At 41.5% G+C, this 288,358-nt stretch overlaps 5 protein-coding genes across 5 annotated transcripts; 2 read left to right on the top strand and 3 right to left on the bottom strand.

Moving 5' to 3' along the window:
- Positions 1 to 17,484: 17,484 nt before the first annotated feature.
- Positions 17,485 to 21,178, bottom strand: arl4ab (ADP-ribosylation factor-like 4ab). Its single transcript, XM_047605716.1, has 2 exons — positions 21,023 to 21,178; positions 17,485 to 19,874 (listed from the first exon to the last, which is right to left on the bottom strand). Exon 2 carries the CDS (start codon positions 19,796 to 19,798, stop codon positions 19,193 to 19,195), a length of 606 nt encoding a protein of 201 aa, XP_047461672.1. The 5' UTR covers positions 19,799 to 19,874; positions 21,023 to 21,178; the 3' UTR covers positions 17,485 to 19,192.
- Positions 21,179 to 23,124: 1,946 nt separating this feature from the next.
- Positions 23,125 to 37,912, bottom strand: scin (scinderin). Its single transcript, XM_047604512.1, has 16 exons — positions 37,595 to 37,912; positions 31,774 to 31,928; positions 31,261 to 31,422; positions 31,003 to 31,152; positions 30,133 to 30,225; positions 29,822 to 29,954; positions 29,640 to 29,728; positions 29,322 to 29,537; positions 28,694 to 28,815; positions 27,995 to 28,085; positions 26,515 to 26,685; positions 26,245 to 26,422; positions 25,388 to 25,509; positions 24,910 to 24,987; positions 24,776 to 24,836; positions 23,125 to 24,319 (listed from the first exon to the last, which is right to left on the bottom strand). Exons 1-16 carry the CDS (start codon positions 37,785 to 37,787, stop codon positions 24,156 to 24,158), a joined length of 2,178 nt encoding a protein of 725 aa, XP_047460468.1. The 5' UTR covers positions 37,788 to 37,912; the 3' UTR covers positions 23,125 to 24,155.
- A 1,484-nt stretch (positions 37,913 to 39,396) lies between these two features.
- On the bottom strand, positions 39,397 to 47,749 carry tmem106bb (transmembrane protein 106Bb). The gene is made up of 8 exons (XM_047604513.1): positions 47,632 to 47,749; positions 45,570 to 45,773; positions 45,288 to 45,351; positions 44,850 to 45,009; positions 44,021 to 44,161; positions 43,890 to 43,939; positions 42,534 to 42,587; positions 39,397 to 42,425 (listed from the first exon to the last, which is right to left on the bottom strand). The coding sequence occupies exons 2-8, from the start codon at positions 45,763 to 45,765 to the stop codon at positions 42,287 to 42,289; spliced, it is 804 nt and encodes a 267-aa protein (XP_047460469.1). The 5' UTR covers positions 45,766 to 45,773; positions 47,632 to 47,749; the 3' UTR covers positions 39,397 to 42,286.
- Positions 47,750 to 80,304: 32,555 nt separating this feature from the next.
- Positions 80,305 to 201,253, top strand: thsd7aa (thrombospondin, type I, domain containing 7Aa). The gene is made up of 28 exons (XM_047605762.1): positions 80,305 to 80,730; positions 135,370 to 136,597; positions 142,614 to 142,862; positions 145,998 to 146,179; positions 153,119 to 153,274; positions 156,213 to 156,416; positions 163,557 to 163,751; positions 171,054 to 171,294; positions 172,801 to 172,916; positions 174,122 to 174,254; positions 175,097 to 175,200; positions 176,217 to 176,411; positions 176,556 to 176,822; positions 178,115 to 178,293; positions 178,427 to 178,432; positions 178,643 to 178,776; positions 178,962 to 179,115; positions 180,241 to 180,382; positions 180,485 to 180,600; positions 180,677 to 180,794; positions 184,148 to 184,293; positions 185,472 to 185,646; positions 186,954 to 187,127; positions 187,267 to 187,362; positions 189,525 to 189,607; positions 194,678 to 194,891; positions 196,391 to 196,478; positions 198,601 to 201,253. Exons 1-28 carry the CDS (start codon positions 80,577 to 80,579, stop codon positions 198,686 to 198,688), a joined length of 5,337 nt encoding a protein of 1,778 aa, XP_047461718.1. The 5' UTR covers positions 80,305 to 80,576; the 3' UTR covers positions 198,689 to 201,253.
- A 7,655-nt stretch (positions 201,254 to 208,908) lies between these two features.
- On the top strand, positions 208,909 to 252,787 carry nxph1 (neurexophilin 1). The gene is made up of 2 exons (XM_047605893.1): positions 208,909 to 209,406; positions 250,738 to 252,787. The coding sequence occupies exons 1-2, from the start codon at positions 209,353 to 209,355 to the stop codon at positions 251,491 to 251,493; spliced, it is 810 nt and encodes a 269-aa protein (XP_047461849.1). The 5' UTR covers positions 208,909 to 209,352; the 3' UTR covers positions 251,494 to 252,787.
- The last annotated feature ends 35,571 nt before the right edge of the window (positions 252,788 to 288,358 follow it).

Raw genomic sequence — 288,358 nt, 5'->3', positions numbered from 1 at the left:
CAACGTGGGATGTTGGAATGGTACGGACAATGGGCAGGGTCTCACGGGCCAAAACAAAAAGATGTTTCCCTCCAGAATGGGATGACTCAAAGTAACTTCTGGGTGTGACGCTGGTACTTCAACAGTAAGATCCAGTAACATCATCCACAATGATCCAGTAACATAAAATGCATTTATGCATACAGTTAATACACACTGTTGGCTTAACCTACTAACCTAAAATATGATTTGCGCTAGAGACAATACGTTCACTCTAACTGCCAGTAAACGAACACGGGTTATTTTACACTATAACATGCCACAGGAAAACAGATCCCTTTCCACACATGCAAGCATGTAGACACATCTGACCTAGTTGGAGTAACTCTGGGGGGTGGTAGGGGCAAGGAGGGGAAGCTAAGCAGCAATGTAGGGTTTCCTGCTCCCCAGTGCTACTGGTAAACAGCAGCTGAAAAGAGATTTTAACTTCAATCACTCAACTCAAATAAAAGCACAGTACAGAACAGTGATGCAGAACAAGGGCAGGGCAGAACTTTTACTCTGTGTGCTACGTGCTATCTCTATATGACATATTTGGCATGGACTGGAAGAAAGAAAATCTTGTCCTTTGATTAACTTGAGGGTTCACTCTGTGATTATAAGGAGCAGACATACAGAGCACCATCATGACAGAGGTGCCATAGTCCAACATGAAGCACTTGTGGATAAAGTTTTTTCCACAGGTCCCTGGATGTTGATATTTTGTGACTTCCTGCATGACATGCACTAGGAGGAATTTTTGAAGGTCAGACAGTGCTCCGTTATCCTGCAAAGCAGCTACACCAGAAAAGCAGGACTACATAAGCAACTAATGACAAGAGGTATTTGTTTTAGAAGGTGTCCAAGACAGTTAAACCTAAAGTGAATACAGGACTTGCCGGGTGGAAACAAAGAATTTCTGATGTTGCTCACCTGAAAACCTTAACCTAAAAAATTAACCTCTTTGTGCAAGTTCTTCTTGCACGGAACTAAATGTTTTATTTTCAAAGTGTTGATAGTGTACCTTTTGGAAGTCTATATTTAAAAGGAATTAAACTGATGTCAAGCCACAACACAGTAGCTCCTGAAAAGGTAATCAAAGAAGGGTCACATGTCTAAACGTAAACCCTGTCTGTAGTCAGTTTTTGCCGCGGTGGCCGAGGCTGTGCTGTCATCGCTATTAATATCCCAAGAAAGATTTGTTGGCAAGTTTCACAACTGAAGCCATGTGACCTTTAAACACGTGGTTGTTTTAATTCCAGCCGTGTTCTAACTCCACTACTGTCCATGACAGATTTAACATACACAGACCATGCAGTGATGATAACCTTAAGTTATTCGATATGTCTCACACACATCCCACCAATACCAGCAGCCTCATGCTGAATGTTGAGATAAATGCGACACTGACAGTTTATTATAGGGAGCCCCAACCACTGGCTTGTGGACAGGCACCAAGCTGCAAAACTTTTGCTTCTGGGCAACTTTAGGGCAACCCACCCTAAATAATAAACACATAACATTAGAGGGTATTTGTGCTGTAATTGCACTGCACGGTCAGAGATTTCTTTCTGTGACGACCCTGAGGATTCGACAACTTCCCAACATAAGTTGTCACGTTTAGGAATGAGTTTGCCCGGGACACAAATTTATGGCAGTCTCCTGGCTTTGCTGTTGACAGCATTGGATTGATACTGATGTGAAGGAACCCGTGACCCATCTGTCAATGTCCTTGGTGAATCTTCCATGTCAGTGAAAGAAGAAGATCGTGTTCTTCTCCAAGTATGTCTGACACAATATCTCTGTTGGCACTTTGGATCAAAGTCAAGGCTAAATATCCTGATGGCCGAGAAAAAACGTGTGACTGTAAAGCTAACATCATATCCGTGTAAAATGAGGGTTTCTGTCAAAAGTAGCCATCATTAATGGCATTTCTATATCTTGTGACATCATATACAGTGTATATTTAATTTCCTTTTACAAAACCACTGAACTGTTCTATTCTCTGATTCATAATTTAAATATTATGGTATAATGATGATGATGAATGCATGTAATTTTAGAGAGATGTATGTTATCTCAGTAAAAAAAAAAAAAAAGACTATAAAATGCTCCAAAACATGATTTGGAACCAGCGTTCAGACAGTTTTTGGTGTGCTTTTAGAGCCACTACCGTAAATTGGGGCAGAAGCTCAAGCTTTTAAAGCTTGTTTTCACACATCAGAGTGGGGCCAACTCATCATGCTGCCTGCTGTGTTTGTTCCACAAACCACATGCTCTCCAGCAGGCTGCGATATGAGTTTTTGACCTAATTTATACTCCACCGGTGTCTTCTGCCTGACCTTCGCAGCAGCACATGCTGTCACTGCGAGCCCTGAGTCCTGTGATCACCGCGGCCTGGGTGGGACCAGTAAGGAAACCGAGAGGTTGTGTAACACACTCTCCCCGAGGCTGGCTGCGCTGTGTCTACGCCCTATCTCAGCTGAACAGGGCACGGCTGCTCATGCACTATTGAAACGCACTTCTACACACATTACGTGGTATACGAGCATAAAGTAAAACGTTTTGACAGATTTATCTCTAGAAACTGAAATTATGACGGTATCATAGATATCTCACGATATCTTAACTGACTACTTTGTCCTGAAGTTAAGTGTGCATTATTACCATCTACGTCCAAGTTGTTTCAAAGATTTTCTGAAACAAAATCACATACACAATTACTGGAACATAATTTAGATACATGGATTTGAAAGTAACAGTTAGAAAAGAACGAGTGAATCCAACTTCTTGATGATTCCCAGGTCTGCGGTGGAAATTTACTCTAAACATTATGCTAAAGCTACAAAAATCTGTATTTAAGTCGTTTTTTTTTTCACATTACACAGATTTGTATGTAGTTCTGTCGAATACTGTAACTGTAATTCAAAAGCAGCATCAACGTAGTTCAGAGTAACCTGACCCCAACATCTGTGTGTAAAAAAAAAAGAAAAAAAACAAGAAAAACACTGCACACTATGTTTCCTCCAGACTGATTGGTTTCCTGACTCTGCGACAGCTTCTTTCCTTTCATTCAAACTCCTTTATTTTTGGGGAGCGGCCAGGCCATTATGTTCCAATGTCCATCCGGTCAGCTCCTCTAGGCTCAGCTGCGACGGACGCGCGCTTTCTCCTGAAATGAAACACAGCTGTTTCATAGAAGTAACAGGCGGTGCATATTTAAACCCCTCAAATCGCTCAGTTATATATCACATCCCAACAACAGAGACTTAGTGGAGCGACAGTAACAAAAGCAAGTTTAATATGTCTCAGGACTATAAATTTATTACACTGTGTGACATTTGGGCTGCTCCATAATCTAGATCCACTATTATCAAAAGTATTGACTGACACAAGCATCTATAGAACTTTTTTTTTTTTTTTTTAATATGGAAAGAAATCGCAATCAAATGTCAGTGTTTGTTCACAGATCTTTCAAATACACAAGTTGAACAATGTTGTCCTTAACTAGAGAGAAGTTAAAAATACATATCTACTCCACTCCCTTTGCGTGTGTGAGGATTTATAATCGACAGCTGATTTATGAGTGGATGGAGCACCAAAGATTTGGATACAGAATAAAGCATTATAACCTGGGATTTTGCAGTTATGTACTGATATAAAGGAGACTCTCACAGTTTGCAGACCAGGAATCCTTAGCTGTGTCCACATGGGCTTAGCTCATTTTGTTGAGCTAATAACTCGGCCGAACAGGAAACTGAGCCAAATTTGCCAAATAATACAGCGGAGCACAAACAGCTGCTAGGTCAGCTACACCTGTAATTTGTTATCCATGTTGAATTAACCAGTGCTGATTTTCTGAAATCAGAAAAGAGACCATGTGACAGGGAACACGTTGTAACCGATAAGACCCATCACTGCTTCCAAAAGTCTCAATTTCAGTCTCAGCGTTTCAACTAAAACCTTTTCTTAGCTTTTCCAACATTTATTTTGCTATCTTCCCCAGCGAATGGAGCTGACTCAGGTGTCGTCACGTGACCTAGGCAGGTGACAGCAAGCGGCGGTACACGGTCATGTGGTCGGAACTGTTTTAAGGCCGTGAGGAACAATGCAGAGTCAGCAGTGACGACCGCATTCATCCCACTGGGACTCTTGCTTACGCACTTTTTGTCTGATTGCAGATATCAAGTTGAAGAATGATCCTTCAAGTACAACATTGTTGTTATTGGTAAGCTGCCTCCTAAGGAAGTGATGCATGGTATAAAAAAAGACGCTAAGTAGAAGCCAGAATAGCTTCTCTCTATTTATACATATCACCAAGAAATAGCAGTAGCACTCCTCACATTCCCAGACATTCAAGTCTGGCTGCTATTTCAGCACATCTCTGACTTATTTAACTAGTGCTCAGACACCTCCACACCTTTAATATATAAAATTATATTATCATATATATTATGCTTTAAGCCACAGTATAGGAGTACAGGAATGCTGCCTATACCCTGGACAACTTACAAATATGAGTGAGATTTCTTCTCCACCTGCTTCAGGAGACTTGTGAATTTTGGGTGGTGTTCTATCTGCTGCAGAAGGAATCATTCAACAGCTTCTTGTGTCCGTTTGCTCATTTTTACCAAACCGTTGTGTATTTTTTTCTTGGATTTTTCAAATCTCACCCTTCCATGTAACGGAGACAAGTAGATATATGGTATTTAAGGGCTTAAAGTAACCTGTAAGTTAGTCTTCATGGGTAAAAACTGTTGGAGTTCTGCTCAAAATGCAAAGTAATTGTGACGTGTGATGCTTGGGCTCATTTGGATCCCCTCTGGAATGGGAAATATTGACACACGGACTTGAAATCTGTGGCAGTAAAACAACCTCCACCTGGAAAGAAAACGTGGATTCTGAGTCCGACTCAGGTGGACTTGTGACGACCTCAGTCCTCTCTTTAGTTTTATAACATGTTTCATAATGGCCTTGCGCGTGGAACTAAATTTGTGTCATGGAAGAACAGCACAGGAAAGATGTGAGCCCAAAGGCCCGAGGAGATGACAGCCAAGGGCGGGAGAGTTCATCGACCATCCTGCCTCTCATTTCCATTTAATTTCAGATGGAAATTACTTGCTTACACCGAGTGCAACCAGCTCAGTCAGCACACAGGATACAGTGTTACGGATCAGGGAGTAAAAATAACTAGGCTTTCGAATGTGTGAATATGTGTTCCATTATCTTGAGGCATCTCTAAATAACTTGTAAGAGGATTCACCCAGGGTTTTCTTGTTGTAATAGTAGAGCCACCTTTTTTTATGTAAAACCAACTTATTATTAATGACATACTGTACATACATTGTGAATATAGGTTACACTGCTGTAGCTACAAGTCAATTACAGTATGTCATTATCCAGTTTCTGGAGTTATTTTTAAAAGTGTAGGAAAACTTTTCTGTACAACACCCAGTCTAACCCAGATTTGTCTGAGCCGAGTCGTGATCCCTGTGACTGAAGTCATTCTGTCAATATGAGCCACCAGCTGCTGAATGTTTTACTAGTACTGGGGCCAAAGCTGCATTGACAGTGACAAGTTTTGCTCCCGCTCAGGAGTGACACAAATAAGAAACAGCGTACATTATACATTCAACCAGTGAACTAGAAAATTTGAATACCAAAATACCGATACGGGATACTTTTCTGGCAGATGTTAGACTCTATTAATGTTCTGGTGATTCAGAGGAACTGCTGTGAATCATAAATAATTCATTATTAACACACTCGGTAACTATTAATACATGTGTAAATAATAGGATGTTTTATTAATAGAAGTGCTGATTACGCTGACCAGCAGCCAATCATCAAACAGCCGTATCCTAGCAGAGCAAAGGCAGACTACTACCTCTCATGGTTTCTAGTCCAGATATGACGCAGAGGCTGTTCCACACCTCTGTTTGGATTATTTGAACTTTAAGCTCCTACATTTACTTAACATTCATTCAGAGACTGCAGGGCCATAATTATAACCATAGTCAGAACATTAACACAGTAATATTCACATACGGGTGATTTTCCATCCATAAAGTGGACACCTTGAAAATAAATGTGACAAAAATAGTTTGTTCCTTTTTATTTGAACTTTTACAGAGAGGAGAGCTTAAAACCCTGACTACTTTCATAAAGTAGAGTTGCTTATAGTATATAATGGTGATATACTGATATTTAGCACATCAGAATTCAACTTCACCAATCCAGTCACACGCTCGTATGTGTTTCTGTTCAGTTGTGAGAACTGATCATTTACTACTGTACAGTCCTGGATTAGGAGTTATTCAAAGATCTATTGTAACGAAGTATAAGACCCATCACTAATGTCAGCTCTCTCTTACTCTATGACATATAGCCTGCTGTTGCCAAATTTAAATTGTAGACTTGAGCAGTAAATATTAAAATAAACTACTTGCAATACTTAAGTACCAAAAAATGTTGAACACTTTAGAACTTACATTTAAGTCACTTAAGGGCAGATGTGTGTCCCCACTTTCGTAGTTAGTTTCTTATCATTGTCCGCTACATGCTGTTATCTGCTTCTTGCAAGCACGGCTTGAAAAAAAAAAGAGAACCTAGTTACACCCAGCAGTTACATTCAACGTTTGCAGCTGAAGTGGAGAACAGAGGAACATCTAAATTAATCCATTTCAAGGTTCTACTTGAGCATGTTGGCCTGAAGGTCGAGACTGGCAGAAAGAAAGACATCAAGCTTGAAAACAAGTCATGGCCAAACCTTATTTTTTCATTTAATTTAATTGGAAAGGTGTGTATGTGTACATAGTCATACACTCGTGTCTGAATTGTTGACTGTGTACTGGGTCTGTGTTGCCTTATTCTCTGTGTTCTGGCTTTGATTACCCAACAGCATAGCCCGTGTATGCTGCTCTTTGATGTTTGAGCTTTTAGATTTCAAAAACCAATGTGATGTTCTGATGCCCTGGCATGTACTGTATTACTGTGGCTTTACGGGCAGGAAGGTATAGGAAATTTATAAAATGGGTAGTAGACTACAGCAAAGAAGTAAAGACATATAAATACATACTCATGTGATTTGCTTACATTTGAATACACCTACTCATTCAGCAGCTTTCTATTTATAACACATTTTTTATATTTTGCATTTAAAGCAACCACTATTTGTCACTGCTGGTAAATAAAGAACAACAGCATAGGACTAAACGAGTGAAGAAAAAGTGAGAGTGAGAAAATTGCCTCTCAGTTTCCATATTAGTCAACAGATGCCAGTTAATCTTAACCTCAAAGGCTCGACTGTTTACCGTTGCTTGACAACATTATGGTAACAGCACTTCAGCTTATAGCCTAATCCTTTGGAACGACATTGACCAGACTTCAGACCTGGCCTCCACGGTCTTGTCTCCTAAACCCAGATGAAATAGACCTATAGCAGAGTTGAACAAGCTCCAAGTGACTACTGCCTCATGAAGTTGGTTCAGAGAATGAAGAGGGTGCAAAGCTGTCTCTGCTGTGTTTTTTTGTGTAGTTTCACATAAATCAAAATAATTTGTTCATAGTTTTAATGTCTTCAGTGTTATACAATGTAGAAAAGAGTAAAAATAATAAAAAGATTTAAAAATAAATAAATAAAATAATTGGTCTCCACCGATTTAATTGGTGCCCTACCACATGTTGCCAGTGATCTAAATTTGATTATATTACAGTAGAACAGTGGAGTGTTGTGTGTGTAAACTTGAATATAAAATTGTATACAAAATGAAACAAGTGGCTAACTTTTATTAAAACAAATGTTACAAATATATAAGCTACTATAGCAACTGAAAGCTGTTACAAGTTGTAATGTCTGTTCTTTGTTTTTTTCGCTCTAAAATTTTGCTCTCAAAAATCACAAAAAAAGACGATGAATAGTTCACAACTACCTTTGTTTAGAAGGAATAATTGAAAGTGATGATGTAATGTGATAATAATACATGATATGGTCAATGACCTATAAGTGGGACGACTGTTCCACTGTGTAGGATGATGTTTGTGTTTAACTGACAAATGTAAAATCCAATATTCACACTCTTTATGTTCCATCTCTGTTCTGGTCTCTGCAAGTTGAAAAATGCTCCACTGTGTTTAAGAGCTACTGAACTTTTTTTCAGAAAGATTATCATGCATGAAATATTAGTAAAAAAAATACATAAAGAAAGAAGACAGAACAAGATTATTTTGGTCAGACAGTTCATTCCCATTCCCATTTTTTTCTATTTATGTCTGGAGGCCATGTCAATCAATTCAAGCATTTTCATACCATTCAGGGATTCCTTCTCCACAAATATCCTGTGCTTCTGCTATTCTTTCAAAAAACCTTCCCACGTTCCAAATGCAGGCCATGGAGTAAATCAATAACCTGAGATGAATCAGACTGAGCTGTGATAAACTATTGCTCACTCCTTGTAAATGTAATTTTCTAAATATAGTCCTTGTCCCAGTTTACGGACAACGGAAAAAAACGTATAACTGACGGGAACATGTCCTCCTCCTCCACACCAGGTGGCGATATGTGTCTTGTCAGCGGCAGACCAGCATTTCAAACAACAACCAGATGGATAATTTTTCAACTTTTTTAATCTTTTACGTAATGTGCGCGCTACTTCTGGTGCAGATAAGATGCGCGCTATCCCTCAAGTGATTCTTCTGTTTACCTTCTTCTTCTGTGACCGGCTTTCTTGGATGTTTTTTTTCCAGGGTGATATGCCAGCGCAGCAGTTTTTGCGCAGGGGCAGATGTGTTGTCCAGTTAAAGTCTCATTAAGCGCATACATATTGGAGAAAATCGATTTCCAATCATATTATCTGGATGTCTTAATCAGATAAGAGAACTCCATTTTTAGTTGGAGTAACGTGTTTACATGCACTGAAGTTGTTCAGTTAAAGTTCAATAATTAGTTTTTCTCTTCACGTATGTAAACGTACTGACTGACTGAGCTTTGGCTAACAAATCACACACAAGCTAACAGCAGAGTTTGAGCAAATACAGTAGAATTACATATGCAGGGTCATATGAAACAAATAATACTAATAACAAAAAATATGACCTCTGACTGTGAAGATAGTGTAGGGTTGTTGGTCAAAAAAAAGTTCTACTGACCTTTTTATGACTGAAGCCAAAGCTTAACTTTAAAAAACACATCCCTCCCAGCCATTGTTCTCCTCACTGTGAGGTCATTAACATCACTGTGGTGGTCCGGCTGCAGGGGAAGGGACAGTGGCACTGGAGGGACAGTGTCTTAAAAGATTAGCTTAATTCAGCGTGTCAATATTTACTTTACGGGGGGCGCATTAATAAATAGGGTTTCAAGGATTATTGACAAGACAAATACAATGACTCGTACTGTATAAAATTGTTCTTCCAGATCAGGCCAAATATGAATCCAGTAGAGTAACACATGTGGGATGTGGTAGAACACAGAGATTGGAATGATGTACCCTATGCAGAAACTATGCGATACAATCATGTCAAAGAGGAGCAAATCTCAAAGGAATGTTTCCAAATGTGGTGGAATCCATGACACACAAAACTAAAAAAAGGCAGGGTGCTGGAGGAACTCATTACATCCTGAATTAAAAGAACTATAGACACTGACACATGCTGGTTTTTATTGGGGCTAAATACTGTTTGTCCCCACGTGCCCCAATGCAACAAGAAGAAAGAGAGCATGAACACTAGGGCTCAGATGATAATACTCATGTGTGCTGGTCAGCGGGAGAGAGCAGATGTGTGTTTTTCTGCAGCAGGCAGATTATTTACAGTGTGTTTTGTTCATATAAATGGTTGAAGCTGCTCCAACAGGAGGCAGCTGTGTGGCACTGACATAGGCCTGCAGTCTATCCAAGAGTTCTCGGCACTGACAGACCAAATCACATGTCCACATGAGAATAAGAACACGGCATCTGGGATAGATAATATTTTGGTTAGATAAGGACCCAGTGTTTGAAGAAAGGTGTTTCTGCTGGCAGCTGCAGAAACACATAACCCTTCAAAATGTCTAAATAATGACCATATACATCTGACTTTAATAGAGATTAAAGACTGAGAAGGGCTGAGTAAATTGAAACCAAAAATCTGAAGCTCTCCCAGCTATTTGTTCGAAGAGGATTTAAATATGGTTTTACCAAGATGTTGGAACTGCCTTCAACCAAGTTGTTAACCAAAAATATTTGTGACAGCCTCTGAGGTTGATTTTACAGCAGATTTCACAACTATGTGCTGTAGTATGGAGGATTTCTTCCTTTCTCGTAAACAAAACAAGTTAGAAACACTCCATATTCCCTTTTCACTTAGTGATTGAATGTATATCAGAAGAACAACAATGGGCCAAGCGTGGAACCTTGGGGAACACCACAAGTGAGAGTGCAATTAATGAGGAGACATTACCTATAAACACTGAAAACATCATGTTTGAAAAACAAGACGTATTTGATTTAGAGCAGTCTCCTTGGAGCCCACCACTTTTTCAAGGTGCTAAAAATGAGTTGAGTCATTCAGTATCATTTGATTTTAGAGTTGTTTAGAGACTGTATAATACGGCTATAACATGCACAGAAGCCTGCTTGAAATATATATATTGAGTATTAACGTAAATTGCCTCTCAAAAATGTGTGATAAAAATTATATTTGGAAACGGGTTTAAAATCAGTACCAGGCTCTGTTACTTAAGAGGGTGGCGCGCTACTTCATGCTTCAGGCAAGAGAGTACTCAGCAGTGCAGCGTGACCAGCATTTTGAAACACTTCTTTGACAAATCTGGCAAGTATGAAATCAAGAAAAAAAATATATCAATGAATGCTTATATCTAGTAAAGTTATAAAACAGATATATGAACATATGGCATGTGCTTAAATGCCATTTCAGTTTTTATAGGGCAGGCAAACCAGAGGTCATCACTTCCACTTATATAATGAAAAAGTGTTTCCTTTAATGCACGTATTCCTGAACAGACTAAAAACATTCAGCACAGTGAGGGACACTTTTTATATTCCACGTTTATGGAAACTATCAGTATTATACAGAAATGCAGTGGAACAGCGCACAGGTACACAGGTATTTTGTGTTGTGACAATAAATTCCACTACCCAATTAACACAAGTCAACAAGTCTTTCACTACAGCCAAAATGACAACAATATGAAAGAGTAGGGTCACGTTATTCTACCGCTGCCATGTCCCCGGTTTTGCATATTCAAAATATGATTGGTAAAGCTGCTTCACTGCCATTTATTTTAAGCTACATGTGCCCGCACTGCTAATTCTGAACGCCTCAGGGCAGATTTCTTTTAACCTGGCAACACACGATGGCTGTAATATGATTGGATGTAAGCTCCCACAGAAACATACACTGCAGGAACTATCAGCCAAGAGAAAGTTATGAAATAAAGAGAATAGACTATTAGGAATAGTTTAATATATATTATTGGGAGCCAATATATTAAAACTTAAGTCAGCTATTTTGATAGTGTTTAGACCAACCAGCAGAGAAGGCCTTGCTGTCCCTGGCGGCCCACCACGGCACAAAGGTGTTCTCTTTATTTATTTCCTGTAATAAGAACTTGCCTAATCTGCAACTTCATCCTGCCTGGTTCGCTTGTTCAGAGGAACTGAGTGTGGACACAAGTCAGAGCCAATTCAGTCAAACAAATGCTGGCTTTGTAAGCTGTTGCAGGTGTGTTGTGTTTGTCACATTCTTAAGGGGGGGACGCTGGCTGATGCATCAGTCTATTCAAACAGCTGACAGGACCTGAGAGGATTTCTCAGCATGTCAGTGAATGGTGCAAACCTCTCCCACCCTCTTGTTACAGTGCTCCAGGTGAATCGGCCTGCGCTCGCAAAAGGCAGCATGCAGTCCCTTGGAATAACTTCCACTCCACCTCACAAGCTGCAGTATGAGCTGCAAGTGTGGAAGTGTGTCCGCCACCGAGTGAAATGTGAGGACCACCTGCCTCACGACACGGACCACAGTATGACATGAAAGATTAAAATCTACCTGAAGAGGATTGCTCTCTTCACCCTGTCTTTTTCTGATGAAACATTTAGGCTGGGTAATGAGAACGCAATAAATAAAGATTACGTAAGCTTAGCTGGAAGCCCACAAGGTGGATGTGCACAGCGGACAAAAGACGGAGAGGAGTAGCGGCATGTGTGCAGAACACGAGCCAAGTTGCGTAACATTTTGGAAGTGCAGATGCATTTAAAAATGACAGCTGGAATTTTATTGGTCTGCTTCTAATTAGACTCTCCCGCGGTGGCCATGTGTTGCGCAAAACAACAGCAAAGACTAGGATGGCACTACCTGCAAGGAAGACAGAGAGTTGAAACTCAAGTTTCACAAGAGAAAGGTTGCTCAGAGGTTTAAGATGAGGTCTTGTTCCAACAGGCTCTTGTACACGTCCGTTTCCCCTTTGAGCTTTTAACTTGATGCCTATCTGCGCAAACAACTCTGATCTAATATTCTCCCACTGACGTAAATCGCTTCAAGTCTGCATGATATAATAATCAATTCTATTATCCTGCTGCATTTTGAACGTGACGCTCAGTAACATAGAACAGTTAATTGATAAAATTGTAAACCTTTGGTGATGTATCTACTATTAAGGTACGTGTAAATTACAATAAATTGTTTGTAATTTACAATCAAATGCGATTTGCTCTGTGGTAATTTATGAGTTTTTGTGGTGTTATATGGAGGCCTTTGAAAGGAAGCCAGTAAACAAAGGGAGGATGCTGCTGCTCCTCAGACCTCACGCCAGCAGTGGCTGACTGTGACTCTTCATGTTTGTTTGTCCAGGAAGTGTTAGTGGTATGTTCTCTGCATGGGAATAAACACCTGGTTAGTCTGCACCTCGTCTCTGTCTCAAGCCCACTCCTTTAATCCAGCTACTATCGGTCTTCCTACGATGGGCTAATGTAGGCTACATATACAGTATGTAAATGTAAATGCTGGAGCCGTCTACACTGGCCATCCTGCAGTGCTGACAATTAGTCTCCATTCATATGAATGAAGGCTGTGGCTTAAACTGTTTTGTTTTTCACCTACAGGAAAAGTCAAACTAGGTGGTTAATGACACAGTAGTGCACTGTAACAGCAATGTCCGTGGTATTTATTGCATGTCATTCCTCCTGCTTACCCCCCACCCTACAAAAAATGTAAAGAGGGGTCAAATGTAAAGTCTTTACTATCTGGGGAGTTGCAGTTTTCTGAATTGATTGACGTATTTTTGTTGACGGTGAATGGCAGTTGTACGGTCTTTCTAACGACTGAGGAAACGGACTTTGAAAGCCCGGCCGTCCAGTCTGTCTAAATGCCTGAAGAGTGTATGTTCAGCAGGAAGCTCATGTGAGCGTTGTCGGGTTTGTTCGAGTTGATTAATGACTGTGTGAACCTCTAATCTGATCCCCGGTCAGTGTAGGCTGGAGGGTGTTAACGGTACAGTCTTCTGAACTGAGGACAGGATACGGTGATAAGAGGAGCGAGAGGAACCACTCCCTGCCTGCCTCCATTTCCTGAGAAGAGCCTGGCCGTCTGCCACTGTGACCCTCCCCCTAACCCCAAACTAACCCACTACACTTATTTTAACTACTGAATGCAACCTGGTAGATACATGCTCAGCAAAGTAACACCACGAAGGGGTCTATAACTACTGGATACCACTTGGAAATTGGAAACTTGAAAAGCTCTGTACAAAGCACTCCATATGATTCATGGATCTTGTTGAATGTACATAACCTATACATAGCTAACCGTAACATTTTGAACAGTGCACATAAATATTGTTTTATGGTCTGGGTTAAATGCTGCCTTTGTTTGTGTTGCGGTGGACTGTGGACTGTTCCGACCACGTCGAGTGTGTTTTCAGGAAGTGAGACTGAGCCTGGCCACAACAATACCAGCCACAAACACGCGGAGGGAGAATATTGTGGAGGGGCTGTAGTGTCCCCGTTTCTTTGGACTCAGTCCCTTTGTTTAGGGCTTGTGGTGTGGGACTGCAGGCTAATCACGTGTCACACACACATTTCAAGCTGCCGGATAATGGAGGTGGAACTGGCACGTATTGCAATCTTTTCACAGATAATAAAATATGAGGACAGAATGGCCTCCCAGCACGCTCGGCTGAATCCATCAACCTTAAAAAGAATTGCAAATGAGGAGTTATTTATGCCTCTTTTTAATACCGAGGCTACATCAAACCACTTGATGAGTGAATGCATTCATATATATTTCAATCAAAAAAAAAAAAAAAAAAGGAAAATGAAACATGGAAAACTGGAAACCGTCATGAGAACAGAACTGTGAACACAGCTGGTAGCTGGTCTTCTTGCATCTGTAGCATCCTTCCTGGGCTGCCAGCCCAGTTCCACTGAATATTTTCCATTACGCAAAGCTGGGTGTCACCCAGGTTAAGCTTCTGTCTCATCCTATTGGACCTTGGCCACAGGGTGACCGCAATGTTTAAGCACTTTGACATGGTGGGCTTACAGGGCTACTTGTTCCCAATCATCCATATCAAACTTCCTGGCTGCGCACACAGTCTTGGCTGGGACGCTTGATCCTGAACTCCAGCTAAAAGCGAGGAACCAGCTGAGATGTTACACACCTCTGATAACATGTTTACTGGGCAATTATTGGACAGTTGGGTCCGTATATATTTGTACACTGACACAGTTATTTTAATCTGTTCAGGAAAACATATACGTGGTAAACTTACGTAATGAATGTCAGCGTATTCTGCCAACTCTGCTGTAACTAAATATAAAGTACATCCATCCATCCATAAATCCAAGTGTGGGATAAATAAAAAAATTTCTTATTTTAAGATTATCTTATTTTGTAGAGAGGGTTGAGGGGGCTGAAGCCTGTCCCTGCTGTCATTAGGCTGGAGGCGGGGTACACCCTGCACAAGTCAACAGTCTATCACAGGTGTTATATTATCACTGACTTATTAATATGATAATATATCAATAATAAAATAATATACAGTAATCAAGTAATGTAAGGTGATTGATACACAAAGTACAAGTTGAAACAGAATATATCATACTGATGCAATAGTGACATTCCTTAGGGGGTTTGACATTCAACAGTGTGCGGCATCATTAGGGAGGCCCCATGTGCACTCTGGGCCATGTCAGTTCTCAAAATGGAATACTGGAGGCCAATTGCTGCACAATAACAGGAGCTGGTTGGAACTTGTCTTGCAAGTTCAATCTTCCTCAGCTTGCCACTGGTACGTCTGGCTGTTGCTTAATAAGAAAGAACAAGGTTACCCTGCAAAATTCTAAACCCTCCTCTTTTGATGTGCCTGTGTTTCGTTAACAAAATAGCCATTTTTACTCACAACTCACTGGCAATTTCAGTTTTCATAGGGCAGGCAGCCCAAAGATTGTCAGTTCCGGTGTTTCCTAGCGTGCACAGCTAATCTTCCAAACGGGTTTACCATTGGATGCTGTTGGTCATCTCACAGGCATGATGAATTGAGTGAAAAACCTCACCGCTGTCATGAAACGGTGAAGCTGATATTCCTACCCGTCTGTTATGAACCTCCACCTCGTTCCTGCCTGATGTCTCTGCCATGATATTGTGTTTCCCTACCTCAGCTGTAATCCTGTGTCTTTGTGTTTTCTGTTTCTGTTTTGAAAGTCCACCCCCTGTCCCGACTGTGTTCCTCCCTCAATAGTTTCACCTGCGTCTTGTTTATCACGTAGCCTGTGTGTGTACACACACACACACACACACACACACACACACACACACACACACACACACATATGTAGTGCTGTCTTTGTCTTTGGCCCATGTAAAGTCAACAACGCGCACACTTCATATCATGTCAGATTAATATGTAATGCGTCATCAGTTTCAATAATGGGTTAGACTAAATCTGTGACTTAAGTTATGTTCATTTTTATTAAGGGTATTCTTGTTACACGTTAATGCTAATGCTAACCGCTAGATAACGTGACGTTAGTTGCGTGTTTCAGGTGCGTCCAAGCAGAAGTTGCATTTACTACATTGCCCTTAACAGTGGTTCCACTTACTTCTTGTAATATCTTTGTTGGAGAGGCTTCATCCCATCTGTGTCTTCCTTTGGTCAAATCGTCCATCCAGTGAGTGAGAGTGTAAGGGTCGGTGAATGTAACTCTATCAGTCAATCAGTCACACTTTTTAAAATAAAACTCACGGTCTCGGGGAGAGAGTGTACTAGTACATTCTCTAAAATATCTAATCTAAAATGCGTTTTCCTCGTCCATTTGTGCCAAAACTAACCGTCACTTACAAGCTATAGTGTTTGAGATGTTTTGCCTCCAGTTAAGCCCTGCCCCTCAAAAAACTTACCATTGTCTACAAACCGTGAAAGGGTCTATAGCGGAAAAATTTAACCTAGTGTAACCCTTTATTACCTGATTAGTTAGTGGACATTAATTAGCTATGACATTAACTACTCTCATTCCCCGTTGCGAATAAAGGTGGCCTCTAGTGTCGAATTTATTGTTATAAAATGTTGTAAAATAGTAGCTCTATGTTAATATTTATTTCTCCTTGTTTTTTTTGACATATCTCTTACTCAACCAGATGATAAATATCAAATGTTTGATTTTGATTTTTTCATGATGTATCTGAAGAGGACACTTTTGTCCTTTAATACTAAACAATAGAGCTACTTTAAAGCATCGTATGAGGGCTTATTTGGTCTGATTTTTAAAACTAATGTCGTCACATGCAATATTACACCTGTCACATGCTTACACATGATCAGGACTCGTGCAGTTAGAGCTGGTTATATTTCTGAACTTATTTATAGATATTATAGGATAATCATTTTGTAATCCTGGCACCTGGCAATGTCGGTCATTAGTCGGGACATGGCTGTAATATTATCTCGATATCATTGTAGACCAGCTAATACATCTGATACAGTAAAACCTACTAGAGGACCTTGAGTTAAGATATGTTTTACTGTCCTATTTTTGAGTCCAGTCCTTTTGGAGTTCTGGAGCATCAACTTTAATTAGGCTCAACGTATCACATGCTCCGTGGAGCTTTTGACCGCATCATCTTTGTCTTTTTTAACCACTTCGCTGAAGTTGTGAGCATCAACTGTGTCAAACAGAATGAACAGCATGGACCACATTGTAATTTAAGTCGAGAATGTCATTTCTCTCTGGAACAGCAGCCAATGTGAGGTACATATGCTTCACTCTCTCGTAAAACTTGATTTGAATATTCACAATTACGCAACAAGATCATGTTCAGGGTACTGAGAGGTTATTTGTGTTGTTGAGGTGTCCGTGTATTTGGCTTAACCAGTAGAGCAGCATTTTCCATAAATAGATCCCTTTTATCTAATTTTACTGAGACCAGTTAAAAACACCTGTAGCAACAAAGAAGAGACTCAGAGCATGGACGAGAGCGGTATCACTGTTTGTTGTCTTTATTCCAAATGAACAAAGTGGATCAAACACATAAATATGAACACCCTGCCGATCAGAGTGGGAGAGCAAAATCTGTATATGTACACATATATCAAGTAAGACGCTCCTTTTGAAGCAACATTTCATTTCTTTCAGTTTCAGAATCAGACTTGATGGGAAGGTCGGGAAAGGGACCATTAAAGTGCATTCAGACTTTGGCTCTGACTACGTGTGTCTTCAGGTAACAGTGAGGCTGGCTCAGCGCTGGACTGTCTCTGAGGTCACTTGACGGGCCGCTGGGGGACATTCCTGCTGAGCCAACTGGTATTGTCAATCAGCAGGATTACACAAGACACTTCTACCACTAGCCATGTAGCTGATGAAGTCACAGCTTCAAAGTGACATCAATCATCGTCTTTTACAGCCACTTGGGAGACGACCTGGACTGCTGATACAATCACCAGTTTTTTGGGATTTGCAGTTACTAGCTTTTTTTTTCTTTTTTGGTGTATCCACTGACCCTGAATTCACTCCTATGCTAATGCAAAGGGGCCACCTAAAGGAATTATTTATCACAGTTCATAAGGTATTACATACGACACCATTAAAAAGTGACAGAATAATCACTAAAACTGATGAAAATGAGTGCAACTAAGTCCATAGCTGAAAAAAAAAAAATCATACATTTCAATTTCATTGGATTGTCAAGAATAAACTAGCCACTATAAGCTAGCTACCAAGCATCACAGCTAACTGTTGTGAGCTACAGAATATTCACAAGATCAAAGTTGTAACTGAGCGAAATGATTTTCAAAACTCTCTCAGTTCCGTAATAGTGTTTTAGGTTGTGAATATTTTCATGACGCAGCGTTAGCCTACCAGTTAGCCTTGTTAGCTGTTTGGATTTCTGCAATGAAGCTGCCATCGCTATCGCAGCTAAAGCTCCTTTTTTTGGTGTGGCTGATTGAATTCAAGCAAAGTTCAACAAAGTTCCTTGATCACATGATTCAACGTCCGTCTCTTTGTAACTTTTTTTTTTTCCCCTTATTTTCAATATTGTGCTGCCGTACTGTCACCACGCATTGTTTCATTGTACAAACTACAAAGACAACAATGTGTCTTATTCCCCATTGTGGTCTTTTGCCACTGATGTCGATCTACCAATCGGCTATCTCTCATTTTTTTGTCGTATTGTTACAAGGTAGATGAACTTATCCTGCCATCAGTGTGACAGTCACCTTGAATTGTGCACTTAATGACTCACTCTTAATCTTCGTGTAAACTTACAGAGATTTGGTAGAACAAAAATATAAAGGTTGGTAGATTTGAAGAGATACAGCTCATATTTCAACAAACGACGTAAAACAGACAAATGAGAGCTTGTTGTCCATCTTTGAGAGTTCACCACAGACGTCGCAGCCTGCTGCTGTGAAGCATAACACTGCACTTCCTCCAGAACGACTTGTTGCTGATTGTAGACACCCAAGCCCGCGAAAAAAACCCTACTCCATTGTTCTCTGTGGGAGCCAAACACTGGCCAACCTGAACAAACAGTTCAAGTGGAAGGATCATAACCAGCCGGGCCGACTTCAAAGAGGTGGCCGACGGGACGGGGATCATTGTGTCTCTTTCACAACAAACACAATGAGCCAGGAGACTGCACACATGTAGCTTTAGATTTAGCTCATGTTATAGGTCCCGCTGCAGGCATATCATCTTTTCTTCTTCTGCTGCCGCAGCATCTTTCTCCTCTTCACGATCATCGCATGCAGCTTCTCCAGTCCCTCCTGCAGCCCCTCGCCGATGATGGCGCAGGCGGGCTGAAGGTGCCAGGGCGTGGCGGCATTGAGCTCCCCCAGAGCCAACATGCTCTCCATCTCAGCGAGGGTGAGGGAATTCCTCAGGTCCTGTTTGTTAGCCACCACCAGAACTGGCACCCCCTGGTTCTCTGCCAGGCGAGTGATCTTGTGGAGCTCCGTCTTGGCCTCCTCGATGCGCTCGCCGTCCACAGAGTCCACCACGAACACGATGCCATCGGCACAGCGGGTGTAGGATCGCCACAGTGGCCGCAGCTTCTCCTGACCGCCTACATCCCAGAAGTGGAACGACGCCGTCCGCCGACTACCTCCAAGCGGCACTTTGATCTTCTCAGTGTTGAAACCCTTCGTCGGGACAGTGTTCACGAACTCATTGAAACGCAAGCGATAGAGCACAGTGGTCTTGCCCGCACAGTCCAGTCCGAGAATGACAATGTGAAGAGCCTGGAACGATGGGAGGCCAGGGAGGAGGGAGTGATGATCCGATAATCCGTTGCCCATCTTGGTGCGCAGCAGGAAAAGTTGCCACCAAATATCCCCGAGGTCGATTGTTGGTCTCCGATGGGTGTAGCAGGAGCTGGGGGTAAGAAGAGCAAAAAAAAAAAAAAAAAATAGAATGCATAATGAGTCAAAGGACACAAACAAAAGCAATGCACTGCTTTACAAAAGCCCAAACACCCAACAAGTGAATGCATCGCGCTTTCCCTTCAGACTAAACATCCTCACATTATCCTGGCACAGAGAGGAGGATTAGAAATAAAACAGCAGGGTGGATCGCAGCCCATTTGCACATGTAGCACCGAGGCGACCAGCTGGGATTTCATACGCTAATTTCTATTCACTGTGTGTTCCAGTAAACAACGGGATGGAGGGATTTAATTTCACTGAAATTCAATTGATCATCCAGGCCTCCAGTCCTCCGGGATGATCAAAGCCCTGGGCACAGTCATATGTAGTGCAGCTTTAACCTCAGCAACGGAGACTTTTCACGGTTACAGGATCTAAATCTGCGATTTTTTAAAATAAAAGAAACACAATTCAAACCAAACTGCTCAACATTAGACAACGCTGAGACACACACAGCCTACACCTGAAGCATTTTTCGAAGAATTCGGCATACGTGCCGTTACAATTGAGCGATTCTAGTGCAATAAAATCTTTAAGACTTGGTTTCCAGCAGCCGTCCCCGCCCTGCTCGCCGAATAGAAGTGGATGGGAGACTCTGACAGGTGATTTGTCACGAAAAGTGGAAATTTCATTCAAATTCAGCGGTGCTTGATGTACTGCATGCGCCGATCATTCACGATTCAGGAAATGCATCTGCTCATAGGGAATATAATAATTAAATCTAGGTTGACACCTGCGTAGACTCCGGTTGCCTCAGTTTTAGAGATTTTTTAAACCGAGTCTGGCTGGCGCACAGTTCTCTCGGTCCTATTCTAAACCAGACCTGGCTTGAATCTAATGCGCAAAAAAGTATCAAAAAATTTAAAGTTTTTTTTTAGCTTTACTGGGTGTAATGTAGCTGACAGTCAGGCCTGCACACTTGCACATAAATATATGTCACGTTACATGACAACGCTCAGGAATCGAAAAATGGCGTTTGTTTCATTATGGTGAAATTATTTCTTATTTGCCACTGACGTTGAATATATTTGTATAGCAGTCAGCAGTGTTTTCTACACCGAACATCCTCGTTTACAGTGCAACTATACGGGGACTTACCTTCACAAAAATGCTAATCCACAACCAAGTGACAGTTCGGTCCACAGGTCCACGGTTGCCTCATCACTTTCCTTCCACATCTCCTGATACACTGAGCTCCCCAGTTAAAAGGACTCCCTCCCCATCCCGTAGAGGCGCCAAGTTACCCGGAATAAACGACATCACTTCCGCTCAGGGCTTTGAAAATAAAGCTGTTGCGGTTGTTCTAGTGAGTCTACAAACGTTGTTAGAGTGGATTGTATAAAGTTTTATTAAAATTTTGCCTTGTCCTCAAAGTAAAGCAAATGCCTAAGTGCTTTTACAATAATCAAATATAACCTACTTGTTTTACTTACGCTTTTCCTGTTTCGAACTTCAGTTTACGCAGACGCCTCGCATTAATCAAACTTTTATTTTGAAGGAGTGATGACAAACGTCGCTACCTGGTCCGTCCTGTCGTTGGCTATTTTGATGTAGTTGTTCCATTTCGTCTTCTGATTGGCGGCGTAACACGCTCGTCGCGACCACGCGCACGTCAACGCACGCCGTCAATTACTCAAACAGAAGCTACGGTCACGAGCATACAGTCAATGGTCACGAGCAGTGAATGATAAAAAAAATTATAAATGATAAAATCTGTACAGTCTATGGCAGGGCTGTCAAACTCAAACTCACACACAGCCCAATTTGATCTCAAGTCAGCCAGTGACATAAGTAAGGGATAATGTATAGTGAGTCTGTGATTGTCAAAAAATAGGGCTCACTATGCATTATCACTTACATATACTTTTCTGCATATTTTTCTTTGCATCTTGATATTAAATTTGGGGATTTGATGGGATTTGTTTGTATTTTTCATCGGAAAAATTGATCTCAGACAGTCTGCAATTTCTCACCAACTTGACTTGACAATTGCACATAGCAGAAGTAGTCAGGTTTAGTTAAAATAGTAAATTAGAGAGTAAACAGTAACAATTAATCTGCGACACTTGTTATTAACCCTGTTGTAAACATTCTCAACCTCATCTTGGTGTTGGAAACATAGTGTGGAATGTCCCAGTACTGTTGAAATGAGTCTAGTGCATGTCTGCATATTCAGGTATAGTCACTAAGATTCTTTTGACACTTAACACATTGTTAGACTGTTGTTTATTGTCCAGTCAGCCACTCGTTTGTGTCAGTCATTGTGACAAGTGGACTTAATGTGCCATCAGTAAAACAGGAAACATGCCATTAGACAGGAATGACTGTCAGGCAGACTGGTGAATGAAAGGTTGCCCAATATGCAGTCTGCAAGGTCAGAGGTCATACAGGAGTATACAAAGGTTCAGAGCATTACATTTACTTGGAAAATACTTTGTAACTTGCACTGTTTAAAACCCAGTGACTTAACACAGAATGATCATAAAAGCAAAGTGTTGTGTTTAACCTTTACCAGCCTACAGTCCCTGAAGGCATCTGTCAATTAATTTTCTGTGTCAAGCTTGGTGAAGATACAGTCTAGATTTAGTTTTAGCGTGCTTCAGTTCCCATGTGTCCTGTCTTGTTCATTTCAGGAGCTGTTATGCAATTAATGTTCTTGCAGAAATGACAGTGATCTTATAGGGGCCCTCGTGCTGCAGGTAATGAGGACAAGCTTCATTTTTTATGCACGTGCTTGAAACACTTAAAACAAAGGAACCAACTTTTTTATGCCTCCATTGCATCACAGAGCCTTAGAAAGTTTTTATTACTTTGTTCTGCACACCCTCTTGTGGAGAACATCCAGTACTACGACGTTCTTTTTGTCAGTTATTTGTAGACGAAAATCTATTCTTTTAATCAGTTGACAAAAATACCGCAGGACACATTCTCATCTGATAATGTGTAACTTTAAAAACAAAATGTGTTGCGTGTCACCTTATAGCAGATAGATAGTAGATAGTAGAAATGTCCATGCTGATGTCAAATATGTTGTAGCAACACCGTGTGGATGTGTGAAAACAGATAATATGGATGTGTGAAAACAGATAAACAGATAGATGTGTGAAAACAGATAATTAGAGTTCAGTGAAAACAGAACTCTAATACTGTTGACTGTTGATGTGTTATAAATACATATATAAATACACATACAAACAGACTGCCTTAAAATTCTATTCTTTATTTTTTGGCTCACAATGGAATGGAAAAGTGCCTTGGATGGAAGTTGTGAATAGTAATATCTTCACAAAGAAAGCTTTCAAGAGACAATACAGGTGCAAACGAAAGACTCCAGAACGAGAAACAGATATTTACAGATTTTGAGTGGCAAAAGGCGTCATTAAAATTCACACTGAAAGATGATTCAAACCAGCCCGCGTTTTCACTAGTAATATCTCTCTGTTTTTTGTTTGTTTTTGTTTTTGTTTATTTATGTATTTATTTATTTATTAGGACAGGTGGTTAACTAGCAAAGACATTCCTACAAAACACAGCGGATCATGCTTTTGATGCAAAAGGAATTTGACTGTTTTAAGGAGCAACTGATGGCTGTACTATTGAAATAATTCAGTTATTATTGTGGTATAAACAGTGAGTTCTTCTGCATGGCAGCTGAGCAAACTATGGATAAAGGTAATCAGATGTGGCTCCAGGTGAGAGTGTTGGAAGTGGTTATTGTATAATAAGTGCTATGAATTGCTATGAATTGTAAATGTTTTATTATCAAATGCACGCTGCCACCTGAAATAAGACGTGATGAGCTCAAGCAATTCATTTTTCATGAATACTAAGGTACAGTAGTTGTCTTTACATCTAAAGGTGATCTATTGATAAATGGTAACTGATCTGTTGATGATTGATACATTAACAACTGCGGGATGTCCCCATCTAGTGGTTACTGGTGGTATTCCTACCTGAGCCATGTTTGCCATAATTGTAGCCACTGCCTGTGGTGGAAAATTGTCCAAATGCAGCTTAAACTTTTTTTTTTTTTTTTTTTTTTCAGAATTGGATTGGTCCATGCTGGTAGAGATGCCCCTTGTGTGGTAATAAAAACATAAGGAAAAACTTCCAAAAGAATAATCACACAGTACAGAAACCCCTCAAGAACAGTGAAGTTGTTTAATTTCTCATGCTGATTATAGAAACGATATCATGCAAAAACTGAACCAGAGAACAGAAAGTGTGTAAACTAAACCTTCAGAGCCTTCATGCTCCTGGCGACGGCGTCCCAGTGGGCGGGGTTCCAGGCCAGGAACCAGCCGGTGAAGGTGGGGGGCTCGTGACCCTGCTTCACCACCACCACTGGAGTGAGCTTGTCTCGGCAACTCGGGTCACTCTCTATGTACTCCTTGGCTGCAGGGGAGAGATTGAGTCACAGACAGAAAACACTTTCACCGGTTTGCAGCGCGGTTGTAACAGAGTACTCTTCTGTGCTGCTGCTATTCAGGGAATAGGAAATTCTTAGCTGACGCATGACAAACTATAAAAATCCTTCAATGGCTATCTATGTTTTGGAGCCTCTGCTCAGACTGTTTCCCAAACTGACTCTCGTACATTTCCATACACCACAGAAAAAGATTTGTTTCTTTAAGCCTAATTTGAGGACAGCTGACGTCTCAGCTCAGTGTTTTGTAAATCATTAAGTTTCACTTTATTTCCACTAAATTTAGTTGCATTTCTTTTATAGATGCCCAAGATACAACACCTCTTCTGCATAAACCAAGATTAGAAGTGTTGCTCCCTTTCTATACATTCGTTTTTTGAGCTGAAACGCATCCTGTCATGAGAGTTAAACTTCCCAAAGCTCACCAGACTTGACGGATTCAGTCTTCTCCACCTCATTGGCGTCCTTTCCGATCCAGACAAACACCTGCAACAGAAGACTGACCATCAGCGGTTGTCCAGCTCATCCAGTTGGGTCCAACATATCCCGACTTATGTACCTGATCCCACACATCCAGCAGCATCACGTCATCTTCAGCCAGGTCGTCCTGCGTGAACTCTCCTGGAACTTCCTCAATCTACACACAGAAACATAAACTCCACTCAGAGGACGTTTCAGCGATAAGTACACAGTTAAATGTGGCCAGTATTCCTATGTAAACACGGTCTTCATCTTTTAATGATATCTGCCATATGCCGTGCGGAGGTGATAAGAGTTGTAATATTACACGGCAGTCTGTAGCGATGGCAACGGTGATGATGTTCACTTAACACACGGCAATGTGTCTCAGATTGAGGTGGGAGTCGGATCACATGAGGAACATAACAAGTAGCTGGAGTGCAGCAAAGAGAACGATTGCTAATTAAAGTGCCACATGCTAGCGGTAACACAATTTAGCTTTCATAAATATGCCTCATCAAAAGTACAAATGATAACATGGATTGATATATTTAATTTACTTTGGATCAGGTACTTACAATGAATCTGCCGGTCTTATTTGAGCATCCAAACAGCCGAGGAGGATGTGTCATGGTCTCACTCTCCAGTCTCTCTGATGTCTGGTACTTCATCTTCCCCCCTAAGGCAGCCCAGAAGTCAGCTGCAACGCAAACAACATTTTAAATATTCTATACCCACACATACTTTAAGAATGAATTCACCAGTTTAAAATGAAATAAACGCAAATATAATAATAATAAATGGATAGATAAAAGCAGGACACAATAAACCCAATCAGAATTAGGGGTAGAACTAGCTGGTTTGTTGACAAGTGACTGAACATGTGACAATAATGAGAACCTGCCAGAAGACAGGTCAGGATGCCAGTCAGTCACTGCAGCCAACTAGCAGCGGTTCATCAATCGTGTGAAAATACGTCACTAAAGATGAAGCCCATCCTACTGTAACGTGCTAATTAAGTAAGTCAGTCCTGAAATACAACAAATGTGCTAGTGCAATGCACGCTCATGTGAAAAGGCATGCGCTGGCAGAGGAACAGTCCAAATCAGGTCAAGAATATAAATTGTATTGTTGCAAAGTCTTACTTTATACTGTGTTTTTATTAGTGATACCATCTGTGACTAGTCGGTGTTGATTTTCGTCACATAAAAGTCAACTTTAAAGGTTCTGATGTCGTGAATGTTGCCTTTGTATCTTTGTGACGCACACGGCTTTCATGACTGAAACAGAAGAGGGTTCACTTTTGCATGACCTCTCCTGTCATGGAAGAAAAGATTTGAAGTATCCGGTACTCACATGTAGTTTATTGTGTGGACAAATGTAAAATATGTGTATATACTATAAGCGCTGCACGTGAAACATATCAAATAATGACCTGGTTCTTTTCCTTCAGTGATGCGTTTGCTGCTGCACTTTAACTCTTTACTCATAAACTCGGCCCCATTTATCTCTTCTTGACTGGCCCCCTTGCCCGACCACAGAAATCCCTTCCCATCCGGCATCTTCAGAAGGAAGGCGTCATTAGAGTTTAGATTGGTGGCTCGGGCGTCAACCTGAAATACACAAGTTCAGTGTCTCCACATAAATATGGACGAAACAAGTGCAGTTCGTTCACCACAGAATGTGCAGTCGGGCAAATAGTCACCTCAGCAATCCTGGTGATGGTGCCCAGGTTCCGTCTAACCTGGAAGAGCCGGGTGGGGGGTGGGGGGGCGTGTTGACCGAGGCGAGACGTACCACTCTTGTATACGATGAGGGGTTTGGATTTGAAGAGACTCAGCAGATGTGGGGGCTCTTTACCCTGACACACTCTGATCTGAGAAGACAAGACAGAAACTGTAACTGTAAGTAGTTGGTTGTGAAAAATGGAGCGAGTGTGAAGCGTGAGAAACCGCTCGAATGGCCACTTGAGGCTGACAAGAGTTACAATGACAAATATTACAGAAAAAAAGGGTAGAAATACAGAACAAGTAGAACTACAGAAATATATCTGTTAGAACGTCTCCCTTTTTATAACAATTTTACACTAAAGTAACTGTTAATTTGGGTTGGAATTAATTTTTACTCCTTTTCTACAACTGGAATGTCTTAACTTTACCATACATGCAAATGTGTTAAACAACACGTGGCTTTCAAACTGAACTTGTGAACTGATGGTTGTGACGTGTGCACAACATGCTTCACGTTCAAGTTGCAAGCTATGAGAAAACTGCTGCAAGGCATGTGCTGGTGTCAAGGTGCATGCTTCTGACTCTCTCTTCTTCTCCTTTCCACTTTTCTCTTCTGTTCCACTTCCCTTTTTTTATTCCCACCTGACCCGCGACCTTCATTTGAATTTCAAGTATACACATTAAATGTCTCTTCTACAACATAAGGAGACATTTCACTGTGACAGCCATTTAAATAGTGGTACAGCTTAGCTTGTTACTTACTATATGTGTTCTATATTAAACTCAGCCTAACGCTATTTATAAAAATACAGTGCTTTCATATATATATATATATATATAAGATGTGTAATCAACCAAATATTTTGCGACGCCCCCTGCAGATCCTCCGCAGACCCCTAGGGGTCACGGACCCCCTGTTGAAGACCTATGCTTTAATCTATTCTTTCTGTTGGTATGTTTTTCTGTTTTCAGAGTTGTTATTGGATTGTAATATTTGACTTAAGTGATGTCCTTAGCTTCAGAGAAAAACTGTAGAATGAGCAAAACACATAATCAACAGTTTCGTGAGAACATCGTGCATTGTTTTCTTTTTCAAAGAAGACCAACAAGCCTGGAGGTTTGTTTACAGTGTGCCTCATCTTTCTTGAGGCTTCCGCATTCTCATATCTTAGCAATTTTCTTGTTGAAAACAATATTATCGCGACAAGAAAAGGACTCTAAACTGCTATGGGGGCACGCAAGCTTTGATGAATTAGAAATTGCCTTTAAAGAAAATGCTCCTTTCTTGTTTCTGATACATTCTCTCAACCCACGCATTGTGTGTTTCTGTAAAGTGAAACAGAAATTCAGATCTCGTTCTGTGTTTACGTGTGAGAAAAAAAGGCATTTGGACTTGAGAGCAAGTTCGGGCATCCAGAGCATGTGCTGTTTATTTTCTCTCCATACTGGTTGTACCTGAACCGCTTTCCCTCCGAGTGAACGATCCAGTTCTACAGTCAGGAAGGCTGAAGCTGTCAGCTCGTCCAGGGAGCAGCTGGCTCCCTGCCTGCAGGAGGGATAATAACAATCAGTAATGGGTTTGCTGAGATTGTATTGCAAAACTCATCTGTGGAAGCAAACTAACAGATAATTACCACCAGCCCTGCAGTTCTGCACTTTGTAGGGTTTTGCATCTTATTGCCTTGGTGTTACAGCCTAAAACTTTATAACTTTGGTTCAGTCTCTATGCTCTCGTCAACATGATTCATCCTGGTCCCACATCAGCTCAAGCTTCAAGCTTCAGTGGAGCCTTTAGCAAAGATCAGTGCATCCTTATTGGCTTTTGGAAACCAAACCACAGCCAAAGGCCAAAGGTCACAAACATGACTACAAATGAATGAATACTGCTCATTGTCTCATGGATACGTAGATAAGCTACATTTTCTTCTGTAAAAATTCTAACCGATAGACTGATTTAATAAAAAAAAAAATTAAATTCTGCTATTTAACTATTGTAGGTGACGATTAAATGCTGCTACAGTATTAAAATAAAGCAAACATGTGGTTGGTGAAATTAAGGAAGTCCTGTGCGGAGCATTTGAGCGTATCGCAGAGAGGAAGTCGCAGCTCTTTGGTGTTCATGCAAACTAGCGTGGTGATTGAACGGTGCCATACCAGGTGTAGATTATCTGCCCCTTCCTGTAAGTGTACAGGATGATGTAGCAGTCCCCGCCATAGAATTGTCCATAGCTCTTTGGGTCCACAGGGACTCGGCCACTGCTCTCCACCCTCCAGATCTATGAAACAGAAAGAGGATATAAAAAAGTGCATTCTTGCAGGGTTAAATACCTTCTCTAACTAATTACCAGACACCAGACACTGCTGTTCTCAGGTTTCAGAGAGATACACTATAATAACAGCGTGCCTTACAAACCCGTTTAGTCACATATACACTTCCAATGAAAAAAGCACCCTGCCTCATGTCTCGGATCAGACTACGTTACTTTCTGTCCTGAAAGTAACCTAACCTTTGCCAAATGTTGACTTTACTGTCGCCGACGTGGTATCTCTGTATCCATTGCAAATTTTTTACCTCAGCTACGTACACTTGCCAAGCATAACATTATGACCACTGACTGGAGAAGTAAAGTTCTGCTGGGAAGCCTGGAGCACTCAAGCAGCACTTTTATCTGAAGCGGCCTCTTTAAATCACTCACCTCTTGACAAATCATCAAGTGAAACTATGTCAACAAGGCAACATTTCCATGGTTTTACATGGATACCACCGCCGGCCTTCATTCACCTGTGTGTCTCCGGTGCCGTCGTCCACCATGTTGTACTGCGCCGCCATGTGGGGGGACTGGTGAAGTTTGGAGGCGTCGAACGCCACCTGCTCAATCCTGGCAATTCTTTCAGTGGCAAACACCTTCCCAAAACCCTTGCTCTGGTCTTTGTCCTTCCAGCCGTCGAAGAACTGCTTGAATATGGGAGTCTCTCCTCCTTCTGGAAGCACCTGTATCTGCAGGACCATGAGTAGCAACGCTGTTACCACTACGGCTGTTTAGTGTATTTGCAGAATGAAAGAATCAGAACACGGGTCGCGCAGAAACTGAAAGCAAACCTGTGAGTTTTCTGGGTAGCCCATCTGTTTGATGAAGCTCTCGGCTGTTTTAATGGCCTCCTTTCTTTCATTGGGATTGGCCTTATGCCCTGTTGGAGATGAAGGGGTTGAAATTAACCTGAAAAACCAAGACAGTCACGCGAAGCAGATAACTTTGAAAATCCCAGCTGCTACTGTGTTACCTTTCCAAACAAATATCATCTTGTTTTTGCCATGGTCCAGGATAAAGCACTCATCCGTCAGCAAGTCGCTCTGGAGGAATGGGTTTTCCTCCTTCACAACGGTCACTTTCATGGACCCCGACGCATCTGATACCTGGTGATATGATAAACACAGAAATCAGCCGGCTGTTGAAAGAGAAAGCTTCTCCTTCTTCTGTGAAACTCTCCAGTGAGTGGAATAATGCAGCCACGTGGAAATGTGTGATCTTACAACAAGTGTTCAGTTTAATATGGGTCTGTTTAAATTATCAACAGCAGACCAGATACAGTACCATGTATAGTTTAGCCATTTTTCTGTTGGATACGTCTGCCTCTCTATCATCATCATCATTTCCCTCTGGTAGGACTGGCTTGACTCCAAGAACCTGTTAATGTGAAAAAATGCCAAGCCATTAACACACAGTGCAATGCCAGTACAAACCAAGAAAAAAAAAGAAAAAAAAACACAACAACACAGAAAAACTGCATTCATTAATACATTCATACATACAGTAATGGTGAAAGACTGTTACTCCTCTGCCCATCAGCACAAACCTTAATGACTTGAGTGGTCTCTAGCAGATATTTACTGGCACACAAACAGTTTGCAACAAAGAGAAGTTTGGTGGAGAAGTTTGCTATCGTCATGTTAGTCCAGGGACCAAGATCTGTGTCCGCCATCTTTGATTCAACTTGCACTGTATTTGGAGGCACAGTGCAGGTGGATGGTGGCATTCAGTACTATATTGATATATTCATGTCAAGTTTCAAAATGGCAGCCTACGTGGACAATGACACTGGTTATGAGTTAAGTTTGTTATTTTTCTTGTTAATTGTGTTTCGGGGAGATTTCTTTTTGAAAATATTGATCATTTTTAAATATAATTGTATGTATTCATGTTGAAAAATGATGAATTACATTTGCAAAGCTGTGATAAACAGGCATTCAATTTCTCTACCCTGGGGGATACATCATCCAGATAGCAGTATAAAGACAGGGATAGTTGCTCTCAGATATACTCAAAGAGATATACTTGGAAAAAAATCATGAATATTTGTTATTATAGCCTATAAACATCAGAAAATAGCAATTAATAGTTTTTCTAAAATGTTAATATGTGCTTGCCCGTTTAAGGGTTAAGTTACGGCCCAGTAAGCCTTACGTCCGTTAACTTGGGTGGCTCCTGTCCTTCTTCCACGACCAGCAGTTCAGCCCGGGAGTTCCTCTCGTTGTCACGGATCCCTCTGGCCACCTGCGCCGCTTTAAGTCTTTCGAATTTATTACACTTAGATCCACACCACTGGTAGATCTTCTGCAGACGGACACACACACACACAGGCAGAATGTGAATCACTGTCTAAACAATCCTGTCTGCAGCTAATCGTGTCACAACTGATTACACACAGCAGTTTGCTCTTACGTCTCCAAGGTCGACGATGAAACAGTCACCATTGTTAAAGCTCTTCCAGCTGAGGGGGACCTCGGTGGCCCTGACTACGCGGCGACCCTTGATGTGGAAAAGTCTCCGTGCTGAAAGGTCATTGGTGACAACGTGCTGGAATCCTGAGGCCACGCCTCCAGTCTGAGGGTAACAAGAACAGAATATCAATGATTAACTCATCAGTATTGATCAGGAGTTTTACTTTCATTTGAGGCCTGTAGTGTGCTTTAAGTAAGGAATGCTAGTCTTGCTGTCATGCTAGCAGCGTGGACGTGGACCATTCTACAATCACCTGATCTCAACTCGACTGAACAAGCTTTTTGTTTGCTGAAGACTAAACTGAAGCCAGACCAGCCCTAAAACAAACTAAAGGCAGGAGGAAACCCATTATTTACAGATTTCATAAGACACCAAATACATTCCTAGCCAGGAGGAACCAAAAGTGTCACTCATATATTTCCCTCCAGACATTGTAATGAATTTAGTTCCTACTTTGTAAGTGATCCCTCCCTTGAAGTATCTTGTGAAGGCTGTTGACTCAACCCCCTGCAGTTCTCTGTACTGGACCGGCTTCCCACCCAGATAGTCATCCAGCTGCACAGTGAAGATGGCAGCAGCGGTGCTCTCATCCTGGGTGCACTCCTTTCCTGTGAAGAAAAAACACAGGACACTAATCTCCTGTTTTTGCATAATCTTCGTGTTCATTTTACTGTCAAAATTAACGCATTAATGCGGAATAATCCGACATCATGATTAGTCTGATTTTAAGATTTTTGCTCAATTAACCCATCTTCAGCAGAGAATGAATGTGAACAACTCTGGATAAGCATCAATGGTAGCGACAGGCGTGCAGAACAAACCGCTAACGACGGAAGATGCTGAAAACCCACAAAAACCCAGAACAGTCAAGGGTTTTTTTTTTTTTTTTTTCATGAAGCATTTCCAGCTTGAAATACCACATCAACACGAAGCGTACAGTAGTCCGGGCTTCTGTTAGCACTTTTGCTAATGCAACGCCCAGCTTGAGACAAACCAAAACAAACCAAGACAAAGACAGCCTGGCAATGATGACTTGCAAATATCTCGCCACTCCTGCAGCCACTGTTCCGTCTGAGAGACAGCAGTCAACAAGTTAATTTGTCTTAGTAGCTGGCTGTAAGAGGAGTAACAAGGCCACGTTAATGTGGAGAAGTGTTAAGTGCAAATATATTCCCTTCTTTCTTGAGTCTGTTTGCTCATGCAAAATGAAATGCAATTAATATATAGTAAAAATTAATATGTATTGTGATTAATCGAAATTAATCCACAACAACCCTGTGATTAATCTGATTAAATTTTGTTTGACAGCACTTATCTATATATAAAGCAACTTGGAAACTTATTGTATGTACTATATAAGGTGTGTGTTGACTTTGGTTAGAATAGAAATCTGAATTGTTAGTAATTTAGGAAACAGAAAAGCAAACTTAGCAAAAAGTAAAATTACTTTCCATATTGTGAGGTTTTATTTGTATTCATAGCTTCCCCTTTCAAGTTTTTATGTTCAGCTTAGCTAACCACATCCTGGGTACAGTACTAAAATACACCAGCCAATGTTCATACTCAACCCACTGCATCTCATTTGTTTAATCTGTTCACAAGTGGAAATGCAAACCTCACAGTTTGTTGTTTTAGGGGAAGTTTTAGAGAGCAAAGTTTTATTCTCGTGCTGAGGTTTTGGTGATTCATGATAAAACTAGGAAGATGTACAAGCATTGCCAGTGAAGACTGACAATGCCTGAAAACAAGGAAGTTTTACATTTCTTCCATACCTGATTTCAAGCTTGTATTCTGTGTGTCCTTACATCCTAACTGTTTTCATACCTTGTTACTCAATTCTGAATTCAGAAAAAAGTCGCAGAGTTTAGACCAAGTCATACAATGTATCAGTTTAAAATGAATATATATATATATATGTTCCAATTCTTTTCAATGGTGAAATTTGTGTAATTTCAACCCAGAACTCAGCTGGATGGAAAGAAAGATCCATAGCAGTATTCAGTGTTCATTCATTCAGCTGAGATGACTGTTGGTGGGTGACAGCAATGTCAGCAGAAAGCCCAACTGTTTTCTTCACAGCTGCTTTTCCCCTTTACACGAATGGCACAAGACAAGTGCGTTATCTCCCTTCCTGTCCAGTGGAGGGGAGTGAGTGAGATGTCCATTTGCAGAGATAATGGTGCATGATTGATGCTGATGGGCTCTCTGAAGGAGGATAAGAGCTGCTAAACATGCTGTCGACTTGAGATGATGCGAAGAGAGGATCAATACAGCAGAATGGAAGTGTTCTCGCTGACCAGTGCACAGGAGCACATTTTAACTCATTTTAATTAATTGAGGAATTGATTTATGAATGACACCATGCACGGTACAACAAATTTGTAATTGTTAAAATTTCAATAAACTAAAATGAATATGAGGCCTTCTGGGCCTTAACCCTGACAGAATCGGATTTAGTCTCGGGGGAAGTTGCATTTTGCATTCACTATTAAACATAAAATTGTTTGAATGTGGTGAATTAAAAATGCAACGGTCCATTGGACCCAGGAACACTGGCTGAGTAACAAAAGTATGAACACACAAGGGTTAAGCTCTCAAACAATACACAGTTCAAATATTCAAATTTGTGCAGCAGTAGAGTGGCCTCGCAACTGCTGGAAACATACCTACATAACACAGCTAAATATAGCTAAATTACTTAAACATAGCTAAATAACTGACTATTCCAGGATTTAACTTTTCACTTTGGCCTCAGTAGTTGTCTGATGGGAGTGAACAGCACTGTTAGCTCCTCTTCTGCTAATATTTCATCTTCTGCCTCAATTTATTCCTTTACTGAAATATGTTCATGTTAATGTGTATTTAAAGAAATGTAAATTTGTGGAGAAAAAATAATAAAAAAAAATATATAAAAAAAAATGTCCCTGATGAGGACCTATATGACCTCATGAAGTTGAAACAACATAGACTGTATAAAGATATGGACAACGTGTCCCCACTTCCTTGCACTGGTCAAACTGGCGCTATTTTTGCAGGGATACAGGCGGCACCATCTTGGGAGTTTGAAGCCAGATGTCTGATCATTATGATCTGAGAGTGGAGTCACGCAGAGCTGCGTTATCGATGACCCCATCACACTTCCGTCAGACTAATTTGCATTTTCATTTGATTACTACTGTGCTCTGCTCTACCTCCACCAGTTACAAAGAAATATTGAATTATACACAGTACTTGTTTATTTGTTCCTACTCTCATGGTCCTACAGGACTGTTTTATGGAGTGATTGTCATGGCAACTGCTTGTCATCGTGATGTCACATCCTGTTTTCCATCAAATAACTAAATAATACAAAACTTACCAAATGAACCTGACATTTGTTCATGTATCAGCATTATATTATATTAACTAAAATGAGAGAAACTACATGTGTACTATAGCGAGGAGGAGGTGGAGCTTATGACCTATACTGCAGCCAGTCACCAGGGGGAGCTGTACTTGCTTTGGCTTCACTTTTGAGGATCTATTCCGTCGTCTGCATATTTATCCGCAGTCTTTGATCAGCATTAATTTAAGTGTCTGCTAACCTTGCGGGACAGAAAACCCAAACAGTCAGCATCAGAAGACTGAAGTTAAAAAGCTCCGTAGAGTTATGAACCAGCCCAGTTATTCTCTAGTCATTTGATCTAACGATTTCATAAAAATGCATTGCAACATTGCATATCCTGACCAAGTTAATTTCCAATAAACAACAGCAAATAACAGTAACAATATTACCACACAAGCCAACTTGCCAATAGCTCCCAGTGGCTACAAATAATATTTCTTTTATGAAGCATTTTCTCAATACCAGTGAGCTCAAGTTAAGTGTTTAATGCTGACATCTGCTGCTAAATGTGCTCACAAGTACATAATTATTACTTTTTATTATTATTGCCCAATGAGCCCTGTTAGCCTCATCATACATGCTGCATGTTCACTCCCTCGGTAGAATACATCTTACAATATTACTTTTTCTTATAAACTGCTCAGGGGAACCCAAAGTGTAGAATGCCCACAAGTCATTCAACATTAATCACTACTTCCTCTTCCTCTCACTAGAAGTACATTAGCTCTCCGGACAGGCAGGCGCTGACAGAACCCATGGATGAAGACGGCGCACTCTGGAAGTCGCTGTGCACATTCAGGTTCAGTGTAGCTCTGCCAGTGAGGAATGAGAATCTGTTAAAGTGCTTTGACATTTGGAATGGGTTTGGCATCAATCAACGACCAAAACTACTTCTGAAGAACTCATTATCACCCACGCAACGATCTTATCCAGTTTTGGTTTTACAAGATTTCAAGTTCTCAGATATGTGTTGCATGTGCATTGCTGCGCACCAATGTACAAGGCTCTAATTTATTTCTTTATAAATCTTACTAAAATGTTATGTTCCAATGCACGGGACTGTCTGAACTATTTGCATTGCTAGATATAATAATTGGTAACATGGAATTTGGAGAAGGGACACAATGAACATACACCACAGTTTGATCTGCTTAGTTTGTTTTATTTTATATTATATATAATATCCTGAATGAATTCATAGACCTGAACATCAACACTTGGAAGGGAGTCTGGAGTTGGTACCTTCACTCAAACAAAAAGGAAAAGGAGAATCAACGAAATCAGTAGGCAGTAATCTGATTGTAAACAAGTTATGTATGAAAAATCCCTGAGGGTTAGTGGCTGGTGCACGCATCATACGCCTAAGTGCCCCCGAGCAAGAGCTGCTCCCAGTGCTCAGCTCTAGTGTAGGAATGACTGGTTGGATGGGTCATTGTGTGACTCGTTCAAGATGTGTATACGTACATGTACTGGTAACAAGATGGGAGAAGCTTATATTGTTAGGTAAGTTAGTGAACGGGGTCAGACGGGGTCACATCTTATTTCCCATCTATATTTACCCTGGAGTCGCTTCTATCACAAGTTCAATGGTCATCCTAACTAGAAGCTGGTTGTTGCATCATCTCCCAGAGGAGCAACCCCTTTAGGGTACAGAGCACACCTGCTAACAGTCTAAGAAAAGTCTAACAAACTGTTAACAGGTGTATGTACGTATGCATGTTCGGGATGTTGATACTTAAGTCACAGTCAAAGGCTGTAACATTTATACATCTTTTTACATTACACAAGAGTCATCATGCCTTGATCTCAAATGAAATCCTCAAATTTGCCCAACTTGTTGTGAGCAAATATGTTTCTGCTGTGGACGTGACGTGCGTAAACCATGCAACCTCAGACTGAATGAACAGGCTTCATGCAACATTACCGAGCCAAACTCAACTAACTTACCTTGAGCACTGCATGCGAAACACATTGCAACTGTGTAGGACCGCATCGCACAGACCGTTTCTTGTTTTTCAAAGGAGATGACATTGCATGGTGCCTTTTCGCTCCGGAAAAATAAAATTGATCAGTTCGCGCACGGACGCAGATAGAAAGTCACCCCCTGTTCAGCAGCCTCCCCTCAGGCAGACTGAGAGTCATGAGGATCCACACCCTTTATTATTATGATTATTATTTTTAAATATACTTATTACCTTTATAACAACCTAACCTCAAACTGCTACTAGAGATTGCTACCAAACTAAATGAAAGATGTAATCGAAATGTGCAAACGTTGAGAATATATGTAATGTAATATAAAAAATACATATCCTGTATATCCAAAGTAGACTAAAGAGAAACATGACATAGCGCATGACAATATACAATATACACAAAGAGTGAATTAATTCATACATATATACACAGTATGACATAGATGTCTTGATAGATGTATCCATTCTTTTGACATACAATTTCCTAACTAGCCCTCTCCCCTCTCACTGGCAGAGTAATATGAAAAATTTGCACATTTTAACACAAGGTTATTCAGTCTTTGACACTCTGTCTTTAACTGACAGTGTGCATGCCAGGAATCGGTGGTTGAGTGAGTGGTAAAACAGGAAAGGCTGACTGCAAAACCTCCTGAACTGACTGCACCACTACGAGGTGGAACTGAAATCTGCACACGGGTGGCATCCTTTAATCATTATTATTTCTTTCCTCGAAACACCTCAGCTCCCGAAAGTTTCCTTAGAACTCCATTTAACCCCTTCGCATGAGTTCTTCTCTCTAAATGTTATGAGATCCATAACTTATTTTCCTTATTCTGTGTTAGTTAGTAACACATACTGTATTTAATAAAGTACACAAACCCACTTAAAAAGACCCGAAGCATTGCTCACTTACCCAGCCAGAAGTGCAGGTGGTAAAAGGCGCAATTTTTCTCTTTGACAGTACTGAGAATGAGATATGCATCTCCAGTGTAGAAGCTTCCATGCAAGCTCTCGGGCACGGGGACCAGCTCCATTCTCTCAATCCTCCAAATCTGCAGGCCGGTTGTCTTGCCTGCTTTGGAGAATTCTTTGTGGTGGAGCACCATGCTGAGCTGCGGCTGGTGAGAGGCTGAGGGCTGACTGAGAGTTCAGAGGACGTGAACACACTGCTGCTCGGTTCCTGAGCGCAGACTGACAGACTGCGTGTAAAGAAGCGGTGTTTCAGCGTACGCTTCCTCTAGACCTCAGACTAACACAGTGAGTGAGTGGGCGTGTCCAAAAGCTACCAACATACACACATCAGCATCCTTAAATACACACACATGAATGGAGCTTTTCAGTGAACATGCACATCCACGCCCACCGTGTTTTCTCCTTCTTTTTTTTTTTTCCTGGGAAATGTCTTCTCAGAAACGTACCACTGGACTTTTGTCAAATAATTGCTTGATGGCCCACAGCCTTCGACACATTTGGAGCGAAAGTCGTGTGCAGTGGTTTAGATGTGTTGTGAATGAATAATGACGCTGATTATAAACCTGAGCCATTAAATGACTTGCATACTTTTGTGAATAGCTCGTATTCTCATATAATGTTAATTATCTACCTGCCCCACTCTTGTCTGATTATTTCCGAAATACCTATAATAACCACCCAGCACTGGAGTCTTTACGGTAAATGTCATCATGGTAAATGTTTATCTGTTAAGGCTTCAGCTATTGTTACAGAAGGTGTTTGCCCACAGCCATAAACGCATTTCACTTGAAGGGTAAACACACTTTATAGACTTATGCAATGACAATAAAAATTCCCAAGTCATTAAACAACCTTTCAACTTTTATGTAGCCCAGAAAGCTAATATTTAAAAATTCCCTATGTAATACTAATAGCTCATATCATGACTAAAAAGGTGTTATGGAAACTCAACAAGTGAGGGTAATATGACACCACAAAGAATAACCACACATTGTATTTTCAAGAAGAGCAGCGTAATTAACAGATGACACCGTACTTGTTTGAGGAAGTTTGGGACTTCATTGCTTGCGATTCTGTCACTACACAGCCATGTTCAGGTATTAAACTAAACAGTTTTAGATTTTATAAGACATTGGTGACTTCTTTATAATATAAATAATGTTCAAAGATGATGTTTAGTTTTTATATGTGTTATATTTTATATGTCTTAAGTCTTACTGATCCCAATTACCTTGGAGGTATTAGAAATTAGAAATGCATACTAAATAAAAGCTCAGGTCTTGGTTTAAACTGGTCTGAAGGGCTCATTTACATTAGATCACTACTACTACTTGATTATTATGATTATCTACTGTACTCTTCTATAGACCTAAATGAGCTAACTTCACTACAATCTAACTAACAACAACCTAAACTGTCTTTTAGATGCGATCCATACTACAGTTGAAATGTTTTACCAAACCTCCCCATTATTTCAGTAGCAGGCTACCCCAACCTTCTATGGTTGCTCTAATAAATGCCTACTCATGATCCAAACGTTTTCGCCTTTGCTTTCTTCTTTCTTCTAATATTGTTTACAAAGTTGTTGCAAAATTATATGAAAATCTTCCCAGCAATGGTTTGCTTTGAGATTTTCAGTCAGGAATTATAGAGTGTCATCAGTGTATTTGCACACAAATGGCACAAGTTAAAGTCAACAACTCAATAAATAAGTGCAACTCAAAAAGAAGACCATCTGGATGATCTGGTTTTAAAACTTTAATCATGCTCCCACATTACAATCCACAGTCACTATGTCAGTTAAAAATAATGTCAACACAACCTTGGAAGAAAACAGAAGTACGAAGAGGTAAGATTTGACTGATCTTCCAAGAGGAAAGTAACAGCTACTCTAAAATAGCTTTGAAATGTTAAATGTTAGCAACTGCTATCCAAACCCACAACAAAAGGGATTAAAAACATGTTAACAATAGATCAGAATTGTGCATTTCCTTAAATCCCACTAAGTACAAATGCAGTCCAGCTTGCCAATGTAGCGAAGCTCGTTTGAAGATCTTATAAAGACAATTTCTGAGTATTTACATGAAGATACAATGAGAGTAGCTGGTTCAGCTATGTTAATAGAAATGGTCAAAAGTGGAAACATGAGGAGTTTGTGCAAATGTGCTTAACTGTATCTGAAGATGAAAAATATACACCCTTTTTGAATTTCAAAAGGAAAATATATTAGGTCAAATGTTACACAAAATATGATTCTATAGTACTTTTGTCTATGGTAGAAAAATACAACACCAATCCCCCAGGGAGACCAACGCAAGTACGAATGAGGAGGTGATAACCGTGCACAACATCCCAATTAATAAGCCAGCAACAGTCAACAAATAAACAACAGTCAGCGAGGACGAACAAAAATAAATAAATAAAAATCACAGGTTGCACCAAACTGTAACAAAAGGACTGAGAGGGCAGAATATAATGCTGCAAATGGGAAATGGCAGAAAAATCTGAGCTGAATGATGACAAAAATATGAATAAAAACACACAGATGTTTATGATGCACCTAAAGGCTTCGTCGTGCTAATGTTATGCTAAAAAAAAGGTGAAGAATTCACCCCTTCCAACAAGTGGAAGAGAAATCATGTCTGGGACCTTGCTCGGTGCTGAGGGTTGACTCAGATTAGCAGGTAATGTCAGGGTTTACAAACTCAGTTTTAAAACTCCTAAACCACTCAAAGACTAATTGATTAATATCAATATATTTCATATGGAAGATTTATTTGGTCACACCAGAAACTTCAAAATAATCAAATGAGACACAAGTCTATGATAAAACATTCGAGCTCTTGACGCTAACCACAACTACTGCTGACATTTAAATCTCCAGTTGTCACTGAAGAACACCCTCCTCCCTGTTTGACCATGTCCGCCTCTAACGTTTTAATCCACGCCATCATATTAACATAAGACGTAGCAAGATAACATATGTGATATCCTGCAGGGGTTGCTGCTCTACTGCTTTACAATGTTTTAGTGTGCGAAAGTATGAGATTAGAAGGAACATATGTAAAGTTTCTACTCGAGTCTTTTGAAATTCATCTCCCATAGCCACTTGGGATAATAAATCGGTTGTTTCAATCATCCACAAAGTAATACTAAACAGCCGAAGGTGTGAAAAGCTCTTTTTTGACCTGATTCTACTCGTAAGAGTGTGGGAGAATTTTTATGTGCGTTTTACTTATGGACTAAAACACCAAATTGAGCGATGACTTCCACTCTGTTAAATACTACATACAAGGAAATATGCTCGTCTGCAAATCCCCTCAGAAATATCGTGTGCTACATGCTCACCCTAGTCCAGCACAAATAGTGGAAGGGGAAACAACTGGTAAAGGTCCTCTCTTAAGTCTTAATCCTCCTGCTCCTGAGCTTGAATTTTGCTGTCTGCGCTGCCAGCTAGTGGCGCCTCCCTCCTCAGTGTATAAGTCGGTCAGTGTTGTTAGTGTTGTAGGGATTCACAGGACTAGTTGGCAGACTGACTCTAGCTGATGAATCCTAAAAAAAGTAGAGAACACTCTCCCACTAGTCGGTCTTAAAAATACTTTTTGTTAGCTGTGTCCAGCCACGTCAGACAGGACCGACTGAAAAGCTCCAAAAAGCTAACGGTCTACAGGGTTCCTCTGATGTGAACAACCGGAAAGTTTAATGACGCAAGTACTTTGTCAAAGTTCCCCAGACCTGTCTTTGTGGCAACTCTGGCGAACCAACACATAGCGGCTTTTTACGTGGCGGTGTGTATGAGTCTAAACTCTTTATGAAAAATTTGATTAAGTATTTCTATTGTAGTGTGGGTAAGCAGATTTTCTAAATGTATGTTAGAGACAAATAACAAGAACGCATTGACTGAAGAATACCGTAGTGAGAACAGCTTAAGGTCGGGTAACGGAACAACGTGGGCTTCTATGCAGCATTATCTGAATACCCTGATCTAACAACACTCCTGCTTTAGAGAACTCGGGAAAAAATAATAACGTGTGCATTTTAGACACTTAAAGTGCGTTATGTGTTTTTTTTTTTTTTTAACCTGTTTGCATTATTCTAACAAAGTTTTTTATCTCCCTCCTCTAATGATGGAGTGTAACTGGCAAATCATGGCTTAGATTAATCGCAGCCAGGCTAAATTTGTCTTAAACACTCTTACTGAAGTACATCAGACCAGTGTGGAATAACAGAGATCATGTGAGGCAGAAAAACTAAGCGCAGTCATGCCCCCCCCCCCCCAATGATTAACAGAGAATAAATTACACATGTACCTTTATAAAGTGATCATCATCAGGACCAAAATGGGTTCCACACGGTCCAATATCAGTCTGGGCAAGGTTTTAGTAGTGTGGCACGTAAGAACATAAATTCAATAACTGAGGTTCTCAACAACACGGAGATAAGACCCTAAATATATTTTCTTCTGTGCTGCCACCTTTTTCCAATCTTTTTCTAGTATTAGTATTCAAATAAACACCATGATGTTGTGAAAACAGCAGTTAGTTAAACAGTGGAAGTGGTGGTAAGCACAGTGAGCCAAGGATCAAGATTAGCTTTCAGGACCCCGAGTTGGGTCCAGTGAGGAGGGCAGTGGTTACTCAGCAGGATGCGGAAGGCTGAACGGTTTGGTCATCCCTTTGATGGACGTGGTGTTCCCTCCACAGTCCACGTACTGGTACATCTCCTGAGAGACCTGCTCCGCGTGACCAAAGTACGTGGTGGTGACGGTCACTCTGCGGGAGGTGGAGAGGGATAGGGATGAGTCTCACACACACACACACACACAGCCAACGGTAACCTCGTATGTTTGGATCAAGAACAGAATAATCAATATGACTTACTGCATCATGACGACAATGTTGTGGACTTTAATGGTCTGCAGAGTGCAGTAGTCGCTGGAAAAAAAAGAAAAAAAAAATGATGTCAGAAAATGTGCTGCGTGGAAACTAAGCAAAAACGATACAACAATAGTTAAACAACAATATATGGTTGAAGGCAGGAAGAACATCTGTAGTCTGTAAACTCTGTAGTGTTCTGTGTGGGTTTTAACTTGGTTGTAATACCAATAATAACAATAATAATAATGATGATCATTGTATAGCCCTTTTTAAATCAATATTACAATGTGCTTTACAAAAACATCAAAATCTGCCATTTTAAAAACAGACACATAAAACAATGTTAACACAGTTAAGAACCTCTTTAAAATCTGAATCAAAACTCACCTAGAGCTCAAGTAAAAACCAGGAAAGGCTCTCTGATTAAAGTAAAGTAGTGGTACAGACAGTCTGAGGATCTCAAGGCACGTGCCGGCTACAGTCTAGGGCTTGACTTTATGGTGCTAAAAGGTCAGTGATACACCCAGGGACACGTTTTCTTGATTCTGGTAAAAGCGTGGCGGCAGATATTTGGAGCATCTGAAGTCACTAAATTCAGAGGATTACCTCTGTCATTACAACTCATCTTAAGGAAACAAGTGCATTTCACCGTGGTCTATGCAATAATTCCCAAGACATTTCACTCGAAATCATTTAACACTTAACTAATCGCGGTTCTACGGCAAACCAATATTATCTCTATTAAATTTATTGTCCATCTATTGGATTAGATATTTTTCTCTGGACGTTTACCCCTACAGTCATACAGTGGCGCTAAATGAAAAACAGAAACGAATCGAGTTTTGTTTATCTCCAGGTGTGAACCCAGAGCAAAAGGTCAGCTTCATTTAATAGCTCACCTGCTTCCTTCTGCCAAAGGCTATTAAAGAATATTTAAATGATTTCCTTCAAAAACATTCAAGCGTCTGATCTACTCAACGCCTCGTTTGACAGAATCTGAGCAGATACTATAACTGAATGCTTCATATCATGAGCTGTTCCACACATTCTCGACACTTTTTTTCCCTTCCTGTTGATGTAGGAGGGGTTGATTTGTGTTTCAGCCATCCAAGGAATGTTGTTTCAAGACTGCTCTCGCTTTTGTAGATGTTTTTTATTAACCTGGCTTAGGAATGGTTTGAACCTTGTGGTAAACTCTTTGTATCCGCTCTCATGCTGTCTTCTATTTAATGACTTTGATAATGAAATCTTTACCATTCTGCACATTTCTTAGTCCACATTGTTATACTTTTGTAACGTGATTATTTTTTGGTAGACAACTGAAAACAAAACAAAAAAAAGTTTGTTCAATAGACTTACTACATGTAGCTCATCTCATCTGCAATGATGGTGGGCACCATATAATCAATCTGAAAGCACAAACAGAAACAACAATTAAGCCACATATGGGAACGCTTAGGTGGTGCCAAGACAAAAAGGAAGAGCTGTACCTGTTTCATGTCCAGAGGACTGATGGCAGTGATGTTACTGATGCGAGATTTACCGATCACTGTTTTGGCAAACTGCACCTGAGCTGTGATGTTGGCCACCTCCACCGCATAATAGTTGTTGTTGGTGATGTTGAGAGTGTTCTGCAAGAACAACCAGCGATGGATGAGCTTAAGACGAATTATGTTTTAGCAGTTCTTTTCAATTGTTGCCTCTCATCCAAGACTGATTATCATTATTAAAACTCAAATTAAAAACTGTTACGGCTGAAAACAGTAAAACAAACAGGCTTCAAAGACACACGCCGCATAAGGCAACAACCATACAGAGAAGCAGCCAAATTATTTGTTTATGAGCTTTTGTGGGGGCTATTAACCATTCAGCCACAAGAGGGCGATAAAATAACATCTCTGAAAGCAGCACAGAAATAAAGGAAGTTTGCTCCTTGTAACCCAGGCAAGTGAGCGATCATGCATTTGACACGCACCTCAGCCATGGACACAGAAGGACATTGAATCATTAATCTCTCTGTCCTAAAGCAGCTTGTCCAACCACCTCTCTCTAATAATGCAGACTACAGAGAAACTCTGTCTCAGTAAAGACAGAATGTGATCTGGATTAAAAAGTATGCCACCTTTGGTAATTGCTGCCTCTCAAAAAGAAATGAAAATGATGAAAGTCGCACGCAAGAGTGGTAAAAAAATTTTTTTTAAAAGTTTTGTTTGTCTCCACGTGGAAAATGACACAACATCCCATTGTCTGTGACCAGGCTAAAAATGAATTTACACACCGCGGTTCCAACTGTTTTCAGGCTGAAGACTGAGAGCTCACCGTGATGTTGAGGTACACGCTGCGCTTTTCTTGGTCATAGTTGACGAAAACAGACTTCACCCCAACGTAGGACACATCAATGGAGCGAGGGAAGAGGAAGAAGACAGCCAGACTGGACAGCAACAGGCAAACCACGACTGATGCTGTAACGTACAGCTTCCTGAAAAAGGACAGTGACAACCACGTGATGCTCCTCATTAACACATTGTTTAATCTGCTTCAATGTGGAAACTTTATCTTATGTTTGGTACCAAATGTGGCAAAATATGATGATAAAGACAAAGAAACTGGGCTTCAGGCATCTCAGTCAGCCTTTAGTCTTCAATGCAACTTCTATTTTCAATGTGTTCACAGAGCAACTGTTTAAAAGTGCAACAACGCAGGCAGTTCTGTCCAACAGACCTTAGAAATTACATACAAAAAGATAAATATACTTACGTCCTTCTGGGCCGCAGCCTTTGGTCACTGTAGGGAATCAGTGCCACCAGTTGATTTTCCTGTCCTGAAACACAGGGGACAATCAGTGATGAGTCGCTGTCAGCATTCTTTCAGATCAGTCAGCTGAGTTTCTTTATGTACTTCAAACAATGGCAACCAGAATCGAGGGGCTCGTGATGTAGCTGAAGTTAATGCATTTTCAACACCAGCTAACTTCTACTGAAATGAGAAGAAAACGTGACCACTTGACTACATCCGCTTAGACGATATTCAGACAGTTACCTCTGGGGATTCTCCCAGTGCCCTGACAAGTGGGGCACGTCACGCTGTCCCGTCCTGTGAATTCCACGTAAGGAAACTGGGAGACGTCACCACCCTTGCCATCCTCATTCTGGGCGTCCTCCAGAGGAGAGGTCATGCTGTCCGGGCTGTCGTCATGACCTGCATGCTTAGCGAGGTGGGAAAGAGACTTCCCCATAGTCACACCTGGACAACACGAAGCCAAAACATGAATGGTCTGCTGGTCACAGTACAAGCTAGGCATTAAAACACACGCTGATGGCTAGGTATAGAAACAGTCGGAAAAAAGTGACAGACAACAAATATGTTCATGTTCAGAACATGTGTAAATGGAAAATGAGCAATTGGTGAGTGATAAGTTCTGGTGAACAAATTCAAACAAGGGCAAATTCTGTTTGCCTAAAGTATACACTAGGCAATACTGTGCTCTGTTCTTCTGCGTATTAAGTGTAAGAGTAGGCTTGTTGCAGACAGTATGTACATGGAACTATGGGCTGTGTGCAATCAGCTGTTTTTCATCATCACAAACCCCCAGGGTGATGCAGTGTCCTTTTTTTTTTTGCTTTGTCGTTGTTGTGTGTCGATAGATGACAAAAAAGACCTAAACATATATATATATATAATAGAGAGCATACACAGATTAGCCACAACATTATGACCTGATAAGGGAAGTCAATATCAAGGACCATCTTGAGGCAATTCAACGATCGGGAAAGTTTTGGACGTGGCATTCGTGTGGATGTTAGATCGGACCAGACACCCCCACCCCATAGTAATGACACACCTGGATGGCAGCAGCAATCCCCAGTAGTATGTAGCCTGACACACACACACACACGCACACACGCGCACAAAACGCTTCAGGAACAATTCAGAAACCATGACAAACAGCATAAGGTGTTGACCTTCCCTCCAAAATGATCAAGTATCTGTGGGACGATCCACAGATGCCCCTCCCCTCCACTCATAGGACCCAAAGGCCACAACAACAACATTTTGTTACCACACCACAGGACACCCTCACAAGGCCCGTGTCCATTCTCCAGTGAGTCACAACTGTTTTGGTGGGATGAAGGGAGACCAATACAATATTAGGAAGGTGGTCATAATGTTTTGCCTAATTGTCATGTTTCCATAAAATCATAAACATTGTGTATCATGATTCGTAACTCAAAGTTTGTAACTATCCCTTCATTCATGAGTTATTTCAGCCTAAAACACCTATGCTGTGAAAGCAGGGATTGGCGGCTTCCTTAGACAAAAAAAAAAGCCAAGATAAACAGAACAATCACATTAACACGCACACCTTTGTTATCCGCTTTGCCCGTCTGGACTTCGGACTTCATATATTAACATTCCAAACATCTAGACCAAAGGATTATGTCTATTCTTCGAAGGACTGACCTTAACTCATTCAAACTGACAGGGAGACTACGAAGGAATTTGCTTGGGGGGATGAATATTTAGAGAAGCCCAAAACGCCCTGCTGACTGCAAAGAGGGCAGAACACAAACAATGTGACAACAACTGTCAATCATATGTCCCCGCTCATAGCTTCAACTGGCTACTTCTTATGTTCGCGTATATGAGGTAATACACGACCGCTGAGGCAAGTGCCACCGTAGTAGCTTCAATGCAACCAGTTAGCCTACTAAATGTAGCACTTGGCAATGCAAAGTTAACAGCATTAGCTTAGTTCAGGCCTGATAATTCTACCTACAACTAGGGCAACGAGGCCAGCTGACGTTAGTAACATGCTAACAGGGGATCGGCTGCTGCCAATGCTAACGTAGCTAACAATAAACCGAACAGGAAAATTACGATGTCAAAATGTCAATTCATAGAAAGAAAAAAAAACATAGGGTTGACAGTTAGCCTCTTAGCTGGTTATGTGACGGCTAAAGGAGTTAGCTAAACATTAGCCGTGACCAACGTTACGACAGCTAACTCACTTAACTATGATATGACGCCCGGTCAATTCACAAGATCATGGGCGAATTTCTACAATAAAACCTAATTCGAGATTTTGGTTCAGCGAAATTACCTGGACGTGACTCTTTGTGCACTGTGCGTAGGCTTTAAGTCAGGCAGTCAGTCAGTCATGCAGCTTTGTTTTAGTGATGTGCGAATCGATACCGAAATGTCGATACTTCCGATAACAGGTCGTTATGCTCTAAAAATCAAAATATCGATACTTTCAATACTTCACTCACAGGTAATGTAGGAGCATCGTGGAAAGTAACTAAATTACTGAGTTGTGACAACACAACAAGCCTTGTGCAATATCTCAGGTTAAATCACAACACAGAATATGAGGCATTTATGATGAGGTGGACAGAAGAGGAGAGCACAGTGTCAGAATTAAGTTAAGTTTTCATTTTATAGTAGTTTTTAATAGTCAAACAGTAATTCATTTTAATGGACTAATTATTTTACGCATTTTTTTTTTAATTGTTTGAAACAGCATTTCCACATATTTTGTATGATTGTGACCTCTGTTTGTTTTTTCTTTTGTTGTATTAGCTTAGCTATAGTAAATGAGGGCGCTACCTCGCTTCTGAGTATAAATAAATAAATACATTACTCTGCTACGTGTTCTTTATGAAGCTATGATTTTAGATCCCTTAATAATAATGATACTAATAAAATACTGTACTTTTTTAGGTTTACCAGACACATTAGGGTGAATTCACTCAAAGTCATAAAACACAATCATCGGTATCGGATCGGTATCGTAGATACCAGTGTTTATTTGTAATGGTACTAGTGCTAATTGTAGTTTCTGAACACTCTGCCTGAAAAGGAATTTGTTTTCATTTGTTCACAAGGGATAATTTTGTGTTGTTTCAGAACAAAAACTTTTAATGTGGCAAAAACTTATTTTTTAATTACTTATAAACTTTGCCCAAATTCTGTACTAGATTTTATCTGATTAATAATCCAAAAGTCACAGCACAAAAAACTTAAAGCAGTGGAAATGAATCTAGATTTAGACTGATTCAAGTTAAACTAATTATTTGTTAAGAAAAAAAGTATCGATGTCTACGCCGGTATCGGTGATACAGCCCTGTATTTACTTGGTATCGGATCGATACCACATCTAGCGGGGTCACACGCCACTGTTGTTTCTCCCAACGAAACGGACATGCGCAAATGTACCACAGCCATGGGAAACCGTTCCCCGCCAGGAAGTTTGCCCCCTTGCTGCGGGAATGCACACAGGCCCCGTGGACATAATCATAGACATACCATAAATGTCAATGGACATCAGTATGGATACACGTTCCGTCACGCAGATTTTTTTTTTAATTGTGTACTAATTCTTATCTTAATGTCTAATAATGACATTATGGACGATCATCTGCAATCGTAGCAAAAGTAATGGGGGGAGGCGATTGATTTCTCTCCTCTGCCATAAATTGTATCCTGTCCGCATAAGAACAGTCTCCGTCCTACTTTCTCTATGCTTTTGGTGTTCCGGCCTTTGTGGCTGTGAGGTTTCTGACTGCTGTTGGTTCTTCTTCATTTTTTTCATAGTCGTTTGTTTTGTCTTCCTCTAATCCGCCGTCACTCTTTTCCATTCTGACTCCAACTGCAATCTTAACCGATGGAAAGATAGCTGAAATTGGCTGGACACCCACTCAACCTTTTATCTGTGAGTCACCCGGGCAATGTACTACATCTGTCGTTCAGCTGGTACTTTACCCTTGCACATCAGATTAAATATATATATACCAAATGCAAACCCCTCTTTTATTGTCCAAAACACATCAACATCCTTTTGGGGTCACCCTTCATATGTGGCAGCAATCAAAGTTCAGCCATGTTGTCTCAATTCAACATTTTACCTCAGAATTTATACAAAAACAAGCCTCTTGAATGCACAGCTAAAAGCTTTAGAAAAGCCTAATTCTGTCATTCAAGATGTTCCAAGATAATCACAGTCTTTATGCGTTTCCTAAAATGCAGTGTAGATACAGACAGTTGATGACATTCTGACAGTCATAACTGCCATTTGCCACCAGGTGGTCCAGGTAATGACCCCATTCTGCTCAGTTCCATCCTTCACTGTTGAGATAAAGAGAGAGTTGTGCCAGCGCAAAATACATATTCGCCCATAAACACTAAAAATGGTGACGAAATGTTTTGAAACTCAGAATATGGTGGCAATGACTGTCAGGATACAGGAAAAAATAGGCTTTTCTCTTTAACTCTGTGTGCCACTTTTACGAATAATATGGGGAAAAAAATAATAAAAATGTGTGGATACATCTGCCGAATGCAGATTCCTCTAGAGTTTGGATCATCCAGTCTTTACATCCCTGTATGTCTAATCTGATCTAATGTAAGCATTAATCTTTACCAGGTCATCTGATGTCTCAGAAAGAAATGCATTGTGGGATTTCTTGGATCTTCCATGTTTTTTGGGTGAAAATTCACATCAGCTATACAACCACCCATGTGTACACAAGTGACATTGCTTCAGTGGTCAAAAGTGTCTCACTGCTATACATCTTGGGCGGGGTTGTCATTTTTCAACTCCTGCTGCCTTTTCATATTTAACGCCTTCCAACATTTTCCAGAAGATGAAATGCAAATATTCCTAAGAAGGAATGTGGTTTTCTTTATTCTACCTCCTCAGAGGGACTACTTCTGATGAACCATTTCAACGTGCAATCGTCTGTAAAGGAACAAAAACCATTTTGAGTTTGACTGTGGTCAGTGTTTTTCCACATAAATGAGCCGCGCATCTTTATATCTTGTCTGTAGGATCGAACAGACATTAGAATATATTTGCAGAATATTTGGTGCTCTGTAAAGAGTGATGAACTAAAAAAGGCCATCAGTCCAAATTTAGGGGAAGTGGAGAGTTGGTGCTAGTTCTGTGTGAGTTTGTCACTACAACAGGCAATGCTTCTAGCGGTTGTAGTGGTTAGGGGTGGTGTAAAAGCTCCTGTGACATCAAGCAACGTATGTTGCACTAAAACTGCCTTTTGTGTTTCATACAACTACCTTATTGCATGTTTGTTTTTTTCTTTTTCCCAGTGTGGCAGTAGTTGGGAGAAAATGTGATATGTTCTTACTAATGGTTGCCACAAGAGGGAGGGCTTGAGCAACGTTACAGCCAACCACCCCCAACTCACTACTGCACTCTGGTAGCAACTGATATCGCTGGTGAAAGATGGCAGCTCCCATTTTGGCAATGTTTTCATTTCACTTCACAGACAAGCTTGAATTGTACTCTATGCATATTCTCCTCTGGAATTCTTCCTCTTCTTCTTTTGACGTTTTCCTTTTGCTCTGCCTGCTCCCACATTCAGCGAATGGAAACTGCTTTAAAATTTAGATTGTGTCTGAATCAGATACTTGGATAAATGGATGATTCTTACTTCCTCAAATATGGGACATTTTGGTGATCATCTGAATTTGTAAAGAAGAGAGACTTTTTTTCCCCCCAAGTCTCCAGCTCAATCCCTGGGTTTCCCCTTCCTCCTATGGCTGACTGTGTGGCGTGCTGCAACACACAGCATTCAAACATTGTAAACTTCTGACCTCCCTGTGAACACCATATAAATGTAAATCCTATGTTCAAAGGAGCTTTCAAATTCCTTGAGATTCACAGCCAACAGAGGTAAGTAAAACCCCAGAAGGGACAACACTTCCTCAGAATTGTCAGAAGGAACAGACCGGAGGAGAGGCTGCTGGTGACCTTTTACCGTTCCGCCATCGAGATTGTGCCGACGTACTCCATCACTGTGCGTTACGCAGGCTCTACAGGAGCTGACAAGAAAAAAAAAATAGGTTAGCCGAAAAGACTTGGCTGCCCTCTACCCTCATTGGACGAGATCGCCATCTCTCGTTGTCTCTCCAGGACCGGTGAAAATAATTGGTGACCACTTCCATCCTGGACACCACCTGCTCAGCCTGCTGCCTTCTGGAAGGATATACAGGAGCTTAAAAACCAGAACAAACTGTAGAAGCATTCAACATGTGCAATACTGTGTGTGCAATTCACCATAACATATGCAGTATGTTTTGAGTTGCTACCTCATCCTAACTACGTGACACTGCCAACACCGTATGATGCAAAACACAGTATGGCACGAGTGTCTTTATTTATTAATTTGTTTAATTATTTTTTACTCTTGATTTCATCATGGTGCACCTTAGTCAGTTCTAGCTATCTCAGATTCATCGTATAGGCGACCATGCATTGTATCTGTGGCTGTACAGCAAAAGCTAGCTTATTTTAAGGATGAAAGCACTTTACAGTGACACATGTTCCCTCTCATTCACACATCCACACACTCATTCACTGGGAGCAATTCAGCATGTTGTTCAAGGATACTTCAGCATATGGTCCAGTCACCAGGAATTAAACTGCCAACACTTGAAAACAACTGGCTTTACCGGCTGAACCACAGCACCGCGTGGGATCCAGAGCAAACAGCTGAATTTTGTTAATGAAAGACTGTGCAGAGCTGGAACTTGGCCCTCACCAGAAGCATTTATCTTGTAAAGCACAACATTGAGCATACAAATGCTGTGACAGTATAAAACAACCTTTCTGGAGAAACTAGAATACCAGCTTCAGATTAGCATGTTCGCTAATATGCTAACTTACAGTTTTTTAAATAATGTGGCTGTTAATATGAAGAGAACATGGATTACTTCCCAAATAGGATTTCTCACCAAATTGCAATCACGTAATTCCAAATAACCTACAATATACAACAGAAGCTGTCAAGGTTGTTACAAAGCCATAGCTACTGTTGGAATAAACACGTAAAGCTAGGTATAGATAGGGTGGGTTGATCTTATCTCTGGAAACAATAATAAAACAGCCTCTAGGCAAGGGGCCTGAAAAAGAATTGCATGGTCTGATGAGTCTTGATTTCTGCTTTCTACATTTGTCAGTATGGACCAAACTCTCTAAGGAATGTTCCCAGCACCTTATTGAATTTATGCCATGAAGTCAAAGGGAGGCCCAACCTGGTGCAAGCAAGGTGTTCCCAATGAACTGGGAGGTTAATAAGATAAATAATGGGAGTTTTGAAGTATTCGGTGCAGTTAAAGTGAACCATTTTATACTTCAGGCCGTGCTGTTGTTGTGGGTGGTCAAGGCATTAATAACACTTCAGTTATAAGAAATGTACAAATCTGAGAACATTCTGCAGGCGGATGGATGCTGAGACTTGTACACACTATTATTGACAATGTGTGGTATGAAAATTGAAAGATATATCCACCGTTTCAAAGACATTCAGAGTCAGTAGGCACATTAATCGTCAGGTGAATGGCAGTTCTGTTGATAACCACGTACTAAATCAATCAATTACATGTACATCTCTTTAAGGCCACATCATTTTTTTTTATGATAATGATTTAAATAACAAAGCAAAACTTATATCAAAGTATTTCCATGAACATGACAGTGAGTCTACTGGAGTTCAGCATCCATCCCAGTCAGCATATCTGAACCAAGTAAACACATTTGGGATGTGGCAAAGCATGAAATTTGCAAATATTTGCAGAGAGGATGTGACGTAATCAAGCCTGGAGGAATCCATGACATCAAAAGGGACACCAAGGCCCCACTCAATGTAGCGTTCACAGTAAAGTGCACCAGAGTGCATATAATTGTACTATCTTGCACATTCTGCAGTAATGCAGTAATGAATGCTGCTTTACTTTAATACAAGGGCCTTCCATGTTTTTCAGGCCAAGGAACCCGAACTGATGGAGAGATAAATTAGGGACCCCCTACCTACTATATCTGTTCTATACTACACTCGGCCTAGTGCTTTCTATAAATATACATTATTATTATCATGTTGCATTCAATATTAAGCTATTCAAATAATACCCAGGTTTAAATATTAATTTCCTTATTCAAACATGTGCAACAGTAGGGTGGCCGTGCAACTGACATAAACATACCTAACTGGTAAACATAGCTAAATGCGGTAGGGACACTGAATCACCAAGCCATTCTGGCCTCATTTAAAGAAATTTAAATTTGTAATGGAAAATGTGGGAAAATTAAAATATATGTGTAAATATATATGCATTTTGTATATATATATATATATATATATATATATATATCCACCTGGATTAATCATCGCCTCTAGGAAAAACACTTACATCAGAAATGTAAAAGAAACGCGTTCTTCACTAGAGAGTAATATAGAATATATCAGTTACACAGAGTGAGGTGGTCTAAGTCAGCAGAAGGAGAAACTGGGCTAATTCTGTCTCTCTGTAAATCTTGACTTCCCTGGACACCGGCTGTAAGTTGAGATATTATTATTTTTTTATTCTCTGCAGTGGAAAGCTGTCATATTTCATTTTGCCGCGTGGAACATGACACTCACCCTTTATCAAATCAAGCCAGAGGTTGCAACCTTTCATCCGCGCGCCTGTCAGCCGCTGAAGAGCAGCTGTCGCTTGCAAGAGTCACTGTTACCATCCAGCAGTCAGTCCAGCTTTCATCGCTTAACGTTTGCAATCCGCGCTGCTTTTGGCCAGGTGTAATCGCTCACGCAGCCACTTCGCCACTTCACCACTCAAATGCAATATTCTGGGCGACAAAGACTGAGTGCTAGTTGGTGCAATGCCGTGCTTCAGTTCACCAGAGGCTTCTTGTTTTGGTTTTGCCCTACCTACGCAGCATCTCTTACATTTTGTAGGAGGGAACTGGAATTAAAATGTTGTGCCACTTTGCTGTTGTGCCACTAAAAACATATCACATTGAGACATGTTCTTTCCATTAACAGACTGCGGCAGTAATTTTCTATCTTTTTGTCAAGGTCACTTTCTCGTATCTGTAAGGCTACTACATTCACATGGCGTATAAAAGCGCAAAAAGAACATTATATAATAAAAGTGAAAGCGCAGCCTTAAAGTGCAATCTCTCAGTTTTAATCCCTGGAGGTCATCTGAATTTTTTAGCTGGTGATTGGTTCCTCCATCTACTCTGATTTCAGGATTTGTTCGGTGGGTGAACTTGGTGTTAAAAGGGCACAATTTTATAATGAAAGACCCACGTTTTCATTGTTTTTAAACACACCATATCCCTGTACTTAATTTTCCACTCTGCATCGGCTCTGCTCTTCCTGTCCCTGATTTGCTGCTAAGCTCAGTGAGTTCATTTCAGTTTTTCACATATCTGAAAAAATCCCTTTATTCAACCTGGGAGCCCAACGTTACAACGAAGAATCTGCTGGAGGCCAGCCAGGTAGAGGTGGATGGCAGAATGGCCTTTTTTAGATTTCTTTGCTGGAATTATTTTCTTTACAATTTGGAGAACTGTCCATCAGATTTATTACATTATTATTACAAAACAATGTAACTGGAATGAAGCCATTTTACATTTATAGTTGTGATACCTTCACAATTTTCACAATTATTCATGTTTTGGCTGACCACTTCCAACAATCCTCCATACACAGCTACTAGTACTATAACCCCCAAAAGAAAAACTTAGAGCATGGCTACCTCTACCCTTACCCTGCCCCCGCCCATACTGATCCTGAACTTTAAACTGTATAATATGAGTGAATCGGTCATATTTCAGCATTTACTTATTGTCTCTGCTGCTTGTAATGTCGAAGCTTAAAACCTTTGAATGTCACTGGTTATGAGTGGCTGCATTTGATAAACATTACAGCAATAATAAATTAAATGATGCCATGTAGCGAGGCGTCAATACATATTTCAAGGACACTTCTGCCATGAATATGTGATTTTACTTAGCTGACATGCTGTTACATGTAGTGGCACACATGGGCTCGTGAGCTGCTAACGCACAGTAGAAGAAGTCTATTTGAAGCATCGAGCAGGAAGGAAGGAGGGTGGTGGTGGTGGTGGTGGTGGGGCAGCGTGAGCGGCAACTGGCTTACTGACTCATTTTAAATTAATCTTAAATGTGGTGACATCCTAGGGCTTGGACGTGCACTTGAGGAAATGGTGTCCACCTTCAAATACCCGGGCGGGTGCGCACATCTCTAACAGCCTCACGTGGGCCACCAACACAGCCTGCATTATTAAGATGACCCACCAACGCCTGTACATTCTGAGGAGGCTTAAGCAGCGGTCCTGACCTCCATTTTTTCAGTGCGTGGTTGAGAGCACATTAACATCTTCGATCAACATTTGGAACTGTTCTGTGGCTGAAGGGAAGGCAGAATCTGCCAGAAACATAGAGAATAGCCAGCAACTGCAGCATCATGGAGGAGCCTACCCACCAGTCACATGAACTATTCACCCTGCTCCCCTCAGTCAGAAGGCAGCGTAGAAGGCTGCCTTCACAGAGGCTGTGAGAGTCACGAACTCCTGTAAAAAAAAAAAAAAAAAAAAAAAAAAGTCACACCACTTCTGTTGTGTTGCACTTTGTTTAACATGCTGCTTTGTTTTGAACTATGTGTTCTGGTTGTTTATTTTAGGTTTTAGGTCTTACCATGCTATTTATTATGTATGTGATGTATGTATTATGTATGTGTGTTTTGAATGTGGTCAAATGATAATGAACCAACCTTTTTTCCCTGTCACCATCCACCATAAACCTATTGGGTACCTAAATAAACCTATGATTATACCAAAGATTGCTATTGGTGGGCTTCAGAATAGTGAATCCATCCAGTAAATCCATATGAACATGCAAATAATTAAATATAGGGAGTCCAGCACAGTGTTGTTGCCCTCTAGAATGTGTAATGGCTAGTTTGACAGGCTATGCATAGACAGTGGGAAGCTAAACCTCGCTGTGTATATGTCAGCTTGACCTTTTCTTTACAGCGATTACAGCAATCAGCCACGGCATTAAAACAACTGACAGGTGGAGTAAATAACATTCACCATATTGTGACAATTGAATGTTCTACTGGGAAACTTTTGGACCTGGCATTCATGCGGATGTTACGTACACATGTACCACCCACCCTATAGCAATAACACTCCTTGATGACCTCCAAATTCACCACAGGACACCCTCAGAAGGCCCATGTCTACTCTTGGATGAGTTGGAACTGTTTTGGAGGAACAATATTATTCAGTTGGTCATAATGTTATGCCTGATTAGTGTATATATGGTTTGTGCTGATAAGAATTTTCTGTGTTCTGGGTGTCTCTGATGAGCTCTGAGTCAAGGGTGGTTGTTCAAATCAGCCACAGCTCTGATTAGACCTTGATTGCTCTTAATGCAAAAATTGCTGTCCTTGTCATTTCCATTGATCGCACAAGTGGACAGTGATTGTGTCAGAGAGAGAAGCAGGAATTCTTGAAGGTCTTGGACACTGAGGGGGACCAAAAGTGCAGCGACAGCAAATATTCGTTCACCCTCACAACCGCACACAAAATATACAACGTTTTGTGTGCGCACACGCTCGAGAGTTTATGATTTATGTGTATGGATGATTTTAGGCATGAATTAGCATAGATTATGCAAGTAGGGAAGAATTATCCCCCACGCCATCTGCTCTTAAATTTATTGCTGCCTTTGTCTAATGAGCCATCCGAACCTGAAGGTAACCAAACACAGGGGCTCCCAGCATGCACTGGGTGAAAGACAAAGGCCGCAATGAATTTCTTCATTCTGTAAGTTCTGTGAGTGTTCAGTGACTTCAGCGAGGAAATTACACTCAAACAGAGGGAAATATATGACCAAACATTTTGCAGCAAGACAAACTGACTGACTGCGCTTTGCTTAAAAAAAAAACACTTCGGAGGCCCTTGGATACTGGAGCTATAGTTTTAACACCATAGAATTTTTTTGTGTGTTGTTGAGATATTTACCTACCCTACCAGCCACAGTAAGAGTTTCATTGTTGCACGCATGGAACAAAAGGTTGGCATGTGCGTTTCGATCACAAGAACACAAGACCTAGCGTAGCACGTTAAGAGTCCCAAATCTGCTACGCTAACCACTGGTGTACAGTTCCCTTGTGGAAAGAAGATGAAAATCCTAAGCGGGATTCATGAAACAACATGGATTTCCTCCTGCTCTTGCAGTCTCTCGAGTATCAGCTGCCTTGTTAGATAAACAATATCCGTGACCAACCCCCTCAAACTCACCTAGCGAACCATGTAGGCTGACTAACTAAAGCCTCCTGTGGTCTGGCTGATGTTTTAACGGAGGCTACTGCAGCCAGGAGCCCCAGTGAGTCACATACTGTAGTTTGTAGTTGCCGGAAAAACCCTTAATAAGTGGGTCTTTAATGTTTTTTTGGATACACCTTAATACATAGGTCTTCAACAAGGCGTCTGCAGAGGTACTGCAGGGAGGTCGGAAAATCTTTGGTTGGTTAGACATATATATATATATAAACATATATATATATTGTATTTTTTGTTTTTAAAATTTTTCCCCCACATATTTAAATTTCTTTAAATTAACATGAAGCGAACAGATTTTAGTAAAGAGATACATAGAGGCAGAAGAAGTTATCTTTCAGTCAGCACTTCAGCACTGGGCCCAGTTTAATATAGAACACATATGGTAGGTAGGGGGTCCCTACCTAATCTCTCCATCAGTTTGGGGTCCTTAGTCTGAAAATCGTTGAAGACCCCTGCCTTATTAAGTATTTATGCGTGGACTTGACTGGTACCACATTTTGTTGAGGATGAACCACATGTGTAATGTATTGGATCAATTTTGATGAACTGTCTGACTAAGATAAAGTGTGTTTTATAATAAATTAGACGTCCAATAGAAAATTAAAGCATGTTGATTCGAGAGCTCCTCTGTCATGATGAAGGACGAGACGTCAGAGGACAGGGGCCACCGGTCCTCACCGCGAAAACCGATTAGATGCGCGTCAATTTTTCCTAGACTGTAGCAAAACCAATTGCGTTTATTGCGCTGTGTTCGAACAGAGCCACCCAGATCAATGGAAGTGTAAACCGATGTCATTTCATCAGAAGTGGCGGCCACGTTAATTTGATTTCCAGCTCGTTTGAACGGCCAGAGTGCTTTTTAATGGGCCACATTAACAGCTGCATTAGCGGAAACAGAGCCTCACTCACACACGAGTGGGCAGTAATGATTTATTTTTCTCTGTGATTGTGACATCATTCCACGGGGGATTTGTGGCAAGCAACATATGTCCCTGTGAAGCCGTAGCGCTGAAAAAAAAGAGACAGTGATGGCTCAGTTATTAACGTCCTTTGACACCCACAATCCTTTACTGGTCACTATTTCTAAGACAGTCACATTATTAAGACAGTGTAGATCATGCTGGATAGCTTTATGGTTATGTCTTTTTTTCATACATTGTTATGCACCTGTAAATATGTTCATTGTTATTATAGTTGACATTTCATGCATCGAGAGGTTATGGTTTTATCATTAATCACATTTAAAGAACCATGTTACCAAGCTTTTAGCTTCACCCCAGCGGTCCTGTGTCTAATTACCATATGTTAGGTGAGGTGAAGACACCATTACTGCCTGGCAAACATGTAATGCAACGTTAAACGCCTCTGTTGTCGCTCTGGAGCGAATTTAATCATCGGCAGTCTTTGTTCTTTCTCGGGCACTCCAATCTCCTGTGCCACATGCAAATGGTGGAAAATGTGAGAGAGGAAAACTAATAAATTGATTGCTATAGCAACGTGATTTTTTTTTTCTTTTGTCATTGGCTATATTTACCTTTCAAGCATCACTGGGGATTAGTTTCACTCTACCGGCCTTCTTTCTTTCTCCTAGAGCGTAGGTGGAACTCTGACAGTGGCAGCCAGTTGCTTTACCAGATAACTCTACCAAGTCTCGGTGTGAGTGGATTGTTTGAGTATTGTGTATAGCGCTGCATGTCATTGATACTTTTCCCTGGCACCTGAGCTCCAGGATCCAGGCCAGTGGGCAAATTGTTGAGGTGCACACATGTGCCAGTGAAATTTGCTCTGAATCCAATTAATAGACATGACACGTGAACCGCATTTATAATGTGAGGCCAGTCTAAATCTCTCTGCTCTCTGTAAAGGACAAATAAATAACAATATCAGTAGTAGTAGTAGTAGTAGTAGTAGTAGTAGCAGTAGTAGTAGTGTTCTCTGTCCTGCCACTGGCTTCTTCTCTTTCCTGCCAATAGGGCGAGGATTTTGTTTGTGGAAAAGTCTCTTCAAATTCAGCATGTGTTATATGATATGCCATGCGTTACACATCTATACACCACTCTCTGGCAGAACAATGATTAATGTGTGGAAATGTGGAAATGAGTTAATGGTATTTTAGTGAATTAAATCCTGATGACTCATCTTGCACTTAGGGGGGTATAGTAATTTTGAAAGCCTCTATTGATGTTCTATATCCTTCCCACATGACTATAAAGTCTGATGCACAGGACCTATATTGCTGGTAGTCAGCTTCCTTGGCACACATCGGGACAGGCTAGCTTCTCTGGTTCACACTCATGCGGTGAGCAGTGCTGTGCTCATCTGCCGTATCAGGAAACCTTATGGCCTTGCACATTGGTTAACTCTAAATGTGTAAATGCAAAGATATCAAACTGATGGTCAGTGTGAATGTGTCCACTTTGTGGATGCACGGTAATATTATCCGCAAGGTGAGTGTAAAGTTGAATCTCTTGTTCTGCCTTCTGCCCATTTACTTTACTTTACCATTGTCCAAAGAACTGTTTCTGCTCCTATCCTAAACTTCCTGAATCCAAATCCTTTAAATGATGCTACACTGTATGCTATACCATAGCCTGTTGGGCAAGGTACGTTTCACAGAGCATATCTCATTTATGAGACAAAGTTGAAGGACAATACTAAAATTGAAAAAGTGAGTTTGTTCATGTGCTGTTTGGTGTTTGGTGTAACTACAGTAAACTGCAGACTTTAATGAGTCAGTATTTCCATTAATCAGGCAAAGACTACACTGTGCCTGTTCTGCCGTTGGTTGTGTTACTGTCACACGCAACACTGACAAACCTGGAAAGGTTTTACATACGTGTGGGTGCAACGGTCTCCTCCAGTATTGGGGCATATCCAGTGTTGAAATGTGCAAAAACAAAAACTGTCTATTTCAAGGCCATAAGGGTTACGGCCCAGACACAACAAACTGACATCAAACAACTAACAGGTGATGGAGTCTGACTGTGAGGTCTGCTCATATCGACTTTCTCTGATCCGCAAAGTTAAACTTGAATTTAATGTTTTGCTCCCAGACACACTGCCAAGACTGCAGCCAACGTCCAGCTTGCATGTATATATCGCACCTGAGTGATATATACATGACAGTCTGGTGTGTGAAGGCTTTTCATCTGTCTACTCTCAAGCAGAGGGGGTCAAATGAACGCTACAGATTTGCATTAAGGCAAATGTAGGATACGTTAAATGCAGGTCAGTATTTGCAGGTGGTGGTTAAGTGAGGTGTCAGCGCAGTGGTTTGGAAAAAAACTCAATGAGAATCTGAGAAGTGGCAACAGATGTGTTGATAAAAACTAAAAGTGTATTATTGGAATGCAGCGTAACGTTCCTTTGAGGATCATAAAGCTCTGATCCGTGTCGCCAGCCTCTATCATAATCACTGATGCCTTCTGGCTCAATTTCCTGGAATAAACCAAGACCTACTGTGCTCCCACTGGTTCAAAACATGTTCAGTTATAGAATATTTATCATAAGCCACCTACAATCTAAGAGATGTAGCACAACAACTGTAATTAGTCAAATATCTAACTCGGGGTCATGTATTCCTCATTTGACATGCACAGTATTTTTATTGTTCACTTTGGTAGCCAATGATGAGGCTTTTGACTGTTTTTCTCACATGTGTTGCTGGGTGGTAGCTGCCTAGATGCCTGCACGCAGCCTATGAACGGTCTGTTGGAATGGGAGTGGTCTGCTCCTTTGCCTCAGTTGCAGAAGAAAAACATGGCTGACCCACATTCTAGGAATATCACCCTTCAGTACAGAACCTGAATAATAGATATTTTGTCACACCCATGGGACAGTGTACACCCCGTATAGGACTTGATTGCAAGCCTGCACCCATAAAAAACAAAGAGGCTTCTCAAATCTATCGGGCCAGATCTGAGATTAAATTTCATCACGGCTCTTTTTTATCGTGCATTGCCTCGATAACACCTTCTTCCCTTTTCTCTTAACGCCTCTGTTCCCCTGGCAGGCTTCCTCCACGATGCGGACGACGTGACCAGTTAAGAGCGTGACATTTTCAATACAACAGCCAGGCGGACCGGGGACATCAATTACCTGTGTTTACAGCACGCAGAAACAAGTGGCTCCTATTAACCCCGCTGTGTTCTCACAGCCGGCCCAGCACTCTCCCATTTCCCCAGCATCCTGGCTGAAATTGAGTGGTAATTCCTTGCCAGGGCTGCGCACTTGACAGGAGTCATACACACAGGAAATAGCTGATTCTTTTATCTTTGAGCACGACATTGATTACACCCCATTACATGCATAGCATTCCAGAAAGACAAACAAGCTGATGAAAGAAGGCAAGCATGCACACCGATCGGATGTAACATTAAAACCACTGACAGGAAGAGTAAATAACATTCAACATCTTGCGACAATGCTACAACATTCTGCTGGGAAACTTTTTGGATGTTATTTAGACATGGACCACCCACCTGGACCACAGACACCCCCACCTCAAAGCAATGGCACTCAACTCACAACCGACCAAGTATCTGTGGGATACACTGGAACGAGCCAGATCCACAGGCACCCCTCCCCTCAACCCATATGACCCAAAGGCCCCCACTAACAACACTGTGTTGCCAGACACCACAGGACACCCTCAGAAGGTCCATGTCCATTCTGTGATAGGTCACAAATGTTCAGGAGGCCATAATGTTATGCCTGATCAGGGTATGTTTCTCTGAAAGTGCATAGTGCAGCTATGGAAATGAATTTGAAGCGTAAATCCTTGAAGTTCACTGTTGAAGATGATTGAAAGTGACTTGACGAGCCATCTGTCAGTAACCATCTCTCATGGGGTAAACGTACAAACCACAGTCTCAGGAACTAAAAGAAGAAAGAGTAGTAGTAGTTAACGTGCCAGTGGGTGATCCCCGCTGACGTTTCAAGTGATATTTGAGCATAAAATGCGCACAACGTTGTTTATTTTGAATGATCAGTTGCTTCTCGCTGTCGCCACCAGACACGATCACCCGATACACGTCCTCCTTAGCTGCCGGTAGTGGTTAATGCTAATGAGAACATGGTTCGATCACGAGTGCTTGGCATGGGGCTTGGAGGAGAAGGAGCGTCGTGCACAACAAGTTTTAATTCATTCGTAGCTGAAGGTGATGGTTAGGGCTGTGGCTTCTCACAAATGTAATTGTGTTAATTGCACAGCTCCTGGGATATTGTGGCATCCGATGTGATTCCTGCTGACTATTCCTCAGAGAATACTTACCAAAGCAACGTGTTTGCATAGGTGTATGTTTGCGTGTGTCGGTACATGTCCTCAAAGCATATGATTAAGGCATTATTAGGCCTTTAATTATGCAACTTACTACTGTTTAACATACTCTGATGCCCTCAGACTATCTCGCCTTTTACCATCTTATATATTATATTTATATATTATATTTTGGTTGATTATTTTTGATGAACATTTAAATAATCTTTCACACAGTAAAAAAGTGAAATGATATCATATTATATTTCATCTGAACAATTGAGCCTTTTTATTCCTCACGCTTTCAGTATGGGATATCTTTCGGTTGCCCCCTTTTCTGAGTTGGCCTTCCTTCACCACTAATATCCCAGTGCCTTCTCTGGTATGATTGAGACATGTCTTCTTCCCTTTCATGGCCTGGATTTTTTTCTCTTACTGTAAAGTCCAATGGGCATTAAGAACCCACATAAAACCCCACAGATTCTGTTGACCCATTTATTTACACACAAGCCCTAAAATCATTGTTTGGGATGCAATGGGTCATAATGGAGCAGCTGTGTTTCCCGCACCGACATCTAAGTGCCTGTTTTATAAAGAGGACATGAAAATGAATTAGCGGCGTAAAAACCTAGAATTTTTTTTTTTCGTTCATCAGCTGATTCGCTGTTGGTTGCACAAACATCATTTTGACAAATTGGATTGAATGAGGCTATAAATATAATGTAATCTGAGCTCCCCAAGCTGGCATATTGTGACACTGATATTGACATTATGCTGAACTGATTTCATTTAATCCAAAGCAAGTCGCCTCTGCATATCCACCCCAGCCTCATTCTCATGCAGAATAATGCTCCCAGTGGTGAGGCTGGAAATGTGAGAACAGCCAGCGTTGACCGCAGCAGTCCTTGCTTTGACTTTGAACAGGAATCAAATTTCTGAAGATGCAAAAAAACAATCTAACTCCGTAGAATGAGAAATAAACACGGTAAACACGTCTCTTTTTCCTCTGTGAATGCCTTCACCAGGTAGGCAGTTGTCATGCCCAGGGTTAGTAACCATGAAAACCCACATATTGTGCGCTTTGCCAATTCCATAACTCTGTGATGCGGAATCATTCGCTGCCGAGCATGTGATTGGTGTTAAGCAGCATGACAGGCAGAGGGAAGGATTGCACCAGACCTGGAGGTTCTTGTCTCTGGGAAGGAATGCCGCTGTAGAGCTCTCATTGGTAGAGCCCCGAAGATCCTGGGGGGTCGCGGGGAGTGCAGCAGGGGGTTCGGGTGTTGGGGGATGGGGGAAGGGAGGGGTCGTGGAAGCATGCAGAAAAGATGAAAAACAAGCCCGCGTGGTTCCCTCAGCCTCGTTACGGCTAATATCCCATCAACTGTAATTAACGTCGCCACTGCTTTAAAGTTCTGTCGCTGGGGTCTCCGCGGACCTCGTCTCATTACTACCTCTGCAAACTGTGTCAAATCTTCCATCTCAGCCCAGTGAGCGCGTTTTATAAATATTTCCAAATACAGGATAGAATTCATGGCTTTGACATGAATCTTTAAAGGCTGACTCTTTTTGAGGAGAGAAGCTGCTGCTTCTGTTGAGATAATTGCATTTAAAACATTATACACCTACAGACAGTGCACATACTTCAGTGTCCTGTAATTACTTTAGAGCTTCCTACAATTTTAGCACCAGCTCGAATTGATTAGTTCAGAGCAATGAAATTATGATAATAATGAAAAACAGTCCGATACCAGCCTGTATAGGTTTTCTGTGAATATTAAGTTAGAGCAATAAAAGTAATCTACTTCCTGATGCATGGAATCATTAACTGCCCCTTAGGGACAAATAAAGTTTTCTGAATGAAGATATGCCTCATGTGCACAATTCCTAGTGATGGAGATGTAATTGCAAAAAATGTAAATGCCATTATGATACTAGAAAACATTAGATCTCCTAAGCAGGAAACATGCATATCCCTCAGTTAATCATATTATTAACAGAAAACTAACATTTGATTTTGATTTGATAACATTCTGATCACAAAGATTTTTGAATTTCGGTGATTGTGCATACACGCTGCAGATGCACACTGCAGCTCGGAGGTGCACGTCATCAAGAGGAGGTCTGACACAGGCGGTGCACTGAAAAGCAGCAGCAGCAGCAGCAGCTTTAGCTCACAGCTCGTGTGGCTGTGGCAAATCAGCGCTTTAAGTGGGTCGGTACTCTTCACCACGCGCTACCACTGCCACTTCTCAATTTTAGTTTTCCCGTGGCACCTGGCCGCAGCGGGAGTTACCGCGAGCAGTCCACAACCTCTTCTGCCGACTCGTAGTGGCACTTAAAACACATTACCCACGCTGGCATTACTCACTTTTGCCCTCGCTTTTTCCGTAACGTCGCGTAGTAACTCGTTTGAGCAATTTTGGATAAACATGGAAAAGCGGAAGAATAATAACATGTCAGTGACGTGGACGGCCAGCCTTCAACCCAGTTAGACTGAATATTGATGTCAACTGCTTTTATTGCCATGAAGTTCCAGTAACCCCCCACCCCACACACACCAATGACCTATGGAAGAGACTGAGCAGATTTATTATTAATAGCACTGACTGTGACACTTTCTCATTCTCATTTTCTATGTCCTCTAGAGGGTTGCGGGCGTTGCTGGAGCCTATCCCAGCCATCATTGGGCGAGAGGCGGGTTACACCCTGGACGGGTCGCCAGTCCATCGCCGGGCTGACTGTGACACTTTGTACTATGAAAATGTAGTACAGGAAGGAAAAACCTAAGAATTATTATATAATCGACTCAAACTTTTATTCCAGATGTTTGACAATGAACCCAAGCAGCACATTGAAATGCATCTTCCTCCAGAAACCTGGAGAGGAGCCACCAAGTCCCCGAGCACCTGAAGAGCCTGCTTAATAAGTCGGCATTTATATAGGAACATACTGTACGGGAAGGTACTGTAGCGCAAAGAATGAGCTGAGGGATCTGCACAGACTGAGGTGAAGCTGTCTTCAACTCACATTCTGCACAAGCACAGAGCGCTAATGGACTTCAGACGAACTGCCATTGGATACCCTGACGCACACAGAGACAGATCAATGCACTCAGCACCCAGTCACATGGCATCCCCAGTTAGAGAGCAGTAATAGCAGCTCAATCAGTGCAGACTTCTTTCTGAGCGAACAATGCAGGATTTATTTAATAACAAGCTCTGTAAGAGAAAATCTTTGGTAATTAGACCCAATCAAGATGACATCAAATATAAATGGGCGTCCTCCGGGTCTAGACGCTGACGGTCGAGATGGGAAGAAGAGAACTGTGAGTTGAATGGGGAGTGGGCTGAGCTCGACCTGGGCCCTCTTTGTGGAGGCTGGAGGAGGACGAGGTGGAGGAGGGCCGCAGCGACTGCGGACAGAAATGGCATCTAACAGCAGCGGAGGAGCAACGTAATGACATGAGTGGCTGATTGCGATTGCGCCCAATTGCGAACGGCTCAGCTTGAAACTCATCAGTCAGCTGATTAGAGGAGCCGGCGGAGAGAGAGCGCAAGGGGCCGAGAGAAAGTGAGAGAGGGGCCGTGAATAGGTGATGATATACAGTGGGTGCTCAGAGGCTTTAAAGTCGACTGTGATGTGATGAAAGCCAAGTTGACACAGACGAAACGTCAATAAAAACTCATAAGAAAGTAAAGCTTTGCAACAATGGAATGACCAAGCTTCGTAATATCTCAAAACCCTCATTGCACTGCGTTACTCCAGTGGAAAGGCTAGCTGTCAAGGTGCAGAGTGAAAGGGTAGAATGGTTAGTAGAGCTTCAGGTACTAGCTACTCTCTTGAATAAACAGCACTAAGATCGATTTTGTTCAAGGTTAGGCTGAAAACTTTCCCTTTTGATAAAGCTTATAGTTAAATCTGACTTAAGTGAACCCTGAGCTATCCATTAGTAATGCTACTATAGGCCCAGGCAGTAAGTCCCACGACTCAACCATGACTCCCAAAAGCACCGATCTTCTACTTTCTTCTCACTCATTATCCATGCACTCATGTGCTACCGATGTACAGCATGTTATTAACTCTGATTCTCTCCCTCCAGCTCGTAATTATTCAATCTGCTTCTGACACCATATATATTTATACACTATATACCAGTGAACTCACCTCTGATTGACCTGCTGTTGTTACCGACTTATTCAGTCTGATTCCAGCGGCAGCAGCACCAGAGTTACGCCGTAACTCGCTCAGCCTTTCTTTGACGAATATTCTGAAAGAGGGCTGTCAATTATTGTTTTATTCATTGTCAGTCTCTCATGTAAAATGCATCGCCTACATGTTTACGTGCTGCATGTACAGCATGCTTTAACCAGATGTATGAATTCACCTCATTCTTTCTGCTGCTCTCCTCCCTTCTCTTCTCTCTCCTTTTCTTCCTGCATTGATGATCAGCCCTGCCTCCACATTTTCCTGTTAAAAGGGTCCTCTACAGCCTCTTAAGACAATTTGGTTCATTATTTACATAACGTATAAAATTATATATAAAGGATATTGAGTTCAGCAGAATTCAACAACTATACTAACGCCTTTTTTTAAATACTGAGGATCTGCCATGGCATTTCATTGAATACCTGCACAAAAGCTTTATTGTCTTCCGCATCTAAATACAGTCAAATTCTTTACTGTAGCTTTCAGACGGCCAACATCTGGTGAGTCACAGTCTGGCCCAGCTTCATCTTTACAGCGTCAGCATCTCTCTAAATTCCTCTGGGGATTCCTGACCGGATGCTAGTGTTGTGTGTTTAGTTGGGAACCTTCCTGCTAATGGTATTCATTTACTTAAAAAGAATTGAATTAGCGTCCCAGCGGAAAGGACACAAACAGTGCGGCCCCGATGAAAGGCCTCGTCCGTGAAGCCGTGAAGGGGGCTACAAGTCAATCAATCAACCCCAGCATGTGGAAGATGAGATAAGGAAAATTAATCCATTGCCTCATGCGCTTTCAACGACACTGGAATAAACAATGGGTGTATTTTATTATCGGAGGTTATTTTGGACAATAACCTATCATTTTAAGGAGGAGGAGGAGACGTCCTCAGACATCCTCTGAGGTCTGGATTTGGGCACGGAGGAGAATGTTTTCTGGTTTTGTTGAGAAGTAAAGTTGTAATGCTCCACAGAAACCTGCCCAAACCCTTCTTTTGACGTGCATGCAATGACCTGCTTTGTATCTGCCGGAGTCTCGGATTGGCTAACTGCAAACCTGTTTATGGTCTAAACTATTTGGATTAAACTGATAGGATATAAAATAGCGGGGTTGGATTTGAAATGACGAAATACCAACTTTAAAGCCAAACGTGACTTAAATCAATCGGGGATGAAAACCAAACCGTGGGTTTGGAGACTCCACAGTAATGTAGAACTACAGAAAGCCAAGAAAAGGAAACTTTATGTGGAAGTGAAGGCAACGGGATGAGAAGCATTTGCACCCAGGGAATAGAGATGGTCTATAAAAGAGGACGAATGCACATTTGGCCCTTTCCTCCTGCAGTACACACCTGAGAGTGTCTGAGGTCAGCTATTGTTCTGAGTTACAGTTGATCCCCTCATGCTTGGGAACGGACGAAAACTTGGAGTGATTGCTTAGGTACATCAGGAAAGAAGCAAGGTATGTTCAGAGCTGATTGGTATAATTGGTATTGATTTATTTTAGATCCTGAATGTTTTGTCAAATCAATCTTTTTTTGTTGTTGTACATTAATTTGTTATTTAGTTTGTGAGTGAGACACTCCTATACATTGTGTTACTACTGCTAAGGGATTTTATCATGGAGACATAATAAAACACTTGCTTGTGTAGGGCTGTGTTAGGCTGTGATTAGCCATTTTGCATGCGTCTTCTGTCCCAGTCAGTAGTAAATGTGCGCACTGCAGCACAGTTTTCGTCTGGTTTATTTGGTTTGTGTGCATATCATTTACACCCTGATGGCACAGTCTGCTGCCACATTCTACATTATCTTGGCTCATTAATTTGATGGAGACCCGTTTTTGTTCCAAGTCTTGGTAATAAATGTATTTTTGGTACAGCGGTCTCTCGCTGCAGGTTATTCTGGGACTCATGAATTGAGTATCACTTAGTTTTCCTTTCCTCTTTTACATGTGGCTGAGGGTGTTAAAGAAGAGAGAGAGAGGATGAGTCAGCCAGCCTCAGCCTGACAAAGGAGAAATGTTACAACATGCAGATGATTTTCAAGGGATATAAACTCCTTCTTTTGCTAAATTGCTCAATTTTAACCAGGATTAAGAAAATACTTAGTGCAAAGGCTAAGTTTTTTCCTGTTGGAGATCAGGCTTGCTTTACATGCATAAATTCCTTAAGCGTACAGCTACACATACTGAAGAAACATGACATGTGAATGAGGGAGTGTTCAGCTGTGGTTCTGTATTCTTCCTTGTGCTGTAGTTATTTCCTGTGTGACCAGGCCCTGTGTTTTATCTGAAGGACAGAGCTGTCACATCGGGCCAGCCGTGATGCATCTATCACGAGATGGCAGGGACAAGGCCTACTTGAGCACTTCACCTAGTCTGCGGGCCAGAGTCAGCTGCAGGGGCGTGCGAGTCCACGATCTGCATGCTGGCGAGCGGCTGGAAACTCCTCCGTGAATTCAGCCGCGCCTCGACAGACGAGTGAAATGTTTGAAAACATCAGCTGCCGGAGAAGACGTGCGCGGTGGGAGCATTGTTAAAAGACTGAACAGATGCTGAGGTCCAGCGACATCAGAGACGATCCTGGCAGCACAGCTGGAAACACAGCACAAGGTCTGAATTACAACATGGCTTGATACACTCTGGCTCGGAATCAAGGGCCAGACAGGACCCATAGCCAAAAATACAGTAGGAGATTTTCACGTGATCATACCCATGAAAAAACAAGTCAGAAACACGCCTAGTTCCACAATTGGACAAGTTCAGTCTACTTCATTTAGAATTTTAGACATACTGTTAGGTGATAACTAATCTGTTACATAGACTGCGTCCGAAATTGTTGTTTAGAGTTTCCTGTTTTATTTTGCCAAGTTTCTTAGATTCCTGTCTGTCGTGTCTCCTTGTGGTTTGTCATGTCTGTCCAGGTCATGTGTTGCGTTTCCTGTTTTATTTTGTTAAGTTGCGCATTTCCTGTCTTGTGCGTCTTTGTCTATTGATTGTTAATTTGTCTCACCTGTGTTGATTGTGCTCATGCGTCTCACCTGTGTATTGTCGGCCCTGAGCCCTATTGTGTATATATAGCCCTGCCTGCTGCCGCATCATTACGTGTCATTACGTGACTGCCGCGGCTCCCCTGGTCATCCCATTATAATTTACACATTACTAAAATGTGATGATTTTGTAAACAAATATGTGTGATGTTCGTAAAATAGAAAATAAAATTATGTTTAAAAAAAAGTTTCATATTCGTATAAAGTGATCTTTAATCTTGTACATTCCCGGATGGCCTTTAACGGCACCGCCACTAGAGACGCAGTGCATGATGGTCACGACTTTTTGCAATGCTTTATGGGGAATTTTGAGTACCCTATGTAGGGCATAGAATTTGATCACTAAGATTTTGGACACCACTTCAAAATGGCGTTAGGGGACGATTTTGGACACACCCAGTGTTTGTGACTGCAGGGAAAATCCAGCGTTGCAGACAAATTACCACAGGTTTTGCATAGAAAGAAGGCAGTAATCGTCTGCTGTCATGATAACTATATAGAGAAGTTAGCTATACTGACTCCTTTTTTTTAAATCTCCTCAGACTGCAGTTCCAGTACACACCTGCAGTCATTTCGTTGCTGTCATTGGTTGAAATTGCCCAAAACCACAGCAGCAGTTTATTGGTAACATATTGCAGATAAATTGAAATACACCTCTAAACAGCCAACTCAGTAAGTCCACAGTGAACCCTTCTTCTGTAGCTAGGTGACTAATGGCAGGGAAACTGGTTGACACATAGTTAAGACTGGCTATTAACACAATGGCTTTGTGTTTATTTGTGTGAATCCCCAGAGATTGCTCTTATGTTGTTGATGTTAACCCAGTTAAATCCTCTTTTAGGGGTGTACCAGCCGACAGCCTGGAGTAAGACTTGTTCCGGGCTAAAAGCAGCACACCACGTTGCTTTGTACTCCAAATCTGGTTACCGGCTCTGAGCCAATGAAGCGGAAGACAATGGAGAGCTGGGGATGAGGCAAAAGGCCGGTTGCAGTCATGGCCTCCGCCTGGCTGAACTCATTTCAGGGATGATTTGTTTTGACTGATATGAGCTGCTTGGATTACTGTTGAGTGTCTTTGTCCCTGATTGGGGAAGGGGTCCAGACAAGCTCCTGAGAGCTTAGCCTTTCCACGTAATATACCCCTTTGAAAATTTTAACACCCTTGCTCTTACCCATGCCTGGCATGCCGTTTCACGGCTCCGCTCGGTTTCAGAGGAGGAGCGGAAATAAATCTGCTGTCTTTAACTCAGCCAGGAAAATCCCCGACACGTTTCTTCTCAGCAGAGAAATGAACTGCGCTGCTTTAAATGATGCACACCCTGTGCCATGACAGCTTGTTTCCCTCATTTGCCACAAACAAATTAACCTTTTCATAGCACATGTGCTACGTCGCATTTTACCCAAGAGCAAACGTCTGATCTTTATTTCACCTCGAGACATTACAAGAAACAGTGTCACCAGTGTTTTGTACAACTTCTAAATGCGATAATTAATTCCTGATCATGCAAGCCGGAAATAGAAAACATTTAATTATATTATGGCTTGTGTTGTTCTCTGTTCTCCCTCATTGCCACCTTTTTCTCCAACCTGCTGCCTGAGATAACATTTACATATTTAAATTGGATGTGCTTGGTTAAACCCTGCAGTCTCCCCCCCTCCCCTTGCTCAATCTGTAACCCTGGTACACTCCTCAACCCTACCCCCCATACCCATATTTCACACCCAAAAAGTGCAAAGTAGAACCAAATGTTAGACCTAGTGCCCGTGTCCTGTCTATTTATTATATCACCTTCATTGTCTTTTATGTCAAATAAATCAGAGCAGCACAAGGCAGGTGGCTCCTTGAGGCAGCTGTGCTGTTCATCCATTGTTTCAAAGAATGGAACAAACAACATGGTGATGATCTAGGCTATTCACAAGAACATCCACGAACACCAATAAATGTTGTAATTACATAATTACGCTTTATGTCTGCAGCAGAGGCTGCACGATTTCAGATTTTACAACGAAGACAACCGTCATGTGATTAAAGTCAAGCCGACACGTCTAGTCTCTGACGACCGCACTGCAACAATGAAATCTATATTCTTGACCTGAATGCATGTGCTGAGAGCAGACAGCCGACGTGCTACATACTGTGTGCTGAGGATATGCGTAGCCTGTAGCAGTGGCATTTAATAGTAACTCTACAGCGTGGTGTCGATGGGGTGTGTAGCTAGGTTCAGAAAAATGTGGTATTTCTCTAAAGCAGGGCCAAAATGTCAATTTTTGCAGTACATTAAGTTAAATATGGGCATATACAGCATGCATGGGCAAAATAAACACCATCACAAAAAAATTTTTTTGGTTATTGTGCTTCACATTTATGTTTCAAAAATTACTGAACATCTATCTGTCTTCGTTAAATAAGAAAAAATCCTTGGGCCTACTGTATATCTTAAAATACAAAGACATTTGGTGCAATAAACACTTTTGAGTCGTTGCCTTTTGACATGAAGCATTAGCAGCTCTCAAGATCTCTGAACCCGTCCCCTGTTGTCAGATGATAATTTAACATTGAGCATTCATTGATTACATTAACTGGCAGCAGACAAAGGTCGAGGATGGTAGCTTAAGGACTTTGACTCCAAAACATTTATTTAGTTCTTCTTTTGTGCTCTTGGGCTCTTTGTCTTGTTGCGTGACCCCGTTCCTCTCAACATTCAGCTCACAGACAAATGTCCTGACCTTTTACTTTAGAATTCGCTGGTATAATTTAGAATCCCTTGGTTTGTCAGTGAGAGCAAGTTGCCCTGGCCCAGATGCAGCAAAACAATGACATCAGCACCTCCACGTTTCATGACCAGGATGAGGTTCTGATGCTGGAAGGCAGTGATGTGTTTTCAACAGGCTACTAGTTTGTCCGCGTGATGTTTAGCAAACTGCAGATGGGCAGAAATGTTCATCGGTGTGGCTGTGTCCTTGCCACTGTTCAGTGTTCTCCTGAACGTGGATTCATGGACATCAACATTAGCCAATGTGAGAGAGGCCTTTATTTTCTTAGAAGTTTCCCTGCGAAGTAATCCTTTTTAACCTCTCAGGTCGATCACTCCATTAGTTCTCAATCTGTCCCACTGTGGATTGCGAACTCTTTAGAGGTGGTTTTATAATCTTTTCCAGCCTGACAACAACTCTTTTTTTCTGAGGTTCTCGGAAAGCTTATTGTCTTTATGGCTTTATACACTTCCGCAAACATGTGTTGTGAAGATCAGACGGCAACTAATCCCTGATTTTGTTTTTTTAAACTAACGGGGCACTTAAAGTCACCTGAGTCTCATTACATTGATCAGAAACACTACTGAACAGGTGGCCTCTAATCTGGCCTTGAAATTCACTTGTAATCCTAGAGGTGCACTTACATCTGTAGACAGATATGTAATATTGTCTCAGTTTACTGAAAAAAACTAATACATGAAGCATAATCTTTCATTTCTATTTGTTTTTGATCTCTTTGTCTGCTCTGTATGGAATCTGCTGATGTTTTGTATATTTTTTCATGCAGAAATGTTGAAGAGATGTTCAGAGATGTGCAAATATGTTTTTGTGACACAGGCACCCAGTTTACAGTAATGGAAATATGCATGCAATCCTTGGGCCATGGCCTCAGTTACCACTGTAAGTGTTCCTTTACTGATGTGTTACTATACAGACAGATGTGACTTAACAGACAAAATCTTTAAGAGTCCCACTTTAACAGTTCATATTTGCCAACACTCTGTTCAGCCAAACAGTGTATCCTGCTCACTGCATAGTGTACTTTTACAGCATTTTTAATAACACCTCTTTTGGATATTTCTTACCAGTCCCTAGGGGAAGAGTGATGACAGACACTGTGCATCATTGAGAGAGGGGGGTACATTTTGTGGCATCCTAAAAAATGCTGCCTGAAAGAAAGTTTCGAGTCTGCTATGCAAGTACTTTAATTTCTTTGTACGGTATAGGCGCAATGCATTTATGTCACGATAATCACTGTGATTATCATTAGCTGCCCTGTAATTAGGGGGTGGAATTCAAAAACAGCTACTCCAACATCCAACAGAAAGAGGCTGCTGCTAAACTATTTGCAAAGTAAATGTGGATTGGAGGAATAAAATATTCTATACAATGCTGCATTCAATTTTATGTGCATTTTTCGTAGAGTAGATGTAATTCAGGAGGCCAGTCTGTAGATATTGTAACTAATCGAATGTGTATTTCCAAGAACAAGTCAGTCACTCTCAAAAATAAATTGAACGATCCATGTGCTATGTTTCATTTACTTAAATTAGGCAAAATAAGCACACCTCAACTATCAGAGACCACTCACGCAACGCCTGTTACTGGCATAATCAAAGAACCGACTGTGCTCAGGAAAGACTTTGTAGTTACAGGATCATTCACTCCATCCACCCACACACACAAGCACCGAGCCTGGTGATCACATAAGACAGCTGTTTTACTTTATCTTACGTACACCTAAGGGAGAAAATACAGGAGGTACAGAAATGGCGGCTGTGATTACAAGCACGGGCGTGCATGACGGCCTCCGCCGGGGAAAGTTTTGAATGCAGAATCAAAGCAGGCTCGCGAGGGATGGGAAGGGATCTGAAAATTCTAATTTTTTCGCCTCTACTTGAACTCACCTAACACACTTTTAGGGCCTGTTGTTCGTCTTTAAGGGCCAACACAACTCCCCATTAAGTGATGCTTTTTTAGCACTAACAAAGATTAAGATTAGCTAATCTTAATTATCTGAGTGAGAGACAGAGAAACTGAGGTGAACAAGATGTCAATTTAAAAACCATTCTCCTTCATTTGTAGCCTTGTTCTGAGGCAGCCGCCTTGAGTTTCTCCACGCCGGTTCTCCGCCAATGGAGAAAGTTCTAACTCTTGTACATGCTGCCTGGAGGGTTTTATTCCACGGCTTTCTGTGATATGTTCAGTAACTCAAACAACGCACACGGCTGAGAACTCTGAGAGTGTTCGAGACAACGGAATTAATGAGTTGTGCTTGATTTGCATCAAATCCATATGCATTTCTCTTCCCGTTGATCGAAAAACCATCAGAGACGAGGCCTCTGCCTCTGCTTCCATTAACGTTACCTGTACCGCCATTATTCAAACACATTTCTGCCATATCTCTTTCTTTCTCATCATTGATAGAGGCCTGGGATATATTTCACACACACACACCAGCATTACAATCTATGATGCAGTGATGTAGCTAGTGTGTCTTGCTGTGCTTATTTAGTGACCTCTAACATTCTAACAGCTGTTTATGCTAAGGCTGCAAGGACTTTGTTTGTGTAAATAGTTACGTTTAGTCTCTGTATGAATGGAACTGACACCTTTTAGCAAAAAACTTCATAAAATGATAGTTAAAACTATAGTAGTGGCGCCCTGAGCATCCTATATATAGTCCCTGAACTTGTCTTTATCATCAAGTCAGATTTTCGAATTGGTTTTATGACCTAAACATCGGAAGATTACTTTCCAGCCTGTCTCAGTTATCCTTTGGAGTCAAGTTTTCATAACTTTTCATAAAACATGCTAAACTACGATTCGATCACAGTTTAGTTTTGCTGCTTTTGCTGCATTGGTTAGGAATAAGGTGTGTGGCTGGAAAACAACGTGAAAAGAAGCTGCTGTAAAGTCAGCTCTGAAAGAGCATCCGCCAAAGATTCATGATGTTAAATAAAGTTTTAGCATTTCTCTTTTTTTTCACCTCAGCATATGTTCAGGAGTTTTCAGATGACAACTGACATGGTTTCAAACCAGGAAAACGGACAGATAAACAGGAAGAAGTGCCAAATTTGAAAATCTGAAAAGGTACTAGAAAAATACAAAAATAATATAAAGAGTGATGAAGTGAGTGTAGAAAAGGAACTCGGATACGAAATAATATTTTCTGAGATTTTTGTACAGTCTCACAAAAGACTGGAAACCTTGGATAAGGGATGACATGGTTTGAACTTTTTTGCTTGCTACTATACAAAAGTGTTTCACATGGTTACACGTGGTCATCTACTACAGAACTATAGTAAACAATAAATATACAGCATATCTTATATGACATGAGTACAATCTAGTCTATTGTTATATTCAAATCTATCATTATTTTTTCTTTTACTCTTCATTATACAGCTCTGTCCTTGAATATCTGCCCTCTCTTTCCCATTGCCAGGACCTGTTTGTAGTCTTAAATGCATGAGAGACTGTAATCCCATCGAGCAGATTCCCACTAATCAGGGTCAGATTCAAGCACCTTACAGCTCTGATGAGCGCTCCTTCAGCTTCACTCTTACTCCAAACTCACTTTCTCTCCACTTCATCTCGTCCTTCGGATGCCCCAGTGACCCCTGTGACTTCTCGTCTGTGCCACACAGGCTGTCCCAGCAAACGCACACCTGTTCCTGGGCAGCAGAAGGGATTAAAGGGAGAGCCTCTGATGCACCGAGAATGCAGGAGTGCAGGGGTTTATTGCATTTCCAATGAGCAATATCAGAACATAGACTGTATATAAATATGGAGTATGGCAGGAACGCTCCATAAAAGTGGAGCCAAAGCAAGAAGAGCTCGCCCTGGTGGCTGGCTGCAGTATAGGTCACAAGTGCCACCCCCGGCATGTTAGTGGATGGGACTTGGGTCAAACTTAAAACACTAAAATACGATTACAATTATTATAATTAATTAATATAATGTTGATGCATGTTCAGCTGACGTTACTTGGCGCTATAGAAACAGGATGTAACATAATGGTGACCACCAGTTGCCATGTCAACCACTCTGTGTCGCAGTGGGAGTTGTAAAAATCCAACATTACGTTGTAACTGGTGGAGGTAGGGAAGAATGTAGTAAAAAATTAAATGAAGCATGAGTGAGTCTGGAGGAAGTGTGGTGGGTCATCGATATCGTGGCTCCACGTGGTTCTACTCTCAAACCATACTGATCAGACTCTGGCTACAAACTCTCAAGATGGCGCTGCCCATATTCCCACAAAAAATGGGATCAGTTTGCCCACTGCAAGGAAGTGGGGACACACCGCCCATAAAACATGTAACAGTGCAGTATTTATCCAAGAATTCATTAAATTGCAAAATTTAACTAAATTCAGGAAGAAATATTATTTTAATCATGCCAGCCTCATAGCTATTATTTTATATAGGGATTTCAGAACATTTATGCAGGTCCGGCCATTCATAGTGTGCAACTGCATTTAGGATACTGGTTGCCGTGGCTGTATGAACTGAAGCATGGTGCCAGCTGGGTAGTTTGGGAAGTGTGGCTGGTGCTGGGCTAATTTGTCGTGGGGTTCACCACATTGAGTTGTGACTGAATATTCTTTTATTAAGCAAATGGATGTGAAATGACTGAAGGGGCCCGGGGGAATTAATGAGTAAGGGGTGTGGAGGAGGTCAGGGCTGGCAGCATGGGACTTTAGGCATGCTCTGGTCCCTTCGCAACTGGGGCATGAGAAGCCGCCATTAATTAGTGTATCAGTGGTTCCATAAATGACTGACATGAAAAATTGTGTATGTTTGTTCAGATACATTCATGGTGTGTGCATATTTGACGTAGTGTACTACAGTTCCGCTTTGACTGATCATCCTTAGACATCCCACAACATGCATTTTATAATAACTCTGTAGTCTGCAAAATATCATATATTCTAAAGAAATATGAAGGCAGTCATTAGAGTTGAGAAGAAGGAATTGTTTCCCAGAAACAACATGGGTGGTACATGTCTAAGTAAGATTTCCCAACAAAACGTTGACTTGTGACAAGATGGTCCATGTTTGTTACTTCTCCTGTCATGGTGGTCATAATGTTATGCTGATTGATGCTAACTTTGTCTGTGTCTCTTGAATCTCAACAATTGAGATGCAAAGGCTGAATCACCCGTAGATAGAATGGACACACTTATCTGGTTTATTTGGTATCATGGACAAACAGCTGGGCAGTTAGCACGTATCAATAATGAAAATGGAAATCACAGATAAGTCACCAGATAAAAACCCACGCCACTCCAGCTGAACATTTGATGTCTGTGTACGGTGTGAGACTTTTGAGAATAATTAGATTGGCTGGTTTGTAAGGACCCGATGACTGACACTGTCCATTAGATTTACTGACCCACCCGCTGCTGATCAAATTTATGGACTGCTTTCATTGAGTGCAGTGGTTGTCCCTTATGAATAATAAGTGAAAAACTGAATGGCGAGTCTAGCAGTAGAATATCATGCAAGGTCAAGCTGTGCAGCATCAATAATTTATCATTTTTATCATTAGTTTTTCTTTTTTATATATATATTTATTAATCTGTAAATCAGGTGCATTCACCACTCTATAATTTTCATATTTACTCTCATTATTAATACTTCTACTTCCTTATCTCAAAAAAACAAACACACAATTCATTATTACACAGGATGAGATGTTACAATCTCTTGTGCCAAGATACAAGGCAAAACGCATTTAGACGCCCTGTCCAACTTAAAACCGAACAGCCTGCTAGAAGTCAGCTACCCACTAGCAAGAAGACACCAGCTAACTAGCCAACAGCAGTAGTTCAGAAGTGATGGGATATGTGACTACATGTCAACCAACACTTCTCCCTGGTGCCAAGATTTGGGGCAAGACACATTTGGAAGCCCAGTCCAACTAGGGAAAAAACAAAATAAAAAACACCCCGACTACCTGGCAAGCCCAACAAGAAGACACCAGCTAACTAGATATCTAGCCTAGCCAACAGCAGTAGGGAGTGTGCAGCACATCATTGGGGTTTACAAGTGGGCACCTCCCTTCCTTCTCTGATGTTTTGTTGAGTTAGCCCCACGACATCTCAAGAAGACTTAACAGTCAGTTCCAGCGTCCTGGAGTCACCCCCCTCCATGCTGTCACCACGCAACCGTGTGACTTTCAACTGAGAGATTAGCTTAGCCCTACTACTAACTACTAACCCTACTCAGCTAGCCTTACCTTTATCATGGTCTGCAGCTAGGATGTTTCCTCCTTAGCCACAGCCACTTGCTTGCTCTGCTCTGCTGCCAGGGACATGTTGTTTACTGCGACCCTTTGTTCTCTCCCACGAATGCCCAGCTCACACTCGCGGGAGAGAACACAACAACAAAACAGTTACTAAATAACTAATGGCTTCATGTTCTTTTTAGTTATAATAATAATAATAATAATCTTCATTCTTATTAGTATATTGCATGCAACTGTACAATAGTATTTTTGTAACCTTAACCTAGCTTGAAGCAAGTATCTCAGCTCAACAAGAGAACCAGATAAAGACAAATAATAAAACCCAGTGCACTTTCTGGGTGGAGTTTGTGTTCTCCATCTGCCTGCGTGTGATTACTTCAGGTACTCCAGTTTTCTCCCTCCTCCAAAGACATGCTTGTTAGGTTGATTGGTGGCTCTAAATTGACCCTAGATGTGACTGTGAATAGTTGTTTGTCTCTTGTTAGCCCTGTGATAGACTGCTGACCTGTCCAGGGTGTACTCCACCTCTCGCCTGATGGCAGCTGGGATAGGCTCTAGCAGCCCACGCGACCCTAGTGAGGATTAAGTGGTTGTAGAAGATAGATGAACTAAAAACACATGGTCATTCATTTTTACATGGTTGATCCTCCTAAGAAATTTCAATCGCAGTTTGAGAGAACGCAGGCATGACCCATTTGGACTTCTGTTGATTAACTTTCATATTTATATTAATCCTCTATGAAGAGTAAACAACAGAAGATGAAATGTTGGAGAGAAATGCCCCTTTAAAAGGCAGAACACCGCCCCCACACCAACCACACCGGTTGAGGATTGACACTTTTTGTGCACTTTCCTTCATTTTAAGCCACTCACTCATCATCAAACCTATAAACACATCTCCACCTGCTTGAGCTAGCTGCCTACTTCGATCCGAGTGCAGAGCAGCTTTGAAAAGGGGATGAGAGAGGAATGAGAGGGAGGGAGGGAGGGAGGGAAGGTGGGCGTGTGTGCATGTGTCTGTGTGTGTGTGAGAGAGAGAGAGAGAGAAAGACAGAGAGAGAGGGGAGGGAGGTGCTGCATCAACCCGGCATACAGCAGCAGCAGCAGCAGCAGCAGGCTGGGCTTAGGCATCTATTGTTCCCCGTTTTATTCTCTCTCATTAAGAAGCAAGGGGAGAAAGAGAAAAACAGAGGGAGAGGACAGCGTGAGGAGACAGCCTCATTTGCCCAGGATTACTTCTTCTTGGATGCACTGGTGTGGACAAAGCAGTAGCAGAAAATACTCTTCCAGCACTCGTGGCCCGGCTCGCGTTTTCCTCTGAACTGCATTGGGAACTACAGTACTGCGCTGTGGCCATGAGGCTGGCCAGAGGAGCCATGGGGACGCTGGGGGTCTTGAAAGGGGCACCGCTCCCCTCCCTCTGGAGGTTAGCGTTGCTCTTTTTCTCCATCTGGGAACTGGATGCACAAACTGCAGTGGAAACGAAACCCCTGTACATCTGGCAAACAGGTACAGTCCATCCTCTCCACTCTTTCTCCTTGTCCCGGTCCTCGGGATGCTGAATTTATGGATAGATGTCCCAACTCCTGCACTCTGCATGAAATATTAATATGGAAATGTTTATGTACGTTACAGGGTGGAGGGCAGCTGGTGAACTTGCTCAAAGTGCTTTTTGAGCTTCACCTATTTGCATAGATTTATCATTCTTATCATTTGTGACTGCACCAGATCCTCCTACACCGAGCAGAGCCTTAATTTAAAGCAAAAGTTTCTTTCCTCAGTCTCCTTCCCCGCATGTGGCAGAGGTTGATGGACTGGAGCCATCTTGCTACAGTATAGTGTGCTAACATATTTACTGCAGTCCCTGAAGTGAATGTCTCTTTGCCCCCAACTGGGGGTTGGAGGTGTGTGTTGTGCCTCCCGTCCTTTGCCTGCGCTTCCTTCAGTCGGAGCTGAGGCAGCTGGGATCCCTTAGCTTCCTTGAGCCGCTATTGAACTCATTTATCACAGTTTGACATGTGCGCAATTGATGAGAAATGGTGTGTGCACTAGCCGCGTGTGGCTGTTTTCAGACTGGAAACACAAATATGCTGCAAAAGAGGGAGCACAAGCACTAACTAGTGTTGCAATGCCGATGCAGGTGTTCTGATTTGCGGAAATGCAGCCCCCGGGTGCATGTCGATGAGTTAAAACGGAGTGCAGTGAATACAGTAGCTCCGCGGCGAAGGCAGCTGTGCGATACAAAACAAGCCTCCCCGGTGCTGTTGTTTTGGGTGGTGCCTCCCACCGACCGAGGCGCACACTTACTATGAGAGAGCAGCACATGGTCAGAAGGACACAATACTAATGCATGGTCCAACGAGCAGAGTGAAGGAGAGGGGAGATGGAGGGGAGGAGGAGAGGAGGAGTAAGGGCAGCAGCAGAAGTTGGGGGATGGCTCTCCTTCGACCCATTGGGACAGAAGGGCCTTTTGGGTGCAGCTGAAGATCAATGTTCTCTTTTTCTACTGTCTAATCTCTCTGTTTCTCTGGATCAATGTAATGGTATCACAGGAATCCTGCATCACCCCCAACCGGTAGGGGTTGATCAATGGGTATAGTCCTGGCAATACAGCTCAGTCTGTATAGGATCAATGCTTGCTTTGGGTGGAGACTTAAGTGTAATCTATACTGCGATAATTGTATGTAATGTCCTGAACGTGCAGGGTGTAAATAGCGTCATGATTTTAAAGTCCAATATATTTAAATGATTTCTTTTTGGCGTTTTTGTTTTGAGTTGGTCTAAGTTGCGATTATCACATAGAAGAGAGGATATTTTTTTTTTTTGGTTGTAGTTACAGGACTGTGACGGGAAGTAACAGGGTGAGAGGAGACGGCATGCAGTAAAGGCCGCAGGCTGGAATTGAATCAGCGCCACTGTGGCGAGGGCTTTAGCCTCAGGGTAGTACCCCATGCATTGGCTGTATTTTGAATAATTCTGATACTGTTATTTGTGGCATCAGGGCTGTGATCTGGGCGTAGTACTATACATGTGTTGACAGGCACCAGTATAAAATATTATCAGCTCTGAGCAAAGTTTCAGATGTTTAACGGTAGCTGCTGTTGTCTAGTCCCATCTGTGGCCGTTCAACCCAGAGCATAGGGCATGATATAGTTTCTACGAGAGTTGAGAAGCTGCAGATGTGGAAAAGTGGTGTTACCCAAATGATTATGTGCAGTATAGCTGGGTGTTTTTCATAAAATAAATGTACCCTGTCTCTGAGGATGCTTGAAACATTTTTGGTTTCAGTTGAACTGTCGAGCGATGGTTAATTATTACATTTTATTTTAATTCAAAAGCCCAAATCAGATTGTGCTTTTTTTAAGTTGCAAAATATTATAAAAAAAAATATATATATCACAAAAATATTGGAAACAAAATGTCATGCTGGCTGTAAATTAATAATAGACCTAGTTAAATAAAAAATACATTTTCACATTTTAGGATGTTCTCCTTCCATTCTCTGCTGGTGCATATTTAATGATGTTTTTCTTTTCTTTTTTTTTTATCTCACATTTGTTGTTGTTTACATGCTTCATTGTTCACACCCTGTGCAAAGGAATGGAAATCCGACGGCATTATGTACCTCCCACCGTGCAAAAATCAGGGGAGGAGATTAAGGGTAGGGAAATCAGAGCAGATTGGCCAGACAAAGTTAACCTAGATACGCTATAGACGTGTTTATGTGTGCGTCTCTTCCTGGCCTAAGTGTGTCAGTACTTGGCTCCCTGATGCTAAGCTTGGCTCCCTGACAGGACTGTGGCGATGATGTTGTGAAGAACGCCAGTGAACAATATTTCATGAGTTGGTCGTGTTGCTCCCTTTGATGTGATATTTTTAGTGAGATTCTTTCTGTCCTCATGGAACTCCTGGCACTTCCTCACATGCTCATTACAAGTGCAGACTTTGGAAAAAAGACACATTTAGGGGATGGGAAAAAAAAAAAGACTGCAGCGACGAATCAGCTACAGAGACACCTCTGATACAGATGGGTGGATGGAATTAGCCACAGGAGTAATGTGCAGGGGGGTGGCTCCTCAAGAGGCCGCAGTTCCCAGAGTTAGGTGCAAGACCCGCCGAGGGAAAGAGTACAATTTCACTAAACGCACTATGGAAATATTAGTATTTAATCCATTTAATCATCCCCTGCGGATCACTGCCAAGGCTGGGGTGTATCCAGACCAAAACTGTATCGTGAAACGAACAGCTGAGCGCGTGCCCACATTACTCCGCATATGTATGGAATTTTGTGACAGTGTGGAATCTGGCACAGTGGAACGCCTTTTGGCAGACGACTGTATTGTCTCAGCGTTTGGAGCGTAGACGCCACAGACAGAAGGCTGGGGATTAAATTGCAGCTCTTCCCCCAGTGAAGTTTGCATGTTACTTCTTAGAGACTGCTTCTCCGAGTGAGCCGGGGATAAAGCCTCCAACTGAATGGAGCATCTAGCACATTAAAACTTGGCTCTCATTTTTGTAGGATTGTGCATGAATTGTTTGATTCAATTGTTTCTTGCTTCTTCGGAGCAGATGTAACATCTGAGTCTTGTAACACGTAAATCCTAGAATCCCACAAATATTTATTTTTTTCTTTATACATAAAGAATTATGGGAATGCCTTCCTAACTTTGGGCACAAATACTAAGGCGGAAGCCACTTATTTCATGTTGAACTGACTACATCGTGGCAAAGATCTGCTGGGTTTTATGAGGTGATGGACAGAAGTTGAATTTGTTTCCAATAAAATGACTCAGATTGGTATCTAACTTGCATGTAGACGTATTCATTCGGAAACATGCCACATGATGAAATCCAAATGTTGTGTTACCGGACTCTGTTATATTCTGATCAGAATTACGCCAGGCTAATGAATATTCAGCAGTCCTGGATAGCAGTTGTTGGTGCTGTATATTTCCACTTTTTCCAAAAAGCTTTTTACCATCAGCACCAATGCCCGAGTGCACCATGGGGGTTGGACACTTCCTGCTCCCGCTGCAGGACAACAAAGGTCTCTGCAGAACCAAACGACCCAGAGCAATGACTGATGGTAATTTGTGGGGCAGTTCCCCTCTCCAGACTCCGTCAGCTTCAGAAAGGGCGAATGAATGGACACCATTTAGGGCTGTGTAAATCACACGCGCACACACACACAGGCACACAGAGAACAACACAGTGTCCCTGCATTGTCCTCGCGAAGCGTGCGGCTCTGTGTCGGGCCCTCCGCCGCAGATGCTCGTGTCTGCGCGCTGCACAAAAGACAGAAGAGGCTTCACCTCAAGTCACATGGCCCACTCTTTGTTCTTCCTTCAATGTCCCCATAGAATCACCCCCCCCCCCACACACACACACCACCGCACGCAGCCACCTCCAACCCCCCCCCCACACCTTCCCTCAAGGTGACCTTTAACCCCAGAGCTGAGAGGGGTCTCGTGAGAGCATCAACAGTGAAATGGAGGTGGGGGGTGCTGTTTGAAATACTGCAGCTTCTTCAGATCAAGTGTCAAGTGCTTAATTCAGCCATTTACACCGGCCAGTTTAATAAGGTGCTGGCGAGGCAAAGGTCAACAGAACTGGATCTCCAAAGATGATATAGGACTAATATTTTTCAATGTAAAAGTGCTGTTCAGGTATTTCTGCAGAGCTGCTCTGGTCTTAGGTTTACACAGACTGTAGATCACGCAGCTCTCTGCAATGACGAGCATGAAGACAGCCCCCATTAAACTTGTTTTCAGCAACGGCGAATGAAGTCATGATGATTGTAATGACCACGATAAAAAGACAATTAGGAAACAAATTCCTCAAAATGACAGTATAACTTCCCCAGAGTGCTATATTTCTTTATTTCCCACTTTCTTTCTCTGATCAGGATTTCTGGAATGATGCAGGGACCTCGTACTAGTTGCCTCATTATACACTTATTGTACGCTTCTTTGTTTTCTGAAATGAACACCGGAGAGGCAAAATCGAACAAAGAATGGTCCATAAGGCTTGAATACCTTCACAGATCATAAGCGCTTAAGTTCAAAATGAGCTGCAGTGCCACTTCTGACAGTGTTGTATGCATTGGAAAACGAGATGAATGTGTTGGTTGAAGGTGCATTTTTCATGCATATTTTTTCCCATCTCTTTGTCTATATTAACCATAGACTGTATAAAAATCGGTGACATGGATGAGCTCTTTAAACACTAAAGTACACGTCAAATAAAAAAACTTTTTAGCTAATGCAGGGAAGTGTTGACATGTCCTCCATATTTATATACAGTCTATCGTCTTGACCAATGACTACACTGTATTATGTGGTTGTGAGCATTTTCTCCAAAAATGCCTGAACGTGCAAGGGAGGAAAAACGTGCTTCCACTCCGTGTTGCGCTCCGTTGAAGTTGAGCACCCGTTTAACTGAAAACATATGGATGCTCAGAAGTGATTCGAAGGCCTTTGTTGTTGTGAACGGGCACCTGAGCGTCAGATTGTCTTGCACAGATGGAGCTGGAGGAGCGATATCAAAGCATAATGGAGGCGGGTGAAACTCTTCCTGCCAAATTGCTGCCAATGTTCTGTGTGGGTTTCAAGAACCCGAGTCCAGCTGTTAAGCTTTGCCTGGCTGGCTGCCTCGGGTTTGAGGAGGGATCTGTGTCACAAACACAGGTGCAGATACAGTACACACCACAGGTCCACCGGACTCAGCGCTGCTTCTTTGTGTCTCAGCTGTCTACAGCATCTAATCATCCCCATTAACATTAGCAGGCTCTCATCTCTCCATTCTGTTCCTTGGCAAGCAGAAAGGAATTTACTATCATACAATTTAGAATCCCGACGTCCACACATAATCAGAGTGAAAGTAGAATTCATCCAGCACCCACCTCCTATCTATATATATACTTTTTCTTTTATTTCCCAGTCACAGAAACAGCTCAGCAACGCCCATTTACTTAGACACACACATGCGAGGATGGGCTTTGTGCTGAGAGTGTGCTTGGGTGTGTGCGTGTGACGTGCCTCATTACTCTCAGTGAGACGGTTGACAGTGGGGGAGGAGTGTTGCTGTCACTATCCCACCTACAGGCAGCGGACACGGGAAGGCTGAGTAATTACCGAGGAGCGGGCCTTGTTCGATCCAGGTGCAACTCCGCTGCGTGGTCGCCACCTTGTCTGTTAAGTGACAAAAGGCCAAGCCAGACAAAACACATATATGAGCCTTACTGATGAATGGATTTTTACACACGTACAAGATGGCGCGGCCAATTATTAACAAGGACATTTGTCTGCGGAGCTGTTGATGGCCCCCGGAGGCTGCAGGGTTCATCAAATCAACAACGCGCAAGTGTTAGCCCAGCAGCTCACGAGCTCGCGGCCATATCACACATTCTTGTACATTTTCCAGTTGTTGGGGTCGAAAGCAGAAAGGTAATCACAGGAATGGCGCTGGAGTTAATTAAAACACAGCGCAGCGTCTGAGAAGTGTGAAGATGCTAGGTTTTCATATCGCAACTGGGAATATTGATTTTAAAAGGGAGAGTGAACAAAAAAGAGAGGTCACCAATTATCATCAGGATTTGCTGTAATCTTTAAGTTGCCTCCTCTGGTAACCATTAACCACATGCAAACGTCTTGGTAATGTGATCATATCTTCATGTGAACCAGTTAATTAAATGGAGCAGCATTAGCAATCCCATGTCCCACTGCTAGAAGAAAAATAATGCCGTTGGTTTCATGAAGACTTTTCATTGGAAAGAGGACAACACTGGTGCGACTGTTAAGAAATAAATAGACTGTTGGCTCACAGTTAGAAGAATATGTAGATCTGCTTAATGTGGAAAACACAGTTTACTTAAAAGGTAAGAGATAAGCCCAACGGCAAACACTAGGATACGCACACTGAATGAAACTGTACTTAGAGGTCATTCTCCCAGTTCCAAATACTGCATGGTGAATCACGGCTTCTTACTCGCTTTAGTGTAAGATAAGGACAGAGGCATGTGGAGCAAGTGGCGCTAGCTAAAAAGAAGTGGTGTTAAATGCTTATCTATTGTTTGTGTACTTGTGCAGCCTGTGGTTCAGAACAATACCAGTCCAACTAACCACATTACAGTGATTAGTGATGTCTCCCAGCTCTGGGATAAGCCCTCATTGCCTTCTGGCTAACTCCTGTTAGGGAACGTGCCACAGGATTGGCCTAAGAAGCATAAAGAGCTTTTCTTTAACCTGTTTCCTCTCCTCCATGTCGTCCTCCATTAGCGCCATTACCTCCATTCGGTCGGCCCTCATCTGACACATGATCTGAAGACCTTCAGACACTAAACACAGACATGATCATTACACTTGTAATCCTAATATTTACACTGAGCTAATTCCTGGAAATGAAGAGGCTCAATAAAGCACTTGCCAAGTTCACCTAAGGGCTTGCCAACACTATGTATGAAAATAAATAATTATCATATATATAATGTATGTTTGTGTCTGGTAGGTACAGTAAGTGCTGTCAGGGCACTGGGGACCTCTTCATGCCAGCATTTCATCAGAAATGTGTTGCTTCTGCCCTCCAGAAGATTCACTGTAATTATACTTGGGTTAACAGAGGAAACCCCACAGTGTCTTACTTAGCAGCAGTGGGACTCAGCCACACATTTAATGAGTCAGGCAGTAGCGGGCCAGACATAGACAAGTTAGTGTTTCTCCCGAACAGTGTCTCTACGCTACACGGCGACGGTGGCAGAAAACCTTAATGACACACAGGCACGCACGCGTACGGTGGCGCATGGAACTGTTTAAATTCTTCGTTATAAATAGGCGAAGAGCTGACACAAGCAGAGATTCACTCCGAGCTGTCAAAACTGTGCAGCTAGAAGAAGAAAAAAAACAAAAAACAAAGTGCACGACCGCAGAGAGAGTGCCTGACGGAGAGTGAAAGAGAGATACACAGTCACTCATGATAATAACGCCGAAAGTAATCCAGAGGGAGGAACACTGGAAATGCCATTGTCAGGTAGATTATAGCAATATGCTCCATCCTTACGACAGCTGATATGGAGAGAAGGTACGATCCTTCTTTATATATCCAAGGCATGATAAAAAATAAATAGATGCCGGCCTGATTGCATTAAACACTTTACATTTAGTCAAATGGTCAAAGTTGAATAAAAACTTGACCTAGTAATGGGGAGGAAAGTTTTAAGTTTTGCATACTGCCGTGACTCGTCACCAAGCCCTATCTGCCCAGTATCACCACCAGCAACCAACATATTTTGCAAATTCAACAAATCCAAAACTGATTCATTTTTTTCTCCTATGAATCTCTCCATTCCTTTCGAGAACAGAACGCCAGCGTGCATATTTCCAAGGCGATGAATCAGTGTCATATGTGTACCTCCCATGTCATACGTTCTCTCACTTGAAATTTGACAGAGTGAGTGGATAAGGCCACGCGTTGCAGAGCTTTAAGAGGTTCCCCTGACCATTAATGTGTCCCATCCCGTCCGGGATTATGACTTATGCAACACGACATTTCAAACTCTGATGTGCTGGTCAGCGTTTCTGAGCGCCGGGCATGAACACTTTGTGCCGCTTCGTGAGCTCTCACAGCCGCGCCCTTCAAAATAAACGGTACCCTGTGCACACATGGCATCACATAGCGCAGTTATATCACAGTTTGTTCTGATTGCACTACTGGATGCATACATGACCAAGGTTGTGTTTCAATCCTGTTCATTCTCCAAGAACAGCAAAACTGGTATAAAGTATTATTTGTACCATCCCACACAATTATGCCAGTAATTAAATGCAGCTGAGAAATACCGTGGCGATGATGTTCCCATTCCATATGAGGGCGCACCATAAAAATTCCCATTAATAGCTGAGCTTTTACTGCAGTCATCACTATATTATTCATCAAATCTTGGAGGCAACAAGCTTCCGGGAAGACATGAACACAGTTAGACCGCTTGTCCTTGGCCTAATGAGGCCCGGAGGAGGCCGCTGATTTCAAGCCTGAGAGAGACACACACTCACCCTTTGATTCAAAGTTCCTCCGGTAGTAAAACTAAAAAGGAATGAGAGGTTAAACTCAGATCCCTGGACATATTCTCTGGCTCTCTATAAACAATTCTACTTAATTTCTTCCTTGCCGACTATCTCTCTTAATCTCACCGTTCGCTGATAGCCCACCACTTCACTTAATTCACACAAGCAGATAAAGTGACTCATTACAAGTGAATGATGTGACGGATAATAATTAGAATCTTTTTACGTTTCCGGTAACTGGGCTTTTAAAATGAACAGTATTTTGGGATGTATCATTGAGCATCTATCGAGCCAAATAAAAGACATCTGCTTAACACTGAAACAGCATGCTAGTTCATTTTCGGCCTCACTTCCGCTCCTGTCTTTGCAGTTACCGAGCCTCAACTAAATCCCCATCTCATGTTAGCGATTTAGCTTCTTTTGGTGAGTACTCAATCACATTCCCTTTCACTTCCCCTCCCTGTTCAATCTTACCCCACTGCTACGTCGCAAGTATTTTCTAAAAAGCATCGAATCACCAAAACACCTGAGATTGTTGTCAAGCAGATAGGCCGCAACAGGGTTTATCCAACTGGCAAGTGGCATGTGGCATGTGAATCAAATAATGAGTAAGAATAGCCCCTGGCACCCTTATTTGGGAAATCGTGGAAAGAACATTTGGGTGTGAACAATTTGTAGTTTTGGACTTTGGACCGCCTAAGCGTGGAGGCCGATTACATGTCCCCAGACTTCAAAAACATTCTGCGGCAGCCCCATCTGACGGTGTAGCTTAGAGGTCCTGCATAAACCTCACCATTATGAATGGATTAGGTCCAGCTAGTTGAATACCTGAAGCTATTAAACACACCTGGCTGAATTATCAGCACCATCGAGAAGGTGCTGGCTCTTACTACAGCCGCAAGGTGAAGAAAAATGGTGCAGAGTTTAGCTGAAGTTAGAAACTGAGCTTTGTGGGATCCATTAGGCAGCTTGTATTAGTTTGATTTTGGGTCCTGAATCTGAGTATTTATTGATCATATTTTTTTTTTTTTAACATTTAGACTCACTGGAAATCAGTATCAGACAAACAAAATATATATTATTACCTGAGTATTGACATGGTAAATACTCTTTACTGCTCTTTCTTGTTGTGGAAGCCACACACTGGACTGACATTTTACAAATGATGCACCACAACAGACGTCCCGGTTACATTTAAGTTAAATGAAAACAAATAAATAGCACGATGCAGTCAAGAAGAGAACAACAGGAATGCATTAGGCAGAGTGGCCCTGGACTCATCGTGAGTTCTTTCTCCTATAATTGGGTCAAGTCACAACATCAGGCATGGAAATAAACACGGCGGCTCATCAGAGGTCTGCAGGGAGCTTCAGCGCGCTGCGCGTCGGGAATCTTCAAATGCTGCATCTGGCCCTGATTTATGCTGTTTCTTGACCACAGTTGATTGGATTAATGAGAGAGGTCTCGTCTTAAAGCTTGGTACGAAAGTGGTTCCTGTCTAATAATATGCACTCCTTTGACTTGTGTAGAGAACACACAAGGCATGTGTTAATGTATGCAGAGTGAAAAACTTCATCTATAAAACAGTATTAACAAGAGTAATTTGAGTGAAAGGGTGTGCAAGGGAAAAATCTATAAAAAAAAAATGTGAGATTAAAGATTCCTGCAGCATGGCTCATCTAAAGGTTTATTCGCTGATATCACCTGATATCACAAATTCTTTGTAGAGTGAGGATACTGTGCATTTGGACTCATGTTTATGGTACATTTTCATTGCCCTCATAGTGCCACTGTGTCTCAGTCAAGACTTCAGCTGTTAAGTGCTCCCTTATGTCCACCAGCGAATCATTAAGTACTCTGTTTGCTGATCCTTCACTGAAAAGAGTGACCCGCTGCAGCTGGAAAATTGAGGTGATGAGAGGTGGACATTGCATTATTCATTTATAATTCTTCGTTAATAAACTACACTGGGTAAATCTAGAGCGGTGACAAGTAGAGCTTAGGAAGTATTTTCCAAATTAGCTTCATCTGCACCAAGTTTTTATATTGGACTGCATATGTACTTACACCAGTATATCTGCAGTAAGGGTCGTAATGCTAGCTCAGCTTCATTCACAGTGGAATTGAACGGCGGTGACAACCCACCTGCTCTGTCTCCAAGCTTGAACACCCAGTAAAGTCTAGCTGTTCCCATTCACTGAGAGGTGGACGCTTCAGAGCGTACAGAAAAAAAGATGTCAGTTAAAGGAAGGAAAACTTGGGGGAAAAGCGGTCGTCGTCGTTTGTGTCGTATTTCATGCGCGGGTGTCTACGGGGCCCGGAGTTAAGTGAGTTAAAGGGGCCGGTCAATTCGTCACACTTACGGCAGTCACTGAGCCGCTGTCCCTGAAGGAACGCTCCTCCACATCATCCCCACTTTCTTTCGCACTCTGCACCATTACCCACGACACGCTAGCCCCTCTGTGCCACCGTTGGCTCATCAGGTTCACTCTGATGTCTCCGTGTAAACCTGATGGTCTGTGTGTGTATATAAAAAATGGAGAATAATGAACTCTTTGCTTTGCCGGGTGTCTTTATTGTATTGACTCCAAGGGGCAACATGTTTTTATTGTTCGCGCCGCTGGCTATATTTCGTAGTTCTGCTTCGTAGCTTTTCAGTAAAGCTTTCAACCACGTCTCACAGTGATCACCAGTAGATGTAGTTGTATTCGTTGAAGTAAATGTCTTTGTAATGTCCATCCGTTCATTGTTATGTATCGCCATCCGACTATACCTATGCAGTCACTATGCAGTCATGACAGGTACAGGCTATATCAACAAATGGGTGTCACTGAAGCTGCTTTTTAAGCTCTGTGGTTATAGAGAAGGTCTGTCATCTTTGCATGATATCTTCTGCAGAAATACATAACAACACCAACCAATTCAGGCGGCACTTTCATACCATGATATCTAATCCTAATACTGTATGTGTATTTAACAAAGGATTACGTACGCCTACAGTGAACATGCCAAAATAACCATGTGCACAATCTTGTCAAAACTAAACCGCCTCGTCAAACGTTTGTGGACAATCTAATAGGCAATCTAATTCTTCAAATAAGATGAACACACAAAGCATGGCATATAGCACAGACCGCTCTCGTACTGTCAGGTTCCAGGTAGCAAGAAGCTGAGGATCTGTTCAGACCATTTATTATAATTTATTTATTTTATTTTTTTAGCGTACTGTGACATTTTCATAATGAAAGGTGGTCTAAAATAAAGTTCCTTAAATTGGAACTAATCCCACGTGCCCTGAAAAGCAGCTAGTCATCTCAGCAGTGTCAAGTTGTCGTTAATGTTTTACATTTAGGCCGGCTGCCTATAAACTGTTGCAAAACGTGAAATGAATAATATAATCTTCCAGCCAGGCAGCAGGGAAATTTAGCTCCAGCAGAAACAGCAGTTAATCTATAAATGTTACAAGGCACGGCAGCACAGCCACTGGACATCCTGGACGTATTACTTGCCGTAATCTTCTGCCATTCACCCTCAGTCTCAACTGATCGTATCTTCTTTTTTCTTTTTCTTTTTTCTTTTCTTTTTTCTCCATCCTAATCTCTGTTGCAATTTTAGGTGAATTCAGTCCTGAGCTTATAGATTCATGATTTTTGTTTCCAATACATTTGTTGCATTTTACTGTAAACTATGGTGCTTATCAGTCACAGATATAACATGTTTATTAATATGTTAATCCACGGATCTCTGAAAGTGCTGATATAAATATACATGGATGGATTACACGCTATTGACGTTCCTTGCAAATACTAGTTTACATTGCTAAGAGGATCTGAATAGGATCTGCTTCTTACATACAAGCTTTTCTTGTCTGCCTAAGCTCCTTGTCTATTGAAATCTGAGCAGTCATTTGAATCACTCATAAACTGTCAGCATGTTTGCATGACTGTGTACAATCCTTGTCAGAGTTGATATTTTCCAGATGGCTCCCGTTGCATCCTGTTTACCCAATTTTCTCGTGCTTATTGTTCCTCTGCAGTGTGTGTAGCTTTGGCTATCCCAATTGTGTGACAGTGATGATGTGCTATCGCTCCATGAATAAGGGCTGTGATGATATTATTAACACTATGTAATTATGGCTCCGGTCGATAAATTAGTAGCAGGCAAAGTAGAGGTCGACATATTGCGTTCAATAACGTGGCTTCGATGATCAATTCAGACAGAAATACCAACAGAGACCTCTATGTGGCAACATAAGTTTTTCTTCTTAAGCTATAAGCTATCAGCATAATTACCTCACTTGCATATTTTTCCATTATGCTCGTCTTTCAAAATAACCAAAAGCTCAACTAACCTCTCTTTGAAATCAGCCATGTTGCCTCTCCATGGAAAGCATGGCCAGCATATTTAAACATTCCTGATCAAATGTCTGCATCATTAGCTGTCGATCTGTTCGGAGCCACCAAGAAAAAAACAGTTATCTACAACGAAAGCATGTTAGTGTATGAGTCTGGAACCTTTTCAGATTGGAGTTCAGTTAGAAAACAGCTGCCTTTATACGAGCATGCGGGAACGATCGGAGCAATTCAGAGCCCGACTGAAATTGTCCAAAGGAGACAGACCAGCAGTGCTCCATGGACACCAACTGAGCTATATTCAGAGGCATGAGGATAAAACATCTTCAGCAGTGACAGTCATCGACAGCCAGCTGAGCACAGTGTTTGAACGAGGTTGAAAAAAAAAAAATACCCATTTCTTTCCCCATTAGGTGGTGCATCGTCCAGTTGCCCTGGGGAGCGAGCCACCAATTACCTTTTCCTCTTTGGCTTTCTATGAAAGCGTCATCTGGCTGCCTTATTGTGTCTTACGCCATGGGTACCAGATGGATTCTAAATTTTTTTTTTGAAAAGTTCACTTTTCACGCAGTCGGAAAACACAAAACCTTGTTTTGTCAACACAAAACCCATGGGTGCCAAAATGTCCTCAGTGATAGAGGTTTTGCCTGATTGATTTAAAGGTCCACTGTGAGAGACTTAAGGCAAATGATACAGTTCCCAAAAAGGTTTGAGCCTTTTGGGTAAAGACACATGTCTGGTCTGGTCACATAAAGGATACTCTCCGGCTCAGAGTTTGATCATTTGACCTTCACATTGTGTGCTACTGTGTAAGCTTACTAGTTCTACAAAGATGATTATCTGCAGATTTGCTCCGAAAAACAAAGCATACCTACATTCTGTTATTTTCTGAGCCTGTGCCTCAGACCACACAGTTGGTGAGTCCACTTTTCTGCTCCATGAAGTTATTAATTCATTTTACTCCAGCCTTACTTCACCACAGTGTGGTTTTCCAGCACTACCTCAGCCATCCATCTAGTCGTGCTTGAAGGCCAGGACTTCTTACTTATTTGACTCCACTGCACACTGTGTGTGTCTGTAGTATGTAATAGTCCCTGGTGCATCTGTTTCGCATCGCTAGCTACCAAAATAAAATGGTCCTCGAGCTGTGCTGACACACTGACACACAAACTCACAAACTCACCCAAGTGCAAAACTATCACATATACTGTCAAACTGACGGTTTCTCTCTTCTCTCACTCTGATATACAATTGCAGCACTGCTCAGTGTGAACTGCTATATTCAGTCTGTAATGGAAAATTATTCCTTCTTCTTCTTCTTCTTCTTCTTCTTCTTCTTCATCATTCACCGGCAGACTGTTAAACAAAATGTCACTGGCCGATGAGCACTCCACCTCCCTAATAGCTGTAATTTCCCCACCACTTGAGGAGCTAATAGCAAACCTGACAGTCGGAATTGGTAAGTAGTGGTGTCTGCCTTGTACTAAACAAAAGGGCAACAGGCTGGGCTGAAGCTGTCTGATGACCTGCAGTGAAGTCCGACATCAAGTTTTATTAATGACATAACTCTAGCTGTCTACACCATCAACCGACTACAACACAGTGCATGCTAATAACGCCATTAGCCTAACAGACTGCCATGTTTCTCTATAGACAAGTCTCTAATGACCATTAGTCTATAAAGGGCATCGGTGCCTTGACCCATCAATCCTAATTGGTATCCTAGTTATAGCTTGATATAGACCCCTTCATGGCTTGCGCCACTGTGACGTCACAATGTTAGCTGGAGGCAAAACAGAGGTAAGCTTGAGGTGAACACTGTCACTTTCAAACCTGATATTGTTGTTGTGTATTTTTTGGTGCCAAGACTGAAAAATCAAAAACACTGACTTCAAGTTTTATCACATACCAGCCACTGCCATTTGTACAGTAAATAACTTTGTTTTGACTTTGGCGATTAAAAGAAAGGACTGGAGTGAGACAGTCAACAACGTGCATACTTGATATGAAGTCAGATTAATAGGTAATGCAGCATCAGTTTCAGCCTGGATAAAGTTATGAGTTTGACTAAATCGTGAAATTAAATTAAGTTAATCATTATTTGGGGGACTTCATTCCCTCTGTGTCCTCCTCTATTCAAATCATCCAACCAGTGAGTGAGAGTGTAGCGGTCGGTGAATGTAGTCCCATCAGTCCACTTTTTAAAATAAAACTATTAATATATTCTCTAAAATATCCGTTTATCCCATTCCAGCCAAAACAGTCCATTGACATATACTAACCGCCTTTTAGTGTTTGAGATGTTTTGCATCCAGTTAAGCCCAACCCCCCCCAAAAAAGTCACGTCGTTTACAAACCGTGAAGGGGTCAATTATAACCAATATTAGATATCTGTCTTATATTTTGTCCTACTTTCTGGCAACGGTATGTGCCAGTTCCTGTATCATATTTGCCCCTTGGATAGACACACCCCAGCTAAAGTGCCTGATCCACTTCCATTTCTTGATGCAATCCATTTGGAAGCCACTGGCTACTTGCCATTGAGAGCGATGTCGGAGTAAGCTAGAATATAGAAAACGTCAGCAAAGCAGCTTTACGGTGACACAGCATTGTCAGGGGCAGCTGGAAAATTAACCTTCAGACGTCGTCGCTGTGGGGTCACTGGGCAGTTTGTTGGAGCATATCCTGCCTGTCAGGGCAGCTGTCTGAACACTACTGTTGTTGTCTCTATACGCACACACATCACTGTGCTCCGTGGGACACAGAAAAAGTGGACACAAGAGATAGAAAAGTACAGATTAAATAAATACAAAAACGGAATATTGAATCCAACAGAAGCTATTATTATTCACTGGTTGTGGTCCAAGTCACTTGTGTGAGATACAATATTATTGATTGCTCACTGTGGGGCGGCTACACAGATAAAAGATGTTCTTTTGTGTGTTTTTTGTATTATTTTTTTTTTTCAATTTTCTTTAGGCTACTCGGGCAACAAGTCACTTTTCTTCTTTGTACACACCAGCTACCACCATTAAACCTCAAAGACTATTTATTTTATTTATTTCCTCCTGAAGATTTGTCCTCAAACTGTAACAGTAACTGCTCTACCACCGGTAGACCAGATGAGCAATCATGGGCTTTATCAAGCCTGTGTCCCCGTCCACACATCAAAATTGACTTTTTCTCCTCGGCCAGTCAGACCACGATGGTGTCATCAAAATGTCCAAGTGCAACTCAACCACATGCAGAAAGAACAATAATTGTGGTACTGTGGATGGATGTGGCAGCGGAGGAGAGAGAGAGGTGGAACAAATTAGATGAAATCAGAAGCAGAGCAGATTTATGTGGAGGAAGGGCGAAATAAGCACACATCACTGTTATGGTGAGCGCATGAAAAAGGAGAGCGAGTGACGGAGAGTGAAGGAGAGTGCAAGCACTGGTGTGGGCAAGGTTTCCAGTCAAGTGATGATTGATGAGATGTCAGTGAAACACTACAATCAATCCTCTCCTCTCCTCTCCTCTCCTCTCCTCTCCTCTCCTCTCCTCTCCTCTCCTCTCTCTCCTCCTCTCCTCTCCTCTCCTCTCCTCTCCTCTCCTCTCCTCTCCTCTCCCCTGGCCAGAGTCCGCTCAATAGTAATCGCAGGTGAGATCAGCCTCCAAAATCACGTCGGTGCTGTATTTTTTCTGTCTGATTGACACGTTAATATTGACACCTTAGCACTGATTTGACATATGCAGGCATATTTCTCAAATTGCCAGGTTCATTCTTTAATCATTTACATTTTTAAAGTACAGATGGGGTCTGTGTTTCTCTAACCTTGTGGGCTAGGGAGGTAAAAAAAAGAAAAAAAAAGAAATGAGGCTCCCCTTCAGTAAAATGGACCACTCCATGTCAGTTTTGCTTTAAGTGCCAGTCAGTCGGCAGGATTCTGCATTTAAAGCTGGGTCTTTATCAGTGGGGGAAAAGATCAAAAGTAGCCAGTGACCCATTCAAGCTCTCTCCTCTCCCCCTTATCTCCCTCTCTCTGCAGTCACTTGGGATTTAGCATAAATGCTGCAGCCTCCAACCTAGTAAAACAGAGCAGAATATTCAAGGAAGAGAGTGTCCCAGGGAGGCTCACCCCGACGGCTCCCCACCACCACCACCAGCTTTCTGCTGATGCCCTGAGTTTTTCTTAATGAGACAGAGGCGAGCAGCACAGAGGGAGGAACCAGAGGGAGGAACGAAGAGACCCCGTCTAAGCTAATGGCACACTGCACCGAGCTAATTGCACGGGGAGGCTGTTTTGCTGCTCGTCCGCTGTAATCGCGCCGTGTTATGGCTATCTGTTTTTTTGTTTCTGTTCTGCACCATGAATGAGGAAAACTGTACAACTGTCACCTAGTTTCATCTGTTCAGATTCCAAGGGGTGGACGGGCGCAGCCGAAAATGTTTCATTATTCAGCCTGAATCATTTATTGTCTCCCTGAGAGCAATGCAAACAGATGAATAAGTGCATGTTTGTGAGCCAGAGTGAGCGGTCTGTTAGTGTATCTTAGCTTAAAAACTAGATCCAGCCAGCCTGACCCGTCTTTGTTAACGACAGCCAGACACAGTTGCTGGGCTCTGCTTCCTGCTGTGTTGCTGTCAGACTGCCAGATTTGGAGATGTTTGGTACCACTGTATGAGTGTGTGGATCTGCACTTGTTTTGTGTCTTTCTTTCTTTCTTTTTTTTGGTCCTTGTTTTCTGGTATTCATTTACTGTCTTTGTGTGTATCTAAAAGAACAACAAAAGGGCGACTGAGGAGAGTGCTTGCACCGGTCAGGCATAACATTATGCCCACCTTCTTAATATTGTGTAGGTCTCCCTTGCGCCTCCGAAAATAGTTGTGACTCATCAGAAAATGGACATGGGTTTTCTGAGGATGTCTGGAAAAAGAATGTTGTTAGTGGGGGCCTTTGGGTCCTGTGGGTTGAGGGGGAGGGGCGTCTGCGGATCAAGCCTGCACAGTTTGGGATCCAGTGAATTTGGAGGCCAGGTCAACACCTTGTGCTGGTTTTCGTGTTTGTTTTAGTTGTTTAGTGGACATTAGATTGTCACATTTACTTCTCCTGACAGTGGTTTTAATGTTTTGGCTGATCAGTTTACACCTGTCTGCTGGCACGTCCGTATTTTTTCTTAATTATGTCACTGGAATACTAAAAGGTGAGTGGCCACATATGTTGAGTTTTACTCCATACTATAATGGAGAGTGGAACTTAGTGGCTCACGTCAGAGTTGAATGTATGAATGTGGGTCGACAGTAACTTTTTCTGATCCCACCGTATAGTGAAGACATGTGAGTTGATGGTGTGTATGAGCCTATACAAAGGACAACTTCCTGTTCACGTCCAGTCGCTGAGTCACATGAGGCAATGCATTTTGGACCAGTCACCGCTGTGACTGCCACGACTCTGTAGGATCCATAGAGTTATGTGGTTGGTGTGACGAACCACTATAAATTATGCTTATGTTAACAAATATGGCGATTTGAGCATCTACAGTTTCACAATAAAATCCAGCTACATATACAGAAGAAAAAAAAGCAGAAGTTGATCATTTTGTCAAAATGAGCAAAGTAGCTTGACCTTTAACCATCACGACAAATCTTCTTAAACCATAACAAAGTAGCTCTGCCTAATCTGCCAATGTGACTAATCCCTACCAAATGTAACCCTCTAACTTTCACTCCGTTCAGCTGCTAAAAACACAAAAGGCTTGTTTTTCCACTACACGCCCCTATAGATGACAGAAAAGAACCAGCCTAAATTTGTCATTAGCATCTCTTTACGTGGTTTAACAGTCACAGAGAAACAACCACCACCACTACGAAGCGCACAACAACCAACATGAACATAATTTCATCAGCAAATAATTGGCAATTCAACTAGACTGTTGAGGTAGGCACTACAGGGAGTAAATCACGCTTTTCCGAGCCTCTTACGTTGCCTTCTCACTCCCATACAACCTCTGCTGTGAAGTGCTCACCCACACATGCGAGTGGTAACACCTTGACCCCAGCTACTTTTCATTGTTTTCTGCAGCTGGCTGCCCTCGGGCTGCTTCGACCACACGGGCTGTTTTGGCACAGATCTGCTCTGTGTAGCTCCGTCCTAACAGTGATTCCATTTGCCATGTTGATACAGCCTCCTGGTGGGTGTGAAAGAGCCACCCACACACACACACACACCCACACACACACACAGACACACCTTTGCACTCATATTTCTGGACTCACCCCAACATATGGACTTGGGTTATTATTCACAGAAGTAAAGTCCTTTTTAAAAGGAGCAGTGAAGGTTTATAGCTGCAGGGCTGCATGCAGTCAAAGAGGGTGCAGAGGAGACACAGGCCTGAAAACTAGCAGCACAGGGAGAGGTTGTGTTAAGTTCATATATTCTACTGACTGCATTAAACGCGCGTGTGCTGGGAGACTGGGAAATGGTTTCTTGAACCACCTCCTCTGACGACTGCCATTAGATGTCTCTTTAATCCAAATGAAATTTTTGGGAACCTGTTGTGTTTCCCCGCACAGCTGTTTTTTGCCCTTCATTACATTATGCTTTATTTTTATTTTTTTACAAGGTCATACAAGGCAGACTTTCCGCAAGCATGAGTCAATATTTTACATGTATTAACTTCTTCATATCTTGCTTTTACCTTTATATAGTGCTCTCACACAAATATCCATACAAGGTCACAGTGGTTTCACTTTGCCACTGTAATTAATTTAGCAGTCCCTTAGTGGCAGATTACGCATTGTGTCCCCTAAAGGCCTCATCACAAGTGAGGTGGGAATACCTGGTTCACTTTTCTCCGTTGACTGAACACATTTTTGAGATGTGGGCCGGGATTATAAGGAACACCTGTCTGAATATTTAATTGTCAGTAGTTTCACAACATTTTGATTTAAATTCTATTCGACTATAGGGACATGGTCTCTGGCCAGCAGTGAGTTAGTTAGTCTCACCAGTTGTACAGAGGCACTCAAAATTCAAGATATAATGGGAGATGGTACCCAAACAGGAAACAGGTAGAGGCAGGTAAAGTCTAAAATAGAAATCCAAAAACATACGACACCCAAATAACAAAAGATAAAGCAAAAACAGAAAACTATGTGGAAAGAGGAAAAAGAGGTCGGAACACAAACAGGTTCCTCCACAGACAGACAGACAGACAGACAGAGTATATACACACATAGGCTGAGGGGTAAAAGAGACGCGGGTGAAACTCATGAGGGAGGAACAAACCATGTAATCAGAGACAGGAAGTGAAGCAGGACAAGAAACACCAGGGAAAAGGCTTGCAAAATAAAAACAGGAAAACCGAAATAGACTGACAATGTTAAATCTACTACCACAACGGTTTGTAACTTTCTTACTAATGGGCACATTACTTCCTGTATTGCCCCTCTCTAAGCTGCTTCATGTAGCTTAGACAATGGACAGTGTTTCCTGTTTATCAGTTTATTGTATTTGAACACGAATAAAACCAAAGACTAGCCAGCGAGCGGCTGTAACGCGTATGAGCGGCCTTAATGAGTTTTTGTTCGGGTGGGCTGTGTTTTGCAGGGAGTAATCTCCTTAAAAGCGACTTGTTTTAATGGTAACTAAATTACACAGACGGAAGCGAATAAAAGTGCTGATGTGCGCAACACAGAGCCGACGTAAATATATATCGCTGGACAGAGGCCATAACTAACAGTGATACTGCCGTCCGACATGCTGCTCCGCATTACTGCAGCGGTGGTTTCCTCCCTGGCGCGTATTATTTCCCACCGTAATGTTTATTATTTTTTACTGGCACTGTCAAAGTCTCGTAAATGCCAAATACATATTCAAAGCTGCACTTGGAACTCTTCTCTTCTTCCAGATCTTTCTACTCTTATTCTAAGAATGCTCTAAATAAGTCGTATGGAGTAAAATAAGTTGGAACGAATTACTTTTCAATAGTACTTAGGTTATTCTCAACATCATGGAGCACTTTACACAGTCAGGCCCTGTGGATTTAGTCTCTTTATCTAATCCCAGACTAACTCTATGATCAGGACTACATACTCCACACTATCAGTTGCGATACTCTATCTTCCTTTGGTTAAAAAGAAAGCAGTCTGCTATGATGGACAGATGTTTAGTGTTGCCACATTGTCAAAATTCTGTGATTGCTCTGCTTAAATGACCCAACAGAAAGACATCTATTAAAGTTTTATTCAACAGAATTAAGAAACTTGGATTATTGTAGGTTCACACCTTCTCGTTCGGTTCAGTGAGAAAGTGTGTCCAGACTTTTGGCTGGTAGTATATATCCCACTACTTCTGCTGTCCCGCAGCGTTTTCCTGCCTCCTTGAAGCCACGCTGCACCGCGTTATCAAAAATTGATGAAAGCCAGATTTTTAAGACACGCTGCTGCGCTGCTCACCGATATCTGTCGTTTTAGCCAGCGTGCGCTCTACTTTTTGCCCTCGCGGCTTTTTAACACCGCAGTCACCGTCGCGCCGTGGGTCTGCTCTGCCAGGCTTGACTGAGATCTGCCTCACACTCCGCCGCCAGTTTGTTTTAGCCCCGACCCTCAAACATCTCTTTGAAGGGTAATAAAAAAAAAAGCCAGTGTATTGCTGCACAGGGTGAGCCATATTTATATTCATACCCACTAAACAGCGTCCCTCCACATTCTGTACGCTGTGCATAATTTGCCACGTGACTCATTTGCCGAGTGTTTCCTTCTCTGGGTTTAGATGGATGCTGCGAGCGCCTGCGCTTCCACCTCGAAGTCCACCAGGAGCACTTATGAGTATTGTGGGTAATTTCATGCCACCAACATAATTAAATACAGGGCTGGAGCCGGTTGTGGCAGCGGAATGAACGTAGAGTCCTTCTGAATACTAACCGTGGGGGTAGCCTGCAGCAGCTGAATGCTGGGTTCCACTTAGGCATAAACACCGTTATTAGCCAATTAACCATTGTTCTTTATTGCGGTTCCCAAAATGAAGGACTTGCGTACCTGGCATCCATGAGTTATCGCAGGCCGGGCTGAACACCCAGATGTTGTTTGCTAAATAAAGAAAAGGAAAAAACGACCAATTGCGGAACTTATAATTAGTCAAGTCTTTCATATAACATATCCGTTAAGCTTAAAGAAATGAGTGAAAGCGCATGCACAGTATTATATACGGTATATGTGCAACGGCAATGACACGTCTCGTAGTCTGCAAGATTAAAAACAGACATGAATATCTTTTTGTTTTTCACAAACCACAGTTACAACTCATGTTTGCGCTTCTTCAATTCTTCTTTCTGTGCTTGGACTTGGAATCTTTTTAAATACCGCGCCTGTGTTTTTCTTAGGTAGCTTTCTAGGCCGCCATAAATATCAGTATCCAATGTAGGGAAATTTATGGATTATTTCTTTTATGATGACACCACCCACCTGTGCATGAAATAGTCCAAATGCTGTTATTGTGGTACTGTGACGAAACGCCTTTTTAGCAGCAATGTTATTGCCACACACGCACACACACACACACACACACACACACACACACACACACACACACACACACACACACACACACACACACACACATTTGTATTTATGTACTACACATGTACTGTGTGAAGGTTTTTTGAATGGACTCCAGTCAAACATCCACACTAAATCCCCTAAATAAGGAAATAAGGTTTAAAATATGTTTAATACTGATGCTGAGATAAAACTACAGCTACTCACTTAATAGTAAAAGAAGAACAAAACTCTATCATCACATCATCTTTAGACTCTTTGTCAGGATGTGTAAATGGAAATAGGGTGCCACCTGTCATTCATCCTTTTAATATGGCTTCTACCGGAGCTCTACCCGGGACTGGGATGGTATTATCCTTTGTATCCTAGGCATTCTGTGCTGTAGATTATCCCCATGCGGATATTGCGGTAAGTATTTTTAATTGGCTACCCTCCCGCTGCGCAGACTGAACAACTGAGTCATACAGCTGTAACAAATGATATAAGAACGCGCCATCTTAATCAGACATTTTGCTTTCTGCCGAGAGAAAAACGATCACAGATCTCCTAAAAATACAGGCCAGCCAAACGGAGAGCGACAGTGTCTTGCTGTGAAATGTGATTGGCTTAGCGGGGTAGGGACGTGATTGTGGCAGACGGAGTTACTGAATTATGCCGTGGTAATTTTTGCAAATACGTGTTGTTGTTGTGTGTTTTCTTTGTGTTAACCACTGATTAGTATGCAGCGTGTATTTTCCTGCGAGATGAGCTCCCGTCTATCCGTGGCTCTTTACACCCATCCTATGGGAGTTCCCAGCTTTCCATTATGCCCAGCCAGGTGAATATCACTGCAGGGCAAAGCAATCGTTCCCCAGTCAGCACATGAAATGATATTTTAACATTAAATATTAATGCCAGCTATCGCTTGACAACGGTGCCCTCCATAAGACTGATGTACTCGTCGAGGCCTGATTTGTCATTTCATATTCTGGGTGTCAGCTGCAGCCGAGAAATGAAAACACTGAACATTCAGGGCAAAAGCAGCGCATGAAATCCCAATTATTTTAAATAGCCTGGTACTACAGAGGTGAGGACATGTAACGATATATAAGAACCCTGTCTGTTTCTTATTGAATCTGCCGCATTGCACCTAGTACCAAGATGTGACATGATGCTCTTTCCTCTTAAACCCTCAACCTCCATTATTGTCTTTATTAAATAAAGCCTGCTGCCTTCCATTTATTGCTGGGACAGTTACACCATCAGTGCACTTATTAATTAACACAAAACAAACTCTTTTAGATAGAATCAAATGCTCTCTGGTAACTTCACATATTGGATGATTTTTTTTATGTTATTTCATTTACAATGTTTAGTTGTTAGTTCCAGACTTATTGCATACATATAGATACTGCCATATAATATCAGTTAGGAGCATTATTGTAACAAATCAGGCATAACATTATGACCACCTCACTAATATTGTGTCTCCCTTGTGCCTCCAAAGCAGTTGTGACTCATCAGAGAATGGACATGGGCCTCCTGAGGGTGTCCTGTGGTGTCTAGAAACAGAATGTTGTTAGTGGGGGTCTTTGGGCGTCCCTGGATCGGGCTTGTTGATCAGTTTGGAATCTAGGTCATTTGGAGGCCAGGCCGACACCTTGTGCTGTTTTTCAGGCTGCATCCTGCTGGGGATGGCTGCTGACTCCAAGGAGTGTCACTGCTATGGGGTGGGGGTGCAACATCATTATTATGATTTATTTATTTGTGACATATGTATCCATATGATGTGAGTCTGGCCTGCAGGTCTAGATTTCAGCACCAGGAGCTGTCCACTGTCTGACACTGTTTAAGCTGGTTTGCCACAAGTTCTTGCTTATAATCTTATAATCTACACACTGAAGTGTCATATCTATATACTGTTGAGCATTTGCTGAGTGTAAATGTTTACAATCTTTTTCAACAAATTAACAAAACTGAGGTTTTGTCTCTCAAACCATTTAAATTAAGCTATGTGGTACCATATATTTAACAAATCTAAATCTGCATAAATAAGCAATATTTCATCAAAATTTAGTTACTTTTGACATTGAGCAGTGGAAAAGTTGCATTTTGACATTTTTTGGCACAATTCCAGTCACAGCATGTGAAAGATATATTGTCAGTGATATCTGCAGGCTGAATATTCAAAGCCCTTGTTCTCTCTCTACATTTTTTTCTGCATAAGATCTGTTGGGGATCTGGGTGTGATTGTCGTTACAGTTATACAGCGTGGCATTGACTGTGACCAGGGCCTGTCTGATACAATCACGATCTTAAGTCTGTGACACAATCACCAACCAGTCGCCCTCAAGAAAGTGGGCCTTCGTTTCAAAAAAGGGAACGGGCTTCTCGTATTGGTGATACATGCCGGTGGTGAGACATGGAATCATATAGCACAGACATAATACCTCACGATTCTGTACTGGTTGGAACACACCTTTCTGCTTTCTAGTGTTGTATTACCATATGAGGATGGGGGAAGGGTTGCCTGTTATTTGGCTCTCGCAGAGCTCATCATCCACTTGCCTGGAGGCAAACTGCAGCAGGGTCAATCAGAACTCAGCGCCGTCCGGGAGGAAGCACCATGGTAAACAACTGTCAGTCTGGGATGGATGGATGACGTATGAAAGTGTGTTTGCAGAGCCTTAAAGGACATTTGTGCTGAGGGGTCTATTGTTTGTCTGAGGTGATAAACACCTCCACTAGAGCTTCCACGTGACGGATCATGAAGTGTCAGCGAGAGAGTGGAAAAATAGCACACCGGTGGACATCTTGTGTAGCTCCCGCTTGTCTGATTTGTGCTGTGCTTTTCTATAAAAATCACTTAATTTAATGTTAATGTCAGAATTTATACCACGGTTTGAAATTTTACTTTCGACAGCTGTAGTGTTCGTGGGAGCTGAAAACTGAACGGAATTAGTTGTGTAAAGAATATTTTGGCACCGAGCCGAAACTGTATAGATGCTGTAAAGAGAGACAACTGTATAGAAATGTATGGGAAATTATTATTGTACTGCTCTAAGCAAACCATGGATTGTTACAATGGTTTCGACTGTGTGGTCTGTGGAGAATTTGCAAACAGTGTGTTAGAGTGCTCGTCTTTTTCCTCGGCTTCCTGTGTAAATGACTTGAATTAGCGTAGCATTTGCTGGTTAGAAGTCAGAGACCGATACAGATCGGTTACAGTCATGGCAGTCTGGCTGGAGCTCTTACTCAAGTTGTTGCTGTGAAGCCTACGTTGGGGGGGGGGAAGCTTTTTAAACCCTTATTTTTGAAAGTCCCCAAACCTTTCAAACATCTTTCACCAGGTTTGACTCTACATTCAGTTTTAATGTCCCTGTGAGAATTACGATTTCTGCCACGACCCCATCCTCAATTATTTAGATCGTGGCTTTCCGAGCGGTGAGACTTGTCTATATAACTTTGGTTCTAGTTGCAACTGGAGCGCCACTTCAGCTAAAGAGCGGTGAGTGTTGGGAAGTCAAGTTTCATCAGGGAGATGTCCAACCATAGGAGGTTAACAACAGAGAACACAACAGTCTGTAAGTGGTAAGAAAATCCGAAGCAATTGGTGGAAGGGATCCACATTACACATCAGTCTAAACATTTTTGTTGATAAAATGCTCACATTCTGACAGTTTTAACCGTCCCAGCGTCGTGCATTCACCACCTGACTGTCACATGCAGGTACTACTTTTACCAAAACCCAAACATTACAGCATATATGATTATATTTTGGTATGGCTGTGAGATTAAAAACGTGGTTATAACTGAACTTGATAGAGCATTTTTGTCCTTAAAGACTTAGGAGGTTAGCGCATTTTAAAGTCCAATCCTAACTAGTAATGCATCTAAGTCAATATCTTGGTTAATCTTTTCGCACATCCAAGTCTAATGACAAAATATGGAAAATGGACAAATTTTGGGGCTTTTTTCATAAATACCAACAGTAACATTGAGTTATCAAAATGGCACCCTAGCAAGGGATTTATGCAGAAAAAAAATAATAAAGTAGTAATGGCAAAAAAGTTTTTTCTAGCACTTCTTTGGATTTTTTTGTGACTTAAGAGGGTAGCAACTGAAACTGACGCCTGATGGCTAATACATGACCGCTGGTGTTATAAAATTAAAAGCAGTTTTTTGAAGCCGTGGTATCAAAAGCTCTGATGAACAACAACATGCCAGCTTGCCCACACATAAAATCGGGTTATGTTCAGTCACTCTTTTGTTTGTGAATATTATCTTTTGAGTGAAATCTGAAATGGAAAATAGTATCAACGGAAAAACACAAGCTGGTAACAGTAAATCCGAAAAGCGCTCATTGTATTATGAATGCTGCACTGTTGAGTCAAACAAAGTCTTGAGTGCATGGAAAATGCTCTGCAAAACTCCACATGCTGTCATTCAGAAGTGTACGGGTCTTTTGTTTTATCTGTTCGTATCTGAATGATGCATTGGCCCCCGTCTCTAATCAACATTGTTTGTGTACACACCGTATAGTGTGTCGCAGGTGGCAGGCGGCTTGTTGTGGAAATTTGTTGGCATGAATACCATGAGGTGCAGGAGGCCTTGCAGATTTCTGGTGGCAGGTGACAGCCACATCCACCTACATGGCAGCGATCCTGCACACGTTATGCGAAACCTCCACCTTCATTAGGCCACACCCAACTGTTGGCATGCTTTTTTTTTGTTGGCATTGACAATTGGTGAATAAGAGCATTCAGAAATGTATTTGAAACCCTCCGTGCATCCACACCCCCCACTACTCTCACCCTACGATATGAGATACCCTATATCACACATCTTTCCGGTTTGAAACAGAACATTATCTAATCTTGAGATCCCGCTCAGTCAGTTCGCATTAGCAAGTTCATCTGATAACACGCGGTGAAGTTTAAGACTGTGAGGTTTAATTGAAATCCGTGTTCCCCAGTGACAGCGGTGCAGATGGGCTCCTTCCAGAAGGGCTTCTGGTTGAGTGAAGAACAACGGGAAACAGATTACATCCGGTGCATTAATACATATCTTAAAACGGGAGACAACTGGATTAAACGTCAAGTACCTATGTGGGCTGTCACCGAGCGCGGCAGTAGGTTTCTGTCAAGTGGAATGTGACAAACCAGCTGGGACTGGAATCCACCCCCACACCACACATGCATGCTCCTCACCGAGAGTACTGCAGCTAAATATATCATTGGCAACGTGTCGCAGCCGAGATCTCAGTTAAGTCTATGGTGGGCTAATCAACACCTCCTCCACCCATCCATCAAACCACACCCCGCTACCCTCCCCGTCCTCCCACCCTCACCTCCGTAAGGTCCTCCCTTAGGTGCCACCGTACCCCATCTGCTCTGTTTACTGCAATTAGCCTGAGCAGGAGTAGATGGTGCAGAAGCAGGGGGTCACTTGCTTATTTTCCCCACAGTGCCTTCCTCCTTCGCACCAGCTTTTTATATTCTCTTTCATATACATCACCAGCATCGGTACATGCATGCATATGAATTTCAAAGGTGACGTTCATGTATATTCTGAGTGGAGCCAGGTTCCAGTCCCTGTTATGGAAATTGTGGAACGCAAACATATGGTCTGAGAAATCTTTGTTCTTTAAGCACTTATAACAATAACATCCCTCCATTTGCTATTATTTTGCTCACGGACTAAAAATTGACACTTATACCGTATATGATATCACATAGAAACATACATGTTGAGGCTTAACCATGACATAGGATAAATCGCTTTTGGTTTATACAGATCAAAGTCTTCTGAGCTTTGAGCCCCCCCTACACACACACACACACACGCGCCCCTCCTTCAGAAGATTATTTCTGTATAAAGAGTCCGTGTGCGGCTACTGAGTCTAACAATTGCACATTATAGAGAGTGGGCTTTCGCATAACACACGTGATTGGATTTAACGGCCAAATAAAATTTAAAACACAGTAACGTGGTGTCAAACTGTGTGTGGTTAAACTCCAGACTGGTGCCGGCTGTTGTTTAGAGTTTACAGAAAGCATTTAATATGCTGTTGAATTTCCATGCAAGCGTATTCACACGTAGAGAATGTATGTGTGCATGTGTGTTTTTTTTGTGTGCGTGTGTGTGTGTGTGTGTGTGTGTGTATGTGTGACTCCCATCCCCCCATGTCGCATCTATTGAAGAACATGCCCCACAGGCTGGCTGGCAGACACAGACAGGAGGTGACAGCTACTCCAAAAGCCAGTAACACATGGTGACCAATTATAGTATATATCTATACCTATATATATGTATATATATATATATTTGAACAGAATATTGCTTTGTTTTTTCTGGCGATACTGATCACAGTGAGGTGGCAATGACAGGGAACGGGATCACGGTAGCACAATCAGTTCTTATTTGGACAAGAAATCCAACTCCATGGTGCTATGACTATCTTAACAAAAACCCAAGAGTATAGGTCTTCAACAGGGGGTCCGCAACCCCTGGGGAGTCCGTGGAGGCACTGCAGGAGGGTCGCGAAATCTTTGGTTGATTAGACATTTTACTTTTTTTTTTTTCCCCCACAATCTTAAATATATTTAAATATTTTGAATAAATATTGTAGTAAAGGGATAAATGGAGGCAGAAGAAGTTACCTTTCAGTCAGCACTTAACTCATTCAGCAATACAGGACTTGTATCAGAGCGCCACACTACTCGAGACCTGTCAATCAAAGCCTCCTGTACACAGTAGGCCCCGCCCCCTTCGCTTCAGAGGCCGTCAGGAGGCCGCATATTACACGCTGACTTTGTCAAATTCCCGCAATTGGACGAGAGCCTATTCAGTCCCCAGGTGAAATCCAGAAGCACCATGCAATATTAGTGTAATAAGTAATTATGTTTGTGCCAGTTGCATGGCCATCCTATTGTTCCACATGTTTGAAATAAAAAAAATAACATTTGAACCCGTGTATTATTTGAATAGCTTAATATTGAATGATAATAATTTATATTTATGAGCACCTGGCTGAGTTTAATATAGAACACTTAAAATAGTACTAGTACTGTACTAAAGTATCAGTTCTCATCGGTTCTCAGTGGAACTCCAGACCAACGTTCCTCCACTGATCTGACTTTACAAAATATTAGAAAACAAAAACTACTTATAGTCAAAACCTTGACGTTCATGAAAGCAGGATTTATCACTATATTTATATGCTGTGCTCGTTTAATGGAAATTCAAGAACTCCTCTCCTCCTCTGGGCCATACAGTATCATGCAGTGGGGGGGAGGGGTCATCAAGAAGCCAAATCAATATAGCCTGAGCTTGCATTTCTTAGTATAATATAATGGCATGCCTACGCATATGCATGGCGCACACATTACGTTAACACGCCACACATTATCTCAATTTCCATTCCACGCGGCACACACTGTGGTTAAATGTTTCCCAGAGTTTTTCATCCGATCATTTAAACACCAAGTGTCATAAAGGGTTCCATTTGTGCTTGAAAACATTCAGGAGCAACACAGCTCGATCCCCGCTTTGAATAATTCATCAGATATACTATGTTGCTAGACATGGAATGGAGACAATTTTAGAGCAAGTGCGGGCAGTAGCTGAGAGAAATGGCAATGCGATTTCATTTCTGTCATATTATACTTGAAGGTGTCTTCAAGGTGGCCTCTTCCCTGCCACCGAACACACCTCGAGTGTGAGATATCAGCGGCTTTGAATTTCAAAACTAACTTTTATTCCCTTGTGCCGAGCTTGTTGAAGATTTCGTCTGGTGCTTGAAGATCTGGCACAAGATGTTGAATTTAAATCGTTACTGTGCAGAAAACGACCTCTGTTTAGAACTATGTATAATGTGTAGATGTAGTTATAAAATGCTTCAAAATGCACGGCGCTGTAACCTTCGGTGTCCACTGACTGATTTCCATGACTAGTCTGAGCTCACTGACTCAGTGGCCCTGATCTGCTGAGATAACTCGACGAGGCAAGGTTGTGCACACTGTGCTAATTCTATTCATGTCACTGGAAAAGTCTCTGAAGCAGTATTTGACCCAAATGACACTGTAGCTCTCCACTTAAACCCTGGATAATAATACTGCTAATAACACTAATGCTTCACTGCGCCTGTCACCGCTGCAGCTTCTGCCGTTGCTTTCACTTCACTTGCCTGAACCCCTGCTCTCGAAACATGCTTAATCCTTCCCAGTCAATAACTTATACTCCCTTATTTTTATATTAACATATGTTATCATGGAGATATAACGCGTTTACAATCTGGACGTTTATGATCTCCTCTCACAGCGTTGCCTCGTAAACATTGCGGAGCAGTGTGAGTCAGTGTGAAAGGGGATGGGACAGAATGTAGACCAGCATCCTGTTCCTGCTTACAGCTTTGGTGGCGTCTGGTGCTGAGCACTTGCAAAGTTGCCTAAAAATCACGTTTGGAGAAGATCTGGCAGTCTCCTCTTGTTATCTCTGTTTATTGAGTCTATCAGCATTTGCAGCAGTCATGCAGCGTAGGCACAGAAAAAAAAGTGAGATATGTAAAACAGTCTCAGACGCATCTATCAGTCGTCAATCTTGCATGTCTCACAGCAACCCAGCCGTCTTCACTAAGACTTTTCAATGTGGAAAGAAAATTAATAGGTTAGCAATTCAAAACTACCTAAGATTACTTTTATTTACCGAAAAGTTCCAGTTTTTGGAGCTAATTCCCCTACTCTGAAGTCAAAGGCTATGTTTTATTCTTGTAGGACAACAAGATTAAAGCAGATGTGCTTCCCACCCTGACCAACCGTCAGTGAGACAGAGACATGACCCTCCACATGCACAGTCTCCAGGGGTCACTGACCGCAAACCTCGGACAAGCGCCCACTTTGGTGCGAAAGCCACAGAAAAATATACATTGTGGAATAAAGTAAAAAGGCTAAACGTTCTGGGTTCATACTCATGAACGTGGTATGAGGACCCTGCCTAGGGTGTCTCTCGTTCCTGCACCGGGCCAGTCGTAATCTTAGCCTTTGCTCCAAATATACAAGAACCGGTATCTGAGAAGTAATTGAGTCAGTTCCTCACAAGAGGAAATAATTATTTCTACAATCAAGTTATTCACATGTAGAGCAAAAACAGCCCGAGGGAGCACTCCACTCAAATAGAGTGGAAAGATTTTTTTTTTCTCCTTCTCTCTCATTAGGAAGTAACTGGGAGCATGTCAAACATACACAATGAAATATTCATCCTACAGGCTTTCACCTTTTCGCATTTTCACTAATTACTGCGGTTAAAAGAGAATTAAAGGCTCTGCAGACCGATCTGGGAACGAGGCTTGCGCGTTACTTCTCGCGTTTAGCCCGCTGATGAACTCTGATTTAGGTCAGGTAAGTCGCAGCATTTCAAATCTGGGTTGAAGCCCTGAAAGGGAGATGCCTTTCAAAGACACTCCATGTCGCTGTGCCGAACTGAACGCTGCCTGTGTGTCATATCAGAGCCCTTGGGTGCTCTGTGGGTAGTGCTGGTGTCTCCACCCATGCAGGGAATCCCCTCATATTACCATCAGAGCCCCGCTGTGCTCACCCAGCCAAACAAACCTTCACCTCGACCTCGCAGGCAGATGAGGCGGCTCTGATGAATACTCAAAGCTTTTTAGGAGGGGTTTAATGATGATTCAGAGCAACAAAGTCGCAGCACGCTCACTTCTGTGACCTTGTCGTACAGTTACTGATCATTAGCATTCATATCACACATGGGATTGCCCGTTCGGTCTGCCTAGTTGTTGTTAGTTAGCTCCTTGTTAGCTAGACCGTACTGATTATCTACTGTTTTTTAACTTTGATAATTTTCAAACGATTTTACAAACGTGCACCAGTCAGGTTGTTAAAATACATTTTAAAAGGGCTTCTACGTAGCCAGCTAGAAATTATGCATCCACCCTGAGGCTAAGGTTGTTCCTAGCGTGTGTGCTATGAAAACAAACATATATTTGCAAACAGATTTTGGTGAGCGGATAACAATACAAACCGCATTTCTTCGTGCTAATAATTGGTCCAAAAAGAGTTTGGCAGCTTTAAGAGCCATGTTGACATATTGGAGCCAAAAGATGGGCAAATTTAGTCGTTAAATTTAGGTCTTAAATATGAGTAGTTCAGTGAAAACACAGCTCGGAGCTCACTAGACTCCGCAAACAAACACAGCCTATCAATACAATGACCTGGCATAACATTATGACCACCTTCCTAATGTCGTGTAGGTCTCCCTGGATATTGACCTTCTGCAGGCGTCCTGTGCTGTTAGTGGGGGGGCTTTGGGTGCTATGGGTTGAGATTAGGGGCCTCTATAGTGGATCATCTCACAGGTTCTTGATCAGTTTGGGATCTAGAGAATTTGGAGGCCAGGTCAACTAAACCATTTATGTGTGTGCGAGTCTGTGTGACGCTGTTGGTGTCTGGTCTGGTCTAGGTTGGTGCTACATATCTAAGTAACATCCACATGAATGTCTGGTCACAATGTCACAAGATGATCAACATTAGTTACTTCTCCCTCCCGGTTTTAATGTTGTGGCTGATCAGTGCCCACGTATAGTGAGTCCTGCTTCTGTCGTTAAAATGAAAAATAGTGAGGAATTATGAAGTCTCACAGTGCAATATACGGTACATTTCCACTGTTAAAATAGCATCACATTTATGCATTTATATGCAAATGTCAGGGGATATGTGGGAGAATTACATATCTGCTCGTTTTAAAAATAAGTCAGGAAGCAATAACTAAAACCTTTGCGGCGAGCAGACACTGAAAAAGAATCTTTCCTCTTTAAACGCACTCTTGCTTTTTACGTCATTTATTGCTGTCCGTTTTTCATCTTTTTCCCATAATCTTTGTTCTTCAAGAGATTCCACTAATACACCAGCAGACCAAATGTAACGAGCAGAAGGATTAAAGTTTTCATATTTACTTCCGTGCGCTGCCATTGGAGGCAACATTCAATCTGAGGGAATCCCTGATCCCATTCTTGTAGTGAGCTTTAATGAGATCTGTACTCTGTGCTGATCTCAGAGGCTCAGGAAGAACTCCCGTTGGCCTCAGTTCATTCTCAAATCTTTACCATTTGAGTTTAGGTGAATGTCAGCCGAGTGCGAATCCATGAGATAGGCTGAACACTAACAGATTTGAATATTTTATTGATCCTATTGTATCGCATACCAATACAGAGTGTGGTCAAGTCTAAATTTCCCTGAAACAACCCAAGTACACACAAGGGAACCCAACTTACAATTCACTAGATGCTAAATTCTATGTAGCTTTAGCTAGTAGTGTATGTATACACATTTTAAAATTCACGTTACCGAAGGAGAGGAGTAGAATTGACAGTTTCGTCTTGAATGCATCTTCAGTTTTACTGAACGCTGTGTGGAAATGCCAAAACATATATATATATATGAATGAGTCAATAATCTGTCAGTCGTCTGTCAAAACAAATGAGACCGCGTCAGTCAACATCACTATTTACTGACAGGCTAAAAATTGGTGAGGTAAGTAAATAATAGATGTACGGATGTTTTATCAAACAATTTACTGACAAGTGGTGGTGAAACCCATGAGAAGGTTTGAAATAAATTAATTCACTAGAGAAATATCTTAGTGAATAGATGGGAGATGATTCCAGGGACACAAATCTCACCACGAGTTGAACTCAAAAGTTGCAGCCCTGGTCTTTATACAACTATTTATGCAGCATTTAAATACATTTATTTATATCAAATGGAACAAACTTGCATTCTGTCTTTTTAATGTGGTAAACTCAGGCATTTTTAACTCTTGTGTGGGCAGTGATAAACATCCACGCAGCTACAGTCTCCCTCTGTCTCTTTGTAGCTGTTGCCTGTCACTGACACAGGACTCAAAAGAAAGAAGTTTGCTCAGAAGAACCTTTTGGCTTTATAGTCCCATATGACTATGGCGTGCAGAAGGGAATTTAAATTCCTTTATATCCTATTTATACAAGATCCTGGTGGTAGTCTGCTTCCTTTCTATCATGTTGTCTCAGAGGATACTAAGTTGGAATCAGTCAATGATGCCATGATTCTAAATGACTAAAGCGTGGTTTATACTTCTACCTACGCACATAGTGTGAGCCACTTATACATGTGCTGTAAAGATGCCACCCAAACGCTACCCAGCACTGCGTTTTTTGCCAGTTGGGCTAATTTTCATTTCACTTTTAGCAATTGTGACTGAAACTTTTGAATATTCGCAGAAGATGAGTCCTACAAACGTTTGTATGTCCGAACCTCCTCAGATAACCTTTCTTCGATGTGGCCCATTGCAGAGAATTAGAGCAGCCAGAAATAGTAAAGCAGAAACACACTACTACCAAGCAGACTAATCACAGACTAATCACAGACTGTGACGCGTAGCTAGGATCTGCGTACGGCCTGGGTTACACCATCAAATTGAGGGACAAATATAAACATCCAGATTAACACATTAGTCTGGACAAGAGCTCACTTTTACATTACCAAACCAAAAGAAATCCGTTATTTATTGATTTTTTTTCCTGCTGTCCTCAGCCTTCAAAGTGGGAAAATGTAAATTAAGTTTATTAGAGCGGCTCACGTTGAAGAGCTGTGACAGTGATTGTCTTATTGCCAAGTATTCCACAGCATTTTGTAACATGAAACATGTGCCCAGGTTGCTACACTGCCCTGTGTGTTTATTCCTTTATTTGTCTAACATGGGGATCAATGGAGACTTGACAATTTAGCAAGTGTAAATAGGTTCTGTATTAGCATTTACTCAGACAAAACTTTCCACTGCCCTTCAAAAAAGCTTGTCTGGTTTCCAACAGAGTGTGTTGTTACGCCATGTGCCCACCCCTTCACATGAGGCTTCGTCTTGTTGTCTTAATCTCAATCTTAAGGCTTTAGCTGTATACTAATCCGATGTAGAGAAGCTGATCCGTAATCTTCTCAAGATGATCATACAGTTCCGACCTCAGCTATGTTATAAATCTGCACTTTTGATTAGAAATGTAAACACATCGTAAAAGAGACATGTTAAGCCTGCAGTAATGACGGCTGCTTATGCTCATCAGCGGAACTCAATGCACATCTCCCAGAGATGCTTTATTGGGGCATTTTTGTGGGTCTGGTCCTCCCTGACTTCCGTATGCATGCAGATTTACCTAGATTTCATCTTGCCTGTGGATACTTTGATGTCTTATTTATCAGTCAGCACTGTGGTATCTTTATGAATATGAATGTGACTTTACCAGAGTGTAGCGCCTTGTGAGGAATGTATATTAGTTATGCTTTCTTCTTCCTTTCCTTCACGATTACAGATTATTTTAAATCGTTATTTTAAATCTGAACTACTCTCTTTATTTAGATATATTTCTGTCATTGCGATAATGACAAAAATGGTCTGGAATAATATCTCCAGCCATGTTTTGCGACACAACTAGGGTTTCCTAGTGATGTGCATTGTGTGCAGTGTAATTATGTTCCAAGGCAATATTTATTCATTATTTATCATTTATTTATTATTTAAAGAATACACATTTTAAACTGCGTCTGATTTGGCAGTGGTCATTTGGAAAAGACTGAGTGAAATGGCTGAAACTGATTTTTGTGGCACCAAATATGGTACACGAATGCCTCTTTTACCTTTGCATATATTATACATGTTTGAATGCGGAATGAATCAAAGATAGGATGTGAAAAAAAAAAATTAATATGCATCATTTCCATGTCTTGGTGCAAGATATTGATTTGATTTCTCCATATGTAAAAGCAAGTTCCTGCTTTCCCTCACTGCTTTAGGTATGTGTCTCTAAAAGCAGGGACCACCACCCACCCACCCTTCTGCTTCCTTTTGTCTCACCTCACCTCATTCCCGCTGACATTTAAGCAACCTGCCCACCCGATCCTGCCAGACCCCCACCCCGCCAACACCACCCCCCTCGCTGCCATCATCCCTGCCACCCTTTGTTCCCCACAACTCTGCACAAGCCTCTTTTCATATTGTGCACGTCTGTCTGCACGCCCTCTCACACATCTTTACATCCACTCATCACTTCACCACTTGAGCAATATACGCTGGATTTAATAATCTGCCGATTTCATAATATGGCAAACTATGTGATGTATGAGCCTTTTATTAAGGCTTTTTTTTAAGTTCAAGGGCTGTGCTGACTGTCATTCACAAAACCCTGATAGTACTATTTTAATAATATGCTGGTTGACGAAATGGAGATAGAAAATCTCAAATGCACACGTAAAAACAAATATGGAAAGTTGGAGTTATGCTCTTGCAGTTAGATGACATACTGTTAGTTTGCTTTGATTTTTAACTCTTAAAACCCAGATCATAAAACTATGTGTCCACTGGACCTTTAAATATATATACAAATTTCCCATACTCTTTGACAAAAGTCATTTTGAGACCTTTGTTATGCAGCCTAGACATAACCTTAGACAATACGTGCTGGTAATTTTAAAGTGTAAGACTTAAGACTTTTGATTAATGACTAATCACGATTAATCATATTTCATTTAATCCGCGATTAATCTAAAGAAATAAATAATTACATAAATAATTAGAACAATAATTATTGTTCGTGTTTTTATTTCTCTTATCAACATAGGAGCGCACACATATTGCTTCTATCATGAAAACATCATTATTATTGCCACAATCCAACACAATGACAAATATTGAAATATTCTTGAGAATAACCTTAAGGTACTGTGTTATATTCCAACATCAAGCTATCTTTGTCCAATGAGAATTACAGTATTTTATTCTTCTTTAAGATGGATATGTCCTTAGAGATAACAAAAACAAGTTACAGGCAGCAAAATAAAATGTTAGCGGGGGGAATTTCAGTCTGGAGTCGCTCCTTTCTGAATTCATCATTACCAGGGAAGATGGTAATGATGAATAAAGTATCTACCCATCTACGCATCAACTTTGTGCAAAAGTTCAGAAGCTTAAATCATACGGTTAGCCCTGTTAGTTAATTGAGGTTAATTCTAATTATTATTTTATTTGACTCATTTTCTGTCTGAACTATATTAAGGTCAGAGTCTCATGACGCACCATTGCTGGCATTTGTGTTTTTTATGTTTTCTTGTTGATAACTGTACTATATACGTCCCCATGAAATGGAATGATCATAACTGGTAAAACCAGAGTCTCATAATCAGAAAGATAGAAGTAGGCTTGTTCCAGTCCTGACTGTAAAGCTGGTGACTCTAGCGTCAGCAGGCCTCGAGTTCCCAAGCTTCTCCAACATAAACACCATCCGTCTCGAGCGCTGTTCTCTTGTCCGTCGTTTTTCTTTCACCACTCCCATCCTTTCACCCACATCCTGAGGGAGAGTATCTCCCCATGCTTCCCAGCCAAAACCAATCATGTTAGCTTCTCTACTCCCTGGTCCGAGCTGACTAACGCCTTTTCATCTAAAGGGCAGATTCTGCAAAAGAGTCACCCTGCCATCTCTTCTCTGCCGCCATTCGTCCTCTCTATCCACCCAGTCGCTACATGTCTCCTCCTCCTCCTCTTTCTCCCTTGGGGAAGCTATTTTTCACTCAAAAGCCTTTTCAGATCAACCTCAGTGCAGTCAGGCCCGAAGGAGTCTTGATAAGGTCGGCAGCCACTCAAACCACAATATATATATATATATATATACACACACTATACTGCTCTGAGATCATCCATCAGAACAGCAACACCAAATGGAACTGCAGTACATTTTTATTGAAATGGAAAACAACCAAATGAAGCAAATGGTCCAACTGCTACACTGTCCAAGCAAACCGTCTGAATGTAAACACGCATGCTTTCACCTTGAGGGCATTAACATTTGAAGCCATTGTAATTTCCTAGATTTCAGCAAATAACAGACTAATTAGTATTTCACCGCTCCACTATGTTGCTTCACAATTTATTTCTGCAGCCATCATCTAAGCTGGCAGATGAAAATGTAGGTTAATTTGATTTTAGAAGTGCACCACTAATGAGTGCTTTTTTATTCATGGCGTAGCTTTCGCCACCGCTCCCGCGTCTTCTGTTAACATTGAGATGGGGACAAACAGTCCCTGCCCCGTCTCAGCCACGGCGACGCTTGCCAATGTCAAGAACAAAGGAGAAATTCTTAACATCTGGGGGGCTGGCAGGTTTTAGGGTGAGAGTGTGTGTGTGTGTGAGGAAGGAGACGGAGGTGGGGTTTCTGGTAATGGCTATCATTATGGGCAAACAGGGAGTGTTTTTAGTGGAGCTGGAGCTGTCACAGCACGCATGGTCAGTTAGCATGTTAATGGGGAGCGGGCCTGCAGCGCAAGGGTTAGAGCGACAGTTGGAGATAATAACACAATACTTTTGTTGTATTTATTTTAATCTTCAGTATCTACCCATATCCACTTAACACTACAAAAGAAGTGGCCATTTATAGTAAACTGATTTCAAATTGATACATTTGAAGGAATATAATATTGTGCTGGAATAAGTCGTTCATCCTTGAAAGTCATTCACATTAGGTTAAATTTTTGCAAACCCCACATTATTAATACGTGAGAAACACAATGTGAGGTTGGATTGGTTGCAGGGAGCTGTAGCAATAAAAGGAGCTAAACGAGAAGTGCACCGATCAGGCATAACATTATGACCACTGACAGGAAAAGTGAATAACACTGATCATCTTGTGACAATACAATGTTCTGCTGGGAAAGTGGAGAAACCTTTGGGATTCATGTGGATGTTACTTAGACATGTACCACCTACCGACCAGACTATATACCTATATGAATATGTTGGATGTTACTGGTGCACGACTTGGTCGTAGTGAAGCATGAATAGTGTGTTAGTTTAACTATATTCCACAATTTGACCTTGGAATACGGTCTAAACCCCACTATACACAGGACTGCTGTTGTCGGATGATGTGTAGTCATTTATAATAGGTTTGGGGGTCATATAATATATCATATTTTGCAGAATATGTCTTGAGAAACATTCTTGCATACTAGTGGAGATGGTATGCACTTGGTAGTGGTAGTGCTGCTGGGATGATAAGAGGAGTCAGTAAGACTGTTAGGACTGGTCTTTTGTGGATCATTTAATGCAGTTAACAGAAGCTCTTACTATCACCCGTTTGAGTGATTCCTATTGTCTTTTGTGCACGATAAGCGTTTACCGGTAGAGGACGACCTTTATGATCTGAGGGACTTCAATCATGCAGCGCTGGACATGACTCTTACCCTTCAGTGTAATGAATCGTTTCATTTTACAACTTCCACAACCTTGCTTTCAGTATACATCCACAGTCTTCCTCTTTCTCTTTGACAAGAGCAAAATTTTGGCAGGAAACAACGTTTTCAGCACAGCGCAAAATATCAACTGTCAGCTGAATTGGCACATATGTATCTACGGCAGATCAATACTGGCTTTAGCAATCGAGATCACATTTTTCCCACCAACACGTTTGTATTACATGAACGATAACGTATCAAGACGTATTTCTTCTGTAACATCCCGGTCTGGGGATAACTAGCGGTATTTAACAATGAATTTGTGTAACATTATTTTTAACAGTGGTGTGTGTGTGTGTGGGTTTTCTCGTGCGGCTGGTAGTGCTCAGAGTGGGTGGCAATGCGTAATTAATCCTTTTGAAATCACTTGAGATTAATTGGTTTTTATCTCTCCCCACATTTAGACAGATAACTACTGCTGCATGTTTGCTGTTTGAGTAGCGCCGTAGTAAGAAACAGCCTTGTGTGCGGTTCCGTGTGTGCACCTCATCTTGATGCGTTGATGTTGCCTACTGTATATAGGGAACACACCGATGAGTCACGGCGAACCGCCAAAGACTTTGTTTGTTTGCTGAGGTCTGCTTCGGATTCATGAGCAAGCTCAATGAGTCATTTTGAACAAATCTCCGACTCAAAATTACCTCGCTTTGAGTTGTTTTGCATTTCACCCACACCACACATGCTTTACACTCTACTCTTTACATTTAGCCCATCCATTCCTATCAACAACAAGTATGCTGGACACTTATGTAGAGGGAATTCTAGCTACAGACCCCAAGGAGCAACACTTACTTCTGATTGTACACTGGCAGTTTGACTCATTATTTTAATTTTTAGACCCTATTCAGAGATCTCAGATGTGTAAAATGGTACCACTGTAATACTGTTGTGGCATAATACTAGTTCTCACCCTTCTATGTACCTGGAGAAATAAAAGCAACATATGTGACAGATCAGGGCCAAATCACCCTTGGATCTTTATATTTATAGCAGCATGAGCTGCATGACTAATACATGCAGCCAGTGGCATGTAATTTCAGAGGGAGCAGATCTAGCGTACAGTAGCTGGTCACTCAATATCATATTTTTCATCTGTGTGCTATGTGGCTTTGCTTTCTCATCAAACTGTGGGGCACAAAAAGTTAAATATGATGGAGGTTGTCGTTGTCATGAAATACAATTAATAATCAAATTGCACCACAACTGCTGTGGTCTAAAGCTGCAGTAACAATAGTCTTGCGCTATTAGCTATAATCATTTTGTGCGACAATGTTTTCAGCTCGGCTCAGATAGTAGGTGCACTCTATGTCGGTGAGAGAGAGGAATCGATATTTTTACTGGTAACATTTTTATTGACTCATTAGACTTTTAGTGCGGCTTTTATTAGTCGGTGTAGTATAAAGCACGTGTTTATTTGCAGCGTTCTGAATTGAGACCTGAGCTTCACCGGAGCCATTAGACTCTTGAACCAGTCCTATAACGTAATCAGCTGATTTTTTCAGAAGTGTGTTCATATTTATTTGCACAAAACACAACATAGCAGCCTCCTTGCCACTGCCAACAACTAAATCACTGCAATGCAACATACTGCATATACATAACATGCCCACAACCTCTTAACGGTTTCAACTTCGTCACTGGCTCCAGCAACAGATGTGTTCAGATGATACATTCCATCCAGTCGTTAAAATCCGGAGGGCATTTGCTTTTCCGGAAGCTGAGGGTCACTCTCAGCAGTGACAACCCCTATATTTATCACAGCTAGGTCATATTTTGAAATATTTGGCAGTTCCCTCCGATCCCCCAGGACATAGCCTCAGTGATTTAGATGGTGTCATCCCTTCCCGCATCCTCACACGCTCTACGACTTTAGCCCAAAATGCACGGTTACCAAGCTCTCACAGACCGCATGTAAAAAAATGGTTTTTTTTAAACCCATTTTCTGTCCAGCATTGGAACACAACTCAGCAGTCAGCAGGTCATTTCTATGAAGCATAGAAGAGGTGGAATAAAACTTGTGAATTACCTTATACCGAGCATATACAACATTTCTCACCATGTAGAAATATTTTCAACCATTCGTCCTTGTTTATTTCACATCCTGAACCACTCTGCCAGATGTTGCTCAGATTATTACACTTTTCTAGGCCATTAAAGATTTTATAAAGCACAGGTGCCATCTGATCCTCTGCAGGCTCAGTCCTACCGCCTCTGATTAGTAAATACCTATAACTATTGCCGTGATGTGGACATTCATCAAATGACGTATGTTTCCAGTGCATTCTTGCACATTTAACCTGTGCATGCATAGGATAAAATGATCTATTTCTGTGTCTCTGGTTAATTCTCTATATGGTTTAAAGCAAATGTCACACTGCTTTAGATCTTTCCATGTTTGGAAACCTACTTACTCCCACTTCTCACATTCCTCCTCTTTTTTGTCATTATTATTATTATTACATTGACATTTTTAAAGGTCGAAGTGAGTCAGACGAAAAACAAGTATAAAAAAAAATACAATATAATTATGGCAAGTAAATGTGAAACGAAGGTTAGTGGCGGTGGAAAAAGTGCCTCTGCATCCATCCTGGAATTAAGAGGGGTTTTGGCAAATCTGTTTGCAGTCAGGGAAACAGTATCTGTAAATCACAGTGGAATTAAATAAATGTGTGAATAATGCCTGTGCTGTTTGACTCATGATCCTTTACGCAAACTGCAGCAATTGTACCCCGAGGGTTGTAAAGTACCTTCATTTCCTCTGTGAACTGTGTCTCACCGCCACCGCCGCTGCTGCTGGATAAGTGGGTCAAATCTATCAAGCTACAATGTCCAACTCTCCATTTAGAATTTCCTTCCGTCCACCACCGCAGCTACAAGTGTATTAGAAACTTTTAGCAGTGGAGTCGTGCGTGGTGTCGTAGATCAAAATATGACAATTGGGTAATTTAAAATATTCCGTTGCATAGGCTAGTTTCGAAACTTCAAGTCAACCTGCTAATGAAACGAATGCTGAAAAACAGTCAGAATCAACACAGTAGATCTGGCTACATGCTGAAGATATTGGTGCAAATGCCCCTTTGGACAAAATGCAGACTGAGAACTGACTGATCCGTATGGAAGTGTCAGTGAGGATGAATTTCACAAATAAAATGCAAAACACAATTTAGGGCCAATCTGTTCATGTTTCATTCCCCGTTTTTGGTACAATATCCCAAGCCAAGTGCTGCACTTAACAAGCAGCGTGGCTTGCACTGTACAGCTGTTAGAAGCTGTAGTGAAGCCGTTTTCCATGTAGCAGCACGACACTCTAAATGAGCCGTGTAATGTCCCTTCCTGAAAGGATTGGCTTCCCAACTCTGACAGGGCTTATGAAAAATGCATGAACGCTGCTTTGTTTGAGTCTCGGATGCACGTGCATACCTTCATCTAATAAAGCAGGCAAATCATGGCTGTTTTTTTGTTTGTTTGTTTGTTTTCCTGTCACCATGTTCTTGGGTTACAAACAAAACATTGCAAGAACATCACATATTGTCCGGCTTAGTGCACATTTCCATGTGGACATAAAGCCCTCACCATGTGAGTTCCGGGTCTCACGAAATTGACCATTCCAGTCATGTTGAGCAGCTGGTTTTGGAAGACTGATGCCATGTAATCGCCTAGAAGATGCACCTGTTTTCATGCTACAGCATCCATGGAAGCAGCATGTGGTCTTCGGTGACCCCAGGACCATCACAGACCCTTCTTGTCTTGTCATTTCCCCCACCAGCTCTCCTTTTGATCATGCTGTCCGCAGATCAAAAACACCAAGCACTCAGACAGGACTGAAATACACCAGCGAGCAGTTCGCCCTGGAACAAATAAGGAAGGTGATGAAGATCAGAGAAGCTGCTGGGGAATATTCTGTTTGGCCCACAGGACAGCCCGCATCTACAATAATGTGAATACATGTTGTTTTTGCTTGTGCTCTCTCAAGGATATAGTCTCCAGACACACAGAACAGCTTTCGCTGTTCTACTGGTGCAATATCTCCTGGTTGAGCAGAAAATTGTGCATTGCATCATGAACTGGCAGAGTGCAGGGTGGAAGACCATTTTGACAAGCAAAGACAGATGCTTGTGTCATAAATGATACATTTTAAACAACTTACAGTTTGCTGCAGTGCTACAGTGAACTTGGTAGGTTTAGCCAAGAAATAATGCTATGCTATTGTGTGAAGGGACTCCTGACACCGCAGCTCGTGACACGCAGTTTAATCAATACGGTTTAAATTGCACTGTCAGTTTCAGTACAATAGCAGCGTACTATTACAGTATGCACTGATATACACTTGTAGGTGCAATTTCATGGAATCAGGGAAGACCGCATGAATTCAAACAGTAAATATGGTCGATTCCGTTGTCATGGGGGATGCGACCTTCCGAGCAATAGACGGAAATTTGAGAGGGTCTTACAAGAACAAAATATGAGACGTAAATGAAATATAGATCTTTCTATAGATGTGTCACACCTAATACTGAACTGTGAGGTGCATTTCTGTTTTTACTCTAGTACTCTGGGATTAGGGAAAGGCCGCAGCTGCCATTCAGTCTGGAAACTCCATGATGGACGCTCACTTATATTATGTCCTATGACTGTGCAAAGTGGACACACTGGGGCTTCCTGTGAAGGGCAGAATGTAAGGTTTAATTCCATGTACACCTTAAAATAATACAACAGGAAGTGGCTCTGAAATTTCACTTACACAAAAAGAGACAGGTGAGAGGAATCACCGGGGTGGGCACAGACAAAGACAGGAAGTAAATTTGAAATCCAACGAGAAAACTGACTACAAAATTAAGCAGGAAACACACAAAAAAAACAAGCAAGGTTATACAAAACATTCAAAACTCAAAACCATGACTTTCTTTCTCTTGGAGTTGAATTTCTTTGCAGCACCACTAGTTGAAGTTTAGTTTAATAGTGTGCTGACACTATAAACTGTCAATTTGATCTGGAAGCATAGAAAAAAGACAGCTGCTCAGCACAGTAGCGATAGTATCTGTCAGTTTCTGCTCTCTCATTTGATGCCACCTTAACATCTTAGCAGCGGTCTCTTGTGAGAGAGGTTGTGTGCTAAAGAAAAGAAAGGTCAAATCTGAACGTCTCGTTAAGACTGAATCATTTTTTATCTCGAAATATCACCTTGAAATAACAGTTTCACTTCATCTCTGCACGGTACAACACTGCGTGTAAGAACACGGCGGAGGAACACACAGTCTTATCTTGTTTTGTCAGAGTTTGCAGACATCACGCAGGGTGATGAGCAAAGTTAAAAAAAAGCTACCATCCAATCGACAAAATGACAGCGCAACAACTACAGCTTCACAATCCAAACTATTCTCAATGCACAGCTGCGACAGAGAGAATGATGAATAATAACGAAGTCTACAGAGAGAGAGAGCGATGATAAGTGAGTTAGTGACTATGTCTGCATTTATATCAATAACAGACTGCTCTCCCTTGAGTCTGTGAGGCCTGGCAATTCTAATGTTGTGAATGCTTCCAGACAGAAGTGTGTAATCACACAGATGAAGCACCACAGGCTGGCAATTTAAGACCATTAGGGAGGTGGTTGAAGTCTATATTTGAAATCTTATGGAAAATGGAGATGGCCTAATGCCCTGTGTGTTTCTGTGTCAATGGACCGGACTGCATTGTTTTAACCCACGTGTTTGAGAGGCTTCCTCTTAGCTTGCTGCCATTTTCAATGAAATCTTTGTAACCTATCTACATCCATCAAGATTAGCTTGAAGTTTCTGTAAATGCAGTTCAAACATTCAACATCAGCTTTCATTAATGTTTTTCTCATTGTGTCTGGGTGTACTGTCAGAATTCTAACTAATGTACAGTTTTGTTTTTTAAACCTGAGGCTTTTACCAGGTATTTAAGTGTAGTTCCCAGCTGTTAGCGTCAAATGATAATGGTGTGCAGGAGCAATGGAGCCACCACAATGTCATTTTTTTTTTTTTTCCATTCTGAAGTTTTTGAAAATAAACCAGCTTTTGCTCCACCCTTCCCTGGACGGCTCTTCCCAACTCTCACTCATGTCTACACTGTTGTTTTTCCACAGTAACTCACCTTGCCAAATTTTTTTTTTACATAATTTAGTAACTGTGCTGACAGCTGCCCTGCAGGATTACCTTCTGGGTATAATATCCCAGTCAGTCTTGTACACATACATGGGGTAACACGGCCCATGTTCCATAGCGTGAGCATTATGTTAAATGGTCTTATGGTCTGTGGCTCTGTAGGTTGAGCAGGTCGTCCACGAACCGGAGGGCGTGTGCATGCGTGTGTGCTTGTGTGAGCGAATGGGTAGATGTGTCTGTGACTGTAAAAGCGCTTTGAGTACCAATAGGTAGAAAAGCGCTATATAAAAGCGAGACCATTTACCATTTATGTTTGTACAGAACCTTTCTACCTATTGAAACACAAAGCACTTTACATTCACAGTAACACATCTGCCCAGTCGTTTGCACAGACAGGTTCACGCAGTAATGGCAAGTACTAGGAGTTCAACCGGTTCTATCAACCTCTTTAAATTCGGACATAGAAGAACTTCATTAATCCGAATGGATGAAGGTGCATCATTACAGCAGCCAAATGAATAGATGATTTTGGTATAAATTATAGTTGAAAAGAAAGGCATATTTATTCTTTTCACTTTTGACTTTATCATCATCAAACACTGACCATAGGAAAAAAAATACAATGGTAATTAGGAATAATAAAATAATAGGTGAAATAAAATAAGAATGTAAGTGTCCTTTGAGTCAGGATTTCAACTTCAGTACCTGTCATAGATCTTTATTTATAACAATGAGCTTTTCAAGTCAAACACATTTTCACTGATTTTGCGTGACAATAAGTGAATGATGCTCTTTACATGAGTAATGAAAAAACTGCTTGGTCGGTCAAGAGGTGTATAGAGGTGTGCTATGATTTGAGCACTATATGTAAATGAAACCAATTTCCAGTGCAGAGTACAGGAAAGGATAAAACATTTTCTGTCTTTTTATCTTTTCATATGGCGTTATTATGTACTTACAGGGGATTCAGGGGATAGGAATTCTGTATTTCACTGTGTTATGGAAATATTGGTTCAGCACGAGAGCCTCCGGTAGTTAACGGTAAATCCCTGACCTTTTCCTTCCCTTTATCATAGACATGTGTTGAACATATGAATACAGATTGACTGCCTGCTGCCATTCTCATTTCTCTCACCTTTCAATCCACAAGCCGCTGGTGGGATGCACACCTCACACTGGTTTTCATTATCCCTCTAAATGCCAATGCCAATCTTCTGTTGGCACCGTGGCTAAAGTGGGAGGGAAACCGACTGGGAGATCTAGGGGCGGAAGGGTGGGGTGCATCCAAAAAGAGCAATCCCATTATTGGAGGGGCGAAATCATTTCACCCAGATTTCAATTTTCTTGTGCGGGCAAGATAAGCCTGTTGAGAAACAACAAGAAAAAAGCTTTTGTCTCTTCCCTTGTGGTCTGACAGCTATTAAGTAGACTTATCTCAGAATAGTGGATATTAAAGAAGCGTGTTACAGCTGTCAGGACATCATTTACCTTCTTCAAAGATCAACCTTTCTCACTCTATTGGCTCATATCCATCTGCTGAGCGAGGAACTCAAATAAAACAAAACTGTAATCTTTGTGTGTCAGTCACAGCCACCTCTGGACCAACTATGCAGTTGGTTAAAGGTTAATGGAGTGGTAGGTTACCTGTTACTATTGAGCACAAAATAACTGTAAACCTTTGTATTTCTGCTCATAGTATAGCTTGGTCATTTTCTTTAAAAATGAATCAAAGATCTCAAATACAACACAAACGGTGAGAAAAATTAAGTATACTATTGTGCAAAAGTCAGCATCCCTGATACAAACTCAAAAGGTCTAGATCTAGGTCCAGGATCTAAGTCTATTTCTAAAGGATTTAGAAATACAAAGCCAATGCGGAGGTGTTTTGGCACTGATAGTTGCTGGATGCAATCTACAAAACATATCTACCTCTAACCCAGTTGGGAACTCATCGTGATGTTGTTAGCATAACTGATTTCAGCTTATCACAGTGCTGGTGTTTTTTTTGTTTTTGTTTTTTTCAAAATAATTCTAGCAGATATCAGGCCTCTGAGACTGGTGTGTTTGAGGGTGTGTCTGGCTTGATTGACATATCTGTGTCAAGATGTCCTTAGGTTCTCAGTCTTATCCGCACCCACTCTGCAGCTCCCACCTCTCATCCAGATATGGTTTAAAAAACATTAACTAAACAAACAAACAAACAAACAAAAAAATGGTTTACTAAATACTTGAGACTGGATACAAACCAATGAATGAAATAACTGTAGTCATGTCCATCTTTCATATACAGTCTATGAACGTTGGCTTACCAGCTGACTGCCTACCAGAACATAGCTTTGGTAATATATTGCAATGTTATGACCACATTTCTAATATAATGTAGCTCTCGCTTGTGCATCCAAAACAATTGTGACTCATCAGAGAATGGACTAGGGCCTCCTGGGGGTGTACTGAGGATCAGTAATCAAGAATGTACGGAAGCATCCCACCGATACTTGATCCGTTTGGAATCTAGTGAATTTGGAGGCCAGATCAACACCTTGTACTGTGCTGTGCTGGTGCCTGGTCTGGTCTAGGTGGGTGGTTTAGCTACCAGGGACTAGATTTCAGCATAGTTGAATTTGGGAAAGCTATGCCATATTAAATTGCCTACATGCTTAGCAGCTGCAATTGAGAAAAGAAAGCAGAAGTAAATCCCTTAGTTGTTAGATTGGAGAATAGGCATATTATGTTTGTATGGGAGGGTGCAAAGGGTAAGGCAGAACGCAAGGGAGCTAAGGGTAGGCGGAGACTGGGAGCTGAGGGCCGACTTCAACGACCAGCTAATTATCCCAGCGCAGATAGTTACAGACCGACTACAGACCGACCTGTTGTTGTGGTCGGAACCAGAGAAGGTAGTGTGTTTTATTGAGCTTACTTGGACGACAGAGTTGAGGAGGCTAATGAGCGTAAGAGAGCGAAATATGCAGAGATCCAGCAGATCCAGCAGCTGAGCAGTGAGGGTGGAGGCGGGTTGCTGTGATGATGGTGTCAGTTTCAGCCTGGATAAGGTCATGGATTAGACTAAATTATGACTGAAATTATGATGTTAATGAAGTTAATCATTATTTGAGGGATTCTTGTTACATGTTAATGCTAACCGCTAGCTAACGTGATGTTAGTTGAAGTCTACAGAGAGAACTCACGCTTGCTGGAACTCACTTCTTGTGGTGTGGTGGGCCAAACTTAAGGAAACATCTTTGAAGGGAGGTGCCCACTTAAAAACCCAATGATGTGTGGCATACTGCCTACTGCTGTTGGCTAGGCTAGTTAGCTGGTGTCTTCTTGTTGCCTGCTAGTTGGTAGCTGGCTGCCAGCTAGCTAGCTAGTTGGTTTTCAGTTGGACTGGGCTCCAAAATGTATTTTGTCTGGGATCTTGGCACAAGGGATTGTAACATCTTATCCTGTGTAATAATGAATGTCTATATGGTGTATACCAGCAGTTTTTTTTTCCAGAGGACTTAAGGGGAGGTGCAGTGTGAGAAAAAAATAACCTGAAAAAAAAGTAAAAGAGTAAATGTCTGGTTAGATAACTACAGTACATGCAAGGGGCAAAATGGATTTATTCTTGGTAGGCTACCTCAAGTGAAAGTGAGGGAGGATACAGAGTCTGGGGTGAGCAGAAAACGGAGGAAGTTTCACCCTGATTATTTAAAGTTTGTCTTTTCATGGTCCTGACGATGGCTACCGGCTCTGTTTACCTCCTTCTTCTTTCTTGGATGTTTTTGTTCCAGGGTCGTACACCAGTGCAGTGGTTATGAAGAATGCGCGCACGCAGTGTCCAGTTAAACTTTGCAAAGGAAAATTGCTTTGCAATCGCATTATCTGTCTTGGTCAGATAAGGAGAACTTCGATATAAGTCAGAGTATTGTGTTTAAGTGCACTTAAGTTGTCCAGTTAGAGTCGGATTACAGCAATAATTCATTTTTTTTTCTCTCACATGCATGTAAATGTACTGACTGTTATTTGCAAAGAGGTGCTAGTCAACAACAGTTTGCGACCATGTAAATTCCAGCGTCATATTAAAACTAAGTTCTTATGTTATATGACTTATAGTAAGCCTGTTTAAATATGGAGTGCGGTTATGCTCTTATGATGATATGGATTTAGGTATCGTTTACTGAATGAAGAGTGCCCTTTAGCTGCTTTTGCGTAAAATCCAACAGTGCAACATCTTTCCATAGGGTGGTGCTGAACAGTGGGAATTTATATTTTTGATTTAGAATCCAGCCTCTGTGAAGTTAACATCTTGTTTTCCAGATTCACTGCTTTGTTCTCCTTGACATTGCTCCCTCTCATCATTCACTCCCTAGGCCACTCGACGACTTCTCTATCTCTGACACTGTGGTTTATATAGTCAGGGTGGGGCAGGCATTTGCAGGCTATTGCACCTTTAAGTTACATTATTTGCCAAAATTATATGAATCATCATGGAAATGGTTGGCCTGGCCAACAGCTTCAGCTCCATACATTTGTAACATCACAGTATGGATGTGATTGATAACAACCTCCCTTTGTTATCATTGTACACCGCAGACATGCCCCAGAAAGAAAAAGCCCAACGACTGGGGGGCAGGCCAACTGTGGCATCTGCAACACAAATGAGAGGTGCTGAGAATGTGATAGAGGCCCATGTGTAACATTTATGGTATCAGTGGTCTCAGCAGAGGCGAGCATTACTTTAATGGGGTGGAGGGTAGCAACGTGGAGAAAGTCTGATGATAGATGCTCACTCTGGACCGTGGAGGCTGAGGAGCAGCGGACTGTGCAGAAGGCCAATTATAGAAATGGCAGAGGCAGATATTTTTCACAGGTTCTCAGTGTTTTAACGTGTATATTAGCACCATAGACTTTTTTTATGTCTTATGTATTTGGCAAGTTTTACATGTTTTTCCTACTGGTCTTCTTTACCCATTTTGGCTAAGTAGTTCATGTGGCCCACTGGTGTTTGTTTTATTCTTTTGGATGTAAGATTGCAGAACTGAACGGGTGAACATTATTTTAAACATTATTTGTAATGATAAGTATTTCAGTGGCGTGGACAGATCAATACAAATCAAAAGAACTGCATACCGCACACATATCCATACACAGGATATCCAGACAGTAGAACATAGGTAGCAGTAGTGATAGGTACAAAGTAGAATGTACTATAAAGAGGACAATAAAGTCTGCTTTGGAGGTAGAGGGGTGAAAATAAGATAAACTAAGTCAAGACTTTCCAACTTGTAGTTTAATGCTAGAATAATTGACCACTTCTTTTTGTTGCCGTGCTAGTATCAAGGTACCCTCTTGCAGATACTATGTAAGACATATACATATAAATATGAAGTACTGTACTAACTACAGAACAGAGACACCTAATAATGCCATTATGAATGTTTACTTGTAGTATAATAATGGAAGCTTGGCGTGATTAGATGTGTGACATGTCTCCTGGAGTTTCAGGCTTGTTTGCACGGTCTCTCCTCCCCACTAGGCGGGTGACAAACCATGTAGGCCAGCCTTTCAGTTTCAATTCTTACCATCAGCCTGGAGACAACTGTGCCATTCAGTGTGCATGTTCATAAATTATGGTGAACACCTGCGTGGAACTGAAACAATACAGCCTGCCGGGGGACTAATACTCTATGACTATAAACATGCTGGCCCCTTTATAGAGCAGGATATGGATGAAAACCCCAAGACCAGATGGCTAGGGTACTTAGCCTTGCAGCATCTAGCCTTTTGTCTACATGTAATGTTAATTACAAAATCAATTTAGCATAGCTTTTAATCTCTGACCTCTGAGTTTCATCACCTACAGTGTATATTTGGTGTTAGCTGCTACATTAAATGAGCAGCGTTCTTCAGAAATCCTATGCTTTCTGGCGCATTTCCTCTTCCAGCCGAGAGAAATAATCACTGCAAGTGAGAGATGTCATCTGTGACTGCAGCTGTCTCTTGTGTTTGGGGCAGTTTCTTGCTTTCTCTATTGATCCGTATTGATCGGGACCCTCTGCCTGCAGCTGTTGGCTAATTCACGCTGCTGGTTCCACTGGCTGACATTTTCATTGCTGTGCCTCAGCTTTATTGAGTGAAACCATAAAGCACAGTTTAATGCGGCCTTTGACTTTATACTCAGCACAATGAATTACCGTATTGTCTTGTGACAGTTACAGCCAAGAGATTTTTTTTTTCATGGCTACTCTAATTGGGAATTTCACGCTGTCTGCCCAGGGAATCGAACTATCCGACAAATAATTTGCATAGCAGTTGTGAGAATTTTGTCAGATTTCTGTGTAATACATTGAAAATAAACCGTATTTTTTTTTTTTGTAAGGCTAGATATATTAACAAATTCATCTTTTTATCTACATTTAAGTTTGTGAACTATGGGGAAATAATGTTTTTCTGAGAGCTACTTGAATCGGATTTGTTGCATTACAACACAGTTATGCCTGATAAGCTGTTCCCCATTCAGAGATTTAGTTCTTATTGTCAGTGTAGCGTACATTAAAGCATCTGTAGTTATTGTCCTTATTTGCCATCGATTCCATATCCCTTTTGGCTATATTCTCTCTTGGTGATAGGTGATAAGAATTGCCACAATTAGCTGGCCAGATTAATTTTATAGTGCAAAAGAGATTTTTTTTGCTCAGATTTTGAACATCACTGAAAAAAAAATATTCTTCTGGGTTTGGCCGTTTTTTCACTTCAAACACTGCCAAATCTCAGAAGGAGATCACCAGAGCCCATGTTGTTCTCACTACAGGGCCTGGTTGCTGCTGATGGGGGAAAAAAATGACCCACTTCTGCTCTGTGATTAAGATAATCAGTCAGGGTTTTCTTAACATACGCCAGGCAACCCGAACATGGTCTCTGTGGCTAAACCATTACACCGACATTTAATTATTTCACAGGATTATCTAAGGGACGGTTTCGGAATGTGTTTCGCAATTACATTGTCAGAGGACATTAACCGCAGGTTTAATTGTGTTGTTTTACATTTCTGAGCTCTTCGTTATGCCGTTTTGTTTCCTTTGCATCCATCGATTTCAACTCCTGGTCCCACAAATTCAATCAATTATAACACTTCACATTTGTATTTTTTTTTTTTTTAAATATTTTTTTCTTGTAAGCTATGATCTCGCTGCTATAATTGCCATTAGAGCGTGAGTGTTCCTCTGTCAAGTCTGGGCCTGAACAACAGTTCCCAGTATTATAACTCCATACTAGGCTAATGATATTCATGACTGCACCATTTCCAACATACGCTAATTTTTATGTGGCTGCCGTATTGATTGAATCTTCAGCAGCTGTGGCTCTGTATCTGCTGCGCTCCTAACGTTGCTTTTGTGTTAGAAGTAGATGTTTGCTGGGACCTATAATTGCATTCTCATAAATCCAGTGACAGTGCAATCAGACTATTGAAAGAGAGTGATTTCCCAGTAAGTGTGTGTTTGTTTATTATTGTGCAAGGAAGCACTTACATTTCAGAGACTGGATGTAGAAAGGCACAGGGCCGTCTTCAGAGGCACTTGAGAATATAAATTTATTTATAATGCTAGGGGTGGATGTTGTGTAGTGGACGGAGAAGCAGCTTTAGTACCTCACAAATCACAGGCCTGCATCTCCCTTAAGGAAAAGAAATAATTTTAATAAGTATTGTTTTGATGGGAATTTAGCCATCAGCTGTACTGGAATTGAATGTTCTACATTTATGAAATGCTTGCAATTAGAAAATTTACATTCTTAGGGATGTTACATGCTCTGCAAGAAGCGAGAAATTAATTCTTGCTCGTAGGACTGAGAGAACAAGAAAAAATCTCGAAACTCAAGACCGAAACATTTCCCGAACATGACTATATTTAAGCTAGTACCAAACTCAACCATCATAGGCATTGTTGGATTTCCACCGCAGCATACGTCAAACTCACTAAGCCCTACAATTGGAAAGATACGTCAAGAGACGGAGCAGAATTTTACGATTCAAATCACACTTGGTGGTGAACTGAAGTAGTGAGTATTGAAACTGGACTGAACACATACGGTACACACACTCACTAACAATCGCAATCAAATCATAACCTGCACTCAGCACTTTGCACGCATCTTTACATCCTTCACATCCTTCACATACACAATACTGCTAACCAGTCAAACGTTTTCAATCACCAATTCATACTCTGTTATTCTGCTTATTTGTCTGTGCTACTCTCTGCTGCTGTGTAGTGTCTTTTTCTGTAAGTGCATTGTCTCTCAAGTGGTTTGTACTGTCTGTATTCTATGGTTTGTCTGCACTGTCTGCATTGTTTGCGCTGTTCATTGTGTTTGCACTGTTTGGAATCGTCAGCTTTAGCTTGCACTCTATGCTCAGTACCTTGAATTGCACTCAGACCTATGTTGTTGTGTCAGTCAACAATCTTAGAGGAATGTCCTCTCTTCTCACTACGCACTGCACTATGGTTGAAATGGCAATATGAACCTCTAATGTCTAAATATCTTCCTTCTGAGCACACAACATGTTGAAAGCTGATACGCGGAATCAGTCTGAGCAACTGTAGAGTTGTTTACAGTGACTGACTAATTATTTTACTGCTCAGCTTTGTGTTCTCAAATAATCTATGTAAACTGCAAATCTTAAAATAAGGGGATCTACACTTATGTTATTTCCTGTGCAAAAAGCGTGACCACTCACTTTGACCTTTTCCTGACATCTCTGTTATGTTGCTCTTCTTCTAGGACCGTGGGGTCGCTGCATGGGAAGCGAGTGTGGTCCTGGTGGCAGCCAGAGCAGGGCGGTATGGTGTGCCCATTCCGAAGGCTGGACCACCCTGCACACCAACTGTGACCAAGCAGAAAGGCCAGACAACCAGCAGAGCTGCTTCAGAGTGTGTGACTGGCACAAAGATCTGTACGACTGGCAGCTGGGTGCCTGGAACCAGTGTGTCCCGGTGTCGATGCGCAGTGCGGGGGTGCAGCGGCCTGCCGTGTGCACACGGGGAGAGGAGGGCATCCAGACCCGTGAGGTTGGCTGCGTTCAGAAAGCAGACGGCGAGCCGGCAGAAGACGCAATCTGTGAATACTTTGAGCCTAAACCACGCTTAGAACAGGCCTGTCTTATCCCGTGTCCTCGGGACTGTGTGGTGTCTGAATTCAGTCCATGGACTGCCTGCTCTAAGACCTGTGGGATGGGCTTACAGAACCGGATCCGCTTTGTTCTGGCTCCACCACTGTTCGGTGGGTTAGCCTGCCCGAATATGACCGAATTTCAGACATGCCAGCCAGGGCCCTGTGAGGGTGAGGAAAGCCTTTACAGCCTCAGAGTGGGACCCTGGGGCCCCTGCTCCGTCCCACTGCCAAGGCAAACCAGACAAGCTGACAAACCACCCAGAGAGAGCGAAAGGCGATCCAGGGAAAGTGATAGATTATCTACGGAGACTGACAAACAGTCCAGAGAGGGTGAAAAACAGTCAAGAGAGGGTGACAAACAGCCCAGAGAGGATGAAAAACAGTCAAGGGAGGGTGACAAACAGTCCAGAGAAAGCAAAAAAACATCCAAACGAAGTGACAAACAGACCAAAGAGGACGATAAGCAGCACAAAGACAGAGAAAAGCGTCCCAAAGATGGTGATAAACTGTCCAGAGATGGTGACAAACCACCTATATCCAACAGGAAACTGGGCAGGGCGAACAAGAGACCGGACAGGCCATCCCGACAGGCAGATCGGCCCAAACGACAGAAAAAGGCTAAAAACAAGGAGAAAAGAGAAAAAATGAGAGAGAAAATGAGAGAGAGATTAAGGGAGAGGGGCAAGGCAAAGGATCCCGAGACCAGAGAACTCATCAAAAAGAAGAGGAACAGGAACCGACAGAACCGTCCTGGTGGGAAGTTCTGGGACCTGCAAGTTGGTTACCAAACCAGAGAAGTGACCTGTGTTCATAAAAGTGGGGATATTGAGGCTCTCAGGTAAGACTGACAAAAATAATTTCTTCAGCCATTGAAATACTGAACTGTTTAGATGTTTTTGACCATTCAGTCTCAAACAAAGGAAGATCTTTGTTCTCGTTTTTTCCATTGATATGACATACGTATCAAATGCATTTGCAATCAACATTTCATTTGCATTCAGTTTAATTATTCATTATTCAGCCTGTGATTCATTGTTGCAAAAATCGAACATTTTTTGTCCCGGGGTCTCTGTGTCTATATATCCAGCTGCCTGATGGGAGGATAACTCGGTTCACCTTGACCGTAAAAACAGAAATCTGGGATGTGAAACTGAACTTGCTTTCCAAAGGATCAATTTCTTTATTGATTTTTGCAGGTTCTTCAGTTGCTTTCCTCATGCGTTTTTTGAGATTTTTATGACTTCTGACTAAAGGCTGTATAACCACTCTCTTTAGAGTACATTTATTAGTATAGCTTCTATGTTTTCCACAGCCATACTGCTCCTTTTTTCCCCGTGGTTCAAAATTACAGAATATGTGTGCGCTAATCAAGCTTTAATACAATTACTGATATTCTGTATGTAACTGAAGATGAAGTTGAGGGACTTCCCTCTTCCAGATCCCATCTTGTTTATTGTTGACACATGGTCTATAGAAAACTCAAATTTCAAAATCCGACACTGAATATTTACTCAAAGTATTGCTTTCAGTTTAGACTTTAAAGTCCAGATTATAATTCGATGACAGCTTTGCATGGAACAGAATGCACATTTGTTTAAGGGGAGCATGATTAATTACCCCCCACCCAGAGAAAGCTGTTGCCGTTCAGAAGACGGCAAGTTCTGGAAGGTGTCCCAGTGGTATAGAGTCCAGTTATTCTTACTTTCTGCCAGAAAATAAAAAGTGTTCACTGACACTGGCTAGGGGGAAGGGGGGTTTCACTTGGTCTTTAATCTTAATGACATTTCAGATCTACATGCAGAAATAAATTTAGGTTAACAAGGAAAGGTTGCTGTGTTAAATGCATATGTTTTATTTCCCCATCCATCTACCCTGACCTCCCTCTGTCGCTGTCTCTAAATATCATGACTTGTTATTTTTATATGTCACAGTTTTTACAACTGTTAGATGGTTTAGTCTTGTGAGTGGCTAAAATCATGCTATGGTCATCTTGAGTGGAAAAACGTTGCAATGCCCAATCTGATTTGATTATTTCAGTCTACTAGCACTGTGGTGTTGTGGCATTCATGCACAAAGTTTGCACAGGAAGTAGAAAAATATACACGCTGAAATATTAAGGGATAATGGCATCCCAAAATCCAACTAGTTCATGTCATTAAATTGACATTAAATACCACTTTGTCAGTGAGTTCATTGAGATAATTGGACCAACTGACTCATCATTATCATGACTAGGGATACACTGTGGGTTAGAGCTGCTGCAACGAAAAGTAATTTCCCCCTGGGATCAATGAAGTAATTCTGATTCTGATTCCGATTCTGATGGGCATCAAGAACCGGTTCCAACTTGTTCAATTCATCGATATCATTAGCTTTCATGCTTATTGATTCCCCTTAGTGATAGTGATAGTTAGTGATTTTTGTGGTGAATCTTTATATCCCAGTTCAGACAGTGGTGGTAATGCACCTAAAAGTTGCCAAATGCCATAAAACCAAAAAAGAAAAATCAGAAAATCAGAGCATGCAAAGGAGCAACGTGCAACTTTTGCAGCGTGCAGTATGCACCATGATTTCAAGCTCAGGTGGCAACACTGCGACATGCTGAAGCACTTGATGACAACGCATGCCGTACGTGCTGCTGAAGTCTCATCAGAGCAGTGAGGACGCATATTTTTTCTAGACCAAAAATTCACAGGATGAATTGATAAGAATATAAGAATTTAATCAATGAGGAGAATCGATAATGGATTCAGAATCAATAAAATCTCATCGATGTCCAACCTTAGTCATGATGCCTGAGCGTTGTATGGTATGCAGTACAATATTATTATGCAAATGTTATTTACTTTGCTTTGCTGTGACTTCTATATTTAGAACTCATACCACAGATGTATTGCATGTGTTGTGAGATTTATTCTTTCAGTTTTATCTCAGTTTCCTGTCTAGAGTCAGATATTTAATCAAATTCTACATGAAGTCTTGAATTTAACTGATGAAACATGTAAATTATTTATGTTTCATTGTCACAACATACAGACTTGTTACTAATGTCCATAAATATATCATGTCACAGTGAAAGTCCTCAGTAATAATCCTCTAAAGATTGCTCTAAAGATTCCTATTAATGAATGTTTCAAAAAGATTTATTACATTTTTTCGCTATGCACACAGCTTCTCCAAGCTCAATAAAACCGGACACATTGTCCGGTCTCTCAGCATGCATTTCTCCAGGGGGAGCTTGACGTCCAAGTTGTGTCTCAGAGTCATGCTCTTTGTGAGGAGATGAATGGCCTCATTCTGTCTGTATGAGCTTGCCCGGTTCTAAAAGAGGCCACTGAGCACTGTCGATTACATCCTGAGAAAAATCAAGGCTCTTGTGATACGTTTGCTTTTAATGCCTGAGAGAAGACGAGAAATCATAAATCATTCAAGGCTCAACAAAATGCCAATCGTCTCACTGTTCAAGCAGAATATTATATTTGCACGATGTAAACTGAGATTAATGCCTGCTTTGGAATATTTAACCGAAATAGAGAAACACATATCTGTTCTTATTTCTAGCCACTCACAGATGCACAGATGGCTAAAAGCTTCAAAGAGGCTTAGCTGATAGCGATGACCGGCTTAATGCTGGAAGGAGCCCAGGATCAAATTTATTTACTCTTGGAGTATGGGACGCCTAATTTCATGTGACGGCTAAAACTGCTAATTGCCCCCATATGTCCAGGCTTTAAAATAATAAATTACAAATTTAACTGCGCCTTCATCAAATAGTTTGAAAGACAAAGCTTGTGTTAATATTAGATGAACTATAACTAGATTCCCGAGAACCAAACAAGGAACACAGGAATATTTGGACAGCACTTAAGAGAAAGTTCTGGTAAAAATACAAAAAAAATACAAAAAAACATTAGATTTTATTTCATAGGGATGTCTCGTGAATTGGGACGTGGAGACCTGAAGCCAAGGTAAAAGTAGAGTGACACAGTTTTAATGCTGCGTTAACCAAGACTGATTTACTTGCCTGGGGTTCAACAGCACTGCAACACAGTGACCTAAGAGCTTTTGGAGGTACGAGGCAGGCACCATTTCTCCACACAATTGCCAAAATTTCAGCAGCTTTTAAACACAACCACGACTACAAACACTGCAGCCAAAGACATTTATAAGTAGGTTTGAAAGTAACTACAAGCATCTGTTAGTTCCGGGGAATGGATATTCTGGATATTCACTTCAGCCCAGGATCTTTATACCTTTTGGAAAGGATAGCCCGTCTATGCACAAATCAAGCGACAGTTTCTCACGTTTAGGTTTTTTATTTGGTACACAGAGAATAGATATTGATTCAGCATTGAGACTTCAGTCTATCCACCTTAAGTGTAGAAAAAAAACAAGCCCTCATTCAAGCAGACACAATGACCATGTTTTATCTAGGCTCCGCCCATACAGAAGGGAGGAGCGCTGCCTCTCATGTGTCAGTGAATTTCCATGTGTAGCCGATTGGCTTTTTCTGGTTTCCAGCGTGTGAAATATTGGGGTGTGATGTATCCTAGTCTGTGAGCAAGCTGCAGCAAAGCAGAAAACAACTCCTTATATGGTGAGATAGCGGAAGTAATATTCTTCCTGATTTTTTCCAGTGTTAACCCCTTAAAACCCAACAGAGTTACGTTCAATATATTGTGTTAAACAAAACTCTTCATTTGTCTTCACATCAGTTTGTTTTGGCAGTACATTCCAAAGTTGCTCAAGACAGTATTGCAATAATTACAGCGTCCGCCCGTCTACAACCTCTGTTACTGAGGCTCGGCTAAATGTAGGAAACAAAAAATTTGGTCTGGAACCGCTCATTTGTGAACTGATCGTGCTCCAGCAAAGATCTTCTGGGTTTAGACAGATTTGTGTCCAACAGAAAGCCTCTGATTGATTGTGGGATTGCCCAATTGCCTGATATCCACAGTTTAGTGCAACTTCTTGTTTCCTTGCATCTCTAGAGCAGGGGTGAAGAGTGCAAAATTATGATGATACAGCTATAATTGCTCCATTAATTAATAATTAATCCTTTAACTTGTATAGCAGCTCTCTGCTTGTTTTAAATGTAACATATTCTGGTAGAAGACAGCAACAGTTGGCTGGTGAAAGGAGCAAAGGTGAAGACTTGAAAAATCAGTGGAATCTAAATCAAAAAGCTAATTTCAAAAGCGTCACATCACCACAATCAAAGCAGAGTTTATGAAAAAGACCCTAAACATCTACAGGAGAACTGTGATTAAAACAATAATTGGCTGTCAGGCTATAAAAACCTCTGCGTTTCTTTAGAGAGGAGGAAACATCTAGAGTTTATGAGGAAGTGTGGGGAAAAATGGAACCGTTGAGACTAAATTGGAGAGAAGCTGGAGAGAAAAGAGAAGCAGTATGTCATTATCCCAAATGCCCTATCAGCCTCTACAAAACACACAGGGAGGGGGAAAAAACAGCGTCTTTCAACTTAACAGCAACCACCTTCGAACAAAGCTGTGGCGATGTGAAGCAGCCAGAGAAAAAACAGATAACAAATAGCTTGGGTTTGTAATGAACAACATTCACATGCTGTTAGCAGAAAGCTTTAAAAGCATAGTGCTGTATAGTGGAGTATAATCTCTACACTGCATTTTATTTAGTTCTTAGCAGAGATCGACCGATTTTAGGGCCAATACCGTTTTTTCCTTTACGTTAGCATTGGCCGATACATGCTGCCAATTTTTCTGAGCTGATATTTGGAGCTGCTTTTTCTCCCTCCACTTACATGATAAAAATGACACAATGGTCTCAATTAAACCAAAAACATGAACATTTATTGAGCTCAAAGAATTCAAGGGTCAGAGCAATAGAGGAAATGTATCGGCCCACGCATCCCCGATACCAATACAGTAAAAACAAATGGAAAATATCGGCCCAGTGTATCGTTCGGCTGATATTTTGGTCGACCTCTATTTCTTACCTATGTATTCAATGGTAGATTCTGTCTTTTTATCTGTATTTAAGTTGTATTTGGCTTTAAGTGGAACTTATTTCTTAAAAAATGATATTAATATGACGTTTTATGCATGATATCAGTGCTTAGGGTATAGATGGATGAATAGATGGATGGATAGATGTTCCTTTTTAAATTATATATATAACATAATAATTAAACAATAATAATTAAAACTATATGATTGTACATGGGGAACAGTATGATTCTCATGATCATCGAACACAAAAACACACTAACACAGGCTTAAATTTTTTTTAAGTATTACATTTATGTCCTGACACTGTATCTACAAGTTCCCTCATTACTAGCAAGATCTAGTGTATAACATTTACCGTCACGGAGCAGAGGAAGAGTCCATCAATCCTGACTTTCGTCACTTCCAGTGCCCACACTTTATTTTCAGTTGCGCCAGATACAGCAGTTCCTCCAAGCAGGCTGTGTTTTCTGCCGCCAGCAGTTGAAACAAATTTCATTTCCTTTCTTGCCGGAATGGATCATTTACTTGGGATCAATCTTCAAGATCTTCACATTACGTTCAGCGCCTTTTCAAGTAGTTTTTTCTATAAAACATACTCATGGCAGCTTTGTTTAACGTTGGGGAACGCTAATTTTTGTAGCAATTAAAGTAAGATGTGGTTAAGGTCAGATAATAAAACACTTAAAGTAAAATAAAGATGCCCTTGACTGTTAAGGCAAAAATCTGTTCACACAAAAGTGCAATTATGCAATTATACAATGAGAAAGATTTCTGTGAAACATTTATAATCCACAACCTAACATATTCTAGTTAAATCACATCTCTTGATGTATAACTCTGGTATCTTTCTTTCTATATTTTCAGTTTTTGCTCTCAGGAGACTTTGCCGGTGACCTTCCAGGCCTGTGTGATGACCAAAGACTGTGATGTGACCGAATGGTCCGAATGGTCAGCTTGCTCCAAGGAGTGCTACGACCCCAACGGGCCCAAGGGGGAGCGCGCCCGGACCCGAAAAGTGAGCCAGTTCCCGATAGGGGGAGGAGACGGTTGTCCCGAGCTGGAGGAGAAGGAGCCCTGCAGCCCGCAAGGAGACGCAGTGCCGCCCTGCATTGTGTAAGTACTGGGCACGATTACAAAGAGTATTTCACATAAATGACACAGGCTGTGATTTTGCTAGATTTTCACCTGAGTGTAAGCACAACTTTATTCTGATATATATGAAAAATGTCCATTTTACTGTTTTTCAAGCTTCATGTTTCATAAGTTTGCTGTTGATGTAAACAATGTCATATTTTTAAATCTTTCTGCTGTGTTAGAAATAGATAGAAAAATATAGAAAAACAGTCCTGAAGGAAATATTGTAGGCTACAGTAGAGGTGACTGTAATATCACCCTTCTCATTAAGTGGTAATCATATTAGTAATATTGCATAAGAGTAAGAGGGCCATTAAAAAAGTGTTTAAACAAAATAAATATGTCAGACCTCTAATTATATTTGGACTTAGATAGAGTTAGACTTTATTGAGGAAAATTACTTGGTCACAGTTACTGAGTAGCACATAAGAAACTCTCACTCTTGTAAAAAGAAACAAATTAAAATAAAAATAAAATATAATTAGAAATCTAGTAAAAAGTTGTGTAACTACTGTAAGGTGTAATAATATCAAATCCATTAGAACCATGGCCTCCCGGGTCAACCATCGAGGGAACATGGGTGGGTGCTGGGACAAGGGTGTGTGTGTGTGTATGATAAGCACATGTGTGTGAGGAGATGCAGGAAATGAAATGGCTGCGTCTGGCTCAGTAGCAGGAACAGGTAAACATCTGCGAGGAAGCAGTCCTTTTCTTACTTTGCCTTTCTCAGTTATCCCTGCACCCCCACCCTGCCGCTACTAAACCAAAGCAGAAAATTACAATTAGTTTTTACTTCCCCATGAAAAATGGCCTTGAAATAATCTCCACTTCTTTATAATTCAATAACAAAGCAATCTAACGGGAGACACCACCCTGGCACTGCTTCCAGGCTAACTCTTGTTTCACTTGCCGCTGTAACTTACTCGCATGTTATAGTAATTGACATCCTACATGATTTTTGATGTAGCAGAACATAATATCATGGCATCTTTGATACAATGGGATGTTAGAGCTATATTTCGTAATGGCCAGACAAAATCCAGTTTAACGTGGAAGGGATCTTATATGAATTAAAAATATGTTTTTTTTCTATCCCATTTTTTCCATTAATCAAATTCGAGAGACTAACCCATATGCAGTATATTCATAAAGTTCATCCAATTTCACTTCAGTGCATTAAATAATCACATTTGGTCCTAATGTATATTGAATTGGAGTTTCAGAAGCTTCCTTGTACATTCTATTCTGTTGCCCATATAATGGACAAATCAAATAAGAACATGAGTTCTAGCAATAAACAAAAAGATTAGATAAGAGAGATAAGGACTCTAGTGGCATGATGCCACTGTTATGTCAAAATACCTGTTACTATTTGCGATGGATTTCATACACATACACCACCTGTGATGTGGGAAAAACCACAACCACTGCTAAACTAAATAATATATGGTTATTTGACGTAGTTTTCCTACTACGGTCTCTGTCAAATAAGCTGCACAATTTGATGTTAACCGAGAATCAGTGTCCGTCGACAGCAGCTGCCATATTTCCACAGACAGCAACAGAAAACAGGCTCTGTCCATGGTCCTGAACTGCTCTGTTTGAGTGTCCCCATCTGGACAACTTAAAGCCCCTAGATGCAATGCTTTCCCAGGGGCCTCGTTGTGCAGTGGCACCGCTGTGAAAGAGAGCGAGACAGAGAGACACCTCTCTCATGAATATGGAGCCTTTCATTGGCAACCTCAAATGCATTCCATTATCAGCTGAGATGGAGGCAGGGTTTACATTTTCTGACCTCAGGGGTGAAAACCGCAGTGTGTTATTGCCGAAGCAGACTGCTGCCAATTCAGTGACCAGACTGAAACCCCACGTGTGAATAGCTGCTTCAATTAACAACAGTCCTTCCAGCTTATGAAATAAATAAATAAATAAATGATGTCTTACAGAGTTCTCGGTGGAGAGTCTTGTTAAATTGCAAATCCTGAGGTGCATTGTAAGAAGAGATCTGAGGTTGACAACATAAAAAAAAAAGTTTCTTTAACAATGCTTGATAGATGCCAGCCTGGCTCACACAGCTGATGCTGTTAAGTGTCTGGAAAAGGCCATCCGCGCTGTGAGCTATGACAAAACAAACAATGAGTAAAAGAACTGTTGCCATTTGCTTTATCGTGGGTTAAAATAATAAATAATACCTCAATTATTGCAGTATAAAAAATCTAAAATACGGATGGGGCCATATATCCAAAATAGCAATTCTTTATGTGTGATTACAAGACATTTTCAGACAAGCTCAACAAATACACACAAATCAATATGTCTGCTTGTTACATTCAGGGCACAGAATTGCACACACAGAAGCAAAGAGCAAATAATAATAACATGGGAGTATAAAATAAATAGAAAAACTGTTTAACTAGACAAATAAAATCTACAAAAAAGAGACAAGAGCAGAAGTTAACTGTCTGAGAGATTAGGAGAGGTGTAATAGCTTTTTAAGATCCAGGGAAAAGTGCAGTTTGTGTACGCAGGTGGTAGGACCTTTGGCAGCACAAATAAATCTTCACGAAACAGTCCAACACAGCAGAAATTCCAGTTTCAAATCCATATTTAGGTTGAAACACACGTTAAATATTGCTGTTGTTGTGTTAGTGTTAATGTATTTCTTAATGCTTATCCTTTGTCGCCCCCCGTGCCTTATTGGTTTTTAGACAATGGGTTATCATTAAAGAACATACTGTAATAATGTGAGTAATGACACTATTAGTGAATGTAGGATGACAGAACCCATGAGTTTTTAGGGTGTTTCCTTATTCTTTTGTGGTGGTAAAGCTGCGTCTGATAAATCTGCCATATTGAACCATCAATGAGTTTATCTTAATCTATGCATAGCCACTCACGGGAAATTAAGCATAATGTCCAGTGACCTTTGTCCAGACCGCTCAATAGTCTGCATTGCTGTGACTCAACAACTCCTGATGATAGATTTCCATTTACTAGCGCGGCCTTGTTGAGAACTGATGAATGGATGTTTTGTTGTGTACCAGTTCTATTCTATTAAGCCAATTCAATTTGGAGCCTCAGCCTGACCCTTCTTGCGGCCATGTCTGTCCTCAGCTACAGCTGGAAAACCACAGAGTGGACCGAGTGCAGGGTGGACGTGCTGCTGAGCCAGCAGGACCGTCGGCGTGGAAACCAGACGGGGTTATGTGGAGGCGGGACTCAGACCCGGGAGGTGTACTGCGTGCAGGCCGCCTCTGACCCACCGCCCAACCTCAGCTCGCTCAGGAGCAAAGAAGGTAACACAGCTGTCATATAAGTAAATACACATCTGTGCAGGTAAATCTTGTCATTACACTGGACCTTTGGGAAATTAACCGAGAATCAATACCACCAATACTACCGCTTGTAGCTTGAGTATCTTAAATCCACAGTCTGCGGTTGAGAATTGATTTGCCTGGTTTACGCTGAAAACACAAGAGAATAAAATGGTGAAGAAATAGATCAGGACTGAATAAGAACAACAGTCAGTGTTTCTATTTAAATTTGCATCTAATTGAAAACTCAGTCAGCGTGCGATTTCACCTGTGCCATTTCTTGCTCGATCTATTTTTGATTTTTCCGGTGCTAATACTTCATACAGTCATTTGAATTCAGTTTCACATTACTGAATGATTAACTGTGGGACTCCTGCATTGCCTTCGCTGTGCCAGCGAAAGAATTCTTGACTTTGGCTATGAACTGATGCCATCTGGATATATTCTCCTTGGTCACTGGGTTACTCTGTTTGACTACCAAACACAGTATGTTCCCACGAGACAACTAGGAGCATTCTTTAGTGCCAGAAGTGTAATTTGGTGCCTGTGCTCCACTTTTTCTGTTAGTGAACACAGGCACAGTATCAGTTTGGGTGTTTTGGTTCCAGGTTTATAACACTGCATAATGAATTCAACAATTCAATAATGATTTTTTTGCTGATTTCAGTAGGAGCAGCTGTATAAAGAAAACATTTACTATTTCATTTCATGACTTCCAGATGCAAACCTCATTTCCTTTGTTTGAGTTATTATTAATGCCTTCGAAGCCTTGATGTGAATCTCCGCAAATTCATCTAGTAACAGCTCCTGTGCTGTAAGGGCTTTAGGAACAACCTTGTGCTCTATAAATGTGCAACAATGCTGCATTGATTTGTATCTGACTGGTACTTGTGTAGTATGTGCCACACCCAGGATCCCATAGTCTTTAATAATACAAGGACCCTGGGCTCAGAACACGCTGGTTGTTATTAGTGCAGTTATGAATGCTAATACATTGTTTACTATTGTATATGAGTCCAATAACAAATGTTGATTTGAACAATCTCTCAGACTATTTAATGAGGACATATTACTATTTAAATCCTGTTTACTAGCATTTATATGACATAACATTATGACCACCTTCCTTATAATGGGTAGGTCTCCAAAAGAGTTGTGACTCATCAGAGAATGCACATGGGCCTTCTGAGGCTGTCCTCAGAACAACACAGTGTTGTTAGTGGAGGCCTATGGTCCTATGAGTTGAGGGGAGGGGTTTCTGTGAATAAGGCTTGTTGCAGTACATCAAAAAGATACTTGATCAGTTTGGCATGTGGGGAATTTGGAGTCCAGGACAACACTGCTGTGCTGTTTTTCATGTTTTTTTTGGATGCTGCCATCAAGGATTGTCATTGCTATAGGGTGGGGGTGCCTGGTCTGGTCCAGGTGGGCGATACACATCTAAGTTACATCCACACGAATGCCAGGTCCAAAAGTTTCCCAGCAGAACATTGAATTGTCAAAGATGGTCAATGTTATTTACGTCTCCTGTTTTTATTTGTTTTTTTTTTCAGTGGTTTTAATGTTGTGGCTGATCAGCGTACATTTAGCCAATTTTAGTAAATGACGTAAAAATGGTAATTTACACTGGTGAATTCTTTTTTATTGAACATGTCATATCTGATCCTTTGTGACAAATCCTTGATCCTTGGTGGCATATAAAAGTTGTCTTGGCGCACACTAATGAGCAAAGAGTACCGTCAGCCTCCCACTAAATTTTACCCTTGTGTTCCAGGTCAGATTTGGCAGCAAGAGTGCTCCACATATATTGTTTGATAGTGGAATATAAGCATGAAATGAACTTCCAGTTACACTATCTATGTAATTAATACAGTAAAGATTACAAAGATATAATTCATATATCAATGACTGTAACCACATTAAACCAAACAAAATCAACACCCAGAAAGAGGTTGCACGCTTTAGACTAAATTAGATGGATTTTAATAGCAAATCTGACACAGACTAGTTAAAATCAGCTTTAAATGACATCTGTTAGAGCTGTATATCAGACAAAAATAGTTCTTCATAAGCTTTGGAGTTATTTGCTTAGGTTTGCATTTCACACACTTTACCAGCCATGTGTGAACCAGAGAGGGGAATTAAAGCAGATTTCCTCCCCGCATTAAATCTGGGAAGGAGTCAAATGAATATGCTAATGTATGGCAAAAAGCTACACAGAGAAGATAGCAGCACAAATATGAGCTTTCTCATACATTGGTGGCATTACCGAGCGCACAGAGCTGGAAGTGGCCCGGTAGCACGCCCATGCTTATCCAGCATTGACACGGAATCTCTCGGTCCATCTGGCCAGCGTGGCAGAACTGGCGTCCGCTGATAGGAATTATTCAGTTCAGATGCTCACAACCAGCCGCACGCTTTCATCTCTCAGTGTAAAGATTCCACTTTGCCAAGTTTGTTTAAAGAGGTGAATCTCGCACGTTCCACTTTCCCCGTACCTCCAGCCAAGCCACCCATCTCTAAGTACGAACACGGTATGTTAATGGTTGGTATGGAAGGTGTTTTTGAGTGCCTGCAATAGGAACCTCCATCCGAAATATTCTTAGTACATTTTCTGACCTTGTCCTTTAATCTTTTTGAGCAGATTAAATTCATCATATGACAAATGATCTGGACAGATTACTCGTAAACAGCCTTTAGCATTAGAATCTCAGCTACCAGTTACACAGAATATACTGGACATGCATTAATTACACTTTAGAAGAGGGAAAATAAAAGCTGAAACTGAAAACACACATAGTGAATTGTATTTTAATATGTGTATAGAAATCCTCTCTTTACATGAAGTATTGCTTGGCTACATTGACTTCGGTTAGCCATTATATTGTTCCAGAAATCGTCAAGAAACAGCAACTGAGGGTCCGTCAAGGGGCATAGGCCGAAAAATCAGTCACCCATGGCCTCTGCAGCAGCCCTGATGCCAGACTGAACCTTGAGGCACATATGTATTTTGTGCTATTGGATTATGTAGATAAAATCAGTTTGACCTGACTTGATGGAAATCGCAAAATTCCCCTTTCTGGTGAAGTTATTACCCCAAGACACACACTGAGTTCAAGTATCTCACTGACCTGAATAACCCTGAAAGGAAACATTTCTCTACTTGTATGACTGTGCTCTGGGTGATGAAAGAAAATAATTGATGGTACATCAGTGGTAGCCTCACTCCTACCCAGAGGTTTAGGAACTCAGTGGAACCATTTAAAGGAACCAGCTGAGATGGTTTGGATAGTTGGACGTGAGGTATTATGGGCACATCCAACTGGGAGGAGACCAAAGGCCAGACCCAGATAAATTAAGATGGGGCATTACTGTATAAACCTTCTGACATGGGGTCACCATGGGATCCCTAGCATGAACTGAACGAAGGGGTTAAGGATCCAAAAGCATGGTCCTGTTTGCTTAGACTACTGCCTGTGTGAGACGATGACATCATGATATGATCTCATCTTATACCGAAACTAGTTTTAAGAAAAGGCAGAGGAATCACAAGTAATTTCAGAAAAAAACAAAATCCTCATTGGTTTGAAGTAGTGAGCATGACCAGGGTAAAACTGGGGTGAACAGAATTGAAGTTGGAAATTGTTGAAGTAGAAACCAATATATCCAAAAACAAGAAAAAAGAAGGAATGCTGAGTGTGACTTAGGATGGATGAGCTACCACAACTGAAGCTGGAGGGCTGAAACTACTGTAAAGCAAACAAACCGGCTCCCAAACGTGTTCAGCTCTAAGAAACAATTCTTTGGAATGATGATTTTACATTTACATTTCAAAAAAAAAAAAACAACAAAAAACTGCTGAATGTTTTGCCTCCACCCCCCTCGGCAGAGCCAGGGTCCACACATTTGTCTTAGTCCTGCTTTACTTGCATGCAGTAACTGGCTTTATTATGACAAGCCTACTGGCAGTGGAAGGAAACAATAGACCAATGAAGCTGCCGTCATCCCACCTTCTGCTTTTAAGGATGATCAAGGATGGTCAGTAAATCCCAGAGCGACTAACATAGTTTGGTTATTTCGCTGAACACATGCCACTCCCTGTCTGATTACTGGGGGCTATTAGCATTCCGCATCCCTCCTCCTTCCTGATTTGATTTGCTCACAATTGGGAAGCAAAGGATTTACTCAGCCTTGATATTCTGTCACACACATGCAAAGATTAATGCTGACAATGTCACTGTTGATTACAACGCTACACTCCCAAATGGAGCGTGTTTTTGATTACCATGTGCAGCTCTTTAGCCTCCCTGCTGGTAGACATTTCATACTCCATTTCTCATTTTCTCCTTTTATGGAGACATTTAAAGTTCTGTACTCAGAGTGGGGGTAACTTGTATCAGCCGTTTTTCCTCGTACTGCTTATGAACAGTGTAAACTATTCGAGGTATCAAACTGTGACATGCTGTATAACAGCTGCGCCACTGTGATGCCATGAATCCTCAGCTGGAAGTGAACTGGGAATCAGGTTATTGATGGCAGTTGGCATGTGGCAGCACAGGCCATCACCCTCTGAGGTTCCTAATTTGGCGTCTGGAAGCACAGTACAGGAAAGAATAGACCATCTGGCTCCGAGTTACCTGAGCAAGGTCAGACTGTGGAGATTTCCATTAATCAGTCTTTGTTATGGCCGTGAAGAGCTGCTCTGACTTCTTAAGGAGGGAGGAGAACAAAGGGGGCTCTTGTCCTCCGAATGTTGTTAATGAAGCACGTGGATGAAAAGCTTTTTCAGAATCAATGGGGCATTTGAATGTTTAGTTTGTCTAACAATGCATGGATACACTGAATTAAAATCATCAGCAAGCCAGTTGGACGCTTTAACTCAACACCTGTTAGCACAGTGGCGTATTTTGTCATTACTGTAATAACTCCCGATGATATGGCATATTCACAGTCAGCACCGGCAATTTTCTGCCAATATTCTCAGCATTTTGTAATTGAGTGGCCAAGCCAAGCTGCTGTGTTAGAAGATTTCGGCTACTTATCTGCTACTGGTCAACAATGAAATACTTCAGCACTGGGTGACACGTCATGAAATGTTTGCAGTCCTATAATAATAATTTACACCGATCAGACATAACATTATGACCACTGACAGGAGGCGTAAATAACACTGACCATCTTGTGACAATACAATAAAACGTCTGGACCTAGCATTCATGTGGATGTTACTTAGATATGTTCCACCCACCTAGACCAGACCAGACACCCCCACCCCATAACAATGACACTCCACAAAAATTGTTTAAGAACAACTAAAAAACTAAACTAAAAAAAAAAAAAAAAAAAAAAAAAAACATGAAGAACAGCACAAGGTGTTGACCAGCCTCCAAGTTCCCTTCATCACAAAATGATCAACTATCTGTGGGATGCGCTGGAATAAGCCTGATCCACAGAGGCTCCTCCCCTCAACCCACAGGACCCAAAGACCCCCACTAACAACATTCTGTCATGCCTGAATGCTGCATATGCTCCTCAGACCTTTTTTCTAACAATATATTGGATATTTCTGGATATTCAATATCCATAATCTGAATTCCAGCTCCCGCACCTGTGTTTAGATCCCTGTGTTAACTAATGACTCTACCAGGAAGTTATTATGTGTTATCACATTTGATAGTTGCCCTAAAGCTCTAAAAGCTTTAGCTAATGATGTAAATATCAACTACGCAGGTCTGGCATTATTTCTCATTATTGTTGTTATATTTAGCAGAGAGTCCTGTGTCCAAATTTGTGATATCTGTGTCCCAAAAAAGCTTGCATTGTGTGCACATTGCTGAAGGGACCTGTTAATCACCATCTTCTCAGCCAGTCACATTTGGATATGTCTGGAATAATTCATGAAATAGAAAACAAAATGCTCTCCTTAAGGTTCAAAATATAAATATCCAGAGCCGATGGAGTAATATTAGCACTCCTGTTAGAAACTCTCACTTGAATGACCTGCACCAATAAAAGCAGTCCCACATGGCATCAGCCAATTTGCATATGTTTAGGAACAGCGCAGGAAAATGCACATCAAATGACGCAAACAAATGAACATGTTTGCTTTGACCGGCAGTGAAATATCCACTGATCGTGTCACGCTATTTGACACATCTCCTGCTCTTGTGATACACGGGCCACTCAAGGGCATTCAGCGCGTACACTCACGCCTAAGCATCACTATTAAACGACGCACCTTTAGCCAGACGAAGGCAATTTGCATGTGAATGAGGCCGAGTCCTGTTGTGGCACAGCGAGAATGATTCATCAGCCCGATGACCTTGCGAAATGTCACCGACAGCTGTGTGGATCTGAGTCCACTGAGAATCAGACAAAGAAAACTCTGTTGTTTTAAAATCTGACTGGTTCGGGAAGATGACGGCTTTTTAGAGAGAGAGATAGAGTGTAGAGCGCATATTTTGGCTTTGAGTTTTAGTTTAGAAAAATGTGTTTGGGATTCTGAAGTCAGGGGCACTGGGGGTTTAAAACCAGCTTGTATCGTTGTTCTTTTTTCTTCAGCCTTTGTGGTTTGTTCTTTCAAACCATTTGGATCTCGCATAACTTGGAAGACTGGAGCTCTTTGCACACATGATGCACGGCCTCATGTACAGCTTTGAAAATACAAGCAATGTCCTAATATTTAAGTTAGAAACTTAGCGTAGCTTTTGGTGCGCAGGGCAAATCCCACAATTACAATTAAATATTCAGACTGTTTATTCTGTCAAACACTAGACTTATAAAAGACGAGTACAGTTAAACACATCCTAGAAAGAAGTTGTATTGCCCTAGTTGTCCAGATATTTGTACTTATCCTGTCGTTTTACATGTTGCTGTAATGGAAAGATCACACCCACACCGAATTTACCCGTGTCTCCCCAGCGGTGCGGCCGGTGGACAGTGATCTGTGTCTGGGTATTCCTCCTAACACGACCCAGCTCTGCCATATAAGCTGTCCGGTTGAGTGCGAGGTGTCTTCGTGGAGCGCCTGGGGACCCTGCACCTTTGAAAACTGCCAGGACCAAGCAGCTAAGAAAGGTAAGCGCTCGCAGCGAGAGCTGTAATGCCAAAGTCAGTGAGGAATGGAAGCATCTTGGACTGAAGACCTTGATTTTTTTTCAAAAATCATCCTCAAACATGAAGTAAAGGAAACCAAAATAGGTACCAAAAATGCTCACCTTCATCATTCCCTCTCGCATGTAAACAGTATTTCATAATTAAAAGATCTTAGCCCTACATTGACTGAGGCCCTTTCTCATTTTCTAGTTATGGCTATACATCGCACATTTATATATTCTGATCCTGACCAAACGATCCGATTGTAATTTTTTGATAGAGCAACATAAATTTCTGGGATATATTCCAATAACTCTCCATTGGTGTTAAATTCAAAAGCTTTGTGGGAGAACTGAGAGAGAGAGATCACAATAGTGCCAGAGCATCGTCATTTCCTCTGGCTGTTGTGGCATGTTGTGCTAGTCCATCCGTAGGGTTGACGCGGTCGTTGCTTCAGCCCTAATTATCCATGGAACAGCGGTGTCCGCCATGACTAATGCATGTTGACTCTGCCTTAATGAAGCGCCTCAAATGAAAGGGATGGCTGGAAATTCTTCTCCATGCATCTTAATGATGGATCCACTCCCACTTGCTCGTTTGCTCACTGTGCCACTTCTGGTCTCGCCGTCGTGTACTGTACAATCTGTAAATGCAAACACACACGCGCACACACACACACACACATGACAGCGTGTGTACTCTGGCTCTCATTATCCAAGGAGACATGGACTCAAAGTGGGTCTTCCAGGATTCAAATCTTTTTATCCTCCTGACGCCGAGCATGGGAATAAGCTGTCTGTGTGTACAGAGGTGAACATTAGCTTGTACTATGTAATGTGTATGCAGAGGATTACACAGTTTCGTAGTATTTTTCCAAGTTTTTCAGTCCAGAATGATTTACTCCCCGTGCATGCGAGTCTCCAACTGTATTCACCATTTCACACACCAGTTTGTCATTACGATTAATGATTTATGAAAATCTAAATTCATCATACGCTACGCAGCCCTTGAGGCAAACTCATTTTCCGTGGCAAAAATTGATAATGATGATGTAATCTCTCCGCATTACAAGCGCATTAACTTTATGTCCCACATGTACCACATTCATGTGGTGTATTTCACGTCATTTATTTTTTATAGTGTTTGTAGCCTGATGCAAAGGAGCTTCACGTTATGAGGTTGGCAACATTTTTTTTCCAATGCACGTCCCTTTTTGGTGCGTTACCTGCGATCGCTATGGGAATACACTGTGCATATCGCATGTTGCTTGCTACAGTAGGAAAAATATTAGAAGATAAGCTTTACCTCAAAAACTTGTGTTAAGAACATACAGAACATATTGCCATGCTCAACGTCCAGTTTTCCTTCGGTCTGTATGAACTATATAAACCATTCAAACTTGCTTTGGTGTGTGGTGCAGTGAAGGCGTCAGGGTGGAACAGGGTGAGAACAGAATTAGGCAGGTGATTACCTTGGTAATGTGGGTTCAGTTCCATCATGAATTGAAAGGAGAGGGTATAGACTGACTGGTGCAACAGGAAAGAGAGCTTTAGAAGTGGCTGTTTTTGTGCCGCAAATTCACCTGCTACCAAGGTCCATGTAAAAGGAAAATAAATAGTAGAAAGATCAAGCTCCAGGAGCACTTCAAGTAAATAGAACAACTTTATTAGACCTGATGAAGGCCACAAGCCAGAATGCTTTGGTCTATTTTCTGTGAGTGCCCTTCTAGACTAAACTGCAGACGCCACTACTCAAGAAACCTTCAGCTTTCTATAGTTTGGCTACTGTTAATATTAACTCACTGAATTTACTCACTGACAGTAGCTGTTTAAGTTTGGGAAATGGCTGAATCCATCTTCATAGAACACACTGAACGGTGCTACAGCTTTAAACATTACACCATTTCAGATTGTAGTCATGATTAGATGGTGATTACTTGTTCAACTCCAGCAGTGCATAGGATTTAGTATGAGCTTTGTTTTAGGTTTTACCCTGCTCCGTCACTCGTCCTTGAGAATCTTTGCACAACCTTACTATCCTGAGCTATCATGTACGCAGATCAACACACATGGCTGCTCCCATGTATGTGTGTCTTCAGTCAAAATGAAACCTCGCGCCCCGACAAGAGTGGCCTGTGTTGCGCTGCTATCTTTCAGTCGTGCCATTCATAATATACCCTGCTGATAGTAAGTGAGTGATGCCTGATAGAATTGAATTCCCCGTACCCCAAACCTCATCTTCTTTCATCTCAACCCCACCCCCACCCCCTGTCCCCGCAGATAAAACCTGCATTGGTGGGTTTAGACGCGTGGTGGTACATGTTCGGCTGACCCACCTGATTAAATAAAGGTTTCAGGGAGGACATGAGAGACAAAAATGAAATAGAAAAGGCAGACATTCTGCTGCTTTCACCTGGGTCCTGCAGGCACTCCCAGGCTCTTCTGCTTTATCAGGCTGGAGCAGGAGTGTGGATTAGGGGATGGGTGACCTTGCCCGGGCTTGAGTTAACATCCCCCCTCCCTGGACTTGGGTCATGGAATCTCATGCCCTTGAGCAAGAGGAAGCTGTACTCATGTGAAAACAAATCCCTGCAGAATTAATGGATTCCTGCGAGCATTAGTCATTCAGATAAAAACTAATTTAATGACAGCAGAATTAAAACAGTCATTAGGGGAAGTTTTCAGAATTTCTGTCAACGGCACTCTTAATGAACTGTCGTGTTAAATGCAATATTATGGTTATCATCTAAAGCACACTGTGACCACAGAGTGAGGTTAATGTGCTTACAGTTGCACATTATGGTTTGTCTAACTAGGGCTAAGTTCTTGCTCAGCAGAAGACAGACGGATTGCCGTGGTTTATCATCGCCTGGCTGGTTTGCGTTCGCGTACTTCATTAGGTTCCCGTTGTTCCCCAACAGGCTTCAAACTTAGGAAGAGGAGGATCATCAACGAACCTACGGGCGGCATGGGGAACTGCCCCCACCTGGTGGAGGCAATACCGTGTGAAGACCCGAGCTGCTTCGACTGGCTGGTGGTTAAACTGGAGGAGTGCATCCCGGATAATGACAAGGAATGTGGACCCGGAACCCAGATCCCTCAAGTCCAGTGTGTCAACAGTGATGGTGAGTAGACATGGGAAATGTCTTTTGCCTGAAGCGGCTCTTTTGGTAGGAAGTAGCCAACCCCCACACAAGTTTTTCAATGATTCGGTTTGATTTAACTGCAGTACTGCTGTCCTTCTAGTAGAGGTGGTTTTAAAGCAGAAACTGTGAGCCCCTACTGAGACAAAATCCCTTCAAAAACCTTAATACTAGCACTGGAAGGGATGCATCTATCCCTTTGACCTCAGTATCGTGGACTCATGTCTCTAATTCCACCCCTGCTTAAACGTCCCTGTGCGTTTTTTTGGGGGGGAGGCTTAAAAACCACCGGTGTCACACACCCCACTGATCACACTGCGTCATTTCACTGCATCAGTTGATGTCAGTGGCGCACACTGCGCATGACATGATTTAACAATGGCTCATCTATTGATAGGCATCACCTCATGATGATGCACATCTGATGCACGGCGGATAAACACGAGGGCAGATGAGTGCACATTTAGCCAGAGCAGAAACTGGGCTCTGTTATCATCCTGGTTCTTCTTTTTAAGTATCTGCAAGTTTTTGGAAATTTCCTGACATCAGCTGAACGTGTTTGTGCCAAGTAGGTGTGAAAGTAAGTGTGGACATGCTCGCAGCACTGTGTGATTTCAAAAAATAATTATAATGACATCTCGAAAAGGAGAATTGTCGAGTGTCGGCATCCACTCAGACACAGGTGTTTGTGGAACAATACACGTAACAACGCTGATGCGGTGGCTCTGTTCCGCCCGTGAGCTAATTACCAGACGACCGGAGATGTCTGGGCTTTTATTTGGAGGTTCCGTCAGCGTGATGTGGGTCAGTTTGCTCGGCTCTGATTGCTGCGGAGACGCTTGGCCTCCCTTTGAACCATTGCACTGTGCGCCCCACAGCTTTGGCCGGCTGCCGAACAATGTAATTGCTGCATTTTGTGGAGAGGGATACTCCTCTATTGTTTGTGCTATTCTAAGCGATTTTTATTGTGTTTGTGTGTGTGCGTATGTCGCTGCTCTCCCCTGGGTTACAGCACAGGCGACTGGCCAAAACTGTGCTGGAAGATAATGTGAGGCACCAGAACGGTGCTGGCTGCGCCTGAGGGATCAGACACACATACACACACCCACACACTGCGACCTAAAGACTAAACACCTGCTTTCTTGTTCACACCTCATCATAGCTGGGGAACAGCAGGTAGAACAGCAAATTAATTCTCCGCTAGACAATGGAATGCGTCGTTCCGTTCTGCATTTAAAAGAGCAATGCTGTTTGCACGTGTTGCTCTTTGTCGCCGTGGCGCGTGCGAGCCATGCACAGCTACTCACCGTGTCACTGACGCCGCTTTGACGAGCTTCCAGCTTCCTCGCATGGGAGGGAGCTGGAAACAGCGCAGAACGCCTCAAGAGAAAGCGAGTGTTTCAACTAAAGTTGCTGAGGGAAAGTAGTTCAAGATTAATCTTACTTCAAGTGCCACGTGTCAGCAAAAATGTCAGAGGTTTAAGTTGCTATGGGATATTATTCTTGTTAAGTCACTCTTATAAAGCGGTTTAGGCTTCAATTTGATGCCGTAGCTACAGGCCTTACACAAACCCTAGCGCTGTAGCTCTCCCCAGAAATGTAACTACAAAAGCCATGATTGGTCCACTCGGTAGTAGCGTTCAGTATTTCCAGCTGCTTCTCCATCTCCTCAATTTTCAAGTTGATTGTTTTGGATCAGTAAAGATGGAACACAATGAGGGAAGGTTAACGGAGGAGGTTCGGGGACACAAACAGTTGAACGACTCGTCTTCAGCAAGATTTCAATGAAAGTTTCAGTCGCCCGACTGGCTAAAAAAGACACTGCGCCGACTACAGAATGAGCCAGACTGACGAGTGCACAGGTATACTCACGTATGATATGGAGTCTATGTCCCGCAGTACCCTAAATGAATATGCCAGTGCACCTTAACACTATATGTTGCACCAGTAGTGACTAGTTAATAGGCTTTAAAACTTCCATCATACACAGAACAACTTGTGGGAAATATATTTAATAACATTTTTGATGAGTTTTGTGACAAAGATGTAGCTTCCTGAAGTGTCTTGTTCAATGACACATCATCAAGGGACAGGAAAGCTCTGGCTAATTTGCAATAAAAAGTGAGAGAAAAAAGTACAAAAACGACATGAGTTATAGTTTAATGAATTGCAGTTACACTTGGACAGTGACTGAACAGCTTTGATGACTTATATCATTCCTTCAGTTAAGCAACTGAAATATGTAGAAATTCACTTTTAATTAATCTGTTCTGACCTGAATGTTGAAATCTCAGAGTCCCTCCCCCCCTTCCTTTTTTTTTCCTGAGCAAAATAGTGTGTACGACATGCATTGTGTGTGTCTGTGTGTGTCTGTGTGGGGGCAATTATGGTTAGATTCCTGAACCATAATACAGTAGCTACTAATGAGGGCTCTGGGGAGATTGAGAGAGAGAAAGAGAGACAGAGACAGAGAGACATGAGTGTTGCTCCTCAGTTTCCATATGATCCTCATAGTCAAGGTCCCCAGTCACAGGCTGCAGTGCACTATGTTGTAGCGGTGATTATCATTTTATTTATCCCAAAATGACTTGTACTCTACAGCTAATTAGCTTTACTTTCGTTCCACTGAGGAATTAAAAGAAAACTGTCCTTGAAAGATAATTTATTATTAAATGCAAGGTCACATTTTTTTTAACTTCACATTTGCAGATCCATAGAGAAGAGCGGTGCAAAGCAAACGTGTTGGGTAAAAAAAGATCAAATTTATTCCCAGATGTTCACATCAGTTGAAAGCAGCTGAAAAAAACTTGCTGAAGTTTGATTCAATTAAAGCATAAAAATAAAATTATCTATATCTCTATGTCTACCTATCTATCTGTCTATACACACACACACACATATATTTTATCACACACCATTTAAATCACACAGAGTTCATTGGAGTTCAGTTCAATTCAGTTCCAATTTCCTCTAAACTCAACAAAACCCAGAGCCTGAAACCCACAGAGGAAGCACTAAGGCCACAGTGGCAAGGAAAAACTTCCTTTTAACAGAAAGAAAACCATGAATCCTAGACCCCTTGTCAGATCAGGGTACAGATGCCAGTCGTGAAGAGAGACAGGAAAAAAGAGAGGTGGAGAAGACAGAAGGAATGTCCAAAGGAGCAGATATTTTTACACTCATACAAGTAGCATTTCCAGATCTAAAGGAAATGCTGAGAAGTGCTGGGAACGGGTAACACCCACAGATGTTCCTATTTAAACCTCAACTCTCCACCAGTCCTTTGGAGCTGAAGAAGCTGTTTGAATGATACGTCTTCAAGAAGCTCTACAACACCAGTTGCCATTGTTTCAGCTTGTTTTTTTTGTTTTTTTGTTTTTTGTTTTGGATGACCTAGATGGCAGTGAACCTTTACAGACGAGAAAGAACAAAGGTAGCTTAGCATAGCACGAGAGTTAGCTCAAACATCCATGAAAGTCATGGACCGACCCTCTTTGGAGCCTTCAGGAGAAATGAACAATACCGAGTTGGATGAAATTTTTATTTTTCAGTTGCCGTTGAGGGCCTGTGGGTTCTTAGGTTTAATGAATCACTTACCCTTAAACAACCCTCCCATATTCATCACTCAGTCTTTTCTCTCTTCCATCTCGTCTGTGTATTCCTCGGGGCACTCTGTTAATACGTAGAGACATTTAAAAAGGCTCGTGAATATGCCCAGGTAAGTGGTTTCAGTCCCACGGATGAAAGAAGAACTGCTCAAGGTGACCTCATCTTCATCCTTCTGCCTCTCTCACTTTCCTTCCGTCTTGTGAGAGGCACTCAGCTAAAGAGGTGTGGGCTTCCTTTTATGGCACCGCGTGGAATCAGACTTATTGGTAAATTAGATTAGCACAGCCCGCTCCACACAGTCAGCTTGGATTCAGTCTGCCTCTCTTCCCCATTACCTCTAACGGTGCGATAGGCAATCTCTCCCGGATGTGGCAGAATTGAATAGAGGAGATGTCAGCCTCCGTCTGGTACATTTCCATCAACAGAGGTTCAGGCAGAGGTTTGTCTTGTCAGATGTGTGTAATGTTTAAGAGAAAATTGTCCCTTTGATCGCTTCCATTGCTCGCTGAGCTCAGGGCGAACTGATATCACTTCAGCTTCTCAGATCTGAGAGTTTAGCAGAATGATTGTGAACACCATGTGGAATAAGAGAGAAGGAAGGTAGCGTCTCATAAAAATTCCCTTCTGGCTTCAACAACATGTCTTGTTTTGGTACTTTCATTTATGCCGAAAATGATTCATTTCCCTAAAAGTGACACATTTTTTATTATTCTCTCTGAGTTAGTCATTCAGTCTGCCCCAGGGATGCATCTTATATGCTTTCATTCTGTACCAGCTGACATGGTAGCCTATTAGATAGCTAACTTCCATCCTAAATGACAAAACAGGCCATTTGCCGTTGTCTTCCATTAGCCTCCAATGGCAGCCTCAGAAGAAAAGCCGTTCATTCCTGAGCCAGGGTTGTTATTCACATCATTTGAGTCGGCCTGGAATTTCACCTCATAACAGTACATCCTCTGTAGTCTCATTCTCAGTTGTGACATTTCGAGGGGGTTGTTTTTGTGATCACACATGCACCCTAGATACAGTTTCATCTCTGTTGTCACCTTTTGCGCCATTGATCATTCATGCCACCGCAGTTTACCTACACACATTACAAAATCCTATTTACATCCTTGAATCATTTATAATTTAATAAGTGTCAGAACTGTCCACTGCAGATAGTAGCTCAGCTTCAGTAGTGGAAGATATATGTAGACGGTCCTGCTTGATCCAGCCCTCTAAGTTGACCCAGTTAACCACCGCCTAACCTCATCCCTCTTGATAGGACAGCGTTACACTATTTCACATTGAGAGGGAAAAAATCCCAGTTTACAGGAACGCAAGAGGTCATTTATTTTTGATCCACAACTTCCTCCAGTAACCTTTTACACATAATTATCTCTTCACGAACGATGTAATCTAATAATACGCCAAAGATACCAGAACTTGCGACAAGTTATGCAAGGATTAGAAAGAAAGGAAGATGAAAGTGTGCCAGTAAATTCCATGGCAATCCACCAATTCGAACTGGTAATTTTACCTCATGGAGGTGTAAAAGAAAAGGTCAGAACGTTGTTAGCAACTCTAGCTTCTTGAGAATGCATTGTAATCAAAGACAGGAAGTGGGAAGAAAAACACTTTAAAGTTGATTGGACTCCAAAATGATCAGATGAAAATGGTGAAAAATCATGTGTGGTGCCTCCACCGCTTACCTGACTGCCCTCAATGCTGATTTATTGCTTTTTGGTGACTAGTGCAGTAGTATGTTGGGGCTGTTTCATTATCAACAACTAGAAGCAACTCATGTAATGATCCACTTACAGGGAACATCCTGAAAGCCGTCACTGTCATCCAGACACTTCCCTCTAATCTGGAAGTTTTCTATTAGCCCTGTCAAGGCTCCACATGTCTCATATAACCAACGCTGCTCCTCCCCCACGGCTCCGTGGCATCCCTCACAGTTGCTCCTGACTGGCCTCTTATTGATCTCTTGTTGTCTCCTTCTGATGAAAATGGATCTGTTTTTTCCCCGAGGTCCCAGACATGTCATTGGACTCATGGCTACCATTCTTCCAGCCCTTCACAATGAGATTTTCACAGATATGGTGCTTCAGCGGCAGGATGAACTGGGATGAAATGAGATGGCGAGTGAGGACAGCCTGCAGATCTAGATCAATATAGAACACATCAGCAACTCAGCAACCATGCCCCTCAAAAAAAAGATCCTTCAAAAGACCTCTAATGCAATATAAACCAGTATTCTTTCTTAGTCGGCCATTTCATTTCTCATTTAAGCCATTTAGGACTTTTCGGTTTTTCAGAATGAAATGATGATTGTGCAACTCAAGTGCAATTTCAGCAGCTACGGGTGAGATTAGGTAATTGGAGTCTTATTTGAAATGACAAACGGCTAAAACTTGTGGATGCAAAGTTGTGTATCAAATGTATGGGAATGATTGTGTTATTGACAAGGACAGATAATTGACTAAGACGTCATTGATCGTGAGCTAGAAGGCAATAAGAAGAAAATGAGAAGCAACCCCCTACTTTAGAACAATGGCTCGAAATTGTAACAAGGAACTGAGAGGAAATATTCTTGTTAAACAGAGTGGACCTATTGATACATGATCTCCAAGATGCATGGTTTTTTGCACATGGACAATGGATGACTGTTTATGTTTACTTTTGTTGTTGATTGTTTGTGCTTCTTCTTGTTACTTAATCGGCAGGAAAAAGCTATGGATTTGTACTTATTCAGATTATTCAAACATGTATTTGTTTCTACATTTAGTACTTTAGTAGTAAATACAAAAGTATATATATATATATATGTATATGTATATATATGCATATGTATATGTATATATATATATAAAAGTGCTTATTTTATTGCGTGCTATGCCCTGACTTGTGTAGGGTTCTGTCAGTGTCAAACATGTCAGCCGAGTGGAAGTTGTCTTGAGGAGGTTAGAGTGACGCAGCTCATCTGCCCCACAAGCTGCAAAGAATCTGGACACATTTGACTTGGGGTCGTCAGTAATACGACGTCGACACAGTGGAAAAAAAGAGCGAAAGAAGTAAAAATCTTATGGTAGCCCTTTCACTGTACCTTCTTTTTCATGGTGCTTCTCAGCTTTTGCTCATAAACCTCAGTGATTTGCTGGCAGTGATCCTTACTTCAGTCTCGGTTGTTTCTGCAGCAGTGAAATGACGCAACTCTCCTCATACGGCTAAATATGGACAACTGTGCTGTTTAGCTGCATTTTACTGAAATATATAACACTTTACAGCTCCAGTAATCATACATTACTAAGTCTATAACAAGTAGTACGAGGAAAGCAGTCATTTTAGTTTGGGTCTGCAGTTTTCGGATTGCTGCGCAAAACGGGGTTCTTGCATCACAGGCCTCACGCGGCTTCACCTCTTCAGTCTTTTTGCTTATTAATGGAAATTGAAACCTTTGTATAAACGTATAAATATTTTCCTTTTCTCCGTTTCTCACATTTGTTAAACCTGCTCGTGTCCACCCAGGTGAATACGTGGAGAGGCAGCTCTGCCGTGATGCCATTCTTCCGATGCCTGCCATCTGCGAGGTGCCTTGCCCGAAGGACTGCGCCCTGAGCCCCTGGACTCCCTGGTCTCTCTGCTCCCACACCTGCTCCGGAAAAAACACGGAGGGCAAGCAGACCAGAGCTCGTTCCATCCTTGCCTATAACGCAGGAGAAGGTAGGAAGTCCGGTGTCCTGCACCAAGAAAACACACTGGTGAAGTTGCACATGTGAGACACATATACTGTAGTTAGACACATTCTCATGGGCCATTTAGTTAATTAGGAGTCAGTCGGTGAATTCCCTCTAATGCACTCAAAGGTTTTTACCCTCATTCTGATAAAGCAAAAACAAACATCAGTATCTGCCAACACAAACTCACTGTATCTGGGATAATACCTCAGTGGCATTAGTGCTGCAAGTTCTACATTTGCATATCTCATTTGCCTCCCACAGATATGTACAACTTGTGAAGTGTCAAAATGAAATGAATTATTCTGTGTGTTCCTCTACAGCGACTGCTAAGGTTGTGGCATGGGTTACTGTGATGCAGGGTAAGAAGTAACTAGAGCCTGAAAGTCTCATCTCACAGCATTTATACTCACAGGGCCGGATCTACTAAGATCCCAAATTGCGTGTACTAATTTGCGCGCGCCGTTTTGCGTGTGGGCTGGAAGTGCAGTTTGCAGGTGGTTTACTAAGGCTGATTGAGTAAATGACAACGGGTGCAAACAGCCGTATGCAAATGAGGGTTTTGGGTGTCGGTGTTACCGTTGAGATTCAGAGAGAGTAGAATGACTGCAAACGCAAAATGACATTTGGTGCTGTTACATCGACGGTGTCTGCCGAAGAGGCAAATAAACGCATTACCAGTTAGAGCAAAAACCATCTGAATATAATCATAAGACATGGTGCAGTGATGGACTGCCAAATAAAAGAGGCCCACGCACTGTTGACAGAGAGGCCACATTTAACCCTCCGAAAATGCACTGACGGCCAAAAAATAGGGCAAAGCAAAATATTCCATATTGTAGGCCCACTTTGTTTCCAGTTAACCGGCCGTTTCATTTATTTTTTTGGGCTGCTCCCCACATATATTTATAGATCTGTTTGGATATTTACAGAATAGAAAAAGAATGTGTTACATGGGGTAACGATTAGTTGCAAAATTAAAATTCCTCCTCTACAATAACACATAGGACAGGCTGTTTCCCTTTGAGACGTGTTAAATGTAGACACAATTCTAAGAGCAAAGTTACTTTGAGGTTTGATGATTTGCTTTGCGTGTGCAAAATTAATACGTTGGCATTTTCTCTGACCAGCTAACTGGATGCCGACGTGCTATTTTGCACCTTTTGAAGACCCAATCCTTAGTGTGCGTTGGTAAATCAGTTTGTACGTTTTTTTTTGCACACGTTTTTATACACGCAAACCTTTAGTAGATCTGGCCCACACTGTCAAATCATACAATATGTTGTTGTCCTTAAAAAAAAAATTCCTTCTGTTCAAGGTCCTTCCCTGCTGTCACTGGTCCGTCCAATCTTCGGTACTTTCATATTTGATGTGCAGATGATTGTGATTTTTGCTGATGTAGTATGTAGTCTCCATTTGTTTAAATAGAGGGGAATTGAAATGTGGCTAGAACATCTTGAAAGATAATAACGGCTAAAATGTGACTAATTTTGCTTGATGCCCAAGACTCAATCCAAAATGGCCGTCAAAATTAACACGGCTTGCAATCAATGTCAAATGTGAGATAAAGGCGTTTAAAAGCAGGGATTTGTCATAGGCCTACATCACAAATTCAAAGAAGAATAAGTTTATTGAGGGTACTTCAGTTGTGTATTGTTGACGTTACCAGAAAAATGAATACCTGAACAAACACAGTGGAAAGAATCAGACTTAGTTAGACAGACTTTAATGATCCACGAAGGAAATTACTTTGTCACTGTAGCTTTGTTGCACATAAAAGTAAACACTCATAAAATATAATGGAACATGGAAGGAGCAGAGTTTGTGACGTACAGTGCAGTGAGCCACTTCACTTTTGGAGACCACTCATGTCGTCCATGCCTATGGAACCCATGTTGCTAGGCAACATGTTCAAGAGCAAACAAATGTGGTCACATGATGCTGCTGCTAGGCAACATGTTCAAGAGCAACTACTTTTGCGAGACCTCGATACAGTCTACAACAGACCTCGATACAGTCTACTACAGACTTCAATACAGTCTACTACAGACTTTGATACAGTCTATTACAGACAGCTGCAGACTTCAAAAGTCCAGCGTACGGTTGATACTACATTGTCCTTCTTACCTGGATCAATGGCCCAAACAACCAGCCCAACATCCAGACAGGAGTCTGAAATGACTCTTCAACACAATGTCCCTGAGCGATTCTTCGCCTTCACTGGAGACAAAACAGAACTCGACTTGTGTGTTGAGCAAGTCCACGATCTGCAACTGCAGATAAAAGCACTGTGCAAGCAGAACAATGAGATTGCCTCTGTAAAGCACAATCTCTCCAATAACTACAACGCCATCAAGGTTGAGCATGACAGGCTGAAGAAACTGCTGGAGAAGCAGGAAAACACTGAAGACGATGAGCTGGAGGACGAGGAACCTTCAAATAGTCCCAACGAGATGTTGAACCAGCTCCAGCTACATGTCAAAGAAGTGCTGTCTGACAGAAAAAAGATAGAGAAAGAAAAGAAGGCTCTGGAGAAGGAGAAAAAACAGCTGCTGAAGGAAAAGACAGAACTACTTCACAATGAAGCAGACAAGAAAGATGAGGAACACGAAGAGCCAGAAGAGAAGGAACAAACAAATAAAAAAGCTGGAAGACAAGAAGAAATTTAAACAGCTGGAAAAAACTAAGAAAGAAATGTCAAAAATTAGAAGAGAACTGAGGCAGAACAACGTTGACATGGCTCAACAGATAAAAGAAATGGTGGAACAAATGAAATAGGAGAAAAATAAAGAACTGAATGAGAATAAGAAAGAAATAATGGAAGAATATAACGAGCTGACAGAGAAGAAGGAAGAAATGGAAGAGAAATACAAAGAACTGAAGGAAAGACTCAGTAATGGAAGAGGAAAAGAAAGAAATGGAGAGGAGAAATGCTGCTCTGGAAGAGAGGAACAAAGAGCTGGATGTAAAGAGAGAGATGGAGAGAGAGAAGAAGGAAACTGACTCCACAAAGTCAAACAAGAAGGAAAAGAAGAAGAAGAAGAAGGGTTTCTGGAGCTGGCTGTGCAGAAAGTTCAGCAACGTGAGCGTGGAAGAGGAGGCTGATGGTGTTCAGGCCGGACATCAGTAGCCCCCTCTACCTCCACCCTCCCTCCACCTTCTTTCAGCCTTCCTCCATCTTGAACATCCTCCACTCTCCCTCCATGACAGGGACAGATGAATGTTTATCTCAAATAACAGCAAAAATGGTATTTGAAAATTCCTTGGCATTCCCCAAGTGAGCAGTTGATATCTAAATGGTGCTGGAGTAATACTAAAATGAATTCTTCTGGGTTAGTCCAACCCTCCAAGCTGCCAATCACAGTTTAAGAACTAAGCCATTCTCAAAACTGAGAGAATGCACAGATGGTTAGTGTCTGGCTTGGCAGTAGATCAGAATATTATCTTTTACTTGACAACTATTATTTTCACTGTTCTTGTCTGACTCCTGGATCACATTGCCTGGGAGGCAGTCTTTGACAGCAATGCATTAGGCGTGCTCGGGTAAAGAGACACGTGTGAACTGATATCCCTTCTCCATGACATACTTAAAGAGGATTTCCATGTTAGAGCACAACACAGCTTGTTTACTAATTTTTCCAATATTGGCAGACACTGGGGCAGTGTCTGTACATATTACAAGGAAAAGTTGAACTCAACTGGACTTATCTGATTTTGATTCACTTCCATGTCCACTTGTCTCCTATGGTCCTATTGCAATATACACATATAGTTTAATTTGTGCACAACAGGCACAGTGCTGTAAGAAGTAAGGAAGTAAATGAGCTTAAATTAAGATATATACTGCAACCTGATGCAAACAGCTAGTCTGGAACTATTTCTTGGTGTACAGCAGGTTATCCATTGACTCAGTGATTTTGCAAGGAATGTTTGGTAATTTCACTTTCCTTGCCATATTTCCTGCATATAGTCACCTATTGTGGTCCAAGATAGCACCTAGGTCCCTACACTGGGTTTTACAGCAAGACAGTAGATCTGAAGTACTTTGTCATGTCTGTTCCATTGGAACAGCTTGTAATTTAAATTAATTTCCTTAGAAAACCATCCACAAAACAGAACAATATGTTTACTTTCTGCGTCACTTTGTTACAGTTAAAATAAAGCTTTGAGTCATCTGCATAAAAATGCTGACAGATGCAGCACTTCTTGAAGATTTGATTTAGAGGTAGTACACAAATAGGGAACAGTAAGAGGCCAGGGACAGAGCCTTGTGGCACTCCATAAGCGAGCAGAGAAGTGGAGTAAATAAAGCTACAGATGTCTGTGCAAAATTTCCCACAGAGAAATGGGAATAAAACCAATCTAAAACTGCCATTGGCCGATGTAGGAGTAGAACAGTCAATGAAATAAAAACTGTATCAAACTCTAAAAGCAAAAAATATAGATATTCAGCAACAATTTACTGTTGCAGGACTATTATTAAGAACACATAGGACAATTGTATGAGTACTAGGTCTGCAACACCTCTCCTCAAGAACTCGACCATGAAGAGTAGTTCAGATAATGTGCATCATGAATAATTTGATGTGTTTGATGGTTGACCAGATCGGAGGATTACTGACTCGGGTAAATGGAGATTTCGAATGAAGTAGTGAGCGGGAAGAGGCGAGCCCTTCTCTTCTGCTTTTATAGTTGACTCTTATTTGCCTGACCTATTGACTTGAGAGTGGTTTCTCATCTGTCTCACTAAAGCATGTGTGCCAGAATATTTAGTTAGTGATTATTTTGTAAGACGTATCAGTTACACTCCATATGACATATAGTCATATTATACAGACAGTTAATAAAGCAGCTGTATAATCACTTTGACATACTCCCACTGACCATTAATAAATGTATCAAGGCAGACAGTACAGCCTTTTGTATGAAATGATTATTGCGGTCAGCAGAAACACTGAGACTGGCACAAGGGATTATTGCCTGACAAGATAGTGTTAGCTTAATAACCTCATTAGCCACACAGCAAATAGCATGTGAAAACAAGAATGATGATGATACAGAGCAGGCAGCTCCACTGCATGTTTTAGTCACAAGGCCTTTTTTTTTCTCCCTCTGATCTCAACTCGCCTCAGCCGGTAGAGGCTGCCCCCCCTCGAGTCAGATTCTGTTCCAGGTTTTTCCTCCCCGCTGACCCCAACAGCTTGCACAAGAGGGAATCATTTTGTCTCTCTCTTAAATATTGCATGATCTTTATCTTACAACATGTATGTGTAAAGTACCCTGGGAAGACTGCTGATTTGACACGATATAAGTAAAAATTTGTCGGATTTAATTGAATTGGAGGAGTGTTTAAAGGACAGCAAAAGTGGCATAGCCCATTTTCGTCGATGTAAGTGGTGCATTTTTCAAATATACTGTATGTTTAATTGGTAGCACTTAAATATTTATCAGTTAACTTTTAATTAGCACTTGCTCCAATGTGCCCTTCTATGTGGTAATGAGCTCTAGGCTTAATAAATGAGCGCCCTGACGACATCCGATGGTATCTTTTATAAATTATTCTGTGAAGGACATCACCCCGGTGCTGTTACACAGAGGTCTCTCTCTTCTCATGTCCAGTTCAGACACGCAAGCTCTGACTGGAAGATGTCTTTCAGTGCTCTCTGAGGCGCTAATGGCTGACCTTCTTCTCGGGGGTTCTCTTTTGTCAAGGTGATGCCGGCTGCTAATGACAGGGTTTCATGGTGAAAGGGGTCACGTGGTTCGTACACCCCACCTGGGTCCATGTCCAGGCTCCTGGCTCTATATAGACGTTCTGCCCTTCCTCATCTCTGTCAGTCCTTGTGGGTAGCCATCCCCCAGAGACTGTCTGGTTTATCACTCAGGCTGCTTCAGCTTTGTTTGTTTTCCAACAAGCCATGGGAAAATTAAAGCTGTAAGCTATACCTATGCACAGAGACAAACACGGCATGGAAAACCCAATGTTTTGGTACAGTCCTATATCTCATTTAGGATCGATGTAGCAGTAAATGCATCCTTTACCCAATTATATGGTACTCTTTAGGTGTATATATACTACTGTATATTAAAATACAATCTGATTAAAATATGCACTGAAGCCTTGAGAGAATAAAAAAATATTTATGTGGTTAGCCACACTGCAGAATTCACATTAACATTGAGCATCATATTGATATTAGTATTTCCTTGTATCTTCTCTCATTAAGCTCAGGTTATCTGAAGATAGTTCTCTTTTCTTTTTCCATCCATTTTACTCACTGCTGCCCAGTAAATGTTCTCCCCGGTAAAGTCCCACAAGACAGTACGTGTTTCATATTTATAAGCCTGTCCAAGCCTAATTGCTGTTTAGAAAGGAAACAACCAGATTTTGTTTGGTGTGAGATATAATTACGAAGACATGAAGCAATTCCAGCCCTAGTAGAGTTTAAACCTGCTGTATCTCAGATTTGCTCAATAATGAGTTCGTTAATTAAGTAAAATGCATTTATTTTGTCATTACTGACAAAATTAACGCACTTTACTCAAGACAAAAACAACTGCACAACATTAGGCTATATGAAAGGTCCAAGTTCATACGGACATCAATCAGTATCAAATCATTATTTTCAAGTGGCACAAAGAAGGTCATTATTTGATTTTTGTGTGTATGATATGTCTCAGAGGAGCAGGTTTTTTTTCTTCCAAACAAAATTAAAACAATGCAAACTATCATCAAGACAAGCCAAACTACTGGAATACTTTTTTAGAAATAGTGTTTCTGACATTGCTGTTATATGATCATTCAACGTGTTTAGAACTTATAGACCACATGAGAAGAAGACATAAGAACTCATGTGCACACACTCTAACATAAACAATAAATAGTTTAACTGTGAACAGTTTGACTAAAAATTAAAAGCTTCATTTTGTTTTCTTAGATTAGAGTTTTACAGTGTGTTCTTGTTAAAAGCTTCAGTCCATCTAGCTGTGCTGTCGCTTAAACCTCTGCCTCTGTCTACAGCAGTTCTTTCAGTAGATGATGAGAGATCCAAGGATTTTTACACTGATAGAAAGTTGTGGAAGCAAAATACATCATCAAAGCATATAAAAGCAAATTTTAAACATCATGGACAGACTGTCTTTGGATCTCTCTTTGCCATACATGATTTTTAGACCCTTTTGCAACCGATTGCCACCAACTTCCTTATCAAGGCCGCCGTTGTTAGTTTACTTCTGTAGTACGCGCAAATTATTGATGGCGGTACTGCGCTGTTCCATTGCTCCTCAGGTGGAATCCAGTGTCCCAACATCAGTGCCCTACAGGAGGTGAGGAACTGCAACGACCATCCCTGCACCGTGTATCACTGGCAAACCGGTCCATGGGGACAGTGCATAGAGGACTCGTCCATCCCGTCCACCAACACGTCCGGGGGCCGAACGCGCGGCGATGACGCCTCTTGCTCAGTGGGCATGCAGACCAGGAAAGTCATCTGTGTCCGGGTCAACGTGGGCCAGGTTCCTCCCAAAAAGTAAGATTTCCTATAATTCATTATACGTGGAGATTCAAACTGCTTGTGACAGGAAAATTTGGGCGAAGGTTGCATTTTATTGGCATACGGTAAATCTGCCACTTGTTGTGGATGCTTAAATGTGACTATATATGAGTTATCAAGACCTTGCATTGGTATACTCACCATCTCAATTTTGTTTATCTTCCGTTTAACAATATGCGACAATATTCAGAGATACCAGCAATAACTGCAGTTGTACTAGATTCAACAGAACTGGTGGCAGAAGGTACAATAGTAAAATAAAAAAAAGTGCCACTGCATAGGGAAATCACTTGCATTCTATAAAAAACTGGCCAATAAATTCTGCCACTTAAAACAATTACTTTAACTTTCAGAGGGAAAGCTTGAGGACACAGACGACTAAAGCAAATAACGTGTTTCTGTTTTGTTGTGTTAGCACAGAGTTGCTATTAGCATGTCTGACTGATAAAGTGAAACAGTATGGTTCCTACAAACTCGGTTAAATCAACACGGGATCAGGGCATATTTTTTTTCCCCCACACCCTCGCTGATAACGCCTCAGGTGCTTCACTGCGAATGTTTCCCGTTGCATTAATGAAAGTCATCCCGTCCCGTTTAGTCGCTTGGTTTGGCGCGTCGTTTCTGGTGCCTGGCATATGTGCTAAGCCGATGGGCTGATAAGCTGCTGGCCAACAGTTTTAAGCATCTGGGTTTCGTTCCCTCCCCGGAGGCATCTGCTGGGGATCTGAATCTATTTATTTATTCAAAAGAACGGGAGCATCGTTCTGGCAACGGAGCAGCGCTGCGCAGTCAAACCCCGTCAGCCCCCATGCTGTGTATGGAAATGAATCTTGCTTTTTATTCTTTCGCTTACTTCTAAATCTACTGTTACATGCCGAGCGGTGAGCCCGCTGCCTTGGGACACACTTACATATCAATAGAGATGGGCACACGTTTTCACCGGTAGCTGCAATTGTGCCCAGGATTTGAGAACTGCCAACAGCAAACACAAAATGACATTAGGGAAGTTAAAATGCATGCGTAGGATACCATAAGTATCCTTAATTATGCACATGGCGCAAATTTCGTAACCATGGTTTTGAGTTATATAATATGCACCTCTTTACATTTTAGAGATGTTTATGGCAGCAAAGCAAATCACATATTGAGATGAGGTATCTGAACAAACAATCCACACTGCATGTGTTCTTGAGGTTATCCTTTCATTAAACATCTAATGAGCTGCAGAGTAAAACAAATACAAAGAAACATATCTCTACAAATCAAGAATTTTAAAATGGAAGCACATACTATACACCGACAGGCATAACATTATGACCACCTTTCTAACATTATGTAAGTCTCCAGCTGTGACTCATCAGAGTATGGACATGGACCTTCCTGAGGTGTCCTGAATACCGTGGCTCTGATCCTTCACATTTCTATCATGCTGTCGAGGGTACTCTCTGTGTGTGACCGAGCGTGTCAACAATGTATTTTCAGGTGTCCAGAGAGTCTTCGCCCAGACACCGTCAGGCCCTGTTTGCTTCCATGCAAGAGAGACTGCATCGTCACCCCGTACAGCGACTGGAGCCTCTGCCCATCGACATGTCAAGCAGGTAGCTTCGGTGCGCCCGGTGGTGCCTCACGGTGCGCCGCACTCGTCAAATGCAGCAGTGGAACACATGAACTATGCTCGGCATTGTTTTTCGCACCAAAAGACACATGATAAAACAGAATGTTTCTGCTCGCTTGTGACTTGTCTGGTAAATGCGATAACATTTTTTTTTTTTACCCCCATCTAAAGTGCTGTATTAAAACAGATTTCCCCTAGGGAAACTGGTAGATGGTGAGCATTAACAGATAAGAACTGTGGCAGTCGATTCCTTTCTCCTCGAGATCTTGAACGCATTATTTTAAAAATGGGGAGAAAATCCGAATCTGACGGAAGAGTCGTCTATTGACAGTTTAGTGGGGGTGGCAGCCTCCTCAGTAAACAGCTGTTGTATTTGCCAAGTAAATAAGCCTGAAGCATTATAACTCCACAAGCAGAACAAATCCTTAAATCTCTCTATGATCTTGGGTCTACGCATTTTTCTTTTTTTTCCCTCAGCGGCTCTGAATTAGAGTGGATAGCAAATTAACAGCATTGTCGCCGGTTCCATACCCTAAACCCAGCCATATTGTGCGTCCTTCATTCCTTTTGCGAACACATTTGCATATGCAAGCGACCGCAGTTGATGCAGTTTGCGCTTATTTCCATTTAAAAGCTGTGTGTAATACGTTTGAGCTGCAGTGCATTCTATAAACCACCTCAATCCAATAAATTGCCTCCAACGTGAATCACCAGGAATCTGGCGTTGTAAGAGCTGCAACATGATAGGAGAGTCCTGACGTGGTGCAGATGAGGAGTTCCTGTAAAGTCAATAACCTCTACCACCCATGGAAGTGTTCTGGATACCACAGGGCAGATAATGGGAATGGTATTTAAGATTTCACCTGATTGTATTACCCTCCCCTTAAAGCGGTCACTTCCAGCAGAGGATGAGGAGATGCAGTATATGTGTTACAGAGAGAACACCGGGCTTCATTAGATTTACTTTGACACAAAATTAAACAAAACTCAGAGCATGATAATTAATTACTTTAATTACCCTTTCACAAACCCACGTGCTGGAGCCTCAGCGTCGGCTGCAGCGACAACCTTCTTCTCTCCGCTTTAATTTAAAGGTTCGCTCTGATGTAGCTTGTGATTTGGTAGATCTTTCTGAAAATAAATGCCAGGACGGCGCGTATCAAAGTGTTCTCTTGTGGCTTCCCTTAGGCAGTAACGCTAAGAAGAAGCAATACAGGAAACGTATCGTCATCCAATTACCAGCCAATGGGGGACAGGACTGCCCTGAGGTTCTGACCCAGGAAAGAGAGTGTGATGCCCCCTCTGTCTGTGAGGGATACAGGTAACTGCTCCTGCTCTACAAAAACCACTTGCACACGCTAGTGACATTTTACTGCCAATTAAAAATACACACACATATGCTAACATACAGATATGTTCAAGCTATAGCTATGTTTAAACACTACAAAATCATCACAAAGGTTATCTCATGACACTTGGCGATGGTGTCTGCCTCTTGAATTTAAACTAGGATCTGGTTCCACAGAAGAAGAGCTAACGACCGTTCCTCCCATTATTCTGTTGGAAACTGCACTCTTGACACTGAAGCGTTCGGTTGAAATCGGGAAAAGTGTGTGGAGTAAAGAATTTAAATTGATTCTGGGATTTCGCACAGATTCCCTACAGGGAAGCTCATGCAGTACAAGAGGAATCTGATCCAGGATCTGTCGCCAGTTTGCTGCAGTTTTTTTTTTTTTTTTTTTTGCATCACTCTGAGAGACAGAATCTTCCTAATTCTGACAATATCACTGAAGTGAATGAAGACAGTTCTGGGAGCTTTTAAAGGTGTGAGTTTCTAGGGTAGAACTAGAGCCCAAGACAAGGCCATCCAGACTAACTGTGTGGTTAGATTGGGTGTTTTTGAGACATGTAGGACTAAGACACATTTAATGTTTAAGTATCAATTCGTGCTTCTTATTAACACTGCAGACAAATGCATAAGCTGAAACCTATTGTTCCTAACTCAAATTGCCCTGACTTGTTACACTTTCATAAAATCTATACCAGAACTGACCTGTTTGCTTTGGGTTGAGATACCTGAACTCATAAGACTATATTTAATGTAGGGCAGGTCGTCTAATGTGAAGTTGTTGGATATTCAGTTTAGTGTTTTTTGTCTGACAGGTGGAAAACCCACAAGTGGCGCAGATGTCAGCTGGTTCCATGGACGGTTCGGCAGGACAGTCCCGGAGCTCAGGAGACCTGCGGGCCGGGCCTCCAGGTCCGAGGTAAGGAAAGCCACAAGACTCCACGCAACATTCACAACGCATCTCCTCTAAACACGGAGACATTAGTTAGTTGGAGCAGGAATAACAGCGTAACTGTGAGCAGTCATCAGGAAGCCGCAGTAGACAAAGCTAAGATGTGGATCTAGCGGAGATCTGTGAACATTGATTAAATCTCCTTGAAAGGGCTAGCGATGAGAAAGAAAACATCAGAGTGGTACCTGAAGGCTGCACACAACTTTAATTCTGCAGTTAATTAAATCCTGATAAAGAGAGGAGAAGCAGTGTTACTGTTTAAGCAAAACAAACTTAGTCCACACCGGAAACATGAAACTTCAGTTAAAAGTTAGCAAAAGGCATACAAAAAAAATAAAAATCAAATTTAACTATTACTGACTTGCCCAAACTTAGGTTTGTGCTTGTGAGAATGCAGTCAGACAGTCTGTGTTGTCAGTGCGCACATTCCTATAAAAGTCTCAGAGACAGAGTCCATTATCTGATTCCAATGATGAGCATCCTGCTCCTCCATCTTGGGAGCTTCTTGTCATTACGTACCATTACCTGTAACAGTATACTCTGTGCTGGAGACACTGCTCAATACGAGCCTTTCAATATTCACCCACTCACTCGATACGACTCGCAGAAGGCCCAAGTCATTTAGCAGCCCTCGCCTCTAATACTTCCCGTGCATGTGCGTTGACATGTGTGCATGTAGGGGCGGACAATAGTCACTGTTGGCGTAAGGGAGGAAAAACAAAACTGACCCTCTGAAATGGTGACAATGATATTCTACGGTTGTACCACAACTGTTGTTGCTCTAATTGGAAGCAATTAGAAGCTATATTTACACTGCACACTATGTTTTATTTGAGCAGTGTAACGATTGGATTATTGTCTAGAACAAGGAATATTTACTGTAGCCACATAAATGGCTCATGTTACTGTCATTTGTGTTATATGAAGATATTATCCTATCTCACATGTATCAAAATATGAATCATTTCTCTTATCTCCCGTAGCTGTTTCATGCCGGAAGCAGGACGGTGGACAGGCAGACGTGGAGGCTTGCCTTAAGTTAGCCAGCTCCATGCCACCTCTCACCCAGCCCTGTCAGCTGCCCTGCCAGGAAGACTGTCAGTTAAGCAGCTGGTCCAAGTTCTCATCCTGCACAGCTGACTGCGTGGGAGTCAGGACACGCAAGAGGATGCTAGTAGGTGAGTGACGGACTCCCAGATTCCATCAACCTTTAAAGAACGATCACTAGATATGAAAATACTATTTAAAGTTTTTATTTTATGTATGTGTGAACTTGACTTCAGAATGACCTCATATCTTAAATCTTCTTGTTTTTTTTGTAGGGAAGAGTAAAAAGCGTGACCAGTGTAAAAACACCCAGATGTACCCCCTGAGCGAGACCCAGTACTGCCCATGTAACAAATACAACGCCCAGCCTGTGGGCAACTGGTCGGACTGTGTCCTGCCCGAGGGCGGCCGCATGGAGGGTCAGCTGGGCATGAAAGTGCAAGGTGACATCAAGGAGTGCGGCCAAGGATACCGCTACCAGGCCATGGTGTGCTACGATCAGGACAACCGCATAGTGGAGACTTCACGCTGCAACAGCCATGGTGAGTTTTGTGTGTTCAGTTAACTGATCCTGACTTTGTTTAAAGCCTGCACTAATCACAACTCTATCTATTGATAACATTTGGAGTCAGGTCGTTTTACTCAGGTTTCTCAACTTGGCTGAATGTATTTCCATCGTTATGAAACAATTGCGTATCTGCTTCAGCTGTTTAATAGCTGGTAATAGCTAGGGAAGTATTACATTCTGACTTTGGTGTTTCTGGTGCTTTTAAGTTGGAATGTGGAAAGCACATAAACAGCACAATGGTAGCTGTAAATTGCACATGCTGTATTCTACCTGACATCGACAACACCGCAACGTGTCATCAAAATCTTCATGGACTCATGTGGAAAAGAAAAAGTTTCTCAACTCATTAAAGAGATAAAGCAAGACTGGAGTTAAGTCTTCAACAAGCAGCCCTTTCCAAATTTCTGTGACTGATCACAGTTGACCCAGCTCAGAGTCGGTTACCAGTGAGTCCTTTTATCCAACTACCAGTGTAAATTTAACATTCAATCAAACGTTTCTGCTGCCAGCGGAGTCAGCCCACTTTGTGGTGAGCCGTATTAACATCCAACAGTATATTCTAGCAAAGTGAGAACAGGGAATTAAGTAGCACAGTGGCATGGTATTCTGCATTTTAGTTCTGGGTAAATACATAACACATGAAAGCACCCGGGGGAATAAGCGTGTCTGTTTGCCCGTTGAGACACCCGTCTCGTTGCGAGTCGAAGCTTTCTTCCCAGTATGGAGCTGCATGGTGGGAATTAGCTGTAACTGTAATAAGATACTGGGCTCAGGGTTGGTGCTGCTGCTCACGTTCTGTCTGATAAGACTGGTTGGGGTGGTTATGCTAGGGAGCATTGTGTGGGTTACATGGCAAGAGGCTGTCTTTGGCCTCCAGCTGGGGATCAGTGACACTAAGTTTGATTTGGCAGGAGTCAAGAAAAGCCAAATCAGCAAAGGGTTATAGCAAGTATACTTAGGCCTGAGGAAGTTTTCCAACTGGCAGCGGGGCTGGTGGCCTTATTGTCGCTATATAAGGAACATCATTAAAACAGAGGATCCGTTGCCTCGCAAGAGTTTATTTATGAATTGTTTATAGCTGGTAAAGCTAACTACAAATGAACAAACACGCATGAATACGCACAAACCTAATTTAAAATTAAGCTTAAATATTTGATTAATGTTCAGTCTGCTCTGCATAAATTTTGTGTCTAATTGACATTGGTTTCACCAAGCCCTGTCTTCAGTTTTCATTGAAGAAATATTTGTGCTGTGTCTGTTTCACAGGGTATATTGAGGAGGCCTGCATCATCCCCTGTCCGTCTGACTGCAAACTGAGCGAGTGGTCCAACTGGTCACGCTGCAGTAAGTCCTGTGGCAGTGGGGTCAAAGTTCGCTCCAAGTGGCTCAGAGAAAAACCCTACAACGGTGGGAGACCGTGTCCCAAACTGGACCATGTCAACCAGGTGAGGGAGGATTCACTTAAAACTCTGACTGCAGTACTTCCCTGAAAAATGAATCAAAGGAAAAATCATCTGAATAACCTTTTTTTTTTCTGCCGTTCCTTTCTCCTCTTCTGTGAATGGAATCCATCCACAGGCACAAGTGAGTACACTATTGCTTCATGTTACGTTGTCACAGGAAAGGTCAAATAAATATACGCTGAGTGGATTTCAATCTCGTTAATCATTCTGCTGTTGATTTATTGTAAACCTTTCCCAATTGTGCATCAGCTCCAGATTTAATGGCTTCTTAAATCAAGCTACACATTTTTTGTTGGAGATCATCACGTTACTTTGCGTTTATATGTGACAGGTGTATGAGGTGGTGCCGTGCCTCAGTGACTGTGGACAGTACATCTGGGTGGCAGAGCCCTGGAGTGTGTGGAAAGTCAGTAATGTGGATCTGAAGGACAACTGTGGTGAAGGCGTTCAGACCCGAAAAGTCAGGTAAACCGAGTTAAAGTGTGTCTGCACAGCATTCATATCTGTTCACATGATCAGTCATTCGTGGCACAACAAGTTCTCAAACTACCTCGTGCCAGTTAAGTCAATATTGTAACTCTTCATAAAGATGACTATGAACCTTCTCATTTAAACTGGGGACTGATTCGCTTGCATCCCTTTGTGATCAGGTGCATGCACAACACCATAGATGGGCCTTCTGAGCAGGTGGACGACTACTTGTGCGACCCAGAGGAGATGCCTCTAGGGGCCCGCAACAGCCGGCTGCCCTGCCCCGAGGACTGCGTGTTATCAGACTGGGGTTCCTGGAGCCCGTGTCCACTGGTAGGCATGATGGGAAAACCTTCTCTTTCTCTACGTTGTCCGCTTACTTCTTTATTTGCAGCTTTTATCTGATAGCGCTGAAAGATGGGGTGAATCCCGGAGAGCGTCTTTACGCAGATATAGTGAAATAATGCGGCACCACTTTTGAATTTCCTTTGCAGTCAAATGAGTGTGCAGTTTTATCTAAAATAAGTTGCATATCTTGAATATGTCTTCGTCTTCTTAAGGGAGCATTTTGATAGTTTTCAGATCTGCCGACAGTTGCTTAGAAGAGAAGTTTTAACAAGGTTTAAAAAAGGGAAACAGTATTAACTGACGATTCTTCATGCCAATTTTCAGTCTGCGTTGCAAGTCATTTAATCTAAGCTAATGGACGTCTGAGAGTGTATGTAGAAGGGCAGTGCTACTTTTGCAGAGGCCATTAATACTGTTAAGTTTGTAGATAATTAATGAATTGTGCATTTGGTGAAAAGGCCAATTTTAATTTGTGCAAAACCCACACGACATATCTACTGCCCAACCTTTTATTTGGTTATGAAACAGTCTTCATTTAAATAAGGCACCAAATCTAAATCATCCGTGCTCCTCTCAAATACGCCTTTTTGCTTTTCACAGATTATGGAACTACACATTTTTGAATTACCATTCCACTTTTACGAGTGCCAGTCCTTAAATTAAAGCTCTTCCAAACCCAGGCACAACCACAAGGTTTGAGTGAAAAGCAGAACAGTTGGACACAAATAACAAAACGCCAGCGCCGCTGTAAACAATGAAACCGAGCGCAGAAAGGCAGAATGTAATTAATCTGCTCCTGCTGCTGGTGTCGAAAAACCGCTCGTATTCGTAGCGTAAGGGGGGCAGATGGTTCACAGCAACGCTGCTTAATCTCTCACTAACACTCCAGTCTGGAGAGCATTCTTTGATATCAGCCAGATATTTACTTGATCTGGTGGTAAGTGTGCAGGTGTTTCTCATTTCACGAAACACTTTAAACCCCGTGATTTAATTGGGCGAGCGCAGAGCAGAATGTACGCTGTGTTAAGTGTGTTACTGTGTTAGGCTCTTTGCTTGACCAGTGCGCACAGGAGTAAAAGTGTTAACTCTTTCTTTCGCTGTGGACCTCAGCCTTGCAGTGAGAACAGTACCCGCGAGAGGGTCGCTTACCCACTCCGACAGCCAGGAGAGGCCAAGGAATGTCCTCCGACTAAAGAGACCGAGCCGTGCAAACTCAACAGCAACTGCTTCCACTACTCCTACAACATCACTGGTGAGAGCTCAACAGCTTGACCCCGTGCATCCACTTCTGATGCAGACGTGTGGTATCTGCAGTGCAAGGTCAGGAGTGTGATCAACTTCATTTTCCTTGCAGACTGGAGCACCTGTCAACTTAGTGAGAGAGCGGTGTGCGGAAACGGCATTAAGACCCGCATGCTGGACTGCGTGAGGAGCGATGGTAAATCTGTTGACCTGAGCTTCTGCAAAGAGGTGAGACGTGTGTCACTTGCTGCTTTTTTAATTGATTTTGACTCAGTTAATGAAACCAAGTGATGTTTCGTTGCAGTTGGGTCTGGAGAGGAAGTGGCAGATGAATGCTTCCTGTGTTGTGGAATGCCCTGTTAATTGCCAGCTCTCTGATTGGTCAGCGTGGTCGGAGTGCACTCACACCTGTGGACTGGCAGGTATGTTCATGTGATGTGTATAAGAATATTTGGAAGTTTCACCTGGTGTTAGACTGGGGGCTGGTGGGGTGATCTTTGCAGTGGCCACACAATGAAAGCTACAAATATGGTGTTAGCATGTGAAACCAGACGATTACAGGAAACACATCTTCCTCAATTTCATACTTTTCAGTGCATAGTCTGGACTAATACTTAAACCCAAATCTTTCTTTGTTAAGAAACCAGAAGCAGCCGTTGAAAGTGGTCAATGGCTGATGGCTATTTCCTGCATTTAACCCATCCAAATGAACACACTTAAAACAGTGGGCATCTATGCAAAGTGCCCAGGGAGTCATTTGGTGCTTGGTCAAGGTACATCAGAAATGGGCATAGAGGGGATCAAACCAGTGACCTCAAACCCCTGAAAGCATTTATTTTATTTATTTATCGCATTAATTTTCCTCGTAAAAATAGAGTTCCTCAAATTGAGTTAGTAACAGCTCCACAACTGTAAAAACTGAAATATGGGTCAAAACTGACTGGCACAAAAATTGCCAGTTAAATTCCAGGAAATACACACATTTTTCACTGTATAGTTTAGAGATGACGGCATTTTTATTAAAATAAATCTCAGGTTTCAGCATACCAGCTTCCCCACGCAGCAGGTGTGATACCAATACTTTCTTAGATGTGAGTGATCTACTGTATCACCGCTGTCAGTAGTCAGCAGTGCTCAGCTCTGAACAGCCTGCTCCAGAAGGCCAGGCCCTCTTACAGTAATGGTGGAAACCAGAAACGCTTTATGGTGTGAGAAACGATGGCGTTATAACCCCAAACCAGCAGAAAGGGGGGATAATAATGTCCTTGTGTGTAATTCCATAGGATCAGGCCGTTGATTAGTGATCCATTAGGAGTGTGTGCTGCGGGGCTCAGGGAGCACTCTGCTCTCCAGAAGTCCTTGAGAAGAGCTGCAGCCAAAGGCAACAAGAGCAAATAGCAGATATGAAACCAATACCCGTTTCAGCTGTTGTGGTAACCTTAATCTGTCCCCAGGCGTGAACAATTTTTCTCTTCAAATGGAGAAATGGCAGGTAGGCCATGGAAACGGAGGGACTCCTCGCTTCCCTTTCCTGTGTTTCTTTTTTATCTCGAGGCTGACTGTGAGATCACACTTCCCTGGAGGAGTTGAATTCTGTTCCGGAGCCAGGAATAGAAATGAGCTGGATCTGTTATTTCAAGCAAATGAACATACCTGGAAGCAGCAAGCTGCTGGTATCAATCAGGCGCTGCAAAAACACAGCAATTTTTCCCGGATGTGGCCAGCCTGTGTGCATAGATTATTTTGCCATTGTGTGTTCTTCCGCCAAACACTGATAGTGACAGCTGGCACACACCTTGTTTCAACCAGCAGCCCTCCCTCCATCCCTCCATCCCTCCCTCTCTCTCACACGCTGTGCAACCCGTGTCAGGGCTGCCTGCAGGGAGACCGTCGAAGCGTGAGAATTGCACTGGAGGATTCCTGCGGGCGTAAGGCATTAGGATCTCCTGCGAAAGCAACCGATGTACAAGTGGTGAACTTTGATTAGAAATCTGAGGCCAGAATTCATTTTTAAGTTCATGCAAGAAAGTACTTGCGTGAACTTAAAGTTTTAATAAGTGATGACTGTGGGGTTTTAAGCTTTTAGTAGAGCACATTATACCTTATTAATATATCAGCCCCTTCAAACGGCACATGTTGCTCAGCTTGATTCCAGATACTGGGTAGAACACGTCCTCCACAGAACAAAGCTGTGGACAAAGGTGGACGCAGACAGGATTGGGTTATGTTTATCGTTTGGTCAAAACACGCTACAGGTACAGTAGATGCTGTTCCATTTAATGGCAGATGTGAACCACGTTGCTCTCAGCCCTAGTGGCCAAAACCACAAGATGTTTGCATTTCTATTTATGAACAGACTAAACAAACCATGAGTTACCTCTCCATTCTAGCACCATAGCTGAAGGTGAATAAATGTCAGTGGGTTCCTTGCAGAGCGTCTGAACAGAGAATGGCCATTTGGAAATACTGTAAATATTTTTAAAATAATATTATAAAAGATAAATCTGTTCTGAAGTGTTTCACTGAACATACTCTTCAATTTATATTTTAATACCTACTTATCTGCTTGTGTAAATTATTATTGCTGAATGTATTATTTGCTATATGTGCTTCAATGGGCAGAAACCACAAGCGTTTCCTTTGAGACCAGCGCTAATTGAGTTTTATTTCCCCCCCACATGCCTCCCCCCCAGGGATTTTTGTTAAAATTCACATGAAATTTTGTACAAGGCTCTCCTGTCCTTCACCCCCCTCGTATTCCCCAACCTAAGATAGAGTCAGCTATTTAGGTTTAACACAACAAAGAAATATGAATATTCAAAATGGCTACAGGGAGCGCGATGAAGCGCCGTAGATTACATTAACTGAACAAGAATAGAACGACCCAAATTACTGCACTGAGACAAAAGTGAAAACAAAAAAAAGTTGCAATTGTGTAAAAAAATAAAAAATATTGTAAATGAATGCAACTTATGAATATCCGTCCTGAAGGAAACTCGTTTATTGAAAACAAAAATATATAACTGTGTATTGTGTTTGGCGACGAATGTGCTCAGGTGGTTCCTTGGAACAATCCGAGCATGCATGACACAAACAGTCCGTGAGATCAGAAGACACCAGCAGCGCCTCATAAAAGATACACAGAAAAGAATCCACATGACATGAAGAAAGAAAACTCTTTTGATAATTCAGGAGGATCCCGGGGATGCGAGATGTAAATCTTCATTAGGCCCCGAGCAGGAGCGCTGGGGTGCACAGCACAGGCAGAATAAATGAATACCGCCTCTGTTATAATTTCCTGTAGGTTAAATAAATCAACAGGAATGGAAATGCTAATTTAGGACAATGTGATGCCGCTGTCTTTCAAAGCCCACATGTCAGTTTAAATTTTCTTTTCCTCATGATTGAGACATAAGAACCGCTTTGGAATTTTATTCACATCCTGATGTTTGTGAAGACATTACAGAACAGTAGTTATAATCCAAAGTTCAAGTTATGTTACATTTTATTATGACTGAGTACCTTTAATGTTTCTTTTGTGCTGTTGCTGTGAAAATGCCATGGCAATATCAGCAGCTGCTCTTAAATGATTCATGTTTGTCATCATACCTTTGATTTGAGAACGTACTGAACATCCTGAAGCCCCTGAAGTGACCTGATTCTGTATGATTTTCAACCACTTGTCTTCCTGATGTTAACAAGCCTCTGGAGCACAGACTTTCACTCAGTGCTGTCACGAATAATTATTTTTTCCTTTTCATCTGCTACTCTCTAGGCAAGCTGTGGAGGAGACGGACGGTGGTCCAGGCTCCGCAGGGTGACGGGAGGCCGTGTCCATCGCAGATGGAACAGTGGAAGCCGTGCCTGGTGAAGCCCTGCTACAGCTGGAGATACGGCAAATGGTCCGAGTGCAAGTCTGAGGTCAGTGTGCGCACGCCTTCTGAAGCCTCCTGAGCGAGTCGTTATATTTAATGACTTTGTCAGCTGAAGCATTTAAATGGTTGAAAAATGAGAGAAATAAAAGGAATTCCAGATTAAAACAAAAAATAACTTTTTTAGTAACTACATCGTTAAAATCCAATTCATGTATTCATAAAATTAGTAATGAATAATGTAATGTAATGCATTCCGACTTTATACTTACTGACAACAACATGCTTTCGCAACACATGCCCACAACCAAACAACAGAACAGAAATAGGTAGATTGACATTCCATTGAAGTTATCAGTATTTTTTTTTTACATTGCTTCCAGTTGGTTTTTGATTTATTTTGGGAAACCGAACTCATTCGTTAGTTTTAGCCATCAAAACTACTTTGTTTGAAAAAAGAGATCACAGTCTGGGTTAAAATACATCCTTTCAGTGTAAATGTCAGCTCCGCTGCCATTTCCTTGGAAGTCACATGAAAGCCAAAACGTCAATTTGCCCAATACTTGGTGAAAACTACCTTCAAGAGAAGCGAGCGGGAGAGCTCTCTCTTATGTGAGACGTGAACGTGATCCACGGTTTCTAGTCAATTATTTCGCCGCATAGTCACGAACCGCACATCCCCTGAATATTCCGACGGCGTAACGTCATTTTCTGACGGATGAATCACGGCCATCTGTGTCTCAGCAGCTGATTAAGCCTATAGGCACCTACTAAATCTCCCCGTATTTTGCATACGTGAATCACCAATGACTGAGACAGTCATTGTATTAAGAGGAAGGATTACAGTCTAAAAGGGAAAGCGGCTGAAGGCAAGCACAAATACGGTTTACCATTGTGATATCTGACATCTCCATCCTGCAAAGTTTATTTCCCCCTCAACCCTTATTTGCACACTGGAAGGCATGGCAAGACAGCATCCTTGTGTGCAGCGCGATTCACCTGCATGCGTAGGTCGTTCAGATGCATCTTTCTCCTTTTACATTATTTAACACCTTTCAAATAGCACCAGCATCCCATTGTTGGGAGCCAAAAAGTTTGAAATCTTACAGAAATAATAGCCACACTTTGTTCAAACTACCTTCTAGCTCTTCATGAAACAACACACAGCATGAGTTTCTTAGACCCTAAAGCCAAAACACACTTCAACTCTGTTCTCCCGTCTGTCAGGGGGCAATTTGTGGAGAAGGCCTGCGCTTCAGGAACGTGTCGTGCTTCGTGTCAGACGGCTCGGGTCAGCAGGACAGCAGCCTGGTGGATGATGAGCTGTGTGGGGATCTGGAGCCTTCGGTGGACGGAGACACGCACATCGTCCTGCAGGAGTCCTGTACTGTACCCTGTCCTGGTAGGTTACTTTTGTAGCTTATCCTCCACGTAAGGGATCCTGACAGTCCTGACATTTAATGAATAAATATATTTTCCTTCATTATAAGTGATTTCCAGTTCATAATCTCCACTTACTTTACGTAGTGAAGTCAAACCCTCTCAACATTAGACAAAATTCCCCCCTCAGTCATTTGACAGTGGGGAGGAAAGAAATCGATTTAAACTTGATGAACTTTCTGGCAGGAGATGCTCTGGGTGGGCGACTGTTTGCTGGATGAGAGAATAGCAGAAAGAGAGTGAGAGCAGATGAGAATTGATGAACATAAACAGTAAACATCGATCAGGCCGGTGACTACAGAAGAGAAACAAGCAGCTCCGGAGCCAAACGTACCTTTGGAAATGTAAAGTGGGAGGGAAGACAAATGGAGTGGAGGAGAGGTGCTCAGTGCATAGCTGGAGATTTAGGCTTGCTTTATTTTTTTGGTACAGTGATCAGTTTTGGGCAAAAAAGACTGCACATGGGAGGACGCAGCTTTGATCTGGATTGGTAGAAAACCACATTTTTGGGATATTTGCCAAAAACATTGAGGGCTTAAGTCTCATAAACCAGGGGACGATCATCTAAAACTGAACTGCAGACACTGATGTTGTAGTTATTTGGTCGAATTCAATCATTTGTAAGAGGCGTCCAATTCAGGATCACATCATTCGAGATGACTACGGTCAGAGTTGATGTCGTCTACTGGTTAAACATTTGGCAATGAACTGTTTAACACCAAAATATGACGTTGTTCACCATCTGTCCTTATTCCTGGTTTTCATGGTAACAACAAAGGCCTGACTGTTGAAGCGCGTAGTGTTGAATGCGTTTGATTGCAGGAACTTCAGGGGCTCCTATAATCAAACACACTAAGGGATCCACGAGTGTGCCACACAATGCAGCACTGATGCTAACAAGTGAGAGGAGGGATGCTCGTTGGAAGCTTTTACAGGGCAGCTGATAATGGACTGTGTTTATATGTGTACCTCAGTCTTTCAAGCCTTTCAGCAGCTATTAAGTTGCCAAGTTAATTGACTCAGCAAGCACAGCAAGGTTAAAGAGGAGTGGTTGCTGCTGGTTTCCATCCCAGACTTTAGAAGACAAAACTTAAGGAACAAAAGTCTAATTTAGATGGTGGCTTCATGATTAGTTAAATATGTTTCAACCAATGCAGAGAATTCACACAACTGGAAAGTCCTCCAACCAATCAGAGCCATTTTGTTGTACACAAACTCAACTCCATGGTGCACAGTGTTTGCTTATTGAATTCTCTGTACTTTCTGTAGGAGAATGCTACTTGACGGACTGGACTGTATGGAGTCCCTGCCAGCTAAGCTGCGTAAATGGGGATGACCTGGGTTTCGGCTCAGTCCAAGTGCGATCCAGAGCAGTGGTGGCCCAGGATCCAGAGAACCTGTTGCAGTGTCCGGAGCAAGAGCTGGAAGCGCGGCCGTGTACAGGTCAGTACGCAGAGGGCGAGAGGGGTTTTAAGAAAATGTCTCCTTGATTTAGATACGCTGACAGCACTGCCTGTTCTTTAGAGATAACTTGCACACCTGCTGCAGTTATATAAGTAGTGTGATCGTGCCTTTTCTGCAGACGGGCAGTGCTTTGAATACCAGTGGAGAACCGGGTCTTGGAGAGGCTCATCTCGCCAAGTCTGGTGCGAGCGTTCAGATGGGCTTAATGTCACAGGTAAGCATTTGCATCTGTACTAAATCCCCCTCCATGACGGTTCTGATGTTTAATTTATGCTGGTTTCCTCTTTTACAGTCCAGTGTTTTCTCAACTCCGTCTGTCCTTTGTGACGTAACAATGTTCTTTGTTCCTGTCAAATGTATTTCTGCTATTGTTATGATGAAACTATTTGTCACTAAGGCATGTTTTCAGGAGGAACCTTTATGCCAATGTTAAAAAAATGATAATAATAATTTTTTAGAAGTGGACAGTTTTTGAACCAGCAATGTGCAAAATAGCAACTGGATGTGGTTTAGGTATCATGGTATCAGCTGGATAAAATGATAAAATGGTGTTGAAAACCCACAAGATAACCAGGTTTGCCTTCAGCTAATACTTTATTGGTCAAACTAGTTTCAAAGTACAAGAGTGGAGTGAAACCAGATGTCGGATGTTGTGAGTACCTAAACCATGTGTGTGGGCCAGTCCATAGCTTCAACCGCGACAGCGTATATGCAAATGAGATCAAAGTGAGATCGTTGAAGTGCTGCTACGCAGCTACACATGAGGTCTTGAGCTGTGCGGGGCAGAGTGATAATCTGGCTGAGGTTGTTTAAAACTGTCTACTCCAGTGTGTAGAAATCCTTGATAGCTTTCCAAGCATTACTTGACAGGGAGTTCCTGGAGACTGCTGCAGACGAGCTGTAATCCAGAACAGTACCAAAGTTTAATCCCATTGTCCGTCACATGTCAGGGTTAAGCTCAGCATTATAGTATTGTTCCCCAGTTCCACAAAGCGTCATTAATCTGCTGGTGTACCATCTGAAGAGTCCTGAAGAACACACACACACACACACACACACACTTTAATCACTACATCAGCTTTTATTTACAGCGCCTACTTTGTTCGAGGAACCGTGTCATGTTTTTGTATTAGGTGAGCACGCTCAGCACGGTTTAGGTGAACAAGAAATGTCAGCACATGCGCTCCTCCAGATGGTCTGCCTATCTGATTGGCGCGTTGCATCTTTTCTCCTTCTTGGAGATCTTTCCTCGGAAGTAGTGGCATCCCGCTCATGAATATTCACGCGGAGCTCTCTCCCCGAGCATGCCACCTAATAAATATTCACGAGCTCCAACAGATTACCATGTTTTAGCAGACATGTGTTTTCTCTGACTGTCTGTTGGTCGGATCACTGTCACTTGTACTGTCTGCTAACATTATCCAGCTCATTCCGTTTTATCCTCAGTGCAAACACGCGTTCTTTGTCCTAAATCGTTGACAAGTCAGAAAAACTTACCTCTGTCAAAAAATGGTAATTTCAGAACGGTTATTTATGTCATGAATGGATTTTTTTTTTTTTTTTTAACACTTTCCTCATTTATTCATCTGTATGTTGAGGTATCAGCTACTAAGTCTTTCAACATTTTCTCAAACCTCACAGTGGTGAGTGCAGTAGTCATCAGTGACAAATCTAATGGAGCTGTGGTTTCATTAGTGCAGGAGCAGTGTCATATGAAGTTATTTGCAATAGCAAGTGCTGCAGATATTATTCTATTGAAAGTATCAAGGCCTGGGTGTTGTTGGTGGCAGGTCATGATTCAGGAGTGCGCACTATTGTTAACTGTAATGACACCTCAGTTTATTTTGGTAAGAGCTGCTGCGTCAAGAACTTCCTAGGTGTCGAGTTTAACGCAGCAAATCACAAGGGAGGCAAAGAAATAATCTGCCGTGGGTATTAAATCTCTTCTGCATGACTCTATGCTCTCAGCCTTAATGCGGTGTGACTCCCGAAGCACAAACAAGTGCCTGAATTAGTATGGGGATTTAAGGTTTTGTAGTGCTTTTGATAGTTATGAAATTATTCCGGCAACAGAAAGCATGGTAATGAGCCGAGTTGTCAGGGAGACGGGAGCCGACGGCACTGCAGCTGCCTTTTGCTCAACATCCAGGAAATGTTTAAGTAAAGCAGGAAGGAATCTAGAGCACACGCTGTACTACTGATTAGACTGTGATATTGTTATTGAAGAACTAAAAGCACAACGTGCAACGAAGCCACTGTGACAAAGTCATTTCCCTTGTGGTTTATTAAAGTCTGTCTAAGTCTTTTGTTACATCATGATACCTCCAGCAGTCAACCTCTGGAGTTGAGTTTTACCTTTTGGCCTTTGCTCTCCAGGTGGATGCCTGTCAACGGCAAAGCCCATGGCGGACCGATCCTGTGACCCACCATGCACAAAGCCGCGGTCTCTATGTACAGAGGTGAGTTACAGATGGAGGGAGGGAGGAGAAAAATACTACACATGCGTCAACGTTCGGCATCGGTGTTCCTGCTTGCCGTTTGTGGATGAAACCGTTTGTCACAGGGTCCGACTCCTTGTCATATGGGAGCTGGTCATTTCCACCCAAACTATATAAGCAAGAGAAAATTCTGCTACTGTATGTTGTATGGATTGCATTTCTATAATATATTGTAATTGTTATTCAAATGGTGTAAACCAATCACCCAGCAACGACAGCGAAAGCAGCAATAACTCCTTGGTCTGCAAGAAACCATGCTAACTCGTACACCCAACAAACTCCCAAGAGGTTGGCAGTAGTGCATATTTCTACTGATGTGCTTGGAAGCTTTGAATGGTCTTGCCCAGCTTGTTCCTCTATGATGCATGTGGGTCGGTGTATCTGTGGAGATCTGACGCCCCTCTGCATTTTCCGGAATCTCCCGTCTCTCTTTCCGTTGCCTGTGGCCTCTCATGCAATCCCACAGTTTTCACAGTGGAAACACAACACACAAATGTCCATCCAAGACACTTACACCACGCTGCGAATTAGTCAGTTGTTTAAAGCCCAAAGCTTTCTGTAGAGGTCACTGTGCGAAGTGCACCAGAGGCCAACTTTCCCTGTTGAGATGATAGCAGCCAGTATGGATGGTTTAAAGGAAAACCAAAAAGGGGGCCGAGAGGTGAAACAAATTACAGTAAAAAAAAAAAAAATCTTGCCACCTGTTGTTAAGATTTTCCCACTATCCTTTATGCTATCAGCTTCTGAGTTTGGGTAGTCCATGATCAGAGAGAATATTTCCTTAATCCAGCATGTATAATGATGAGCCTCAACTCCAATTAATAAGTTTTTATGATGCCATGTTGTTCAAATCCCTTTGCACTATGCCAATGTATATCTTATGTGGTCAGAAGTAGGCTAAACAGGAGGAAGCCTACATTCATTTTTTGTGGGGTATTTTTGTGTGAATATATACTTGTATAGCTGTGTGTAGGCAACAGGATCTCGGCAGCTGCATGATAGAAAAGAGAAATCCTGCGTTCTGGATCCTGGATGTCTTAGTCTTTTAGAGATTTGGAGTTTTTAACAGCATCTTGCGCAGTCAGATGGTGTCAACTTTGTCAGCGAGGGAGAGAGGAACCAAATGCATGACACTAAGAGAAGGAAGGAGCAGGATTCTTTAACAGAAACTCAAAAACGAGAATGCATGCGCTGCAGGGATGGCAGGGTGATCAATACACAGAAACAGAAAAGAAACTGGCAAAGACCAAAAAGCAAAGAGAGAAAACAGGAAAATAAAGAAGCAAGAGAAACGGAGCAGAAAGACAAATGGAGTAACATCACATAGAACTTGACAGAAAGGCAAGGCTATATATACACGCCTGGGCAGAGGGGTTAACGAGACATAGGTGAAACTGATGAGGTCGGAGCGCACAAGGGGAAATCAATGCAACAATCAAAGACGGAAAACACAGAAGGACAAGACAAGAAACACCAAGGAACGACTTTATGAAGTAAAAGCAGGAAACATAAGGAAAACCACACAGGGTCACAGAAAATACTCAAAACACCCTACTATGACAGATGGCAAACATCCATGTTTCTTAGGTGCAAAAGCCCTGTGCAGTTCAACTGATTATTTCCCATTCAGCTTTGCTTCTGCAGTATTACTGCTAGCGATGCACTGTCAAGCAGCGTTTTATGTTAATGGTATTTCATCAAAGAACTAATAACTTAGCACTGTCAGCACTGATTAGATTTTGATAAGTAGTTTTTGGTAAAGTAACAATAAAAACTAGTGATACAAAGTTTGCAGGTTGAGAAAGACAAAAGCTTACAAGCGTCATTTAGAGCTAGCTAGTATGAGTACAAAATATAAGCAGACACACATGCAAAAGGCAGAACAAAAAGTGTACAAGCATATAGATGGAAGGCCAAGACATAGACAAATGAGTGGTGAAATATCAGAGGACCAAGGGGACAGTTGAGAAGCATCAGCCAACAGAGGAACACACTTGGGAACAACAGAGAGATATGCGATGGTAATGGATTTGGGGTATTGGGCTCAGGACAGGGTGCTTTACAGAAACAGGAAAAAAAAAGGTTCCAACACCAAATGAGTGGTTTTGTTGCACTTATCAATAATATACATATATTTATACTTTTAGTCATCTTTTAGTCATGAAGAGCTTTTTACTTGCAAGGAATTTCCTATGTCTGTGCATCCAGATGTAAAGTTGACAGAAATCTGCAGCTTTGCTTTGGGACTGTTCACATCCAGAGGAGACAAATATTCTCTAATCTAAAACTGGCAATGATATCTACTTGACATGTTCATTGATTGTTAAATCCAGATTTTGTGGACCTATTTGTGAATGCCAATGTTTGTGTTTTGGTTCTGGCCTATTATTTATTTATTCCTCACCATTCGGGAAGTAGAAAATAGAGAAGATCTCAGAAGGAAGACAAATAAGTGTCTGGTGGACAGACATGACGATGCCAAACCTAAAACTGGACGGGAGGCCACCCTAGCTTAGAAAGATGAGAGGTGTCTGCCAACTCAGGGAGAGACTCAGAAACAGGAAAGGAGCTGGTGAGTCAGGCACAGGGAGATGTCTGCTGAGGCACTGGGCAGCAGAACTGAACTGTTGACTGGAAGAGGCAGAAATGTTTGCGGTTGTCTGGCCACAGAGAGTTGCTCAGTCTGCTTCATGTTGACGTGTAGTTACATTTCTGGGGAGGTGCACATTCGGTTATGAGTAGGGCTAGAGCTGTGGTGTGCTGACAGAGCTATGCCACACCTAAGGTGTATCTACTTCATATAGATCCCACATAGAAACTGCATCAGAGGTTAGCTACCCAAGAGAAAAACCAACAAGCCGGAGGCTAGCCGACCCTAGTACTGGATTGTGGGAAACCAATCAATCCAGCCCCATGCTAGGACCTGCCTAGGGCTACTGGAAGAATTCAATGTACTAGAGGCTAAAAAATATCACAGAAGAGTCATGGGAGATCTGACTTTGTGATTACACCAATTTATTGAGATTAGCAGCTTCTGGACACCAACTACAAATCTAGACACATACTGTAAAGGGTAATATCATAGTGCTTGACTGGGAAAGTCTTTCTCACTCAAATTAAAACACTGCATAGCTGTCTGATAAACTAAAGACAATAAACTAAAGGCTACAATAGTTTTGAGCATTCTAGTGTCAAAGCAAGAGTAAATTACTGGAGTGCTGTTATTTCCAGGTTAAAATTCCAATGTGTTAATGGCATCTCTTGGATGATGAGGTCAATGTTTATGTTTAAACCCTAAACCTGAATGCTTCCTGGGTACTGAAATAATACTGACTCACAGATTTGGTTTCTGATTGGAACCAGAGCAACTTTGCCTCCCAAACTGGTCATCTCTATCTTGCAGTATTCAGATGAGTTATAGAATAATTCCTATTAAATGCTCACTCTGCTTTAAATGTGTGTTTCCCTGCAACTGCAACAGACTTGTAAACTTGTCTCAGAGTGTAGGGCCGCATTACCTGTCCATGCAGCGTTGGATACAGTCCAGTGACTCTGGTAGAGGAGAACCAGTCTGATCTTAAGTGGTATAAATGACCAACAAGTTATCAGAGAAGAATAAAATAATCTTGTCCCCACTCCTGTCACTTCCACTACCAAGTATTCTTTTATATGACATTGAAACATTGTGTACTTGCTCACAAACAGGCTGTAATTCCTTCGTATTTCCGTGGCATTGTTTCAGTAAGCTTCTGCAATGTCACAAGATTTATTTCCATCCAGTGTTGCATTACTTTTTCACCAAGATCTTGTATTGATGATGGGAGTGTGACCACTGCGCAAAGCCTTCTCCAGCCCATCCCAAAGATTCTCATTGAGGTTAAGGTCTCCTTAGATGTTTCTCTGATTTAAGCATGCCAATGATTTGACCCTTTTCAAACAGATTAACATCTTTCTATGTCTTTCTACGTGGTCGTTTAAGAAATGAGGGGCTACTCATTGCATCAGTTGGGATTAAATAACTTGTTAGCTGAAAGATAATCACCCATGCAGTAATTATCTAATAGGAGACTCGTACCTATTTGCTTAATGAAATCTAGGTGGTGACGTTGGCCGAGCAGTGTATATTTATTGGCAGAAACGTATGTACTGTATTGGCCTAACTGTGAGGATTTTAAGTGCTCAGTTATATAATTGTGAGATACGGTTTCTTGAAGCCATTAGAGTTGAGTTGAGGGCTAGGTATGGGGGTTTGTTCAGTGCATGCGTGAACCTTACAGCAGCTCCCTCCAGAGACCGAACCCGGGTGTATATAAAACGATGACACAGCTCTGTACCTCACTTCTTTTCCTTTTGTTTGTCACTGAGGAGATGTAAATGATCCCCCAGGTCCTCCTCTGTTTGCTGTTGGAAGTACCCAGCCATTGTTTGCCTTGCAGGGATTACTGTGGCCGATTATCCTCCAGAGATTGTCGGGGAGCGGTGGACCCCCTACGGTGTGATGAATAGAGTCAGGGATGAGGCAGAGTTGTGGAGGAGGGGTGGCTTTCTCACACACACGTTCAACCACACCACCTCTGACAATACAGACAGCATCGGCATCGAAGCGCACTACTGACGTACAACTGACTTTGAGGCCTAACAGCTAAGAATAGCTAAAGCTAAAGCTTAAGAAAAATGTGCTCTACGATTTATTTTTTAAGAATGTTGTGTGCTCCATTAAACGTAATTTACTCACTGCTCATAGACGTCCATTGTTCTGCTTTAACATGTCGACCTCCTAGTTCAATCTAAAGACAATCTTTAGTCACGGTAAACAATATTAAATGCATCACACGCACATCTGCTGCACAGGAAGGTGGCCTAGTTTTGAGAGCGAATCCGCTCAATAGTTCTAAAGTATAAAAGCTGTTTCTCACAGCAGACTCACGGCTGCAGCCTCATGACGACAGAAGAAGAAAAAATATGTTTTTTTTTAATATATTTTTTTCACTGTTTTAAAAGCCATTGCGTGCCTTCTCCTTCTCGTGTCAGGCGGGCGTGTGTGGCTGCGAAGAGGGCTACACTGAAGTCATGACGTCCGATGGTCTGCTGGACCAGTGCACCGTCATCCCGGTGCTGGAGATCCCTACCGCGGGGGACAACAGGGCCGACGTCAAGACCATCCGAGCCTTCAACCCCACCCAGCCTGCAGCCAGCACACCAGGCAGGGTGGGGCGCACCTGGTTCCTGCAACCCTTCGGTCCAGGTAGGATCCAGCAGGATGCAGACACACACACACAAAAATGATTCAGGAACAACGCAAAAAACATGAAGAACACAAGGTGTTGATCTGACCTCCAAATTCACTAAATCCCAAACCGATCAAGTATCTGTGGGATGATCCCCAGAGGCCCCTCCCCTCGACCCATAGGACCCAAAGACCCCCACTAACAATATTTTGTCCATTGGAGGCACAGGAGAGACCTACACAATATTAGTAAGGTGGTCATAATGTTATGCCGGATCAGCGTAAGTGTAAATGTTGGATTTTCAGGATGTAGACTCCAGCCCAAAGTCACTTAGAAATTACAATATATTCAAAATGTGTGCAATTGCAGAGGTTGCAAAATTATTGCTTACTAAGCGGGAAAAGCACGAAGGATGGGGTGAGCAAAAAGAGAGATGGAGAAACAAGCATCGAGGGAATGAACAGAAGAAAAGATGGGAATGTAAAAGAAAATAAAACGCCAAAAGAAAAAGTAATGAAAACAGTAAAAAGACAACAAAGTCAGCAGAAAGAATAAATACAAGGGGGGATTGGGTGGAAGGAGTCAAAAAGGAATGAAAAAGGTAGCAAAAGGGAGAATAACGGAGAGGAGGGAGAAAGAATAGGGAACAGTGGTGAAGAAAAAAAATTGTTATTATTTAATAATGTACAAAAAGGAAATATAATTGTGCTTATTGTAATAGTAATATTCAAATAGTCATCCGTTTATGCAAACTAAAATGTGGATGAGGATCTGTGTGAACTGAGCAAACATGTGACTGTGTGTAAGTATGTGCAGTATACGGTTAGTCTATACTGTGCTGCATGCTCTCATTATCACTGTATATTTATAGATGGAGGTGTTGCCATATAGCACATTTTACAGTGAACATACCTCACCCACACAGCGCCGCTAAAGTCTTTTCATTACGTTCTGCACCCTTGTGTTAGAAGTGACCAACATTTTCATTTATGTATTCCTTTTTTTCCTGAAGTGCTTCAGTTCAATAAACGTGTACAAGACTCCACGCTGGGTGTGACTCTGCTGCCACCCTCAGCTCAGACGAGGAAGTGCAGTCCAGCATGGTAGAATATACAGCACAGCCAAATAGGAAATCGTGGGCTCAATCCGGGAATACAACAGAAAAATATGTGACTGGTTTTGATAGTTTGCATCAGATATTTTTCCTATTTTCTCAGATGATGTAAATCCATGAAATATTACCTTGTAACATCTAATAATAGTCATTCATTTGCATTTCAAACAAACATAGGTGGCAGCTGAACACAATCAGTCTGATGATAAAACAGTAATTTTCTAGGTCAGTGCCCCCCCCACACCGCCCCGTGGGACGAAGCACATCTGTATTCAAATACAATCAAGGCTGGATGAAATAAAACAGATAAAATCAATAAAACAGCTGCAACGTTTGGTAAGTCTTTGCCACCGTCTCGTCCCTTCGCTGAACGGTGCCGTGTGTGTGTTTCTCTCCGTGCAGATGGGAAGCTGAAGACCTGGGTGTACGGAGTAGCAGCCGGAGCTTTCGTTCTACTCGTCTTCATAATCTCCATGACATACCTAGCATGGTAATGTACCGAGACGTCGCAGATTTGTGTTGATTCCCTCATCCCTTCAGTAATCACTCATGCTGTCATTCACTTGCATCCATTGATGTGATGGAGAGCAACATCAGCAGGGACAGAACAAAGGTCAAAATCAAAGCACGGGCAGGGAAATCCCAGCCGGGCATTGCAAAGACACTGGATTATCCCATCCATCCAGTAAGAAACTCAACAGCATATTTGGTTAAACCCTTCAGGACAAGTTTGTCAGATGAGTCAAAGTGTGTGAGGGCTGAAGCGCGTTAAACAGGATTTGACCTCCATCACATCACTGCTTGCGCTTACTCATTCATCTCATTTTTTTCTTTGCGTTGCCTCATCATTGTCCATTCCGTTTCTTGTTTTTCTTTCTCCACCTCCGCCCTCGCACGCTCTGCTCAGTTATTGCGCTCGTTGCCTTTGCCGCAAGTCGAGCTCCCAGTCGCCCTCGCACAGGGTTTACTGGACGGACCCAAACAGCTGCACGGTGCCTTACACCTGCCCCGCCTGCCAGAGACTAGAGCAAGACGAGTTACAGCGGCATAGCCAGCAGCAGCAGCAGCAGCAGCAGCAGCAGGAGCAGCAGCAATATGAGACACCGCTCCAACAGACTCCGCCAACGCCACAACAAGAACCGCAGCTGCAGCAGCCTCCTCACATTGAAACTCTCATCACTTAGCCAGGGCCTCACCTACCCACAGCTTACTCAGTCCACCTGACAACCACATTGCCCAAAACCTAGTGCCTGTTCACTATTTTCAGGGGATCACCTTATCGAGGTGAGCAGCACCAGCATCCATTACACAACCCGCCCCAAAGCAGGGCTCTACTGTAAACAGAAACCATATTTCCCCCCATGTTTGCGGCGTTGTATATCCCGTTGGTGTTAGAATAAGGAAGCTACACATATTAAAAGCCACTGACCGCCTGAGAGAATTTTAATCACGAGTTGGGTCATCATCAGTGATTTAATTATCCATGTTCTGGGCAGCTTTAACATGAAAGGGTGCTCCATAGCCTGGGAGCCACCACCAGTGAGGTTTATACTCTGATTTTGAGCCTGGATCTATGGAAGTCCAGTAGCAAGTGTTTAGTTGAGCTTTTACATAGTGGGAAATTATCGTTTTTTACCAGTAGCAACATTATTCATGTTAGACAGGGACCAAAGGCAGAAATGGGATCTCTGCAGGACCACATGCACACGTCATGATCAGCCTCTTCAGTCTTAGCTCTAGTTCTGAGTCGCTCTCGCTTCACTTCTGTCGCTCTGTCACCGCCCTCTGCTCATCCATTTCACTTTTAATTTCATCTCATATTAGTGAAAAAACGATTCATCCAAAATGCACAAAATATTGTACTGCTCTCTTCACCTCATTTCTTGCAGCGTAAACATCCTTATAATGTCGTCTACGGCGGTTACGCAGCATGACACACTATTATGAAGACCATGCCACTGTATTTGAACATGTCACTTCAAATTAACGTTGACCTCAGTTTAAATTTAGCTTAGAGGGACCTCTTGTGGACAAATGAGGCTGCAGCATTGATGCAGAAATAAAAAAAAAAATGTAGGAAGGAGACTGTGGAAGATGGATGGTACAGGACACTAAAACTTCTTTCAACATGCTGCTCCCAAACTCATTAAACACAAATCCTGAACTTGAAGAAGAGTAAGTTCATCCTATAGTGATATATAAGAGAAAAACATAGATTCCACTGTGAGCAAGCACAGATAGAGAAAAATAGAAATAAACAACAACATGAAATATATCTTAAAAAAAGATGTAAGATGCATAAAAAGTAAATATTGCAAAAGTTACAGAGATCACAGGCATTTGAGGCCAGAAACCCCCAGAAGTGAGTCATATGTTTGTGTTTTTCACTTGTTAAATCTAATGAACAGAATTCAACTGCTATAAAAATCAATTTTTGTAAAGTGTTCATTTCTAATCTATGGGCCAAACTGATCCAGACACAAGCCAGGAAAGTAGAAACTTCAGCAAACACCTCCATCAGCTTTAGGTTATTCACTTGACAGTGTGAACCTTGTGAGATCACTGGTGATATTATTTCTTTACATCTTGTTTATCTGCTGTTCGTCCCGCAGCAAAAAGCCAAAGAAGCCACAGCGACGGCAGATGAACAACAGACTGAAGCCACTGACTCTGGCCTACGACGGAGACGCTGACATGTAGAAGTCTTCCTGCTGACCACAATGACCTACAGACACTAGTCCTCCTTCAGGACACACAGGGTTGCTATGGAACCCCTCGATGTCACCGCTGGGAACTGCTCAACCAACATGCATTTCTGACTGAAAGGGAAACCTCAAAGATCACTCAACACCACGTTCATTAGCAGCCTTGATGTCGCCCTCTTCGTCTTCGTTTTTTCTTTTTGTTTGTTTCAGTTACATTTTGATAATTCGTTTCACAAGAGCCTTCATGAATTCTTTATCTTCTATGGAAGTCTGCCTTCGCTTCTCTGACATCGACTACTGCCAGCAACGTTCAGACCACGGCCGTTGGAGAGGGTTGCCCCGAGACGAAGATCCCGCCGCAGCTCAAAGCACAATGTCTTCATTTGTCATTTGCTCATTTTTGTTGCAGCTGAGCGGCGTCGCCGCCGCCGTCGTGCTTTGACCGCGCGGAGGAAACGTTCGAATCCCTCCGCGTCGTTTAACTGGCCTGGGTGTGTCTCACAAGAAAAAAAAAAAGAAAGAAAATTTTAAAAAAAAAAGGACCAGAAAACAAAAAGCGGGCTTAACGAATCCCAGAGCCACCATCACTTCTGCTTGCCTCTCCCTTCTCTGTTTTTCAGGCATAATTTTGCACTATATTAGTGCAGCATGATATGTACTTATGTCTAGCTTTGCCATAGGAAACTGCCTCTCTCAAAACAAGATGGTGTACAGTCTTGTGCTAGAATTGTAAAAAAGTAGAGTTTTTTTGCAAACAGAACTCACCAATGTTGGTTACGTTTTTTTCTTCTATTACCTCTTGTATGTGATGCGATGAGACTGAATGTAAATATGATTTTTTTTTTCTTCTTTTTCCTCCAGAGGTCTCAGCTTAACCTTTCCAGTATGTACAGCTACATGTCCCAAACTCTGACAGAGTTTCTTTAATCCCTGGTCCCCATCTTTTGACTGTATGATGAGTTTTATCTTTACTCGTACGTCACAATCATCTGTCCTGTTCAGACGGAAGAAACTGAAGAGGTTATGAAAGACGTTTAGCTGTGACATGGGAAGACGAAACAAACAGACTGAACCATGGGACTGCTCCTTGAATGCAGGCTGGACGTACAAAGACGGTTTGGGTCAGTGACATTAGAGCTGTGAAATTACTCAGTAGATATTTAAATATCAGAAACAGCAGAGATCAAGACTTCAATCTGAGACTTCTAGTTCTAACTACTCCAGACAGGAAATCATTCGGCTAAATCTAAAGGCAGTTTCATATATATGTGTTAAAAAAAGAACTCAAACCCATTCTGTTTATAAGGTATTTGGTTCTAGATGGCCACAAACTAGAAATAACCTACACCACTTGTCTAAGCAGCCTTAATGTATATGATACATCGATCAGGCATAACATTATCACCACTGACAGGAGAATATATATATATATATATATATATATATAATCTCTGATGAGTCGCAACTGTTTTGGAGACCTACACAATATTAGGAAGGCGGTCATAATGTTATGCCTGATCAGAAGTCGTATGTTGCTTGAAATATTAAAATTTGTTGGCTATTCAGAGGCAGCTTCAGACTGGTAAACTTGACTTTTACACTCTGACATGCACTGGTAACCCTACAAATTATTCTCCCTAAAAGAAACATCAGTTTTGGTTTGTTGTACATCCTTCCTCCCTCCACCGTTACATTTAGGTTGTTAGGTGTCTTATCTCGTTTCTGCATTTCCAAAAAAAAAAAAAAAAAAATCCCTCTGTCTGTCAGTCGTAAGCTTGGAGTTAGTCGACCTCATGTTAATGTCTCGTGACTGATGTAATGTGATAAGGGCATTTTCTCTTCAACAGCTGAATCTAGTCTGGCGTGGTCTCCTCTAGTGCGAGTTGCGTATTCCTTTTTTTTGCGGTTCTTCCCTGTTCACAGCTAGAGAAAAACAGTCTAACAAATGAGTCGATCCTTTCCGACGAGCTCTACTCACCCGTTCACGCTTTTCAGTCACGTATCCCAGGAGGACTGCCACTGAACAGGTGCAGGGGTTTTTCCACCCCTCGCACAGATGGTGTAAAATTCAGGAAGAATCCCTATATTTTGAAATTGAAAAAAAAAATGAAAGCATACATCGCTGCCTGATGTAACTGCCTGCAGTAAGCTAAAGGCCCAGTCACCAGAGGGAGTTGCTGTATTATTTATTTGTACTGAGACGTCATATCGGTGCCAGAGAACGGCTGTTCACCGTCCTCTGAGTTTGTCGCTAGTAAGTTAATGGAATGTTTAATTTATATTTCTTGGAATATCAGTTGTAAATAAAGTGCTAAAGATTTCTTTTTCTTTTTTTTTTATTTAATGTTACTGTACCATAATATGTTTCCTTTTTTTACTGCACAAGTTGTTACGCAAAAGAAAAAAAGACAAAGAAAAAAAAACTGGGGGCGTGAATGTGGGTGTGCTAAAAGCGATACTGATCTTGTGAAAAAACAAAGTTGCTGATTAACTCTGTCCTTTTCCTACTGTTTGTTTATATGTATTTGACTAATTGCTGATAATAAACAATGGAAATATTGGTATAAGAGTTATTTTTCAAGCAGCTACTGTGAACAGATTTCACATCAAGTAAAGAATGCTAACACATACTTTACTTTTCTAAACATGCTAACAACCAACCCATCACAACCATGCTAAATTAAACAAACCATTAAAGGGGCCGTGCACAGAAAGGCCCTAGAGGGTGCTAATGTACCATTTTAGTTTGTGTCTACAAAAGAGGAGCAGATTCTTATGTAATTTATCTCAAATTTAATTAAATAGTTTAATAGAAAACAGAGTTTAACGGAAAAGTTAAATCTTGGAGACGTGCATGAATTTGAATCCTCCTCTGAGTCTTCAAGTTTAAGCACAACTGGGTTTGCAAGCGAAGTCATGAATGCTTTCTTGGACTTGAAGTTATCTAAATGTTCGATCATATTGTGGTCATGTGACTGTGGTAGCCTGGCTTAGCCACATTCACTTCTCATCAGAGTAGGAGTCTGGTAACACTGGGTTTCATTATGGGCTCTGTTTCAACTGATGCGTAGAAATAAACACCTCTGCACGCCACTAGAGACAAACAAACCACAGTAATGGCATTCAACAGACGCCTTAACTGCAGTGAAATGTTCGTCCTTTAAAGTTATTTCACTGTCAATATATTTTACGACATTAATGAATAACCACAGCATTTCTCGTGTAAACTAATTCAGTTCCACACTGTTCACACTGAATGTTACTCCTCTAAATTAAGCCAAGCCCTGGGCTGACAAACTTTAAACCATGGGTCTTCAACAGGGGGTCCGTGACCCCTAGGGGGGCACTGCAGGAGGGTCACAAAATCTTTAGTTGATTAGACATTTTTATAAAAGATTTTAATTTCCCCCCACAATTTTTCAGCATGGCCACCCTACTGTTGCAAATGTTTGAAATTAAAAAAATAATATTTCAACCTGTGCATTATTTGAATAGCTTAATATTTAATGCAAAATGATAATAATAATGTATCTTTACAAATAGCACTAGGTTGAGTTTAATATAGAACACATATAGTAGGTGTGGTTCCCTACTGAATCTCTCCATTAGTTTGGGGGTCCTTGGCCTGGAAAACATTGAAGACCCCTCCTTTAAAGTACAGCTGGGGCAGTGTGCCAAGCTTTAAATAACAATTTGAGATCTCACAAAGTGGCGGTCACCTGACACAACCCACACCCACTGTACTCAGTCCAATTAACGCAAATGCAGTGTGCACAACTCTTTAAAAAATATCCCACAATAAAATAAATTATCCCTCTGGTAGTAAAAAAAAGAATGAAAAAGAGAGATTCAGGGGTAGTATGAGAAGCATGTTATTATATCATTGGCCACAATGATTTGTAATCATGGGGATGATTTAACCAAAATGATTCGTGACTGTAATTTTACGTGGAAGTCCAAAGGTGTGGTCGTAAAATATTCCACCACCAGATGTCAGTAAAAGACAGTTAAAGTGCTCCAGCCTGATCAGCTCCAGCAGCATTATAGCGTGGTGGTGCAGTCACACTCAGCTTTTAATTCTTTCCATAAAACATCCAATGATAGAAAAAAAATAAAAACGAATAAAAAGAAGAAAAAAACTTTCAGTTAATGTTGTTTCAGTTTTCTCCTCGTTTTGAGACGACTGATTACCTTTATAACCTGGAGCTGGTGTGAGCGTTCCACGTCTCCAAAAACAAAAGAGCAGGGGTTTAGCTGGAGAGGGACGGGTCACAGCAAATTAACCTCTGTCATGAGGAAACGCTGCCCAAAACACAAAATACTGGAGACACACACTGAGGTCTGTGCTGCATTAGAAAGTTGCAGAAGTATATTCTGCCTCCTTTTGCTTTTTATATCTCGCTGTGTTTTTGCCCACAGATGGAACCCAAACGCACTCGTTCTGTCCTAATGCAGTAATTGATACAGACATTTACATCTTATTATTCTATTCCTCCACTGGTTAAACTGTTGTCCTCTGCTTGTTGAAGTAATGTAATTGCCTTTATCATCAGAGGCCCTGATTATGATCGGATGCCGGGAAGTAAAACAGAGACAGGCTACATGGTTTTGGTCCTCTCATTTAATCAGCACTTCACGTAATCAAGTCTCTGTCTTCCAATTAAATTCCCTCAGTCAAGAAAAGGCAGTCCTGCAGACTGTCCTAATCAATTAAGTCATGTTGTAAAACCCACTTCAAAAGGTGACTTTGCTGCGACCTCACAGACATCAAGATCTGGCAAGAAAAATTTGATTAAGTGTACCGGGTCAAACACTAAAGATCATCTACACAGCATTCTTTGTTTCCAGGTTCTCCTCCCCTGAGCCCAAAGATAAAAGACGTCTCCTTAACTGATAATCTCCTTCTGATAAAAAAATAAAAAATAAAATAAAGCACTGCCTCAATAAAGGAAAGTGGTATCCTGTCTTTAAAAGTTTTTTTGCAAATGCAATTGTCTGTGAGAGAGGAAGACAAAGTGGCACCGCAATTAAGATATAGTGAATCCTCACATGAACCCCGTGCGGTGGTCGAATGATCTGCTGCAACTGTCTGTTATAAGGAGGTTGGATGTTGTGGTTCATTTGTTAGCACGTTAATGGTTTTAAACTGTGATAAACCCATACGCGCAGGGATAACAGTGATACACCAGGCATTTAATGACATCAGGCAACATTTGGGGCCATCATGGATCCTTTCACTAGGGTTAATGTCATGGAAGTTTAATGTGGTCCATACTGTCCTGGATACTATAACTACAACATAAAGGACGCACTTCTCGCTGAACTGGGTAATGAACACTTGCATTGGATGCACAAAATCGTCCCCTATGAGCAATCTTCTTTCTTCTTCTTTGGGACACTCGGCAGCAATTTCATCACATTCCCTAATTTCATAAATTGGGGGAGAATATTATAAGGACCAGTCCAAAAAAAAAAGAAAAAGAAAATATATGACCTAAGTAGTAATAAACCTCAATTGTCCTTTTGTATTTGAGGACCTGATTGTAGACCGCTTAAGGTTTTACGGCAGCGCGAAGAAAGGAGCCATTCATTCCACCCAAGTAAAGTTCTGAAAGTTTTAGCCGAGAGCAAGTTTCAAACCCCTCAGCCGCCTTTCACTTTAAGTCTCGCATTCACACCCTTCAATAAACCAAATGGAAACTTGAGTTTCCGTCCCTGCTCCTCCAAGCTGAAGCCGGCAGTCATTTTAATTGTGATGAGGAAGCGATTGATGTGCAGCAGCTGCATCCTGTGACCGACGCTCTGCTCAGCCATTTGTCTCTGTCAGCTTCCCCTCGGCCCGCCCACCCTCCACATTATCTTGAAAAGCACTGGCAGCCTTAGCCGTGACTGCAGGGCCGCCGGGGCTTTTTTTTTCTTTTTTTTTTTTTTTGTCACCACACATGGCGTGTAGTGCGTCCCAACCCTTCTGGTCAAGCCCAGTTTGACTCCTATCCCCCTGCTCTGGATGTGGAGTGACACTTCACATGGCAGCTGGTTGGGCGGCAGCCACGGCAAACCTGCTGCCGCCGCATCGCAGCCACACATGAGAGCCCGCAGCAACATCTGCCCCCACAATCGTCCATGGACCCGAGCCAGCCAAACGCATTCATGCCACCGGACGCCAGCGTCACTCAGCTGGGCGATCATCCTCTTCCTCTCCCTTGTCTTTATCTCTTGCCCCTCCTCTTTGCAGCTCAATAATAGGCGATTAGGAAGGGGCTACCCTGTAATTCGCCCCTAAAGCACTGAATAGGCACAAAAAGGTGTACTTGGAAAATTAGCGACTTGACCTCCTGATTATACTCCATCAATGAGAGGCAGCCTGGTGCTGGAAGGAGGAAGGGGAGCAGGTGTTTGATTGAGAAGTAAGAAATGTGCCTTTTCTCCCTTTTCGTAATGGTCGATAGGCCGCGCTCGCGCTCACATCGCTCTTGTGAATGGTTCTCATTCTGTGACACTGACACAACTCAGCAGCTCAGTTCTAACTCTCTGTGCTTCACTGATGCTCCATAGTGCCCTTGAAATTCAGAGAGACTCATACTTCCCCGCTGACTGTCAGCGTTAGCGGCCGGGAGCACCTTACAAGACATTAGTCAAGGCGCCAGGCAGCATCCCCTCTTTAATTCACTCTTCTATTATATATATTTTGACACTGGCAAGGCCGAACCAGACGAGAGGTGCCTCGGTGTTTCTGCGGCCTCACGAGCCAGCGCTGCCGGAGTTTCACAATCGCGCAGGAGAATGCTAATAAATTTGAGTATTTACGCCACTCGACATAACACCATTAGCCTCCTGTTAACCTCAGGAGCGGGACGCGGTTCTCATTCCACGACACCGACAGAATGAGACAGCCTATAAAATCTACTGCTACTCACAGAATTAGACATTGGCACTGGACAAATCGGCCCAGAGCGATTTACGGCCGGTGTCAGCATTTTAGTGCCGGCGCAGGAAGTAACGTAACCCGTATTTACGCTTGTTAAAACAGGCAAACGGAAAAATTCTATTTACTTTAAGTTATTCCAGCTTTAGTCGTAACATCGCTGCCGCGGGGAACTACGGTTGTAACGTGATACACGTCTGTTGTGATTTGTAGCTGATCCGTGAGGCCTCTCAAACAACTACGGTACAGTGGAGGTGTAGCACTGGTAAAAAAAAAATGTGGAAATGAATAAATAAATAAATAACACGACCTAAGATTTCAATTCAAAGACAAAACCTGTCTGCATCTCAACATATACTAAGTCAAAACATCACAAACTAATGAGCGAACAGCTAACCGCGGGCATTGCATCCTGGTGAGTCTGGTGCTGCGTCTCCATTAAGGTTTTCGAAATGGTTCCGTATTTAAGGATATGTGGAGGCAACACTGATTCAGATCATACTATTTTAGTGGTTCCCCAAACTTACAAGTTTGTTTGGATGGAACCATTTCAAAAAGCCTAATGGAGTCAGATACAGACAGTATTTTGACTGTGGTCAGATTCTCATATATAAATATTTACAGTTTCTCAGCCAGTAAAATGCTTAAAATCTGATTTCTGGGTCATTGTGTGATGTAAATATCATATCATTCCTATTATTAAGTTTTCTATTAAGTCTTTTCTGTTTATTTGTCAAAAAAGAAATCAGGGAGTGAATCATTTAGAATCAGTTCTGGTCGATTTTGTCTTTTTACACAACGAGACTCACTATATAACAGGTAGGAAACAAATCAGAACTTCATCGTGAAGTCTACTGCAATGGAACCAGTTTCTATTGTTCCTTTTACAAGTAAAAGTGTATGTGAGAAATCAACAGGGAGATTTGAAGATTGTCAGCAGTTAATATTCACAAAATAACCAGGCGGAATGACGCTTTTGGACACGTGTGTAAAACCTTTTTACAGATGCTCTGCTGTGTGACCTGTGCATGAGGACAGGGAGGAGCTTAGCCGTCACTGACACACTACTTCAAAGGCCTCACGCCGACCTCGTCACCAGACGAGAACGATTCATATCAACAGTATCTGAATCCTTGCAGGTGAACTATAGTATTGTCACATTCAAATGAAGGCTGTGACTCTGAACGTGAAATGCCAATGTAGCAGCTCGCTGATTGCCCCAACGTGAACTGAATACTAGTACTGTCCGTAAATCATAAGGTACAGAAGTGTAAACATTATCCATAAGAATCGTGGCGTCTTTATCACTGCTCAGCTTCACCTGGATGACTTATCTGAAGCAAACGTGCAGCACAGTTGTCGCCTCAAATTCTGAAAACTTGCTTCACTGAAGAAATCTGGCGAAATCTGAATGAAACTCGCGTTCAAAGAGGATGGAATGCTGAGTTAATCCTGAATTATGGGCCCTTTACCTTACTGTACACCAGATTGTGCTTCATTACAGACACAATGGAAGAAGTCAGAGGGCCCCCTGTGATTTATCTCCACCTGCTCCGCCGCTGCATGCCATGCTGGGCCTGTGAAGGCTATCTGGGCCATTCAGAGCAGGATCCCATCAGCCCTGCTGGCTGAGTTATGGCGACGCTGCCGGACCACTGCAACGCTGTAGCGATGAGACTGCCGGGGATTTATTAAAGCGCGGCCCCTCCTGCCTTTTCTTTTCTGCTCCCCTCCCCTCCTGTCCGCCGACAAAAAGGATCCTATCTATCTATCCCCAACCCAGAAACACGCACTCAGCAGCTGAGCAGGCTTCAGTCACATTGTCCTTCCTCTGGTGCCACGGAGACAACGCACACACACACACACACACGCATGCACACACAGCTCACATGTATAAACACACAAACACACATCTGTTTTTTATCTGTATTTGCTCTTCAAAAATGTTAATGTGTGACTTTACCTTGTATGAGCAGCACAGTAGTCCCAACTAAAAGCTCCTTTTATTAGCACGTTTCTCTAATAGAATGTTCCATTAGAGTGAGCTAATGTCGAGGTCGTGTTTGAGACAGGGCGCTTCCAGGTTTTATCACCTGCCATGTAGGCAGTGTTATACCTATCTGTATCTTAAACAAACATATATAGTTAGAAAGTTTAAAAACAATACAGCAACCATTGCAGTGATCTTGGTCCAGTGCTGCTTCTCGGCTAAAAAAGTCATGATTCTTGAAAAGCTTCCACTGATGGATGAATAGATGACTCAGATCCTAGCAGGAGCTGGCTTGGCATGTGCGTCAGGTTCTTCTTTGTCCCGCGTTTCCCCCAAAATGTTAACACAGTCCAATTTTCACCAAGTAATACATCTGTGAGTCATATAACGAGAGAAACCAAAAGTAATATCCTTAAGACGTAGGTTCTGGCTGAATTGGTGTGTGGCTGTTCTCTCGGGTGGTGATGCTAGGAAGGTCTCCAGTGATACCAGGCCCAGGGATCTATTTAAAAAGGGCTCCCTCCTGCCAGAAAACTTGTTTTGAGCATCTACACATCGATGACACGACTGAAAAATGAGCAATTTCTCTGTCTCCACTGTGTGTTGAAAATGTTCTTTACAAACTGACCTTGATAAGGCCAGTAAATGCTGACAACTACTATAGTGAGATCTGAGTACTTGAACGGAGAAAACCGTGACTATAAACTCTATATATGATGAAAACCTTTATCTTTTTCTGTAGTTTAACTGATTTGTAATTGTATAACTGTTTCTTAGCAGCTTTGTCAGTACAACACACAATGACTTGATAACATTTTTCTAGATGGGTGTGTTGGCATGTGTGAATCCATGGACATGCGTGCCCTCCTTGGGTGTTCAGCAGATGCTGAGGTTGTTATTAAAACACAACTATTAGCAATAATACAGCCGTTCCCGACAGTGATGTGGAGGCTACAGATCCACTGGAATGGCATCGACAACAGCTGTCGCGCCTCGTTTGTTCAGGTTTGAGGCTCTCTTGTTTGGGGGCTCGATGGATGGAGGAGGAGGCTGCCTGGAGTTATTGGCAGTGGAGTTCTGAATGTCAGCTCATTCATCTACATCAAGCGAACAAACCGGCAGCCAAGGTGAAACGCATTTTCTCCACGAGCTTGTGTTTAAGAAAAAAAAAATGAAAGCGAGAGAGAGATAGAAACTTCGCTTTCTGTGTCCTCGCTCCGTCCGGGATGAATGTTGTCCCGTTTTGTTTTTCCTGCCTTTTTTTTTTTTTTTTATCCCCCTCCTTTTGTCCCTCCCCCCTAGAGCGAGAGTCTCCCCGGTTGTGTTGTAGGCGCGCGTTATAAAGCGGAAAGCCCCGCCATTCCCCTCACATCGGAGCGCACCGAACGCTGCGCGCCCCAGCTATCGGACAATCAGGATCTGAACCTGCTCACAGCTATGACACTGCTGCTCCTTCTACCTGGATTAACTCTTAATTAATTGCTCGACGCCCCCCCCCCCACCCCTCCTTCTAACGCCATCCCCCCAACCCGCAGCAGCCGCACCAGCCTCACCGGCTCCTCCATCCTGTCACCAGTCTCCAACTCTCAGCTTTGTTCTGCGGTCATGGGGCGCGTTGTTTCCCTTTTGCCTGGCCAGCTGAGGGACTTGACCGTACTGTGAGGCGGATACCAGGTGGATTTATGGTCGTCAGAACCGCAGTTTTCAGCCGAGGGAAATTAGTGGAAGTTTGAGCTCCGGGAGGATGCAGGTGACGTGCTGGTGCGCCGTGTTCCTCCTGACGCCTGCACTTTGCTTGGTGAGTAAAACTCTCCTGCTCAGTATGTACTTTATGTACTTTCTAGCTCTAACTTTGCCTCAACTTCACGCTATTGAAGCAGACAGACTAAAAGCCACACTTGTTACTATTTTCTCACCTGAGAACACTTTTTTTTTGTGGTGCAACCGGGCGCATTCCAAGCGCATTTAGACCACGGGTGGAGAGTTGCGCCTATTCGGGAAGATCCCGGTTTAATTTAAATCTTAAAATGTCACGCACGCAAGGGGCGCATTCAAATGTTTTTTTGCACACTTTAACATAATTGTTTGACTGTAAAAACCTGCACTAAGTGGGCCTCTCTTGTGCGTAATACCGGTGTGCGTAACATGCGGCTACCTGCGGCTAAATCATGCTTTCACACGGAGAAAATGTTCACAAATAGCTGATGTAAAGGACTCATTTTTAAATATATGTCCTGCTTGTTATTTTAGTGGCTTACAAAAGAGATGTGGTGCCTAAAACTGTGATCATTAAGAGACAGGAGCAGTAAAATCGTCTCACGGGGGCGCCCTAACAAACCAAAATTCCATGTCACGGTCAGGTTGCCTGGCACACACTGCACAGCCGGTTAGACTGGGAACCGGTGACAGAGTCCAGTTAAGGCTCGGTCAGAGTGGGTAGTTTATCTGGCAAGTGCAGAAGAAATTGTAAATTTTGTTAAATACGATCGTGTGTGTCCTTCAACTCACGTTGAAAAATGTTTTGCCCGCGGCACACGCCGATAGGTTAAACGGGTTAAACAGGAATTACTCTTCCAACTATTATTTTCTTCGTGTGAACCCAAAAAGCCAACAGGTCAGTGTTAGTTCAAATGTTCATTTGTTTTTTAAGAAACTGCCCACGAATTGAAGCTGCACTGTGGTATATTTCCCTGTTTGTTGTTTTGACAAAATAAATTGAAAATTGCATTACGTTCCTTCTTGCGTAAAGACGCAGCGGAAGAACTGAAAAGGGGAAACAAAATACAAGAACATTCTTCAACTTTTGAAATTGAATTTCTACATATTATTTAACATCTTGAATTTTAGATTTGAGAACATAGTCTAAATCCTGTTCTTCTAGACATGCGCCCCAACCATTCAGCAACGTCAGGCTGTATTTTTATTTCAACTTTAAAATAGGCCTCCATAACCCACAACACAGGTTACACATCAAAATACTGAAAACATGTTTCTCTCACCTCCATTCACTCACCTGCTAGATTTCAAATAACCGCCAACAGGTGTAATGACGACAATTGTTAATTGCATCGTTCTATGAAATAGAGAACATGAATTCCCCGACAATTTATATTTCAAATACAGTTATTACACACACTGACATTTCAGTGGCTCATCTATAAACGTACATTGGTCCATTTGTGAGGGTATGGTGGGCTGTATTTGCACCGGGTTCAGTATGCAAAGGTGTGTGATACCATTCATCTGAAAAAATAACAAAAACAAACAACAATAACCAAAAAAAAAAAAGAGTAAACGAGCAAAATATAGAGGCGGTTTCTATGGAGCTCTCCATGGTGCTGAACGCCTTTAAACCCATTTATCTATGCAGAGAACAATTATGATTTATGGAGGGATAACGGGGGGAAAGTACAGGCCCAGCCATAATAGCGTTTTTAAATGAGCATCTACATTTTTAAACTGACTTTTATTTCTCTGCTTGACCTCTTTGTGATTTTGTGGTTGCGCTTGTGGATTGTTTCTTTTTTCTTTTTTTTTTAAACTTGCGGAGTTCAAATTCTGACCACAATTGAGCCTTTTTATAATATTTCCTCTTCGTTTCTGAATTTATTTCTAAACCTGGATGTCATTCATAGACATTAAACAGAACACTGTCGAGGGAACGGCGTACGTGTCTTTTTCTTTTCTTTTCTTTTCTTTTTTTTTTTGCGCAATGGCAATTCGGACTCGAGTAAATCCCGTTCGTCGTGTTGTCTGAGTTGGAACACACTCACAAGCAAACTCACATACACACACACACACACACACACACAAAGCCATCCCGCCTAGAGTAAATGGAGCTTATTGTGCAGCGAGTTAACAGTCAGCCTTATCCACAGCTGTGGGGATTAGAGCTGAACTTTGATGGTTTTATTTCGTGTTAAAGGCTCTTGTCTCTACTTAAGCCTCTTGTCTGCGAGCCGCGCCTTGACCCCGATAACAGCACTTCCCAGGTAGACTTCCATAGAAGACAGAGCGGGACGATCACCTAGGAGTCCACCGGCCATTTAATTAGCAGCCCTCTCATTATTCGTGGACGCCGGAATTCACATTTACATTGAAAACATTATCGTTTAATTCAGAGCTGCTTCTTCTTTAATAGTTTATATATCCGTATACTGATAGGATGTAATTTGTAATTATACTTCATTTAATTGCTTTGATTGCTTTTTTCTTAATATCATACCGTGCTGCATTTATGTGAGATGTCAGCAATGTCAACAAGTTGCCAGATGGGTTTAATATTATAGTATTTAGTGTTGTGGTTTTGATATTAAGGGCTCTGGATCAGCAGAATTTTTTGGGCTCTCAAATTCAAGCGTTTGCTTTTATCGTTTGAAGTATTTATTTTCATCATGGGTATGAGCACAATTAATGATTTTTTGAACCCTCCCTTGTTTCCTACTATTTGTATTTTAGGAAACATTGCGCGTTCTGTCCAACAGTAGAACCAGTGGATTTCTCTAAACCCCACTCTCGTCTTTTTCTGCTCAAACATGATTTTTCTTTCAATCCGACTCCCCCGCCTCACCCCGCCCCGCCTCTGTGATTATTTACTGTTAGTTTTGTTTGTATTTTTAATTTCATTCGTTTGAGGAGGAGAAGCTGGAGCAGATATCACCGGTGTGGCTTTTTGTCTGGCAGGGAGGTCTGTCTGGATGCTTTCTCCCACCCTCCACCACCTCTACCAACTCCCCCGTCGCCCTCCCCCCCTCCCTCCCTCCCCTCTCTCCTGGGACTGGCAGATGCAGTGGTCCCACAGGCAACAGTCACATTAAAGTGTTATTATCAAACAGTGCAAATGGGGCCTGCAGTGTCAAGCAGTCGGCACAGTGGGGAGGAAAGAAAGTCCCACTGAGATCACTACAGCACAGCTCACACAGTGTGAACACCCAACCATCACCGCTCCTTCGACCACCCCCCCACCCCCACCCCATCACCCCCCATCTTAGCACAACCCTCTCTTCAGTTCACGCGTCTAAATTAGCTCATAATAGGAAAAAAGCAATATTTTATTAGGCAGTTTGAAGCTGAAATCAAGTACAGGCCAGTATTAATTAAATTAAATAGCACAGACATTTGTATGAATGCCCACATGCCATGCATCCTAACACACACACACACACACACACACACACACACACACACACCACATGTACTTGGACAAGTGCATTGTGGAGCCATCAAACGGGAGCCGTTATGTTTTTTCGGCCCTGATGTCGACTATAAGTGAACATTTCTCTCTGTTCCTTTTTCAACCTTTGTGCTACTTAGCTTTTAAAGCAGCATGGAGGCGTCACTTTAGAGCTATCGAAGCTCAGCTGCCGGAGAGAGCAGAGTACAAAAGGGCTGAGAGTTCAGCCTGAGAGAACAACACTGCAATTCTTCTGCCGCCGTCTCGGTGGCCTCGGCTCAACCCGGCTACCCGGCTCCGTTACATCCACCGCCCGTAGCTCGGTGGTTCTGTTGCGCGTAGCAGCTGTGGTGAATTCTTTCGCGTACACCAGGGGGTTAGGGAGGCAGGGGATCCGTGAGGAGGTCTGGAGCGCTTCTGAGGAGGTTGAAGAGATCTTTAGCAGGTCTCCTGGGACGTTTGGAGTGTTTGACGGGGCGTTCAGGCGGTGCTTTGAGTCACTGGGGTGATTCTGTGGATCGTTAAGGTTGTCACTAGCCGAATGAAGATTCCATCGATTTCATTTCATATCAATTAAAAATATTTCCATTTCCCAGTAAGCGTTTTTTTCCGAGGCAAATTGATTGAGTCAGTAATGTCAGTTTGACGTGAAATTAGCGCCTCCGGATTCGTCTGCCCTCCATGTATGTGATTTACTGTTGCCTCAGACAGTTTGCGGAACAAGTACACTAAACGAGGACATGACAAAACTAAAGAAAACTGGAGCTTTGCATTTTCAAAAGTGGGAATTAAACACTAATTTTAATTGGAAAATATATATCAGTTATCAAAATATTTCTCATTTAATTTTCATCTGACTGATCAGCTCCCTAGTTGTTTTAATTCATAGTAATGTTACTCATTTGTGAGTGATTGTAGTTCTCTCCACTGTCTAGATTTTATTACATTCTGTAACTGCACCATTGTATTTATTGGAATTTAATTTATCCGCTTAAAAAAAAAAAAGCATTTCTGAAACCATATAAATCACGTCTACAGTGTTACTTTAATTGAAGCTGCAGGTGTCTGTGTGCGCGGCCGACCTTTGATCTCTAATCAAGGTGCTTGTGTACTTCTAGGAAGGCAGATTGATGGTGCAGAACTTTGAATTGACGCGTCAAGGTGACTCTGTCTCGTTGCGGAGCTTCGTACTGCATGAACTGTAACCTCCCTGATCCTGCCTGTGAGTCCCGGGCTGTCTGATGCGAGCTCAGCCTCCCCAGGCGGCGGCAGCGTGCTCCTCTGCAAACAGCCAAAACAACACTTGACCTTGGCGTTTGGCCGTAAAGTCAATGATAATAGCACCTACTGCGGCGTCTGGAATCGGCACTTCGGGCTCCTGGTTATTTTTCTTCTCTGCATGCATCATTGCAGAGATGACTATTCAAATCCGGAGGGGGGTGAGTCGGGGAGATTTTGCCTCGGATTCAGATGTTTAATGTTGTTAAATTGGAGAGGAATCATCTTTAAGTATTCACAGATGAACCACCCAGTCTGACTTTGCAGCCATGGGAGACCTGAATGTCATCAGTGTGTGTCTTTGTGTGCGTGTGTGTGTCTGCGCTTGGTACGTTTGAGATGGTAGGAGTCTGTGATTAATGACTACAACCTCTATTCTCCTCTCGATGCTCTGCTCCAGATTTTCAATCGCGTTTTCTAGTTCAAAGGTCAGAGCGGGAGCTGATCGTCGAAGGGCGTTGTTCTCAGAAAATCCAGCGACCTGGGTTTGATCCTGGGGGAAGCTTGGCCCGCCTCGCTTCCCTTCTCCACACACCATGGAGCAATCCTTTTACGGCCGCGCGTGTGACACCTTGATAGCGCCACTTTGAAGCTACCCAGAGCGGGAAGTGTCTCCGAAGGAAGGAAGCGGCTAGATAACCTCGCCCCGGCCCGCGCTTTGCATCTCCAGGTGTTCCCGTGACTCAGGAGCCGCCCGCGCGCTCTTCTCGTCACAGCTGAGGCGATAGAGCAGACCTCCGCGGCGCCCAAAACTGATATCTGCATTCACGCGAGATGATTCACTCTTTCAGATGCTTTTCAGACTCCAGACATCCCGCTTTTTTTCTCCTGACTGATCCTGTTTTATGAAGATTTAACATTTAAAATCAAATTAAATAGTAGACGGGCTCCAAAAACTAAATAAATAAAAATGTGTCTGTGCTGTTTGCACATGTTTAAAGTTGTTTTTATATGAGTAGCTCTACATAAACGTGTGTACAATGTGAAATTCTTGTGTAATTAATCTAGATAACTTCCTGTGTCCCCTAGGGCTTTATGGAGGGTTTTTTGCATCTTTCAGCTAATTGTTCTGTGTTTACAGACCACGGCTTTACTGTTGGACTCCAACTATGTTTCTTTTGTGTAACGCTGATGAGATAAATGAGTGTGTAATATAGTAAATGGGATTTTAACTGTAGTTATAAAGCATTTACTGTAGTTATAAAGCACAACACTCTAGACAGTCAAATCACCAGGTTCCATTCTCTACTAATAAAAACAACATCAGAAGACTGTAGATAATATAGTTACTTTAACACTGTTGTTGAGATAGTGTTGATGTATTTTGGACATTGTTGCCTTTAAGTGGAAGTAGTTTTAGGACAGAGTTTTGCAAGTAAGCTGCTCTGCTGGACACAGCATGGGTCGGTGCAGTTACGGGACCGTACGTAGATAATGCACACCGGCTTTCCAGATGCAGCTCCTGCCACGTTCCAGCGGAAATACAGTGTCACGTTTTTGTTTTGATGTCCTGATGAAATGCTTAAAACGCAGGTGAGATCTTTTCACGGGTGAGACGTATGATCAAATCTATAATTTACAAAATTATATGACGGAGGCCTTTTTTAGAAAGCCGTGTGAAAGGCTCTCTGAATGCAACCCATGCAGTGCTCCTGGTGATCAGTTCATGGAGATTTGGGTGGTTTCTAAAGACATTTCATATGATTTATTATAGAAAGGATGTAAAATTCTGTTACTTAAGACTCTGTTCTTCATATATTAACTTTGCATCTGGACAATTAGTTTAAAAATTCAAAAATAAATTTATTTTTATTCTATAGACCTCGTGTCCTATATAACATACTGTGTGTCGTATCTCATGTGGATGGATGTGTGCATTCATTCATGCTACTGGGATATATGTTAAAATTGACTTTAAATGTGGGATGTGAGAATATATAGTCGGTTTTGGAAACCCAAAGTCCACCAGGATGCCAGCTGATCTTTTCATTTTACAGAAAGGCTCCTCCTTAGTGCAGTGAAAAGAACATAATCCCTCCCTGGCTCCACTCACAAAGACAGGGCTATTCTATAGAAAAACTCAGCCACAATATCTTTATTTTCTTAACACATTCTGCATACAACATTTTTCCGATAAAACTCCTGAATAATAATTCTCAATAACTTGAGATGATCACAGTCAGTGACTAAACCCACTCAACATTGTCCAGCTCCGGCCCCTTTTTAATGACAACTTCTACTCTTAGACTCTAGAGCAGAGGGGTCCAACATAAGGCTCGGGGGCCAAAACTGGCCTGCACTTGGGTACAATCGGGCCTGAAGGATTTATTTTTAAACTACAAAAAATGACATAGATATTGACAGCAATTTTTCAAGAAAAGGATTCCATTCCTAATTTGTCCACTAGGGGTCACACCGTTGCAGACACTACACAACACAACATCCAGAATAAACAGCAGGTGGCAGCAATGCTCCGAAATTGCACTTTTTTTTCTTAAGAAATTTCAGGTTGTTCACAAAATGTTTTGTAAAAGGAGTTCGGTAAATGTCTCACTTAATGTTTTTAAAGCAAAGAGGAAACTTTAGATTAATGGGCTATGATGCTACCAACTGGGCTGTACGTGTCTTTTTCCTGTTAAAAATAACAGGAAAAAGAAAAAAAAAGCTTAAATGCTGATACTCAGAACACGTTCAGCTAATATAGTTCTGATCATTAGAAAAAACTTCATCAAATGTCTAAACATACATCAAAGAATACTTTTTCTCAAATCATACACAGTGGACCTCTAGTGGAATTATTCACTGATCACCTGATTACAGCTGAGAGGCGGCGGCTGTAAAGTGGGATGTGACAGGTTCTTGATTGTATGATGACGTTCTGTGGCTGTATTGTTATATTTAAACGTGTGGCTGTGTGACGGTGGTTCGGGCGGACAGTATCCTCATCAACCAAGGGCAGCATATACCAGATGATAAGGAGAATTTAAAATCTCAGTGATGGGCAAAAAAGTGATGCTCACTGGACCAGAACCGTCAAATTGTTAGAGTGACTGAAAGGCCTTCATGATAACTGATGTATAATGTGTTAAAATCTACAAAACTACTTTATTTGACGACAAAAAATCTGCGATTTCTGTCATTTCCTTCTGTTCCATTATACTGAAAAATAAATGTAGTTTTCTTTATTCATGTGTTGTGTCTCGGAGGTTAAAAGAAGATTAATGACGTCATCACCATAATTTCCATACATCAAGGAGAAACAGTATGCGCTTCAGTCTCAGTTGCTCGGGCTGGATTCAGTCATTAGTCGTGGCAGAAAGACACTGTAGTACTCGTGTGGTGGTGACTGGATACAAATGGCTATGCAGGCAGTGGATTGGGAGCTGTATAGTGATGGATTGCTTCACTTTCTAACCCGATGATGGGCTTGACTGCCCAGTGAAACAGTGCAGGCTGAGATGCCGCACTACTCGAGGGAGGGGAAGGTGGTGGAAATAGTGGAAATGGTGGAGAGAGAGTGCATGGGGTTGGTGGAGGTGGTGGAGGGGTTTAACGCTTCCCTCCGCTGCCTCGGCGGTGATGGATCTGCCATTGGAGCTCACGTCTGCTGCACAGTCCGACAGTCACGGCGCCCGCTGATGGGAATTACCAGCCATGTCCGTTATCTTCTTCTTTAGATCTTTCCATCCTGTTAGGTTACAGTGACTGGTCATGCGGGTGCTGTCGCCCCGCTCCACAGACATGTATGAATGAGTTCCAAAAAAAAAAATCAATGAGTGATGAGGGTTTAGACGCATATGGGTTGACTACAGTGGACTGCTTCTGGAGCGTTAAAGAAAACGCACAAGTTGCAATGAATCCAGCTTTGCCTCACGTAAGGAGCTACTGAAGACTTCTATTAGGATGAGATCGACTGGGGAGTTAGTATCAACTGCTTTGAGAGGTGTTTCAGTTGGTTTTCCATGCTACGATTTCTCAGTTCCCTGAGCAAAACTGCAGGATATTAGTGATCTTCACATAAAAACTATTTTAAGGAACCTCTTTCAGTGCATTCAGGGGATTGGGATGCTGTGATTCAACCACTAATATGAGCGAGATATTACCTGATATTCTAACTACATACAGATTTAACCAGGAATTTACAGACAGAAAGTGTTTTGATGGGCACAACGAGTACTACTGATCATTACAAGTGTATCATACAATACAGTAAACCTTTTTTTCTCTGCACCTTATAAACAGCTCATGATCAGCCTATTAAAAAAATAAACTTGAAAATAATCCAGCTAGTCCTTTGTTTCTTCTAGTCTTTCAATGTAGACCACATGTTCTGTTATTCCTTCCTTCAAACTGAGCGTTTTGATCTGATTCCCAGACCATACCCATATCCTTCTCCAGTACTCCCCATGACTCCCTAAAGTGCAACCTCCATGGACAACACCACCCTGACCTATTTTTTGGGGCTGCCTTGTTATCAAAGACCATTAGAGAAGGATGCCCACTTCCCTACAAGACATTTTAAACCCTCAGAAAGTAAAGCCATGTATCCTGGGTATTTGCCGAACAAACGATGAAACAGAGACGAATGTTTAATAAGTGTACTGCTGATAACAAAAAAGGCTTCAACCAGGAAACGTCTGACAAGACTCACAAGAGACACCCACTGTGAATACATGGATGGACACAACAACGGACATTTATACATAGACGAAGAAAAGAAAAATTGTATGCATTTCAACAAAAAGTCTTTTGCTTTCGTTTGTTTGGTTTGGACCATCCTCACAAATCACTCATTGCAAACACGTAATCCCATAATCCACAAAAAAAAACATTTGTTTTTTTACCAAATATCATCTTCTTGAGCAGCTTCTGCTCTCCATCTGCTATATCACTGGTTCAAACCTTCTACATAAACTCAGCCACCTGTAAGATGATTTCTCCACCCAAGCACTTGATTCGCAGAGGGGGCTGCCAGGCAGACTGAATCTAACTCCATCACTGGCCAGAAATCTGCGTGGACTTCCAAGTAGGAATCATTAGCAAACACTTACCAACCACTGACCTAAAACTATTCCCTAACATTTTATTGTTATTAAGGTGTTACTGGTGTTCAGTATAGGTACTGAGGACATACTGCCACATGGAGAAGCTAGTGACTCAATTTTGTTCAGTTTAATTTAGCACCAAGTTCTAGTTAATCTCAGAGCCTTGAGACTACGCAATAGTGTTAAGACAAACTTACCAATTCCTCCTCGAGCAAGCGGTTGGGAGCAGCATGGAGAATTAACTGCCCTTTCACAAAAAGAGACGTCTGACAGAACCAGAAGCTAGAGCTGTCTGCGTCAACTCAGTGAGGTCTGAGAAAGGAAGAAAGAAAGACAGGAAGAAAGGCACAACACTGACAAAGAAACACTGAGCAGGTTGCAGATTGCAGATAATTGCAGATCAGAAACATGCAACTCCAGAGCCAGTGGTAAGTAATTATCCCCGCGGGATCGGGGAAAAAAGTAGCTACTTACTGGAAGCCACACTGCTCACAGAGTCCCACAGATGCTTCCAGTGACACTCGGACCAAGGTCTCTGTGTGTGCAGGGGTTCACTGTAAGCGGGCACAGGGAAAACCACGAGAGCCTAGCCTGTCCAAGAGCCTACTTCATAGGTTCTGACTGGTACAACTGTACGTTCCTGAATGCACCACAGCTTTCATACGTCATCCGGGGTAATGCAGCATATTCACATACAAACATGAGACAGATGTAAAAGCATCATTGAAGGGTTGCCAGCTGTCAGTCTCACACTATCCAAACAAATCTCGAGGGAAATAGATGAATAATTAAAATAATGTTATATGTTAACAGGTGCTGAAGTTTGGGGTTTCCAGCAGCTTCAGGTTCTTGCAGCGCCTGGATCCACGTGAATAAGTCTAAAAAGAGACAGCGATGCGTAGCTATACACATGGCAAAACAAGAGGTTTAGGCAATGGCTTGTAGTTATAAATTATCCTGAATATGGAAGACGGACTCTAATGGAAAATTACACTAACCTTTTTTTTCTACACCAGCAATCACAGCTGCCATTACAGTTAAATTATGGTGTTACACTCCTGAGCTCCATCACAGTGGTCATATTTTTATTTTACTGATCTATTTACTAAAGTCCAACGTATTCTTCTGCTATCAAATTTTTATGTTACAGATTCTTCTGTTGCCCAACAGGATATTTGTTGTAGTGCCATTTCTGTGCGCGTTGGTGCATCCCATCGTCTGAATTCACTGATCAGGCATAACATTATGACTCGCATCGACCATCGCGTGACAATTCAAGAAGGCCCGTGTCCGTTCGCAGTTGAGGTGCAGTTGTTTTGGAGGCACCATGTAACTACCACACTTCTACTTAAACTGAAGACACATTTCTTGGCGATGGTGCCGTTACATGTGGGGTCTTACACATGCATTTCCAACATTTAGGGATGTCATAAGGGATCACATATGCCCACAGTGTTCCTCACAGTAATACTAGTAATCCAGAGTACTAATATGATTCGACTACTGCACGTTTCTCAAGTTTTCACAATATCTGCTCCAGAGTGCTCGTTTGCCAGGTGCACCGAGGAGCTAGCCTTCTCTGATTCATTGACCTCCTTTTTCAGCGGGGCAATAACGATGTGCTCTGAGAGGCTAGAGTGTGATTAACAATATAATCAAATTGTGTTAAGGTAGCTGCCCTCCATTGTATCGGCACATGGCGTTGAAGTGAATTATTATGGAATCGGTTCAGCCCAGTTCACTTAACCTTGGGCTGTTTGCTCAATACCGTAGTTTCCCGCGCGTTCTCCAGTCTTCGCATTTAATCAAAGCAAAAAATACAGACTTTAAAACTTCACTGAAAACAGCGACTGTCTCCAGCGCCTGTGGAGAGAGTCGCTTGTCTGACTCTAAAGACCAGATGAAGACAAAGAGGAGAGAGGCGCGAGGTGAGTGTGAGTGACTTTTACGCCCGGGCTGCTTTATGAGTACAGTACTCTAATTTGTCGTTAACACCCACATGTCTGCCAGGCCCGGCCTGTTTATGCTGTCGCTGTCACACTGAGCAAATAAGCCGGTGCATAATGCTCCCGAGAACAAGCACGCTGCAAACTGTCAACACAAATGTGTTTTTGTTGTCGTTGAGAAGGAGGAGTAGGTGGAGGAACACGTCCTCAAGTCAGATTTCTGTCTCATTCTCTGGCTCCTTGACGGCCAGGCAGGTAGAGGCGGAGGATGTGTGTTGCTGTGGTTTCAGTCGATTTATTTCATAGGACTTGAGCACAAATCTCTCCCTTTCTTTCTGTTCTGTTCAGTTCTCAGAAATAAACAACAGCACCGGCTGTTTGCTCAAATTCCTGAACCAACTTTTTACTGACGTGCGCCACAAATGAACCGTTTCTACGTCAGAGCCACATGTTTTACAGATGTGGCCGTACCCACTTAAAGCTGCGATGTTAGCAGCTTTGAGCAGGAGAATGTGAGTTCCTCTTCTTCATCTCCATTTTAGTCTCCAAAAACATCCTGACCTCTAGCAGGTAAATGCTCCACTGTGTTCACCAGCTAGTCTCTAATTGTGTCTGTCCTCTGTCTGACTTTTTTTTTCCGAGAAAAAGAGAAACATCCGCGTTGGGTCATAAGTGATCAACAGTAGGAATCACACATTTCTCATTATGCAGTCAGTTAACTCATTAATGATATGAAATTACTGACTAGTGCAGCATTAAAGTCACAAATATGCATTATCCCCAGCAGGTGAACTTATTATGGACCTAATTATCATATAAACATTGTACTGTACATATAATTAATTTAATTGCACATACAAAACACACAAAAAAATGATTCAAACTAGAATTGTGGGCAGGAATATTAAGGATTGATTGGGTTCCAGCAGCAGAAACAGATCATTTTTATTAGTGCTTAGGCATCAGCTCTTGATGTAAAAGTGTGAGTCAATGCTTCGAATTCCTGAGAAAGCACCAGACGTTTTTTTCCCCTTTTCTTCTAAGAGTTCGAAAATAGAGCGGAGTGGCTGGATTGTCAAAACGGGTCATTTTCCACCTCTCATAAAATTACATTTTGCTCTGAGAGTGAGTGAATAATTGCTATTATTGATTAGACATAAGTTGTCATGTGTCACTCAGCTACACCCCACCGAGTTAAATGGGCTGCAGCTGTTTTAAATTGCTGTTATGGATTCATTTTTTTCTGGACACACACCGCGGGGGGCGCTGTAAGGCGCCATAACAAAATTACGGAGCGCAACCTTAAAGCAGACAAAAAATAATTCCGCCGCGAACGCGCTCTTGGACGCAGCCCGTCCCGCTTTCACTCATCAATACGTTGCAGAGCAGACACTCGCGTCTTTTTTCTTTCGCCTATCTGGAGCGAGGCCTTTGTTGATGGAACACACCAATCAGATTCCTTATCAGCTCCCCGTTGCGGCAAATGACAGCACTTCATTACGTACAGCAGCCCCGGAGACTGTGGCTGTATTGATTTTCAGAATTACATTTCTATTTTTTTTTTTTTTTTTTTTTTTTTTCGCCCGTGGATGGTTTCAAGTCACAGCAGAGGGCAGAGAAAAACAGCCACGAGGAGCATTTGTCCGTGGCTGACACCTGTCAATCAGGTGTCAGCGGGATGAGAGTCATCCTTTAGAGGAGGGAGAGGAGGAGGCCTTCCACTCCTCCCTTATCTCTCTTTCTCATTTACCGCCTCTCTCTGTCTCCTTGTCTGGCTATCTCTCCCGCTCTGACTTTCTATTCTCCACACCCTCTCCTCGGACTCACATGAATAACTCTTCTTATCGAGCTGACCCCTCGACTTCAAACATTCCCTTCCTTCCTAGGAATCAGATGCAGTCCTCCTTATTGTTTGCCATATTTCACATTTCCCCCCGCCCTTATCATTCCAGGGCCATCGGTTCCCGCTTTCCTACCTAAGGCAGCCAAAATGAATTCCACGCAGGACGCTGTTCAAACATACAGAGTACACATGCTCACATGCATTTCCCTGTTTACTGTCAGCCCAGCCTGTTAGAACAGACTGGATAGCGGTAATGCGGCGGCGGAGAGCACGCGGGGCGATGTTACTTTTAATATATCACCTGATGCTCAGCTTGTATCGCCTTTTTTTTTTCCTGCAGGGCAGACCGGGGCTACACGTGTAGCTTGACCCGAAGCAACCCAACGCATTCTATACATAAATAGCGCTCGGCGAGGTTGTCGTCGTGTAGGGATTTTAGGTTGAAATAGGACCTGTCTGCAGTTAGACGCCTGTCCACTGTCCCAAGACGTAACACTAAATTATCAAAGGTTTTATTTTTAGACTTTGCATCAACTGTCAGTTGATGTTTGGAGGGGGTTAAGTCACGGTTAAACTACTGTCAGTCAAAAGAAAACCTTTCTTTCACAGCTGCTTTAAAATAAAAAGTATAATCTTTCCCATTCCTGGAAACCACAAACCAATCTAGACCTCATGTACTGTTATACACACATTTACTACTACTCTCTGTTCTGCATTGTATAATATAAGCGCTTTTGACTAATTTATGAACTAAAACCAGACGAAATCAAACAGCAATATATAAGGGATATGACTTGTTTTGATTTAATTAGATCAGGGGCATCAAACTTATTTCAGTTTGGGGGGCCACATAAGGCCCGGTCTGATCTCAAGTGGGCCGGACCAGTCAGGTAACAGCGTAATAACTCAGAAGCAACGTCAACTCCAGATTTTTTCCATTTGTTTTAGTGCAAAGAAGAATAAGACAATCAGAAGAATGTTTGCATTTAATAAATTGTGCTTCAAAAAAATGAAGTATCTCATGAAAATAAGTGCAATTTGTGCACATTGTTTATTCCTGGGTCCCAGTGTTGTGTTCTGCCCACTTTTCTTACTAAAACAAATTAGACACAGCAGTTATTTTCATTGAAAAATTCTGTGTAATTTTCGCACTTCGTAAATTCATGCTGCGGACCAGATGAGGCCATATGGTGAGCTGACTTTGGCCCATGGGCCGTATGTTGGACACCTTCGAATCAGATTAAACATTATAAATTATACTAGAAGACATCAAATCTATGAAGAAACAGTGGAGAAATGAGAATGAATGGGCTAGTGATGGGATAGGATGGGCTTCTACAGCAGTGGTTATCACACTGTCATTGTTGGATCATGCAAATCCACAGATGCATTGATTGACTTGCAGTTATTGGTCCCTGCAATTAGTGTGGTGCACTTATTATTTAATTAATATATTTAATTCTAATAGTTTTTAATTATTGCTAATGGAGGGGGGTGAGGGTGTTGGAAAACATTGCATGTCGCATTGGTTCAGGTTGATTTCTTTTTATTTTCTTTTTATTTCTTAAGTGCTACCATATAATAAAATGCCATATCTTTACAGCTTGTTTGCAAATTGAACGCACATTGTTTTAGCATATGTGGGTTGGTGACAATGCCACATCCACCCTATAGTTCCACTGCAGTTTGGGAACCTCTGGTCAACAGGTAATAGATAATGAATAGATGCAGATAAATAAGGACCTTTGACAGTAACTGGGGTTTTCCCATTCTACAAAATGAACCACCTCAACACGAGAATAACAGACTTCACATATTATGTGAGTCCCACGTTGTGTGCTCCGTGCTTCTCCCTCCAATACAAAGACGCACCATCAATACATTACTGACTCTAAGTGAGACGCATTACTAATCCATACAGAAGCAGCTGTCTTTATTTGGCAACATCTGCGATTTCCCCCCTGGCTGAACTGAGTCGTGGTGCATCTCGCGTGCCGGCTCCACCACTCGCGCTGCACATGCTGCATGCCTCTCCTCTGTCTGAATCTGGCACAGAAACGTCTGATGTGATGGAGTTAAACTGCTAGATTTCCCACAGTATTTCACAGTCATTTGAACAGCTGCGGTATTAGCTGTATGGGGTATTTATCCTGGTGACTGCGAGCTGCTCATAACCGTTGAGGATTTAGCCCAACTTGGAAAAATAGGGGGGGGTGGCGACGATGGTGGAGCACGGGGCGAGGGGAATTAGAGAGACAATTTCATCCCTACATTACCCACCATGTGTCAGCGCTGTAGCTACAGCCCTACACACACATATATATATATATTTCAACCTACCTCTATGCTTGACTGTGAAACAATGGGAACAAAGGCACTGTGAGTTGCACTGCGTGATTTCTTAGACATACCGTAATCCTCCAGGCTTATGATTGCTAAGTGGTCTTGTATTTATATAGCGCTTCTCTACCTATTGCTGCTCAAAGCACTTTAAAGTCCCAGTGACAGCGTGGTCCACGCCTCTATCGTCGCCCCTACCTGCATGTAAAACAAATACATACATTTTTTCTTCAGTGGCCAGAAGAAAACATCAGGAAAAGAACATTATTAATCCTAGAATATTGATTTTTAACAGATTGGTGCTTTTTAAATTGGCAGGTTGATCCTGTTATCCTCAAACACGCTGCTGTTTGTGGCTGGATCACACACCAGGCTGGGGGTCTGGCTGCCCAGAGAAGGACACACACTATCACCACATAATTTCCTGTGCCATCCTCTCCTCCTGCTCCGCCGCTGCATAAACTCTGCGTTTATGCTGACTGTAAGAAATCTGAAAGAGCAAACCCATTCAATTAACTCCATGCCACTGTGTGGGGTGGCTTTAATTCCTGAGCCATTAACTTGAGACTTGGAGCCAAATAGTTTTTAAATTTTTAGCTGAGTCAAAGATATAAACTGGGAGTTTTATTGGGTAATGTGCAACTACAGAAGACATTCAGCAGCAATCCCGCATCCAGTTCCATTCAATGTTGGGTTCATCACTCAGAAAGTAATTTTACTACGTATTACTGTCTCGGAGAAGTAATTCATTGCACTCCATTACACCGCTGCTTTACTGTTAACACCTCGGAAACGAGCAGGCACTTCTATTCAAATCATCATCAGGAATCAGTGAAGTCAATTTCATCTTATATGAGGAAAGATTCGTTTTGAATGAATCCAGGTGTTTAGTCGGTCTGCGCCGGGCTGCACCATCTTTGTTTGCCTCAAGTCTTACACAAAAGTTTGTGTGCTTGATTTTCCGGTTCCCTTTGTTTCACGATTGCTTTTATTTCTCAGGCCTGAGTCACTGTTTGTTTCCGACAAAGATTGATTTAGAGCGCGCGCGGTTGTTATATTAAATGGACTTTGGCAGACTCTGCCACAGTTCATTGACACTATCAGTGCGAGTACAATTTTGTATTAATGTGTGGAGGTAATGAGACCAAAAATGTTTCCCACAACATCTCACTGTGTTCGTCAAATATTTATTAATGTCTAACCACACAGGTAATGGATGTGCATAAGAAATAAGTTGCACTGGTTTGCATCTCCATTTACGTATGTGATGCACCGATCAGCCGTAACATTAAAACCACTGACGGGAGAAGTATCTTGTGACAATTCAATGTTCTGCTGGGAAATGTTTAGACCTGGTATTCATGTTACTTGGACATGGCCCACCCACCTGGACCAGACCAGACACTCCCACCCCATAGCAATGACACAGCAGGATGCAGCCTGACACAGAGACAGACGCAAAAATGGGTTGGGAACAACTAAAAAGAAAAACAAGAAAAACAGCACAAAGTGTTGACCTGGCCTCCGAATTCACGAGATCCTAAACTGATCAAGTATCTGTGGGATGATCCCCTCCCCTCAACCCATAGCACCCAAAGACCCCCACAGGACTCCCTCAGAAGGCACAAGGGAGACCTACACAATATTAGGAAGGAGGTCATAATGTTATGCCTGATCAGTCTATGATATTAAATTAAGTGGGGTTTGTGTTGTTTTAATACATCAAAGTGAGTATATAAAAGAGTGTGTAGCCTCCAAGTTACAGTAGTTGAGAACATAAATGTGACAGTAAAATAATGAAAAAAAAGCAAGAACCGGAACAAATAGGCAGGTTTAAAATTAGACTTTTAAACTGACGCATTAATGCCGTTCTTTTTTGCTTCCCTCGGGTCCGCGGGGAGGATTTTCCAAATTTAGGCACGAGAAACCATTCCCTCTGCAACACAGCTACTCGCGCTTAAATATCTACGAGACGTGAAAAAAAACTGCGTCTTCGACTGCACGTTTTCCCGTCCATCCCCCCAACACACGTAAGCGTCTCCCGCAGATCATCGCGGCGGAGGTATTCTCCCAGTCCCGGGCAGTTAATGTTTTAAGTAATGGCTTGTGAGGCCTGACAGATCGGCCGTGCTCTCCCCGAGCTGCGGGCCCGGCGCTCAGAGAGCCGAGCGAATCCATCAAAGCGACAGGATGAATTAGTGCCGAGACACCTCACTACCTGTTAGGAGGAACTCCCATCAGCGGTAATTGATTTGATAAATGCTCAAGCATACACAGAATGAGAGACGAGGGCAGAGTCAGAGACTAGCGCTGAATGACAGGAAGAAAGTTTGAAACGGGCTGAACGAGATACTGCACTGTTGCCGGCTCACAGGCAACGCACTAATTCCTGAAATGTTGACCAGAAAGAAAGTGATAGAATCTAAAATAATCTTATAATCATGGACCTGATGATGAATCTTAAACAATTACGCACTGAAGATGTGCTTTTTTCTTTGTGGTGTCGGTGTGGTTTTGTATCAATATTTGATTTTTCCTTGCAGCTTTTAAACTTTAATACAAGCTGTTTAAAAATCTGTTTATCACACAGAAGTATGGTTAAAAGAACAAACTTCACCGAAGGAACAAAAAGAACACTTTAGCTATTTATAATTACATTGATCATAGCCGTAACCACAGTAACATTAATCATAATTACAGGTGGTTTTATCATGTGTTACAATGAAAAGAGCTTTGCTCTTAGGTACAGTAATTATCTTGCCCTGTAACTAACGCATTATAATTCCTTGACCATTGGTAAATTCGAGTCCTGTCAAATGTTTGGTAACCAGACCTTGAACTGATTTTATCCATACTAATTATTCGCTGAACGGAGGAATCCAATCTGAATCGTAACTATATAAATATCACGTCATGAATTGCAAGCAGCAGACATGACGGAATTTCACCTGCGCACCAGCTGCATGCCTGCGGAGTGCGGCAACATGCGCTGCTGCCCTGACAAAACACTGATAAATAAACCAAACAGGCTTTAAGGAAGCGGGCAAACAGACACGTGACGGCAATGCAGGCGCACGCTGCTAATCTGGATATTCTGTCCAGGGCGGCAAGTGGAATTATAACGTCTAGTGGCATTCAATTGCCCACACGGAGCCTAAATATTACCCGGAGTTTCTTTAAGCTAGCCTGGTGAAATAGCATCTGGATTGCAATTTGGGCTAAGTGTCAGTCAGCTTGTATCGTGGGAGATGGAATTACAGTCAAAGCTGCAGGGGTGTGCCTTTGATATGGACACTCTGCATCATGTGTCACCATTTATGCATTTTAGGAGGCAATGATCAACTATAACCGCCAAACCCTTCTCCTGGCATTCGTTTATTACAACTTTCTTATATCATTTTTAAAATATGTCAGTTTTTCTGTTGCATTTGCATTTCTCTCTGATTGGTTGCCTGAGATCTGGCTTGGGTTTGCTTTAACGGCAGTGATGCTTCAGGACGCCCTGTTGGTGATGCATGGTTTTCTCCGTCCGTCTGATATGTTTTTGCAACGGACACACACACACTGTAATGTGATAAAGGACTGTTCCGAATGCCATTTGAGATTAAATGTAGCATCTTAAATTCTCTTTCACATGTAGACTTCTCCTCCTCCTGCCCGGACACAAGTGCTTTTTGTGGCTAATCTGAGTTCCTCATCTCACGAGTTGTGTATTATGCATTGCTGTGAATGTCTCGGCAGAGCTGAGCCTCTGAGGGTGTCCAAGTGTTCTGTGGGAATCTTCAATTTTCACATAACACCTGTAATGACATTGGGAGATGCAGATTTGGGGTGAATCAACGAAACGGAATGAGGAAGGACATCTTGCACAGCTCCTCAGACGTAATCCTCAGGCTGATGAACACAAATGTTTCCTTGTGTAAAAATGGTAAATGGTCTTTTATTTATGAGGTGCTTTTCTACCTATTGGTGCTCACAGCGCCTTTTACAGTCACAATGTCACGTGTACCCGCTAATCCACACAGGCACACACAAAAATACACAGTCATAGATAATGTCACAAAAATAAATAAAAGAAACACTGATAATGTGTTCACATGGAAGGATAGAAAACATGTGAAGGATTCACAACAACCCAGCGTTGTTATATGACTTTCCACGGGCAGATCTCTGTTCAGTGTGGGTTTCCTCATCTTTGTCGAAAGGGATTTGAGTCAGCTATAACAGAAATCTTTTATGGAAACCTGTTCCCTTTTTTTGTAAATATGAAGTGTTTGCTAGTCAGCAGGGATAGTGGAAGTAAATGGGTTTCTAAGTGGGATAATGGGATGTTAAGGCTGAGAAAAACAAACTAATGCAGATTTGTGTAATCTGCGTTAATTCAACTTAGTTTTTAGACTAATTTTGCAGTTCACACTCCATGTTACAGAGAAGTTTAGAAGAGCTCATTGCTGAAATGTGGGGAGGCAGTGGTAACAACTGAAAAGTGACTGTTAGTAGCGTGGAAGCCAGACCAAACTCCAAGCCTACAACGTTAAGGAAAGGTGTTCCATCACCAGTGGAACCAATCATATTGTTTGGGTGGGTTTTGTGTGGTGATGGAGAAAAGAGTAACAGCAACAGAGTCATACACTTTATCTGAGTGGCATTGGATTGAATTTGTTTACAATGAAATTGCTGCGGTTGGACAAGTCAGATGTTTAAAGGTCACCATCACATATATTGACAGTGAAATAACTTTAAAGAATGAACAATTAACGGTGATTTGTGCCTCAATCACTTAACATCGCCAACTTTGCGGTACTAGTTGAAACATGCCCAGTACTGTAATAAACTCTCAGTGGGGTGTTACTAAACTCATATTCTGATAATAATTGAAAACTAGTTTTGAGCCACTATTTCTCGAACAGCAGGAGTTAATTTGCTAATGGTTACTCCCTCCTGTGACCATAACCTTCATCCTACCACATGTATTGTTTTTGTGTACATCTTTTTTACCCTTGCACCTACATATACTGTTCAACCCTCTTTCTCTCCATCTTGTACAATTAAACCCATCTGTGTGATGATGTCAGCCAGTCGCTGTCCTCTGTGATTAATGGTACACAGCTTCAGGCCGAAAGGCATGCTGGGAGAACAATAGCATTTTAAATGGACATTATTCCCACAAAAGCCCCGTCGTGCTGCTGAACAATAGGCAAGGTCTTGACACAGTCAAAGTCAACCTGTGAACCCTTTGTTCAAACATCAGTGCTTGTTTTTTAAAACTAAGGCTTTACAAATGGAGAGTTCAGACACATCGGCTGTATTACAAATTGGTTTTATTCTGATCCTTGCATGCAGGACTGAGGAGTTGTGACCTACAACATGAGGAGGACTGCCATTTAATTTCAAATGTCTAAATTCACAAAGGAGGTAAATTACTACTGCATTTACATAGTAAAAGGAACATTGCGCAAATCAGAGTGGTCTATTTTGTACAGCTTTTTGTTTCAATGATAGCCAAACATACAGTACGTTGATGTTATTATCCGTTCCATTTCAAAGACTCCACTTCATACACTGCCTGGCCAAAAAAAAAAGTATTTAACTGAGCAAATAGGTACAAGCCTCCTATTGAATAATTACTGCATGGTCAATTATCTTTCAGCTGGCAACAAGTTATTTAAGGCCAACTGATGCAAAAAGTAGCTAGAGAACACTTCAATGGTCGTGGAAAAGATGTTTGAGAAGGGCCAAATCATTGGCATTCATCAAGCAGAGAAAACATCTAAGGAGGTTGGAGAGAAACTACTACAATTGGGTTAGGAACTGTATTAATGACGTATTATTAGAAACTCAAAGGATAGTGGAGAACCCTCGTCTTCAAGTAAGAAATGTGGTCAAAAAAATCCTAATTGATCTGCGATCACGTAAACGTTTGGTGAAATCAAATCGAAGGAAAACAACAGTAGAAGTCAACGCTATGTTTAATACTGAAAGTACGAACATTTCCACACAGTGTGAAGGGAACTCAAGGGATTGCGACTGAACAGCCGTGTAGCCTTAAGAAAACCAATTATCAGTGAGGCTAACCAGAAAAAGGCTTCAGTTAGCTAGGGAGCGTAAAGATTGGACTCTGGGAGCAATGGAAGACAGTCACGTGGTCCATTGAGTCCAGATTTATTCTGTTCCAGAGTGATGGAGCATCAGGGTCAGAAGAAAGGCAGATGAAGTGATGCACCCATCATGCCTAGTGTCCACTGTACCAGCCTGTGGGGGCAGTGTTATGATCTGCAGTTGCTGCAGTTGCTCAGGTCTAGGGTTAGCAACATTATGAATGACCAGGTTATTCCATCAATGGCATTTTCTTCCCCGATGGCATGGGCACGTTCCAGGATGACAATGCCAGAATTCATTGGACTCAAATTGTACAAGAGTGGTACAGGGAGCATGAGGCACCATTTTCACACACTGGATGTAAATAAGTCTGGATATTGGAGGAGGTTATCAAAACAATGCCACACAGTTTATGTGTGCTGTAATTAAAGCCAAAGGTGGTCCCACAAAATACTACAGTGTACAACCTTTTATTTTTTCTTCTGTAATTTGTGCAAGTTGAACACAAGTGTTGGCACCATATTGCAAACTTGAGAATTTTGAGCAATATTCATCATCTCCGGAGGATCAGGTCAACTTTCTGGCTCGTAAGAAAAATCAAAACCTAGATAGATTGCCATAACAAATGCATTCATGAACCCAGAAATTGAACAACTCTGGGTACTTTGAGACCTTTCCTCCCTTCCTCATTCTCCACCGCTGTTGAAACCATCTCACTTTGCACACAGCCTACCTTGTATTCTGACATTACAATTGAATTTGCTCACCCTTTTGTAAGGTGTGAACATCAGAACATTTTATTACGACTGCTGCTGGAAACACCGTAGCCTCCGAGAAACGCTAAGACCAATGGACTCCAACTTCTCTTACACAAAAGGCTGTATTATTTTGAAGAAGAGGGTTGTGGCTTTTTCCACCATTGACAGGAGCAGGTACATGTAGACAAATTGCATACTTCTTCAAGTACATGTAATACACTATGTTGTAGAAGGTTTATAATGTCACCTATTGTTGATGACTGCACGTGGCTACGTAAATGTGGGCATGCATTTATTCAAATAGGTATAAAGAAAAAAAAACACATTTAGTTGCCCCAAAAGGTACGTCTTACACTGGACACCAGTGTGTATAAATAAATAGACCAGAATTAATTGATCACAGATACGTTATAACAAAAAAACTATACAAATAGTAATGCAGCTTTTGTGTGCAACAGTGCAATGTTCTATATAACACACCTGCATTGTGGCATTCAAAATGTGGTAACAGAGGTCTAAGAGTGAAAGGAAAAAAGAAAAATATGTAAATATGTCACACCTGGTAATTGGTGCAGACAGTTGAAGAAAAAAAAAAAAAAACTACAATACACATTCACCATTGCAAAGCAAGTTCTGCCATTATCAGGCCCTGTTGGAAACACTCAGTTTGAAGCATGCTGAGGCATTTAATGCTGCGGCGGCTTCATAGGGTAAAGAATTATACTACTGGTATGCAAGAGGGACATTTTCTAATAAGTATCATTTTGCTGTTACCTAAGTGATGAGTTGTCACGGAAATTAAATGCGAATAAATCCTATTTTCTTGTACTTTTGAAGGCTTTTTAAAGTGTAAAACTTTCTACCTTTTACTCATATACCACACACAAAGGATATGAGTATTTGGTTTTAAATCTCATGTGTATGTCATTTTGGTGGTCTTCTTGTTCAACATCGTGTCGCGGGGACAGCCTGTCTACCGACGCGACCTGTACATGCCCCTCGACATACCTGCTTCCCTACTTCCATCTGACAAGGGTGGTTGGCTTTTAAACGGCTCCGGTATATGCCAAGCCTCGACAGAGTGCTTTGATACAATGACATTGCGTGGACACTCCGCCGGTTCAGAGCCACTGAAGTGAGCACGCATCTGATATGGAATTAAAGGGCCAATTAGTCCTCAGGTAACGGATAACAGCTCATGTTCCTCTGCTGCTCTGCTTTGATGAGGCAAAGGGAGGAAGGCAGACATGGCATGAAACCCAGAGCACAGCGTTCACTTAGCAGCCTCCACTCTCTCGCTTCAGACGCACTTTGATTTTCCCATTAGCAGCCAGAATAGAGGGACCACTGCTTAAACCTACCTGCTTATGATGTTCAAAAATGAGCGGCGGAGATAGCATAGTATTCTAACCCGGCCTCCCCTTCTCCTCTCCCCTCGTACAGAGGCTTCAGCCAGCCTGATAACAGCTAATCTCGGGCTAGCTGCTGTTCATTTACAGCCCAGCTTAACCAGAATCCACATTAATGTTATGTGGTGGCCTCAAATCCACTCGCGCCGCAGCTCCGAGATGCAGGTGAGCACTTGTTTGGCTTCGCGGGAATGAAAATGAACAAATGAACTCTCCCCCACAGCAGCGTGTTTTCTGGGCAGAATACTTGGAATGAGAAGCAGCTGGCACAAATTTAATTGGAATGGAATGATAAGACCGGCTAAAAGCCATCTATTGGCTGTCACTTTGATTCTATTATTAAAAGAAGGGAGAAAAAAAAAAAAGCTTAGGGAATACTTTCAATTTACGACTTCGGAGACCAGATTTGAGTGTGTGCGTGTTATTTTCTACAGAATTACCATTACTATTAAATCAAGTTTGCTCCATTTCTTGAATTAATACGAGCGCTCATTTCTGCTTTGCACATTTCTAATAAATAAAGATAATTTATGAACCGTATGTTTGAACAGTATACTAGAACTCAACTCAACTCATAAATTGTGTGAAGCAGCCACTGCAGTGCTCGGTTCTGATCAAACAAATTCCTCCTTGTGGATTCATGCATAATATTCGTATTCGTTGCCAGACCAATAATTGCTGAGGTATGTGGCTGTGGACCAGCCTCAACATTAGCACAGCCCAATATTTATTCATTGTTATTTAACAAGTAAAGGGACATAAATAGGGAAGTCTTGACATTTTTTAGATAGGACTTGATAGATAATTTGATAATGCACAGCATTTGTTAGTTTGGGGGTTTTGCTTTGCATCCGATACATTTTGTTTCTTTCCAGACCAGCTACCTGGAAAACGTTCCTTTAGATTTTCCGGAGGATGCTTCCTAATCAGTTTCGACTAGTTCAATTTCATTTTCAGTTGTGGCAAATCAAAGTTGCATTCAGAACTTTTCGGAGTAAACAAAATGATAAAGAACTGTGTGTGCTGGTGGCTGACTACTAATTAAGTCATAAAACATACGCGATAAGAGTCAAACTATTCTTTATTTACTGCTATCAAGATAAAGTTATCAGTTTGTTTTGCGGTTTGGTGTTCTCATGACTTAGTCTGCCATTTGTTCTTATCTGCCTTTTGCAAAAAAAATAAAAAAAATATTAATTTGTTTCCTCTAACATAACTGTTGCTAATCCAAACGGGCCTGTAGCTGTGGCGGATGCTGATAGCAGTCACACTCTGCATTTTAATTATGATTTACTCCTGAATTGTTACTCAGAGCACATTTCCCTTTTTTTTTTTTTAAATTGTCTCAGCACTGTGCCCACATCGACTCTGGTCTCTGACACTGTGTCCCTTGACTCCACTTGTTCCTGAACTGATCAGTGAAATGTTGAAGGGTGCACAATTGCCAAGTTTGTTGATACATAACACATTTACGTAAAACTTAAAATGTCTTGTAAACATGTGTATTCTACTCTCAACACTCATTTAGGTGAAGTAACAAAGTGTCCCAGTGGTATATTTTGTTCTGTGAGGAGAGATCACAGACTGTATATAAAGATGGACAGCAGAACTGCTTCTCAAAAGTGAAGCCAAGCAAGTAGAGCTCCCCCTTGTGGCCGGCCACAGTGTATGCCATAAGCTCCACCTTGTCTAAGTTAGTGGATGGCACTTGGGCCAAACTAATACAGTTTGTTATTTGACACTACAGAAACAGGATGTGACATAAAGTGTATAGTATAATTAGGCGGTATGAGCAACGAAGGCCATATGCAAGTGTATATGCTTGAGGCTGGCTCCAAAAGGTAGCAAATCCTCCCAACTAAAAGCAATATTCAACATGTTTACATGTTTACAGGTCCAAAAAACTATTTTGGTCCCAATGACAACTGTATGGGGGATGAATTTGTTAATTTTTTTATTAAGGATTAAAATTCCGCATAATTAAGGGCGTTCCCATTTTGAGCTAACAGGTGGAGTTGGGTGGTTGGGTCTCAACGTCCAGGCTGCTTTAGCCCCACCAAACATGATCCCCATGTCTATATATGGAGTGTCCCAGTATGCGCGGAGTAAAGCTCATCCAACATGGTGACCGCAGGCACCACCCAACTTCAGTTAAGTGTGTAATCTAACGTTTTGTTAGTCTGGTGGAAGTGCAGGTGGGTCATCTATATCGTGGCTGCACTCTCAGACTGTACTGTGCAGGCTCTGGCTCCAAACGTGCAAGATGGTGCCATCCGTATCCCAGAGATAATACTGGCCAATGCAAGGATGCATGAAGACTGAGATTATAGAATATAAAGGGAGTTTATTCTGCTGTTTTTTCACAGTGCTGAGGTTTAGAAACAGATGATACGACTAATTGTCTGCTAAGTGTAGATGCTTTCTGTGGAAATTGCCACATAGTGTTAAGTTATAAAAACATTCACTATAATGTTGGGGTAAAACAAATCAGTAATGCAATTTATTAGACTAGATTAAGGATTTCATAGACATCAACATCCTCGATTGTATATACACATAGCATGCTTTGACATTTTATAGTGTTACTGTATGTTGGAAAATGATTTACAGCTTTATATGGTTTATAGACATTCCATGTGGATGCAACTGCAATAACCAAGAGAATAAACAGGAGGCATGGTCATTTGAATGCTGCTTTATTCATTGTCTGCAAAACGGCAAACTATCTATTTACCCCTTTTCATCGTATACGCCCTAAAACTATTGTATAAATGCAATAATTAGTGTCAATCTGGCACCACTGTATACCAGTGATGTGTCAACTCCTATTTGTGGCAGTATCTAAGGACCATTCAAAATGTCATATTGTACTCATGGGAAATTATATGATGATGGAAAGAATTGATAGGTACAACTAATTTTAGTTCCATGTTTGTATCTTCCGTGTGCATTAATTTAGCGCTTCCACTGACTGTTCACACTGAGATAGATGTTTAATTAAGAAGTGCTGATTCAGTGAATGTGCATTAATGCATGGGTGCTGAATCACCCCCTCCCCCTTGAATGTCACCCCATGACCTGAAAATCAATGATAGACAGTAGCAAACTAAAAAGCTTTTCTGAAATGCAATTACAGGCAGCCAATACAGAAAAAAACGCTGCAGTGACCCTGTAACTACATGTTTTTGTCTCGGCTGAGTTATTCACGCCTTCAGCACTTATATCATATTGATTACAGCTTGTCATAGGTTTGAGGAGAGGTCCTCTGGGGTCAGTGAAAGCAAAAATGGCTGTTTATTGGATTATAGGTTTAATTTGATTCCAGGAAGCAACTCCACATAGTAATGAGATGGGGCTGTGCTTCTCTGGCTCGTTTTTTTTTTTTTTTTTTTTTTTTCTTCTCTTTACCTGACAGCTGCTCCTCTTCATCCTCACGCACACATGCTGGGCTCAGCTCCAGCACACTCCCAATTCACCTCTCTATATCGCCGCTCTTGAGAGAAGAACAAACTTCATTATGTGCGTAAGAGCAAATCGAATAAAGCGCCAGTCTGGATCATATTGCTGAAAATGTATTTTGCATGTCTCAGGGTCTGAGCAGAAGTCTGGGGTTAGACAAAGGATATGTAGAGGGGGGGGTCATTCCAAGTGAACTTACTTTATCAAGCGTCTAGCGCTGATGTAATTTTTATCCGCCTTGAAAGTCTCCACTAATCTTACAGCGTATCAATACCATGCCGAGTCATACCGTGCTAGCATTATGCCTTTTTATGACTGCGGGAATGCTGCGGTGAAAATGGTCTCAACATTTTTAAGTATTGTTCCAGCTCCTCTCTCAGTAATTATTTTAATTATTTTAACTCAGAGGGCCACCAACTTGTTCTACAGTAATGCAACTGAAATCTGTCATATCACCAGAAATGTGCTGCAGCTTTTTTCTTTTAAAGAACCTTTAAAAAAAAAAAAAAAAAAGTTGCTTTACTTTTTACTGCTTCACACAGCGTTAGGAGAACTTTCTTCATGCAGTCAGTGGGTTCTGTGCATGTGCGTTCATGAATTTAATATTAACCATTTCTAAAATGAAAAGTTTCCCAGAAATAACAAGTCACATGAAACCGCTGACCCACTTATTTGTCTACGCTTTTGTCTAATCTGTAAGTACGTGGGACTTAGGGGGAAACACTGCATCCCTGCTGGAACGAACCGATGAATACGACATTAACATTCAAAATAATTACACTTATCCCACAAGGCCAGGACGCGCTGCGTGCGCGTGCATGCGTCTGTGTAGACGGCAGCAAACTGAATAGGGAAGGAGAAACAGTCTCTGCACCCTTCACCATAAAAATCTAATAATAGTCTACTGAAAAGTTTAAAAGGAAAAGACAATCTTTAAACTGCGTGCACGCCCGTTCCTGCATTTTATTTATTTATTTGTTCACTTATCTGAAAGAAGCACGGGACTATTGTGATGTCATATACAGGACATGTCCTATTGTTAACTACTATCCTTCTGTCGTGTGATTCCACCTTGATATAACATGATCCTTATCAATTAACGATGTTTAGTGCCATAAAGATTTTCCATATGACTCAACACAAACCTTTCTTGATGAAAAGATTATAAAAGAGAAAAGGGTGGCGGGTTATTAAAATGCCTGAGAAAGGCCCAGTTAAAACGTTACAGTACAACACATTCTTGTGATGTGACACATTCTTGTTTCATTTTCAACACTCTATGTACCTGGAAAGAAATGATGGCACTTGAAATGACAGGCCAATGACAATTATCATTTTTTTAAACATGTAATTTAAATGTGAGCAGCATTTGAAATCAGGTTTCACTCCACATTTAATTTAAGCAGGAACTTCACTGATAGTCTTCTCTCTATTCTCAAACACACATTCAACGTATGTCAAAAATAATACAAGAATGCACACTGCAGGATATAATATATACATATCAGGGAACATTAAATGCATCACACTGTGTGATGCCATGGGGAAAATGGATGTAAACAATACTCTGAGTGCTGAAACAACTTGTTTTAATCAACCGATTGATGCCGCAGTCTGGTAACTGTCGGAGAAGAACTTAATGTAACTCTGAAGAAGTTATATGAGGAAAAAGACTAGAGACTGAACAAAATGCCAACATTAATACTCGCTACGTTATTGAGTGTCACAACACTGCCAGCCGCCCTGTCTCCTTTCACCGATGACGTCCTCGAGATTTTAAATCCATTCAAGAATAATTCACTGCCTTGTAAATGACATGTTTGCTCACAGTTTCAGAAACGCCAGACAGTATTTTCTTCATCCCTACCTGGCAACAAGAAAAACATGTAGGAGTGAAACTTTAATATTTCCCATAGCCAAGCCCAGGGGTCTTCAATGTAATCTAGTGATATTTTTAAATATACATTATAAAATTATTATTATTATTATTAATAATAATAATCCAGTTAAAGACCTATGGACTAGCTCATTCATTACGTTAAATGACGATTACGTACTTGCTCCTCAGCTTCTTAAATAGTTTCCCTCTATGGTTTCTTGACGCTGAACTCTTATGCGTATAATTAATTTAGTTACATGACAATAAGCTCCTCAATGAATGAACGGTGGAAAAAAGCACGGAACACTGGAATTAGTTGAGCATTCAGTCTTGATTTGAAATTTACATTTACAATTTACAATTGAATACTGATTACAAAAGTGACTGATATCGACATAAATAGCTGAGCTTGATATCTACACTGATCTTACTTAAATCATGAGCTTATACTGCATTTGTGAAGTGGTACACATTTTAATTTGTCATACTGTATGAAACTGAAGCATCACTTTTAATACTAAATATCTATTTAGATTAGTTGAAAGTAGATTCTAATCTAGGGCTATTAATCCATGTCCATTACTCAGATAAGATAGGTTCACTCTACAGTATTTGCGATGAGCATAGTCTTGTTCACTTATTACATGTGTCCGATGGCTGCCATAGAACAGGTTGAACTATTGAAAGTATAAGTCCTAAAAATAACTACAAAATGTAGGACGCCTAACTAACAGTGGTTGTGTTATACCCAGGTTTATGTCTTCTCTGGTGATCTGTCTTTGCTTTGGACCTGACTTCTTCCTGCTGGCTCTAATTTGAGTCAATCCAGTGATAAACAAGTTAATGCATGAGACCAGTCGTCTCTTAATAAGACTAAAATGAGCCTGAAACAACAAAAATTATCTTCAGAGTCGAGACTGTATGTCAGTAGTACAGCCTGGTAATGATTTGAACAACATTAACAGCAAGACAGACAACACAATTTCATGTAGTTAACATTTGCACACACATAGCAGTTAAAATGTTAATGTATTGCTCTCTGTTCAATCTTCTCAATAGCCTGAGATTATGTTCAACATCACAACAATCATAACAGCAATTACATTAAATAAAACACCCTTTGCAGATGGCAACACAATTAACATTTAATTTTCCCTTAATTCTGCTAATGTTGATATGCATATTGATCTCATTCCCACCATGTTTAATGACTCACTGTTTGTTATTCTCCAGAACTGGAGAAGCTGTAGAAACTGCTCATTATGAATAATGAAGCAAATAACACCACACATTACACGCGTACTGTACTTTCAGCTGCTTATTTGCACAGTGAATAATTCAGTGTGATTTTTTATAAGTAATAATCCTTCTTAATGCATCCTTCACTGAGAGGAGGAAGAGACAGAAGGTGCAGCGGATGCTTAAAAGCATTCGAGGAGAGATGGTGGGAATGGTGATGGCAGCCTGTGCTGGGGGAGTTATTGCTCCACTTACTTTACAAACTGAAAATCTCATTAAGTGTGACACTGAAGATTAGTTGAGAGGGACCAAACTGGAAAGAGAATGAACTCACAAAGGGGCTGCGAGGAGGCTTTGGCTTTGTTTGCCATCATTAATTCAGCATTGAAACAGCTCAAGGGGAAGCTCGGAGCCGCTGATCAGAAGAGCCGCGGATATGACAGGCAAACAGGTGCCCTTTTTACTCTCCAAACCTTTTCCCTTTTAGCCGCCGTCCTCAGGCCTTAATTGAGGTGAGTTGTATATTTAGGCCATCTGCGTGCTGACAAAATAAAGCCAGCTTTGATTTATGGTACCTCGGGACACATTAGCTTCTGAGTTTCACCGTCAGGAATCGCGACTGTGCTTATAAAGTCATGGAGTTGCGGAGGTATTACTGGGATTTATACGTGAAATCTGACATGAAATGAGGGTTAAAAATAACTGGCCTTGGAAATAGATAGTTGTAAAATCACTGCATACCACTCCATATATCATCATGTGACTCAAACACTTACAGCATCTGGAGTATGAAGACACGTTGCGCACGTGCAAACCAGAAAACATGACGGCAACCACCCGACAGCCGAGAGTTTATTGGGTTTGCCTGGGGAATATTACATGTACAGAAAACCGTCAGTGCGACCATTTGAACGGAGCAGAATTCTGATTAAATATCATGAAATTGTTTGCTGCACGGCTGCTTTGAGGTGGCGTGCAAATATCCGCAAAGGAGTTTGCACACACGCGGGAAGAGCAATGCATAAATCGCACCAAATCTGAATGGCATTTTGTAAGATAAGGACTGGACGAGAGATAACATTGAGATTATACATGAAACAACATTTTTTTACTTTTGCATTGTTTTGCTTAGTTATCTTGTCTGGGTCTTCTGTTGATGTTTTGAGAACAGTCAAACACCATTTCATTGTACCACATATAATCATAACAAGGTTCCTTCACTTATTCATTCACTTTGTCTAACAAATGCTTAATAATACTCCATTTGTTGATAGAAGACTGGCGGATAATTACATTTACTTCTGCAAATATGCAGAAAACAATTATTTGGCCTTTAACCGTGACCTTAAACTTTTGGAAATAATGGAAAAAATGGAAATAAGATCAAATTAAAATCAACAGACCGAAATGTGTTCAACACATTTACGTCTTTTTTTTATTTTTATTATTATTATTTTGGTCTGATGTTTCCTTTGCAGGCGTTTGCAGCATGGAGGGAGGTGCATGAAATTTGGTGAGCACATGCCTGCTCACCAGAGGATGAAGTGTTTAGGTTTTAATGAACTCACTGGCGTTCCTGTAGCAACGCTCGCAGCGAAACCTTACACTTTTATCCTTCTTTGCGAGGCGTTAAGAAGAGTCAGTCGATGATGGCAAAGAAATAAGAGCAAGTGCATACAATACGGAAACACATATGGTCCGCACATTTGCACGCGCACGCGCACTCGCGCACGCAACAACAAAGTCGCTCTAATGATGTCTGCTTACATGACCATTAGGCAGCCCTTGTACATGGGCAAACTGTGATATCCCAGCAGCACTTAGCAGCAGCACGGTGCCAAGCACCAATAGTTTAACTCATATTGGTGGGTGGGTGTTGATAGCTATTAGCGGGCTGTGCTTCACGGCTTATTCTCTCTGAGGATAACTTTATGAGATGCGCACTCTGGGGTTGAGAGCGGCCTCTGAATGCTTTTGTCATGTCTGGATGTGCTGCTCAATGTAGCAGAGCAGAAAACACATCAGAAGATGGTCTGTAATCTGTGTTGATCACAAGTGTTCCCCACATTTAGAATATCTTTGAGAAAGTGACAAAAAAAAGATGCTCTACTTTGCATATTCTCTCAATGCTCAGTGCTGTTTATAGATGTGCATTTCCAACGTTTGTCCACATTCTGGAGGCACGTTAGCCGTCTCTGGCGTGAGCAGTGAGAAATGGCCACCAGGGCTGGATGTGTACCATCAAGTACACCAGGCACGGGGATCTGAAAGGCTCTGTAAAACTAATACAAGGAGCAGAGTACTTGTGACAGTCTGGTGTGAAATTTGAAAGAAATTCAGTAAGTGATACAAGTGAGATTTGGGCAACTGTCAGTCTGCTGCTGGCGGTGTGCCTTATACTCTTTGCCCGCAGATGTGGTTCCATCAATGCATGTCAACCGTCTCTGTCTCTTCTACATTTTCCCTGAAAACCTACTGGACTTCAAGAAAAAAAACCATCAAATATGTCGAAATTTGCATAACAATGCCTTTGTCGAGTAAAGCACGTTAAAGCATTAGAAAAAATACTTTGGTATCACAAAGAATACCTTCAGACTTCAGGAAAGGCTCACTAACGCATGTATATAATCACCACTAGAAAGAATCATTCTTTTACTGCACATGGTTCTTGGATCATGGACCATTTATCATGATGTTTCTCAAACACCTACAGTGAAAAATGTATTCCGGTTACTAACATGTCATGACGTGAACCTGATGTGATTACTTATCTAACAGCAAGTGACTCACGTCAATCCTGACCTAACGGACCAAATATCAGGATTAATGAGGAACACGTATAAGCTGTAAAAAAGGTGTTGTCTTGCCCTGATAGAAGGGGGTTACGACATAATCTCGCAAAAATACATAGAGTGTAAACGCAGATTACACTTTAAAGAAAGACAGAATCTTTCTGTTATTTAGCCAGGTGTAATCATACTCAGTCCTTATTAGAATGACCTTTGTAACCTGCCATTTGCATTTTGGTGCATTTTCAACTGTTTAATAATTGGATCGTTCTACAACCAATCAGAAGCAATTTGTTTCAAACAAATCAACTCTGCGATGCTCAGATGACGTGTACGGTTAAGTTACTGCTGCTCGTCAGTCTTCTTTGATTAGACAGTGGGATCCTTGGCTTCACTAGCCTGCTTTGCTTGAACCGTCCTTACTGCTACAGGCTAAACACGCTGACAATGACAAAAAGAGACACTGTGATGACCTGTTAAACTATTCTTCTTGCAAGTACATTAATGTTTATTCTAGTGTCTTTGCTAGGGTCCCATCAACGAGGGCTCAGTTTTCTCTCACACTCGGAAGAAAAAGGTTAGAGCATAGTCTAACACAAATAACTTCTATGTGTTTCCTTGAGCCTTTACAAGGCTTCTTTCATGCACCACGTTGTGCTCAGGTCCTCATTTTATTACAGTGCCACTCTGCCGTGCACTTGGCATGAGAATAATGATTGGAAACGTTCAAAGGAAACAGACAATCTGAGTCCAATTTGCCTCGTCTTATTTGGCAGCAAAAAACAAATGAGCTGTTCGATATTTAAAAATAAAGCCCTGCATGTGATTTTTTTTGGATGTTAAAATAATTAAAGGAAAGAATTGGAATTAATGATATACAGTATGGATGTTCCTTGCATCATCTATGTGTACAGTACATATTGTAGTTGCATATAACGTCTGCTCTCAGGCCTTTTCCATCTCCATTTACTGAGAAGCAAATTACCATAGCGCTCAGAGTAGCACATGGATCGCAGTCTTGTAATTTGATTGATTGTCCCACTCCTCAGCTGTTGGCAATAACTTGGCCACATCAATAACACCTGTTTGTTCAGCAAAAAAAAAACAAACATGACAAGTTAATTACAGGAACAAATTAAATAACTTTCAAGATTTCTTCTAAAAAGAACATTTCATGGCACCACGGGGTAAATCAGAAACTGTACTATGATCACTGTTTCAATGACTTTAATTATAATAAAATAATGTGCAATATGTTCTTGACAAGGTTCAAGCTGGGGGAAAAGTATAGTTCTCTAATGTCATTCAGAGGAAAACTAGGTACCGCGTTCCTCTCTTTACTATTAGAATTACTGTGGATTCCTGTGTCAAGACGTTAAAAACTGTTGTCAAAGAAAATCATTGATCATTTAGGCAAAAATAATAAAATATTAGGCTACCAACAGTGTTGGATTATGTCAACTCCATAGCACATTCTGAAGTCACTGCTCTTCATTAGTGGAACAATAACAATACATCATCTCATCTTCTACTGCAGCTTATCCTCATTAGGGTCGTGGGGGTTGCTGGAGCCTATCCCAGCGGGACAGGGCGGGAGGCGGGGTACACCCTGCACAGGTCGCCAGTCTATCGCAGGGCTAACGCAGAGACAAACAACCATTCACACTCACACTCACACCTAGGGTCAATTTAGGGTCAACAATCAGCCTAACAAGCATACGCTCGCAGACACAGGGAGAACATGCAAACTCCACAAACAAATGGTTAACGTAAAATTGCCACGTGTAAACAAATGACACGAAGTTCTACGAATCAAGATATCTGTAAAAACTTTAGCGCAAATTCCTTTTAACACTGTTCATTTAATTAACATTTAATTAGCGCACGCACGTTCAGTTAAGGTGTCCTTTGCCCAAATTGTAGTCTGGGAAATGAGGAAGAAATCAAAGCAGCAGTTACACTGTGGAAAGCAAGCAGAATGTGAAGTGCTGTCACAGTGAATAATTTAATCCTGCAGACAGCAGTAATGTACAATGTAATGTCAAAACTGACAAAAATCCCCAAAGAAGCAGAAATAGAAAGCAAGTAAAAATATTATCTCTCTCAGCAACATTTAAAGCAGAATTAACTCATTCAGAATTAACCAACTTGCGTTAACATGTGTTAACTATGGAATTCATGTAATTAATCAGGATTAAATATTTAAATCTTTTGAGAGCCCCGGTTATAACGCTGTCAATTAGTCAAAGCTAATTTCGTTTGCATTGCAGCTATAATTCACAACACTGATGAACACGCTTTTTTAATCTCGCTAACGTACACTCGCGACGGACTGAAAACCTCCATCCGGAAAAACCACAACGCTGAACACCTGCCATCTGGCTGATATTATTTCATCTGATAAATAAAACATTCGGTTGCACAAGTCTTAAGACTTGACATCCTGCTGCGCCAAAGAAAATGGGATTCACAATGCAGGTTACGAGCAGGTGGAAACACATGTTTAAGGGCAGCCACGGTGCATTCACTATCTGGATCACACGGCTTTATCGCCGTTTCTCTCCGCACCCCACAATATGCACCCACACCAGGTTCCTGGGATCGTGTTATGGGTGGCTTTGTTAGCGGCGACAGCTACAGTAGTCACTCGGAAAGCATGTCAGACGGTTATCAGACAGCTTATGTTACACACTAACGCACAAACCTCCACGCGCACAGTGTGACACATGCTGTGCCAAATGGTCTGTGACTGGAACCAGCTGAGACATCTATAGAACAAGTCGAGGACGGTATAAAGCCGAGGTCAAGACAGATTAAAGACTGGGTGACACAAAGAGAAGGAGGGGTGTGTAGTGGAGTTCAAAAAGAAAGACAATTTAAATCGCTGTTTCTTTTCCGGTGCCACAAACCAGAGCTTCACTTAGAGAGCAGAGGCAGTGGTTTGCAGTGAGACCAAGAAAGCTGAGAGGGAAAACACTTTGAAATAAGGCGATGACGAATCACGCACTTCCACCGCCGATGATGGGTGTTAGAGCTGTAAAGCATCAGCTAACCAGCATGCAGCTTTAAAATACTTTTATGCCTTTGCTCATATATGACAGAACATGCTGCAGATTTAAAGTGCCTTGTTTCCACACTAATATCTCTCTATGGGCAGTTTATTATACAATGAAAATAAAAACATATTTTTATTAATTCCATTCTTGGAGAAAGGTTTGGCCTCTCCAGGATTTAGAGCTAAATTATTGTTTGGTGCGTGTGTGTTGGCATTACATCACCAAGCTCTCAGCCCCAGTGTCTCGTCTGATAGGGCACAACGCAGTTTTCAAGTGGTCGTATTTGATTCTTTTGCCGTAAAACTTAAACCGACAACCTTAAAAACCCAACAAACGGAAGCCATTGCAAAACATGACATCATGTTGAGATCATGGAGTGTCTTAAACAAAACTGAAGCCAGGTTAAAAGTGGTACATTTCTCTCAGCCACTGTTCATCCTACTTATACTAGTTACTAATTACCACACACCTGTATGTTTTTGTGTAAGGGACAGGGCCTTCTTGCTGTTTCTGTACCAGGATAGTACAGCATGTGCTTGTTCAAAAGAGATCTGGTTTGTCCGATTGAGAGCCGTTTTCAGGCTGCACTCATTCACATGTTCCATGTTCCATGTTCCATGTGAATGAGTACAATGAGCGAATTTATCTATAGCTGAGCAGCAGCATCCTTCACCTGCACTCTGAGCTTATTTGGTTGATGTACTGATGCATGTGTACTCACGTAACGTGGACATATGAAAATTCATTAGCAAGGTTGAGTGCTTCTATAGTGCCCCCGCAGAGACTAAGATTGTTTATACGACTTTTAGTAAATGGCGCGGGTGAATCTTCACGTGTGCTTGAGAAACAATTCCCGGTGCATCTCTGTAGCGTCTTCTCATCGCGCCTTCCTGTCTGCTAAATGGCCACGTCTTGAAAACTTCACGTGTTCAGCGTGCCGTAACATAGGTTTGTAAGTCTCCGAGCTCCAGCCGAGATGGTGCCGTCAGGGTTATTTCACAGACTTGTCACAGATCCACCGTGGTCAGTGGACGCAGTCAAGTGTGTAATCAGTTATTTGGCATTTGCATTTTTCCAGGTGTACATATACAACGCGTGTTATATGATGTGTACTGTACTAAAATGGTTCATTCCGAGCCTCTTTTACTTTGCTTTGACCCGCTGAGCTTTCATTGTAATGGGAATTGCATGTGAGGTACAAACCATCACAAAACTTTAGAATGCCAGCATTTTCCCTAGCTTTAGTAAAGAAGTCATGTCTGAATTGAATGGTACCGATACAGAGAATGCCACTTGCCTTGCCCAGTATTCTTTCTTGCCTGGGGGCAACCAACTGGCTGTCTGGCTTTCCGTCAGGTATCTGCAAGGCTTGTGCTGGCTGCAGTGCTGGCCATGTTTACCAGATGCACCATTCCCTCAGGTGAGCGCACTACATCTGGCAGCTCCGGGATCCAGCAAACCCACTGGCCCTCGGCCAGAAACATGCTGGATGATGCCTTAGCCTGTGAGCTGCACAGATAAACATGTCTGTATGCAGTGCATAGAGCCCACCCACTGGACGGGACAAACAATGAGTAGAGATAAACAGCCTCAGACTGCACAGTTTATGCTCAGTGCAGTGGTACGGCAGTGTGGTTAGTTGGGATGAAGACAATAATTGCTCTAATGCTGCAGCCTTTTTAAATCAATACGAGGGAGTGTCTTCAGGGAGTGTCTTATTCCCAATGGAGCCTATTTGACCTACTTTATCTTGATAATTATGCACAGACCAAGTATAGACACTCTAAAAATAGAGAGAATTTGAGACAATGTTCTTTTTTTGTTTGTTTATTATAACATAATACACAAATTAAAGGATTATACTAGTCAGTATTTGTTTGCATCAAACTCTGATACATACTGCTCCTCCCATGCCATAGAACTACACTGTTGTGCAACAGAACAGAAGTCCGATTCAGTGGAACTGTGCAAATTATCCACACATATATGCACAGATAAAACACAGTAAAAAGAAAAATGGTGAAGGCTTTGATGTGGAGCCTGTATTTTTACTATTGCTGACCACACAAGACTAGTGTCTAATTTACCGGTACCTAATAAATACAAAAAGTAAATTAATTACAGCATATCCGTCAGTGGTTGTTAGTTATTTTTAAATTAAAATTTGGTAATAATGAAGTATGTTCCTACATAGTAAATTATATCACCAGCACTATATGGAGTATTGAAAAAGACCATTTTAAAATCTTCAGTTAACCCAGTGGTATGTTCTAGCAATAATGACAAGAAGCATGAAGATGTCTGACTTTAACTTTGTCACTTATATATTGAAATATGATCTTTAACCACTTCGACGGCAAAAGAAAATATCCCAAGTAAATATCCCCTTTATGTATTTATATTTTATTTAAACCGTCACTTTCCTGGATCAGCTGTTTTCCTCCGTTGGCTGAGATGACATAAAAGGTCTCGTAGTGCTACACTGTTGGATTGAATCATAGTTTTCATGTCATTTTCAGCCACTACATGCAAGAACTGAATTTCTATGAGGATTAAAAGGAGAGAAGAGGTGATTATTCTCAAAGTAACTGCATCTCAGCCACCTTGTCTTGTGTTTTTATGTTCCTTTTCAATAAATTCCATTGAGTGCACTATGAGAAAGGGAACCTCTCCAGATTCTCTTTACAAGCAGTCACATTATCATAAATCCATTCCAATGTAATCCTCATCCTGCACCATGCTGCGACAGTCTTGGGTATGAGAAGGCCACCTCACCTGTTTGAATAGAAAATGATTGCTGAGTATGTCTGTCTCACACAGCCAAGTGCTCTCTGAGTTTAACCCTTCTGGCTAAAGATAGATCCCGTGAGACTCTCTTCAGCTCCACTGAGTGGGCTGTTAACTTCAGCTGGCTTCTGTTTGTTTCTTCACTTTTGATTTTCCTCGTGCCTAATGAGTCCATTCCCCAGGGGGACCTGGTTTATCATGTCTTTACTAATAGTGTGCGATGAGGTCCGGATGTAATGTCATCCTTGGAATGTAGCCGACTCTTTATTCTCAACTTTACTTTAGTATCATTTTAGTCTTAATTAGTTTCGATGTTTAGCGCTTTTGTGCAGTTCTCGTCGGCATCGCGCTCTTCTTCTATGTATTTTGAAGCTGCAGCTGTCACCGTGTTTGAAGAGGACAGTTACTATGGTTACCTGTGCTATTCTCATCTTTCTACAGGTTCGCAAAAAGGGCACAATTTACCAGCGTGTAGCAGATTATAATACAACAGACCTCTGTAAATCTAGTAGTCGTTCTCATTTGTCTTCATCCTTTTTTTTTTTTTTTTTAAACCCAGTAGGTTACAGCTTAGAAGCTGCTATATAAGGTCAGCGTTGTGAAGCAGCTGTTCCCCAGTTTATGACAGGTTTACACTGTTCTACAGTGCAGTTATATTCTCATTTTAATATGTTTGTAGCATTCAGGAAACTCCTGTAGTGCCGGGAGATGCTCTGTGAGGCAATTCAATCTAAAGGGCCCTCTGACTGGTAGAGAAACCTTATTTTCTAAGTATTGATCGTGTGGGCAACCCACAAAATGCAAAAACCTCAGCAAGATGGATCTGCTGTCACATCTTACAGTAGAAATCAGGCAATCAATGTCACGTACCTCCAACAGGCCCTGTATGAACCTAATTCCACTCATCAGCACTAAATAGTGAAAACCCTTGGGTTCATCAATCATCAATTCAAGCAGCACTCTTTAGTTAATAGTCTGGTCTTTACCTGCTGAACAGCCACTGCCTCTATCTGTGTGAGGCAGCAGATCCCCCTTCTATCTGACAGAAGGAGAAGGCATGAGCAATGCGTTTTACTTTGATTGCTGTATTCTCTCTGCTCCGACTGCAACACTACAATTCCTAATTTGAAGCTGTCTGTTATCATGATTTGAAATTGAAGCTTGTAGCAAAGATTGGTTATCTCAAACTGCCACAGAACACTGGTGATTGGTCAATTTTTGTGGAAAACTGTGCTTGAATATACAACTCAATATGTCCACAATTATATGGTGCAGATAGGCAGATAGGTAATATCTCATGAAGCATCACCCAATGCAGAAATGAATTCTACACTGGCAGGGCTGTTCCAAGCCTTTACAGGGCCTTATATTTAGGCCCCATTCCCCTTATTCCCCTCAATAACTTTCTAGAGCAGTGGTTCCCAACCTTTTTTCCTTGGACGATGATGCCTTCATGAAAACTCGGACATTCTTCTGCAGTAATTTTTGAATTTGAAAACTCAGAGCTCATTTTTTATCAAGTTGTTTTAAATGCAGCATCACATGCAGCGGGTTCAACCAAGCTTCCCGAGACCCACCCCCACCCTACTTCTGATTGGCTGGTGCTGTTAGTCTTTTTTTTTTTCTAATCCCGATCAAACGCCCCATGCCAGAGATTCTGCACGGTGCTGGAATACTTTAAGCCCTGCATATTGTACATGTACATGTATTTGCAGGCTTTTCTTGTCTAATTATTTTACACTTGTAAATTAACCTTATTTCATATATTATTAGAAGTAAACTACAAAGATTTTTCCGGGAATTTCTGTTAGAAGACATTTCTGGGAAAGACATTATTGGCCCATAAGATAGTGGTCAACTACCAAACATCAAACAGGAGCAAACATGAAAACTGATCAGTACAATTTTATGACAGGAAATTCATTGAGTACCTGTATAAAAAATAAAATATATACTCAACTAAAAGACAGAAGTAAACTATTGACTATTGACACACCAGCTGACAGACGTTTTTTACTCTCTTCCCCAGGTTACAAGTGCCCACGCTTCAAAGTCAGAAATCGTCAAGACCGGAAGCCCTAAATCCACGCTAAAGCATATATGGACAGAAAGCAGTAAGGAAATGTCCATCAGTAGGCTGCTGTCACAGACTCTACATGGCAAAGAGAACAGCACAGCCTTGGACCTTCGTTATGACACTCCAGAGCCCTACTCAGAGCAGGACCTGTGGGACTGGCTGCGGAATTCCACAGACCTACAGGACTCACGGCCGCGGGCCAAGCGGCGGCCAATGGTCAAGACGGGCAAATTCAAGAAGATGTTCGGCTGGGGAGACTTCCACTCCAACATCAAGACAGTCAAACTCAACTTGCTGATCACTGGTAAGATTGTGGATCACGGCAACGGCACCTTCAGTGTCTATTTCCGCCACAACTCCACAGGCCAGGGCAACGTGTCCGTTAGCTTGGTCCCCCCGACCAAGATAGTGGAGTTTGATGTAGCAGCGCAGCAGTCCGTCATTGATGCCAAGGACTCGAAGTCCTTTAACTGCCGCATAGAGTACGAGAAGGTGGAGAAGGGGGCAAAGAACACGCTCTGTAACTACGACCCTTCCAAGACCTGCTACCAGGAGCAGACACAGAGCCACGTCTCCTGGCTCTGCTCCAAACCTTTTAAAGTCATCTGCATCTTCATTTCCTTCTACAGCACCGACTACAAACTGGTGCAGAAAGTGTGCCCGGACTACAACTATCACAGTGACACTCCCTACTTCCCTTCCGGCTGATGTCCCCGTAAAATTCACTGAACAGCATAGTGGACAAATGGGGCACAGACTGGGGCTTCTATCCATCCCAGAGAAACGTGTATGTCTGCCATACTGTTCCTTAACATATCCATACCAGAGTGTCAGCCATCCCAAATGATTTCCCTATTCAATGTTCAGACTTACAGAGAGAGCAGTTACTTTTCACTCTTGCAAGGTGTGGTATATAGAGATAAGATGCTTGAATGACCTAAAATAACTCTGTGATTATTATGTTTAATATCAGTTACCTGTGAGAATTTTGTCCCTAAGTTATGTTTTGAACCATACGTAGAATGCAGGGGCTTATGGCCCTCTTGGGCTTGTACTTGTCAACTGTCAGCTACCTTCACTATTACACTCTGCCCTTTCTTGTTGCTTTATGTTTACTTTACACTCGTAGCACAACTAGATTATAGAAAAAAAAATAGTTTTCTTTTGGCATTGTTCATATGCAGTGCATCAACTCTCTGGACAGCAACATATGGACTGTTTGCCCCTGCTGTGCTATTTATGCTCTGCAGTTTCTCCTGCATAACTGAAAAACAAAAGTAACACCTCATTTAAAAAAATAAATAAAAATAAAAAATAAAAAAAATAAAAAATAGAACTCCTCATATGTTTTTCCAAAACTTGCAAAGCAGCAGAAGAGGGCCGTGAAGATTCAAATGCGAGCTTGATGCTTTTAGAAATGTGAGGTGGTCTTGCCCACGTAGGGGTGAGCTGGGACTGAGCAGGCATCTCCCTCTCAGTCAGGTGAGAATATATGTTAACATGCTCCGGTACTGTAACACTGTCAATCCTAAGCCGTCATCAGAATGTTCTTTCAGGTGCAGCCGGATGAATGTCTGATTACCTGACGGATTGATCACTCGGTGTCCATGGGGGGATGGGGCTTGCTCATTGTCACTTAATATATAAAATGTAATGTATATTGAATTCTATATCTTAGAGCTTAATTTGTATGAATGGTTTGTATTGTACATAGTTTACCCCAATTATGCTGCTTCTGTACATGCTCCCCATGAGCTGTGTGTTTACCCCCTCCTCTCTCCTCTTGTTCACTCCATTTATGCTCGTTCTTGGTTCCTCTAACAAAGAAAATGATGTTGCTGCCATAGATGTGAATTTCATGGAAACAGCAATCCTGTACAGAAGCTGTAAAACTGACTAAAAAAAATATTAAAGTATTCATTGAAATTTCCTTTGTTGGTGGGGTGGGGGGATTGGGGCTGGAGATGCGAATTAAAGAAATCAGTAAATTTTATCGGTCAAATGTTGGTGTGCGTGGCTTCTTCCTGTTAGTGCTTTATAATAATAGCCTGTCATACTTTGTTTAAGGAGTGTTTCTTGTCAGCTGTTGAAATGGATAATCAGAGCAGGTATCAGTTTTAGCAAAACTACACTCATTCCCAGCAGGATCCAGCCTGGCACAGGAACACACACGAAAATGGTTTAAGAACAACTCAAAAAACATGAAAAACAGCACAAGGTGTTAACCTGGCCTCCCAATTCCCTAGATCCCCAACTGGTCCCATCTGTGGGATGCATTGGAACAAACCTGATCCATAGCGGCCCCTCACCTACCCACAGAATCCAAAAGCCCCCGTTAACAACATTCCGTCTCTTGACACTACAGAACACACTCACAAGGCCCGTGTCCATTCTCTGATGAGTCACTACTGCTTTAGAGGCACAAGAGAGAGTGACACCACATTAAAAGGTGGCCACAATATTATGCTTGATTCGTGTATGTACTGTACATAATTTTAATATATAGTTGTTTTTGAAGTGCTACAATTGCAGGATTTCTTTAAATGTGAACCACACAAATCATTGAGCTGGTTTCACGGAATCACTGCCAGGCAGGAAAGCTCATGTGTGATGTAAAGTAACAAGGGTTAAAGCAGATTTAAGCTTAGTTCACCGAAGTAAGGGCTAGTGGCTTTGGTTCACAAAAACATTCTGTTCTACACTCAGATACACACTCCAACCCTTCTTGTGAAGTTCTGATTTGCCATACAGTCCCTAATATCCTTGGAACACTACTCCCTAAAGTGGCATGGAGCACAGCACAAATACACAGGGGATGGATCTGATGAATCTGCTAGCGGTTCTGGTCTGCGTATATGGCTACTAAAGAGTTGCACACGTACAGTAAGTAAAGTCACAAAAGTTGAAATGATTTTTTCTTTCGAACTTCTACTACTCGAAAAGTATCCTGACTGAATGCCTCCATAACATCTGCACAATGGTGGATACACACAGGTACATAATTATGGACAGAGCGTATTTGCATCACCGCTACATCGTCCGATGTTCAGAACTGGTGTCCCCACTGGTGTCTCAGTGTCCCCAGTTCTGTTCTGTTATGCTGAGTTCAGTTGAAAACTGAATACAAGTACATACAAGTACATAATGCCAACAACTCAATGAGATGTTAGATTATGATTGTTAAGGGCTGCAATCAGTGCTCCAACGTTTGCCTTAAAGATGTGTGATTAAGGCTAATCAGCTGTCCCTAAAAGTATGTTTTTCTTAGGCTATAGAAATGACAGGTTTTCACATGTGTTACGACAAATACCCCAGCTTCCATACTTGACTTGCATGTGGACAGTGTACAAACAGACTATGTGTAAACAGTCTGTGGAAAGCGCCACACTGCCTACACAGTAAGTGGGACCCAGAACACATAAGCTCTGTGCCTGACTATAATTACTTCTTGGAGCGTCTTCTGATCTAGCACCATGTGTGATCGAGCGGATCCTAATAATCGAGCACGCCAGAAAGTTGGACACGTAGCGGCGAACTTGTATTCCAGTCCCTGGGAGAGGTGGAGATTGGGATGCGGGACTGATAGCGTCTGTTCTGGGACTTCACAGTGGCACCTGCCATCGAATCCTCCGACTCGGCAGTCGGGATCAGCAGTCGGCTTTAAACAGATTAGAGCCTCGGGGGGAGGGAAATCCGCTGCCTTTAGCTGGCTCACAACTTATCAGTAATTAAAGTGGATGCCAGGTTTGTGTGTTCATTGGAGGTCTGTGGGGTGCTTTTATTGCTGTCCTCATTAAGGAGCTGCCTCCAAAAAGTTTGCCCTCAATGCTCACTTTTAACAAGACAACAGGGATTTCTTGAACATGTGATAATACATGTCTACACTAAATGCTAACAGTGCAGAAGCAACGCACAACAAGCAATTCTCGACAATTCTTTTTCTTTTTCTGTAATCCTGCAACAACAACGCCCTAGAGGAAATGTTTTTCATTTGAGCAGGAGATTGCTGCACATTTCACACAGACATTGATAAGTCATATAAATAAATTGAATAGGTATGCTGCAAAAGGAATGAAACCACTGCTGCCCTTAAATATATACACTGGATTTAACTAAGCACGTAGTCTCCTATTGGATAATTACTGCATGGACAATTGTCTTTCAGCTGGAAACAAGTTATTTAACCCCAACTGATGCAATAATTAGCTTCTCATTTCTTAAACAGCCATGTTGGAAGACACAGCCCGTGGTCATAGAAAAGATTTTAGCCTGTTTGAGAAGGGTCAAATCATTGGCATGCATCAAGCAGATAAAACATCCAAGGAGGTTGAAGCAGAAACTACTAAAATTGGTTTAAGAACTGTCCGACGGATTATGAAAAACTGGAAGGGTGGTGAGAAACCCCCTTGAGCTTTGAGGAAACCACTTATCAGTGAGCCTAACCAGGAAAAAAAGGCTTCAATTTCCTAAGGAGCATAAAGATTGGACTCTGGAGCAATGGAAGAAGGTCATGTGGTCTGAAGTTGGCCTGTTCCAGAGTGACTGGCACATCAGGGTCAGAAGAGTGAAGTGATGCACCCATCGTGCCTAGTGCCTACTGTACCAGCCTGTGGAGGCAGTGCTATGATCTGGGGTTGCTGCAGTTGCTCTGGTCTGGGTTCAGCAACATTAAGCCCAAAGAATGAGGTCAGCTGACTACCTGAATATACTGAATAACCAGGTTATTCCATCAATGATTTTTTTCTTCCCTGACGTATCATCTCATCATATTCTAAGATGACAATCCCAGGATTCATCTGGCTCAAATTGTGAAAGAGTGGTTCAAGGAGCATGAGACATAATTTTGTTTCATGTTGATCATTTTCACACATGGATTGGCCACCACAGAGTCCCGACTTTAACCCCATTGATCTTTGGAATGTGCAGGAAAACTCTTTTTTGCAGACTCTCCCATCATCAATACAAGCTTATCAAAACAATGCCACATCGAATGCTAAAGTCAGTCCAACAAAATATTAGAATGTATATGGCCAGGCAGTGTATACGATAATATATGCCATTTGGCAACCAAAGTTTAATCATGCGATCCTACAGACACATTCAAAAGAGAGGCCTCTTTTTTAGTATGGACCTTTTTCAAATTTTAAAAACATTAATATCAGATTTTAGCTTTTTAACTAGAAGTCTTGTTCACAATCCACCAGTCACTATGTAAGGCACAACGTTGTTTAAAGGATTTGGGAGACTGTAGGAGGTTGTGGTTCTGGCCAATACCAAACACTCTGCAATTGTTAGTAAAAGACTGCGACTCTAATAAATTGTTGGTTTGCAACAAAATCCAATATTAACTGTCTTGGACGAAGCTTTGATAGCCTACAACCCAATCCTCTGCCAGATCCCAATGGACTAAAACCCCCTATTTACACAAATTCTCTCAAAGTAGCAGTCTCATGCCTCTGTTGTCTCTCAGAATCCTGCTTGAAAATGTTTGTATTGTTAAGTAGGTAGTTTATTTCATTTCAAACGCGTTAACAAAATTTAGCTGCTAGAAGTTGTGCTTCCACAATATGAGGCAATGAAATCACGGGCTCCTTAATGTCTTGGATTCCCTCTTGCAACAGAATGCAAACATTACTTCTTGCATTTTCCAGATCCTGGTCTGTTTCCAAATAACACAGCTCATTAAAAACCTAAATATCCTTTAATCCTATAATCCGATAGTTTAGTTTAAAATCAGGAAAGATACTTTCCTTGTGTTTCTCAAAAGCAAAAATTAACATTCCACTCTTTTATAGGACACTGTGTCAAATCCTTTTTTGTGTGATGGTTATATTCTTTCTACTCTCTATCTTTTTAAATTAATGACATATTTGAAAAAAAATGTAATGTGCATTATTAATGTAGTCTTAACAGTAACCATGGCATTTCTTTAACAACATTAAAAAACACAAACATGTTTCCGTGGTGCCTCTCTGCCTCTACTGGGTCCTACGTGAACAACAGAGGTCCTAAAATACTGTGAGTGACACATCTGACACAGTCAAGTAGAAAATGAAAATCAAATATGACACTGTGCAATCGTTTAAATACAGATACCTTTCCTGCCCTTTCTGCTAAAGTTGCATAATTTTTAATACTTTTAGTTTTTAATATGATCGGTTGTCATTAAATCATTTATTTGTATGTACGTTTGAGACATATGCACATTGAACATACATGCAAACTGTAACTACACGAGTCACTGTGTGCACAAGTACAGTTAATAATGTTATTGTTAGCAGATCTCTTTGTGTTTGACTTGCACTGTGATCAACATTAAACAAAGAAGCATAAGAAACTGAACACACTGCCAGTTGACGCCACTTTTGAGCCTTAGTCTCAGCCTTTATTTTTGTCTAATAGTGGTGCTGCTGCCTCAATGCAGATTTTCATTTATTTATTTCTTATTTATTTAAAATCTTTGTTGCATTTCCACCGCAATCATTTCTCACACATATTGGTTTTGTGGGTGAGTCCCGGACACCATTGATTGAGGCAGCTTATTGCTACGTTAAATGTCTTCAGCCGAAAAGGCCACAGGAAATGTTTGCCGTGAGAGAAAATACCACGTAACGAGCAGGAATCTTTCTCAGCCGTGAGTCCAAGCTTCCAAGCTTACTGCAACCACAAAGGAAAACTAAGTTTCAAAAAAAAACAACAACATAAGAAACACATAGAATGATGAAACAAAAAAAAGTAGGTGCCACATTTCGTCCGCAGGGAACCTTGCAGAACTTTGCCCAACCTTTCCATGTGCGCATTTGTCATGTTCTGAAAAACTTTTTTCTAGCGTCACCCTAAGGCCAAGACGCACAAACACAGTGTGTCACACTATTATTTTAATGAGTTTTTAACTTTACTCAACCTCTTAACCCTGCTAAATGTTTTTAAAGTCTAATAATGCTTTAACAATCTTCATCCATGCAAACAAGTCTTAGAGGCTGAACGTCACCATGGCAGCATTAATAATCCCACTTCTACATGTTGACGTTTAGTTTCTGTGTTACTAACTAATTTGCGTGTTATTGCTGAACTGACTAGGAATCTCAGTTGCATTTGGTCATAAAGTACTGGAAAAAAGGAAATTTTGATATGAGGACTTTAAATTCCTTATCACAAAATGCATGACCTTATTTAAACTACGACCACTTTTCAAGTTGTTTAAAATTAAGTGGATTTAGCGTGTTGCCATTAACTTGCTATATCTCCATCTCTGGAGCAGTGGATGTACAGGACACTATATTGTGTTGGGCATATTGTGTGCCTCTACCTTCAGAGGGCACTACTACGTTATTTCAGTTTGTTTGTACACAGGTTGAATATCTTGTATTTTGTGTACCTGTGTTTACTAAAGATGATCTTTCCGACCACAAGTGCTTTGTTCTTAGCCGAGTGCTTGGTCGACTAAGTAGCTTTAAGCGCAAACACATGCATAGTATTCAGTTTTCTTTGAAGATTTAGCAGCGTGTTCTACATAACAAAAAATCCCATCCTCAACTGTATGTATAGCCCTGTATCCTCTTGGCAGAGTGAGGGTGATGGTTTTGGTCTTTGTGCTATGGATTTTGTTTGTGCAGAGGTGGCTGGAAACTTGGAAGCTTTTTAGTGTCAGCAACAATATTTCTTTAAGAGAATACGACACCATTAATTCATACTTCCCTTCCCAATCACATATCAAATTACTGAACTACGTGTGACTACTCTGTGTGACTACAGTAAATGTGGTGGAAGGGTAATATATTATGCAAATGCTACGATGACAGACAGACAGTTTTGTAACTGAGCCTTGTATTTGGCTAGTATTGCACGGCTCTCTCTGGATATTCCATTCATATGACTTCATCATCAGTGACTATAATTAACAAATAACATCATGTATTTAATATTGCCACTGGATCATTCTAACCTTCTCCCTCTCCATTTGCCAGCCTACATCATTTCATGTCAATATTTCCCAGTGCAGGTTGTGACCTACTCAGCTGTATGATGAATGCTAGTAATAACAGATCTGATATGCAGCCTGGTGTCCTTTTGTTCATGATAAGGGTTCTTCCCATGAGAAAGACATATCTGTGAAATCGCGGTATCTCAACAATGAGTTTGGGATCCTGCCCACATTAAGGCGTCTTTGCCAATCCTATCCAGGCCTAAACCGCGCTTTTCCCCGAACAGAATTTCTGCTTTAATCAAAAGCGGAATGGAAAAAGGCCCCTGCGTGCCTCTGGGATATTTTTCCATTAACCATTTTGACACATGACTGACTGTAGGGGATTATTGGTTTTTGAAGAACTATTAACAGCTGTACATTTGCATTTTAATACAGTTCTCCTCAACTTACTAATGCAATTTGCTCCTCAGCTTTGTTACCACCTCATTCCTGCGGCAATTCAGACTAACAGCAAAAAGCCCTCCAGCTTTAATCATTTTAATTGCCATGAAATATTAGTTTTCATTAATCACTTCTGAATCTTCACACTCACCGTCCATTCTCAGCCAGCACAAAACTGTTGCTTTAAACCTCCACGAGGTTTTGAAAAATGTCGTAGGAGTCAGTGGACGCAAGACGCAAGAGAAGGTTAATCTTGCGTCGGACAAAATATTTATTTCATCAGGATATTTGCTGTACCTGCCTTTGAAGGTATATTGGCTTTCAAGAAACCCAGGAAACAGGTTCTAAGAATTCATTAAAATTCTACACCGCAAAACTAAACCTGAAATTATAATTACAGAAATATTAATACAATAAAAACTCCAATTTCCAATTTCTATTTTCCAACCCTGGCTGCCCCCGTGGGTTACAAAGTGAAAAGGTTTCTAGAAGTTGTCTGATAGAGGTCCCTGAAAGTCACCACAATACAAAAGTTCCACTGGATTAAAACGATCCCAGCTTCTTGGCTCCTCTACACAGGCAGTCAAAAATATCTGTGCATCTGTGTTTGTCACTGCATCTGTCACATTTTGTCCCCAGCAGGAGCCTGTCCACCTTCTTTCTTTAGCGGAGCACATTAGTCACTGAATATTGCCCAACTGTGACTGAGAGTGAAGATGATGCAAGGCGTGGATGACATTTTCAAAGGGCGAACGTAAACGGAAGGTGTGCTTTTTATCTATATTTTTTGGCATTTTGTGAATTGTAGGAAAGAATTTTTTTTTTTATCAAAAAATATACTTTTCACAGAAAAGTATATTTGCCATAAATGGCAGTGATGGATTGTCAGGAACTACTGGAACAAAGAATATTTGAAAAACACTGGGGTGTCATGGGTCATGGTTGTTTTTTGCTTTTTACCAATGCACACACTAACAATTGGTTGCAAACGTACAGCTCCATAACACTACTGCAGTAAGTCATGCTCCAATTCAAACCAGAAGAAGCTTATACCAGACATTAGTCCTGTCATATCAAGTTCACCTTTGTTTCTCTTTGACTTAGCAGATGTTCAGATTGGATCACATATACAAATTTCACATTTATATATGTTGTAAACATATGTACACATTTGTAAACGTAACAGTAATTCTTAGTAAATTGCTGCTGTTGCAACTGTGAAATTTCCAAGTTTGGGATTAATAAAGCATCTATCTATCTATCTATCTATCTATCTATCTATCTATCTATCTATCTATCTATCTATCTATCTATCTATCTATCTAAATCCAAAATACATGTTCATTCCAACATGTTGACATTTCCATTTCTTGTGCACTATGTGAAACACATCAAATCAACATTTTATCACTACTCTTATTGTGGTTTTGATGTATTATATCACGCTGTGTATTCTGAGGGCCACCTATCCCCATTTTCTGCCCTAACCCCTAACCTGACCAGTAACCTAACAGCATAACCTATAAATAACGAGAAATTCAGTCTTTCATTCTGTTTTAGTGCAAAGAAATTTAATAAACTATCTTTTAAAAGATAATAAGTGCAATTTGTTCACATTGCTGTCTGCTGTTCCTGGTTCTCAGTGTTGTGTTCTGTTCACTTACTGTTATTTTCAGTGAAAGATTGGAGTCTTCGATGTAGTTTTCACACTTTGCAAATTCATGCCGCCGGCCAGATAAGACCCTCTGGTGGGACGCTTTTGGCCCATTAACACTATGAAATGACACACAAAAACCTTTAAAACGCATAGCGTACCACGCAAAGTGTGCGGCACTGAGATGCTATGTAAATGGAAAAGCGTGATAAAAGATAGATTCACTTGGATCTCATGTTCTTAAGGTTTGAATATGAATTCGTTAAGGCTGTTAGGATGAGCGAAGTGGATCATCGCTTAAAAACCTTTAAGTACCTATTTCAGATTCAGATGAATCATTTTAACATGCAGTCTGATGTCCGTATAATGGGGGAAGATCTCCGCAAATCACCGCAATTAACGCATTTTGACAAACTTTGTCAAACTTATGACTCCCTCCCTCTACCATTCCCAAATTCCATTAGACCCACATTGGCGAGCCTGAAATGACACAGGAGATAAAGGTTACTGCCGAACTTAATGATTTACATTTCCCAGGGGACTCTGAGAGCTTTCAAGACGGCTAGATGGGCCCCTCAATAGGTGTTTGTTATCCTTATTAAAAGTTCAATAACACTACGGAAAACAATTTAATTAATACTGATTGTGTCTAAAGGAGCACTGCCTCGGGGCCTCAGAAAAAGGGCTGATGAAACAGCATTTTAATCTCTGACAATTAATTACCAACTAAAATACATACCCTGTTTGCTAAATGCCTCCCAGGCCTTGTCTTTGTGACCTTTTCCCTTGTCCCGTTCTTCTTTATTTAAGACTGTAAACTGTTACTCTTTGTAAAGTTTCTGCTGGGTGAACTCAGCACTAACACATGTATTAGACTATACTGACTTGGGGTTAATAGACTCAGACGCGGGGCAGGTCACTTTCTTCACGCGTCAGTTTGACCTCGGGGGTCAGGTTCGTGTGTCTGGTAATAGGGGGATTATATGAGCTATGAAGATATTTAAGAATGGAGCCATTTTTTTTCCACACTTGTAAGGGGATACTATTAAGTTAATACTAAGTTCATTATCTGCTAAGCCCATAAAAAGATAAATGATGCTGCACCCTTCGCTCACACTCACTATAAAATACACCGCCGGCAGCCATAACAGCAGCAGAAGTGAAATTTAAGTAAGAGAAAAATAGAGTACTGACTCGAAATAGGTCTTGGCTAGCTATCTTTTAAGCAGTATAGATCAGTTTCAAGCATCAATAAATCACTGTCAAATCAATGGTCATACCTCAGCTCAATTACTGTAAATTATGACTACTGTTATCTTTGATGGCATGAACATGGTATGAAAAGGGAATATAGAAGCTTGAAATACATTTTCTACTCTAAATCTTGATTTTACATTTTGTGGCATGAACTACCACGGTGACCAGCTGGCTGATAGACTTAAAGTCAACAGTAATTCACTCTCTGGCCGAGAGTTACATGAGAACAACTCTAAAAATCTCGAAAGGTCACCAGTTAAGATTAATTCATTCATTTTCTGTAGCTGCTTGTCTTCTGGGTCGCGGTGGGAGCTGGAGCCTATCCCAGCTGTCATTGAGCAAGAGGCAGGGTACACCCTGGATAGGTCCCCAGTCTATTACAGGTCTAACACAGAGAGACAGACACCAAATAACATACTATGCTTAATTTACCACATGCTAAACTTTTTGTTGAATTCATCTGTTTCCAGGGAACTGCAGCAAGACAAATTGTAGTTACAGGTGTGCTGAGTTTGCTAATGACTTCTTGGCACTAATTATTTATTCTAAAATTGTGTTTCAATTTGTTTTAAAATTAGATAATAGCATTTTCATGTAAAAGGAAGGAATGAAGCTGCTACACTTTTGCTTAATTCAACACTATTGCACCTTTGTCTTACATTGTTTCTTGCTCCAAAGTCTGTAGCTTATAATAGTAATATGAACATATTACCTAGTTTTTATTTGATAACTCTTCCACTTTATTACAAGTTTATGTTTTAACACTGTTCTGCCATTGTTACTTCTTTAAGGAATAATTTAGTAGCATGGCCAGGATATAGTAAATATATAGCGGCATTGCCCATATCTGCATCATCCACATGGTTTTGGAAAGCTGTGTTGTCAAAGAGCACTCTTCTTCCTTCGGAGACTGGCTTTGCATGTCAATTGCTCCCTGCCAAGCTGTCCAAGAGTCGAATTCTTGGGGAGGCTGGAATACCTCATGACGTCCGTGATGAGCCGGACACAGCAGCAAGGGCAAGTGGCTGTTCAGCTCTCTGATTAGACACTCGACATCAAGTCAACTAAAGTGGACCCCTAGAGGGATAGCAGGATAAGAAAAAAATACTGATATTGGTTTTCTAAATGCTTTTTCATCCTTTAATTTAGAGATATTGTGTCATTTAATAAACAATGTCACAATAAGTATATTAGAGCTAGATGCTAATGTCAGCATTCTAAGTATTGACTGTTGCTCAGCCTTGCTTAGTTATTAATGGGCAGCTCAGTTGAAACAGTTCAATACTGTTACCTCCCAATACTAGGAGGAGGTTATCACAATCAAGGAAAAATGTGCAAAGAACCATGCATTTAATTATGTTCCTGGTACTTATGGTTAAATATCACGAAGCATAAAGTTTTAAGGTTTACTTCATACATATATCTTCTGAAGAAGGACAGACTGGTCAGGAGATGTAATCCAGAGAAAACTCCTCTCTTCTGCAGCTGAACAAAGCCCTTGTTGTCTTATGTTCTTTTTGTTTCATTTTGATGGGGTTATCAATTACAGACAATAACAGGGGACCAGATGGGAGGGGAGTGTGGGTGACAAGGGTAAAAGAGCTATTTGGATTTCTAGAGCCACACTCCAGGCTTTCAATAACAGGATTAATGTAGCCTCGGGTACTGCTGTTCCGCTTGGAAAAGGATCAATCGGAAAAAGGCGAAAGCATATTAAAAGGATTATAGATTAGCAATTAGATGTCTTCTGACTGGGGGTTAGAAAGCGCTCTCACACAGTATTTAGGTCTTAAGGTGAGTTGTGTGACGGCTGGCACTGCAGTCTGCCTCCTGACACTTAAGGTTTTTTTTTCTTCTTTAACATCCAGATGTTTGTCTGTGTCCAGCGACTGTCTGCGGTCACGAATTAAAGACTGAATCCATCAGGGCTGTTTAAAAAAGTCAGTTCTCTGATTCAAATTTATTTGAAAGAGCTGATATTGATTCATAAAATCCTCGGATTGATTATTTAAACACGTCTCTTCCTGTATCCTCTCACTTGAAATGTCACTACATTATAAGTGCTAATTAGCACACAATAAGACTTACAACTTTAGTTTTTAGTCATAAACGTAAACATCTGCTTGGCTGAAATAAAGTTTGCAACAAATATTCATGTTCCACTCCAAATTATAGAGGTAATCACTTACCTAAACCTTTTATCTAATGCCCTCCTTAATCATCGCCTTGCCTTCATGCCCAACAAGTGGAATATTAAAATATGACTGATGAACCACAAATTGACAAGCTGCATGGTGTATTTAGTTACAATTAGCATACCGGCACCTGCTAAACTAAAGAATGGTAATAATGGATAACATTTTTAAATATTTTCTGTGTATGTTGTTCATGTTTCGACAACATAACACTACCAGTGGATTATCACTCACGTTTGTTTGGCCATCTAAAACATGTATTCTGCGCTTCATTCGGTTTGTTTTACTCTTATCCTGCTGCAGACCCATGTGCTTGTCGTACGGAATAAATAAGGAATATCTTTCAAGTAGTGACCTGTGACAGGCTTCACATGACATCTGCTGTGTCTGCGCCGTCACTGTGAGCCATCTATACCATTTGTTATGTCCAAGGTGACTCCGCAGGGTCAATGCGGGTACATGTGGGTATGGCATATTTCTACAGCTTCACTTACATCGAACACAATTCACAATACTACACATCATGTCTTATGTTATTAAATAGCAGATTGAAACACCAAGATCAACTTTGTACTTTTGGCTTTAGTTAGATGTCTTTATATTAAATCTGAGTAACCTGAGAAACAGCCATCCTTAATGATTCACTGTTTTATTCAGTCAAATATTACTTGCAATTAGTCACTTTTTTTATAATGTTAAAATATAAATTTTCCTGAAAATGTCCAGTAGGCAGTAGTTACACATTCAGCTAAACAATATCTAATACCCCTTTCACATCAAAAACGAGTCGACCTGCCTTTGGTGTGAGAGCCAGGTGCCTGTACTGCGATGTTCCAATAAATCACTGTGTCCTGCACAGTGCCCAACATCTGCCGCTGAATCTCCTCTTCTCCACAGGTGCAGAGCAGCTTGTTGCGGCCGTGCCAGTGCGCTGCAATGATCGATAAAAAAGTGTGCCATATCGCTAAATAAGCTGTACATAAAGCCACGCATGCGCAGTTCACATCAAGATTCCACAGTTCAATTTCCTGAACATGACGTAGGGCTAATTCACCTATGTGCTTCGATTAACGACAGTGTAACAACACATTTGATTTGTTTGTTTGAAAAAGTGGACAAAAATCAAAACTTTGCTCTGTTTTTGAGCTGCTCGCAGCCCTGGAGCTTCTACAATGACACAGTCCGACAGGCTGTCCAGTGATAACATCAGAAAGTGACAGGCAGGTCGACGTGCCATTCCTGTTCACATCAAAGCCGAGCCGAGCTGATAAAATCCAGGTTGGTAGCTGGGTCATTTGACCTGGGTCGAAAACATGTAACCACGATAAATCTCTTAATTTGTTGCCTTAAAAGTGTCGTTTTTGCAGTTTTATCTTTTAACAGTGTACCATTCCAGCTTGTTTTACACATTTATCATTGACTGTATTGGCACATTATAATGCAGTACCTCTACCTCTTTGTTAAACATTGAACTCGACCTACGTTTACACGTTTGGACAAGTCTGAACAACTTGTATACCTTCCTGTCAATACTTTAGCTGACTTTATAAGTCTCAAGGTTCAACACAACCTGATTACAAAAGTTAGCAACCTTTCTCCAACTTCAGAATGAAAAAACACAACCTAATTACATGTTCCTTGGAGTGGCAAGGAAGCACACCAGGGTATGAAGTTAATACACCCACTAATAATGATGATAATATTAACTATTAGAATGAATTGTAGACATAATTTATAAAAATACACTGATCAGGCATAACATTATGATGGGTGTTGGGTAAACTAATTAACACTGACCATCTTGCGACAATGCAATGCAATCCAGGCCATGGCAATGACACTCCATCGAAAACAATACTCTAAATGAACGACTGAACAACTGAAACATGAAACTCTAAATTTAAATTATGTTTTTTTTGTTTTTTTTAGTACAAATAAAAAACGGGAACTGTATCACAACAGAAAAGAAACTCGTGACTCATATTTGCATTTATAGAGTGTCCTCAACACCTGCCTCTAATAAGGGAGCTATTTACTGTCCTTTTTTGTTTTTATTTGCCTATGATGGAAAAATTAGTTCCTGTCCATCAAACCCCACACAACTGTCACAACCAATGAAGGAGTCCATTTGTTTCTAGACATTCCCACACTCTGAATTTACACCAATACCAAGACGCGGGACAAGGTGGGACAAAAATCAATTGAGATTGGACACAGTCCAGTTCCTGCCTCAATTCTCTTTTTAGTCAGAAAGGCCTGCTGGGAAAGGAAAGCACTGAGTTAAAGGAAAACTAATCTCACCGAGATCTCGATACGGTGTCAGTTACACATACTGGTGTATTCACAGACGTTCAGACATTTTATCAAGGGTATATATGAGTGAACATATTTCATATTGTAGCACATGCAGATTGCATTTGTGAACCGAACAGTCACTCCATTTTTTGGCAGGGTATTTTGTGACAACCCATTGATACTGTAAATACAGTATACCATATATATTCCACTTATAAGGAAATATCTCAAGGGTGGAGAGGGAGGTGGAACATCCTTTGACAACTGCTAAGTTTATTTTCTAATGATTCAATCTTATATTAAATAAGTTGTTTACCCAATTTTTGTACACGTTTGTGTTCCGTATCTACATCCTATACGTCCTATCACAGACAAGTGTTCCAACATCCAGAGAAACTACCATCACAATTCAAGATTGATGAACTAAGATCATGCGGGACTGTCGGACACAGTGATCTTCTATACAGACACATACAAAGACATCACCTTTTGGGGGTGTCCTGTGGAATCTGGCAACAGAAGGTTGTTAATGGGGGCCTTTGGGTCCTATGGGTTAAGGGGAGGGGCCACTGTGGAACAGGCTTGTTCCAGAGCATACCACAGACACTACTGAATTTGGAAACCAGATTAACACCTTGTGCTGTTTTTCATGTTTTTTGAGTTGTCCCTACAGCGTGTTTATGTGTATGCTGGTGTCCGGCTGCACCCTGCTGGGGATGGCCGACTAAAATACTGTCCTGTTCTGCGGCGCCAAATCATCTGTCCCTTTTTCTTTGCAAGATATTACAGAATACACTTGTGTGGAGGCTTAAGGTATTGCTGAACATGCATATGTGTATGTAAGGCCAGTTTATTGGATTCAATATTTGATTTTGACCTGACACCTTCATGAATTTCCATTACTTTACTTTTGTTCTTGATTCAACGTGGGTCAATAGTGTTTTCACTATCGACTACATAAAGAATACATTTGCATTGAAAGTATTCTGTTTTATTTTAACCTGGCACATTTCCTATTTATTTGACTTTTGTCAGTCTGAAGGTAAATAGAACACAAAATGAATATACAGAGAGAGAGAGAGAGAGATTATCATGTTTCCACTAATGCCAAGCCCTAATACAGTTATATTACAAACCAGCAGTCTGCAGCTGCTGCATTATGTGCAGGACGGGAGGGTGGTATCAGCTTCTGCATGTAAATCTATCTTAAATAGGATCTTTGGGAATCAGATGGAATGCTTTGGTGAGCCAAGTGTTTCTGTGACTCTCCATGAGAGCAGAGAGATACGAATCAAAAGGAGAATTAATATCCACTCTGCTCTTCCCTCTAGTGACAGCCTGATCACGCACAGGACACCAGCCAGCTCCCCGGCTTTATAGGACTGTGTAAGAAGCCACTTTGTGGATGAAGCACACTCTTAGGACACAGCACTCTCTTTACCAAGCAGAGAGTCCACTTCATTAATCAATTTCAACAAATTATTAAAGTCAAAGCTTTGGTAACTGTATCAAAAACACGTTGACAGGACATTTTTGAGCATGTCAAAAATGTGATGACACTGTATTACCGTATTCAGTCTATCTATGTTATACTGCATATAGCTCCTCTCACAACGTATTGCTTGCAGTTCTAGTAGTCATGTGTGCTATGTTTCAGCTCTGACAGAATTAAGGGTGTTAGTAAAGTGGTCTTGACCTCATTTAGTTCAAACATTGTGTTGGGTGCTTGGACCCCAGTATCCCTGCTTGCAAATGAAAATTTATTACATCACGATTTGAACTTGTTCTAATAAAAAAAAAACTTAATTCAGCATAGTTTTTTTTTTTTATCTCTATAGAACATTTATTGTTATTACCCTGAGTTTCAGTGGAGATTGTTAAGCGTCCCATAGTCTAAATGTGGAGCTACTAAGGGAATAAATTATTGAGTAATTGGAACACACCAAATATGTGAAATGACTTAGTGGGAAATTTCTAAGGTGATTACATTGAATGAGTTCAAAGCACTTATCTGAGGACCATTAAAACAGGCATTACAGCTCCACAGATGACACCTTAAGGTGTTGAAAAGAGTGGAAATGAGTGGAGGATGGGGATAAGGTGTGTGGTGTTCGTGAGTGCATGTACTATAATGCTTGGTGGATAGGAATTTGAGAATGCACTGAACAACATGTTTAAAGATGTAATAAATTCCTTTGCTTGTCGGGCTGCCCCACATTGCTCCGAATAAATTTTTAAAGACAGCAAAAACCCCTGGGCAGCAATGTTAGTAAAACCTGTAAAATCTACAGTAGCATAGGTCTCCACTAAGTAAAGAAAGTTTATCAAGTTTATTCATCTGAATTTTTCTGAATTCAAAAAATGCCAGGCACAAATAGTATTTACAAAACGGGGCTTTACATAATATGTATCCTAAGAATGCATCCTATGAATAATCCAGAAAACCATACCAAAAAATATACAACCAGGCACCGATGTAAAATAAAGGATTGGGATTATTCTGTGTCATATTAGGTCTCCTCAGTCAGCTAAGGTCCAATAATGTGGGCTTGACAAGTTCCTAGTCTGCATAATCATTCCTGTCACAGCAGACGAAGGGGAGACCATGAAGAATTTCCTCCAGAGTCATCATTGTCACTGTGTGGGGCCTTGTACTTAGCCCTGTCACCTGCAATTAATGTCAAAGGGAAAGTGTAACCCAGCTGACACTGAGTTAAACTCTATGACAGGCTGTCAGCCACTGGGCTTTCTCCATCACTGGGCCACCCTCTGAGACTCGCGAAGGGGGGTGGTCTCAGAAACAACGCATTACGATCTATGTCATATGTCAAATACGAGATTTATAGATGAGCACTGCAAAAAACTCGCTAAGGAACACTTTAGCTAACAGCTGTAAAGTTTTTCTGGACATACTGATATAAGAAAACCCTGGCTGTAAATGTTCTCAGTTCTCCAAGTCACGGTCCAAAGAACAAGATGAAACAAGAGCAACAGGACTTCTAGAGCTTCCTGAAGATCCTTCACCACTCATCAAAGTAGATTATTCAGCTGAAAAACACTGGTGGGGTGTTGGGGTTTAATAGAAACATCTTAAGGAGTAGGTGGACTGCTGAGTCCTGCCTTGAAGATCTGAGTCTCCCGTGTTAATCCATTTGTGAATGGGTTGTTTTGCTTTCTTAATGTACAATCTGTAAATTGCTCACAACACTGGACTGTATGTACATACTGAGTGTTGCTCAGTGTCGACTGTTGACAGTCTACAAATCTGATAATACAGTGCAAAAATATTCAGGACGTAACTCATTGCCTGCCAATGACAATGACTGCTGGTTGGCCTCCACTTACATCTTCCTCACCCGTGTTGCTAGATCGGAGGGCATGAAACAAGGGGAAATGAAGTACTACCATACTCGTCAGTGTTGAAACTACGGGGGATCTAGGTATAGTAATAATGCACACACACCACCATCTAAACTTTTTTGTGGGATTAAATAAAACTACAGTCTGCAACAAACTATGTTTAAGTATTATTTACAATTTACTATTGTAATGTTGTCTTAAGAACTCTCTCACACCTATATCTCATTTTGATTTAGGTAGTAATATGACTCAATATGTTATAATGACTCAATATGTTATAATATTGTTAACACTTCTTGTAAACAGGAGGCAATATCTCAAACACCAGTTAGCATATATCAACAGACACAAACAACAACAAAACACATATTTTAGAGCATATATTAATACGCTCACTCCCCGAGACCATGAGCTTTATTTTAAAAAGTTCATAACCCCTAAACTCTCACTTACCAGATGGATGATTTGACCAAAGGAGGACACAAAGGGGACGAAGTCTGGTCTGTCTTTATGAAGTGAAGCCTCTCCTAAAAATATATTTATTAATACACAAGATAAGATGTTACAATCCCTTGTGCCAAGATCCCAGGCAAAACACATTTAGAAGCCCAGTCCAACTGAAAACGAACCTGAAGGCTAGCAGTCAGCTACCAGCTAGCAACCAACAATAAGATACCAGCTAACTGGCCTAGCCGAGGGTAAACGGCAGTAAGACCACTGTGGAGGGCAACGTAGCAAATGCAACTTCTGCTTGGACACCTCTGAAACATACAACTAATATTGAGTTATCTCGTAGTTAGCATTGGCATTGACCTGTAAAAAGAATCCCCCAAATAGTGATTAACTTAACATAATTTGTCAAATCGTCCATCACTCACTGGATGGGTGATTTTGACAGGACTGCCCACCGCAATGGCCAGACATTTACACATACTCAATTCTGAAACCCAGAGTCTACACGAACGGGAGACATACAAATCATTAGACGCCCATAGCAACTTCTTGAACGGACATGTGCAAGATTTGCAATAGAAGAATTAGAACGATGACTTTAGTCCATAACAGAACACAGAAGGACTGTCTTTATCAAGTGAAGCCTCTCCTACAAAGATGTTACAAGAAGTAAGTGGAACCACTGTGGAGGGTAACGTTGCAAAAATGCAACTTCTGCTTGGACACCCCTGAAACATACAACTAATGTTGAATTAGCTCATAATGATTAACTTAATGTAATTTCAGTCATAATTTAGTGTAAACCATAACATTATCCAGGCTGAAACTGATGATGTATTACATATTAATCTTATTTGAAGTGTGAGCATTGTTGTTGATTGTCTAACTTCAATCCTTTTAATCACGTTCAACCACGTTTTCGACGACTGGCAGTGGCTAGTATGCGATAAGACTTCAGGTTAGTGTTTTTGCTTTTTTCAGTTTTGGCACCAAAAATACAGTAAGATGACATTTTCACAGTTGACAATGACAGTCAGTGTGTTTACATGCACGTGATTGCCTTAATCCAACTTTAACTGGACAACTTAAGCGCATGTAAACATGTTACTCTGGTTAAAATCAGAGTTCTCCTTATCCAATCAAGACACCCCGATAATGGGTCTGGAAATCAATTTTCCCCAGCATGTATACACCTTAATTATTCTTTAACTAGATAATGCGTGAGCACATGCTCCACCACTGCTGCACTGGAATATGACCCTGGAACCAAAACATCCAAGACCACCGGTCGCAGAAGAAACAGGTAAACAGAAACAGGTAAACAATACCGGTAGAAGATTTGGGAGACTTAGAGATTCCATCTAACATTAATTATGGATAATAGGGTTCAAAGCAGTGTGGTTTTTGGCAGCCGTTTTAGATTTAGTTTAGTCACATTTGAGTCACATAACTTACATGAAAACAGAAATTCTTCTATAACACAAAACGAGACAAAAAACATAATAAAATTGGAAAATAGAGTACAAAATATATATTCCCAGGTTATATCGAGTTAAATAATGAGGATAAAATAAATTACAAGTAAAATAAATACAACTTAAATCAACCATTAAAAACCCCCATTAAACTCATATACTCTCCAAAAAAAAACTCGTTTTCATTCACCCACGAAAAAATTAACATAATTGCCATACCTGTCAACATGAATAAAAACAGTGAGCTCCATGCGTGGATGTGCGGCTGATGAGCAGTCACTAAGAGGAAGAAAAAAGGCGTTGCGTTAAAATCCCCACGAAATACTAGAGGCATGGCTTAAGCCACATGCTAACGCTAATTTAAGATAGCGATATTTAGCGGTGCACAAAGACAAATAATAAAAAAAAACATTTAACAAGTCTGTGATGCAAAGAAAACACATTTACGCATACCCCGGTTCAACCTTCCCACGTTTCAGGAAGCAAATAAACCTCAAAACCACTCACTTTAATCCACATGTTCTGCTGGGAAACTTTCCCAATCTCCGGTCAGAGTCAACGTCATTAGCAGGAACAGCAGTGACCGGAGCGCGCATGCGCAACCTCACGGGGCGTTCCGAAATGAATACGTAACATTATTAAACTGCTACACATACAATACATACATACAATGCAATACTATCATTTCAGAAATGTTTTATCACACTGGCGACATCATAGTCCAACACAGCAGAAATGTTATCAAAAACAAAACACGTTTTGCCTATTATTAGAGAATTTTGTTTTTTGTTGTTAATTTCTAACAACAATATTTCAGGGCTAATTTCTGATGTCAACGAGGCAAGTGTACTCACGGCAATCATGGCATGCTCAAACATGTTTGCCCCTTAACAACCAGATTCTATGGCTAATATGAGTGCAATTATACCGTGCGCACAAGCCCTGCTAAGTATGCGACGCATGAAATGTAACCATGACGTAACTACATAAGCATGACATATAAAGCATGACCACTGGGGACCGCTGGCTTTATTTCTGAGAATTTGCTAAAGTGCAATACACGTGACCAAAATATGAGCAATGGATGAGAAACGCATACGCTCAACTTGACCTTGTCTGCCAGTGCAAACATATGATTCATATTATTTGTAAAAACAGACATCACACAACCCCAGTCTATCTTTAACTTGGGTAAACATTCTAAATCAAGGTAATAAAATAAATAATAAATATAAAATAAAAATTCCTGAGGTACAGAGAGGTATGTTGGGGAACAGCACCAGGTCTGAAAAGTTATATTTTCCTCCATGTTTCAGACAATCGCTCGAACATGGTTCAGTGTGATAATGCATTACACTTAATGCACATCCCTGCATGTTCTACACATAACAGACACATTAACACACACATATGCTAATGAACTGACGTTAGCGTAACCAAGCTAACATGAAGTTAGCAGCCCATTTGCAGCAGGAGTTATGAGGAAAACTTTAAGATTCCCTATTTATCGGCATCTACTTCTACATTGCATTCTGCTTTTCTTTCTGCTGGATTATATTTAAATTATGTCCACAGATCATCTCATCGTTTCCAACCACCAAGCCCCTTTGTCAACGCTGCCCCCATGGTCCATCAGTGAATAAACGCAATTGCGTGTCTGTGTGTGTGACTCCCCAGGCATGTCGGTGGTGGGCATGACCAAACAAAGATAGGATGCAGCAGCATTGCTCATAAATGTCATACATTTTGAACATTTACGTCCAGTCTTGTCTCGTCAAGAAAAACTCACACACGTCTCATTGTGTTTTAGTCATCAAAGAGCCATGTTTAGCTCATCGCTGTCTCATTACCGCCAATGAAATAACTTCGTCATCATCATCATTGTTGACGAAGACAACCCTAGTAATTTTCTGTTACATATACACTTAATTAAATTCCTCTAAAGTGAGAACAATACTATTTTGTCTAAACACGGCATATACAATACCTGCCAATATAAATGCTGTTAGTTATAGATTGATTAAATTAAATAATTAAAAGCTGACTTTTTGCCGACTTAAACTATGGAAGATGACAATGACTAAAATGCAAATTATTTTCATCTGATGTCTGAAGACTAAATCCAAAATGGCCATCAAAATTAACACAGCTTCTAATCAATGTTAAATGTGAGACAAGGAATTTTTCATCTCTTCTCATCTTCAGTACCGTTTAATCCTGCACTAGGGTTGCAGGGGTTTGCTGGAGCTTATCTCAGTTGGCATCAGACGAGAGGCGGGGTACACCCTGGACAAGTCACCAGCCAATCGCAGGGCGGGATTTTTCATACATCACAAATTCAAAGAAGAATAAGTTAATTGAGAGTACAACTGTGTTCCATCCTCCATCATCAGTTACATTTTATATTTGTATCATGATTCTACATGTACACAGATGCATGTATCTATGACAGATGTATGTTTATCTCAAACAGCAGCAAAAATGGTATTTGAAAATTCTCTGGGTGTGTGGTAACGATATGTTCACTTACGTGTGCCGCCTCTGTTCTGTTCTTCATAAGAAACATTGACTGGAAGTAACTCATTGATGTCAAATCCTTTAAACCATCCATTTTTTTTTGGTTTGTTTGCTCAATTCGTAAAGTCATTAATTTGACATTATACCGTGTAGAGTAAAAACACTTCTTGCCACAGTTAATGTTAGCATATGTTTCTGTCAATCAGCAACAGATTATTGTACCATTTAATTTCTGCATTCAGTCCTTGTACATAAAGGAGCTCACATATACACATTTGCAATGTACGCACAAATGATTATGCATTTTAGTTACTGCAGAACTTGTCATGAGTGAGGACAGCATACACTGTTATATAAGTTGCATTACAGATTTAGGATTTAACCTTGTGAAGATCATGTTTGCTCAAGGAATCTTTGGCATGTGGTCCATGATAACCCTCCGATTCAGACAGTCGCCCCAATTCTGCCAAAGTTTGGTCAGGTCATCAGTGGCTCCACAGTCAGACCGTACTGCACAGACTCTGGCTCCAAACTAGCAAAATAGTGCTGCCCATATCTACAGGTAAATAGTGTCAGTTCGGCCAATGCAAGGAAGTGGGGACGCGCTGTCTGTATTTATACAGTTTATGGTTCAAAACAATATGACGCTTTAAAAAGGTGACCAGAGTCAGGGCTGATGCAAACGCCAAGCCAGGGAGATCTTGGTAAAATATTAAATTGAACATCTATTGGACTTTAATTTGAAATTTGATTTAAGGATTCAAAGACACAACAGTAATAAACAATATGTCTGTTAAGTAACCTAAAAAAGAAAATAAAAGTGCTCATATGAGGGTTGATTGGGCTCTGGCCATTCCATTTTTAAATTGTGAATTCTGAAATGTTTTGCATGCTTGGCTTGCTACCCACAGGCTTAAGACTAATTTAAAGAGCTGTGGGACGCAGACAGTGTCACCTTCACACGTAGCCCACACTCATCAGTCTGGCTCGCTCTGTAAAGACACCACCCAAACAATACTCGGTGGTGTGTCGTTTTTTGCCAGTCAGGTTAATTTTTGTTTCTGTTTCCTGCTCCACTTTCAAAAATTGGTGACTGAAACCTCTGAAGGCTGGGTCCTACAAATGGTCCTAGAAAGTACCCGGGAGTCCACATGAGTCTGGACTGGAGGGACAACAGTGATGCTGTGTAGACTCTACTTTCTCAGGAAGCTCAGGTCTCTCAACGTGTGCGGTGATTGACTAGAGTCTTTCTGCAGGTCTGTTGTAGCGAGTGCCCTGTTCTTTGCTGTGGTTTGTTGGGGGAGCAGTACCAGCAAAAAAAGACATCAGTAGGATCAACATATTGATCCGGAAGACTGGACATGGATTGGTAAGGGAGTTGGAGTCGTTTGTCTGGATAAACTGCTCTTCATTTTGGACAATCTATCCCATCCACTCCACCAAACGTTAGAGGGTCAGAGGAGCTCATTCTCCAGCAGATTCAGCTTAACTCCCATTGTGAACCCTACAGAACTTCTTTTCTTCTGCATTCTATCCAGCTGCACAACAGCTCTTCTTTTTGTAATAATTAAGATACTTTGGACAATTAATTTCCCCTGTGGATCATTAAAGTCTGTCTAAGTCTTAACCTTTCCTCATTGTGTTCTATCTGTATTGATCCGCAATAGTCACTTCCAAAACTGCGGCAATGGAGAAGCAGCCAGAGATACTGCCAAGAGGACCAGCCACACTTCTTGCAGTCTGCGTCGCCATTATGTGTAATTGCAATTCTGGCAATGTGCACGTCAGACTACCGCATTAGGGTCTGTGTAGGGTCTGGGCTGACACTGTAGCTACGGTGGTGGAGTTGTAAACCGTGCATTAGGGTTGCATGCGGCTTTACACAATTGCAGACACTTTTGATAGATAAGAAAAGTGTTGTGAGAGATGCAGACAGTACAAACCATGTTTTTGGAGCTTAACCTGGGACAGAGCACCCCCACAAAAGGAAGTATCCAAGGCAGCAATGTTGGTCAGTTTATTTACTATCATGTCTACTGCCGGCCCAGCTCCACCGGGTGTGGAAGTGGAATCTGCATGTCACAGATCCCCTAAACCCACGGTATCTTTCGGTCATACCACTTATCAGTATTTTCATTTCTTACTTTTCTCTGCATTGCGTTGACCTTTTACAAAATTCAAATGACATTATACAAGGACTCTCCAGTTTCCTATTGTGATTTTATATTGTGCCAAAAGGCTCTGGGATTTGTATTAAAGAAACAATATACTGTTCATACCATGAACTGCAGTGACATATAGCGCAACTCCACTCATCTACTCCTCTGATTACCTTTGTTTCATTTCATGTCTCAGTACTGGGATTAATCATGCCATCCCTTTTTTCCATTTTTCATTGTCATCTCTCACATTCAGTTCAGTAATTGTGAGGTGCTGTGTGCTTCTTGTTTTATTAAGAACCCAGTTGTCAAAAGTCTTGATTTGGCTCATTGTTGATTTCATTAGACCACGCTGCAGACAACAAGAACTAATGAAAAGCTGAAGCGAACATACCGGGCCTGGTGTAATGCTGTACTCTGCAGGCTTAATGGCATTAGCGTTTCGTTTTTCAGAGGCTAACGATGCATTGTGCTCCTACCTATTTGTGCTCCGAGGCAATGTCTGTGCATTATGAGACATTTTTAATCGGCTTTGGTCGCCTGTGTCTGCCGACTGCGAAAACAGACTGCATGTAATATCATCCAGGCCCAGGTACCGCTGTTGCTATAGCAATCGTAATTACAAAAGGTTCATTAACTCACAACGGTTTTGCCAGTCAAAGGGGGTTCACATTAACAAAATTTACATATTGAAGAAATTAATGCAATTGGCTTGAAACCAGGGTCATTAAAATGAGAAGCAACCAAACAAAGAGAAGGGAAAGCTGGTGGGATACGTACATGTAGGAGGAGAAAAGAAATGCATGTGCAACCGAGTTTCTTCTTCTTTGTTTTTTTTTTGTTTTTTAAACTCTGCATTTGAGAGCAAACTGCAAATTTAAAAGTTAATCCACCTGGTGTTGAGTACAGTTTAACAGTGTGGTCTAAATGTTGCAGCCGCTCCTCTTTTTACATGGATCTCCACTAGCAACATCCACAGCTGCTGCTTCCTTATTATCACCCTCCCATTTACACAGTATGACCAGTTCCTTATATATATACATAACCCTTTATCTCAGTATGAATGAAATCCCAACCCTGGAGGGTAAATGAACCAACACAAATTAACGAGAAAATAGTAGTTTAGAAACAAAAATTTTGTGTGTACAAAGAACACCTGCAACAACCGGGAAGTGCGCGCAAAATGCTTCCCAGATATACTGTATTCACACTTCACATGCCAATATCTGGTTGCTGAAAATGACTGAAATGATCTGAATGTCCAACATTGTTTAATGTTAGGACTAATCTACAAACATTTCTGATAAAATAACATTATCTTGAAATAAGACAAGCCGTATGTTGGCTTGTATAAGTGGAAGCCTAAATTTATTTTATTTATTTTTTAAATAAAGGCTAAATTGGCCATATTTAGTGTGTGTGTAAATGCACATAATATTATATTGTTAGAGGAACAAAACACTTACCTTGCTGCACATACACTTTGTCCATTAAAATTACCATCAACTACACAATAATGAAAAATATCAACAGAAATAGCTATTTAATAGCTATTTGTTTCCCACAGAGATTGCATTATAGATGTTCTTACTTATTACTAATTTGTAAAATTTACTAAATGAAAAAAAAAAATCTAAATTATATCCTAATAAAGAGTTAATACGTTTGAAATAACAACATGCAATTAATGTGAAATAATTTGTGTTAAACAGTGCTGCTTTAAGTGTTAGTTTAGCGCTCCATATTAGTTTGAAATTGAATTATTTAATGAATGCTTGTTGGGAGAATATGAGCTTCGGAGAAGTCATTCACATTCAGAGCAGCAGCTGAACCCATCTGCTGATCAGTCCGCTCTGTAATGAAAAGCTCCACAGGACCCAACATATCCCCTCATTCCACTGCAGGACATGTGAATAAAAATTAACCTTTACATTGCCGAGATTTCATTTATGAGAAGTCTCTCAACTAATGGACGTGAGTATTCTGTCAATCACTTCTCAATCGGGATTGGTTTCTGAAAAATAATAAATAAATATCTTTAATAAATATATATAATTCAATGTGTGGTATGCAAACTAGGTAATATAGAAGGGTTCTTGATGCAGTGAGACATTAAATGTAAAAGATCAGCGATGGAGCAACATTGGTACAGAGCAGAGCATATACAGTACAAAAAAATAGTGCAAAATATAGCAATTTTAGTTATTTGAATCACATTTCTTTAATACAGTGACCTGGAAACTGAAGACAATGACTTCAACCAACTTTATTGAGGGCAGCAAATGAATGCCAACAGACCTGATAAAGATGAGTCAAATATAAGAGATAATGACGGAGATATAGAGGTAACTACATCATTCTTTGAAAGGCTTGTGGGATGTCTCTTCCAAGTCCAGACACTGAGATAATATGGTAATACTGAGCTACAATCACAGGTATTTCCTCGTTGCTCAATCTGATTCTAAAGTACAGACGAATCCCACAATCGATTGTATGTGTTTTAAGTCTTAGTGACTCATATCTGCTGCTGCTGCTGCCTGCTGACAGGAACAGCCACATAGGTTACTGGATTGAAAACATCAGGCGGTGTAAGTGACAAAAGTGTCTATATGCACGGAGAGTTTAACATGATTAAAATGTTCAAATTAAAGAAAGATCTATTTGAGAATGGAGAAACATAAGAAAAAAATGGGACACCGATTACATTTCAAATGTTTAAGCACTATATGTTAATGATACTATGTACTCGAGTTGCCTTTAATAATTAGTCACTACACAAAATTGTATATTGTTTTATTGAACTGAAATTACTGATGCATTCATGGGTACACAATTTTAATGTAATTGCTGGTAAACGTAAATGACCTAATTAACTATTGGATAGTTTGGAAGTTAAATGTGAATATAACTGCTGGCAACAAATAACCAATTCTAGAGTCTTTCAGCAAAATTTCAGCTTAAATCAAAAAATTTTGTCCCCCGGTGTCCTGTATGACGACATGTAAAACTCTGTAAACAGCAGGCAGCATGCGTTACCGTCTTCATACCTAAGTTGACTGGTTCATAAATTAACAACCAACTGATCATTCAGGTTTGTGTAGCCTCCTAGCTACGCTAACAAGTTGGTTAGCGATAATTTCTTGACTCCTCTACACACTGGACTTGGCCACAGGCAGCAAAACTGGACATACTTCTCTGCTAGCTAAGCTAACAATTCTTAACCAACAAATAGACCCCGCCACGGTTTGTAAACAATGTGATGTTTTTTGAGGGGTGAGGCCTACCTGGTGGCAAAACATCTCAAGTATTAAAGGCAACTTCTGCTTGGACACCGCTGAAACACGCAACTAACGCAACAGCTCACAGTTAGCATTAGCATTAATGTGTAACAAAAATCCCCCAAATCATGATTAACTTATCGGAATTTGTCAAATCGTCATCCACTGAGTGATGGACGATTTGACAGAACTGTCCACTATTCAATGGGCAGGCATTTACTCATACCTAATTGAGAAACCCAGCGTCTTCACTAAAGAAAAGATGAAGGCATACACATTGTTAGACGTCTATAACAATGTATTGAATGGACATGTGCAAGATTTGCATTTGAAAATTTGGTCGACGACTTTTGTGGAGGGTAACGTTACAAATGCAACTTTCAGGACACGTTGTGTTAAGGTTAGACTAGCAGCATTCAGTTTGGTTTTCAGTATTACCATTAATTTCCATAAACTGATTCACTTTCCTGCATTCTTTTCACCTCTTTGTCTTCACTCTCAGAAGGGTGACTTCTTTTCATTTGATTAAATGTAAAAAGTTGTGTCAGGTGGGGGTTCTTAGCTAGGACCCCTTGGGGGCCTCCATATTGGCCACAGGCCTCCAGCATTTACATGTACTCTCTGCTACTACTCTAACTACTTTGTGGACGTTGCATTTAAGGCTGTCACACATTCAGTATTAAATTTATTAACAAAGTAACAACATTAATGTTCGACCATTAAAATCGTATAAGACGGTGAAAACATAAACACTGTTTAATTGTGTGGGCAATAAATCACGGTTGACAATCAAAGAAATTTCAAGAAGAAGCATGTGGTTGTTTCACATTAACAACAAACTGTAATATGTTTAATATTATCTTTGAAATAAAAAAAACTTAATTTTGAGTTGTTTTTAATTTTAGAACCATCACAGCTCAAATGCAACACATTGTGGAATATACTTGACTAAGCTTTATACATAGAGACACTACACAACACCTGTGTTGAAGGTCCCAGGAACGTTGCCAGCATCATCAATTCCCAATGACAAACTTCTGAAACGACACCAATAACAGCGGCTGTGACAGATGACTAATAGACTCACTGTGTCCTTGTTTAAAGCTGATAAATAAATGGGTCAAAAATGTCACTGAAACAAGACAAACCAGATATGAGAGAGTGTGCAACTCAACTCTCTAAAAGGCTAAAAGGTCTAAAAGCCTAACAGCGGCCAGTGTGTGTATAGATTCCTCCGTGTATATGTTGCATAGTGTGGATATTTTAGTCCTTGTCAACTGTGGACTTGTCTCAGATTGGTGCCCGTGTGAGGATTTATGATATAACTCTGTGCCACTAGGGGACGAGGGCGCCATTGATCTGGAAGCCCAATTACAGTGCTGTTTCATTACAGTTAATAGTTATGAGTAGCAGCAATACTGGGTTAAACAGCGGAACAAATGAAATGAATTATAACTATATAATGAAAGAGAATTTATTTAATGTTATCTTTAAGGTCACTGGGGGTCTTACAGAGATTTTCTCAAGAGGTTGATGCAGTTTCATTTGGAAATTCCCTCAAAGCCCCCTGCATAAAACACAAGCTCTTAAGTGCCTGTTGGCTCCATCAGACTGTCACTACCCTTTTACGACTCCTTTAAAAGTCACCAGTCATAATTGCAAAGTTACTGAGCATATGAATGTACTCTGTGTGCTTTCTGATGTGCTAAATATCTGTTTATTTGAAAGAATTCAACCAAATTCATTATTATACGTTTTCTTGACAGGTGATAAAACATAAATGAATTCACACTACACATGTTAATAGACATCTATTAAAATAACAGGAAAATGTGTCTTGCAGCAGAAGAGCCTCTTTACTCATTGTCTTGCTGAATGTCAGATGTGGCTCAGAAGGCAGATCCAGATCTTCGTTCAGTGCCTGTAACATAGGCCACATGCTGTGTCCTTGAGCAGGAAACAGAATCCCAGGTTGATTTTAGTGTTAATTAATTTTTAACTCACAGATATAAGGATACCTTGAGCTGCCAGTGTTGATTCTGTGTCGCCATCCTGGAAATGAAGGGAAGCTGTGGCTCAGTTGGCACAGTGGGTTATGGGTTTGATTCCTGGAACATGCCGAAATGTTTCTGAGGAAGACACTGGACCCCAAGTTGGTCCTGGCACTGGTGTTTAAACGTTTGTGCACTTATAGATGTGCCATTGGGATGGTAAAGACGTCTGAGTATCAATAGGTAGATGTCTATATACACTGATAAACACACTCATGAAAAACAGCACAAGGTGTTGGCCTGGTTTCCAAATTCACAAGATCCCAAATTGATCAAGTATCTGTGGGATGGATCACAGAGGCTCCTGCCCTTAACCCATAGGACCCAAAGGCCCCCACTAATAACATTCTGTTGTCAGACACCAGAGGATACTGTCAGAAGACCCATGGCCATTCTCTGACTCACAGCTGCTTTGGAGGCACATGAGAGACCTACATACTATTAGGCAGGTGGTCATAATGTTATACCTGACTGGTGTAAATACAAGACCATCTACAAGACCATGCATACAGCCACTCTAATTGTGTTTAATTATGTACATATTTGGGTTATGTCATGTTCCCTTGCATCTCTAGCCACCCGTGCTGTAAAAATATAATCATGCCAGGAGGTCCTCCCTCTCTGCAGGCCCGTTATGACTCCTGGTTATTGACCCTTCTTGTCACATCATGTACAAGCTTACACTCTGTGTTGCCATTCAAGCACATAATTAATCACTGTGGCAGCGTGTTGTGACTTGTAGCAAGGCGCGGGAAGTGCAGACTTGATAAATCACCCATAGATCGAAGCATACGCTGCACCAAAGGGCTTTGAGCAAAATACAGCCACCTATGAGACTGAGATCAATGAGCCTCTTGACCCGCTCTCACAGCTCCAGGTTTAGCTTATAAAAATGTGGAGGCTCACAGAGGTAAAGCTGCAACTAAGTGTCGATATTCTGCTCTTGAATTGAATATCTTGTCTGGAAGATAGAACTGACTCGTGGCTTTGCCTTCTCAGGAACGCTCATGAGTTGTGCAATGTGATCCATCAGCTGTGGCAATTTTTTAATGACAAAACTACTGAGCGGACACGAAACAAATTTGAACTCAAATCGATCGCTGTGTCAAGATTCGAAGGCACAGAAGGAAAGATTCACTTTGGTCAGAGCTGATTCTGATCACTTCTAACACATCAGAATGTTTAGCTCATATCTAAAAGCTTACATTTCTGATACTTTAAAGGCATCACTGGTAGAAGTGTATTAACGTCAAAACGAATTAGTTCAGTGTCACTTAAAGGGTCCATAACAAGGTTCTCGTTATAAGCATGCAGTAACAGGAGCAATGAAGGTTTTGAGAGTTCCCCAGGGTGTAGCCTAGGCTTGAACCAGTATCTGGGTTTAGATACGACCAGCCAAGCAGGAACAGTTTGAGTTTTGAGTTTATACTAGGAATTATGAGCTGTTCGGGGACCTTGGCATACTTTTTATCCCCATCTTTCTGGTTGAACCTAATTTAATCTTTCTAATGAATGTTGTTCCAAAACTGACATCTATATTTATTTTGGTCAGTGTGTCTAATCTGGTCTTTATGTTCTTTGGGCTTATGGATGGTCTGGACCTCAGGGTGAAGCTTTTGTTTTCCTCTTGTGAAGAGAAAGAGTCAGGCTTGGCTAATTATGGGCCCACCACCTTCAGAGCATTTTTCACTTCGCTTGATGTTGTGAAGGGAATTTCTCCATCTATCTATTTTTACCAAATGCCCCTTTTAATGTATCCCAGGCTTTTTATGTTGCAGAACTCGCCAGTGTGTCTTTTATTCTTTTTTTATTTTTCATTTTATAACATACGAAATTGTTGAATTGGTATGAAGAGTCAATTGTGTCTATGATTATTGTGTAATTAAATGAGTTGGCAAACTTGATGCACACCAGCTTAGAGGTAAATGGAAAATATGGTAAAATATAGTATAGCATAGTAGGTATATATAGTATATTGGAATCAGTATAAGTATAAATGTATGGGGCGTCAGTAATTAGAATTCTACTTAAATTTTGTTTTAGCTTTTGATGTTATCTGGGCCGTGTGAGCTTGTTTTTCTGTCAGTTTTGTCAGTGCTGATTTGTGAGAATAGTAGGGTCAATATTGAGTTTTAACAGAAATTTTATGCCAGTGATGTTCATGAACATGGATTTGAATGGGTGGAGTTAACGTTTATGTCTGAGTTCACTCTGTAGAACAGTGGGGATGACAAATAAAAACACACTACTGATAAAATTGGTAATACCAATAAATACCTGTAAAGTCCACCTGTTAGTCTACCGGTTCATTGTTTTTCTTGTGTTTGTCCACAAGGTAAGGGGTGCCTGTTGAGCTTGAAAACTAAACTGCCAGTATTTGAAAAACATTAGTTAAATCCTGTGAATATAACAATCCCAGTTGCTCCACAGAGAACACAATATCCACCACCCTTCACACAGTACTCACCCATCTGGAAAATAAAGACATTTATATCAGACTCCTGTGCATTAACTTCGCATCAGCATTCAATACGGTCATCCCCCAGAGACTAATAGTCAGAAAGTCCAGTCAGTCCACATTGGTAAGGAGTTTCAATGAGACCACAGTCAGTGCACATTGATAATCTCCATCACAATTACATGGGGCACCCCAAGGCTGAGTACTGGGTCCATTTTTGTTTACACTGCTAATGCACAACCCCTCTGTATCAGTGGCTCTACAGTAGAGAGGGGGAGCAACATCGAGCTCCTTGGAGTTCACCTCTGTGAGAACCTTACTTGGTCAGCAAACAATTGTGAAATGTTGCCAGCAGGCTTTATTTCCCACTAGCATCCTCACAACCTTCTACAGAAGAGTGCAGGAAAGTGTTCTGATGCACTGTGTACCTTTGTGCTACTCCACTTGCACCAGGGCAGACAAGAAGGACGTGCAGAGGGTAGACAGGGGAGTTGTGAGTTATTGGATTATCCCTGCCTCTGGTCCAAGAACTCTTCCAGACCTGATGCAGGACAGAGCACAGATATCATCAGAGACCCCTCTCGCCTTCTCAGTAAACTCTTTGAACTGCTGATCTGATCCAGGAAGGGCACCATGCACTTTTCTTTACTCTGCTTATTTAACTACGTCTGCACAGATCTCAGAGAGATGCACCATTTCATTCAGTCTGCATAGTGGCTGCATGCACGTCAAAATGAAAGCTTTGACTTTAAAGCTTGATTTGATTTGGATTCTGCAAAATTAACATATCATTAGCATAATTGCCTCAAGTCACATTTGAACATTTTTGGGAAACAAGAAAAAACTACATTTTTAGCAAGCACGTTGGTATTTTTAATGGTATAGTAGGTCCAAAATGACCAACAATATCCAAAAACACACTACAGCTATCTGAATTTCTAAACTTATACCTCCATAACACTCACAAATTCAACTCTCATTGACCTTTTCTGAAAGGAAATCTGGATACAAATCTGCAAAAACGCGTTGTCTGTGACCACTTATATAAATGTGTCAGTTACAGTGTATACAGTCTATATACACAGAACTCACACCACCTCATGTAAAATGTTTGAAAGGGGATGGCGGCTGGCTGGATGGCTGACAGAGACGGCTCCTCACAAAGCACTTTTGATAGCATAGCTAATTACTTTCATGCGACTTGGACCTGCCAGCCGTTCCATCCCCTTAAGGAGAAGTAACCTGAAAACTCTCCACTGCTTTGAGCTGCAGAATCCCATTGTCCCCATCACAGTATTTGCTGGGAAATATTTCAAACCTCCCAAATAAATTCTTGTTACGGAAACTCTTTATCAAGAATAAAAGAGTCACTGGAGTCTCGTTTCAAAGTTTTACTTGCAGCAAGGAGTCGATACATGCGCTACAGCAAGTATAGAATGATACTGAGGTTGCATTCACTTTTATACAGTAGGTCCTGGCCAGATAGACAGGCTGTCAGCCTTAATGGAATTCAGTGGGGGTGCCTGGCCCGGTGGCACACATCTAAGTTACATCAACACCAATGCCAGGTCCAAAAAGTTTTCCATTGAATTGTCACAAGTTGGTCAATTTACTTCTCCTGTCAGTGGTTTTAATATTACACCTGATTTGAGGTGGGAATTATAAAGGAGGGTTACCAGGACGATTGGAGCCTGGTACGACCACTAGCATCCAGCTGTCATCTGCAAAGCGACGGGTGACAAGCGATTATATTTGAACAGGTCCTGATTATAATAATTGTCAGCCAAGTATGACAACACACCTAACCAACACATTTCTAAAGATTTAATGAAATGGAGAAGAACCACACAACTACACATGGATCCATACCTCCCAGCGGTCCTCTAAAGGCCATGTTGGACTAAAATAGGGAGACGGCTCATCATTTTCACAGCAGGATAGCACTGACTGACCAATAAAAGGCCAATATTGGCAGACACACAAACCGCAGTTAGCCAGCAAGGATACAGGCAATCATGTGTTCTCAGGGGGTTAGACGTGGTTGGAGGAAGAGAGATATGGATCTCTCTGAGATGCCACACAGTCAAAAAGTACCCTCGGTACTGCTACGGAAATCAGAGGAGCATGTTGTAATCAAGGGCAAGAACACAGAGAAGAAAGAGACGGTTGGAAAGCAGATTCCCTGAAGACAGCCGAGTGCGAGAGCTAATAATCAGTTTGTACTTTGCTGATTACGGCCTAATCATGGCCTGAATACAGGCACCACCGCCACGAATACATTTAGGGATGTCATACTTCCGCTCCTTCTCATCACCGCAGTATCATGTGATGAGCAATCTGCAGCAAAACGCGGAGGAAATAATTGTCTATTATCCGTTACAAAGCTTCCCTGGAGTTCTGAGGCTGATAATATTTACAGTCTGCAATTAAAGCTCTCAGTTGGTACGTAAACTAAAGAAAGCAGAAACATGACAATAAAGAATTACTGAAATGCACCTTAACCAACAGTATATATGACAATTATATAAAATCTGTGAAACACTTTATCATCTTTATTCCCTTTAATCATGTGCTAATCATCATTCCTTGCAAGGCTGGTTTGGGTACTCAGTCTGGGTAGTCAGTCACCAAAAGTACCACCAGCTGGCGTCTGATGACATTCAGTATGCATTCATGAAGCATGCAATGATTTCATATTACATTCTGTTTGACACTTTATTGTGTCAATTATGAGAGAAACTTGTATTAAAATTGATGAATCGGAACTAGAGATATGATAATTTCTTAGAACTTACATTGCCCACAAAATACTCCAAGTTAGAGTATTAGTAATTAACTAATGCAGTCATTGAACTACTCTACATTTAAGGAAACTAATACGCTACATGATGATTTGGTATAGATTGTGGCGCAGGTTGCAGTTATTAAAATATAAAAGTGATGAATTTCCTATCAATGGAGAACAATGGAGCGCCGCAGTGTTATCTCTCTGGGTCAGAGGGTTGTCCAGGTGGTATCAGATCACGATACAGCAGCAGGAAGTCACTTGTAGTGTGTCAGAATTTTACCCTAAGAGTTCTTACAAATACCACAAATTACTGCATATGTGGATATTCTTGGCCCAACATCTCTATACTGGATATCTGGCCACAGGCTCTAGAAAAGTCCCTGCTTCTCTTCTGAGTTATTTTAGAAAATGCACTGAATCTGACTATAAACACATTAATTATTGCCTTGCCTAAAAAGCAGTGCGAGCGAGTGTAGATGCCCGTGTGCAGCGAGCAGAAATCTCTCAGGTTCTTTAGCTCAGAATCATGCATCTCCCTTTCATTAGGCACATGCAGCACGCTGGAGGACGGCAAATTGGGCCGAACTAATTACAATTTAAACGAAACTATAATTGGACATTTTGCGCTTGTCATACGATGAGAGACAGATGGGTTTGTAATTACATTACAAGTCTGACATCACGGCGGCGAGTTACAGCGCACACCTCCCCGTGCCCTTCATGGATGCTGACGAGAAGTGGCCCACGTTCAAAAACAATTTACTGTTGATTTCCATAATCAGTCAGTGTCGACGCCAGGATACTTTATCAACCAAATCAGGATGAATCACCACACTTATCAACATCATGTTAGTCTGATTTCTGACTAATGTGGCAAAATGGAACGGAATCTGAATACAGACTGAAATTCCTAACTTTGAAAGAGAAAATTGTAAAACGTTCAAGGAAGCCTGTGGCAGCTTTGAAGTGTATTGCTGAATTAAGTATATTCCATGAAGGTCAGTTAATTTTATTTATAATATACAGTATGGAATCAAAAACAGTCAAATCTCAAGGCTCAGACACTTTACAGATTCCTGAGCCTGAAACCAAGCAAAGGCCATGGTGGTGAGGAAAAACCTTGTGCACACTGTGTTCTGTGGATGTGAAAACCCCGAAGTAATAGCATTTCAGCATGTGGAGATTTTGCAGATGAATTTAAAAAAGGTTTTTCAGATCTGCTTTCTCTTCATTATTTTAATACCATGTCCAGACTGTTGATTGGA

This window comes from Mugil cephalus, chromosome 14, assembly GCF_022458985.1.
Source record: "Mugil cephalus isolate CIBA_MC_2020 chromosome 14, CIBA_Mcephalus_1.1, whole genome shotgun sequence".
Lineage (NCBI taxonomy): Eukaryota > Metazoa > Chordata > Actinopteri > Mugiliformes > Mugilidae > Mugil > Mugil cephalus.
Note: the sequence above shows the minus strand (reverse complement) of the source record. Positions and strands in the feature narration are given on the sequence as shown.

Bases quoted from the DNA above. Each gene is read 5' to 3' on its own strand.
- arl4ab (XM_047605716.1), bottom strand. From the start codon at position 19,798: ATGGGCAACGGATTATCGGATCATCACTCCCTCCTCCCTGGCCTCCCA.
- scin (XM_047604512.1), bottom strand. From the start codon at position 37,787: ATGGTGCTCCACCACAAAGAATTCTCCAAAGCAGGCAAGACAACCGGC. The intron at 29,729-29,821 runs GTAACACAGTAG...CATCTCCAACAG, and splicing joins GATGATATTTGTTTGGAAAG to GGCATAAGGCCAATCCCAAT. The intron at 28,816-29,321 runs GTGAATGAAGGC...TCTGTTTCATAG, and splicing joins ACGGCACCGGAGACACACAG to ATCTGGAGGGTGGAGAGCAG.
- tmem106bb (XM_047604513.1), bottom strand. From the start codon at position 45,765: ATGGGGAAGTCTCTTTCCCACCTCGCTAAGCATGCAGGTCATGACGAC. The intron at 42,588-43,889 runs GTAAGTCTATTG...TTTTTTTTCCAG, and splicing joins GATGAGATGAGCTACATGTA to CGACTACTGCACTCTGCAGA. The intron at 42,426-42,533 runs GTAAGTCATATT...CACCTCCCGCAG, and splicing joins AACATTGTCGTCATGATGCA to AGTGACCGTCACCACCACGT.
- thsd7aa (XM_047605762.1), top strand. From the start codon at position 80,577: ATGAGGCTGGCCAGAGGAGCCATGGGGACGCTGGGGGTCTTGAAAGGG. The intron at 142,863-145,997 runs GTAAGTACTGGG...GTCTGTCCTCAG, and splicing joins GCAGTGCCGCCCTGCATTGT to CTACAGCTGGAAAACCACAG. The intron at 185,647-186,953 runs GTAGGTTACTTT...TACTTTCTGTAG, and splicing joins CTGTACTGTACCCTGTCCTG to GAGAATGCTACTTGACGGAC.
- nxph1 (XM_047605893.1), top strand. From the start codon at position 209,353: ATGCAGGTGACGTGCTGGTGCGCCGTGTTCCTCCTGACGCCTGCACTT. The intron at 209,407-250,737 runs GTGAGTAAAACT...TCTCTTCCCCAG, and splicing joins TGACGCCTGCACTTTGCTTG to GTTACAAGTGCCCACGCTTC.